General features: G+C 45.2%; 1 long non-coding RNA gene across 1 annotated transcript; it reads left to right on the top strand.

Moving 5' to 3' along the window:
- Positions 1–45,808: 45,808 nt before the first annotated feature.
- Positions 45,809–271,852, top strand: LOC138548634 (uncharacterized). Its single transcript, XR_011292433.1, has 4 exons — positions 45,809–46,116; positions 47,891–47,952; positions 268,055–268,137; positions 268,248–271,852. It is a non-coding gene; the product is annotated as an uncharacterized lncRNA (long non-coding RNA).
- Positions 271,853–288,358: the final 16,506 nt, after the last annotated feature.

Below are 288,358 nucleotides of genomic sequence, written 5' to 3'. Positions count from 1 at the left end.
CTAGCCTCGTCGCGCCTTGAAACACTTGTGTGTAGGCGCCTTATATATGTCATAGCATATCATATATGGATATTACATGTCACTGTGACGTTCTGTGATGAAGTAGAGGAACCAACATTTTTCATTTTGTGGTGGCATGCCAAGGTGACTTGCAATATCCTTCTTACATACCATGAGGGTATTTCTTTACATGCTCGCACCATTATCTCCTTCGTGTATTGGTCTGATATTCAAGCTAATGCACAGTACCTTTCAATGCTCACATGTAGAAGACATGTATGTGTTCCTTCTTAAGGAGATTTGGTGGGTGCTGCTGAGCTGCAATGAAGATGGCTGCCTAGAATGCAAACTCCGGCCCAGGTGACATCCTGATATTAAATAAATCCTTACCTGTGTCGCCGAATTCTGTGATCCCTTGGTGGGAGCGAGAGGTGGAGAGAGATGAGAGTTGGAATCACATATCTTGTGGTACTGGTGGCTGGTGGAGAGTGGTTGAGACCGATGTTTATAGTGGGCAGCAGAAGAGCATGGCGGCGCTCAGTCTACGTCTCGCAAGCCTGCTGGGAGCTGGCATCATGCAAGGCCGCATCTTGGTGCTGTTCGGAACAACCGTGCTGGGCGTACAGTCTAAGTTTGTCGGCAGGTCTGTTACATTGAGGCGAGACCATCCCTGAGGCAGGCCCCCATCACGGTGGAGAGTGCACAAACCTGCCAACTGTAGAAGAAGTAAGCAGGACCTGCTTGGTGGGGGGGCCCGTAGCAGATCCATATGGAGCAGACGCGCCGAAAGGGACAGAGGTCCGAGAATTGCTCTGAGCATCAGTAAGGAGCTGATTGTGGCTGCTAACTGGCATGGGAAACTCCACAGTCAACCATAGAGGAATGTGGAAGGCTGGATTCTACCATGACAATTCCTCACGGAGAGACTTGCTGGCAGTGGTAGCCAGGTGCTGGAGGAAATCTGTCCTTTGCACCAGCGTGTCAACCACGCAGATCGCTTATGGAACACATGATAAGAAGGAACTAACAAGTACAGAGGGTTTGAGGATCGGTCATGTCCCGGAGTTAGAGTGTATGAATGCTGTGGACCCTATGAAGGTGTTCAGTGCATACAGACACTAATCAGGACATTGTGACATACATGATGGCTCGGACCATTGCAGAGAGGTTGTGGTGTAAAGCGTCCCTTACATGAGGGACCCTGATAATCTGACTGCTCATACCAGGGAGGAGAGGAGACAGACATAGGGCTGAGCTAGCTGGAAGTTGAGATAGCCCCCCTCCCCACTTCCTGCAACATGACTAAAGGAGCTTGGAGAAACGTGGCCCCATGGACATGTTCACTAACACTCCACCAAGAGGGATAACAACTGAATCCCAAATGCATGACGCACTAGTGAGCATTCCGAAGGACCCAGAACACTCAGACCCATTGATGACCTGTATGCAAAGCGGTTTCACCTCAGTTAATACCAAGCTTGATTACATAGTGGCTAGCATCAGTTCACTACGGGCAAAGCTTGATAAGTAAATTGGGAGGCTAACGGAGGCTGAAATAGAATTGGTGTGCTGAATGACAATGTCGAATGTCATGATCATGAGTTAGGAGTTCTAAAAGCGGATTTGGTGTCTTTGCAGACTAATTGAGATAACCTGGAATCGTGGTCCTGCCGCAACAATGTATGCATAGCGGGGATACCCGAAAAATGTGGTGGAGGGCATGAGGGAACTATTTGTGAAAGATCTACTGAAGTCATTCCCTAGTGGCACACAATTCTCAGCGTAGTTTCTCGAGGAAGGGAAATATCATAACCCAGGGGTTATATTTAATTGTTTGACAGCCGTTACGTGTACAGGATGGTTAAATGCAAGATTGACAAGATGAGCATGTCGGGCAGGGATGTTCACTGATGGTGGGTTCAATCAGCAATAACATGGGGGAAGGTGTCATCCTCCTAACATGGTATATTAGAGAATTGAACAACCTGACCAAAGTCAGGAAATTGTTAGCTTACATGGAACGACATGGTCCCAAGATCCTCATGCTACAGGAAACACATGCAGTAGGTAGAGTGAATAAGGCTTTTGCATCTAAATGGGCCTGACAACGGTATTACACTAACTACTCGACACAAATGAGAGGATTACTTACCATTATTCATCCCTCCTTCTCCTTTCAAGTCACTAGAAGCTGTGTCGTCCCACTAGAAAGATATGTAATTGTATGGGGGAAGCGCTATGGCAGAATGGTTGGGTTGGTGAACACTTATGGACCTAACATGGATGATCCTGTTTTTTTATAGGCAACTCTCACACATCCCGATTATCTGAGAGGGTGACTTTAATACTGTCCTGGATGTTGTTAACGAACGTTCTGCCAGTGCCGCCCCCCCACCCCCGTGCCTTAACTGCAGCTGCCCAGATATGTGGGCAGATAATGTCTCATTTCGAATTTAATGTTATTTGAAGAAATATGTATCGGGATGGTAGAGAGTATAACTACTACCCAATGGTACATGACACAATGTCCAGAAATGATTACTGGATACTCTCCTCTGAATGCAGCCCAAGGGTGCAGAAATTATATATCTTCCCATGTACATGATCATACCATTCTCTGGTGGCTCTTACCCTCACTCTAGACCATCCACCGAGGCTCCGCTCTATGTGGAGTATATCTCATCCATGTTATTAGATCCAGGGTTGAGTGCATCTCTCCAAGATAAAATTGATAACATTTTTTTAAACAATGTTGGCTCCATATCACTCTACGCTCTGGTTGATATTTAAGGTGAGGATATGCAGAAAGTTACTGTCTGCATCAGCTGGAACACTCAAACATCTCAGGGTGGTAATGCCAGAGGGTCAGATGAGAACATTTGAAAATCATTATGGAGAGACAAAGGAGATGGTCTTATTGGGAGTGATTAGGAGGAAGATGCTCATGTTCCAGGAATTGGCATAAGGGAGATACTGTACATGTCCAAGCCGGCGTTGGCTCAGAAATACAGGGAAGCAGAGAGACTGGGTAGAACCCTAACCAGGGTTGCTAGTGTCGAGTGTAAAACACAGGTAATAATTGGAGTCATAGGATCGGCCAGGGAGATGCTAACCACTGAGGGTGGCGTACATGCTGCATTTAACAATTATGCAACAATCTCTGCTAATTGGGATAAATGTTCAGACACTAGCCTGGAGGCCTACCTGGATGGTATAGTTCTATCGGCACTATATGAAGAGGTGAGAGTGGTGCTTATCCATCCAGTGACTGCCAAGGAGATAGTGGTCACCATCACACGCTGGCATTTGTCTAGGCACCTGGGTCAGACGGGCTAGGTGTAGAGCTCTACAAAGAGTTCAAACTGACCTTGGCCCCATGACTGTTGCAAGTATGGGAGGAATCGTTAGAACTGGGGACACTGTCATCCTCTATGAGGGAAGCTGTCATTCCTGTACTCTTAAAGCCCAACAAGACTCCCCAGGAAGTGCCTTCATCCTGGAAAATGTCTTCAATAAACCTGTATGCAAAAATATATGCAAAATTACTAGCTAATCGGTTCCTGCCATATATGCAAGTACTGATCCACCCTGATCAGTCTGGATTGATACACCAGTGATCTACGGCATTGAACTTGAGGTGTCTCTTTTGAATTATATTGCAAATAAAACCACAGGCCTGGGATGTTGCAGCCTCCTTGAATGCTGAAAGAGCCTTCGACTTTGTCTCTTGGAGATATCTTTTCCCATGGCCAAAGTCTGCACTAATAACACCATTTCCCAAATTCTGAAGTTGGGAGCAGGACACGTCAGGATTGTCTGCTGTCCCCACCTCTCTTTGCACTAACACTAGAACCTCTTGCAGCATGCATGAGGTTGAGACATGGCAACAAGGGAGTCCACATGACTGGATCTCCGCAAGTGACCTCACTATATGTGGATGATACTTTATTGTATGTTCGAGACCCAGACATGAATCTTGGCCCCATGATGGATAAGGTTCACAAGTTTGCCATATACTCTGGTTATAAGATCAATAGAACCAAATCTGATTTATTTCCCTTAATGGTGGCTACCACCCCACCCGCTGACTTACTGGGTTTTAAATGGATTCTTTCTCGTCTTTGGTTTCTTGGCATTGAGGTCTCCAGAGGAAAATCCTCGCTAAATACGGCCATTAATGCACAATATTTACAAAAACTTGCCGTCAAGCTGCAGATATGGTCTTGTCTCCAACTTTCCCTGTATGGTCGACTCTCTCTGCTTAAGTTGATTTTTCCTCAAAATCTTCTATGCTTCTTTTCTAACATCCCTATCTGGCCTGTGAGTTTTCTTTTCACAAAAATAAAGTCCCCAGCATCGGTGTTCATTTGCGGATCTGGAGTAGCTAGTATCTGTTGGGAAACATTGGTGGAACCTTATGAATGGGGAGGACTTTCTGCACTGGACTTTATATCTCAAGGCCAGTTTGCTGGCTATTGGTATGCTAACATGCTAACTTTTAACATTAGAGAGGTATGGGGCATCACCATAGAACTTTAAAGTGGTCATATTGAGCGATAGGTTGACTACTGCACTTTTGACCTTCTGTGCATCACAGGGAATGTACGGGTGAGGTTGTTTTGCAAATTGGGCTTGTCAGTCCTGTATAACAGGAGAATCCATCTATAGCATTGCCCCGGCATCCCCCCCCTGTTTGATAGTGAGAAACAGAGATCTTGGGATACAGGGGGACACAACTGACGTTTGGTGTTTTATTCCCTGAAGAACGGTCCGTGACTTTGGAGGAATTCACTAGTAAACTTGGGAGCAACCCCATAAGCATATTGCAATGTTATCGTATGAAATCGACTGATCGCTCCTTATGGCCATCATTTCTAAACGAGCCAGAGACACATGAGTGTATTGAAGTGGTGGTGTCTGGGGGTGGGACAAGACGCATGGTCTCCAAATAGTATAACCTGTTTCAGTTGAGTCAACCTTCCAGTAATGGTCATGTACCAAGTGGGAGAGGGATATGGATGTTGAGTTCACAGATACACAGTGGAGAAGATGTTGCATGCTGACCAAGGAGGTGTCCATGTGTGCTAGATATTGTTTGATACAATGTAAGGTGCTAAACCAACTGCTAGGTTTGACCTGGAGATGAGTGATACATGTATGAAACGCGGGATGTCCCCAGCTAATTTAATTCATATGTTCTGGGTCTGTCCTACTATCATTTTATTCTGGCAGGGAGTGACCACAACACACACAAGGGTGTGACCACAACATGTGCACTGAGGCCCTCGGGTGAGATGCGCTACATAAAAAAATGTATTAAAATATGTAATAATTAAGAGATATAGATGATATTCATTCCACCAATGCTGTCTCCGAAATTAAATATGGATCTATGTGATTTTACCGAACCGAAAAGTTCGACCCCCAAAAGTCCTTTTTTTCCCTCAATTTTCCGCAAATATATATGTGGGGGAGACCCAGCCCCCCCACCTTACCCCTATACATTTTTATTCACTTTACCCCCCCCAACAGATATATATATATATATATATATGCAGAAAATTGGGGGTCGGACTTTTGGGGGTCGAACTTTTGGGAGTAGGTAATTTTGTACAATACCATTAAATACATGCTGGGAGACATTGGTAAAGGGACTACTGTCATCAGGAGATGTTTTAATGTGGCCTGCATTGCAGCCAAAAAGTCTAACCTCCAATACTGGAGATCATCATCAGGCCCTACTTGTAACGCGTGCTTGAGAGACCTGGTATACGCCAATGAAAGAGAGGAGAACTGTGTAGCCATGATCACCCGATATGAAGGCCAAAGGACATCTGGTCGCCACTACGGATATATTTGTCACAACGCGGTCCAATCTGATGAGGTGGAGCGCCATGACTCGCTGACGTGCAGGGATTAATAAGCTGCTGTGGGTGTTGCTGGTATCTGACCAGATATCGCTTTAAGTGGTTTTGTGCCAAACCGCGATTTGCCATTGTTCTTGTACTCTAGACTATGATGTCTTTCTGTTTTCTCAAATTTTAGTTTTAAAATAAAGTTTAAAAAATAATAATATTGCAAGTAGATTTAATACAGTGCATTTAAAAATGCCTTTTGTAGTTTAAAATAAGTGGTAACATGCAGATGGTTGACAATTCTCCTGTACCAACCGTTAGAGCACGAAATAAACTGTCACTAATGTTGCCTTATCAACCAATTGCTGTGAATTGTCACATACACTGCAGAAGCGAGGTACTTGAATAACTAGGCAGGCTTTTATTTGGATGGTCTATTAGTACCCGGAAATGTGGGATGGCGGCCTCTCAGCAAATGATGAGGTTAGGAGCGGGGTCCTTACCACACAGGCAAAAACCTGGCTCCGAGCCTCCTGAGAGCGGATAGTCGCCATCTTTCCTCACCGTGAATGCAAGTAAATACGCTCCCCACGTCCCCTGCATCTTCCCCCCACCCCATTCCCCTTTTCCACATATCCGCTCCCCTCCGTACCCCAAACCCAAATACCTGCCTGGGGCCAGGAACAGTACTGTTCCTGGCACGTCTCTGCTGCGCAATTACTACTTCTACTACTACTACTACTATGTGTAGTTCCTTCTCCCGGTTGCCTGCAGCCATTTTCTTTGTTGAAAATTTTAATGGCCACCATGGAAATTGAGATAGGACTGCTTGTAGTCACTTCTTCCCGTTCCATGGTGGCCTTTTTTTAAAATAGTTTTTATCGAAGCGGCTTTCAGGCCATTTTGCAACTCATGAAAAATTACTATTATTAACCCCGATAGAACGTGCTGGGGTGCTTATAGCAATAGAACCCTCCAGGGGGGGCATTACTGGCCTGGTGCTAAAGTTAAAGCCCTCACTTCGCTCAGGCTTCTAACTTACGCCCTGTGGCATTACCAGACCAATATTACACCCCCTTCTACGGTTCTATTGCTTTGTTAACACTTAGCTTGAGCGTACAATCAAATTGCAGCACATGGAACGTGGGCATTATCTGCTGGAGTCCAGCCACGTTCCGTGCATTCTATCAACACTATTAACACCTGCGCCCTTGCTCCTTTCCCCCTACCCTTACTGATGCATTCCTCCTGGCATCTTGCGCACCGCTGATTCCCTCAGTCCTTTGCCCAGCTATCTCCACATATTGCCCACTCCTTTGGTTCAGGCACTGCAGTACCAACGTCCCGTTGATTTGCTCCTTCCCTCTGTCTTTGCAAGCAGCCATTGCTCAATCGGCTGCATTTTCTTTGCTTTTCTTCCAATTTACCTCTCGTTTGGGCTATTAGCACCCGGGGTAATAATGGCAATAATGGCCGCACTGTGGTGACCCGTACCATCCTGTTAATGGACTGCCATCTTCATTGGTTGACTTTGCTCCACTAAAGCCATTACCTTTTGCACCAGGCAACTGCTACCTGGTACTCCCTTCAAGACAACCATTATAACTTGTATTTTTTATTTTAAAATGTATTCTGTAGTTTAAAGTTTAGACCTAGAACGAGAACAACATAGCTCTGTATAGGGTTTGGGTAGCCGGCATATGGGCTGGCATCTTTCATCTGTACTGCAGTACTGTGAGCTGAGTGCTGTGCATTCGTATGCGTCTCAGTTGTGATTAGTCCTTGGCCAGGTGTTGTTGAAAAACTCAAGGTTTGAGAGATTTGCGAAATTGCAGAATTGTGGGGGCTTGCTGCACCAATATCAGGATCGAGTTCCACAGGGTGTGTGCATGAAAAGACAAGGATTATTTACAGGTCTTCTCTTTTACGAACGAGTTATGATTTGAGCCAGTTGGTAGATTTGCTGCACGAGAAGCGTGTGCCACAAGATATGTAGAGATATTTATTCCCCGGTAAATTATTGCATGTTTTATTAGGCTGTTCTGGTCTAGTGCTGAGATGCTGAATCCATTGGGCGATTGTGCACTACATAAGAATCTGTCCCATGCCACCAAACCATCTCCATAGAGAGCAGCTAGAGTTCATTTCTCTGCGAACTCAGGCAGCTGCATTGTGACTTTACAATTTAACAGAATGATGTCAGCACAATTGAATAGTGACGTCACTTTCTTATTACAGGTTAGTTATGCTTTTGCAAGTACACGCTAATAAAAAGTCGGATTCACAGGTTGTATACATGTATCAGAAGGATACTATGCTATATTAATCATACGTAGGTCAATCTTTGTATGACATACAGGGGGTTGAGAGTGATCTGGTTAGAACCTCCTTGGACACCATATTTTTAAAATCAACGCACACAAAATAACCAGGAGTAGCTGCCATCTGAAAGCGGCAGGCCACATTCCAGGCAGTCATATCAGGCTCACTCTAAGAGAACCTGCGGCTGGTGGAAATGCCTTTTTTAAAGCATCAACGATTCAATTAATGGATCAATAATCTTATCTAAATCTTTTTTTTTCCTTTTTTATTTATTTATTTGTGTTTGTGCTTTGTACAATATTAAAAGAAATAATTTGCAGATATACCTTATAAATCCATTACAAGCATTATATGAAAAACAATAAATTACATTTCTTATGATTTTTAGTGTTTCAGAAACTAGTATATCGTTGAAGTAGGTTAAATAAATAATAATTCATGATTCCTATTGTGATGACGTCAAAATAACTGAGAAGATAAATAAAAATATCACAGTAAAAAAGCATCTAAAATGTTACGAAAATCAGAAACGGGGGTAAAACAATACATACATCAGATACATAGATTATCTAAATCTATTATCTAAAACGAATTAACAACAAAATAAATACCCTTAAAGTATGCAAAGGTCAAAAAAACTCCCTCCTCGAAACTTATTACACAGCCGCGCTAGTTGCTGTGTAGTTATGGTTAAGTTGCTGTTTCCATAGGAAGAGCCCTTTTTGTGTGGCTTATAAATTTGTTTTCCCTGGACGAATCCTCACCAAACTTTGCAAAAAAAAGTATATGTGTCACTCTGAATTTCTTTGCAAAGTTTGGTGAGGTTTGGTCTAGGGGGGGCAAAGTTATCAGGGGGGTCCCAAAACTTCTTTTTTCCCCATTGACTGAATGGGGAAAAAACTTTGCTCACGTCTACAGCCCAAACCGCTGGACAGGTTTTCACCAAATTTGGACCAGGAGCAGCAGCTTGGTCCCGAAAGCGTGCTTTTGCAAATTTGGTGAAAATCCGTACATTAGTTTTTTATAAAATGAGCAAAAAATAGGTAAAAAAAAATTGTGATATCTATGTTCGGTCCACGGACACACTTCCCTGTTCGCTCCGCGGACAGTGTCCTGATTGGCCAACCGGCTTGCGTCATGTCCGCGGACATGCAACGTGTTCATTGATTGGACGGTGAAGAGCGTGAAGCGCGTCAGATTTTCAGGAACGCCTGCCATCTTGAATTCGCGGACGTCCGTGGACAGCGCGGTGAAACTTTGTTGAAACATACTATTTAGTAGAGTGTGTTGTTGTGTGAAAGTGTTTGGGGATTGTGGGGGAGTCAGAGATGGGTTAAATGTTTTATTTATTTAGGTGGTAGACCCCCCTATTTTGTTCGCTTTGTCCGCGGACAACGCGGATGTTCTAAAATGTTCTAAATAAACTAAATGGGGGTGTTCTGAGGACACTACGCCTGCCCGTATTGTTCGCAAGCAAGCTGAAAGTGTTCTAAGAACATTGGCGGTGTCCTGAAATGTTTGAAAATAAATGAAATGGGTGTGTTCTGGATATGGTAAGCCTGTTTGTTTTGTTCGCAGGCAAGTTGAATCTGTTCTAAGAACACATCATGTGTCCTGCAATGTTCATAAATAAACAAAATGAGGGTGTCCTGAGGACGCTATGTCTGTCCGTACTGTTCGTAGGCAAGTTGAAACAGTTCTAAGGACACTCATGATGTCCGCTGACATTAAAAGTGTCCATATGGCATAGTTAAAATGTTTGACTCTATGGGCGTGATATGCTGCGATGGTTGTGGCTAGGGCATAGAGTCTTGGGAGCATGGCCATATGGCCATGCACCCAAGACTCTATGCCGTAGCCACAACTACCGCAGCATATCACACCCATAGTGGTTTATAACTTTGGGATCCAAGAACAAAGTTATAAGCAACGAAGTTATAAGCCACTATGGGTATGATATGCTGTGGTGGTTGTGGGCAGGGCCTATAGTCTTAGGTGCATGGACAAGATCAAATGTATAGACAGCAAAGTTGAAACTGTTCTAAGAACACTCATGTCCGCGGACATTAAAAGTGTCCATATGGCATAGTTAAAATGTTTTACTCTATGGGTGTGATATGCTGTGGTGGTTGTGGCCAGGGCGTAGAGTCCATATGGCCATGCTCCCAAGACTCTACGCCCTGGCCAAAGCCACTGCAGCATATCACACCCATAGTGGCTTATAACTTTTGGATCCTAGAACAAATTTATAAGCAACAAAGTTATAAGCCACTATGGGTGTGATATGCTGAGGTGGTTGTGGGCAGGGTCTATAGTCTTGGGTGCATGGACAAGATCAAATGTATAGGCAGCAAAGTTATAAGTCACTATGGGTGTGATTTGCTGTGATAGTTGTACTTAATATAATATACTTACTGTTTGGTTTAGTAACTGGAGTACATGTATTTCTTGTTTATTTCTGTGATAAAAGAAAAGATCATGTTAATATTGGTATTTTGTAATAACATTGAATAATCAACATTTTTTTTTTAACACTCATATTTAGTAGATTACAAACCACTGTACTGTGCAATTTGCTCAGTTTCTGTGTTTGTTGCTAAAATCATTGGGTCTGTGGGAGAAAAAAAATCCATGTTGGATTAAAAAAAAACTTTTTTTGTTAAGGTACAGTCTATTTGTTTTTTTTTTTTTCAGTGTTCACTTGTTGTTTCTGTCTAATGCTCTATATATTGAAGTGGTATTGATTTATCTATTTGGATATTGTAAAATGTTGGGTTAGTTAGATACCATTTGGCATATTCTAACTGTCTATTTTTTGATATAAAGTAGTGGTATTGATTCATCTGTTTGATTATTGAAAATCTTGGGGTAGTTATATACCAGTTGGCGTATTCTAACTGTTTATTTTTTTATATAATTTATTGGTATTCATTTATCTGTTTAGTTGTTGTAGAATCTTGGGACAGTTATATAGCTGTTGGCATATTGTAACAGTTTATAGTTTTCTAATAGAAGTTTAGTTAATGTTTAAGTACAGTTTAGTTAATACATTTTGGTTTTAAGAAATGATAATGAAGTGGTATTGATTTATCTGTTCGGATCATGTAAAATTTTGGGGTAGTTTGATACCAGTTGGCGTATTCTAACTGTCTGTTTTTTGTTATAATGTAGTGGTATTGATTTATCTGTTTGATTATTGAAAATCTTGGGGTAGTTAGATACCAGTTGGCGTATTCTAACTGTTTATTTTTTTATATAATTTAGTGGTATTCATTTATCTGTTTAGTTGTTGTAGAATCTTGGGGCAGTAACATAGCTGTTGGCATATTGTAACAGTTTATAGTTTTCTAATAAAAGTTTAGTTAATGTTTAAGTACAGTTTAGTTAATAAATTTTGGTTTTAAGAAGATTAAATAAGTGTTTGTAAGATTTGCAGGTAATCTCTTCTTTAGAGTAATGGTACTATCATTACATTCGAGCCATCCACAATTCTTTTTTATATATGCAGTATAGTGACCTGCATTGGTTGTGGCTCCTGTGTGGTAGATTATACCTATTGTTGTGAAGGTTTTCTTACCAAGTGATACTTGACCATGTGTGATTCCAGTCAGCTTGCAGTTGTTTTTGGTACCATCTGCATTGTAACGTAGAAGCATTAGTATTACGTATTTACTATGTGTTTGTATTAGTAAGGTGGAGCGATTATCCGAATTGCAGGTAGTACAAAATCTACCATGGTTTGCATTTTGTACAAGTTGCTGAAATGGAACGGATTCACAATTAGGTATTGATACGTACACAAGCGCTCATTGGGATGTGTTCTTGTGTCACATTGTTGCACAGAGTGCATGTATGTTCCACATGTATGAAATCTGGAAGATTTCATTTATAGGTATGTTTTTGTTTCCAGTACTTGTAGTAAGTGCATTAGAAATTCTTGTGGATCTTCCTGTGAGTTTATAGTGAATTTCACCATTCCAGCACAGTAGTCCAATTCTTATTAGTAGTAGTCTTATTCCAAAAACACTAGTGTTTCTATGAAGTACTAACATTTGCAAACACAAAGTTTTCAACTATTGGTGGTAATTGAAATAGAATATTCATTGCTACATTTGTGTAGCAACTTACACCATTTACATTTGAAAGTTTTAATGGACCAGGTAGTTCTGTATCTGAGTGCTTTTTTTGGAGCTTATCTTCCTTCTTTGAAGAAGTACCTGGTTTACTTTCCCTAATAGGTTCTTTTTTGATTGTGGTATTTGATGAAGTATTCGTTTCTTTTAATCTCTTTGGAGGATATGCAGTGACATCCTGTTGCATTTCTGTTTGATTTAGTTTTCTTTTAGAACATTTTACTTTTTGTGGCATAGGATATGTTTTTAGATGGGGGTGTATAGTGAACGAAGTCTATTGTATTCTGAAATGCAAGGAATATCAGCGTTTAATTTACTTGCATCAAAGTTGATTAGAAATAGACCATCAAGTGTACGTAAGCATGATAGTGCTATGTTGCTCATGCCTTCTTTAAAGACTGTGTTACCAATGTCTATCAATGCTTTGTCTAGGGTAAGACCTTGTGATTTATGAATGGTGACTGCGTATGCAAGAGTTAGAGAAAATTGTTCTCTTCGTACATAGACGTCTTTGAAGAGAAGGAATCGAATCGAGCTGTTGAGCGTCCTATCCTTTTCACTTCTGAAAGTTTGTCAAAGTGAACATTGACAAACTGAATGTTGTTGTCACGTGGGTATGTTTGAAAACCAACAACTGTATCCAGTGCTCCATTAACTAGTCCTTGATCCGCGTCAAGGTTACGTTTAAGCATTACTCTGCAATTTAAGGATAATTTTAATATTTTTTCCAATCCAGCTGTGTTGGAGATTGAATTTTCTAAACTACTTAGTCTTGTTGTGGCTTGTTCACACATGGGTAGTGTCATACCTTGTATGTCTAGTTTGTCTGTGGCGCTAATTTCAATTATTGGTTGCATTTCTTTTTTTAACATTGTTGTTGACATTTTTTTGGGCTAATTGTTCCATAACATCCGTAGCACATGCATTATGGCCATAAAGTGCATGAATGTGCCGGGTTTTCAATATTGCTTGTGCTTCTTGAGATAATATACCAACTCTAAAACTTCTTAAGATGTTGGCATAAGTGAGATCTGCAGATTGCCGCATGTTTTCTGTTAATTCTCTGTATTGGAAATGTTGCCAAAGGTTGACATTTCCAATGCTGCCAACAGTTTTACGGCAGAGTTTGTGCCCTAAGGTTTTAATAATAGGTTCACCTTTCACTGGTGTCAATTGAAGAAGATCTCCGAAAACAATAATGTGTTTTCCTCCAAAGAGCTCTTCGTAGTTTGTTTTGAGTACTTCTTGTAATCTGAGGTGAATCAAGGCCAACATTAGGTTGGAGACCATGCTCACTTCATCTATTAGTAGCATTTTCATTTCTTTTAATACTCTGTGCAGTTCCATTGCTGCTTCTGTAGAAAGTTTGTAATAGTCTAATTTGTTTTGGTGTTCTACAGGCACGAGTAGTAATCGGTGTAAAGTGACACCGCCTATGTTGTAGGCAGCTAAACCTGTGGGGGCAGTGACAATAGCTGACAGTTTGTTGTTTGTAAATTGTTGAAGGAATTTACTGATGATTTTGATTAAGAATGTTTTGCCAGAACCAGCTTCACCACTGACGTACAGTAGTATAGGTTTGTAATTTTGGAAGGTGCATTCTTTGTTTTCATGTTGTACACCATGTGCAATTTCTTTTGTTACTTCTTCAAAAATGCTACGTTGTTCATTGTTTAGTTTTGATTGTAGTATAGTTAAGTCTTCTTTATCTTCATACTGACACATGGTGTTTTCTACTTCTGTCATAGCTAATTCTGCCTCATTTGTTATTGGTGGCTCTCCCAGTAGTTCTTGGCTTCCTGTTACAGAAGCTTGACTACTGTCACAAGTGTCCTTATTTAGTTGGGCCTGCAGTTCCTCTTCGTGTTGCTGTTCATTGTGCAACATTGTTTTGTACTCTGTAAAGTTTACATCAGTTTTAGTTCTTATCTAATATTTCTTCTTCTTTTCTCCATGGTTTAAAGAGTTGTAGCAGGGACATGTAATATAGTTCTTTATGTTGAGGAGTCTTTAATGACAATTTGATATGATTAATTAAATTTGGTTTGGTGAGTTGCCTTCACAATTTGTCACTCTGTATCTACCTTTTTTTCCATCGGGTTTTATATTATTTTTGTATGTGAAGTTTTGGGCTATGTGGTATAGACACATGGTTTCCAAATTGGTACTTCTGTTTGGGTAGTATGTGTCCACCAAATTGTTTTTTAAAATGTCTTGGCTGTTGGGATCATGTTTGGCTATTGTTTCTATATCTTTGTATGATTTTAGAACTTTTTTTCTAGATTTGTCAGGACCAAGACTTAGCCATACTATATATCCAAGACTTAGCCATTCTATATTTTCAGATTTTCCATACAAAGCAGTACCAGTTAAACAATCTGCTGCTTCATAGGAGCCACATTCTCTATGGGAGAGCATTTTTATGCCCAAGCTGTATAATTTTTGAGACAGTGTTTTGTCTGATGACAGGTCATTCCAGGGTCTTGTAGCACTGTTTTTTCTGCTTTGGTTAAGTATGCTGTAACATATCGTGCAACTGCAGTGTAATTGTCTGAAATATATTGCACATCTATGTTTGCATTCCATAAGTGGGCAATGATTGCATTGTAATCATTGATATATTTTTGTTCTTCTGTTCTTTTTATGTAATATGTATTTTTAGGTGATTTACCTTTAACACTATGGGGGTAATTCATAGAATTCAGCGCACAAGTGGCGCACGCGGCTGGTGCACAGTGTGCGCGTGCGAATCCCTGCGCCAGCCGCATGCGCCAAAACCCATATCCGCGCACAGCGTATTCATGGATTCCAGCCACCGAAACCAGCCGTGGCGCATAGTGGCGCAGCGACCTTGCAGCAGCGCCAGTTACGCCCCCAAGAACGCCTTCCGCGCAGGGAAAAGCCATCAAAATCCCCAATCCAGCGCAAAGGGCTGCGCTAACCCTGTACCAGCATGGCAAGCGGGCTACGTGTATTTCAGGGGTTCGCGTGAAGTTCCACACGCGAATAGCCTGGGCGCGTGTATTTCAGGGGTGCGCGGGAAGTTCCACACGCGAATAGCCTGGGCGCGTGTATTTCAGGGGTGCGTGTGAAGTTCCACACGCGAATAGCCTGGGCGCGTGTATTTCAGGGGTGCGCGTGAAGTTCCACACGCGAATAGCCTGGGCGCGTGTATTTCAGGGGTGCGCGGGAAGTTCCACACGCGAATAGCCTGGGCGCGTGTATTTCAGGGGTGCGCGTGAAGTTCCACACGCGAATAGCCTGGGCGCGTGTATTTCAGGGGTGCGCGTGAAGTTCCACACGCGAATAGCCTGGGCGCGTGTATTTCAGGGGTGCGCGAGAAATTCTACACGCGATTGGCCTGGGCGCGTGGATTTCAGGGGTGCGTGGGAAGTTCCACACGCGAATAGCCTGGGCGCGTGTATTTCAGGGGTGCGCGTGAAGTTCCACACGCGAATAGCCTGGGCGCGTGTATTTCAGGGGTGCGCGAGAAAATCTACACGCGATTTCAGCAGGGTACGTGTATTTCAGGGGTGCGCGAGAAATTCTACACGCGATTGGGCTGGGCGCGTGTATTTCAGGGGTGCGCGAGAAATTCTACACGCGATTGGCCTGGGCGCCTGTATTTCAGGGGTGCGCGAGAAATTCTACACGTGATTTCAGCAGGGTACGTGTATTTCAGGGGTGCGCGAGAAATTCTACACGCGATTGGGCCTGTGCGAGTGGGGCAGTGTATTACGTGGGTGTGCGGGAAGTTGAAGAGGTGAATTGCCAGTGTGGGTCCTCCCAGGTCTCCCCTCTACCCCCTCCACGACCTCTGCAGGCAGCCCACACCACAGGGGACTACCCTGCACCCCTGGTCATGTCCCGCAGGCAGCCCATCCACCATGGGCATGCCCCCCAGCCAGGCCACATGTCCCCATGCACCCTCACCCCCCAGCACTGTGGGGCACCTGCCAGCAGGCCCCCAACCATGTCCCACTCATGTCCCCTTGCACCCCAACCCCCCAGCAGGCCCCCACTCATGTCCCCTTGCACCCCCACCCCCCAGCACTGTGGGGCACCTGCCAGCAGGCCCCCAACCATGTCCCCTTGCACCCCCACCCCCCAGCACTGTGGGGCACCTGCCAGCAGGCCCCCAACCATGTCCCACTCATGTCCCCTTGCACCCCCACCCCCCAGCAGGCCCCCACTCATGTCCCCTTGCACCCCCACCCCCCAGCACTGTGGGGCACCTGCCAGCAGGCCCCCAACCATGTCCCCTTGCACCCCCACCCCCCAGCACTGTGGGGCACCTGCCAGCAGGCCCCCAACCATGTCCCACTCATGTCCCCTTGCACCCCCACCCCCCAGCAGGCCCCCACTCATGTCCCCTTGCACCCCCACCCCCCAGCACTGTGGGGCACCTGCCAGCAGGCCCCCAACCATGTCCCCTTGCACCCCCACCCCCCAGCACTGTGGGGCACCTGCCAGCAGGCCCCCAACCATGTCCCCTTGCACCCCCACCCCCCAGCACTGTGGGGCACCTGCCAGCAGGCCCCCAACCATGTCCCCTTGCACCCCCACCCCCCAGCACTGTGGGGCACCTGCCAGCAGGCCCCCACTCATGTCCCCTTGCACCCCCACCCCCCTGCAGGCCCCCACTCATGTCCCCCTGCCCCCAGGTCCTGACGAAACGCAATCATGGCAGTAATGGGCAGCATACCCAGCACAAACACCCAGCCAAGGATTGCATCCACCCACATAGTAGATGCAATTACATGATACAACCCCAATGGCAAGTATGTAAATGAACACATGTCCGTCACACACACATACACAATGGGTGCAAGTGAATGTCAAAACCCATATCATGACATGCATGAAACCAATGAGAAAATACCACAAATGTAAGTAATAAATATATGTATTAAAGATGAAAATGAAGTAAAGAAATAAAACACATAACAATGGGGATGACAAAACAAATGGTCCATGTCCGAGAACTAATAGAAAAAATCAAAAAACAAAGGAATCCAAAAACTAATGTAGTCCAAAGAAAAATAATGGGGGGAAAAAATAAGGAAAAACCATTGCCTCATGGTGAACACAAATATAAATCCAACAAATGTTTTCCAAACATCAAACTATGTACAAGAATATCCCAGGGTCCATGAGCCCAACACCATAAATGAAACCTACTACTACTAACTAATAAAAAAAATATATACAGAAAAGTGGCCATTGTCTGAGCGGTCCAAAAAAAACTTAAAAAATAAAGGAAACCTAACACTAACTAACTAAAGAACTATATACAATGGCAGCGGGCAAGTCCTGCGGCTCACTCTGTGATGTTGCCGGCCAGGGCATCATCGAACTCCATGTCGATGTCCCGGAGGCGGGACTCTGTCCTGGCCCCGAGGTCTCGCAGGGACAACCCCGTGTCCACCTCAAACTCCCTGCGAGCTTCCTCGAGGCACTCAGCCCGCCTCAACGCCCGACGCATGGAGAACTCCGCCCTGACCATGGTGAGCCGCTCCTCTTCCGCCCGCTGCCGCTCCGCACCTATCCGCTGGACCAACTGCTCCCACACGGAAGACACTGCCATCCCAGGGTTCTCCTGCCCTCCGGCCGATGCCTGCCCCTCTGATCTTGATCGCCCCGAGCCATGATGCCTCCCACGTCGAGCCTGCTGCTGCCTCCGACGCCACTGCCTCTGCCAGCACGACGGCATCCAGGCTGATGGAATCCACCGATGCCATCGTGCACGTGCCCTGCCAGATGATGCCGGCACATCCTCCATCTGCAGGGGGACAGTTGCTGGTGTGTCCACCCCTGCTGGACCTTCGACTCCCGACTGTGGCAGGGATGGGGTCCCCACCGAGCTGGCTGCGTTGGTCGGGGCAGGTCCACAGGGGGCCCTGGTGGCATCTGGGCCGGAAGACGGCATGGAGCACGACTGGCGCATAGCCCCCACAGAGGAGGAGAGGGTCGCCAGAAGGCCACACACATGTAGGAAACCCCCGACCATGGTGGCTCCCAAATGGTTCACGTACGCACGGTGCTCTTCGTGATGATGTGCATGCTCCTCCCGGGAAGCATGCACCTCATCACGAATGCCAGCCGTGCGCAATGCGACACCAATCAGGACCCTCTCCACACGGCCAGGGGTCCCCTCGTCCGCAGGTAGAGGAGTGTCAGATGACATGGACATCTCCCCTACCTGCGGACGGGCCTGGGATGGGGCATCCCTGCTGGTGCATGGTGGTGCAGTCACAGTGTCAGGGACAGTGACATGCACAGGCACCTCCACGGCGACCTGTGCTGCCTCCTGCCCCTGGCCCTGGACTGCACCACTTGCACCAGCGGGGATGCCCCCACCAGGCCCCATGTGTGGCTCAGTAGCGGCCTCCTCCCCCTCTGTGGAAACCACCAACCTGGATGTCTCCACGCCGTCTTCCGCCGGTGCAAGCCCCTGTGGGGGCTCACCCACCCCTTCCGCTGCAGCCGTGGCGGCATCCCCGCCGCTCTGCTCCACAGCGCCTTCTCCGCCCTCTTCTTCACTTGCCACTGTGTAGAGGGAGACATAGAACACAAGCATCAGGGTACTGTACAATGGTCCCCTAGACAGGAAGCAACAGCAGATGAGTGGCACTGTCATACATCACTTCCATCATGTCCCTCCACAACACATGGGTCAGTGCAGGCAAAACACATACAGTAACAGGCATGGCGCAGGCCATGGACATTGGCATACATGACCAAGGGACTCATGATTCATACAATGTTGGTTTCAAACTCACATGCATCATGGGTCTTTCCATCACATGCACACACCTCACCGTAGTTCCATCCATCTGGCCTCGTGCACCACAGACGCAGTGGATACAAGGATGACTAGGCTGCATCAGTGAATCTGAACATTGTCACAGACATGTGTCATGCATCCATGGCGGTTACAAGTCACAGACACGCAGGTCAGACACACACACATGGACACCATACGTGTACATGGGACCAGCACCCATCCCTCACCCCCACCCATGTCCAGGAACAGAGACTGCCATGCTTCCATGTGTCCATTCCGCACAGAGCCCCCCATGTTGCAATAGAACACATCACTGTACTCACATGCCTGACCATGATGTCCCTGCACACACACATACGTACATGGCTATGTCACACATACAGGCAGGTATCAGACAACCAGCACACTGCAACATGCCCTGTCTCACACAGTAATGCTTGGCCACTTACCGGCCAACTCCAGATGGGTCTGCCTCCGAAGGATCTGGGCGTGGATCGCTGGGTCTACGCGTTCCAGGACCCTCATCTGGATGTCACTCAGGCGTGCCCGGCCCCCCTCCGCGAGGCGCCGGGCCTTATTGAGGGTCCTGGCCCTTAAGTCCTCCCAGCGCTTCTTGATGTGCTTGATGTCGCGGGTTGCCACCCCCTCCGCGTTGATGGCAACCACTACATCGTCCCAGATCCTCTCCCGTCCTTCCTTGTTGGCGCGTGGTCTTCCGAAGAGGGCATCATAATGCCCCAGGACATGCTCCACCAGGACACCAACTTCCTTCTCACTGAAGCTGGTGGCCCTCTGCCTCTCTGGCTGGGGGTCGCCACTGGTCTCAGATGGTGCTTGCCCCGACATGGCGACCCCCGAGGCAGGCGTGGGTGGGCAACTGGGTCCTGGGGCTGGGCTGTGGAGCGATGGTATCCCAGTCGGGAGTCTACTGTTCCAGCAGGGGTGGACACAGCAACTGGACCCCTGCAGATGGCTGATGTGCAGGCACCAAATGGCAGGGCACGGTGGCAGCAGGCAGGCAGGCAGGCAGCAGCAGATGGCACGTGGGAGGCTGCTCGGGGCACTGGGGGGCAGTGATTTGGCCTTCTGGGCAGGAGCGTGGTCTTCCGTGTGTTTTCGCGTGGCCAGCTTGATACGGAGTGATTTGGCACGTGAAAAATCTGCACGTCAGCGTGTAATTCGAGGAAAGGCCCTTAGCGCGTAAGCCCGTCAGCACGCGTACGCGATTTCATTGGACCAAAGGCCCTTACAGCGTAAGCGCGTCTGTGACGTTTTGCGCACGGGCGTTGCCCTGGCAGGGCTTGGCGATCCCGCGTGCCTTTATGTTCTGTACGTGCTTTTCGTGCGGTGCGTGTGTTTTCCATCCGTTGGGGTTCACACGCTATTACTTCACAGCGGGTGTTGGCTACGCGTTCTACTACACGCAAGGCAGACGGTGAGTGGTACCCCGCTCCCCCAGGCCCGATCGCGTGAAAAGTTTCACGCGAACCCCTTCACGCGAACCCCTGTAATACACGTAGCCCGCTCCCCCAGGCCCGATCGCGTGAAAAAGTTCACGCGAACCCCTGTAATACACGTAGCCCGCTCCCCCAGGCCCGATCGCGTGTAAAAGTTCACGCGAACCCCTGTAATACACGTAGCCCGCTCCCCCAGGCCCGATCGCGTGAAAAAGTTCACGCGAACCCCTGTAATACACGTAGCCCGCTCCCCCAGGCCCGATCGCGTGAAAAAGTTCACGCGAACCCCTGTAATACACGTAGCACGCTCCCCCAGGCCCGATCGCGTGAAAAAGTTCACGCGAACCCCTGTAATACACGTAGCCCGCTCCCCCAGGCCCGATCGCGTGTAAAATTTCTCGCGCACCCCTGAAATCCACATACCCAGACCAATCGCGTGTAGATTTTCTCGCGCACCCCTGGAATCCACGTACCCCGCTCAATCCCGTATTTGACTTCCCGCGCGCCACTTTTTTGATGCGCTGGGACTCTACCGCCTGCCTTCGTGTGGCGGCCGTGTTTCAGCTTGTGCGTGTCTTTGGCTGTGCGTGGCTTTGCCCTATTCGATTCCATGAATACGTGTGGTTCGAGTGCGTGTGGGCGTTCCGTCTGCTTCCCTGCAGTACATCCCCAGTTACGCCCTTATTTTCACGTGTTGTTCCCCATTCCGCGCGTTACGCCCCATGTCCCGCCCACTTTCTGGTGTGTGCGCTGAGGTTGTGCGCTTTCACTGTGCGCGTCGCGCACGCCTTTCGCGATGTTGCAGTGACTTGTGCGCCATGCATGAGTTTGGCGCACATCCCGCGGTTAACACGCGCAGGGACTTCCATGAATCGCACGCGCACTGTTTTTTTCCGCTTGCGCATGCTTGCGCATGCTTGCGCGAAGATTTTCGGCGCACGTTTGTTCCATGAATCGGCCCCTTAGTCTAACTGAAGACATGAAGTTGTTCACTTGACATGTTTTTTAAACCGGTCTAGGGAAACCAAAGCGGCATTTGGTGTAGTGTTTCCTTTGTTTTTGTATTTGCAACGACAATATTTGCCACATTGTGTCTTTGAAATTGTAAAATTTGTGCTTGAAGATCACTATTTGTTGCTTCTGATGGAATTTGACAAGTGACATATTTTTCAATAAACTGTGAAACAGTGGCGTCACTGTCTTGACCAGATTTAGGAGCATCTTTAATCCATAAAAGCATGTGGATATGTGGTGCTCCTCTGGCTTGGTATTCTTTTCTCCAAAAGAAGCGTTGCACTTCTCCAATGGGAGGAGCAGTTTTATTACAAATAAAGTGTAGCATATCAATGAAGCGATGGTGAAAATATCTTGAAACATTAACAGGATCTAGAGAACGAAGTTCTCTAGGTGTTAGTATACCTATGTTTGTTTTTGTATGATATGCGTGGGAAATCATGTAAATCTTCCCATGCATATTCTGCACAACTTAATGTAACAAACCAAGTGGGTGGGCCAGGGTTTCTTATTATACAACGTACATCTCCGTGACATTGAAACCAGTATTCTTAGGTACCACACATATTTGCTAATAGATTTGTAATATTTGATTGTAAAACCTCATCTTTTTGTTGCACTTTTTGTAATAATTGTGTAGCTGACATATTTTGAAAGTGGGACCCTTATTTTAATGTGTGTGCAACTCTGTAACATAAAGTTGATGGTTCACTTTCAAAGAGTAGGTGAAATATGTATTCCACATTTTGTCTAAATCTGGGATCTTCAGAATATAACCGTAATGAGCGATATTCTGATGCTGTTATTCGAATAGGTCTATCATTGTACCTTCCTCCTTTGCCAGTAGGAAAATGTAGAGAAAAAGCACGTGCTTCTATACTTTTTTCCCATATGCTGATTGGTGATCCTTTTGTTTGACGCATTTGGTACCTTTCTAGTGCATCTTCTATGGTGTCATTAGAATGCAACGGGTGAATTGTATAATGGTCTAAAGTATTGGATATTGTAGCAGGATCTAGGAGCTCAAATTGACCAGCTTCTTGTGTCTCTTGAATTATTTCAGTTGTATCCTTCAAGTTTTCTTCAATATGAATTTCTTTGTAGTATTCATTATTGTCTTTTAGATATTGCAAAGCTTGTCTAACTTTATATAAATCTACCAGTTGTTGCCAAATTTGTTTGTCTTTTGTAGGTACACCATTTACTAAGATAATTAAAGATTGCTCCATTGGACGTTGCACTCCTAGATTGTGCACATTTTCTTTTAGATCTAATGGTAAATACACTACTTTTCCACAAATACCTTTCAATAATTCCGAGGGAGGTAATTTTGCTGTTTTTGGTTGAAGGCGTATTATTGCTTGAAAGGGGTGCACTGTTTGAATTATGATGCCCTCATATAAATTGAGTTGTTGTAGGGGTTTTGGTAGTGGAAATAATTCCAAATTATTTGTGATAGCATGTGAAGGAGTTTGGTTGTTTTCAAGTTTTGTAGTGCAGTAACTGCAAAGTATTAAGGAGTCAGTTATTTCGTATTTGTTTTCTGCTATAAGGTAGAGAGCTAATTAAAACCATTTAGATTCTTCATTGTCTTCTATTTTATATGTTAGGTCTACAGTTTTTGTGTTACTTTTATAGAAAGTTCTACGGCAACATACACACACATGGTTTGGTACTTCAGCATATGTACTTTTAAATGTCAGTATTTCTTTTTTGTATGTGTGTAGTAGAAGGTTGCCATGCATAGAATTGTTGCTAATTTGCTTTAAAGCTATTTCATTCTGTAAGTGGCTTTCACTTGCAAAATATTTTTTCTGGATATAGTCGATTTCATCAAGTAGGTCTTTTGCTGTACCATGTAGAAGAATGTTATTTAAATTGGCTAATGCTAAAGCAGGACTTTTAGCATAGCACAGTTTATAGACTAGATTTCTTATAGTTGAATGAAGTGTTGATATCATTTTGATATAATGGAAGGTGGTTTTGCAAGTAGGTCCTGCAATGCAGGCCAATGAATGTCTTTGTAGTCCTGTGTACTTGTGCACTGGACAGGTATCCATATTTTGCAATAGTTTAATTTTCATTTTGTCTTTGCCTTTCACATATTGATTGAGGAATTGGCATAAAGACTTGAAAGATTCTTTGGGAATGTTACACATTGACGTGCATGGCCATTTGTATACTAGACGTTCTGATTCAGTTGAATGGAGAGGTAATTCTAAGTTTTCTGGGGATATTTTGTAAGCAGTATTTCTTGTTCCATTATGGTATTATTAACTTTTTCATAACCTCGTCCACCGCTATGTATGGCAATTGTATTTGTTTGCTTTTGTTTGTATGCTTCTTCATTAAAGTATGGTTCTGTGCTCGTAGTGTGACTCCATTCACCTCCACAGATACTTAAGAAGTTATTTCTGTTGACATTTCGTTTATTGAGAAGTCTTTTTTGTAATTTAGTCATTAGTTTTGTTAGTGGTTTCATTTTGTTTAACACTAAAATAAATAACTTACTTTTGAGAAGGATTGCACTGTCTATCAACACGTCCAAGATTAATTTCCTACGATAGGCTTTAAGGCTTGAGTTTGATTTCTCTCCTGTTTTTATAAGATTTTGCAGGATTCTGTGACGGAACATTTTTGCTAAAATACTTTTTTTGGTATGCTTAGTTTGCACTATATCAAGATTTATAGGAGCAGTTTTATCTGTAGTGGTAGCTGATTTTTTGTTAATTGTTTTGTGGTTTGTTTTACATTTCGATAGAGGAGGCAAAGTTTCTGTACTTGAAGCGTGTTTTATTTCGCTAAATGACTGTATTAGCTGTTTTGTTTTAACTTTTTTTTACAAATTCTGCTAGAGATGGAGGCTTGTTTTGTACACTTCTATTTTCATTTGCTCTGTTTCTGCGTTGCTTTCTACGGACTTGATTTTTGGTAGGCATTCTTTAGGGTCTGTTGAAAAAAATAAAGATGGTATGGGTTGGGGTGTTCTTAATGTATGTGTGCTGTTTGCATGAGTGTGTGAGTAAGATAATAAAGATGCATGTAATGGTGTGTGATTGTGCATTGGGCAACTACAACTAGTTGGGATGGCTATTTTTGAATGTATGTGCTACTAAACTGGGGTTCACATGATAGTTGAAAGTAAGCTTGTGGTGTGGAGAAGTAGAAATAGTAAATCTAATGGTATACAATTAAAACAGTTGTTTGTTCTATAATATCAAAATTTTAGGGGTTGGGTTATTTGTGTGTCGAAAACTAAGAAATTGTGTGTCATTCTGCCTGTAAATCTCTGTTTAGGAAATGGGGATTTGTAGACAGAATGGTGCACAATCTCTATTTGTAGACACAGAAATAGCATGAATTAACCTTACAGTCTACAAATAATATGGTGGTATTCAACTTACTTTTTTTCTGAAATGAGCAGGTTTCTTCTTAGTTGTTCTTCGTACTTCAAATTCGGCTGCTTCTTTTCAGGGGAATGGTCTTCACTGCAATTGTAAAGGAAACAAATAAGGAATTTTGTTTGTATATAGCATTGTTTTTAATTTAAACATTGATTTTTTTAATTGACATTGATCCTCAGCGCCTTCCTCAAAATCATGAAAACTCACATAAGATGCGTTGCACCAGTTGAATACATATCATATGTTCTTAATGCATAAACTGTATTGTAATGACTAACTGTACCAATAACTCGTATGCCTTGTGGAAATCACAATGAACCACTGAATACCATTATTTCTGTAACTAAGCTCTTGTAAGTAACAGCGCCTTAATGCCATGGGCTGCTTGCACAGTATATAAATATAAGTAAATACATGTTTATATTTTTGTACAAGTATTGTTGTTTGATTTTTTAACATACTGTGTACATGCAATTTTGTTTGAGTATGTTAACTCTTCATATTGTACTTTAAATATGTTAGTTCAACATGCTTTGAAAATGTGTGTGTAAAAAAAAATTAAATAGCAGATAGTTTGGAAGTGACAGTTGATTTTAGGAGATGGAAAAAATGACAGTAAATTCATTTTATAGATTATACAAGCTAAGTCGGTTAATCTGTTTATATGAATCTATAAAAATTGTACATGTACTATATAGAAAATATGCATACTTGTAGTTTGTGTTCATGCATATGGATATGCATGCAGCTGCAAGTAGAAATCTTGTAGACTTGTACAGTATTTCTGGTAGATGGTGCTTTCCAATGATATGACACTTGTACTCAGAGAGATTAACAGTACATTTAAAGTGCAGATCTATGATGATGCAGTTAGATGTAGAGGTCTTGGATGTGATTGGTGGATGTCCATGTGACTTTTTAGCTATATCCAATGAGGGAATGGCACAGAAAGTGAAAAGGAAATGGTAGAAGGACTGTTCATGTTACGCTATGTCCGCAATCATGGCGGTAGTCCGCGGACATCGGGTGTTACATCCGGGGATTTTTGGGTTGGGGAACCATGCAAATAAGAATGAGCAGAGAAAGGGATTGGTCAGGAAAGTTTAGTGGGTGTGTTGTGCCAGGAGAGAGTTTCTCAGATACTCTTTTTGCTGAGAGAAGAACAGATAGCTATGGCTGTGTTTCAAAAAACAGATTGTTTGGATTTTGGGAGACTCGTGGATACATTGGTTGAAGGTGCATGCAGAAAGCTGTGGAGTAGCTGTAGATCTTGGATTCCCACATGTGGAAGTGCACTGGCATGGAGTACGTGGAATGAAGTGGTTGGACTTGCTACCTCTCTGTGCTACTTTGGAGACAGAGCAACATCCAGACATAATTGCAATTCATTGAGCAGGGAACAGTTTAGGACATGTGTCTGTAATTCCTTTGCAATTTGCAATGAAAGAAGGACTTGAGAAGGTCATGGACATGTTTCCAAATTCTTAAGTAATTTTTTCACGGATTGCGCAGAGACAAATGTGGCTTCATTCTTCTTCATTTGGTCCACAAATGGAGAAAGCAAGGCGCAATGTCAATAAGGCTGTTTGTGCTTTTCTAAGAGATTTTGGCATGTCCTCTTTTCACAATGAAAATATTATGTTTCGTAGTACATACATTTTTCGCAGAGATGGAGTCCATCTTACTTATGCTGGCAATCAGATTTTTTTGAGAAATGTACAAAATGCATTGCAACCTTTTTTGGAATTACAGCATCCATTTTATAGTAGGTGTTGAGCATTTCAAATTTTTCAAACACAAATAAACACCACCAAAAGGCTCTTTTCAGAGCCAGCACTTCCTCCCAGATAAAATTGCAATGGTTATGATAAGGTAGCACCCCAAAATTTTAGATGTCCGCAGACTGTCCGTGGACTTCTAAACAATACACAGGGTCCTGCTTCATTTATTTTCACTTCTATTTTTTAACTGTAAAAGGCGGCTCTGAAAAGAGCCATTTTTTTATTTTTGTTGTTTTAAATTTTTTGGTTTTTTTTATACAACACATACTAGGAGAGGAGGGGAAAGGAGGGTAAGGGGGGACACCAACCACAGGGATAAGAAAGGGTGAGCTGAGAGAGGAAGATGTAGACTGGGTTTCACTTGGGTAGTGAGCAGACCTTCTCGTGCTCTGAAACAATAGCCTCAAAAGCACTACGAAGTCTCTCCCCCCTGCACAGTACTGCGACGCAGTACATACACACAACTGTGACCCTCAAAAGGTAAGGGTCATCAGCATTGCATATGGCCTGTGAGGCAGCTTGAGGAGTACGCTGTCCCGCAGGAGTGTTACTTGTGGTGACAGGATCGGAAACAGAGGATGAAGTAGAGGAAGTCAACCTGCTACGTTCCTCGCAAGGTACAACTTTGTGAACAGCCTCCGAGTGGAATGACTGTAGGTGTCGTTTCATGGTAGTTGTCCCAAAGCTGTATGAACCATGCCTCCCGTGACTGAGTACCATTTTGCACTCATTGCAGGTGACTTGGTTCGCACGCGCCTTAGGACCATTACCACGAATGGTAAATAACCGCCACACCCAAGACTCACGCCGAGTGCTGGTAGTAGGGACTTCCACTACCTCATTCTCATCATCCTCTTCTTCCTCCTGTGCATCCTCCCTCCTGTTCCCCTCTTCAGGCCCTTGGTGAGCTGGTGGTGGTGGAGGGGGTAGGGTGGTGCTGAGGCAGATGCAGCACCAGGTGGCAGTAGTGGAGCCACGGATGCCATCAAGTTTGCGATGGAAATCTGCAAATTGGCAGCAAAATTTGCTTTGCTCTCTAGGATAGCCAGAAACATAATGAGAATGAGCTCTAAGGCGTGGTCTTTTATAGGGGTGCTTGTGCGCGGTTCGCGGACATGCGCGCTGTCGGCGGACAGATCAAACAGAAAAAAGGGTTCAAAAAGTCACAAAAAGTATGTAGAAACTCAGGATTACTATGTGGGACTTGTTCTATGGTGAGTTCTTTTTGGAAAATATTGTAGATTACTTGAAAAAGTAGTTTTAAATTGTTCGGGGACACAAACAGTGTTTTCAATCAGAACATACGCTGATTGTGGGCGCGGTCACATGATAGCTTCGCGAACATGTCAGCGAAGGGAGCGGGTGTCCGCAGGACACCAAATTCACTGAAACTATTCTGCGCATGCGTGTTGGTGTTCTACGGACACTGTTCGGGTCCTGGAGTGATTAAAAGTGTGTCACAAGTGAAAGGAACAGTTACGGACAGGCGTTTGTTCTTAGAACAGTTTCAACTTGTCTGCGAACAATACGGACAGGCATAGCATCCTCAAGACACCCCCATTTTGTTTATTTACGAACATTCCAGGACACTTGATGTGTTCTTAGAACAGTTTCAACCTGTCTACGAACAGTACAGACAGGCATAGTGTCCTCACGACACCCCCATTTTGTTTATTTACGAACATCCCAGGACACCTAATATGTTCTAATTGCATCTAATTTTCATCTTGCCAGCGAACAATACGGACAGCGTCCTCAGGACACCCACATTTCGTCCATTGACGAACATTTCAGGTCACCGCGTGTGTTCTTAGAACAGTTTCAACTTGCCTGTGAACAATACGGACAGGCACAGGGTCCTCAGGACACCCCCATTTTGTTTCTTTACGAACATTTTAGGACACAGCCTGTGTTCTTAGAACAGTTTCAACTTGCCTGCGAACAATACGGACAGGCATAGCGTCCTCAGGACACTCCCATTTGTTTCTTTACGAACATTTTAGGACACGAACTGTGTTCTTAGAACAGTTTCAACTTGCCTGCGAACAATACGGACAGGCATTGCATCCTCAGGACACTCCCATTTTGATTCTTTACAAACATTTTAGGACACAGCCTGTGTTCTTAGAACAGTTTCAACTTGCCTGCGAACAATATGGACAGACAGAGCGTCCTCAGGACACTCCCATTTTGTTTCTTTACGAACATTTTAGGACACAGCCTGTGTTCTTAGAACAATTGCAACTTGCTTACGAACAATACAGACAGGCATAGCGTCCTCAGGACACCCCCATTTTGTTTATTTACGAACATCCCAGGACACATAATATGTTCTAAGAACACTATCATCTTGCCAGCGAACAATACGGACAGCGTTGTCAGGACACCCACATTTCGCACATTGATGAACATTTCAGGATACCGCGTGTGTTCTTAGAACAGTTTCAACTTGCCTGCAAACAATACGGACAGGCAAAGCATCCTAAGAACACGTCCTTTTTGTTTCTTTACAAACATTTTAGGACACAGCCCGTGTTCTTAGAACAATTTCAACTTGCTTGCGAACTATATGGACAGGCATAGCGTCCTCAGGACACCCCCATCTTGATTATTTACGAACATCCCAGGACACATAATATGTTCTAAGAACACTTTCATATTGCCAGCGAACAATACGGACAGCATCGTTAGGACACCCACATTTCGTCCATTAACGAACATTTCAGGACACCGCGTGTGTTCTTAGAACAGTTTCAACTTGCCTGCGAACAATACGGACAGGCATAGCGTCCTCAGGATACACCCATTTTGTTTATTTACGAACATATTAGGACACAGCCTGTGTTCTTAGAACAATTTCAACTTGCTTGCGAACAATACGGACAGGCATAGCGTCCTCAGGACACCCCCATTTTGTTTATTTACGAACATCCCAGGACACATAATATGTTCTAAAAACACTTTCATCTTGCCAGCGAACAATACGGACAGCGTCGTTAGGACACCCACATTTCGTCCATTGACGAACATTTCAGGACACCGCGAGTGTTCTTAGAACAGTTTCAACTTGCCTGCGAACAATATGGACAGGCAGAGTGTCCTAAGGACACTCCCATTATGTTTCTTTATGAACATTTTAGGACATAGCCTTTTTTCTTAGAATAATTTCAACTTGCCAGCGAACAATACGGACAGCGTCGCCAGGACACCCACATTTTGTCCATTGACGAACATTTCAGGTCACTGCATGTGTTCTTAGATCAGTTTCAACTTGCTAGTGAACAGTATGGACAAGTATAGTGTTCTGAGGACACCTCAATTTTCATTTCTTTACGGACATTCCGGACACCCGCAATGTCAGCGGACACCTGAATTGCTTATTTTTTTAAAAACAAGAAATAAATTAGTACACAATATAATAATTTTACTTTATTTTACATGTATGTTAAATTTATGACAGAGAAGGTGAGGCAGAAACTGAAACAAAAACAGGAGAATTAGGGGTTTCAATAAGATTTATATGAGGTGAAGAAGGGATGCAAGTCTCAACAAAACGTTTTGGTTCTTGGAGAGGGTTTGGGGATAATTGACTGGGATATGGTGAGGGGGACAGGTACATGTGGAACAATGGTATGTAGTGGTTTGTTTGAAGTGATCCTCCGCAAAGTGTTTTAAATTATTAAAATTTGCCAAGAGTAGGTCCATTTTTTCTTCTATGTGCTGAAGAGTCTTATCCAACACAGCTTTTTCATTAGTATTTTCAGTTTTTGTATGGTCTGTACCAAAACATATGTATATATGTTAAATGTATATAAAATAATATTAATTAATTGGTTTATATAGTAAAGTGTCTAGCATTAGATTCACTATCTTCTGACATTTCTTCAGGTGGGAAATGATCCTCTAGCCACTCCAGAGTACTAGACATTTCTGTTAGAAAAAAACACATAATATCATTCTTTTTTGTATCTAATACAGAAAGGGTACAAATATATGAGTAAAATGCAGTACACTTACTATTTCAGGTAAGGTGTGTTCTGAGTGGTCTGTAGATCTGCTGTTACACTTAGTTGTGGAGTTTCTGTGAGGTAATCATGTTGGAAGCCGATCTTTCTTCTTTTGGTATATTCCATTTTAGAAAATATTGTATTTAATGAATGGTTAGTGTGTTACATATATATGGGTTACACTTCTATTTTATTACTACATATAATGTGTATGTGTCCTGGTTTGTGAATTTGTAAAATGTTCATATGTTATGATATAACAATTAAACATACCCCCCCAGACTTTTTGGGTAGTGGTGCTGTTGTCCAAAGATGTCCGCGGACATTAAAAGAGTTTGCGGACATCAAATTCAGTAGAGGGGGATCAGTATGTTCCATATTACATGTTCATAAAGTCAGAGTTATTATTGTTAAGTTGCGCTACTAAAAACCTATGAAATCCAGTGAAAAAAATGTGTTAAAGGGACGTTATGGTTAAGTTGCGCTACTAAAAACCTATGAAATTCAGTGAAAAAACGTTGTTAAAGGGACGTTATGGTTAAGTTGCGCTACTAAAAACCTATGAAATTCAGTGAAAATACTTTGTTAAATGGGACGTTATAGCTCCAAGTAAACCCGAAAAACCCCTGAAATTTGCCAGTTATGGTAAGCTAAGCAACTTGCGCCACCACTGTGCACTGCTAAGACTAACACCCACGACATAAAAGATGACATCACACATGTCATTGATGACATCACTGATGACATCACATGTCTGTCCCCCTCTTTTTTCCTTTACTGGCATATGTAGGCCACATGGTTTTCTTCAGTAACAGTCATGAACTAAAAATTGTAAATGTACTATATTTGTAGATTTATCCTTCAATTATGTTCTTACAGTAATTCCCTTAGGGTCCAGTCATATCATATGAAACATATACATATGGGAAGGCACAAGCTTGAAAAACAGCAATTCTTTCTGTGCATGAAGATAATCTGTAGAGTTATCAGCACTTTCTGATAGTTCTGTTGTTTTTCTATCACTGTATTCTCCCTGTAAATGCTAATATTTGTATACATTGTACTCACACTACTTTCCTTAGGGTCCAGTCACATCATGTAATACATGTACATAGGCTAAATAGCAGCTTTGAAATAGAGCAATCATTTATTTGCATAAAGATAATCAGTTAGGTTATGAATTATTTCTGCTACTACTGCTTTTTTGCTTACTTCACTTTCCCTGTATATACCCATATTTGTATGTGTTATTGTGTCTTTGTGTTTTGTCTGTAATAATGCAATTATATTGGACGTGGGTTTTATTAGCTACTTGTTACGTATTTCACAGTACACAAAACTCTAATAAGAAAACAGTTATCATTTCATTATTCAACATATCAACATTATGAATATTATACCTTCATCATGTATGCTGCACATAATGCCTATGTTTCCGCATGAGTAGCTTAGTATACTGGATAGAACTTCATAATATAATGCTATTTATATCAATGCATCGCTTAATGCACTAATTAGCTCTTGCTATTTATTCCAATAGTCTTTGACACTTTTTTCTCAACATTATAATAAGAATCACTTGTATAGACATTTCATGAAAAGTAAATGCACATGTGATGTCATCAGTGATGTCATCAATGACATTTGTGATGTCATCTCTGATGTCGCTGGTGTTAGTCTTAGCAGTGCACAGTGGTGGCGCGAGTTATGGTTGCTTAGCTTACCATAACTGGCTCATTTCAGGGGTTTTTCGGTTCTACTTGGAACCATAACGTCCCTTTAACAAAGTTTTTTCACTGAATTTCATAGGTTTTTAGTAGCACAACTTAACCATAACGTCCCTTTAACAAAGTTTTTTCACTGAATAAAATATATCTCTATCTTAAATGTGTATTTACATCACAAAACACTAAATAAGACAAACATTCCACTAGACATGTTATGTAATATTCATTCAGTGGGTCTAATAACTTCACCTGAATTAAACATGACAGAACAGGACAGGGAGGTTTTCAGTTCCTACCTGGAAGATAGAGGGGATGGACAATGGCGGAGAGCTACTGTCAGTGAGTTGCATAGATTACGAGCATAGTAGGAGAACGCTTGGTAACACGCTATTCCCATTTAGCTTATGAAATTGCAGTCTTAAAATATTAAAATTTGCAGTCTTAAAATATTAAAATTTGCAGTCTCACACATGTCAATAGCGATCCGAAGCAAAATACAGGGTTTTTCCCAACCAGACATCTATATAAGAAAACATGTGATTCCAATGGGAGCAAATGCAGTGAAGCTAATACAGGGGATACATGACTCAACCTTTGCTCCCTTACCACTAGCTTTGCTGCAGCATGAAACACAGTCTGCAGAAGTAATATTTAGGTTATTCATTATGTATTTATTCATACAAATCTTAGGAAAAGTAATACATTTTTGGCCTAAAAACGCAAACAGAATTTACCATTGTAAACAGAGCGGAGGACATTGTTCCTTTACAATGGGGTGACGGAATGTGACTTGAAGGCCCGATGTTGCAGGGGAAGGTGGAAACATAAACCAGGGACGAGGACAGGACAGAATGACACAGAAACGGGATGGTGGAGAAAGTGCTGAATTAAGGATGGGTGATGGAAAAGTGCTGCAGTGTTGTCCATGAAGTGTAGGGGGCATGTAAAACAGGGTGATGCAGTAGCATAGAGTGCTAGGAAAAAGGTTCTTCAGAAAGAAGGAGAGCTGCTTTGAGGTTGGTTTTAAATAGTGGTAGAGTTGGAGTAGTAAGTACAGGGAGAGGAAGACCATTCCAGAGTCAGGGAGCGGGGGGAGAGAGAGAGAAAGAGAGAGAGAGAGAGCGAGAGAGAGAGAGAGAGAGAGAGAGAGAGAGAGAGAGAGAGAGAACAAGAGAGAGGACATGGGACTCAGGTGGTGGCAAGGAGGTGAGCCGAGGATGATCTCAACGAGCGAGGAGGAGAGCAGGGAGCGAGATGAGCAAAAGGGTAGGCTAGGGCAGGTCCATGGACAGATTCTGAAGATGATGAGAAGAAGTTTATACTTAGCCATTTGTTTCAAAGATAGCCAGACAATATGCTGACGCGCAGAGGAGGTGGAAGGAAAGCGAGAAAGGTTGAAAAGTGTGCAGACATCGAAGATGATGACTTTGTCTACAGGTAAAAAAGCATAGCTGTGAATGCCATAGAGGAGACTGGCACAGTAGTAATGCATAGAAAGGACCAAGGAGTAGATTAGCTGATTAGCATTATTGAAAGGAAGAAGATGATGGATGTTTCTGATATTGAGGAGTTTGAGTCTGGCTGCAGTAGCAGATTTGGAGATGAAGAGCAATAGATTGTGCGATGGGTCAAAGATGACACCAAAGTTACGAGCAGAAGCAGAATAAAGAAGGTAGTCCAAGTGAGATGAGAAGAAGAGGAGAAGTAGAAGAGATAGCATGTCTGGCTTGGAAGTAGAGAACTTCAGTCTTATTGTAATTGAGCATGAGTGAGTGAGAGGCCATCCACTGTTTGGTGGGCTAGACACAATTTGACATTCTTGACAACAGCTCGTCAGATACAGAGTGAAAGGAGAAGAAAATCAGAGTGTCAACACCTAATAATTGATAGGAGAAGCCGTAAGAGGAGATCTGGGCACCAAGAGCTGAAGTATAGAGAGTGTAGAGAAGTGGATCAAGTGCAGGCCCTCTGGGAACTCATGGGGCCTCATTACACGGATGGCGGTAACCATGGTGCTATTAGCGCCATGGTTGCCGCCGGTATTTCACCGATTCCGCCTTGGTGAATGGGGGAATTACCGCCCCATTCCAAGGTTGGCGGGGCGGTAATTCCCCATTCACCAGGGCCCTTCCCCATTCCCATTTGAGCCCCCATAGGGCTCAATGGGAATGGGGAAGGAGCAAATTACGGTACCGCTATTAGCGGTACCGTTATTTGCCCTGAAGTCCCTCAGCGGGTCCCTTCCTTAACGTGTGATCTGGCCACACGTTTAGGATGGGACCCGCTGAGAGACCTCGTAGTATGGCGCTAAGGGATTACCGGCACCGGTGCCCTTACTGGTGCCGGTAATCCCTTAGCGCCATCCGTGTAATGAGGCCCATGGTCACCTGTATTGAAGGCAGCGGAGAGGTTGAGAAGAATAGGAATAGATGAAAGGTTAGCATTCTGAGCAGAAGAGATAAAGTTGCTGACATTGAGGCAAGCTGTCTCGGTAGAATGCAGATATCGGAAGCCAGATTGAAGAGGGCGCCAGACATTTTGAGTGTCAAGGAAGTCAGGGAGTCAAATTAATACTACTCGCTCTAGGCTTTTGGAATAGTGTGGTAGAAGAGGGACAGTGCTTACTTGATTTGTATCACCCCTATCCCCAGAGCCTTCCATCATCCCAAGGGGAGTTTCCATGACCCCCCCAAGTAGGGGCAGTGGTAGTAGTAGCAGTAAGGAAAAGCCTGTACCCATCACTGTGCAACAGTAAACAGAGCAGTCAACAACCCCTGCAGTAGGCAGCTGCTCTCAATTCCCAAAACAGGAGAGGTTCACCAATGTCACATATATTGTTATTGATAGTCCACTGCTCACACCTTACAGTAACCCATTATATGTGTATTAAAAGGTGTATTAAAAGGCATGTACCATCTTTGACACATTAATACACAGTGTATTTAGATAGATGCCCCACTCCTTAAGTTCATGTTGAAATACTTACCACTTAGTAATAAACACTCAATGAATGCTTCTAAACTCTGATGTATTGTTTTTTTAATTTTTATTATGAAATATTTGTAATGAAGTAACATTGCCATTATTATCATCACTATGCACAACACACTTAAAAATGCAATAAATAATTCATGGAAAAGCTGAACCGTTGTCACTGCCTCTACTTCATATCAAGACTAAGACTGATCATCCTTCTCCAAGAAATCAGAGTCACCTTAAAATCCAACTACCTCTCACCAGGTTGTGATAGGCAACCTCACAAATCATGCTAGGCAATCCAGCAGCTGCCTCATCAAATCATGATAGGCAATCTCATAGAGGTATCTGCCTCAATCAATACCTCAATACCTTTCAAAGTGTGATATCAAATAAAGGATAAAGACTTCTTCATACTCCCTAACTGTAGAAGGTAGGGAGTTGAAGAAGGGCTGGAGCAGACTCAGTGCCTGGGATTTTGCCAAATTCAAGAACAATAGAAAAATTGAAAAATATCAAAAGCCACCTATTTCTGCCCCATGTTCTTTGCATTACAAAGTTTCAAAAATAGGATAAGATGTTTCTCAAAGGGTTTAATGTCCATTGGACTTACTTATACCAGCTTTTAGGCTGTGAGCTGAAGTGTGTTTTGGGGAAAAAGCAAAATTCAATCCCCAAGCAGCTAAAAAAGAATTGCTGGCTCCTTCCATCTGGAAAACCTAACTGCTCTTCCTCTCCTTCCAGGAATCTGCTTCCTGGTCGTCCTGCTCCGCTGCCCCGAACAGCTGTGTGCAGGGGCTGAGCTTACTCTATTTATACCTTTTTTAGGCCAGCCCTATTCCACCAAAATTCATCCAGCACTGAAAATTGTTTTAAACAAAACTATCAAGGACACAAGCATCATTCACCACTAAGCATTTTTCCAATCAAAGTATTCATCAGACAGCACCTTTCATTTGTAAATATTAGACAAGGACGGCTTTTGTCAATCAGCACTAGGCATTTTTCCAATAAAAGTTTCTGCGGACAAAAAATTACAATTTGGACAGGGATTTGTTGTAGTTTTCCTGCAGAGCTGTTATCTGTTTGTTTTATGTTTAATAGAACATTAATGCTCACCCCTGAAAGAATCCTACATAGCAGTGAGCAGCATAGTTTACACAATAAAAGTGTGAGGCACCCGCATCAACGCTGTTGGCGTGCAGCACGGGCTATTAGAAAATAACTTATTGTACTGTACGTCAATATTGCAACATGCAAACGCAAATCTCACAGCCTGCATTTCACTGAATATGAAAGTGTTTTAATCAGACTGTGCATTTAGCAAAAAGGTCTGGTCTGTGACTCATGCCACATGCCGTTTTAAGCATGGCTAATATAGGCAGACATGGGGAATATGTGTCAGGTTGAATGCTGGCAGTGCAGTTAAGATCTCAACTAGGTTTCTTAAGGAAAGGGTTAACAGTAGATGTTGTATGGGATGAGGGAAAAGTGTCATTGTCAAGAGAGGAGTTGAAGAGGGAAGTAAGATGTGGAGCAACACTGGGAGCAATGTGGTTCACAATGTGTGTGAACAGTGGGAGCACAGTATGAATAAGCTTTGAGGACTAGGTCTATACTCTGATCAGGGTTGGTGGGGGCAATAGAAGACATAGTTGTGGGAGTGAAGGGCAGGATTGGTAGAAAAAAAGAGTGCGGACGGAGGGATAGAAGGTTAGCAAGTGTATTGTGAATGATAGAAATTTTAGAGGCAAAGTAGAGAGCAAGATCATTTGCAAAAAGAGTATGAGATGGAGGTGAGAGAAGCGAGTTGGGAGATTTTTTTGGAGGCTCCTCGATTGTGGGGATTGAGACAAAATGAGAAAGAGAGTGAGAGACAGAGAGAGAGAGAGAGAGAGAGAGAGAGAGAGACAGAGAGAAGTCGCATTTGGCAGAATAAAGAGTAGAGGAATAGTTTTGAAGAGCAGTGAGATAGAGTTGGAGATCAGAGGTTTTGACCTTTGCCAAATGCGCAGCTTTTTTCACAATGTTGTTTTCAGAGTGCGGATGAGAGGTGTAATACAGGGCCGTGGAGGGGAGGATTTAGGAGTGAGTGTAGTAAGAGGGTAGTCAGGGGAAAGGGAGCGTAAAGAGCAGTGTTAAAGTTAGTGAAGGCTTCTTCTGTGAATGGACAGGTCAGTTCAGCACAGGAGGAGAGAGAGTGTTGTAGGTCAGTAGTTAATAACCCCATGAGAAGAGCATACCCTCATCAATGTGGCCAATGACAAATCTCTGTACAAGTGCTCGGGATTTATTTGTTGACAAAAAAAAAAAAGGTTTTATTTTATTTAGAAGATAGAGTTGAAAGTAGGCAGCCTGAACCTTTTCCTCTACATGACTTTTAAAGATCAGTTATCCATCTAGGTACCCTGAGGATATCTCAGGGGCAATGTGCTTGTCTTGGAAACAAGACACCTCAGAGAAACGAGGTTTAAATCCAAGTCCTGCGCTTAGAGACTGGTGTATGGTAATTAGCATGTTACAAAAGTGAAATTAAGTAAAAACTCAATGATCTCGCCCTACCTGATAGTTTTGGATCAAAGGTGTGGCAGCCCACAAGAAAAACAGCTATGTATCAATTCCTCTTTTTTCCCAGATGAAATCAAAAGGAACTCCTGGGGATTTCATTTTAGAAAAACCCAGGCCATTCAGGCCTCGAGGCAGTCGAGACCATCCCTTAGGGGGTGGACATCAACAGGGGATGACACTTTCAGATAGAGATGTGTGTAATTAGTATATTGGTGTATGTAAACCATCCCACTCCTCCCCACTGTGTCAGTAGACCTTCCAAAGACAGCTTATGCATAGTAAATATGGTAGGAGATACTATTGACCTCTGAGGCACTGCTTATGTCTCAGACAGGAGGAACGACCTTGAGGATTATGCCTGGATGAATTGACTGTGGCCAGATAGGTAAGATATAAACCTTACCTAACATATGTACTTGTTGGATGTCTTAATGTGATGTTCAATTCAACTATTGTTACTAAATACTGTCACAAAATATAGCCCGTGTAATGTTTGTGTTACATTTCTTTACATGGATAGTATATGTTGCAATTGTCCAGACGGATTTCATTATAAATGAAACAGAGGTATATTTTCTTGAGGAAGGGGTATGTTTTTGTCATTTTCCTTCTTTAAGGGTAATTTATTTATTGCCAATTTGGCTAGTAAATTGAAGAGTATCAGATTCTGTGATTGACCAATTAATTGAATAGATGATTCAATATAAGGCTTTCTACGGTAGTAATAACTGAAGCATGGAAATTTCAAATGAAATTATTTTGCCCAGATAAAAGAATCCTCTCAAGTGGAGATATGGCTATGTTTAAATGCTTGGCTCCAGTTTCTATAGCAAACAATGTAGCTACTAAACCACAACTCCAACCTGCTCAAAAAAGTGAATACAAAAGCTGTCAACAATGTAATGGGCCGTGAGGAGTCAGGAATGAAACTAAGACACAAATTAGCCATGTTTATGGTTAAAGACTTTTATTGAAAATAAAAAGGGGATGGGAAAATGCCAGTCTGACTCTGCTCTTAGAGGAACTTCCCTACCCAAACCAAAAACTAAGGCTTTGTCGGTGTCAGAATGTCCAAAGTAAAACTGTCCTTTGTCCAAAGTTCTGTTCTGACCCTCACACTAAAACTAAACTCTAAGGTGAAACAGGAAATTACTTTAACCTTGGAAGGTTTGGGAAAGTGTACAAAAAAATAAGAAAACTGGTTTTCAAAATAAACGTTCTGCAAGGATATGGGTCCTTGCTTCAGAGGATGATTCCCTTCTGCTGGATTCTTCTTGGTACTCTGAAGGTTCACATTCAACAGTTCCTTGTACCTTTTCTTGGCTCACAACAATATATCTGAAGTTCACATTCAACAGTTTCTTATGCCTTTCTTGACCCACAACAATGGTGACATAAAAATATTGTCTTGGCTTTGCAATTTTATCTCTCTTGAAGCTCTGGTTCATACAATCCTAGTGCCGATGTTCCTTAATAGTACCTCTTTGTCAACACAGTACTTTACTCTTATTAAACAACACAGTTCTGATTGCCTGGTATACTCTCACGCCAGGTCATCTCATATTCACACTCTTGTGGTGGATACCTGGTATACTCTACTGCCAGGTTTTCTTATGATCACACTCTTATGATGGTTTCCTGGTGTATTACCCTGCCTGGACTTCTTAGGTTTACATTCGGGTGATAGTTGCCGCATGTACTCTGTTGTCAGAATTTCTTAGGTTCACACTCTGTTATGGTTGCTTGGTGCACTCTCCTGCCAGAACTTCTTAAGTTCACATGGGCGTACTGTCTTTTCCCATATTCGTAAACAAGCTTTGTTTGCAAATATATCTTCAGGATATATATTCCGGTCTTGGGTTTTCCTTAATTCGCACAAATTTCTTTTATCTTCTTCCAAGGGCTTTATTTAGGACTTGTTTACCCTTTTCATATCAAATATTTATTGTGTTTCATTTTTTGCTTTCGGCATACCTGATGACATGCCCCAGTGTCCCCAGAGCTTCTGGGAAGACTCACTGGTTTTCAATGGCGTTATTGTGTGCTCCCACAGTCTACCTAGAGTAGCGCTTTCAACTGCTTCTGTCTCGTGACTGCCTCTGTTTGGTTTCTTCGGTTCTCACGTCTTCCTCTTCCAGCGTCTGCTTCGCTCCGGGAACCGGTAAGTAAAGCACTGCTCTTGATCACCTGGGAACACCCAGGAAACCCTCGCTAGCGCCTGGCGTTCTCGCAGCGTGTCTTCCTTTCTCTGCAGACTTCTCCTTGTTCGCTGGTGAGCCTCCTGGCTCCACTAGCCCGGTACTCCTTCGGCAATCTGCTCAGCCTCGCAGAGAGACGCTCTTCTCTCCCGCCAGCAGCAGACATGCTAATGTACTGCGTCACTTGCCTTTTAAACTTATTGGGCACAGGTAAGTATGAGTGAACAGAAGAATGCTCACTGTGTTTGGGACTTTCCTCATTCTGCATTACTCGAATCTTCTTCTCCGTCACCACAGTACGCTGGTCATACTCAGACATGAACTCTGGCTTTTGGAATTGGTGGTTTGGAAGTCTTGAATAGACATTTTCAGTAGTTTTAAATGGAAAATGATTCTTGGATGAATGGTAGGAGGAATAGGAAAGAGTGATCTCTCTATTATTCATGGTAGAAGGAGTGGGCGTTTAACCATAGGCCATGAGGGTATTAGTAATGGGAGGTTCATTTTCATATGAAAATTGGGTATACCATGTCTCACCAGATGAAGCCATGACAACTCCTCGCAGGATGTCTCCCTCCATGTGATCCTCCCTCATGTAGCCAACACCAGGGTCAGGATCAGGTAGTGGCTGTCGTCCCCTGGCTACATGGGAGGAGGTCATCGGCAGGAAATGAGGGATGACTCCATCGGGTTCATCACAGTACCCAGTAACCTACTACCTGGTCCATAATGTAAAAAATCTATGTGCATAACTGTGGGTAATTGTGGTAGTGGCTAGAGATAAAGAAGGTCAATATCCACTGTGCGGGAGACTAGCTACGCTTACTTCCTATCTATTGTACACCCCACAATTAACCCGGGCACAATTATGGAAGTCACTGCAAGGTCTTGTCACAGCTCAGTCGTTGGGCAAGAGTCTGGGAATGGTTTGCAATGGAAAAGATTACAGCAGTGGGTTAAAATGAATTCCCTCAATACCACCAACACATGGACTTGGCTTCAGAGGTTCTGAGCACGATAAGGTTGGATTAACTGGGATACTTAGTTCCGTTCTTTCATCTCCTTCTACTGTGTCGGGATGATCTAGTTCTGCCCTTGTTCTCACTTTGCAGGATCTAATCTACCTTGGTTGTAATAATTGTGGTGTCTTGCTTTGTGCTGATTAGACACTTTGCTTTGATTTGCACCTCATTATTGATCTTATGGTTAACCTTCTCGGTAATGTTTCGCAATATTTTAGGAAAACTAATGAAGATAAAGTTTACAAAAAATTGTATGTGACTTGACGATTTACGAGACACAGCGTTTGAGGCGTGAATGTGATAAATTGTAGTCATTAAAAAAACGTGATGATTTTTCTTTCGGCTGAAGTAAAAAGGTTTGACAGACCTCGACGCAGAGAAACAGCTGCATACTGCACATCAACACGTTGACTGGAATGTTCTAAAGTTAGGCAGCCAAGGACATCACGCAGGAAGCGACTGCCAGCTCTGTCGCTACCGAGATTTGAAGCAGACTGTGCTGTACCTGCCCGTTCTGCAGCCCACCAGACACTTTCCCTCAGTCACTCTCTGTGTACCCTCGCAGCCTAACTAATGAAGTACAATCACAGTTTCACGTAATACATGCAGACGCCCCCCCACCCCCCCGCAACAAGAAGGTTATTTTAAGAACTAGGGTATGCCTGCCTTAAAGACGAGGAGAGATTACATTTCGGAATAAAGTAACCCAGAAATACTTGTTGGTCGCTTCTGAACAGGGCATGTATTCTTTTTTTACCGCGTCTGGGTTGTCTCCACACAGCATCAGAGCAAGATAAACCAGCTCACTTCCTGTTTCGGAATCCCTTGCCCTGTACTCTTTTATACTGAGCACCCCCTTGAGTAAAAATGTTATTGCTGAGCCCCCCTTGAGAAAAATGATTGTTGCTGGCCCCATCAGTTGCAATGTCTGCTTACATAATAGCAGCCCATTTACCTCCTATTGGAAGAGCCCCGTGGCCCCCGTGGACATCCTTCAGGCCCCCAAGGTGGCAAGCCTTAGAGTTTGAAGACCAAAACCCTATCGCATCTCTCTGTTCTAGATTGACTCTGGTGCCATCTGCATATGTAGGACTACGGGTGGGTGAAACATTCATCTCTTGTCTTAGGCAAGGATAGGCAAAGGTTGCTGGGATAATTTGCCAGTTGGAGCAGCTAAAGACCTCTGACTATACAATTTTCAAGAAAGTATGGCATTTTGAGCCAATAAGACCTAATGAGACATAACATTTTATTGATTTGCAGATCTTTTTTGAGAGACCAACTCACAGCTGCCATTGTGGATACTGGGCAACATTCCATGCAGGACTAAACTGCTTGCTCCATCCCCTAGTGCCTCACTTCTATTCCATGCGGCAGCAGTCAGGTGGTCTTCCCATTCCTAATAAGGGGGCATGATCATGTTGTCACACTCCAAGGGCCTACAGACTGAGGACCACCGTCAGGTCAAAAATACCTTCCAGATAGAGCTCTATAAGAAGTATGAGGCCTCTGTAGTTTATAGGCCACCTTCCTCCTGCTGCATGAAGTCTCCAACTGGTCAGGTTTGAGTGAGGGACATTCCATGTCTTTCTGTGTGGAGCGGGTGTTAGCAGCTCGTCGGCGGTCCAGCTTCCGGAGACCCCTGCGTGGTCCTTGGGGGCCCTCATGTGAGTTTTTGCCTGATTTCTATATTGATTCCTGCATTGCGCTCCGAGCGCGTAATGTTTTCTCCCCCTCCCCCTGCAGCCACTTCCTGGTCACCCCTTCCCTCCCGCCTCCCTGACCGCCCACCCCCCCTCTGATTGGCTGAGTGTCGGTGTCCCTTGGACTACCTGACGGCTGCTCTCCCCGCTCGCCTCTTTCTGTGCGGAGCAGGTGTTAGCAGCTCGTCGGCGGTCCAGCTGCTGGAGACCCCTGCATGGTCCTTGGGGGCCTCATGTGAGTGTTTGCCTGATTTTTATATTGATTTCTGCATTGTGCTCCAAGCGGGTTGTGTTTTCTCCCCCTTTCCCCTCCCCCTGCAGCCACTTCCTGGTCACCCATTCCCTCTGTCCTCCCTGCCCGCCCATCCCCCCCTTTCCCCTTCCCTACTGGCTGCTGTCTGGTCTTAACTGACCCTCCTGAGCAGCCCCTGCCCTGCTGCCCCAAACGGCTAAGGGTCCCTTAGGCAAAGGGCAGTTGCAGCTCATATTGTGTCTGCAGGTGTCCACAGGGGACGCCAGTTGGCAGTTGGTCCCCCTGGTCGATCCCACTCACCTCCCTGCCTCCCCTCCCTCAGGCTCTTATACATGGCTGCGTTTTCCACATTTGTCTAACTGCGCACTGTACCTGTATTTTAAAACTTTGCACTGTGTGAACTAGGCCTTTTCTCCCCCCTTCAGGATTCTCAAACTTAGGTGGTCTCACCACAGGTTGTTTAATACGCACTTACCTGTATTTAAAACTTTGCGATGTGTGAATTAGGCCTTTTCTCCCACCTTCAGGATTGTCAAACTTAGGTGGCTCCTCCCCTGCTTCTACACTTGAGCATTGTGTACTCTTAGCCTGAGTGAGTCTGTTCTACTGAGCAACTGGTTTGCCTTTCACTCTCTTGTCCAATCGCTTCCGCCGGTGCCTTCACCTCTCTCCTGCCCCCCCCTCCTATCCCACCTACTCTATGGTGCTCTCTATCTCTCCTATCTTCTCTAACTGCTTCTCTATTGACTATCCTTCTCTCCTCACTAAATCTGGTAGGAGAAAGTTTAAAAAGGACATCCTGGTCTCCAATCCAGGCCTCCCTATCGCTGATACCTACACCAGTGCCTCCGCCATGGAAACTCTCACCGACATCCTCATCGTCGTGCCTTCACCTGACCTATGGACCCTTCATATGGTCTTGGTGCTCGCTCCTTTCTCCTCTACTCCCATTAATGGTAGCACACGCTGGGATGTCCTCTTGGCCTCCTTCCACTCCTCTAAGGTCATCATTAATATTTACTCTAAAGGGACCGTCTTGGTCCAAGGCCCTCAGGCCAACCTTCACCTCTTTAATAGACTCTTCCCACGCCTCATCAACTTCCTTTCTTCCCCTGCTGTACCCTCTCCCCTTTCCTCGGCTACCTTGCCTTCCCCCTCTCCGCTCCCTTGTGGGCTCCTTCTATACCTCCGCAGGGCGTACCTCTGATCTGTACCCCTCCCCGGAAGTCCTTCAAGGATGGCAACGTTCTCCACATTGCCACTCTTAACTCTCGCTCTGCTGTCAAACATTCCTCTGACATCTGCCGCCTCCTTGAAGAACTTGACCTTGATGTCCTCTGTCTCACTGAGACATGGTTCATGGCCAGCTCTGTCACCAGCTTTGACACGCTCCTACCGGATGGCTACAATATCCTCTCTGTGCCTAGGCCCAACCGCTCTGGTGGGGGTGTTGCCCTTAACTTCCCTGAGTGGATTCCTGCCTCTGTCACTCCTACGCAGACCTACTCCTCTTTTGAATGCCTTGTCTGCCGGCTCTCTCTGTCTCCTAACCATTCCCTTACTGTGGCCACAATCTATCGGCCACCTGGTCAGGTTTCCTCCTTCCTCTCCGAGTGGGCGGACCTCTCCTCCTCTCTCTTGGCCTCAACCACTCAACTCATCTTTCTTGACGACTTCAACATCCACCTGGACGCCTCCTGTCCTCCCTCTGGACACTTTCGTGACCTCTGCGACTCTCTCTCACTCACCATTCTCCCCTCCGGCCCAACTCACTCTGCAGGGCACACTGTTGATGCACTGATCTCCTCTGATCTTCCCCTCTCTGTCCCTGTCTCCACTCCCCTCTCCTGGAGTGATCACTGTCTCCTATCCTCCCACTCACCCTCTCTACCTCTCAGCTGATCACCACTTTATTTCTTTTGCTCGCTTGTACGCTACCACATACCTTTCTATAAAACACACTCTATTAAGGTTCCATATTGACTCATCAGTTTTTCTGGCAACCTTACTTCACTTGCAACCTCCTAGCATTTATTGTATATATGTGACTGTGATGAGCCAGAGGGAGCTAAGGCACATCAGGGTCAATTGAATATGTGAAAGGCCATCAAATCCCTATGTTTCCAGGAAGAGTGAACTGCAGGGCTGATGTCATAAAAGGTCTTGGAGGGAGGGCCTTCCTGGTTGACAGACAAGCAAGTGCTCCAATGAGAGAAAGAGTGAGGTGCTTTGCTTTAATACTGGACTTGTGATGTTTTGTTTTTTTTGTTTGATTTGGCAGGACACGGAGAAGTGCGAAGGAGAAAGGGGCCCTTCAGAAGAAGAGACAGTTTATGAGTGGGCCTACTGAATAAATCTGCTGCCCAGAGTTAAGGCGAGGTTTGCTCCTATTGAGCACCTCGTGAAGTTATAGTATAGTGAATAAGCATTGAGAAGTGAGATGGAGAGAGAGCAGGAAGCGGTTAACTACAAAGCTTCAAACTCCAGATGACCCGAACATCTGACAACTTGGTCGAGAGAAAGGGACAGACTGAATGGTGCGAAGACTGGGAGTAGCACAGGTCCCAGGCAAGACTGTCGGCGAGACATAACTGGAGGCAAATGAACAGCTGGGGAGAACGCCGAAGTTGGTGCGTAGCTTAATCCGACGCTTCTGAGTGAGGACCTGTCATCCGAGACGCGGCTGGAGCTCTCGGATCAGCTGAGAGGAGAAGCTGCGAGCAGCTCTAGCCCCCACCGTTGCGGGTGCGGGGCTTGATTACGAGCAAACAGCTGAGCCTTGAAGAGCCTCAGCCGAGCTCCAGAGTGCGTCGCCTGAAGGGTCCGCAGGACCTGGACTAACAGAATAATACGTGAGGAGACGCCGCTCCCTATCAGCGAACGAAGGAGTACAGATGTCATACGAAGAGGTGAGAAGTAGAATTCGAATTAAACAGAGGGGGTACGGACTCAAAAATTTTAACCTAACATCAGATACGCAGATTCAGGGGAAAAGGGTTCCACCCGCAGAGCATAGAGACTTTATTACTGATGCTATGCCTGAAGGAAGTGATACGTAGAAAAGAACGTATAAGCTATCTTACCGTATAAAAACCCAAATGATACAATGCTAGACAAGCTACGGTTGAGAAAGTAAGAAAGACTCTCAAAAGACAAATCTGCTCTTTGAAAGCCTTAGGTTCGACCAAGTAAGGAGAAGGGTCTCTACACTTGGAACTGTTGGTCTAATGGACAGTATTTCAGTACAAAGGAAAGGTGCCAGAGAAATTACAGTTCCAGAAAAGACCCCTTGAGCTGTTGAATATTACTGTTATAAAGCTAAATGGAAAAGAAAGGAGTTAATTAATAAAAACAGTTTAATTGAAAACGTACTGTGTCTGACTCTTCTCTACCCGCTCTATCACAGTGACCATCACTGCTTTTGTTATATATATGTGTCTCACAGATATTCTTTGTATTATTGTATATACCTATCCGCCTTGCCTGTTGTTCATGCACACAGCAGTGTTACCATAGCTGCACTTAATCCTGTTTACTATGTAACATAAACTTAACAACCCTCTTTATGCCTTCGCGCCCTAATACTCTTGGGTCTGGCGCGCAATATAAATAATTAAAAAAACAAACAAACAATGTTCTTGAATACTTCTTACACTTGAGAAGGAACTGAGAATTTCGACATTCCTTTAGCCATCTGTGCTCTAGTACCTTGAAGCATTTGTGTGCTAGATGGAATTACCAATAATATATCTCAGACCAAATAACCAGACAGACTCAAAGGAGATGGTCAAATACTGCTTTAATCTCAAAGGAGAGCAGGGTGAATAAAAACTCATCAAGTTGAGTCATGCAGGATGACAATGTCTTTTTGATGATACTCAGTTTATATAATGCTAGATGTGTCATCTGTGGCATCATCCTATGTTGACATACCACAAAACCTATCGAGGGGTGGGATTGAATTAGGGAAACATGTCTATGTATAGGAAATGTGTGTGTTAGTCCCTCATTGGCTGTCTCTTGTCTGTGAGACATACCCTGAGCTACTTCTAAACACGTGGTGTAATGTACTCATCATAGCAGAGAATATGGCAGCGGAATAATACTTGGCGACATTATGTGGAAAAGTGCATGGCAGGCTATTTTAATTGGGTAGCAACCTAAATCTAACCTTGGAAATGTGGCTTGCTAGCAGCACGTACATAGAAACGAAACCCAGAAGCTTGGAGATGCATCAGCATCCCCCTTGTTTTCCCAATTAGTCTACCCTCTCTCACCGGTAGGCCTGAAACCAGTGTCTTCTGTTTGAAGGCTGACATTGCCAACCTGCACTGTCTCGGGACATTCGATGAAGTGTAGGTACACCATTATCTTAGCTTCAGTCTTAATTAATATCCCTTGTTTGTGAGTCTTCGTCACGTGTTACTAGACCATGAAATTTCCCAAATCGACGTTGCATTTAACACCATTTGTGTCAATTAAACTTGGCCTTTAGAGACTTGCTCACTCTATCCCACATAAACGCCCTGCCCTTTAATTGTCCAATATTTGGCAATGTAACAGTACAGTTGAATATTGAGTAAATAAGACTCTGAGCCAATAAGTAGTTTGTATGGATTACGAAGAGAACCCAATTCTTTTATTAATATATACTTTCTCTTTTTTTTCGGTTTATTGGTAAAGGATATGCCTTCTCTCCGTCTCTCCAGTTTCTGTAACAGGATGTCATTCGAGGATACGTTCAGGTAAGGGTTAATGTAGTTCTTTAATGTCTTTTCCTTTTCCCTGTTTTCTTCTCCTTTTCTCTTCCTTTACTTTTAACAGTCTCTAAATGTATTTCTATTTTCCCCTGATCCTTTCTCTCAATTCCTTTCTTTATTTCTGATCTTGCTCTTTCAGTCTGTTCTCCTATTCTCCTATTCATTCTCCTATTTTCAGATTATGCATATGGGCACTCTTAACATCTAAGCTCCTTTCTTTATTGCAGACAAGAACTTTTTAATAACTCCTCTTCAAATAGCATCCCACTTATTGAGGTTGTTCTTCTGTCTCTATGTCAGACTCCTGTTCCCCTGTATAGGGTTAGTCCACTTCCTCCAACAACACTCAACTCTGTAATTTATTAGGGCTTGCAGGCTTGTTCGTAGCGCAACAGCACTTTCACTTAAACTTCACACGGCAACAACGATCGCCTTTTCCCTATTAAACTTCCCTATCTGAAAGCGCAACGGCGCCAGTTTTCTCAAAGTTCATACGGCGTCAACGATCGCCTGGTTCTCATAACACGTCCCCTCCTCCAAGCGCAACGGCGCCAGTTTTTCCCCTCACAGTTCAAGCGGCAACACGTTTGCCTTTCATTTAATAGCCCAACTCCGTCTCTTCAGATGTCAGCATTTTCATTCAGCCACTGGCGATAATGATCGCCTCATTGTTTAAATGACACTTCGCTTCCCTTCAGGGCTTTGTTGTAGGTACTCACGGTTCCCATGCGGCAACAACGGTCGCCTCGTATTTACGCCCCTCTTTTTAGATGAGTGCAACGGCACAATTAATCACTGCCTTGTCTCAGCAATAATGATCGCCACGTTTTTAAAATCTGAAACTTCTTCTCCGGAGCGCCTCGGCGCAATCACCCTGACAGCTGAGATCTGTCAAGCTCTTTAAAAAAAAACACCTCTAATACGCCCAGCTGAAACGGTCCAACTCCCCCTCTTCTGCTCCGTCTCTTGTCTCCTAGCAACGACAAGACAAGCTCATTAGAAGAAAGTACCTACATTAGGCTTTCTGTATGTAAACATTACAAAAGGACTGCACTTCCTATTTCTGTATGCAAACATTATAAAACAGGGCTTTCTGTATGTTTAATTGAGAAAGGATAATTGGCCACTTCGTCACAGCATCCGTAAATGTTCTTGTTCCACCTAATATTTGGGAAATATGTCCTTGCACATGGTCTGATCGTTAGAATCCCTTTGTGCTTATCCTTCATCTCTCAGAATAGCATTCTTGGTTCCAAGCCAATGTACGCCTATATTTTTCAAGTGGATACAACTTCTTCATCATCTTTCCATTTTAAGATCCTCTTGGGCATGTATTTTGAGGTCGCTGGATTGATTGACATGAGCCATTGTCCATCTTCTTCTGATGGTCGTGCTAAACATTGAATATATACCTCTCATAAGCAAGCTTCTATGTATTATTTCTACCTTGTATTTCAGAGTATTTACAGATATTGACCAGTGAGTCAATTCATTCTTCTTTCTGTGCTTGGTACTGCATCATGGAGTACATGTTTCTTAGTGCTTCAGTTACATCGTCATTCTTAAGTATTTTCATATCGTTTCAGCATAGGTAATAATCAGACCGAATCAGGAAGTTGGCAAAAGCACAACAGTTTTAATTGCAATTATCTAAAACAGGGATTAAAACAGGCATCAACGGACGCCACACAGTCATAAGTCTCTCAATGATTCACATGAAAAAACACACATTTATAGTAAAAACTTGATCATGAGTGATGTGATACTACGTGACAAAATAAGAAGACCTACATGGGATGTGATAGGTTTAAAGAGAACATCTAAGTATACTTTCTGTGGGGGGCTAGACTGTGATTGGGTCTCTAAGTTCAGGTGGACAGCTATGCCCAACCCTATTGCAAGTCATCTTCCGTGTCATACTAATACAAAACGCTTCATTGGCCGCTCAAACTATAGGGCTCTTTGCTACGTGGCCCTCTATAACTGGTTGGCATGCTGGTACCCTTCTGGAATATTCCACTCACTAGCAGCACGCAAGCTAGGACCCCAGGTGCTGGAGGGTTGGCTTGGTCATGCCTCCCCACCCAATTAGTCTGCCATTCAATTAGTTCTTTGAACTAGGCCCAGCAAAGGATCACTGTGTCTATTTTCATCCGACCATGTTACAAGAGAGCATGTTTTGGGCTTCTTTGTTGTATTTAATACTATTAAATGATCAATAATAATTTGGCATTTATATAGCGCTACAAACTCTCAGGTATCTGAGTGCTGCTTATTATTACCTACAGTGTGTGGTGCTCATTTATCGACTTCAGAAGGATGAAAGGCTGAGTTTGGTCTTGCCGGGATTCGAACTTGTGTCAACAGGTTCTGCACGACATCAAAGTGAGCGTTCTACTCGCTGTCCTATCTGACCGGCTGGCACCAGGCACTTCTAGTGTTTTTCCATTAGACCGCAAACAGGAGCATGGCTCGCTACTCACGTTCATTGTATCTTCTCGATTTGATAACCAAGTTCTTGGCGGCGCCAACTTTTGACACAGGGCCAGACAAGCCTTCTCGAATATTTCTTCACCGTCAGCTATTTTATTCTACTGCGCCACACTTTCAGCCCTTTTATTCACAGGGTCCAAGTTTGCTAAAATGCATCGTAGAACATCCAGATTCTATACACACATATATATATATACATTGGTGGCACCGCCTGCAGTCTTTTCACTATGTCTAGCCAGCCTTATGATTACTTAGTTCTACTTGCGTTACTGCATCTGTATAATTACAAAACGGCTTTGCATTTTCTTCAGTGCTTCTCCCGTATGTGCAATTTTCATTTTGCTCATGAAATGTTGCTCAATTCTTTACTTCGCCATCAGATTCTATAAGTTCTATTCACCTTCTTCATTGGCATCTCTTCTGGGTGCGTCATTTCTGCTTCATGTGACGTCACCAGTCTTCTCTTTCACTCATCTTCACACTTCTTCCGGAACTTCCTTCAGGAGACTGTCATTTCTTCGCGGATACATCATGTAGGGTTTTCTCAATGGATGCCTTGTTTCAAGGACTCTTTGCGGTATAGGTACCATCACTGGGGTTGCGCATATCGCAATTTCCGGTTACCAACATGTAGGTAGAATGGGGGCGGGACTTCTGGTAGAGGCACTTGGCTCCTCCTCTACAAAAGGCTGCTGAGTTTCGTCTCAGCCTGTCTCCGCCACAAAGGCAGAATACACAGCTTTGGTAATGCTCACATTGTCCTGCCTTCGTTTACCAGTCATCTACACCCTAAGGTAAGCCCAATCACGTATACCTTATTTTGCGCATCAGCCATGCTATCTAGCGCTTGGTCGCTGTCTAGGCACCATTTTCTCCTGCGTTGTTGGAATACCTCCTGTCACAGCAGCAAAGAGGGCTATGCTTCTTACAATCAGGCAGTTTAAATAGTAGTTTCTTCCTGTGGTACTACGTGTACTACCGGTCCAAACATATCCATGGAGCTGTGAGGGTGAAAGAAGGGGCGCAAGATTCTACATTTCTTTTTTGTTCAGTGTATTTTACTACGTTTTTTACGGGGAGTAAAAGCGGCCGATACTCCCCTTATCTTTTGGGCTTTTTCTAACTCTGTCTGACTTTTACCGTTCCACTTATGTATTTTGCTAAGACCCTGGAATGCATTAAGTCTTGAAAGTAGTACAACTAAATGGTTTGGCATGCATATTTGAGACGAGACTGTTAAACTACAAATATTACGCCTTGAAAGCTGCTGCCCGTACTGAAAAATGACTACAAATATGTGACTATCACAAGTTTTCATGGGGCAGGTATGAAGTCTTGAAACTTTTAGGTTGCTCACTGGGGCAGTGAGGGAAATCCTTAACTCCCATGTCACACCGTCCATTTGATAATGTCGACATAGACTCTGCTAAAGATTTGTAGTTTTTTTTTCAGAAAAACATGTTCAAATACAGAGAATGTAATTAAGAGATTCCCTTCTGAAGGGGCAACATAGCTTTTTAAAAAATCTTTTCAAATTCTTTCCTAAGATTCAGTATCGGGTCCATTTTTGTTTGGAATGCTGGGCCAATAATCAGCTTGATAAATTCTAATTTTGTTTTAATTTCCAAAGCAAATTACTTAACCTAACCCCAATGCATCACTGTTGTTCTCAATTTTTCTTAGGTCACTTGAGAGCAGGCACAATTCAGATACATACCATTGGATAACCAAAACCAGAACATACACAGAGTCAGACGAAAGTCCGGGGAAAACAGAGACCCACAGAAAAGGCAACACTACGAGCCAGGGCAAATCAGCCAACGACGGTGACCATTAATGATGGCTGCTGGCAAATCAGGAGACAGTGGAAATTGCAGAAGCAAGTGTAGGCAAGCCAGACTTGCCACATTTTGTGGTACTGTCTCTACTGCATCAGCTGTAGACAATGTGCCCACAGTAATTTGTCACCTATGAATTTTATTTTGCGAAGGTACAACCATTGGTGGACTTGCACTCACTACTGATAATTACGTGTGCCCCTCCCCACATTTAAAAAAAACTTTGATTCAACCCCCCCACAATGTTGATGCTGGCTCCGCCCATGACCGGGATTCGAACCTGTGTTTCTCTGCGGCGTTGTCTCGCTTCACACACATACGCATTGTTGTCCTGCATTTGCCAATTAGCCACCAACTACCAGTAGCCAGCACTTACCTTACTGAAGTGCCATAGCTGAGGCTCCCGCTCCTGGCAGCAGCCATAGCGCCCACTTAAGCTTCACACAGTGTGAACGTGGCCACTGAAGTCCTTACTCCTTGTCTCTGCCCCAGGCATTTAGTAACTAAATGAAGGCTGCTTAGGAGTTCTGGGAAGGGGACAACAATTGCTTTAAAAAGAAAACGGGGGTTTGAAGATACTTTTTTTCTGTTTAAATCTGCTTTCAGGAGTTGCAGAGCCGCTACTAGGTGTCATAATGGAGTCACCCGGGGTAGCAACTACCCCTGGAAAAACACAAATGATGTCCCCGAATCCTGTGTTTCTGTTATGACCTTTATTGACGAAAGGGGTTGTATGATTTTCTTCTCCAAAGTTATACAAGGTGAGAAGCTCTTTCTTTCAGCCAAGGATGGCTTCGTTCCAACATGTCACATGGAACGCACACAATGTTGCTTCATGGGTCAAATGCAGGCCTGACTAATCATTGCCGGAGTTTGGATGAGAGCCGATTTTCTCTATGTGAGGTTGAGCTCTGCTTTTCTGAGGAGGTAAGATGCTGTGTGGGCTGTCTATTCTGCACAGGCTAAGTGCAGGCCTCTTTCTTCTTATGTGGCCACGTGGGGGGGTATTTGCTTCCATCAGAGATGTGTGCCCAGTTCCTCTCTCCTGAAGCCTCCCATGGAGATTTGGGGAGTTTTTCATTTCCGGGGTGCCACGTGTTGCCTGAAAAACTGCTTCTGCGGCCAGTGGAGTAACTTTGCTGAAAATGTCGGGTGAGGGAGGGGGGAGCGGAACATGACATCTGAAGAAAAGGTGCCCCAGCCAAATGAATGGGGACAAAATGGTGTGCCATAAAAGTTGAGGGCTGGGGGGACAAACACCCCTTCGCCCCCTAACATTACACCCATGTCTGGGGCCCTAATTGTGTGGCCTGAAACTGCTTCTGAAGCCCTCATTGTGTGATCTTTTTGTAAGCTTGACAATGAACGGGTCGGGACTCCCTGAAGGCCGCATGATAGAGCGTAGTTTCATGGAACTGCGACAGAGCCAGCCTCTAGATGATGTGTATTGATATCTGAGCTGCATTGAATCCTTTTTTTCAGTTTTGGTTATTAGCTGGCGCTTTAGTTGAAACTCTTGCATTAGAATATAGGCAGGGGAGCATGGCATATGAGGAGGGTCACAAAGATTGTAGGTGTTATTTGGTTATTTGCCCACCCAGTGGCTGCCCATAGCCATACTAATCCCTATAGCCATTCTCACCCAGTTCCTGCCCCTACCGCCCTCGAAACACCTCCTCATGGGAACTCTTTAATCTCGCTTTTATCAAGATTTACTATCAAACTGTGCAATCAAAGCCCCTCCCAGTGTTTTTTCAAAGCAATTTTCAGAGAGGTAATGACTTAATTAGATATGTAAATGCACTATTGGTGTAATAAAAATATCTTAGCCAGGTCTGCCTTCAGCCACTCTATTCATAAGCACTATGTTTGTCCTTCACTGAAGTCCTGTTAAAAACAAGTCCAGTCAGTTTTGGCTTGTGTATAAGTATAAGGCATTTGCCAGGATCTGCTTTTAGATGCACAGGTGCTCGCACCATTTTGCACCGGCCGCCATCTATAGTCAGTTAATACCACTACAGCAGGGCCTGGCAAGTGCCTTTCCCATGCCTACACAAAAGCCCAAACTGTTGGCATTGCCAATGCTTGTTCCGTGTATACTGTATGTTCCTTTCTTTTGTTTGTGAGGCCAAGCGTGTGATTTCTGGTCACAGTATGCACCGGCCTGTCTGATATCCTGGAGCCCATGCAGCCTCAAGCGGTACCTAGGGTTTTGAGTAGACAACATGGCATACAGGGCTGTGGCCATTAGTGGCCACAGAGTGTGGCCTTCGCATCACCTGCATCATAACGTATGGTCATTTGGGGGAATATCCCCCGGGAATTGCTTCATTATAGATGAGGGAGTGTCTTTAGGGGATAGCTCACAGTAGGATCAGCAGGTGCCTCTTTTTCCTGCTTCGCCGTGCCCCCTCAGAGCCGGATTTTGCTTTGTTACTGTTAGAAATATTGCAAAATGATGTTTGTTTGAAATTTGTAATGCAAAATTCTTTTGTTTTTCCTATGTATTATTCTGAATTGTATGTTTTCATCTGCTGAAAAAGTGGAAGTGTACTGTGTGTTACCTTGTAATTGTTAAGCTGCATATTCTGTTCATTGACTTGATATGATTTCTGCAGTTATGGATTGTTGAGGGTTGGTAGGAATGGGGCCCATGATAGTTTGGGTTACACAGAAGTGCCATAATGTGGGTGATTTGTAATCCAGGTGATGTGTTTCCCCTGTCTTTGGGTAAAGGTGTGGTATGGTCTCCTGTAGGCCAAGAGGCGGGGACAGTACCCGGGCTGCCCACCTGGTATGGGGAGGAGTGGGTCCTGGAGCTCTGGCGACTGCCTTCATATGCTTCTTCATTTGCTGGATCTGATAATTCCGGAATACCCGCCCTGATTAGTCCAACACGTTTCGTGGGCATAGAAAGTGTTTCGGGGCCTTGGACACTACTCATCAATGACATGAAGCGGTCCCAATCCTTCTAAAATTGTTTCGTTGAACCAAATAGTAAATAAATGTGACCATTGATTCATTGACAACCATTTTGCATTGTTTTATGTGTTTGAGCAAAGGCCTACACCAAGGGTCTGCAACCTGCGGCTCTTCAGCTGTTTTGGACTACAACTCCCATGAACCCTCCGAATTGCCTATTACTAAGTCTGATGGAATTTATAGTCCAAAACATCTGGAGAGCCAAATGTTGCAGACCCCCATCTTATGTCCATGTCTCGCCTTTAGGTGCTGCCTGGCTTGTGAAAAGGCTTTAAGTGTGTTATTCTGGTGGTAAATCCACTGGAATGCCACCAAATGGAATTATCGTTGCCGCCACTTGGTCCCGTGGGATTACCACAGGATTGCAAGTGGTGGCATGCAGTGTACTCCATATTTTATAAAATCCATAGGACTTCATTGGGGATTTCTGGCAGAATTACCACCTGCAGAATTACAGAGTGGGAATTCTGCCAATCTTTGGATGAAAAGTAGAGGATTCACCTCCTGTACCCTTTTTTTTTCCTCCAAAAATCTGCCGAATTACCACTCAATAATTCCACCAAAAAGTGTAATTTGGCCGTGCAGGGAAAATGAAGATAACGAAAAAACCTCTACTTTTTTCCCCAACTGCCAAGCTCGTAATGAGTGTGTGTTGCCAGGCGCAGGCATCTCTTTCTTGATTGGCCACACTGCAGCCTCAAATTGCCTTTTTCGGTAGCCTGTGTTTTTCGAAATGCCTCACTATTTCTGGAAGGCTGCCTGTGTTGCTCTTTGGGTTCTGTTTGCAGTCTAGGTGATTGCTTTCTTTCCTTAGTTTTAGTTTGGTTTGTTGTTCAGCCATTTGGGACCATAAGCTACATCCATACAGATCAACCTTTTCAAACGGGTGACAACCGAAGACTGGGCTTTTGAGGGTGAGCCCTCCATTGAGGCCTATGAACGGGCAAGGGGATTGGCGATCTGGGTTCTGTCTCTATTCCGAGTGCATACCTGCCTAGTCTCCGGTTTTCTCCCGGAGACTCAGGGTTTCCAAGCTCTTCTCCGGGTCTCCAGGGAAGAGCATGGAGTCTCCGGGTTCTAGATGTTCAGTAAAAGGCAACTTGAATCTGTAAAATCGGAGTGATCTTGCAGCTTCTTTGCACGTGACAGACAATGTTAAAGGTAAAGGGGAGCTGCAGCGAAGACGCTGTGTGTTTTCTCAATTGATGTAAATGTGCAGGGCTGAGGCATAGAACACTCCCTAAAAGTGGGCGGTGCTGGTTGGCAAAATAGGGCGTGGCTGTGGGCGGGGCGTCCTGTGACGGATATCTCCGGTTTTCTTTTTTGAAATATAGGCAGGTATGTCCAGGTATCACCTGCCAAAAACGGGCGAGTTGACCGTCATGTACATCAGTGTGTGCATGCAGTGACCCCTCAGGGGCCCTATGAAACGTTGTTATGTCCTTTGGAATAGGTGGGGCCATCTTCCTTTTAGGCAGCCGAAAGGGCCTGCGTTGTGGGCCTAGGAGTCTGCGCTGCAAGGGAGTGTTAGTGTCATATGCCATCATTAAAGACAGAGTGCCTGAGCGAGAGAGCGCGCCAGAGCACTCATGCAGCGCTGATGGCCGGTGCCGTGTGAAGGGAGGGTACTCCAGGTATGAGAACCACGCCAGACTTGGAACCCACAGATGGTGATTCAGTTAGGGTTGCCTCTTTTGTTTGAAGCAAGAACCAGACTTGAAGCCACACCCACATTTTAGAAGCCCCACTCCTTGACCCTCCATTTTCCTAGATTCAAAAGGTGTAGTATAATAGCAAGGGGAAATTAAAAAAAAAAACACATTAGCAGTCATGTTTTGAACTGACCTATATCCGTTTTAAAAAAAATGCAATCTGGGTTATTAAACTAAAAAATAATTACGTAAGGACGAAAGGACATTTCACACAATTACATACTATGCATTCATATACCCTTGAATGATGAAAAGCTGAGCTGGTTCTGACAAAGATTAATCCAACTATGCAGTGCTGGTCATTGGGCCGGCTCTCGGCGGATCCGAGATCCGGCACCAGATGTGTAGCCGGATCTCGGGATCCAGCCAGAGTCAGCCGCCCAAGCCCATGAACCGCGCAGGAAAAAAGAAAGCAAAAAAAAAAAGCGTCCGCGACGGCAGCATTGCCGTTTACCGCGGCTTTGGCACTGATGTGTAATGCACAATGCTCACTACATGTACAACTGAAAGGAATCAGTTGTACATGTAGCGAGCATTGTGCTTTACACACCAGTGCCAGAGCCGCATAAAAGGCAATGCTTCCCTCGCGGTCGTTTTTTTTCTTTTCTTTTTTTGGCACAACAAAATGAGCCAGGGCTCATCAAGGGGGCCTGGCCTAACTGCAGGCGTCGTGCTGGCCCGTTAGGCCACACCCCCCTGAAGAGCCCCGGCTCAATGGGCAACTGGCACCCCTGCCAGGCATCCTTTTGTATTGATCAACACCCTCTCCCATGGGGGAGAGGGTGCTGATCTCTGCATTTACTTTCTATAGGCTTGCCTGGCAAGGGACAGCGCCTCGCCTATTCAGCCTTAATGTTGACGCTTCCCCTCGGCAGCTGGGGAGGGGCAGCGTCACCATTAAGGCTCAAAGGGTGAGGCCGCTGGAAGCTGAGGCTGTTTTCCTGAAGAGTGAAACTCACGGAGTTTCAGTCTTCAGGAAAACGGCCTCAGCTTCCAGTGGCCTCACGTTTCTCTCCACAATGGTGGCACCGGCCCACGGGCATCTCCTGCTTAAAGGAATGCCTCGCAGGTGCGGCGCCACCATTATGGCTGAAAGGCATTTTTTTCTGGAGCCTGAAGCTTTCGCACACGAGCGAGAGCTTGAGGCTTCAGAAAAAAATCCTTTTCGTGTAGTGGCCGGGGCTGGCAGGGGAGATCAGTGGGCCCACAGGGCCCCGCCTCAAATTGAAATTTCGGAGCCCCGTCCCACTTAAAGCCCTGTGGTAAAAGGCAATGTTGTCTTTGTGGGTGCTTTTTTTTCTTTTTTTTTTAAAGTATTTATCTGATCGGCTGGCCACTACCAACCCCGCCCCCTCTAGACCACGCCCCCTCTTCCCCAACTCCTCGCCCACCCGGGTCTTGTGTTATCCCCCACCACATTTTTTCCATTTCCACCACTGCAACTATGTCAATGCCGACCGGTCTACAGTTGAAATGAAAAACTCTGAAATGCCTGCTATTTGCGGCACGCACCTAACACCACTCCTAGATATTAAACATTCTGGCATTGACTTAAAAATGGTGGGCATAACAACACATGCACACACACACACTCACTCACACCAACATTTTGATGAATAAAAACAAGTGACAATATGAATTTGTAGCCCTCACTTTTTATTAATTTCATCAGGGAAAATATAAATGTAAACATATTAAATCCTCTGATGACAAACAGGGCCTATGTAGTTTTAATTTGATGTGCCACAGATAAGGCACAGCAGGATAAATTAATTTGCCAAGGGTCAACCACTTTAGTTAAAACAGAAGCTGGGATTTGAGACCAGTCCACCACTTGGGGACTTGGCCTCCTATTGTATGGGTGATATAGGAGCATTCCTCTCACTGGTCTGTTGACACTGTTCATGGCACAGTTTTGATTCCCAGTAGGAGATCCAAGCTGAATTGATTTTTTTTTCTCCTGCTCCCACAGAGACGGCTGTGCCCACCAGAAATCTGTAGGTGTTTCTCTCTCATGGGAGAAAGTTTCAAAAATTCCAGAGTCTCCGGCCCAATCGTGGAGATTAGGCAGGTCTTTATCAAGCTTCATTTAACCCACTTATCTATCCTGCCAGATCAAAAGACCACACTGCTCATTTCATTAAAAAAAACATGTTATTAGTATTAAAAGCAGCTGTAACATTAGTCCTGCAAGCTTTATTTTAAACTTTCAAAGTTAGTAAATCCTTAGAATATCTCAGAGGGTTCAGAACCTGCAGAAGAGATCTAGCAGGTTCCACACAAATCACAGCAGACAGCACCTTAACCCACCAAGCCAACATTCCAAAAGAAATGCATCAGGAGAAAAGTTGAGCGTGATTCTTCAACCACTGTATAAAGCACACACCAATAACAGAACGGTCGGTTGACATTTTTAAGAAATATTGCCCAAATTACCCAACCACATTAATTGAACAAGAGCAAGACAGTTTAAAAGATGATTTAGGTACATCTAACATGAAGCTGACTATTCCCAATCCCTACCAACCTTCTGGAGGCATAGACCAGTCATAACATCATGTCAGATAATAGTTTCAACCAGAACCATATTCATTTTGTGAGATAAGCGGCTGAGCAGGGTACACTGACTTGCGACTGACTTTTTTCCGTTCCTCCTAGCCTTCCCCAGCCTTTTCCAGAAACTGCCTTGTTATTAAATCTCCCCATTTCATCCTTGTTGTAACACTTGTTAAGCATATCATGCAACAATGCTATAGATAATGTCCTCCCTTGCACAATACCGAAGTTCACTTTTCCCAAAGGAAATGCAGATCTACATATAGCCGGCTTGAAGGTATATGCGGGCCTGGAGACTACGAATGAGGTAGCTCTCACTAGAAATTGGTTACATTGATAGACCTACAGAGAGGGGACTACATTGAAACAAAAGCTCTAAGCATTGAGAAGTGGTTTCATAACATGCCTGACACTACCATCCAGCCCTTGCTCTTCATTCAACTGCGGGTTGTATTCTGGGACTTTAGCTTTTCCCAAATGTGTGTACCGCAAATCTAACACAAATTGACACCCGCTAAAAATCAAACACTGACCACAAGTCAGCTTCTTTCCGATCACAGCTTCGCAATTAGCAGCTAGAGTAAGGAGGTGGAGGAGTCTACTCCCCAATGCCATGTCGGTCATCTGTGAGTGGTACATCCGGTGTGTGTTTCTGTGCATTCTGGTATTCGTAGTTTTTCTTCTCATGCATCGTGGCAGAGCTGTAAGTGGCAGAATGTAGAAAAGGAAGCGGCCCTGGATGCCCCATTTACACGTGACCCTGCATCTACTATAGGTGTCTGAAGTCTGCTACGGGCTGGGTGCATTATTAACAAAGGTTGCTGGCTTATTTCATTTTTGAAAACAGGCATCTAACATATAGTTTTACAAAAGTGGAAATAAAATGTGCAGTTTTGAAAAAAAAAGTAGGTTTGATGGCACTTCCAAACAAGCAGGCAGTATTGTAAATGTCTGTAAATATACAGTTGACCTATTCTTTCACAAATAAACCAAAAAGCTTGGGAGACCTTTTGTCTGGACTTGAAAATGCAAACGGTTATCAAAATGGCTCTTTGCATAAAGAGTTGGGATTTAGCACATGAAAGGGCCTTTGAAGGTAATTTGCCACCATGCTCCAGTTTCCATAAATTGCTGCCTACTGGACAGCCTGTCTCTAACAGAGCTTTACAACACATCTCCAAGTGACACTGCAGGAAGCCCATTCAGCTCTGACTGACACAGTCTCGGGAGGATAGCTCAGCGGCAATGTGCTTGCCTTGGAAACAAGACAACACTGAGCAATACAGGTTTGATCCCTGGGTCCACGCTTAGAAACCTTTGGGTATGAAGCACGTTATAAAATAACCAATCATATAATATCATACCTTTAAACCCCACTGGACACTCCTTCTGCAATGTTCCTGGCTTCTGAGTCTTGACACTGAAAGCCTCATCACGAGTTGAGCGGTAACGCCGGCGCTATTACCGCTGGCGCTATTAGCCCCACTGCCAAACCCCCGGTGCTATTAGTGCCGGATCACAGGTTTGGTGGAATGGTTAGTGCCAATTCCCCACTGGGCCCATTTGGGAATTCCTCATTCCACATTGGGCCCAATGGGGACAATTCGTGCTATTACCGCCGGCGGATTTCCCGCCGGTGGTAATAGCACCATAAATCGTCTAATTTGCCGCGGATTTAATCCACCAAGGCCATGATCTGGCAGACCCTTAAATGCAGCGGTAATAGCACTACCACCGCATTTAAGGGTTACCGCCAGACTCGTGATGAGGCCCTAAGACTGCTGCTGTCTCATGAGACAGATAAATTCTAGAGTTATTGCTTACAAATCAGACAACCTGACAGAACTTGAAAAATACGGTCAGTCCGGACGAAATCCAGGCATGTCGCAACTTTAGATTTGCTCGGGCTGCCTAGCATTGATGGGTTTGGGAACAACTTATTGTCAAAGCTGGTCTCTGGGTCTGCTGAGTGGTAAAGGCAGGGAAGGTATTGCAGAAACTGAGGTCGTGAAAGCTCTGCCAGCGTGCACTCAGAACTTGTTGAGAGAATTTGCTTTGCACATGTTCGATGGACCTGAACATTAGCCAACCCCCCCCACAATCGTGAGTGTGGGTTTAGATTCTATTAAAAGACACAGAGCCGAGTATTATGCATCATAACCTCATTACTCAAAAGCAGAAGCAAAGATTAAACAAGCTTTATCATTTATAACAAAACCAATGTAAAACAAAAAAACATTTGCCAACATATGCAAGAGCACCCAATCCAAAATGGCAATCAGGCTCTGCATCACCTTATAAACTCCTCTCAGTTTGTCCCTCATCCTCTCCAGAAGCTGCGAGAAAAACTCTGAAATCGAAAATACACCCCAAACTAGAAACACTGTCGAACCAGAAAGCGAACACCAAGATGAAACTTGACCACTTTTCTTCTTCTCTGGATAAATCTGCACAGTCTTCGCCTCAGACGAAGACTACAATGAAGAGAGAAAAAACAATGAGGCAGGGTGGGCAGGAGAGATAATACTTGCCTCTGTGTCACTTAATAGAATCTAAAATCCCAGCCCCGCTAGTGTGGGGGGTGGTCATTCCATGTCAAGACCAAAGGCTTTCTATAATGCAAGTGTAAAGCTCTTGCAACACAACGTCTGCCACATGCTGAATCTTTTTATGATAAAACGTTTTGAAAGAAGACTCCTTAGACCAGTCATATGCACAGAGAATATACTCCAACCTGCCCACCAGCTAAACAGACGTGGGAGCCATGGCCCCTTTAGCAGAATGGTCACCAAAGATGGAAGCATCTACCCCCGCTCCCCTCATGACCCATCGCACCCTTTGAGTCAAAATGGCTGAAGAAACAGCCTTAAAAGGAATCCTGTAGGAGATTGGCAGCTGAGTGGTGGACAGAGATCTCAACACACCAGTTACATGCACATAGCACTATAAATAATGAACCACACATAGTATCTGATCCTCTGGGGTGGAAGGATATCAAAAACGAGATAGGCATAGATTCATTCTGCGATTGATCAAAAAGAAAATCATCCACTCAGGAGAGTACGTTTTGTAATCCTAATCTAATGCTTTACTATCCGACACCCTTTTAATGAAAACAGACATAACAGAATTGTTAACGTTGTAGACAACTGTTGAAGTGACAAATTCTCATTTGATGCCCATGATTGAAATAAATGGAAAACCACGTTAACATTCCAGAAAACCGAATACTTAGCCTTAAACGGGGTGGCAGGAATTCAATCGGGTTAGACCGCAATTCTTTCTTGACTAAAAATTGCTTACCAACAGGTTCCCTTTAAACGAAAGATGTCCTGCAGATATGGCTGGATGAACATTGTTAATAGTTCTATAAGCCTTTCCTTCTTTAAAGAAAGCAAGAAAGCAACCAGAAAGTTAACTCCTTCCACAGGAGGGTCACAAATGGGATCAATATGATATGATATGATAAGTCATTTATAATGCGCTTGTACACAATTGTTTCTAGGCACAACAAGGCATGGTGGGGAAGACAGAGAGAGGACAAAACAAACGATCACACTAGGCCTTGCGTCATTCAGATTGTGCAAGTGCAAAGAACACAAAGCGTGGGGGGAAGGGTGAAGGGGAAAGTGCTAGGGAGAGGGGAGGGGGAAGTGCCATTAGGGCAGCCTGAGGAAGAGCAGCCATTGAAGCGCAGATCTGGGTAAGTGCAAGGAGGCAGGGGACCGTAGGGCTGCAGTTACAGCCCCTAAGTGCACGGTAGGCCCGGAGGCAATGCAGAGGAGACTAGTACCCAGTGAGACTCTGGGGGTATCCAAGCAACCAGACAGTGCAGCGGATAGGAGAGTCAGCAGGGGGGAGAGAGAGAGCGAGAGAGAAAGAGAGAGAGAGAGGGAGGCAGAGAGAGAGAGAGAGAGAGAGAGAGAGAGAGAGAGAGAAAGCAGAGGCGAAAAGGAAGGTCTTGAGTTGCTTCCAGAATTTCAGGTGATCCGGCTGAGTTTGAGAGGGGCAGGGATGTCATTCCAGAAGGAGCAGGCATCTAACTCTCAGAGAGTTGGAGGTGGCTGAGCTAAGGGCTCGAGAAGAAAGGTATTTTGGAAGGAAGAGTTAGTTATAGTGCCGACCCCAGCCCCAGGAAGCCTTGTCGACGATGCAGAGGGTCTTGAACTTGAGCATTGCCGTCACCGGGAGCCAGTGGAAGGATTTCAGTGCTGGAGAAATACGGTCCCCGGGCTTCAGCCTAAGGACAAGTCACGCAGTCCTGTTCTGAATTAGTTGCAGAGGACAGAGTGTAGAGTAAAAAAATATTGAAAAAGGGTCTATTGCAGTAGTCAAGCCTAGAGAGAACCAGGGCTCTGGAGACAGTGCGCTTCTGGGGGAAAGTGAGAAAAGAAAGAATACCTCTGAAGAGGTTTGCTGGTAGTGGGCCTTCATGGCAAGGTCCGTGATGTGAAGAGAGAAGGAGAGAGTGGAGTCGAAGATGACACCAAGGTTTTTTGCCTCACAGGAAGGCGAAGGAAGCGGGCCCAAGGAGGGTGCCCAGAGTGAAAGAGGGAAAGCGGGAGCAGGGGCCTCAATGAGAAGGATCTCAATCTTACTGGTATAAGGCATAGATTGTTGGAGGGCACACCAATCCTTATTAGCGGATAGACAGTCAGGAATGAGCAAGAGAGGAGAGGAGGCTTAGGGGAGCCTGAAAGAGAGCCGAGTGTCATCCGCATAATACTGAAAGTTAGAGGAACAGATAGATAAAAGATGGCCCAAAGGGGCCAAGTAGACATTGAAGAGGCATGGTGAGAGGTTAGAGCCTCGAGGAACACCAACTGAGGAGGGAGAGGTGGTGGAAATAAGCGACCCAAGTTGTACCTGAGAGGGTCAGTCCAGGAGGAACGGGGTCAACCACTCCAGGGCCTGATATGTGATGCCCAGGTTCTCATGGAGCCGATTGATCAGGATGGCATGATTGACTGTGATAAAAGCAGAGAAAGGTCACGAATGATAATGACAGAAGGAAGGCATGAATCAAGATTAGTGAGGAGATCTTCACAGATGTTCAGGAGAGCGGTTTCTGTGCCTCTGGCTTTTCTGAAGCCAGACTGATGGTCATGGAGACCACCAACAGAGTGTGGAGAGTAAGCTCAGAAATGCCCAGCTTTTCCAGGAGTTTGCCCAGAAAGGAGTGATAGAGGTCGGGTGATATTTTGCTGAACAGGTAGGATCGGCAGAAGGCTTTTAAGTATGGGGTGCACAGGGAGGGCTTGAGGAGAGAGGGGAAAGTTCCAGTGGCAAAAGAGTGATAGCAGAAATCGGCCAAGCTGGAGCGAGGGTGTCAATGTGGTCCTTGATGGTTCTGAAGGAGCAGGGGAGCACCTATTTGGACGACACTTTCACAGATCGGGCTTATCTAGAAACATTGTCAGGTGTAGTCAGAGAGAAAGAGGAGAAAGGAAGAGGAGAGGGAAGGGTGGCCAGAGTGGGGCTCAGAACAGTAGAGGGAGAGGAGAGAGAGGAGAGGATGGCCTTAGTTTTAGTGGTGAAGTGAGAGGCGAGTGCTGCACAGAGGGCCTGGGTGGGAACATGAGAGGTGGAGACTGCAGAATATCTCCATCCATGCTCCAGCGCACCCAGAGTGTCCATGCTGATGGGTAGGAAGCCTCAGCGGATCGAGATCCCCTCCTGGATCTGTGAGGAGAAGCGGGAATTAAGGAAGCAGCCTAGCTCCAGAAGGGTTGGAAACCAAACCTGAGAAGGCCAAAAGGAGTCGAAATCACTAGCAAAGTCTTCTCTCTGTGCCCTTGGAGCAGCACCCTTGCAATCAAGGAGAACAGAGGAAACACATAACCATGGAGATGTGTCCAGTCTTGGAGAAACACATCCTCCACCATAGCCTCCAGATCCGGGCATCAACTGAAAAACCGAGGAACCTGGCAATTGAGGCAAGAGGCAAAGAGATCTGTGTGGAAATCACCCAGAGATTGGAAAGAAGAAGGAACACATCGTTGTTCAGCTTGTAATCACTTCCGTAGATATCTGGAGTTCCAATCCACTATCATGTTGACCAACCATGGAAGGTATTCTGCCTGTAACAGTGGCCCACGACTGAGGCAAAAAAATTCCCAATATCTCTTGTGAGATTTGTTAGGCCTTTGGACCATGTTCCCACAGCTAGTTGGTGTATCATACCGCTGAGCTATTGCCAAGTTTTTGCAACAGTTAATTCTGTTTAAAGCTCTTTACTGTGAAGGAAACCTCTAAGAACTCCAGACAGTTGATATGAAGATACTGCTCTGGAGCAGACCACTTCTCCCGGTAGAGAGTTCCTGTTTTTTTGATTCCCAACATGTCGAACTGGCATCTGGCTCTAACTCCATATCGGTAGTGAACCTGAAGATTGCTCTCCTGTTCCGGGCTTCCATTTGTTGAAGCAACCATTTTGACTCCTCGGTCGCATCCTGGGACAACCTCTCTACTTGCAAATAAGGAGCCCTTCTCTGGAAATGACAAGCCGTTTGTCTTTGAAGGCCTGTGTAATGTAATGGGAAATCGCCTGATTCAATGCTGGAAACATACAAATAACTTTGGCCAGGACCCAGAGAGAGAGAACCCCCTTCAGAATGGACTTTATCTGGAGACAAATTCCCTCCATTCGTTTCTCAGGCAGAAGCAGCTGACACTGCTGAGAATCTGTAATGAAGCAAAGAAATGTGATACATTGTGTAGGCAAGAGAATAGACTTCTTGAGGTTGATGACAAACCCCAGATCTTGAAGGAGGGAAATCGTCATCCTGAGATGTAACAACAGTAACCCCTCCTCCTTAGCCAATATGAGCATATCGTCCAAGTACATTACTATTCGAATGCCCCTCGCCCTGAAGAATGTCATTACTTGGCACAGAATCTTTGTGAAACATCATGGGGCTAAAGACAAGTCGAACGGAAGAGAGGAAAACTGCCAGCGTTGACCCTGCCACTGAAATGGAAGGTACTTCTGACGAGGCGGGTGAACAGGGACCACTAAGGCGTCTTTCAAGTCTATCTTGCACATCCAATCCCCTTGAAGAAATGAATATCCTCCATCTTTAAATGTTGATAGACTATAAAAGAATTGAGAGCCTTGAGATTGATAACCGGATGGAACCCTCTGTCCAGTTTTAGCACCAGAAAAATGGAACTCAGAAAGGGGTTGCCTCGTGAGATGCCTATATCACTGCCCCCTTCTGAATGAGGTCCTGCTCCTCAGAGCCCACTAAAACATGTTTGTCTTGAATAAGCAACAATGGGGAAGATAGAATCACTTGACAAGGGCAACAATAAAGCTCGATGTGGAAACCCACCACTGTTGGGAGGACCCATACATCCGAAGCAAGGGTAGACGAGTTGTAGAAATTACAAGCTAAACTATCGCCACGCTCTCACTGGGAAGAAACATTTAAATGCAAAATGCTCACCTGCCACGGAGCGAGAATGTCCAGTTCCTCTGCCGCAGCAACCTCTCCACTGACTCCCCTGCTGAGGAAAGAAGGTTTTCTGTGTAACTCTGCAAGCAAAGGACTCTGCATGCATTCCTCTGGATGCAAATTGTACTGGACGGGAATAGCCCTGAAATCAATGACATAGGAGCAGGATCTCTATCTTCCATTCCTGGAAAAAACAATTGAGGTTAAGGACTTCTAGATGTTTGTTTGGTCCTTATCCAGAACGGTGAAGGTATGCACAAAGGAAGATAACTCCTTAACCACAATATCTCCAAACGGAAACCCCTGAGCCTAAGGCCCTGTTTCTGATGGAGCCATAATTGCCAATTTGGGGTCTAGGTGCATTAACACCACTTTCCTCCTTTCTGTGGACAGGGTTGTATTGACAAAAAGACATTTGGCAAACAGACCTTTGGATCCAAACCCGAAAGACAGTGATGTCCAGAGGGGTGTCATGTACCACACTCTCTTCCAGTTACTCCTCCTCCAGTTACTCAAACACTTGGGTGAGGGCTCCTAGTGCATGGATTGTCAATTTCAGGCGTTATGGTCACTTTTTCCAGAAGGCTAGGCTGAGCAGCCTTCCAAAGGCTTTGAACCTAATGCTTCATGACGGCATGCACTGCCTCTGACAGACGCTATCCTGCCGGGTGTGGAAGTAGGATATCCATAGGATCAAAGAAAGGCTCCCCAAGCATATCTCTATCTAGGGGGCCCCTTCTTCACCTTCCTTTGTTTCAATGGGGAATCTGAATCATCCAGCGAGGAAGAGGAGGACCCTGAGGAAGTATCCTTACCCCGTCTACGCTTCTTCTGGAAATAGGGGTTATGGACCATGTCTGGAGAAACCCATTTTTCCTTTATTACCTCAAGGTATTTCGTCTTGGCCACACACTTGCCCTGTTTAGTCTCTTTTGGAAAAAGGAACCACCTCTGGTCCCGCATCCCCTGCCTGAAAATCAGATGTGCCCATTACAAGGTGGTCAAAGGCAGAGGCCGAAGTATTGTTGAGGTCCAACAGGGCATTATCCATGCACTCTTGTACAACTCTATGTGTCGTACTAGGACTAACCGTAGAGCTAACAATGGAGGGTTGCTGTTTAACTGGCACACCACTCTCCTCAGAAGAACTAGACTGGTGGAAAACTATACCCCATCCGTACCAACAACTTTCTGCATAAGTACCTCACTTCCCCTAGGGGCTGGCATGATGCACCCACCTTTTATTCAAAGCACCCTGAATAGGCAACAATCCCCAAATAAGCACAGTAGGGGGTGGGAGGAGGTGAATCTGAAATTAAACTGCCTTGAGCAATTAAACTGCCTTCCCACACCACAGCAGGCCAACGCTATTCCACACGGGTGAGGGGAACAGGCCGAGCAGGCCATGATTGGAAGGAAAAGGAGGAGGGACATCCACAAGCCAGAAGCCGAATAGGCGTCATCGGCAGTCATGCCAAACAACCTGTGCCCTTTTGTCACAGTCACAGAGAAAGTGACGGGGAAATTTGAAGACACGCTGCAAGTGTGCTTCACCAAAAAAGTGTTGTGAAAAAATGGTGCAGCGATGCGCGCCAGTTACACCTTTGGTGAGAGCATCCCGGGATGCCTTTGATCGTTTGCGCCGAGTTAGCGCTGACACCCCTGCTGGTCTAGCAGCAAAGAAGGGGGTGAGGGATTAACTGGAGAGGAATTTATAGGGTGATGCTGAGCCTGATTAGCTAAGGGATACGTCCATGGCTGCCGTCTTGGATTGGGTGCTCTTGAATATGTTGGCAGATTTCTTTTTTAACATGTTTTTGTTACGTAAGATAAAAACATCTTTTATCTTTGCTGCTGGTTTTGAGTAAAGAAGTTATGATGCATAATAGGAAGCCTGTGGTCTTGACCTAAAATTGGGCACACGCTCACAGGTCAGAAGGCATTCTGCAGTGCCTGCAGGAAGGCAACTGGTGGACATGTTTTCAAAACCGTTTTGCACAGCACAGAAAAAATAGCAACACCTGAAAGGAATTAATTAATAAAGACCTATTGTTGGAAAGGAAAATAAAGTAGAAACAGAAAAAAGACGCGAAAAAAGCGAGAGTAACAGGAAGCCGCCGTTAGTGGAAAATAGAATGCAGGTTAATGGTTCCCGGCAAACCATATCACTGGCTAGACAGCCAGACATGCAAAGAAGCCCAGGGAAGGTGCCAAGTCGCTCTGGCTCTTGCCAGGAAGCTGAAACACAACACCTCCGGTAAGAGGAGCCTTCAAGCTTTAAGACTGATGGCTGACAGTGCTGCTATTCCACAAATCCGCCATAAATCCGGGTTTCCTGCACACGGGCTTAGGGCATGCGCGCACTCCCTCCTTGCTGGTGGCTTCTGGAGTCTCGTGCGACCTGTGGCATGCCTCGTAATGCGGAGGGGGCGGGCCTGAGCAGGAAGCGGAGTTTAACATTTCCCATCAAGTGTCACAAGCCGCCGCGCGAGAGGGGGGTGAGTAAGACACATCCGTGGCGGGCCTCCAATAAATATTTGTTCCAGAGTCACGGTGGAAGAATGACAGACAACGAATCTGGCCAATGGACCCTTGAGCTGACCAGATGACTGCATGTCACAGACAGTGCCTGCCATCAATTCTTCAGTGCTGCACTTTTACTTTATTTATTTAAACGAATGCATTGTTGGAGTTCTAGTCTTGGTTCATTCAATGAAACACATTGGACTCCAGTACCTGGTAATATTTGTAATTATTGAGGGATCTTAGAAGCGGAGGCAACACATCTGAACAGCTGCAGTGCTCAGGCCCCTGCCTTAGCAGATGTAGTCCAAGTTACAAAATTCCCCAACACCATTTTTTTCACCACATAGTGCTTAATTTTTTGTTAAGAAAATGCATTGGCACCCTCCCCCCTAACCACGCCGTAGCATGTGTAGGCCAACAATTACCGCTGTGGTTTTACATGTTTACAGACAGGAACAAGTTATTGGCAATCTGGCATGGGGTTTTGCAGCCTGGTGTTTATAGGGTATTTTCCAAATAACTCAGTGGTGCCCCCTTCAGTTAGAGGCAAATCTAAAGGGGATAGACGGCTCACTGGCTCCACTCCTGGCAGATATTGGTAACCGAATAACACCAAAGCTCCCTGGAATATGCGACTCTTCTATGCCGGCTTGTTTTAGTTTCCCAGACACCCCTGCCCACCCAGCCCATACCCCGCCCCCAAACCCTCCAAAATACACCCGCACACAGACACACGCGCACACACACGCACACACACACACACACTCTCTCTCTCTCACTCACACGTATACACATATAAAAATGAAAACATTCAACATAGAAGAGTCGAAGTAGAAGACCACAAATTAATTGTGGTTGATATGATCACTGCATGCCTAGTTATTTATCGTGAATCCAATTTTTTTTTTACCATCTTAGAATCCAAGCAATATCTATTGATGCGTTGCCACTATTAGCCAGGCACCATGCAGGATCTAGGATCTGCCTGGTTCTGCCGGATCTATCCATGATGGTGGTCTGTGAACTGGACATAAGGCCTCATTACAAGTGTGGCGGTCTGAAAATAAGGGTGTTGGTTGCACCGTAAGGACACCCTTTCTGGACCGCCACACTACAAATCTGTGGGTGGGGGGGCTATTGCACCTGCCAAGTCTAACCTGCCGGGCGTAACGGCACACACCCGCAGAGATTTCACGGATGCACCGGCACCGTTAGCAACGGTACTGGTGCTTCCTTGTCCCCATTCCAATGGAGTCCTATGGGACTCTATGGGAATGTGGACTTATGGTTTCCGCTGCCTGATATCCTGGCCTGCCAGGACTTGGAATGTCCCGGTGGCACCGGGATCTCAGGCAGCGGAAAAAGTGTTACAAGTCCGGCGGAAACCCGATGGTAGCACCGGCGGGTTACAGCCAGACTTGTAACGAGGCCCAAAGTGTCTTAAATTTATACCTCTGTTTGCTCAGTAGCCAATGCAGTGATTTCAGCCTGGTCATATGTAATCAGTCCTTCTTAGCCCCAGGATGGAGCTACATGATTATGTGCTCCGTCGAGCTTGGCTATGATCTTGGCTGGGAGGCCTCTTTCAATGGCATTGCAACAGTTAATAGGACAAACATTTGTAAAGGTAACAGTTTGTGCTTTTGTGTAGGTATAGAATATGCATTTGCTAGGCACTAATCTAAAGGTACCTTAAGTTCGCAACACCAGGACAATGAAGTGATTGGGCCTCATTACACGGACGGCGGTAAGAGTTAACAGTCACCGTTAATGGCAACGGTGACCGTTAACCCTTTCTGCCGTACTACGAGGTCCCTTTGCGGGTTGGAGGATTTAACGCCTGCTTCTTGCAGGCGTTAAAATCCAACCCGCTAAGGGACCTCGGAGCTAATTACGGCACCGCAAAATTGCGGTGCCGTAATTAGCGCCTTCCCCATTTCCATAGAGCCCTATGGGGCAGAAATGGGAATGGGGAAGGGCAATGGCGGAAAGGGGATTTACCGCCCCTCCAACCTTTACCGGCATGAGCCATGGCGCTAATAGCGCCATGGCTCACCGCCTACCGTGTAATGAGGCCCATTATCTGGGCATACAATGTCAGTACCTGGCAAATGCCTATCTAATACCTCAAGCCAGAACTGTTGGCTTTGTTGTTGCTTGTTTTTAACAGGATTTCAGGGCATAGTTAAGATATGTCAAGTGGCTGAAGGCACACTTGTTTAAGACATTTTTATTACAACAGAAGCCATTTACAGATGCAATTCAGTCATTAGCTTTCAGCACACTGCTTAGAATCATCTCTGGCAGACTAAAGTGTGAGGTTATCTCTTGATAGAGGGAGCCCAAAGAGATCCCGGGAGGATGTGTTTTGGGCGGGAAGGGGCAGGTAGTGGATGGGAATGGCCATAGGGATTAGCATGGAGTCAATGGGAGGTTAAATAAACAAACAATACCCACCAGCTGTGTGTCCCTCCTCACATCTCTTCTCCTTCGTATGCCAATGAAATAGTTTTGGCTTATAGATGGTGCTTAATGACCATCTAATAGCCCAAGCTAAAAAAGGGCCACACATGGGCAATGGCAATCGGTTACAGTATCATCAGAAGTGCATTATTCAGCATTAGCACCCTCGGTGGGGGAGACAATCAGGTGGCTAGGAACGCAGGCTTGAACTGCTGGCAGAAACCTGTGTTCCAAGCTGCCTGATGGCCAGCTCACCCCACCTCCATCTTCCCCCCACCCTCCGCCTTGTTTTTTCTTCTTTACAAACCCAGACACCCGCCACTTACTTAGTTTCGGCTGCGGCTACCCTTGCCACCGCAGCCGCACCTTCCTCTCCGCTTACCCCACCTTGGTGGCCATCTTGGAAAAGGATTTTCCTTCCTATACCGGGACTCAGCGCTTGTCTCGTTGTAGCAAGGACAATCCTTTTTTTTAGCACGCCGGGTTATTGCTCTGGTAAGCCGGGGTGCTAATGGCCGTTATCCCCCATTCCAGCCCCTGGAATAGCAGACAAACACCACAGAGAACCCAGAGACTGGAGAAGACATTTTGCCAACTTTGTTTACATTTTGCAGAGAAATTGAACAAGGGCCACGCGCCGAGAAGGAAACTGCGCAAGCCTGCACGCAGAAAGAAAAATGCACGCAATGCATTTTCATGGAATTGTTCACGCAAAGTAACAGCATTTGCAAGTCATAGCTGGAACGCTCCCAACACGCCCACACGCAAAGCAGGAAACTGCCAGATCAGCTACCTTTGTGCGGTCCCCCAGGCGCAAATACATGCACCCTTCAAACAGTGCATGGGGTTCCCCGTAAGCAGGCCTGCTACTCGGGAAGCATGCACAACATCCCCCATCACTGTATCAGGCACCCTGACAAGATAAGTATGAAAAATCATAACTCCGCATTAACTTGGGAAATGTGCGTGCAAACCCACGTAAAACATTCCTGTACCACACTACACAGCATACGCGTACCCCTACGTTACATCAAAACCATGATTGAGTACATGCACCCCGAAATACGACATGTGATCCCACCTGCATGCTGGAAATCCTATGCGCAAGTGTACTTATGCCAGCCTTCGGGTGGCGGATCCTAGGAAGGACTTGCATGGGCATTTCCCAGCCGAGACGTTATGCGATTGATTCTATGAATACATCTCTTGCCGCGCAATAGTGGGCGTGCAAGGGACTGACTGCAGGCCATCCCTTGGTGCGCTCACTTCTTCACAAGTCAGTCCCCATTTCTGGTGTTCTGCCCCCTTCCCAGCCCTCTGCATAGGCCACGGCCACCCGCTGCTTAGAGCATTGCGCAAGTCCCTCCACGGCTTGGCCAGGCCTGCCAGGCTAGCGTGACATTCATGCAAGTCCTGTAAAAGCACTGCACATTCGATTTCATGAATCAACAAACAGGGTTGCGCACACAGAATGGGCTCAGATTGGGCACAAGTACCCTATTTTCTGGGCAATAAATTCCATGAATCGGCCCCACAGACTACTTCTTAAGAGCCACACTTGTGCTCCAGGCTGCAATTAGCATGTGTGCTGAAAGTGCAATACTAGCTCTGTCTCGTGGGCCTCAACGGTACTCCTGGCTGCAAGTAGCATTTGGCTCAAAGTCCCATACTAGGGCTACTTGCCGAGTGCCCATCAGAGGCCAAACAAATGAAATGGGTGTATATGAAAGGTGGTGTCTTTGAAACATAATCCTGAGAAGGTCCACCTCTTTGCAAGTGCAGAAAACCAGAGGAGATGGCAAGTTCTTTTGCTGTCCTTCAATAAAGTGCCCGGGAACCATAAGGCAGTCCTATTGAAAGAGTCAAGGGGAGACGGCAGTCATCAGCAAAGGTTTATTGATGGAACTTTATACTACACAGGTTATTGATTAATATTGAGCATCTAAATAAAACAAACTAAACATCTGAAGTTCTTCTCTTTGTTGTCTTTCGCTTTATTACTTGAAGAGGCGTTATGGGATGGGAGACACCTACCAGCCCGATATATTCCTTTGTAGAATGATCAGTGCTTCGTTTGTAAGAAAGTAAGTGTCATGGGCCAAATAAATGTTAGCACGCATGTGGCACTGCCAGCTGCCAGTTCTCTACAGCATCGACACATGTGGCGTTAAACTACAGCTCACACCATTGGGGTTGATGGATGCTCTGGCTGTCACTACTCCATAATCAATCTGAGTCTGAGACAATAAGGACCAGGGCTCGAAAATATCAGCCCTGGCAAACACTCCCACAAATAAAGCACTGAAATGGTGAAGTCGGTGGAGAACACCCTGTAAATCAATCTTCAACTCTGTTATTTTACAGAAATCAGACTTAAGGGAAGTCGGATTTAAAACTCAGTTTCCTTGTTAATGTTAAAGGTACTTGTACCGCGCACTGTCACCACCAGAATAGTACCCAGGCACCCTGGCGGATCTGAAAAAGAGAGTGTGAAAACAGGGTGTGCGTGGTGGTGTTAGTAGGGTGTAGTGGCAATAGGAAAGTAAGGGTTATGATGTCCTGTTGGCAGCTTCAGTTTGGTTTGCACCGTTCGCTGAGCTTAAGTGCGGTTTTTGGGTTGGTGCGAACTCCCATGTGCTGTTGTGCCAGATTATGTGTCGTTAGTATGTTTTGCATTGTGGTGAAGTACGTGTGGATTGCTGTGCAGGGAACTGGTTGTATGAGTTTGTGCATATGGGATGTATGCGAAAAATTGAGGTTTTAGTGTTGGGTTAGCAGGTTATTTCTTACCTCGTAGCTTTGCGTTTCTGCGCTCAACATCTATGATTATACTGTGTGATTGGCATTGCTGTTTGGCTGCCTAGTTGGCAGGCACGCTGCAGGGTGGCAGTTTTCCTCTGTAGTACTCTAGTGGTATGTTTACATGGTTGATGGAGGCCTGTTTCTCCCTCCCTGAGGTTGCTGATGGTTAGATTAGAGGATTCTGGTCCCTCCTTGTTCATCCCATGTGGGGTCCCTATATACCTAGGTTTCCTCTGTGGATTAACGGTATGTGGACATGGGTGGTCAGGGCATCCTCCCCCACCCTCCGATTAGGGAAGATTATTTTAGGGGTCATGGGTTACTCCTTGGATTCTTGTTTCCCGCTGGGTGCATTCTTCCTAGTCGTTTCATTCTGGTTCTGTAGCAAAGAGCTACATTTTAGTAGTTTTCTGAATTCCCGATGATTGTTTGCGCTGCGTATGTTTTTGGTAGGTCTTCCAGGTTATTGCTGCCAGGTGAGAGAAAGATGATTCTCCTAATTTTCTTTTGTTGTATGGTTTTGGTTCTAGGCGAATGTCGTTGCTTGATCTGAGTGGTCTTGTCAAATGGTAGGCGGTTATTTTGTCTTTTAGGAACTCTGCTCCTCGGCCGTGGATTGTTCTGTGCATTTTATTCACTGTTTTATTGGAAGCCAGTGCAGCATTTTCAGCGCTGGGGTAGTGTGTTCTTTTCATGGTAGTTTGAGCAGGAGTCTGGCCGCTGCGTTTTGGATGCGCTGAAGGTTTTTCAATAGTCGTTCTGGCATTCCTAGTTAAAGGCTATTGGCGTAGTCTACTCTGGACATGATGAGTGCGATGATGGTGAGTGTTTTGTGGGTGAAAATGGAATGGTAGCGCCCTTTTTACTGCATGTTTGAGGAAGAACCATTTCTTTATTATCATTTTCTTGTGGCTCAAGTGCTCACGTTTTAGTTCTTTGTCCATCAAGACTCTGAGGTTCTTTACTATTGTTGATGGAGTCGGTTCAGTTTCAAGTACCGTCGGCCATGGGATATAGTGATGGTTTTCCCCACTTTTGGATATGATCATTATTTCTGTTTTGCTCGGGTTGCCCAATTTTCATCTCTGTCACCCATCCACTCACTGGAAAAGGGGGCTTACATAAAGCTGAGTGTCATCAGCATACATGTAAAAGTACATGTTGTAGCTAACAAGGACTTTCCTGAGTGGAGTCATTGAGACGTGTCAAGCCCCAAGTAACTCAGCCGGAAACTTCGGTGGTTGACGAGTGGAACTGGCCCAGCGTCTCTTGATGGGTGCAGTTTGGTAGGATGGATTGGGACCTGCACAGGGTGTGCCTCCTGGATCCCCAAGGGCGTTGAGCCCGTTGCGGAGGGAACTCTCTACTACTGTATCGAAGGCTACCGGGAGATCCAACAGCATCAATATTAAAATGATGTAATTCCGCTTCCGTATGCGTGAGGGATATTGTGGTCCTCATCTGCGACTAAACCTAAACTGCAATTCACTGAAAAAGGTATTGCGCTTCAGGCGTGTAGAGAGATGTGCAGTCGCTGCTGCTACCAAGATGCAGTCCACGCAAGAGGGGACGGGGATCGGACTAGAGATTCCCAGCTTTCTGGATTTGCTTTCGTTAAGAGGTAGTGAGAACATGTGTAGCTTCTGTAGAACTTGCCCATTGTTTGAAGTATGGAAGGTCTTGTGTGGCACACATCTGTTGGTGGATCCTGTTGTGGGGTTGCTGAAGGATGAAACGCTTATAGGCTCGTATTCTCTACGATGATGCTGTGCATGGGGTGTTGCTAGGTTTGGAAAAGACCAGGGGCTACGCTAATGTCGGAACTGTTGGGACTGGGGGCAAGCTAGCATTTTGGTTGTAGCTCCTGAGATTCAATCCGGGGCTACAAACAAAAGACCAGGGGCTATAGCCCGCTTACCCCCCTCATCTCCCCCAGCAACGCCTCTGGTGCTGTGGTCATCTATCCACGAGACATCAGTTGTGTGAAATGACCACGTGTTAAGGGAAATTGGCACAATTTGCCTTACATTTTTCCTTACATTTTGCTTCCCCAGTTTCACGAACGCAAAGGGATTCCATGCACCAATACCACGGTTTGTGACACCCCAGAATATGTGCGTTGCTACTGCAAACTATTTAAAGTTTTGCTGTAAATTTTGGCTGCGCAACTAGGACATTGACAATGTTTCATGCTGGAAGAGGCCTTTTGTGTGGGGTACAATTTGCAGAGCTCGGCAAATTTACTATAGATTCCGGTGAAAGTTGTGCAGAGGCTGCAGGCAGTTTTTTAAAGCCTCTGTCATAAATTCCACCGTCTACATGGATGAGAACAATAGTATGTGGGACTTTAATGTTTAACATTGCAGGAAAAATATGGAAAAAGACCCACACAATTAGCAGAAACTATGGTTATATACAGATTGAAAAATAGCTGGCAAGTGGCCCGATGTCATGAGTCACACCTAGATCCAGTGCTGGCTTTTTAGTTTGCATGCTGGGACTTTCAGTCCCACACAACACTTTAATGAGAAAAACGGGACTACAAGGCTGCAGTGTAAGAACATATATAGAATTGTATATGAGAGACAGTCAACTTCGGGAAGATGTTCCACCAAGTCATATCAAGCTCACGTTGTCTATGATGTCACTCTAAACCTCGAGGTGAAGTATTTCCCTATGGTTGATAATCACCCATATACACATAGAGGCAAGGACCCTACCTTTCCTATTAGAGGCAATGACCCTACCTTTCCTCTAAGGATGTTAACACGGGAGCAAATCATCCGTATACACATAGAGGCAAGAACCCTACCTTTCCTCTTAGAGGCAAGGACCCTACCTAGGGTGTTAAAACCGGAGCAAATACCCATATACACATATATGTTGTGTATGGGTAATTTGCCCCCGTTTTAACACCCTTAGGGGAAAGGTAGGGTCCCTGCCTCTAAGACCTCCATGCCTTCCTGTTGTTCGGCATGCACATGGGTGATGGGAGTGATCAGCAAGGAGTGGCGTAATGATGGACCCGGCTGGAAACCACTTATAAAAGGGTTCTTACTATCATATATATGATATTTCACAGAGGTGACGTCACAGTGAAGCTTTATGCGTTTTTTTTTAGTTTGCATGTGTTGAATAAAGAGCTTGAAATGGAAGCCTCATTCAATAAATAAATAATAAAAAAAGGCAAACCACATGCTCCATTTTTAACTCAAAAGCAACTGCAAAAAAAAAACAACAACATTTTCTTGTTCCCATATTTTTCCACACATTACACGCTTTCATAAAGACAGTGTGCGCCACCCTCTGTTGCAATTTCTAATTTTATATAAAAGAACTTGGGTCGTAAGAATTAATGCCTTGGCTGGACTGGGGGCATCTCCGAGGCGCGCCTGACAGCGCCAGGCAGAGAAAAGCATTCAGCATAACCTTTCTTCAAAATCCAATATATCCGGAAATATTTCCCTCCCTGTCACATTGACTTCTCGTGTGAGATTTCAAAGCAGATGTCGCCTGGGATGGCAGGCATTCCTGCAGGCGGTGTCTGAAGAGAGCGCGGCATCCAAAGAGACAGCACCAACCTGTTGGCACGCCATAGGGGAAAAACTGCCAGAGCCCTGTCAGGTAGTGTAAGCGCTCATGGGTACTCCGGTGTCTGGGCAATGGCCAAGGTTGTGTCGGCCTTGCCCCTAGCCTGGAGGGTCCAGCTATCAGTGTCTCCCCTGAACTGCCTGCTCGCATCAGTTTTCCGCAGAGTGGGCGCCACGGGAAAACGCACTGCACGCATAGGGCCAGATGCATGATGGAGCTGCTGGGCGACAGTTCATCAACATGCTAGTGGTAGCGGAAGTGACATCACACGACCCTTGACCTCCGATGACATCACATGACACCACCCAAAAGTGACATCACAGGAAGCGATGGAACATGACATTTCACCCCTTCACAAAACAGGAAGTGGAATCACATGGCATGGTTCCTAAGTACACTACAACAAATATGGTTGTGATATCTCTATAATACAACAGACATTTCATACAAGAATAGATCATCATACGTATCGTTAATATCAGCGTGCACAGGTTCATATTACCAAATTACTGTGAATGCAAGCAGACGTCTACGGCCATATGATAATGATGTGTTATTGTATAGTACTTACGCTTACGCACTTTATATAGAACAACTATAAAAATAAAATATCACACGACCGGTGTTGGTACTCATTTATCGACCTCAGAAGGATGAAAGGCAGAGTTGAGGTTTTTAAGAACAGACTAAATCAGTGACTCACTCCCTGAAGTGTGCCTGAAATAAACCTTTAATGAGTCTAGCAATTATCGTATAGAATTCCAGAAAGACACATTATTTGCTATTCCTATCCTTTCTTATTTAGGGTCACTGCTCAATGTGTTGCACTTGTGGAACCATCTCTTTTTAGTTAAGAGGCCTGAACAAGAAAGCCAGCCACTCCAGAAACAAAGAGCCACATGGCGCTGGCCACAACCTAGGAGCTTACATCCCAAAAAAGAAAAAAAATACTTTTTTGTTGGGGGGTATCAACGGAGGCCACAGGGGTAGAAAAGAAGACATCAGGGGTTGCACCTGCGACCCCTGGCAACCCCCAAATGACGTCCCTGGTCATGGCATGTCAAAGCTCCATTGCACATTGCCAGTAGCACACTGTGACTCCTCACGTTCACGGTGTAAAGCACTGACCCACCGATTCTTGCAACAGGCACTGGGACGTATAACTGCTTCTGGGCCTTCATCTCACTTGCCCTGAACAGGCATTCATTGTTTATAAAGTGAAGGAAGTGCAAGTCAGACTGCTTTCAATACGCTTCCGGGGAGCGCTGCGGAATGGTGAAGGTAGGTACCACTGCACACTATGTTGACGCAGAGGAGGGTCGCCATGCAGGCGCTTGGAAACGTGTACACCGAGGGCTGCCTTTAGTGTGCGGCACCGCAATGGAACTTGACGTCGGTTGCAGTGGTTGGCCATGAGTTCTTTCTTGGTTATCATGTCATGGCGTTAAGGTGTGGTACTTTAGCAGGCAATAATTGATCACCTTGAGCTGCTCTTCCCAGTTGTGTGATAACCATGCTAAAGCGTCTTGGTTCTGTGGCCGCCTTGTGATACAGTTCTGGGACAAACTTCACCAAGGTGTTTTCCACCAGACAAGCACTACACACACTATGTGTAGGGCACCAATTTAGCAGTCTCTCGCTCCCTGCCAACTAGCCACAGTCATCAAACCCAGGTGTCTCACACCTACTCGTGTTTCATATACAAGAGTGGAATCATAAGTGGTAACTGCTCCGCGGACCCTCAATCCCCAACTTCCATGGCACGAGGTCCCCCAGGAGTACAAGACGATTCAAGAAGAAGGGGAGCAAAAGCCAGAGTAAATCCTCAGCCTAACAGGCCAGACACAGGAACTATTTGCAAGTTGGGCCAAAAATAAAGTGCAAGTGCATTACAGTGCTGCTAATCAACTATTCATGCACATATATATGTGTATACAGTATTCCTAAATTTGTTATAGCAGCATTTCTGACATTGGCATTTTAATCACAAGATAAAGTGCAAGTGTATTACAGATCCTGTAACCAGGCAAACAAAGTGCTAATGCATTAAGATGACTGATTGATATGCAATGGCAATTTCTCATATACAGATGTTTCATTCAAATTTAATATTAAAATATGCAGATGTCACGATATTGTTGACCAACAATGCCTACACATGTGTGTATTTTCCTGGCAGTTACCTAAATCAATCACAACTACATTTCTGATACAGACACATTGATAGTAGGAAAAAATCCTGAGGCATTGCGATCCTAATATATGGAAAAATGAAGTGCTAGTGCTTTAAAGTGCTATAAAGAGCCAATAGATACAAGAACCAAATATGAATTACCTAATTCTTCAAGGGCCATCTTCATTTTTGACAAAGTGCCAAAAATAAAAACAATAAAATACAGCTATGTCGCTCAGGTAGTAGTTACAGAAAGGCAACACCATTGCATATGTTTTTGTTTACCTCGTCATTGAGAGTGACAGTTTCCAATAAACACGTTTTGTTCTAAAATAAAGTGCTAGCATATTAGCATGCATAAAACTTCGGCAATAACACATGTTGAGTGCATCATGCACATATTTTATCAGATGCTTTAATCTGTCATTTAGATGCTATAATGCGTGTCAGTACAAATACTACATGGGCGGACCTCTCAATATAGGGTCAACTCCTACTCTGTGGCTTCGTAGCTCAGTGAGCTATTGCATCCACCACAATGGCATGTGTTTGACTTCACAGTCACAGGTTTGAATCCCTGCAGGTCCACTCAGCCCTCCATCCTTCTGAGGTCGATAAAATGAGTACCATTAAGTTGGGTAACAATAAACATTGGTCATTAGTGCCAAGATGCCCCTTTGGTGGTGAAAATGCGCTTTAGAAATATACCTGTTATGTTACTCTATCGTATAATTTTATACAGCTTGGAGAATTATACAACACCTCAAAGCATCTTACACATTATGAGCAAATATGAGCAGTTCATGGGGATACCCTTCCTTTCCATTAAAAAATGTTGATAGGTGCCCCGCCCACTATTTCTGGTCTAAGCCCCTCCCTTTCCCAATCCCGCCCCATTGATATCGATTTGATTTCAAGTTATTCAACATTTTATACCAAAATATCAACACATTTTGATATCCTTTTGATATGAAATGGATATATAAATTTATATAAAAATGTAAATATTTGGTAACATACATGTTTATGAAAATGGATATAAAATTCATGTAATGACCCCACAAAAAATGTAGCGAATCCCAATATTTTTTTTATATCATTTTGATATAAAATATATATCAAAGTTATATGAACTGCATATAAACTCTATATATAGTGTAGATGCCAGCGTGGCAACCTCAGATCTTGGACGGCAACCAATGATAATCATAGATGAATGCACTTTATACACAAAGTGTGTTTCACAATACAAAATAGCCAAAGCTATTGGCAATGTGTGAGGCTTTGTAAATTAAGGCAATGCAGATGTAAAAAAAAACAGGTGCACACATCAACATTCAGAACATACCTTAGAGGGACACATTTAGCAGAGAAATGACTGCTTTGGGGGACACACAGCTATAAAGACAAAATTGCAGTGAGGAGGGGGTTCAGGCTTTTCTGAAGCTCACTCACAGTTGACACAATACACTGACATAGGGGATTACAAGGCCAGGAATGCCAGTGACTCTGATGACTCATACACAATGGAATGCTAAGAATGGAATCTATATTTAGTTCAGCTCAGGCTTTTGTAGGACAGGAAATCTGATTTCTCACAATGGTATTTTAGCTCACCCATCTCTCTCCCTCCCTTGCTGACCTTCCTGACCTTTCCGTCTGCTGCACCAACTGGTTGCTTCGCTACTCTGAGACTCTCACTGGGTACCAGACTCTTTCTTCATCAGTCTCCCCTGTACTGCCTTCTGGCCTACCATGCACTTAGAGGCTGTAACTGTACCCTCTACAGTCCCTTGCCTCCTGCCACTTACCCAGAGTCTCACTCAGAGCAATGGTGCCCTGTTTCCCCTTCCCTTTCCTTTGCACTTTCGTCCGCCCTTCCCCTTGCACTTCTCGTTCTCGCACTTGCAGGATCTGAATGACACAAGGCCTAGTACGATCATGTGTCTTGTCCTCCCTCCCTTGTCCTGTTGCGCCTAGAAACCCCTGTGTACAGCCGCGTTATAAATGACCTATCATATCATATCATGTACCATGTTATGCCAAGAATGGCTTCTATATTTAGAGCCGCTGAACTCAACAGATTACAAGGCTCCCAAAATACACGCGGATGTTCATTATCAAGTATAGTCAGCTGTAGTCAGCAAGGCTATTTTGAATTTATAACAGAATGAAGACTGGCTGGTCATCCCCAGAGAAAGCAGCTAGTTTTAGATTTAGCTACAAACCCCATTACTACAAAGTATGCAAGAAATATATGGGGTGCAGGAAATCTGGGGTTTGCTGACAAGGAAACAGGAATGGGGGTAGGGCATGGGCATTTACCCCTTAAAAGCAATGGAGATGGTTTGTGGGTTTTATGGATTTACCATGGAGTGTCTCCCTGCTGTGCCTCTAACTGATTGGAGCGGATTGCAGCCCTGCAAGGAAACTTTGCTATGTGGAGCTAATTGGATTTATCATGGCTCTGGGGTACTGGGACAGCAGACTGCACACCCTGCAAGGCCTTTGAAGGAAACCATCCCTGTGTTTACAAATCTCGTTTTAAGGATTGGCAACCAGAAAAAATGACGAGCTGCTATTTATTTTCAAACTAAACACCTGTGTGCTTTTGGGTCATATCAAGATTTGTGTTCTAATGACATGTTTAAAAAGGTACAATTTGTGTGGTCTTTAACTACTGAAGCATTGACAAGGCATTTGTTCATAAAGGTGTTTTGACATGTGAAATATTTAAAATGCATTAAAATGTAAGAGAGCACAGACACTTATGATACTGTAATTACTGATAGTCCCAACCCTTTCTGAGGCAGGCTGGTTAAATATGTTTGTAGTTTTAGAAGACCGTCACAGGCGCAAGCCTGTGCTCTGTGGCTTTGCATTTCAGCTAAGATAAGGCATAGGTGGTGATCAGACACAGACAATATGGATCTGCAAGACTATGGTAGAGTTGTATTGTATCTCTGTATTGTCGTGTGGGAGATCACATAAGTGCTGCTACTGGGTAGAGAGCCTATGTTCTATAACTATTTTGAGATTTTAACTACAGCACTGGGGAACAAGTTGGAATAGTGTAGATTCTTTGTAAGTGTTTATCGGGCGGTCACCCAATCAGTCTAGCACTTAAATGTTATAGCTTGGAAAGCATAACGCCAAAATTATGGAGGGGTAAAAACATGTCTTCATACTGGGTGAAGATGTGAGAGGAGAGAGAGTGGAGATAAGATGAGGAGTCCAAATATCTGGAGAGGTGCCAGAGAAGAGGATATCAGTGACAGTGTGTCTGGAAGTTGCACTGAAGTAGCTGTCTGCAATGTAAAGGCCAGGGTTAGTGTCAGGATGTCTTTTTTAAACTTTTTTCTTCCAGACTTTGTGAGAGAGGGAGGATAGGTGATAATATAGCAGTTAGAATGGATAGGGGAGATAGTGAGTGCCATAGTGGTGGTGGAGAGATAAGGATGGAGGATAGATGAAACATTGCACAGCACAAACACAAACTCACCAGGCGGACTAGTAGCCAAGCAAAGATCCAATACTAACAGTTGAGTGCCAGAATGGGGTGCAGAGTTGTTACAAACACACCAGAATTCGAATGACCAAAAAAAGCAAAGCAATGCAATGCAAAATGGGGTACAGAGTTGTTATAGACACAACATGATTCAAAATGCCAAAACGATACAGCAATGCAATGCAAAATGAGGTGCAGAGTTGTTACAAACACATCGGGATTCGAATTACCAACAAAGCATAGCAATGCAGTAAGGTAAGGGATAAAGTAAGGAATGGGATGATAGAATGGGATAGGCACACCTGGTTCAACAGCTGTGTGAGTTAGTAAAAAGGGATAGAAATGTTCAGGTCATGACTCACAGTTATTCTTGGTGGGAGAAGAAAAGTTCCAGAGGCACAAGTTTGTGGGGTAACAGGCTGCATGCTTGGAGGCTGTCCCTTGCAGTGGGTGGTGGGCATGAGGTGCTGTGGTAAGGAATAGAAAAAGAGGGGTCGCTTCCAGCCCTCCGAGATCCAGAGAGGCTCAGGCAGGGGCCTTAGGAGTGGGCCTTTGGTGGGGCCCAGCACACACCTGCCAGCGCACTGATTGACTCTTATGTGTAGGTCCCAGCCAATCACATGGTCATCATGCAGCAAACACAAAGCACTCTGGTGCTTGTGTGTAGGTCAGCCATTTTGGAATGGTCGAGGAGCCCAGTATTAAATATGGCTCAAATAGGCACATAAGATTTTGAAGGCACTCAAATCTTAAAAGTGCACGGAAAGTGGATTATACACAAAGAAAACCTTTAGTTGTTCAAAATCCGAGGAGTGCGCTCACCCGCACTGTGCCCAGCCCAAGCGAGCTTAGATAGTGATGGCAGATGATGCAAATGCTTTTCATGAAGCCTCGTGATGGAAAGTAGAGGCTCTTTGGCGAGCCGCTTCGTGATGCAGCCAGCCTCTGTTGTCCTCGATGTCGGAAGGGATGTGAGGAGAAAGGATACTGGCACAGGGGCCAAGGAGGGGGCCCTTGGTGGAGCCGGTATTCACCTGCCGACGCCCTGATTGGCTGTGATGTATGGGGCTCAGCCAATCACATGGCCATCATGCATCAAACACAAAGTACTTTGGTGCCCTTGTGTAGGTCAGCCATTTTGGAATGGTCGAGGAGCCCAGATTTAAATATGGTTCAAATAGACAGATATGATGTTGAAGGCACTCCGATCTTAAAAGCATACTGAAGGTGGATTATACACAAATAAAGCCTTTAGTGCTACGAAATCCGAGGACTGCGCTCACCTGAACTGTGCCAAGCGCAAGCTGGCTTACCAAGTGATGGAAGATGATGATGCAGCCATCCTCCGTTGTCCTCGATGTCAGAAAGGATGTGTCTCAGATAATATGCCAAAGTGACCGATCAGAACTAGTGAGCCTGCACCACTCAAGGGATGTTGGGAGGGGGGTTCTGTCCCCAAGAAATGTGTTTAAATAATGGGTGAAATTTTCGAGCACACTTTTTAGAAATTTGGGTAAAAAGGCAAACAGTTTGCAAATGGGTTTTGTAAGGTAAATCCAATAGATGCAAGTCACCAATAGTGTACAGGAGCATTTCTCCAAAACATTTTCATGATGCCTTTTCCCACAATATGAGCCAGTATAAATAATTTTCACGCTGGCTGCGCCCATACATTTCCATGCTGACTGCACCATTATACACTAGTATTCCCATATAAGTACATTTTCATGTTTTCCTTGTGCATAATGCCAGTAATGATACTATAAGAAAACCTGTCCATGTTTGTTCTGCCAATATTTGGCAGTATCCCCATGTAAGAACATACTCCAGTTGGATTTACCATTAGAAATGCATGCTAAAGTATGAAAATATGTCTAAACTGGCTGTACTAAAATGCCAGTCGAGCTACATAATAGCACTTATCATGTTTGCTTTATCAAAGATGCCCAATACAAAATGTGATACCACAATAAGAAATGACTCGACTAGCTGCATTGAAATGTCAGTCTATCTGCATAATAACACTAATGCTTGTTTTACCAAATATGCCTAACGCAAAATGTCATGCCACAGTTAGAATAATACCATTGACCCTGCTTGCTTTATCAAACATGTCCAGAACAAAATGTTGTGCCTCAGTAATACATTGATAGACTGGTTGCATTAACATTTCCAGGCTTGCTTCTTAATTACACTTATCATGCTTGCTTTACCAAAGATGCCCAATACAAAATGTCATATGACAATAAGAAATGACTAGACTGGCTGCATTGGAATGCCAGTCTATCTACATAATACCACTGATCATGCTTGCATTACCAAAGCTGCCCAATATAAAATGTCATACCACAATAAGAAATGGCTAGACTGGCTGCATTACAATGCAAGTCTAGCTACATACTAAAACTTATCATGTTTGCTTTATCAACCATGCACAGAAAAAAAGGTCACGCCTGCTCCATGGTGTGCGAGCGCCTTGCAGTCAGATATAATCACATTAATGATCAATGTGTGATTGCAAGGTGCTGGGGTCCTAGGGGCAGATGTGTGTCAGGAACTGGGGTCCCAGGGTACAGTCATGGCTTTTTTTATTGGGCATTGATGCCAAGAAAATCCTACCATGACGCCCCCTGAGGCCCCAAGTGCCTCGCAGGCGCACATTAATTGTGTGCATGCAAGTCAGTTGCAAGGAGCAAAACGGTGAACACCACAGGGCAGTGGCAATGCATGTGTAATGATAGGGTCATCCAAAAGCACTCCCACCTCTTGTCATCTATATATCCCTGTTAACCAACACGCTGTGTGTAAAAGCCATGTTAATTGAGGGGCACTCATTCGGGCCATGGTAATACTTGCAATTAGAAGAAAAACAAAGATGATGGGTCTACTAGTACCCGGCGTGAACATGGCTTAGGCCTCACAGCTAATGAGGTAGCTTGGAGCAGTGGGCAATCCCGCTGATCCGAGCCTCCTCAGTGCGGGGGACCGCCATCTTCCCCGCTGGGTTACCAGGTAAGTGCTCCCCTTTTCCCCATGCACCCCTCCTCCTTACCCCCTCACCCTTTTCCACAGCTTGCGCTCCCTCCCACCCCATCCCATTTACCTTCTTTTTCATTCTCCTGCGCTGGTATCTCATCAGCCACTCCAAGGAGTGAGGTTGAGTCGGCGGCATCTGCTGGGGGTAGGGGAGTACACAGGCACAGATTGAATTCGATCAATGACCGTTGAGAATATTTCTCCACTGAAATGGCACAGAGAGCTCAAATGTGATTTTAGACCCCGCTAATTGGGCACCATCCTATAGCGTAAGATATGTTACCTTGTCGGTTCTCATTGGAGATGGTCTCACACTTTTGGTAAATTTGAAAAGTTACTAAATGATAATAGGTCATTGTCCATTTAAATAGCACTGAAAACAAACCATTATTTTTTGTTGTTCTCAGCAAACACAATGATATTCATTACATGCTGTTGGTAGGTTGAAAGGAGGAGTCATCACATATCGCAATTAAGCCTGTCTGGCATTATACATGGAACCAAGGCGCATGTTTCATGTGGTATGTCAAGTCTGCGGCAACTCGTTGTGGTATACTGACAGCAAGAGAGCACAATCAGGTGGTCGTTTGCTGAATGATGGAATGTGTGGTGTTACCAGGCTGGGCCCAGTCACGTGAGTGAGGGGAGACCTGAACCACGTGATAGGGACGGTAATAAAGGTCGGGCGGAAGACACGTCGTTCCAGACCGAGGAACCAAGCAAACGAGTACCGTGCATTTTTCCGTGCACTGTATGAGTGAGGCGTGCGCAGGCCTGCTAAGTACCCCGACCTCCACAGTAGCGTAGGAGGTCGGATGCGTGTAACACAACACAGGTGATGGAGCGGACGAGCCCCCGCAGTGCCGACACTTCCATCCTTGCAGCAATGCGCGTCGAAAGCAGAGCAGTAAGGCGCAGCAAACGCCGGAAGAGCCCGAATGGAGCTGACTTGGATTGTGGAGGTGACTGATTAACTGACAAAGAGAAAATCCACATTTGGAACAATTTTCATTTCATTCTTGTTTTTTAGATAAATATATTTAAGGAGAAGGGCTTAAAAAGTCACTAAGGGAACAATACAGTGAGAGTAAATTATGAAAAAATAAAAGTGAAATGTATTGTTAATACACTTGATAGAGGAGAAAAGCCCAAAAGAACAAAATCATACAACATAGTTTTTTAAGGGTGCATATATAAATGAAACATATTTATTTTTATTTTATTTATTTATTACACGGCCAGACCCTGGGGTATCACGGCATGGTAACATATATGTGTATTTAAACTGATTCAGAAAGTAAAGACGAAGAATAGAACCAATAAATTAATAAATACATTAAAAAAAATGTATAGAACAGAAGGTTCTCAGGTAAATAAAACAGAGAAATTGAAGTAATCATAGCAATCATCTAACAGAGTTGTCTGATTTGCAAAATGGAACAATTTCTGCTATTACAAACAAGAGACAGGGTATTGTTTTGTGTTAATCCTGATGAGATATAGTCATTTACTCAATCCAATGGACCTGTTCAATTTATGGATAAGTCTCTTAATTTGCCAACTGCCAACGTGTATAGATTTTGAATCTTGGAGAAATTAGCCAGTGCTATACTGAAGGTACTGTTGAAACGTAGTCCTGTATTGGACTGGTAAGCACTGGAAACATGTTTCGGCTTTGCCAAAAAGGGTGGCATCTATGTACAGCCTTCCTCAGGGCGAAGGAGCTTCTATTCCTATTTGGGAGGGAGGCAAAAAGGAGATACATATATGTATCAGTATTGTGAGTAGAATACCAACACTCTATTGTTCAAAATCCCTAAACCAATTAGACTGCTTGAGCTTAAAAACTCAAAAGAAAGTCTACTGAATACTTACGCTGTTGATTAAGCAGGAATAAGTAGGGCGTATGACTTCTTATGCGTATGTACATAGTCACATGTAGTACTCAGACCTGGGTCCATCCCTGAAGGACACTTCCGCATTGCAGGAGAGACAGGTAGCTAAAGTGGGAAAAATGTATAATGGACACTATAGGCAGTACTGTTGGTAATCGATATTAGTTTCAACAATGGTGACATACTAGTGACTGGTCCTAACGTGCACTAATCAGCACCACAACTAATATAAACATGGTGCATACTGGGTGCCAGTCAAAGGGGGATACATGGGTGAGGAATGCATGGATTGTAGAGCACAGGGTCCCCTACCTAGGGGATTGGTAGCGTCCCTGTTATTTCAAATAGTGGTGGGTTGTCTCGTCCTCATAGGGGTAGGTAGGAAAGGAGGGCTTGTGTGGCCTCAGATGGCTGGGAACAAATATTCGTCCATCTAGGCGAAAACCAAACAGAGAAAAAAAGAAAAGAAACAAGCCATCCGATGGCAGCATATAATGTTGAACAAGTATAGGCTGGATTGCCTAGGTCGGGCCTCTGAAGTACCTCCTGTGTCCAAGTTGACTTGGGCGGTCGCTATGCTTACATCCCGGGCTCCCGAACGGTCTATACCAAATGCTGGTTGGCCGGAGGGTTTTTTTTTTTTGGAAGGGGAGGTAATAAAAACAAAAGGAGCGCAAAACAGGGCGCTCGTATCTGTGGAGCCCAAAAGTTATGGGCTGATGTTGGCGGCCCCATTGGGTGGAAAGCAAGGTCTGCCCTGAATGTTGGTGGAAAGTTTAGCAGAGAATTGTTGGACCCGAAAAAAGACATCCAGTAAGGGGACATAATGGTAGGTCTCTGTGCTGCCATGTTTGACGTGGTCACCATGGCAACTACTGAGGAGTCTAGAACTTACCTGACGGTCTGTGGGTGTACCCAGACATGGTAGGGTCCGACTCACAAAAAGCAGAACGAAACCAACCCAATGGTTAAAAGGGTTTTGTTGGAAACAGAAGGAAAAAATGCAGGGGTGTAAGGGGTGAAGGGAAGGGAAAGGAGTCCCTGCAGTTGGTCAGTGGACAGGTATTACATGGGCTGGTGGATAAGTATTACATAGGCCATATACATTCCTTGTTGAGGCCGTTGTAATAACTGTCTAGACGATGCACCCATCTTGCTTCTTTTTGTAAGAGGCTCCTTGTGATGTTTGTGGAACTTGCAATGGTATCAACAATCAATCCACCACAGGGTGTCAAGTCATTTGGTCGACTGAAAACTGGTCGAATGACATTTGGTCGACGCAATTTGGTCGAAAACCAAATGGTCACATTTTTTTTTTAATTATATATTTATTTTTCGGGTTTTCGTTTAAAAAAAAAAGGGTTTTTTAGAAAAAAAAGGGGGTTGGGGGGGCCCCCCCCAAAAAAAAAAAAACGTGTGAAAATAAAAAAAATTAAAAATTCCACCATTTGGTTTTCGACCAAATTGGTTCGACCATTTGTCCAGTCGACCAATTTTTTTCGACCAAATGACTGGTAACCCCACCACAGTATGTCATCTGCTGTGTGGTGTGCTTCAATACAGTGGGATACCAGAGGTGCTGACAGGTTCCTGCATCTAATTCGAGACCTGTGTTCTCATACTCTCACATGGACCGGTCTTTGTGTCTGGCCCACCTGGCCCCTCCAGGTGATCGGATGATCAGATCCAGTCCGGCAAAGAAATTCACATAAATGGGAATATTCCTCAGGCGCACGTGCGACATGCAGACTATACACGCGGTCTGCCCTGAATGAGGTGACTGGCCAAGTCAGTCGCATGTGGAAGCAGCATCCAGGTGCGTGGCGCACCCCTCACCTGACCGTGTAGCACACACGGTGACCACAAAGGACAGCATAAGGGCGCAAAAGTGGACATTTTCCTGCCATTTTTTCAACAAATGCTGTGTTTTGGAAATCCAGAGGCTACAGCAGAGGTGACCAGCCCTAACCAAGGTCAGTGCCATAAGTCTGTCCACATAACTCATCGAACAGAGTCAATGGAGGCAGCCCAAGCATAGGCATACTCCAACAGCCACCAAGGCTGGAGAGTCACCAGAGACGTGTGTGCACACATGCGCAGGCGGTTGAGCTAACAGGCAGCGAGAAACCTGTATCGCAAAATCACAGGCACAAGAGAACCCAAAGTGTGAGCTGTCATGACAAGCCCACACGCCAGCCCATCAAGAACCAGTAGCAACAGTGGCGCAAGAAGGGACAGCATTCTCAGAGTTGAGAGCCAAGAATCATCTAGTACCACACTCATGAAACTGTTGGACCCATAGGGGGGGGCATCTGGATCCAACAGTTTGAACTTCATCTGGTGGCCTGGGACATAACAGAAGAGAAAAAGAAAGGCACACTTCTATTGCTAAATATTGGAACCACAGCGCTACGCCTGTTCAACATTCTTCCAAACAACGGGGCAGCGGATGAATACAACCTAGCCAAAGCGGCACTAACCAACAAGTTTAAACCAGAACTCAACCCTGACTATGAGAGTTTCCATTTCTGCATGACCCGAGAGGGAGAAGGAGACAGTTGATGATTTTCACGCCAGGCTAAGTGAAAAGGCAGTTGGATGTGATTTGCCCAACAAAGATTTCATGATCCGGCTACAAATCATCAACGGGCTTTCTTCAGAGAAACTGTGGCGATCAATACTGTCAGAGAAGAACGTCCCGTTAGATTGCATACTATCGATAGGAAGACTCAGAGAACAGACGGATGACAATGTAGCAGTTATGCAAGCTGCAATCCAACGCCTGCCCCTCGACAACCGCCAGAAGGAAGAAGAAGTGGAAGCAGTCCCAGGTCATCCAGACACACCACGACAAGATGAAAAAGGATACAACAGTAGCGTGAGGCCTGGTCGCCTGTAAGGACAAAGTGACACTTGTAAGTGGTGTGGTGGCCCCTGGCACCGGGTTGAACCATGCACTGCATTGGGTGTGACATGCCGGAAATGCAAACAACTGAACCATTTGGCAGGGGTATGCCTAAACCCCACAACCCATTGAGACCGAAACCAACAACACAAGTCGGCTTGGCAACAAAAGGGGAAAGGTAAAGCTAGGGCAGTTGACAGCGCACAGTGGTCGCCCAGCAGCAGTGAGACAGGAGAATCCTCTGATGACAGCACATCCCCAGATAGACAGAGGCAAAGAAAGGAAGAAGAAATTAAGGGGGAAAGAACACTGCATACACATGATCTCTGCCATAAAACCATACAAAACGAATCCAGGGGGGAAGAAGAAACAACACAAAAGACTGTTGTGCACCATCCTATCAGATGGAAGCCCCACCAAGGTGGTCATCGATACAGGAGCCAAGGTAAATGTCATGCCCATACACACGTACAACAATGTAGACCCAAAACCGATTCTCCAAGACAGGCGAGTGAAACTGTTGGCATATGGAAACAAAAGGCCACTGCCAGTGAGCGGGTCATTCAGGTCTAACTTAACGTACAACGGAACCACGTGCAGAACAAGAATATATGTCATGGATGCAGCCCTAGAAACGCTCCTGAGCTGCTGCACAGCTGAGAAACTACAGTTAATGCAATTTTCATTCAGTATCAACACGACAGAGATAGGTGACCTCCTCATGGAGCACCACAGAGTATTTCATGGGATCGAAAGCCTCGCGCAGAAGAACAATTAAGTTACACATTGACCCGATGGTTGAACCAAAAGTGGTACGACATCGCAGAGTCTCCTTCCATATGAGAGAAGCAGTCGTTAAGGAGCTAGAGAAGCTGGAGAAACAGCAGATAATTGAAAAGAAATCCCGCCCCACCCCATGTGTCTCACTGATGGTTGTCGCACAAAAACCTCCACAGCCCAATGCTGTGAGAATATGTATTGAAATTAGGCTACCCAATGTGGCCATTGGACGAGAATGCCATGTCACCCCAACCATCGATTAACTGATCGTAGATCTAACAGGAGCCAAAGTGGATAAAACCATGCGCACACCGAGAAAGAGGCATTAGCAATCCTATGGGACTGCCACCACTTCAGAATATACCTACTAGGGCAGCCGGCAAAAGTATTCACAGATCACAAACCACTGATCCCGATTTTCAAGGCATCTGCCCCACACCCCCCGTTACAGATAGAGAAGTGGATGCTACAACTGCAGCCGTTTAACATCGATGTCAAATACAGAGCGGGAGCAGTCAATCCAGGGAACTATCTACCCCGCCACCCGCGTCCCGCCACCGAACACGAGGAGCAGTATGCAGCTGAGACAGAAGAGCATGTGTGTCATGAGATAGCCTGCGCTCGCCCACGAGCAATCACTCTGAGCGAAATAGCTGATGAAATAAGATTAGACACCTGCATACATCGAACCATTCAAGCCATCCGGTTCGGAGACTGGAAGAATGACCTAGCCGCAGTTGCACAGCGCACACCTTCAGCACAGGAGAAGCTACAAGCGATCTTTGGCATCCACCATAAACTCACATTGTCTGAAGAAGGCATCATGCTGAAGGGACACAGAATCATCCTGCCTGCTTCACTGGAAGAGAGAACTTTGACACTAGCTCACGGAGGCCACCAGGGCATTGTAAGGACACAGGTATACCTCAAATCAAGGATGTGGATGCCGCAAATTCAACAACGCGCGACAGAACTAGTGGAATCCTGTGCGGCGTGCCAATCATCTAGGAGACTGATGACCCCCGAACCAATAATCAGCGCACCCCAGAGCCACACAAAGTGGTAAATCAGTGAGCATGGACTTTTGTACCATTGTCAGGGAGGGGCATCTCCTAGTCCTAGTCGACAAGTTCAGCCGGTACCCAGAAGTAGAGCATGTAAAATCCACGAACGCAGAGTCAGTCATTATGGCTCTCGAGAAGGTATTTGCAGTACACGGAATACCTAGGAAGCGATAGTGGGCCACCATTTACCAGTCAGGAACTCAAACAATTCCTCACGAGCCTAACCGTCAAGCATAGGAGGATCACCCCGTGCTGGCCACAAGTGAACAGTGATGGAGAGCTTTTTATGGGGTCCCTGAACAAGACCATATGCATCACAAAGGTCCACAACCAACCATGCCTGTTGCATTGTAGGAGTTCCTGCAAACCCATAGACAAACCCTGCACACATCAACGGGAGTGAGCCCGGCAGCCCTGATGTTCGGGATGCCAATACAAGCTGAACTACCACTGCACCTAAGCTGAGTAAATCCTGACCCGGACATACCCCTCATGGAGGAAAGACGAGTGAGGCAGAACGAGAAAGAAAGCCAAACACGACGAGCACAACACCGGGAGCTACTGCCAGGAGACACAGTATTATTGACGAACAGAGCGCCCCAGAGGAAAACACTAATGTATGAGTCACACACTTGGACTTTTCAGGGTGCCAACCACAGCATGATAAGAGCTGCCCGGGGAACAGAAGTTGTAACGTGAAACATGTCTCATTTCTGAAAAGTTCCATCCACGTTGTCGAGGGCGCAATCAGCGATCAAAGCCAGGGGTGAGACCCACCCACAGCAATGCTTGAACCGTTAGAACGAGCGGACGACAACAACACCCCATAACTTGGCAAGGAGATGCTCCCTGAGCCTACACAGGACACCCCAACCTCATGCTCCCCGGCAACTGTGGAACCGGAGAGAGGCCATATGAGATATCATCTGAGAGAGAGACCAAGGCCATCATCCTGGCTAAGAGCGTACGTGCTTCAAGAGATCTACCGCGAAGGTCCGAGGCCAAAGGGAAACGGTTCGTAAGAGACAATGACCCCGAATGTTGTGTTAGCTCAGTATTCTAGGTTTGGGAGGAATGTGGTGTTACCAGGCTGGGCCCACCGGCCCACTCACATGAGGGGAGACCCAAACAAAGTGACAGGGGTGGTAATAAGGGTCGGGCGGAACACAAGTCATTCCGGACCGAGTAACCAAGCAAACAAGTGCCTGCCTTTTTCCGTGTGCTGTATGAGGGAGGCCTGCGCAGGCCTGCATAAGTACCCGGACCTCCACACTAGCGTAGGAGGTCAGAAGCGTGTAACACAACAGAATGGACTGCATTGTGGCACAGCGAAAGGGGCAGAAATCTGTGTTCGGGTCTTGACACTCAGAGCCTTACATAACGAGGGATCCATGTTTCTTCATTATACTCCCACATAGTCCCTTTTACTCCGAAGGAGTTTCATTTTCAGTATTAAAGAAAAGGAGGACAGGCTTTTTCAGTTTTGTTTCCAGGGATGCTTATCTCTGGAACTCTCGCCCAACCGATTTAGCTCCATGTGAAATAATCTCACTTTAATCAACGAGCTGAATGGAATGCCTGCTCTCTGGAAATCACCATGCCTGACTCTCCTGTACTTCAGGAAGGAACTGAAAGCCCTGCGCTTCAAGGAACATTTGCCACCCTTTGACCCCTGAGAGGTTCTTCTGCCCAGCCCCTGCTCTCACTGCCCTGCTCTCTCTGTCTTTAGCCACTTTGTATGTACAATGATCCAACACATTCCAACCAGGTTTTCTGCCATCTAAATCTCTGTTAGACATACACAAATGCTCCGACGCAAAGTGCCAAAAAGTCAATGGGCTCACCCATGTTTGTTTGTTTGTTTGTTTATTTATTTGGTATTGCGCGCCAAACCCATTAGGTAGCCGGGCGCAGTAGAGGTCAAGACAGCTTAAGCTTGGTTACATAATGTGTACAGAGAAGCATATAATACGCAAGACCGTTTGAAGATAGGCTGCCAGGATGGTTACAGTGTCATACAGAAGGAAGCGCGTTAAGAGACATGCAGCAGAGACAGGAGTGCAAGGCACAGAGAAGGTAAGCTAACAGTCATTCGTTCGTAGCCATTTAAATTCATTTAGTCTAAATTTAGGATCTGGTTGTTCCTTTCTGAGGTCATACGGTAGTGCATTCCAAGTTTGTGCTGCAATAACTGGGAAGCTAGATCCTCCAGCTGTGACACGTTTAAATCTAGGCATTTCCAGGGTATGGGCATTGGCTGTTCTTGTTGGACATGTGGATGCTCTTCTATTTATCCTTTCAGCAAGGTAGGGTGGGGCCAAGTTGTTTGAGAATTTTGAGGTAAGGGAGGCTGTTTTTAGAAGTATCCTGTCAGATATGTTTAGGCAACGAACCTCTCTTCTAGCATCAGAGATGTGTTCTCTCCTAGGGATATTCAGGGCTGCTCTTAGGGCATTATTTTGCATTCTTTGTATTTTGTCGATGATATTTGTATCCCATGGTTTGTAATAGCAGATAATGTAACACAGCATGAATACATCCTTTCATTGTTGACGCTATCGCCTCCTGTTTTCTGTGGCTGCTGTGATAATAGCAGTTTTTCCTGAGTTGAATGGTACTTAAAGGCCCTCATTACGAGGTCGGCAGTAAAACCCACCACTGATCTAGTAACACTGTTGTCACTGCCTGACATTCCTTAGGACTCCACGGGAATGAGGGACACTGAAGAACCAGCACCGTTGTTAATAGTGCCGGTGCTTCAGTGAAAACACTGCCGGTAGGGGCCTGAATTCCCGGCAGGTCAGGCCGGCTGGGAGTTTCATGCCCCTACCGGCAAACACGCAGTTTGGCGGTCCAGAAAGGGTGCCGGTACGTTGCTACTTGAACCTGTATTTCCAGACCACCAAACTTATAATGAGGCCCATTATCGTCCTCAGACGGTGCACTGCCAAGTCGGTCCTGCTAGGATCTGGACTTGGAAAATGCAGATGTGCCCCATGCCACATGTAAGCATGTGACCTGTGAGCTACTCTCCCGGACATTCCAATATCAACTATTTGTATACCAGACATCACAAAATAATGCTCAGACTTTACACAATTCTGTGATCCTCTGCATATCAGCTTATCTCACTCCCTAGTTGTTTGATGTCTTTGGGGAAGCATTTTGCCTACTGACCTTTTGGTGATACTCTCTAGCCAACTTCTTACTCTTGCTTTTTATGAATGACAATTAGGTAGCATTGGCCTTAAACAGGAGAGAACTCGCCAAATGTCACCAACTTCTGCCATGCTTGTTTTCAAGTCTGCATTCCTCTTTTTTGGATTTTCAAATGCTCTTTACTCTATGGATGGCAACCTTCTAGTCTGGGGCAAACAATGAAACAAGCAGATGAACGTGTCACACAGTTTTGGTTGGCATATTTAAGGGTTTAAAATACAGTAGCAAACTTTGTGTATATATGTATATATATATATATATGTTTTTTTTTACTGTCTTACCAAGTAGGATGCTGGTATGGAGAAGATTAAGCTACAGTTAAGCCATTTTTAACAAATATGTTGCTAAAAGGATTTTTTTTAATTATTGTGATTTCATTTTATCATGTGTTCATTTTTACATCAGTTAAACCAAAGAGGGTATTGTTTTATTTGTTGAAATGAAATTCAAACATTTATAAATCGGTGCAGCCTGCTCTAGAACATCAACAGGGAAAGAATGTGTGTTAAAATGATTAATGGGCTCAAATCTCAGAATTCATTATTTTGTTTTTTATTTTTGAGTTTTATAATGCGGCGATATGCCCCGAGGTCGTGGTTTGATCCTGTAGGTGATGGCCTGCCACCCAAGTTAAGGGCCCGAGCGCAGCAAGTTCCCCTTAGTGAGGGTTGCAGTGCCGTTACCGAAAGGGTCAGCATGCAACCGACGGGAATATCGTCATTAGCACCCATTTAGTTCCCTACACGGGCGCTAATTGTGTCTTTAACAAAAAAATTAAAAAAGGAAAACAAATAAACATATTTTCTGGTATGGCATGTCGCTGCGCAGTGCAGTTGTGAGGGAAGTCTGTTTTCCATTTTGATGACTGTCATCAACATGAAAACAGACTTCCCTGACAGCAGCATTTTGCGGCGCTTTGCCGTGACAGAAAGGCACGTTTCTTTTTTTTCCCTTTACCTAAAAAAAGTCACCATTAGCACCCGTGTAGGAAACAACCCGGGTGCTAAGTGGTTAAGGGGGAGCAGGAATGGAAATGGAATCACCCCAAACCAATGGACATGCTCGGAGAGCAGGTTTTCCTTGGTTAATATAGCCCACGTTCTGAGCATTTTCATTGGTTTACGGTGCTACCCATGGTGCTAAGGTGCTAACACACAGAGGGGCTGCATCAAAGCACCTTTGACAAAGAAAACAGGAGATTAAGTACAATCCAAAGATGTGCCCCCTATATAAGGACTCAGTAGCATTAGAAGAGGTCACACGCCCCAGTAGAGTGCTTACTTATAGCGGTATCGGAGATCTGAGCTGACAGATGAGGTCATCATGTGGGTGATGCTTTTGCTAATGCACCATTTGTTACATACATGCTGGTGATTGCAATGCAGTCACTTTATAACAAACATGAAACAAGCAGGTGCAGGAAAAAGTCAGAAAACCTTTTGCAGGGGTAAGGCAGGACCATTAGAGATGGAGGATTAATGTGGTCTTGTGGGAGAAGTGCTCATCTTACGGTGTAAGTGTGTTAGAGCCAAGTATAGGAGTCCTGGGGAAGAGGGAGGTTATTTGTTTGATCTACGAGGGGATAAAGAGTTAGAACATCTTTTCATAAATCCAGATTTTTCACATTGATTTTGAAACGCAGGAGGATATATTCTGTTTTCTGGGTTCTGGGGCGGACCTCCCACTGTGTTTCTGTCTTCTGAACCTGGGTGTAGTTAGGCTGCTGACCTATGATGATTTTAGCTGTCATGGAGGTACATATTTGTGTTTGTGAGAGCTCAGTTATGGAGAGGGAATGTTATGGAGGATTTAGAAAGTAAGTTAATTGGTTTTTGTTTTTATTTTCTTGCAACAGGGATCCAGGTGAGGTTTTACAGGTCAGCGAGATGTGGTTATGATATGATATGATATGATATGGTATTTGTAACGCGCCTATACACAAGTGTTTCAAGGCGCGACGAGGCAGGGAGGGAGGGAAACAAGGGGAAGACAGACAAACGATCCTACTAGGCCAGGTGTCATTCAGATCGCACAAGTGCAGAGGTAGGGGGAAAAGGAGAAAGTGCAGGGGGAGGAGGTGGGGGGGAAAGTGCAGTACACGGTAAGTAGCGTAATAAAATAATAAATAATAAATAATAAATAAAAGGGCCAGCTGGTGGCAAGTGCGAGGTAAGTGCAGAGCAAGTGCTAGGAAGGGGGCTGTAGGGATACAGTGACAGTCCCACAGTGCAGGGGGAGGCAGGGAGGCAGTGCAAATGGAGAGTGGCTGGGCCCTGGACCGAGGTCGCTGAGAGTGGCCAAGATGCAGGTTTAGTGCAGAATTTCAGTGGGGAGTTAAGCAGGTTTAGCAGGGGAGAGGGAGAGAGAAGGCAGAAGCGAAGAGGAAGGTTTTGAGGTGCTTCCGGAACCGGAGATGGTTCTCCTCAAGTTTCAGGGAGGCAGGAAGGCTGTTCCAGAGGGAGGCCCCTGCTGCGGAGAGAGATCTACCCCCAGCTCGTTGCTTCGAGAAGCGGCTGACCATGAGGGAGTTGGAGACGGATGAGCGAAGGGCTCGTGAAGGAAGATATTTAGGAAGAGAGAGTTGAAGGTATTTAGGCCCCAGGCCCCAGAAGGCCTTGTGGACAATGCAGAGGGTTTTGAACTTAATCCTCGCAGCCACTGGGAGCCAGTGAAGAGATTTCAGTCCTGGAGAGATACGGTCCCTGGGCTTGAGGCCAAGGACAAGTCTCGCAGTTCTGTTCTGGATAAGTTGCAGAGGGCGGAGAGTGGAGGCAGGCAGATTAAGATAGAGGCTGTTACAGTACTCCAGCCTTGAGAGAACCAGGGCTCGGGAGACAGTGAGCTTCTGGGGGAAGGAGAGGAAGGGAAGAATACCTCTGAGGAGGTGCAGCTGGTAGTGTGACTTCTTAGAGACGTCAGATATATGAGGAGAGAAGGAGAGTGTGGAGTCGAAGATGACCCCGAGGTTTTTAGCCTTGCAGGTAGGGGCAGGAAGGGGGCCAAGGGAGGCCGGCCAGAGAGCTGCAGGGAAGGCGGGAGTGGGTGTGCCGATGAGTAGAATCTCAGTCTTACTGGCGTTAAGGCAGAGGTCATTGGCGGCACACCATTCCTGGTTCTAGGGTTTAAGTTGGAAAATAAGTCTAGCTGCTTTTTGTATTAATTGTAATTGGTGTTTTAGTTGTGTTTTGTTTATTCCCACCTAGACACTATTACAATATCCTAGGTGAGAAAGGACAAGGGCTCTGGTCACCTCAAATGTCGGTGTCATTTCTAAGTCAGGGGCAATTCTCCTAAGGAGATGGAGCGCAATTGCAATTTTTAGGCCAACAGTCACAAAACCACAGCGCTTGTATGAATAAATATTAAGAGTGCACATAGGCTGCAGGTGCCTGAGAGGTGTGGGAGTTACTGCCAAGTACAACCCACTGTTGTGAAAACAATTAGAGCACGGGCAATTCTCAGTCGCAATGCGCCCAAGAGTACAGTATAGGCATGTGTTGCAAGTGTTGGGTGTCCTGACCCACAATTGAGCTATCATGCTGCAACATTTGGTGCTGTGGGCTTAGAAAATCCAAGATGGCCAAAAAGCCCACATGTACGCCAGAATAGGAAAACTGTGCAGTACTGGCATGGAAAACATCATGATGGCCAGAACGTCCCAGAAAATGCACAGGGAAATGCATGAAGAATAGGCTGCCACCCGTTTTTGCCTATGTTGTGAGCACAGGAGGGCACTTCCTAAAACCACCATTGGGCTACCCACACAGTAGCCTGAAACCATTGCAAAAGGGGCAATGCTGATTGCCAAAAGCAACCCACAACTATTGGGAATTCATTCCTTCAACGGGCACAAAATTATTTTACTGCAGAACCACACCAGTGCCATGTACTGCACCTGGATAATATACTTCCATGTAAAATCTCTTGTTTGTAATCCATTCATTCAAGACTGATCCAAAAAATGGACGCAGTACCGATAAATACCTCAAGGCGGCGCTAGCGGTCTAAACTCTGACAGGGAAACTGCATGTCAGGAGTTGCAGGAGAGGCCTTTACATCAAAGGCTGGGAGTTAATTAAAATCTTAACCACATGCTGTTCCAAGAAGACAATCTGATTTGATTAACAGGCCAAAAGGCTGGGAAACCTCTCACCTCCAGAGATTCACACCAGGAGTTAGAATCTCACATGACCTCTTGATTGATAGAAGGCAGACTGGCTGGCAGCCTCCTGGAGACCACACAATAGGCTCTTGCACTTGAATAGAATATGTTAATGTTGACTGTTGACTGTACACAAAGAGCTCCCTCTAAGAACAGGCTGAGCTTAAAGAAAGTGGAAAGACTGGTTTCTGCACCATGTGACCTAGAAAGACACACCCCTGTTGGCCAGAATATGATTTTAAGAAAGATGTATAACTCATGGTGCGGACTTGTCAAAATTAGCTAAATGATACCATAATTCTTGTGATTTTTCTGCCCACATTTTAAGAGGTTTTAGGACCCGGTGGTATGATCAGAGGGGTTGCTAGCGGAAAATAGGGTTTCACTCCAAATGTCTGCATGTTAAAAATCTGACACTTCATCAATTAATGTCCACACTCCTTGCGCACATGTGTGGAAATTTGGGTAAATGTCCGATATTGCAAAACCAGTTAAAAAGTGCAAAATGTTGCCATTTCTGAATGAAAGCCCCCGGAAGAGCAGAGTTTGAACAGAGTATACCTCGTGTGATATGTGATGGGTGCATGTAATTTTAAACAACTGTGTATCTGTGCAATATGTATTTGAATCAAATATAGATTTGTGGGCAAACTGACCAGGGGCGGATCCTCTGACCCATAAAACCTACAGCATCAATCTGACTCACATTTCCTTCCCCCAATCATGGGAGAGGGGAGAATTGGGCCAATGACAAGTGAGAGGGGCAGGTTTAGTTATTACCAACGCACACACCCACTTTCCAAAACACATAAAAAGAGACTGCTGGGACAGGTAGAGACATTCAATTCCATTTGCTGCGGAGCATGCTGACCGACGACTTCACATCCAGAGATCCAGACTTCAAATCCATCAATCTCCAAAGACCAGAACTTTACTTCAGAACTTAAAGTCAGAGCCTAAACCCACAAACTGAGAACTCTTCTCAGCAGGCCTCAGCAGGCCCAAAATCATTTGCAGACTATTCACAGCCGGGCTGAGCTGTTGATTCTGGCCTGAAACCCTGCACCAGAAAGATCCAGAAGCAGTGCTGCACCCAGAGAAAGCAGAGCAGTATCCAGAACCAGAGGCCAGAGATCCAGAGTGACCCAGACCGCTGTGAGCAGAACCAGAGAGCTGACCCAGATCTCTGTGAAGTGCTGAGACCAGAACCGGAGTCCAGTCCAAAACCTGACCAGATCCGTGGCGAGGCCTATTTCAAAAATATATTGTGAGTACCTAGCAGAACTGTGCAGAACCAATCTCTTGATTAAAATAATCCAATCCAAACTATTTTAATCTAACCAGAACTGCCTCCTAGAAGTTGTCACTTGTTATTTTGTAAAGCTGCACCACTGTCACTTGTAAATTCTGAAGCTGCAAGCTGTCACCTGTCATTTTGAGTTGACTTAAAATCCGAAAAACTACCTTTATTTAATCGTCCGTATCTCTGGAACCGTTTGGGCTACGAACTTGGTTTAACTTTCCTCTGAAAGCTTAGAATCTAAGCTCTCCAACAAACTGACTTCCTACTATACATTCTCCGCAATCACGATTCACGCATTCGCAAAGTTTGCCGCGATTTGCGATTTGGCCCAATTTCTTTACTTGTAAAACGATAGCTGCTTTTGCCTGAACTGCTAAATTTCGTTTGCCTCTTAACAACCATCCCTGAATCATTGATAGAGTGAGCCTGAACTAATATTAACAAGATACCACTCACCCTGTATCTTCTGAAGGGAAATAAAAGCATTTTCAGCATATTTCTCACTGCATTGTCACCATATTCAAAGCATTTTGCCTGTGTTTCAAAACTCCTATCTGTTGTATAAGCTGCTGGGGGGGAATTGAACTGAATTCTATTTGATTGCATTCCTAAGAACTATGTGCTCTCATCTTCATCTCCTTACATTGCATAAAGGGGGGGTGAATCGTCCAAGAAAGTGATTACATTGGCCCTCATTACGACCCTGGCGGAAATCAACTGACATGACCGCCATAGCGTAAATAGCGTTTCCGCCACTGCACGATGGAGGAAAGTGCGGCTAATTCTGACCCATCGGGCACGAGCATTACGCCATGGCGGAAGTGCAAAGTCTGCGATGGCGGAAATGACCCCAAAACGCCCCTTACCGCCGTCGTACGTCGCCCTAGGTGCAATTCCGCCACCCATCTTAGCGGTCACCGTAATGAGCGGTCAGCGCAAAATACGGTCACCGTAAATATACGGAAACGGAAGTAAAAACATGGGGCCGGAACGGGAAACAGCACGCCGCACACCCATAAAATCAGAATCCCAACACAACCATTAAAAATCCGACCCTGAGACACATCCCAACCCGTAAGCCACCCCAGTCCGAAAAATCAATATGGGAAAAGTTGCTAAAAAAGCGTGCGACCGCAAGCGGCAGGTCCACTTCTCCCACGAGGAACTCACCGTGCTCACAGAGACCCTCCAGGAGAACGCTGCCGTCGTCTTCTCGACGCAAATGACCAGGACGGCACTTGCGAACAAGAAGGCCATATGGGCGCTGGTGGCACAGCGGGTAAGTGCGGTGGGGACCGCACCCCGCAACCCACAGCAATGCAGAAAGCGATGGGACGACCTACGGATACGCGTCCGGAGCATACTCTCTGCCAACCGGAACATTGCCACAGCTACCGGGGGAGGATCGGAATCACCCATCAAGTTGACCCCCTGGGAAGAAATCTGTGCCTCCACCATTTGGAATGGAGAGCATAGAGGGAGTCGGAGGGATGGAGAAAGGAGTGCAGACATCAGAAGAATCAGGTAGGTGGCACAAATGAAACTATGCCAAATCCACAATTACCAACCATGTGAAGTACCATGTGTACCCATAGTGCACTAGAAACACATGTCCAGGAGAACGACCACATACATTGCCATGACAGCGCCCCTTAAAAGTCAGATTAAATAAATAAATATTTAAAAATCCAAAAAACACACTCTACATGTGCAGCATGCACACCCTAACTGCAGACTGCAAAATAACTGCATCCCCAATGCACACAAAAATGAGACCACCTCCAAGGCCCTGACCCAAATCACCCCCAGGTACCACCCCAATGCATGTGATACAATTGCCATCACAATTACCACAGACCCATGAATAACGATCGCCCTCCTTTACTCCACCACAGGGTCCGATTCCAACGACGAGCTTCAGGACACCCCTACCAGCACACCTGCAAAGAGGGCCAAGACCAACGGCCAAAGACCCTCCACCTCAGCTGCACGGATCAAGACACGGCAGCAGCACAAATCGAGTGGCAGCACACTGGAGGGGACATCAACAGGCACCCCAGCAGCCAGCATGTCCACAACAGCAGCACCACAGGTCCCCCCAATGGATGCCACAGAAGGCACTGCTTCTGGTGGCAGCAGCACCACAGGTGACACTGCATACATGCCAGCATGCTCCGACACAGAAAACGGTGCTGCCGAAGTAGGACACATCCATGACCTGTCTCAATCCCCCTGTTTGTATCATCCCGTACACCATGAGGAAACCACGCAGGGGCACCCACAAGACGACGACTGGCCAACCCCCACAAGGCCTGTTGCAAGGCAACATGAGGCGTCCAGCCCCTCTGTGACACCACCGCAAATGGGCATGGCCCAGCAGAGGCAACAGTCCCTCAAGCAGATGATAGTGCAACAGCAGCAAATCTCCACGCTCCTCAAGGAGCATGCTGCTGAATGTGGGGGTTCTAAGGCAGCCATTGAAACATCTACTGAGACACTTAGGGCAGAAATGGAGCGTAGTACAGAGACACTAAGGGCACAAATGGAGAGAAGTACCGAGAGCCTGAGGGGACAAATGGAGAGAAGTACCGAGAGCCTGAGGGGACAAATGGAGAGAAGCACCGAGAGCCTGAGGGGGGAACTGCATGCGACGTCCAAAGACGTATGTGGTGAACTTGCCGCTGTGCGCCGTGTGCTCACTGAGCTCTCACAAACCCTTAGGGACATGCATGGACGTGAGCAGGCAGAGACATCATCCGTTGCAAGTTCCGTCCAGGGCAGCCCCCAACGTAGATCTGGGAGGAACCGGCGCTCCACAGGCAGGGGTGCCCCTAATACCCGGAGAGGGGGCTTGCAATAGCGTCTGCCCACTGACAATGAGCGTCATTGGACACTGGTGTTGGGGGGGGTAGGAGGGTGGAGGGGGTGTGTTGTGCTTCTTTGGGTGGCGGTTCGATTGGGTGTGTAATGTCATTTCACATCTGCAATACAATTCTTCATATTCATCCAATGAGATGTGTGGACATTGATCTCTGTGTACGAGGCCTATCTTGGCGTACAGACCACATTGTGCATGTTCCAGACACACACAGTGCCACAAGTCCCGTGTCCATGTAACAGCCACCAGGCGTGAGTGCTAGAAGCATGCATCTATGAGATTCTGACGTAATTCACGGGCCTCCTGTGCCTCGCGGACCCCTTGAGGTGCTTCCACATCCCCACCCTCATCATGACCATCTTCAGGTGCTAGCAGTTCTGCGTCGGGGGGCATGGCCACATTCCTACGTACGCACATGTTGTGTAGCATGACACATGCCATGACCATCTTTGCCACCTTCTCATGGCGGTACAGGAGTGCCCCGCCAGACCTGCTGAGGCAGCGGAAACGAGCCTTCAGTAGGCCGAATGCCTGTTCTATGACCACACGGGTACGTGAGTGGGCATGGTTGTAGTCCTCCTCATGCTGGTCCTGTGGGTTCCGGATTGGTGTAAGGAGCCATCTCTTCAGTGGATACCCGCAATCACCTGTATGTGGACAAGAAAGGATGTTTGTGGAATGTCATTGCTACGTACGCACCCCCCCCTTCCTGCCAGGTCATTCACGCATCACCTACCCCACATACTCATGCATTAAATGAGACTCACCGAGTAGCCAGGATCGGCGCCCTGCGTGTCGCTCCATGTAGCGTGGTATTCTAGAGTTCCGCAAGACCATGGAATCATGTGTTGATCCTGGAAATCGGGCAGAACAATGTATAAAGATCCTGTTGGAGTCACACACCATTTGTACATTGATAGAATGATATTGTTTCCGGTTGCGGTACTGGGCCTCCATGGCATGTGGGACAACCAATTCCACATGGGTGCAGTCGATGGCACCAATGCAACCCGGTATGCCACCAAGTGCATGGAATCCCACTTTTGTGTTTGTAAGCTCCTGCTCCGAGCGTGGTAAAGTGATGTAGTCGTCTGAGTGCTTCAGGAGGGCATCAAGCACTTGGAATAGTGTCCGTGAGAATAGGGGCTGTGAAATGCCATGCAACTGTCCGACTGTGTGCTGGTAGGTGCCTGTGGCCAGGAAGTGGAGTACAGACACCACCTTCAGTAGGGGTGGGATGGCGGTTGGGCTATCTATCATGCTGACAAGGTCAGCGTGTGTCATGTCGACAATGGCGGTTATGGTGTCCCGGTCCAAACGGTAGAGGGTGTGGATCTGCTCAGCTGTGAGGTTGAACGGATTAGCTCGGAGGCGTGGGACTGCGGGCTGCCTGCGTGGTGGTAGTGGCTGTGCTGGTGGGGCTTGCTGGCCATGCCTTGCCCTCCTCCTCCTCCTCCTGCGTCTCCTCTGTGCGGCCGGTTGTTGTAGTAGTTGGCGTTCGTCTTCTTCTTGAAGTTGGAGTACTTGCAGTGCTATCAGGTCCCCCAGGGCCAACATCGCTAGTCCTGCCGGTAGCATTCTGGAGTGGGTGTGGTTGTGGGAGGGGTTTGGGTATGCAATTTATGTGTTTTCAGGCTGTATAGCCTTCACCTGTGGTGATTCATTCCACCTGTGTCAGCTGCAATTCCTTTCGTGCGAGCACGTCCCGCACACGACGCTGCAATTCGACGCATGGCATCTTGCATTTGCATTCATGTTCTTAATCCCGAAGGCGGTGGAATATTGGTTTATATGTTAATTCTGCTATGGTCCCATTGTTGCACATACGATATTTGCATTCGCGAGCAGACTTGTGAAGGGTCAGTGGAATGTAGTGCTCGATCAACGGTGGACACTCATGCAGCACTGTACCGACGTTAACCGACGGGCGGGGAGTCCCATCAGTGACTGAGGCCAGTTACCATTTTCACACACAGCCGCACTGCATAGATGTATTTGTGAATACAAGCGTTCACAGATGCCTTTTCAACGTGATGTTGCAAATTAGGAATTCGAAGGACAGCGCTTTCGTTTTTCAACTAGCGGCGTGGAGACGCCCACAAGTCTGACTGGAAATGTAACGTTCTATTGTTGAATGTCCTTGGGACAGGGCCCATGACGGGAATGCAATGATTGATGTGATTTGAATGGGATGCGCTATAGCGTAGTGGACGATAAGGCAGAACGTTCCCAAATACATGTGACTTCACTACACAAGGAATACGGGCAGGAGCACAGTGGATTTTGAAGGCTGCATTACGCACAGACTCAATGGAAATGTCGAATGTTATGTGAGTGAATATTCAGGCGTTTTCATTACGGGTTGAGGGAATGATGAATGGATGCATGGAAAGATGATTTAATTGGGAGTCTGCCATGTACATGGCTATTTGGAATCTATCCCCTTCCCCTGCGCTATGTGATGCAAGGCTGCCATAGTGGGACCATCGTCTGTCTGCCCTTGTTGAACCCTCCCTGTCTCGACGCGCCTTCAATCACTTGTGTCTATGCACGTTGATGATCCCATCTGATGGATCCTGTTCTGACAGGCGCATGCACACAGACACTCGTTTGAAATAGTGTATTCACCTCGATTTGTGTCGTTATGATTCGCAAGTGATTTTTGGGTGCAATTGATCCTTATGAGTGGGCTAGCATGCATATGGTTGTAGGTTTGGTGTGTTGAATGTAGTGAGTAATATATATGAAGTTCGGATGCCCATACTATCTTTTTTTTCATTTGGGTGACAGGTATCTCCTCCCCTTCTGCCGCTGCCATCTGTACGCCACTCCTGCAGATGGCTTCTACAGTCGACACCTGCAGCTTCGAGTTAATCAGTGGAGCACCATTACGATCTTATGGGACGATCGCCAATGGCCCACATGCCCTTACGCAGTACTAGTGGCTAGGTGCAGCATACATAGCTTCCAGCTGGACTAGTGCCTACTTCATGGGACGGGCCTGCGGTCCTAGGCGCTTCCATGTTGCCTTTTTGGACGTGGATGTAGCCCCTGTGTGCCATGAAGGTACAGGGCGTCACACATGGGGAAGCTGGTCATTTATTGCGGATGCAGCCCACAGTAATGCTGATCATTTGTGAGTTTATGCTCAAATGGCTGTATGGGCTTGGTGATTTTGATGTGCATTAAATTTATATTCCGATATTAACCGTGTAGCGTTATTCTTTGCTAGTAATGTGGCATATTCCGATTTGTGGCGCGATGTGTTGTGAGGTGTTCTGCATTGGTTTCCGGCTTCTGGGTACAGTTGTGTGGTACGTGCTTATGCTGATGGTTGGTTTGACTACTGGCATGTGTACAGGGCTGGTGCAGTCTCCCTCAGGTTACTGCTTTGACTGTTGGTTTACACTGGTGGCAAGCGATGGGGGACTGTTGTTGTTTTGTGTCATGGCATTTTCAGTTCATTTTGGTGTACTTGCACCTTCAGATGCCTGTGCTGCATCAGTACGGCAATGGTGTGTTGCCAATTGTGGATGGCCACTCACAGGGCACTTGGGGCCCCTGCATGCATTGGTTCGTTGGCATGCATGGGTGACTTGTACATTTCACTGGTTGCATGGTGTGACTGCATTGCGCCTACGAGGAGTTGTGCAATGTGGCCAGGGAGTGGAGTACAGGCACTCAGTAGGGCCATTACGGTTGGTTCGCGATGCCGTAGTTCTCGCCATGGCGGAATGGTACTTTCCGCCATGCTTGATGGCGTTAGGTGAATGTCCGCTGGGGTCAGCATTCGCGTACCGTTGCGCCATGGCGGATATTGCGGTTTTGCACAGCGCGCGTGCGCGTACTTGGTGCAGTTAGCGTTGGCGTTCACTACGGTGTCGCTAAGCGCATCGTACTTTACGGTGACGGGTCATGATCGCAACGGGCGGTATTCGATGGCGGTATCACATTTCCGCCATCGTTTTTCGTATTCCGCCAGGGTCGTAATGAGGGCCATTGTCTTTTGCTGAAATCCTATCAAGTTATTTTCTGTACTGCATTTTCATTCCACATTGCATCTATTTGAAACCATAAAAGTATTGTTGCTATCTTATCCATCCTATACCCACTCATCATTGATTATAAAGAAGTGTGCTAGTGCCAGACTATCCATTATTGATTACTGCTCAGATTAAGTGTGATATTCAATTATTAATTCATTATAAAAGTGTGATATATATATATATATATATTGTTTAAATTCTCAAATAAACCTTTTAAACTTGCAAAACAGAACTACTTCCTGGCTCAGTGGGGTCAGGGGGATTCCAAGAGAGGGGTGTTATATAGGCGTAGTCATCCAGAACTCATGAACTGGACATAAAGATATATCAATAAGGGTTTCCATTCAGTATCCCAGACTAGGCATTGACTTAGCTGTAGTGTTGAATTGAATCTTCTTACACAAGTAATTGATGAGATGTGGTTATGAGTCCGATGGATTTATTTGCAAAGTAGCCTGACACGTGTTTTGAGTCTAAACCGACTCTTCATCCGAGGCTAAACATAATACATAATACACAACAAAATCATAGACAATTATGCACCAATAAACAAATAATGTTGGTATAAAAAACATGCATTATGTAATTTCAAAAACAAGAGGCATAAAACACAGAGGCAAAAAAAATGTATAGGTAGATAATTTTGTCATATGGCATAAACAAACAAAATAAAAGGGTCACAACATAAAAGAAAAGAAGGATTGAAGGGTCACATTATATCAAAGGTCATGATAAAAATAATGGAAACCACAGCATCAGTGGTAGGTAACAAAAAAGACACAGTACCACATATTGGATGATGGTGAAATGAACGGAGAATCCATGGTGCCGGGATGCAAGAAATACACAGGAAGAAAGGCAAACAAAAAAGTACAAAAAATTACATGCATCCACGGGAGTCACTGTAACAGCGCATTCAAAGAGGCAAGGTCGACCAAAAAGCCCAATAATGGGTACTTCTTATGTAAGTTAAATTACAAGCAGAGATATATACCAGAATTATTTCCAAAAAGGTGCCAATTACAACAGTACTTGTAAATGGGGAATGGGACCTAAGATAAATTGAATGAAGGACAGTGCCAGAAAACTCTCTGAAATCGTAAAGAAAAAGAGAGATTATGAAAGGATGTAACAAAATTGAGTGAAAAGATGTGATGTAGACTAAAAAGCAATTTAAAAAGGAAAATTGTACCTCACGGCTTCGCAATTGCGGTAATTTCTGTAGGAAACACAAAATTTCGAAGCGTCAGGAATTGCAAAAGCAATTGTAACGTGCCAACTAAGTTATGTAATGACAATGTGATTAGGAAGCAAACACACCAAGCATTATGCGATCTAATTCCAGAGAGTTATTGACTGGTACTAGAGAGAATCAAGTATTGCTGAATTGAGACATGAAGTGCACTAAAAGCAAAGTCTGTGGGGCCATGAAAAACCGTCTTACCAGCACAGCAGGAAAAGCCAAAGTGATGTGAAAGGAACCAGCCCGGGCTGCGAAGATAGAAACAGGACTAAAATAGAAAGCTGCAGCTAAGCAGGGAAAGGCTGAGGGATTCAAACATGGCCATGTTGCATTGAAAATAAATCCGCCATATTGGACTTGCTGAATTCAATGGAAACAATACTAGGGAAACTAACCCCGACTTCATAAACAGATTGATTGCGTGTGAAGGAGGCAATTAAAACATATTGGATTTCCAATTACAATGTTGTTGTCATGAATCGTGTTGATTATATAACTATGGGCATGCAATATTTGAATTCATTTGGTTGTTATTCTATTCTTCCTAACAACCCCCTTAAGAACGTTCATGCGACAGCTAATGATCTTATTTCCAAATGGCACAAAACAGGCCTTCTCACAGATGTAGAAAGGCAATTTCTCACCATAGACGGCCCTATTATGCCCACCATCTATTTCCTCCCAAAGATTCACAAACAATTCACAAACATACCAGGGAGATCAATAGTCAGTGGTGGTGGTGGTATATTGGAACCAAGCTCTATCTATATAAATGAATTCTGGTTACCAGTGGTGCTCAACACTCCTACATACATTAGAGATACCATGCACACACTTGAAATTCCTGACAATCTGGATTTCCAAAACAATTGCTGGCTAGTTACACTAGATGTCAAAGCATTATACACTTCCATAGATCATCAGAAAGCATTAGAAAGTGTTGATTTTCTTTTCCGTGAATTTTCTGCATCCTTTTTCGATCATATCGCAATGGTGAAGGAGTTTTTGTTATTTACTTTACAGAACAATGTTTTTGTTTTCAACAATGTATATTTTAAGCAATTAATTGGGGTGGCTATGGGTGCCAGCTTTGCACCAGCACTGGCAAATGCATTCATGCATTCGTTTGAACAAATATTTGTATTTGTTGTTGGGAGTCCTGACCCACATTTGGACTATTATGCTGCAACATTTGGTGCTGTGGGCTTAGAAAATCCAAGATGGCCGAAAAAGCCCACATTGCGCTAGAATCCAGGAAAACCGCACAGTTTTGGCGCACACCAAAATATTCCCTGACCTGCCACCCACCAGTGCGAGCGTGATGGGCCAAGAGTGCCATGAGTGAAATGTGTACCAAAGGAAAAACAGCAGTGCCGGTTGGCTGAAAAAGCGCTTTGAAATCACCTTTGTTTCTCTGAAATGCAAGCTAAAAATGCCTATTTTAAACATTGCAAGATATTCAAAAATCTCAATGAACACCAGCAGACATTTGGCAGAAGGTAGACTTGTGTGCATACAAAATCTGGAAAGAGAAAGAGCCTAAAATAATGTTCATAATGAAACTGGCTGAGCTGTGGATGTCAGCAGCCTAAGTTAAATTGGACTGAAAGACACTAAAATCTAAATGTTTAAAATAATTGAGTGACCTACTGTTGAGTGTCACATAGTTTGCAACTGTTAAATGTCATTGGGGGTTATTCCGAGGTTGGAGGTAAGGGATTGCCGGCGTCTGTAAGGGCACCGATGGCAGTAATCCCTTACCTCCGTATTCCGAGTTCCCTTTGCGGGTCCCTCTTTACCTCCTGCTTTAAGCAGGAGTAAATTACGGGACCCGCAAAGTGACCTTGGAGTAAATTACGGCACCGTAATTTACGGTGCCGTAATTACCTCCTTCCCCATTCCCATTGAGCCCTATGGGGGCAGATATGGGGATGGGGAAGGGGTATGGTGAATGGGGAATTACTGGTCCATCCAACCTTGGAATGGACCGGTAATTACTCCATTCACCATGCCGGTATTCCATGGAGTAAATAGCTCCATGGTTGCCAACCATGGAGCTATTTACTCCATGGTGTTGTCCTAACTCGGAATGAGGGCCATAGTTTTGATTTGAACTTAGAATCAGCGTTCTAGCTGCATGTGTAAAAATTGTAAGTTTGATTTGGATGAAGAAAAACTGGGAACAAACGTGACATTTAGCTGAAGCCTGGCTTAAAGAGATTGAATTCTGCCTTACAACTACCCCCGACGGGAGTTGAAACTTGCTCAACAAATGTTCCCAGGCATGGCCTGCATTCTCCTGCCCTCACCAAAGGGAGATGATACCTCTCTGATTGGATTAGGGGAGGAGCAGCAAGGGACTGCAGGAAACTGAACAATGAGCCTTCCTTGGCTCAGGCAAATGTTAAATTAGGGGGGGTCGTAAATGGCTTCCTCTTGAGAAAAACTGGGAGGGGCAGTGTCTCTGTGAGCAACTTGAGTTGGAGGAAGTGGACAAACCAGAAATTCCACCATGTGCTTTGGGAAACCACACCCCTCAGGGCCAGAGCATAATTTTAAAAAGATGGATAATTCATAGTACAGACTTATCAAAATTATCTAAATAATATCATCATTCTTGTGATTTTTCTGTGCACATTTTAAGAGGTGTTAGGACTCTGTGGTATGTTCTTGGGGGTAGTAGTGGAAAATAAGGTATTACTCCGAATGTCTGTATGTTAAAAATCTGACACTTTACCATCTGATGCCCATATTCCTTGTGCATCTTTGTGTAAATTCTGGAAAGGTTTAGAGGTTGTGTTCTTGATGAAAAGGGCAGAATTCTGTCATAAGTGGACACGACATCTTACAAAGACAGGGATCGGATGGTTTGGTGCTATAGAAAATATGTTAACTGGACATATAATATTAGAATAATTGTACGTAGATAAATATGTATTTGGATCAAGAATAGATTTGTGTGCAAATTGACCAGGGGTGGATCCTCTGGCCCATAAACTACCTCATCACGATGACACTCCATTTCCTTCCCCAATCAAGGGAGAGAGGAGGACTTGGCCAATGATAAGTTGTGAGGAGCAGGCTTAGTTATGCCACGCACACACCCATTTTCTAAAGACATAAAAGGAACACCAAAACCCAGGTAGAGACATTCACTTTCCACTTTCTTGTGACGCATTTTGCCGGACCAGACAATATCCAGAAGGACCATCTCCAGAACCAGAGACCAGACCCCTCTGCAGTGCCAAGAACTTTTGCCAGAACCAGAGACCAGACCGCTGTGAAGTGCAGAGCAGAGCTGACCCAGAGAGCTGTGACTTCAGAACCACCCACCAGGAGTCAAGTCCAAACCTGATCAGACCTTGACGGCCTATTTCAAATTTATAGTGTGAGTACTCAGCTAGAACTGTGCCAGAACTAATCTCTTAGTTTAAGATAATCACATTCAAAACATTTGAACCTGTCCAGAACTGCATCATAGGAATTGTGTGTTCATTCTGTCATTTCAAAGCTGTAAAAGTGTCATTTTGTCATTCTTAAACTGTAATTTAATTTCTGAAAATCTACCTTCACAAAATCGTCCGTTTCTCTTTCATTTTAAAGCTAAAATTCTAGGCTTTCCAACAAACCCAGAACCGCTTTCTATTCATTATACTTTTTCCGTAATCGCGCTCAACGCACTCGGAAAAAGTGCCGCGATTTGCGATTTGGCTCAAATTTCTTCACTTGTCAAAATAGCAGCTTCTTGCTTTCCTTTGCTGAAATTCATTTGCAACCTGATAATCATTCATAGAGCATTGCTAAAGTGATCCTGAACTAATTTAAAGTAGCTATCACCCCCCCTGAATCTCTTATAGGGAATTTTTAGCATATTTTTCCCTTCTTTGCATACCACATTTAAAGTATGTTTGCCTGTGTTTAAAATCATCCCTGTCTCTCTAAGCTTGCTGGGGAGAACGGGAACTGAATTGCATGTTGATTGTATCCCTGAAAACTGTGTGCTTTACTTCCATCTCCTTATATTGCATAAAGGGGGGGAGTGAATTGCCACAAGGGGAAAAGTGAACATATTAGCTTTTGTTGAACCCATATCAGTTTATTCCTGTGCTGCATTCTTTTCCATCACTGCATTCCTTGAAACCATAAAAGTATTCTCTGCTACCTTTTCCTTTCCATACCAACTCCTAAGTAATACAATAAGTGTGCTAGTGTAAGATTATCCATTGTTGATCAACATCATATTCTTAAGTGTGATATCAAATATTAATTCATTATAAAAGTGTGATATATATTGTTTAATTTTCAATAAATCTTTTAAATTGCAAAACAAACCTACTTCTTGGCTTAGTGAGGTCAGAGGGATTCAAAGAGAGGGGTGTTATATAAGGGTTTATCATCCAGATTATAACTTGTCATAAAAATATATAAATAAGGGCTTCCTTTGGGCATCCCAGACAAAGGCATTGACTTAGTGGGAGTGTTGAATTGAAGTCACTTAACATTGTCAATGCTGCCTACCTTCCCTATTTGAAATTGTGGAAACGATATATAGATGATGTTCTACTAATTTGGTCTGGTAAACAAGAATTACTGCTAGAATTTGTGGCTTATATTAATCACAATGATTGGGGTATACAATTTACGTCCACTAAAAGTCAAACTCATATTGATTTCTTGAATCTTTCAATTGATCTCACCCCTGAAGGGTTGGTGACAAAAACTTTCCGTAAGTCTACTTCTGTTAATTCAATATTGCATGCAGACAGCTGTCACAAAAATCATGTCAACTTCAATATCCCTAAAGGAGAGTATATTCACGCCAAGAGGAACTGCTCTGATCCTAAGGATTTTGACCATGAAAGCATTGCGATTAAATCACGGTTTCTTGAGAGAGGCTATCACCATAGCTGTCTCGACAAAGCGCTTACCTCAGTACGACAGCTGAAGAGAGCAGATTTGTTAGTCCCTAAAACCCAAGAGAAGTCATCTAAGACTCAAAAAATCAGGTATATCACTAGATTCAACTCAGACAGTCACAAGATCCACAGAATTTTGGAGAAACATTGGCACCTGCTACACCTTGATTCCGACATTGCCAACTGGCTTGATCCCTTTACAAGCATCACATTTAGCAAAGGCAAATCACTTAAAAACAAACTCTGCCCTTCATTTATGGGCTCACCCACTCCCAAAACTACGTGGTTAGACTCTGCCCATGATGCGGGTTTCCACAAATGTGGATTCTGCAGCATGTGCAAGTATACCCTGGAAACTTCACAGGTCTCCTTTGGGGCTAGAGGAGACCACATCATTCATTCATTTCTGAACTGCAATTCCAAATTTGTTGTCTATTGTATAATCTGTATTTGTGGATTGAAATATATTGGTAGCACCATCCGACCCTTAAAGATTCGTATCAGAGAACATCTCGCCACAATTGGCAGTCAGGAATCCAAATATCCACTTGCCAATCATTGGCAAAAATTGTACCAATTAGATATTAAGGATGACGTCCGATTTGTGGGTCTATGTACAGTGTCATTGTCGCACAGAGGGGGCAATTTAACGCTGAAGTTACGTCAATTTGAAGCAAGCCTTATCTGCAAATATCACACTGTGTTTAATGGGTTAAACTCTGATCATGAATTTGCAACCTTCTTGTGAATATTAATTTGTCTATTGTTCATGCGTTTATTCAGGTTTCATAATTTCCATTTTTCTGTGGACATGTGTGTACCTAATTCATTTCCTGTTGTTCTTACAGGCTTTGTGACATAGTGACACAAGTTTTCTTATATCTGTTTATTTTGTTGTTTATATGTAATCATGAGTGTGTTAATTTGTTTCTCCACAACTGATTGTATCAGGTTCTCCTATTGTTTATGACTCACCAACAGCGCACTCACAGACAGCAATTGTAAATATATTACTCAAATTCAGGGTTCTTACTACCGCTTGCAATCGACTAGCGACCGCACTGAATTGCATTCAGTTCACTCCTGGGAATGATTCCCACAATAGCACCAGGCGCACGCGGCTTATTCCTTTCAATTTCTTTTTGTAACATTTTTTTTTTCACCCGATATACTTATTTTTTCTAATTGAAAATCCAATATGTTTCCCTAGTATTGTTTCCATTGAATTCAGCTAGTCCAATATGGCGGATTTATTTTCAATGCAACATGGCCATGTTTGAATCCCTCAGCCTTTCCCTGATTAGCTGCAGCTTTCTATTTTAGTCCTGTTTCTATCTTCGCAGCCAGGGTTGTTTCCTTTCACATCACTTTGGCTTTTCCTGCTGTGCTGGTAAGACAGTTTTTCATGGCCCCACTGACACTTGCAATTAGTGCACTTGCATGTTTCAATTCAGCAATACTTGATTCTCTCTAGTACCAGTCAATTACTCTCTGGAATTAGATCGCGTAATGCTTGGTGTGTTTGCTTCCTAATCACGGTGTCATTACATAACTTAGTTGGCACGTTACAATTGCTTTTGCAATTCCTGACGCATTCGAAATTTTTTGTTTCCTAGAGAAATTACCGCAATTGCGAAGCCGTGAGGTACAATTTTCCTTTTTAAATTGCTTTTTAGTCTACATCACATCTTTTCACTTAATTTGGTTACATCTTTCATAATCTCTCTTTTTCTTTACGATTTCAGAGAGTTTTCTGGCACTGTCCTTCATTCAATTTATCTTAGGCCCCATCTCTCATTTACAGGTACTGTTCTAATTGGCACCTTTTTGGAAATAATTTTGGTATATATCTCTGCTTGTAATTTAACTTACATAAGAAGTACCCATTATTGGGCTTTTTGGTCAACCTTGCCTCTTTGAATGCGCTGTTACAGTGACTCCCGTGGATGCATGTTAAATTTTTGTACCTTTTTGTTTGCCTTGCTTCCTGTGTATTTCTTGTATCCCGGCACCATGGATTCTACATTCATTTCAACATCATCCAATATGTGATACTGTGTAATTTTTATCACCTACCACTGATGCTGTGGTTTCCCTTATTTTTATCATGACCTTTGATATAATGTGACCCTCAATCCTTCTTTTCTTTTATGTTGTGACCCTTTTTTTATTTTTTTATTATGCCATATGACAAAATTATCTACCTATACCTTTTTTTGCCTCTGTGTTTTATGCCTCTTGTCTTGTTTTTGAATTTACACAATGCATGATTTTTATACCAACATTATTTGTTTATTGGTGCATAATTGTCTATGATTTTGTTGTGTATTATGTTTAGCCTCGGATGAAGAGTCGGTTTAGACTCGAAACACGTGTCAGGCTACTTTGCAAATAAATCCATCGGACTTCTAACCACTTCTCTCTTCAATTACTTGCAACACATACCTATATTGTACTCTTGGGCGCAGTGCGACTGAGAATTGCCCGTGCATTATATATTATCTGTGTTTTATGCCTCTTGTCTTGTTTTTGAATTTACAAAATGCATGGTTTTTATACCAACATTATTTGTTTATTTGTGCATAATTGTCTATGATTTTGTTGTGTATTATGTTTAGCCTCGGATGAAGAGTCGGTTTAGACTCGAAACACGTGTCAGGCTACATTGCAAATAAATCCATCGGACTAATAACCACATCTCTCTTAAATTACTTGCAACACATGCCTATGTTGTACTCTTAGGCGCAGTGCGACTGAGAATTGCCTGTGCTCTAGCAATTTTTAGGCCAGTGAGTCTATTTGAGGTTGTAGTGAGACTTTAGTGTTGTAAATGATACCTAGATCCTTCACCTGGTCCGATTGAGTGGAGGACGTTCCCATGAGAGATGACCATTTAAAAGGTTCTGTTCCTGATGCTGGGATACCACAGAGTATAATCTGTTACATGTACCCATAGGGTGTGATCTTGGACAACTAATTTAATCCCATAGTACCTAACCTGTCAACAGAGCCACTTCCTAATTGGTTCAGTGTTGTCAATTCCTAACTGTGAGTTAGCTCTCAGGGTTTGCTATTCAAAGAAACCTTGCTCATGGTTTAAGTGGCTATAGTGTTGATTCCTATATTAACAGGTGGCCGACCCCTATTGCACAATAAAATGACTTTTGTTCCCTGGCTAACACAAGGCAACACCACTTGAATACCATGGTTCTTTCTAACGTCAATTTATGTTCGGATACGTGTACCATCCGTGTAACTTCTGACCCATATCATCTATCTATGCTTTGGTATGTGTACTTCCCTCGTTTCTTCCAGTCTGTCTTCTGTGTCCATGTTTAAGCGCTCGTACATTCTGTGAGGCTGCTTATCCGAGTTCTGTATCTATGCTGGGCTATGCTTACTTTTTCATATGGCTTCAGATCTGTGGCCTGCATCAATACTACAGTCTGTGTACAGTCATTATAGCTACTGTTATTAAAATGTCATGCTTCTATACTGCATCACAAGTGCCCTCATCATGGACTGCTCATGTTGCCTGTGAAAAGCTGCTGGTTTATTATTCTGAATCCAGCAGAGGTGATGCGGTTCAGGACACTTCAAGGACAGTTCTAGGACTTATTTGGATTGCTTTTAATAGCAGCATGTCAAACTATGGTTTGTTATTGGGGCTAAGTGGTGGGGTGAAGCAGAGATTTAAAGACTCCCTTTGTTTCTTTGGCTTAAAGGTGCACATCTGACTGTACCCAAGGCTGCAAAAAGCATTAAGACAGCCTAGTCTGGCCCAGTCTGGCAGCGTGAAATGCAGCGCTGAGCAGGGATGAACTGGGAACCAAAATAGGCCCGGGAAATAATGTTCGAGTGGCCCATATTGCACATTTTGAGCAAGCCAAACCCTTTTCCTATGAGAACATTTGGAAATAAAATAGGTGACCACACAAAAGAGGCCCAGGATGCAGAGACCTACCTTGAAACCTCCAGAGTTCCCTGTAGGCCAGTCCACCCCTGGTGCCGAGTTGCAGGAAGAGGGATCGGATTGGTGCCGGCATTATAGCCTTTCAGTTCTTTCATTCGAAACTGTCCAAGGATGTTTGTCTGCCTTGCCATTCACTTGCGGGCGCAGCCTTTAATGCGATTCATTTCTAGGTGTCAGACACTGACTCAAGCGATCACACTGTCCTGTTGCAGCAGCTGCACAAATGCAATGTACAAAGTTAACAAAGAACTGCAGAAAGTTTACTTTGCAATTGGAACCCAACAACTGTATCATAAGAAGAAAAATTAAGCAAAGCAAGGCTGTAGCCTGCATTAGCTGCTTATGGCTCGCTGATCCCATGTAATTGGTGTGCCTGTCTATCATCAATTAAAAGAAGGCAACTATTGCACACATGGCACAGCACTTACGTCACAGACAAGTGCTGCAATAGCAGCTGTCAGATCATCATTCAAGCGAATGGCTCGCGGTACACCCATGCAGGGTAGGTGTACTACTGGCTAGATACTCCCTCCCACTAAATCAGAGACCCTCAGTATGGGTGGACATCCCTCAGCCTGTGTACCACGCAGAGATAGCACAGTCTTCGGAGGAAGTGGGGGGCGGGACTCCCTTTTTGCAGTATGTCCTCCGGGAGGGGTGCAAATAGTCTAATATTTCAGGGGGCTAACCCTTCAAATGTTGGAAGACTGGGTAACTTCAGAGACGGTGGGGGAGGGGAAAACGTATTTGTGTGGGTGCATCTAACTTCTTTACAGATTCTAATGCGACTGTTCTGGTGCAGCTTCAATGTTACAAGCAAGGATGTTGCTAGGTCTGAAAAAGTTCCAGGGTTAATGTTGGGATTGTCGGACTCAAGGCTAGCTAGCCTTTTGGTTGTAGCCCCTGAGCTTCTATCCAGGGCTAAAACCAAAAGACCCTGCAGTATAGCCTTCCCCACCTCACCCAGTTCCCCTCCAGCGACACCGCTGGTTACAAGTGGTTACTGAAACCACAAACTTAAGAACTGCTGTGAGAATGAGCTGACTCCTGCCCCCCGCCCCCACACTTCCCTGGCATGCAAGTACTCTGGGTCATCCTTAGGGCAGGGTGAGCTGGGCGACCGCCCGGGGTCCCATGCCCCCCAGGACGCCATGAGCCCCCTGCCATGCCAGCTCACAAAGTCTTTCAAGGGCTCCCCCGAGCTGGCCTAGTGGGAGAAGGCGCAACAGGCGCCCTTTTGTTATTAAATGCGCCTGCGGCGGTAGGGCGCATTTAATAACAATAGGGTGCTGGTACTTTGCATCAGCACCCTGTTGAGATGATTACCTCCTGCTCCGATGCGGGCGTGAGGTGGTGTGCATTGGAATAGGGGGCTTAGCATAAGCCCCCTATTCCAGTGATTAACTCCCTGCTCAGATGCCGGAGCAGGGAGTTAGAAAACAAATGTGGCGGTCCTGCCCCCACCCCTCACTCCGCCGCACCTCACCCTGTTGAGCAGGGGCACACAGGGAGGGGCACCAATTTGCCCTGTGCGTTCTGCTGCTAAGGCCGGCCCTGCAAGTACTAACACCCCATCAAGATTTCAGTTGCCTAAAAATGTATGCATACGAATACAGGTGCTAAAAATGCCATTAGTAATGGCCTGGCCTTTGTTAACCTGCGTCCGCGGGCACAGTTTATTGTCTGTGCCCTGTCCTGTCCAGAAGACAGCCACATAACCCTCCACACAGCATGGCACTGTGCCTCAATCCTGCCCCAGCACGGTGGAGGGGAGTGCAGTCTCAATGACCATCCCAACCTTGCCGGGCCTCTCTACTGACCCTCGCTGAATGAATTGGGATAGGACGAAAGGACACAAGCTTCCCATGCTTCCATCGCTGTTGCCAGCCAGCACGCTAAAATGGCCGCTGCACGCCCCGTCCAAGGAAAACATTTACATAAATAAGCCTTTCCAAACCAAGCAGGGTTCCTAGATTGGGAACAGAGATTTACCATTCCCCAAAACACAGAACTAGTTTCTTCTGTCAAGAAAATCTGTGAAAACACACCTGTGTGTGCAACGTCCCACCCACAGGCTGTGCTCTCCCTTACCCCCTCCCCCCCCCCACCCACCCCCCACGGAATGTCAGGGTCTCCTACGCCTTTGATCACTCCCCTACACTTGTTCTCCTGATTTTAAGGCACGACCTCCCCCACAAATCCTGATATAAATACAAGCATTTGTTTTGGGTCGCAGGTAGTACCTTTTGTATACATCGCATGCCACACAGTGCTTTGCACCTAATAATGTTTACTTTTCGGTTTGCCCTCTGATAATGGCCCAAAAATTATTTTTTTTAAGCCGGCCACCTCATAACGTCGGCGGCGGCCGGGACTGACCCCAAGCTGTCCCGAGGTGGGGTCACGTGACTTCCAGCTCACGCCAAAGAGTCGTCCTTAAGATCCCAGGCTGAAACCTGGCCCTGCGGGGCGCGCGGCTGAGTCACGGGTGGCGTCTGGCCCCATTGTGTCTGAGGGAGAGGCGGGCAGACTCGCTCATGTGTTTGCTCTTCTTTCATCAGAGGCAAATAAAGAAGCTTGGCTCAGGCTGCAGCCCCGGGCACTGGCAGCCTCCGTGTTTATTTACATTGCACACACGCAGCACTCGGGGGTTGAAAAGTGAAGTCACCTCTGTTTGAGTTTTACTACCAAACCCACTGAGCAAACATCACAAGCATGAAAACCCTTCCCACGGACCCTAGGACGTTTTCTGGACTGCACTAGGTGCACGCCACAAGTGTCCGCATCAGCCCCACAAAGTGGACTTGAAGACACACTTCAGCACCTCAGGCCTCATTACGAGGCTGGCGATAGCAAGGCTGCCGCTGGTATAATTAATTTTTTTCCGGCGGCCAGAAAAGGGCAATTACCGGGTTATTACGACCTTGTCAGAACCAGCAATTGCCCTTTTCTGGGTGCCGGAAAAAATGATTCCCCATTCCATGGGAATGGGGAGGGTGGTAGCACCGGTACCGTTAATAACGGAACCGGTGCTACCGTCATGTTCTCCTTGCCGGTGCCGGTACGGACACCAGGTCAGACCTGGTGGCTGCAAGGGCACCCGCGACCAGAACTCCTAGTATGGCGGTACGGTAGCATCGGTGCCGGTAGCACTACCGGCACTGTTGTTGCCTTACCGCCATACTTATAATGAGGCCCAATGGGGACCCATTATAAGTGAGCCGGTCACATATAAAGGTGCTTGTAACAAGTTACTGCATCGTTTCCGGACCGGCTCACTTCGAGTCTGCCGGTAGGGGCACTGAACAACTGACAGGCCTGACCTGCTGATAGTTCAGGTCCATACGGGCAGGTTTTTCACTGAAGCACCGGCACCGTTAACGACAGTGGAGTTTTTGGGTTCCCATTCCCATGGAGTCGTATGGGACGCCATAGGAATGGGAAATTACCATCCTGCTGCCCCCTGTGATATCCCGGTAGCACTGGGATGTCAGGCGGTGATAACGGTAATACGAGATTGCCGGCAACCCAGCAGTAGCGCCAGTGGGTTACCGGCAACCTCGTAATGAGGCCCATTATTCACTTTGGAAGGGGCTAGAGTAATCACTACCGGGCTGTCCATATGATTTTCCAGTCTCTGGGTGCCAAAAGATGTGTGCCCCCCCTTATTAGCATAAATAGTGACATCAGTGATATTAAAAACAAATATGCTTTAGAATGAGCCTTCAAATACACAAAAGTATCAAGGGAAGGCTCCGCGTCCCGGGAGGATAGCTCAGCGGCAACGTGCTTGCCTTGGAAACAAGACTGACATGAAGCAACACAGGTGCGATCCCCGGGTCTGTACTTAGAAACCTCCGGGTAGTAAGCGTGCTATAAATACGCAACTAAGAGACATATTCCTGTAACAGCGCATCGATGCTCCCGGGCTGCGTGAGCGCCTTAAAAATGCTAATAAATAAAAGAAATAAAAACATGTTGCCATGAGTAAGGCAGGAGACACATAAACGTGATGTCCAGTATATGAATTGACACTGTTAACGTTTATCTTTGTGGCAATATCTGGAGTGCGTTTTTTTGTTGTTGAAGTAGCAGACAGTGTGAGCTGGATGCCTTATGAAGACTTTGGTCTCATCCATACTAAGACTCAAATCAAAGCGGGATTAAATGCACAGTGTGTGGTAACTGACCCAATTCGAACCGCAAGAGGGCTGCCTATTTAATTTCTATGTATCAGATTTTGGGGAATTTTTAGGATCAGCATCCTTTGCCCCTCCAATGTTACTTGTTGAGAAGTGATTCTGGTTGAGCTATGCAGATGATGGGCCTCATTAACGATCCGGCAGTAACCCTGCCTGTGCTACCGGCGGGTTTGCCACCAGACCTGTAATATTTTACTGGCGCCTGACTTCCTGGTGCCACCGGGAGATTACAACTCCAGCGGCCCGGGAAGTCAGACACTGGTAAAATGTAAGTCCCCATTCAGATAGAGTCCAATAGGACTCTATGGGAGTGGGGACACGGAAGCACCGGCACCGTTGCTTTTGTTTCTGGTGCTTCCGTGAACGGTCTGCCTACCATGGCAGCTGTGCACCGCAGGGTCTGACCTGTCCGGCACAGCGGTTCGGGCAGGCAGACTCGCAGTTTGCCGATCCGGGAAAACAATGGTGCGGGTGAGCATGCCTGTAAACTCCTAATGAGGCCCGATGTCTTGCTTATAGAGACCGTTGAGAGCATACCAATGGTGAAAGGCACTATAACAATGTTCATTAACAGTAGACCCCACTAGGGCTTCAGAGGCTTCTTACACGTTTTTCTGAATATACGACACTGAATAGGCTGAAGGCAAATCCTACAAAAACTAATATTCTTGTTTTAATGGAAATAGAACTAAGCTTCCTAGGTTTGTTTGGAAGCCAGGCGGGGAGTCCTTGGAAGGCGTGCAATCTGTGAAATATCTGGGATTCACTCTCGCCAGGGCCACAAGAAGAGTGTTTCTGGAAACTAATCTAAGGGAGAAGGGATTACAGCTGGGAGCACAGATGTTATACATAGGCAAAAAAAACTGCTGATTCATCCTGATCCCACGTATAACTTAATACATTTGAAGGTACTCCCAGCCATTATATATGGGATTGAAATAAGTTTGTTTCTTGAGCATTTCGAATTTGGAAGACTAGAGGGCAGAAATCGCTGAACCTAGCAAGTCGCGTGCCTGTGGCCTTAATAAGATATGAGATGGGCCTGACCTCTAGGTCTTGCATTGTTACATGCAAAGCCTTGCCACTATATAGAAAACTTATTACAGCAAAATCGGATTCCTTATATCACGTAATTTTTAAACAGCTGGAGAGTGGCAGCCCAGGCTGTCTATCAACATGTTAAAGTACATTTAACGTTGATATGGGGGAAAGAACATACCCACTGAGATCCTTTGGAATACCCCTGACGCAGTAAAAGTAAAGATCCATGAACTAGACTTGATTGAAACCTGTGATTTAAAATGTTTAGTAATTTAAGTAGCGAGAATTAAAAAAAAGGCAACGACTCCGGGCTATGTTACTCGATATCCAGATGGCATAGTTCTTAGAACGTTTTTAAGGGTTAGGTTTAACTTGATACATACACGTGAAATTGTATTTATTAGTGGATTTAGTAGGTTTTGTCAACAAACAGTAGACTCTCTTAGACATATATTTGTATATTGTCCCTGTCTTCAAGAGAAAATATATGTTCTGTACATAATGTTACGTGTTTTAATACTAATTCTTTTTGGCATAAAATTGGATCTGGTCAGCTGATATCTCTATTAAGGAAGTGACCTTTCAAAATATTTTAAAATTAATTGATGAGTTTTAAATTCTAGAGATTTTTATGATGAAATGTACATTGGATTTTTATTGGATTTTTATGAATTGTGTTAGAACTTGAAGATTGTATTACTTGTGTATTAATTGCTGTGTATAAGGTTTTTACTAGATTGAGCACAGATAAAAAAAAGACTTTTAATTTTGGGTGATAAGGCATAGTGATGTAAAAAATATTTGACCGGGGGGCACACACTTTGGTTAAATTGAGGAGCCGGGATTTCAGAACAGTCTGCAATACGTGAACCTGAACACATTTCTTCCCAGATGTAATTGCTGGACATATTATTAGTAAAAGGTTGTTTTGAATTTTTGTTGGAAAAGACCATCGGACTGTGGAAGGCATTCAAAAACTATGCTGATTGTGTTTCGCTAACTGAAGTTACCTGCTGTTTTTGCAGGTGTTTCCCACTACCTTCAATTTGTATTGCCTATATATTTGGTCATATGGTCCAAACCAACAACATGCTTTTATTTCAGAAGCTACAGATAAGGATTATTTTGGCTGTTAAAGGAAATAAACTCCAAGCAAGTTCCAAGGATTTTATGTCAGGGCGTGGATTGGCGCAGTGTTAGACAGTGCAGGTTCTGTCTACTGCAGGATTGCCTTATAGTGTGATAGAACCTATTTAACTGCGAGGTCTTCAGGCAGGGAAGTAAGCAATTCCGCCGATCTTCAAATGTTAACAAAATTAACAGAGAACAAAAAAAGTAAGGGGGCTCAATTATATATACGTAGGCGCTGAGTGCATGGAGGCAGAGAGCGTAGTTGCACCCGTTCTCGTTGTCATGCTCATCTAAATCAATGGGTGTGGCAGGGTTTCTGTCTCCTCTCCTGCTGGGATCAGGTTTGGCGACGAGTTAGCTAGCATGCATCTTGCAACATTAGCAAGTCCTGCTCACTTCATAAAGAGGAGTCTCATCAATGGACCACCTGAACCTTGATTGGAGGTGGTGCGCATGCTAATTCTGTGTTGTGGGCGCGGGAGGTAAGCCGGGGATCCAATGCAGAGTGCTGCAAAGACAACTCAGCATGTTAGGTGACTATTGCTGAGAGGTTTTATGTTTAGACCTTCCTGTTAATCATGTTTCTTTTTCCGATTCCTATTGCAAACTGTGCTGAAGAATGTGTTGTTTTGCCCTGGGGCTGGGCACAGCTCTCTTGCATCACTCAGTGTGGAAGTCCCTGCCCCGTAGCAAAAATTAAAAGCTGGCACCCATGAATAGACAATAAGTGAACATATTTTAAAATGAAATGTATAGGACTGCATCCTCTCCAGACACATCCTGGGCAAATATTCAGGCTCACTCATCATTTCCCCTCTGAAACCCATGGTTGGCTTTCAATCATACTCTGTTTTATAAAGATAACTTGAAAAGTACACAAATCATACAAATGTATACATCTTTATAGAAATATGATAGGCAAAACATGTACAATTGTGGCATTATTCCCCTCATTTTGAATGGAACACTACAATTACCAGAATAGAATTCAGCAGAAGACAGAAAATGGCCTGTGGATGTTGAAATGCACTTTCAAGACACAGGGGGTCATTACGAGATTGGAGGTAGTCATGACGCTATTTGCGCCATGACTGCCTCCAATAACGGGACTGAGTCTGGTGTGGTGCAATGGGGACTTACCGGTCTAGTCCGACCCTGGCGGGACCGGTAAGTCCCCATTGCACCAACCATTCCCCATTCCCATTTGAGACCCCATAGGGCTCAATGGGAATGGGGAGGGCGCTAATAACGGGCTTGCGAATGGCAAGCCCGTTATTAGCGCCCTGGTCCCTTAACGGGTCCCGTCCAGAACGGCTGGTCAGACCAGCCGTTCCTGGTGGGACCCACTAAGGGACCTCGGAGTAGGGCGGTAAGGGATTACCGGCACCGGTCTCCTTACCGGTGCCCGGTATCCCTTACCGCCCTACTCGTAATGACCCCCATAGACCCATAACAAAAGGTAATGTGTGAATAGGTTAACCGTTAGTTTCACATATAATGTGAGGAAAATGTTGCATTCTACCTAAAATAAACACTTGTTGGTGTGTTAAATATGAACATTTGGACATAAGGCAGATAGTTTAAAACAGTTCTGTGTGATAGATGTATTGCCCTGGAATAGGGCATACATTTAGCTGGCTAGTTGGTGCTTTATGTGTGCTTTCAAAATAAAAATACCCAAACAAACTTTAGGAACACCTTGTCCAAAACAATGGCCTCTTGAATGAGCCATCACTTGTAAATCGCTACCATTTTAAATGCCCTGCTTGAAGAAAGTGATACATACGGCACCTGTCTGACGGGCCACTGGGAGAGGGGTATGTGTCCTTAGAGTGTTGCTGTAGGTTAGGGGGTGACACGTTGGCTCACTCGGACAAAGAAACAAGAGCGCCTCATGCATGGATGTAGCACAGCCCCACTTGAAAACAACATTTATTCTGGAGGCAGGCAGCTGGTGCATGAAATGGCCCCCCTCTGACCATTGGAACTGGGCAGCTTTACAGATTGCCCATGCCCTGGGCCTGCCTTGATAGTAAGAGTAACATTCACCATGGGTATAGCTGCCTTGTGGCCCCCTATCTTGATTGATGCCTTTGTACAGTGCGTGCTGGTACCTGTAGTTGCATGTTTTATTAAATTGAAGTTCTTGGCAGTGCTTCAATGTTTAGGTATGATAGCATACAGCTGTGGGAATTTTTGGCTGGTGATCTTTTTTAGGAGATTTGAACAGACTTGGACTGGCCCATAGGGCAATATGGCAATACACAAAGTGCAAGCCCTACCTGCTAGTGATGGCCAGTTTCTTTGGTCAAAAAGGGCCAGTGTTTTGCCCAAAGTGGGATAATTTGAGGAGTAGTTCACTCTGCAGCTAGCAGTTTTGGACAGTATTACTGAACAAATATTAAAAAAAAATGCACTAACTGCAAACATTTTACCAAAAAATGGCGTAAACAGTCTGACACAAAACGAACAAATGGCCATTTGTGACTTTTTGACACTTTCATTAGTGCCTGTGCCAAATTTCCACTTCAGTCTGACCCTGGGTTTGTATAACACTTTTTTCCTTGAAAACGGCAGCTTCAAAGCACTTTGAGAGGGGGGTGCAGATAGACGGGAATGTTGTTGGGCCATTAAACCTTTTCAAGTGTAATGGGCCCTCACAGCTTGTGTGGCCCCCAGTGACTAAGAAAACGTAATAGTTTGATTAAGGGGTTCAGCTCTCCTGCTGGCTGCTTTTCTTTGTTCTGCTGTGCAGATGCTCTTTGGCGGAGTGCTCAATGAGCTTAAGTGAGGTAAGGTAGGTGTTCTCCTATTTAGACTGAGGTACTACCCCGATCAGGGACAGGCTAAGGCAAGGGACCCTCGAGGCATGCTGCTCTGCCATTCTAAAAGTGGTGGGAACTCAGGGGTGGACTGGCAAAAATTATTCTTGAGGGGCACATGTCATTTTGTGACCCATAGTGCTGAGGGGCAAGCCCCCAATGCAGCTGAACCAAATTCGGGGAACAAGTAAACTCAATACAACCTCTCCCCCTGCCACAAATTCTCAATTATATATAGTAGATCTTATTTACGTTGCTTTCTTTTAATGCCGCATATCTTACATGTATGTGTGCTGTTTCTAAAAACCCGGACCCCAGGAAACTCGCCCACATACCACACATAGTAAAATGATTTCACCAAGATAACACACCTGATGAATTGGGAAGGCTGGGCTTTGAGCCCTGGTTTTCCGGTGTCCCAGTTTTCAATTTGACAGCAGGCAACATCTCCTCCTAATCCACCCTTCCCATATTTAGTTTTAGACCAATGAAAAGACGTGATGAAATTAGAGAATTCATTGGTAGAGCCGCGCCATTGCAAAATCGGGGAATCTGGCTTCACTCTCAGAGCCAAACATGAAATGTCACAGAAAAAGACCCATACCTGGCTTCCTGCCTTCCTAGCCGACAACACAAAACCCATACTTGCCCCCTTCTCACGTGCTCACAACATAAAACGCTCACTTGGCATCCTGCCTCCCTACCTTTACACATTATATAAATGGTTAAAATGGTTTACTGTGCAAAAATCACTGCAAAGGCCCCAACAAATCGAGAAAACCCACGCAACCCTCCAACCCTCATTCCTAATTAATACCCCTGCCCCACAACCCATCTATATTTATGACAAAAGTGCACAAATTTTAATAAAAAATGTCATTTTCAGCCTCGCAGTGATGGGGATTTGACATTTTTGTGTAATACCGTTAAAATTATAATTATCTGTAGATTAACACCAGTTTAGACTGTTAACCCATACAAGTGAGGCTTTCTCTAAAGATATTGAAGGAAAATAAGGCACAGTGATAAAAAGTGATTTTTTCAGGATCACATAATATATAAAGAGAGGAATGTGGGGATTTGAACCCCTGTATTCCAGTTTTCCACTTTAGAGAGGAGGCAGATTTCACCTTCTTCTAATCCATCTTCAGTATTAGAAACAACAAAGCACTTTCTGAAAAGTCGTTATTCAAGGGATAAGCTAGTAGACTGATCAATAAATCGGGCTTGAAAGCACCAATGTATCTACAAGAGGGAAGACTTTTAAGCATCTGTACCATGAGGCAAATACATATTAGAGTACACCCAATTGTACAGACTAGGTTATATATAATGATTACTCACAATAATTAAAAGCTTAGTCTGTGCATTTTTGTGTACCTTCAAAGCACCCAGACACATGATAAACCAACCTGAAAAAATATATCAGAAGTATTAATTTAAACATATATTCATGAAGCTAGTATATGTCACTTTGTCAGAAAAAATGAAAAAGGTTGAAACGGTCCCACAATCTGGTGCAGTGGCATGCAGGTCAGGCACAGATCTGAGCAACAGTCAATCAAGCTGCTGACTTTCCTTAACACTATATTCCCAATGCCCCCTGTTCTTTACAATTAACTTTCAAATCATATTTATTTATCATATTTATTTATTTATTTAAAAGGGCAAACTAAGACCAAAAGGCATTTAGGTGCTGAAACATCTCTGTTCCCCTTTTGATCCATCCTTTAACCCTTAACTCAACCCACTTCCCTTATCTTGCACACCTCGCTTTGGCTTGCCCTCATTGCTCAGTCAACAATTCCTTGACAATTACCCCCTTAAATGCCCACCACATCAAGCCCATTACTTACCACCCCTCATTAAATTCTGTTGCACTGGCTCACACGTGGACCACCATGATTTGCTGTCCTCCTCTGCCAGACATAACAAGAAGTCGTGGTTAAGGTCTTGCTGGTAATTGGAGCTATAGGGTCTGCACTTGGACAGCATAGAACGTAAGATGCAGGGGGACTTGGCTTTTATTGTGCTCCAAAGGTGCAATTTCTTGGAAAGTCAGCTGAATATGAGCTAATCCAACACTTCCTGCCACTCCGGCCAATGCCAAACGTATGGGCACATGCAGAGCCCTGGGAACCAGACAAAGGGGTCTCTCAGGAGTCGAGGATGAACCGCACAAGAGGTCAGGATGGATTGAGGGGACACTTACACCCCCAGCCCCTCAACTCTCTGAGTGATGGAGAAGAGAGAAGATATCCTGGCCCGGAATCTCTGTATTGAGGACTATGAAGCCCAGAGACACTTGTCTGAACCATGATTATAGTGCTCAACCCAAAGAGAAGCCATCAGACCAAAAAAAAACACCATTGACACTTTTCAGATTGTGTCGAGGTTTATTACGCTGTGACACTCAACTCAGGGTGTTCCTTTCCCCCAATCAAGGTGACGCACAACAAAGCACTATTAGTTTGTTACGGTTCACTTTGGTAAGGCCTCCAACCCATCTCGGACCCAACCCCAACAAATACCCGGCCCCACAATGGACTAGGAACCAGGCCGGTGTGTAGTAAAAATATAGATTTAAAAATTTATTTAAACCAAATTTGAGAAACCGACTAACATCAGCCACCAATGCTGTGGCAACACAGGAATAAAAATTACTTTCGTGATGGCACCAACACAGAGATAATACTGAGATATGCAGTAACAATTTTGCACTGCTTTCTTTCCAAATCACCCAACAATACAGATAAAGAAACATTCAAGACACACAGTGATTGCTGATTTTTTTTATAATACTTTTGTTCTCCCAGCAACCCCCAGCCTCCAAACATCAATTAGACTTCACCCCTATGAATTGAAGGCCAGTGGCAGAGAGTGGGAACACAATTGGAAAATCGTTTGAGCTTCTGATCAACATGAAATCTTTTGGAAAAGGGATTCACGGGAAACATTTTTTTTTTCACTTATTAGCACAGATGCAATATGAGGGAAAGAAAAGCAAATGGGAAAATGTGTTTTGCCATACCTAAAAAGAACAGGCAGGGGCGTTATGATTTGGGTCAGAGGACAATGGGAACCAAGGGGCAATTTCATTTTTTTCCACCGCACATGCAAAGGAAATTCAAGGCTTCATACTTCTGATTTTAAATGAAGGGGATCAATGGGGAATATCATTTTGCACCCTGCACCCTCACTTGAAAAAAGGGTTTTGGGGTTAATTATTTTGATAAATCTTTAGGTCTATACCGGCTCAAACCACACTGGGAAGAGCTTGTTGCTTTCAAATGCTAACAAAACACATCCCATGATTTCTATAGGGGAATTAATTGATTTACTTTAATTCATTATGCTAAGGATTGACACAGACAAACAGGGTATTTTGCTATGGAGAAATAACTACAACAATACTTGAAAAATGCAGGGCCTACACAATCTATGGATTTGGGGTAGTTTTACTTTCAGGAGAGGCCTTGTAATGGGCATCAGGGCACAGCAGGGGACCTCTGGGACAGGAAGGGTGTCAGTCAAGGATAGTCACCTCTGGCTCCTCTGAGGGGTCCCAGTCAGCTTCTATTTTTCCTGGTCCTTGTCTCCAATGCATGATTTGGGGCCTCTCTGCTTGGGTGTTTCTCAAAAGAGTTCAGCAGCTGGTTACCTCCAGGAATAAGTGGTAAAAGCCCTGTTCTGATGCAAACTGGTTTACATATAGGGCAAATGACATCACAAACTTGTCATGATTCCCACAAAAGGGATTGGTTGGTTTTCTCTATCCACCACTTCCCTGTGTGCTAACAGGACCAGGAGATGAGGGGTGTGAGTTCGGAAAGCTGTGGGAGGAGAATGCTATGTCATCCTAAACTGACATGTGGGCTTGGCCGGTTTAAACTCTGAAAATCTATCAACATGGCAAGTACCTTCATTTTTCAAATCTTTACATGTATGGATATGTTTTTAAGAACTACATTTTAAGGCCAATCATATGATGCTACTCAAAATCGGTATGTCCTTCCTATGCAGAGATACCGTTTTCTTTGTTTACTCAGGAGCCGTATCAGTGAAAAATATGCCACTTCATAGTTCCAATGTTAATTTTGGCCTTCATCCTTACACCAACTTTCAAATCTCTCAGAGTCAAGGGAAGGCCCAAATCAAATTTTCATTAATAACTTATGTCATGTTTACCACACAAATATTGTTTTGGCATGGTTCAATAGGGGTTCCTGTCACCTTTAATAAAAGTCTGGAACGACCGTTGTGGCCTATGCGCTGCCCATTTTATGCAATTATATGTATCTTTCAATTAACTAAACTCCAGCCTTTCCTTTGTTCCCTTAAGTTTAATTTCCCCTTAAGCATGAATCAGCCAGAGGCTGGTCCAAATTTATCTTCTCCTCTCCCTTCTTGGCTGTAATGGCCCTGGCTGCAACTCAAATGTACATTTTATGGGAGTTGTGACCTCAAGGTCCATTCTGCAGAAAGAACAGGCATGGCTTTATCTATTTCCATCGTGGTTTAAATCTAGGTAGTGGGCCTCATTATAAGTTTGCCGGTCCGGTAACAACGGTACTGGTAAGTTTGCCGGTATTGTTGTTACCGGACTGGCAAACTATAAATTTTGCACAGGGGTGACTTCCCAGGCCAGTCCTGGTGGGCGTACCGGCACCCGCGAGCAGAGCATGTCAGATGCACCGGCACCATTCTGAATGGTGCCAGTGCATCCAACCTCTGCATTCCCATTAAGCCCTATGTGGCTCAATGGGAATGGGGAGCATTTCATTCCAGTGCCTGCGAATGGGCAATTACTGGGTCTGGCAGGGTCATGATGACCCTGTAATTGCACATTCGTGGGCACCAGACAATCTGTAAGTTTGGTGGCAGCCTGCCGGTTTTACCAAATTTGCCAAACGTTGATAAACTTTACCGCCAAACTTGTAATGAGGCCCAGTGTATTTCTTTATATTTTTGTAAGCAATGGACCTGATTGATGGTTGACAACCAGACCTCCCTCTCCAGCACCAGCAGAGGAACGGTCTTCGAGATTAAGTTTCATTTTCCAGAGAAAATGCTCAGCTGCATTAACAATTCTGCAAGAAATGGTCTTTAAACTCACATGCAATACATTTCACATGACATTTTATAAGGCACTTGGGTCTTACATCCATGTGTAATGTACTTCTTTAATCATACAGTTGCATTGTCCATAGGTACAGGGCAGTTATATGAGAAAACCATGTTCAGATTCTAAATGTCTAGTAGGCACTTCTCTCTGCACACTTGTCATTTGGATGAGGAAAAGGAAGTTATTTTATTTCTAAGAATTGCAAAAATCTTGGTTTCACTTGAGATTACTGGAGCACAATCTGGTATTACAGTGAAGATAATGCACACACTGCTATCTGTCTCTTTTAGTAAAAAGTGTAGCTTTCCATGGATATAGTAAAACAGCATTATCAGCCACATGTCTTTCTTTTCCTTGCTGAAATGCACTGCACATATCTTCGCACTTTTGAACTTGCCAGCATATGTCTCCTTCATTTGAGAATTAGGCATGTCTTTAGTTAAACAGGCCTCATGTCTGAAATCACTATTTCTGTGCTGGCTTTAGACTTCAATGGGACTTTACAAATCACTCTGGCATTCAGAGTCTATATTTCCTCCCACAATTGTCATGTGTAGTGTGTAGTGTGTGCACAGCTGGTCAACATCAATTTGAAGCATCCAGGCTGTGCATGGCAAATTGTTCCTTCCGTGCTCATTGGATGGAACGATCATGCAGAGGATGCTAAGGCAGAGGGCACAGATGAAACAGTGGCACGGCAAGGCGTGGTACGAGGTCAGCAAGCTTTTCCTCAAGCATATGTAGGTGAGCTAGTACATAAGGAGGTTTGTGCAGAGGAATGTCAATAGGGTTGTAAAGGTGTGGCGTGGCTTACAAGACACGTCTGGTTGCAGAGGAAGATAACACAAACAGACATTTCTTTATGTGGCTGCTTGCAAAGCCATGCAAGGCTTTGCGAAGCTCACATGGAATTCTAAATTTAACTTGTTGTTTGATTTACTGCCAGAACAGTTATATAAAGACTGGTGTAAGGTGGTCCACACTTTTTAGTCACTAGATGAGTCCCACCACTGTGTGCATATGTGCTTCTGTGTACTTTCTTTATGGTTTCCATGATCTTGGCTGGGGGAGCAACATAGATGCCATTTCAGTAGTCTGGGAGACTAACCCTCCCAGTAATAACAACATCAAGAGCGGTAGTGTTTTGAATGCATAGGCATAGAGGAAGGCATTACTGACAACATAGTTTGCTATAATTATAATTGTGCATTTATAACACGCTTAATACCAATGAATGGTTTCTAAGCACGGGATCTGGATTCAAACGTGTGTTACGCCTCTGCGTTGTCTTGTTCCCAAGACAAACACGTTTCCCCTGAGCTATCCTTCTTTCTCCTTGGCAGTTGTCCCATTGAAAGGGACCACTTCAATGGCACTGTGTGGTGATTATCAGCCAAGGAGCAAGATCGCAGCAGATTTCAATCCATCTATTGCTGGATGAATGTGAGGCTCTTCAATTCAGATGACCTAGTCACAGAGTTTATGATATTCTGATGTAAAGGTGAGTGTTTTCAGTGTACATGTAATAGTGGGTTCTATGAGATTTCATCCAGGAGATTGGTTGAATCCAAATCCATCAAATTTAATGTTCTTCTTTTAAGCCATTTGGCCGCAAATATATGTGGTGGGAGACCCCTAACAATCTGCTCTCCCCCAACTTAATTATTACCCTTATCTCCCCACCCCCAATATATTTGCAGCCAAATAAATTTGATGGATTTGGCTTCGACCAAATCTCCTGCAATGAAATCTCCCTATCCTGTAACAGTCAATGTCGATTCTTTGAAGAATATATGTGGTTACTGCAATTATACATTTGATAGTGTTTGGTGCAAAGGCCAGGAGAATGCTGTGGTCGCTGATTAGAAGTCCAGCATGAGTTCTAGAAAAATCTAACATTTGAAATCTTCATGAATATTGGCATTATGATCACTCTCCATCCCCACTCTTTCTTCAGCCCATCCCCCTGCCAGCCTTTGCTCCTCCTCTCATAACTCACCTGTGGACTTTGCATCTCTTATCCATGCAACCAACCTATACACTGTGCTTATTGACCTGTATGTATTTATTTTATTTATTTATTTTATTTGTTTATAGCGCCCAGGACCCAGAGGAATCACGGAGCTAGCTATATCCGCACTTCAAAAGAAGCAACATACAGTAACTTTAAACTGCCCACCCCACTCCTCCCTCTTCATCCACTCACTCTCTTCAGCTGTATTTTCCAAAACAGCTTCAAAAATGATACTGTTCTTACCATATTTAAAAAGCACTTGTCAGCCCTGACAATCCTGCTAACTACTGACATGTTTCATTCCTTTCCAACTACTCTCTGCTCCCTGAGTGTGTGGAATTCAATAAGATCACTATGAAGCTGGAAATGCATCGGAGGGACAGGGCCTCCAAATCCTTGTCCTTTGTTGCTTTTTATCATGTGTTCTGTCTTGTTTTCCACACAGGAGTTCACGTGGGACTCCTGGCTTTGCGGCTCTTCCTGTATTTGGTCAAAAGACCCTTGGGATCCCCTTATGGCACCCATGGGTGGGAGTATGACCCTGTACACCTAGTTTATGTTTTTGGGCACCTGTGTGTGGCCCACAGAGTAGGGTACGGGCTGCTGGCAGCTCTGTGCTGAATTGACAGGTGCCCTGAGCGTCCTCCATTTTGGGACACTACACTGTACTTAAGAACCAGCCCGCATCACCTCCTAAGAGCTAAGCCTTGATTGCTCGCCACAATGCCAATAATAGAGAATCTTGGCGGGGGTCCTCTGTGCCTCTCCTCTGCCATATAGAGAGCACGAGTAACGTGTTTGTTAACAAACGGTCTGACCCCCACCAATCTGGATTCCACAAGACCCTCAAGGAGGAAAGGATGCATATATGAAGCACCATGATGAAAGCAAGTTAGAAAAGGAAGGAGGAACAGCCATGTAATAACGTGCTAGAAAGGTAGCCATATTTTTTGGCAGCGGGTAACGTGAATGAGCAAGACTTGGTGCCCAGAATCAGGAAAGCATGTAAGGCTTTGCTGGATAGCAAGCAGCAGGGCCTATCAGGCACTTATGGGATGTAAGAAAAGGGAATATGTCATGTAATACATGGGAGCGAGGATGTAAGCAAGGGATAACCACGTGGTTTCATGGGAAGCTGGGATATGCAGGCGATAGAGAAAACACTGTTTAGAAATTGCTACTAATACAAGGACATGGGAGTCACTTATCTTGTTACTGTGATAAGCAACTTGATGTTCGTTAGTCTAGGAGAATACTAGAAAACAGTATCTGTTTGTTTCCTTGCAGGCTTCATTCTTTCTAACAGGGATACTCTGTCAGATAATTCTCTTTCATTGCCAAGAAGAAAAAAAATGGACTCTGCGGTTTGCAAACCGACATTGTAGTTCGGTGTTTGTTTGCTTGCACAGGCCCTTTACCACATCTCAATTGTCCTCTCTACTGCTCACAATATTAAAAAAAAAGAAAACTCTCCTGGTTCTTATTCTCCGGGACCTATCTTCAGCGTTTAACACTGTAGCCACCCCCTCTCTCCTCTCTACTCGCTCCAACATTGTAAGCTAGGAACTAGCTCTCTCCTGGACTGATTACTACCTCTGCGTCCCCATTCCTTCCACATCCCCTGGAACACACCTAGAAGGCATCACTCTGCTACTGGAGGGAGTCGTCCACCAGGGCTCCAGCTGGGCACCTGGCTTCTTAACCTCTAGATCTCTTCCCTAGGCAAGGCCGTTTAGACATTTGGATTCTCCTCCCATTTCCCCTTCCGGCTGTCTCTCAGCAACCCACCAATAGAGGGCCCTGGGGTTTACCCTGCTGTGCTCCTCTAAAATCAGAATGATCTACCTTACTGTGACAAGGCTCCGCGTAATCTCCCCTGACGCATGTACTTCTCTCTTGACTTTCTTTCACCATCCCCGTGACCGGCAACCTTAGGATCCTCTTTGACAGCAACTTCCAGCAATAAATTGCATCGACTAACCCAGCCCCCATTATGAACACCTTAAAGATGAGAAAGATATGACCCCTTTCTACCGACCACTTTACTTAAGCTTTTATGTTCACATCTGTACTCAGTCATATCGAATATTGCTCCTGTCTAAAAATGGGCCTCCGTCCCTTTGCTTTCGCACCCCTTAACAAAATCCTACCTTTTTCTACCAACACCCTTTTCTACCTACAGAGCTCCTCGCCCAGCTTTCCTAAATGACTCAATAGCAGTTGCCTCTCCTGTGCAACTTATCCCTATTGAAACTTCCATGTTTTGTCTTTAAAATGAATCATGGACTAAACCCCCTTTACCTATCTCTCGGTCCTCTCCCACTTGGTCCTCTCAACCTTTCCTTTCCTCGACCACCCTGTTCTGCCTCGCACTTATGATCTTTCTCACTCTTTGCCCCTGACCATTGGAGCCCCTACCCGTAATATTAAGCATATCACCAACATCCATGCCTGCAAGGAAGAATTAAACACCACTTCATCCTCATGAAAAATGCACCCACCCTCACCAATCTAATTTCTCCCCCGTCCAAACATCTCTCTCTCATTCCTACCTTGGCACTACACCCTAATCCAGATATATTTGCACTGGTCTAGCCAGTCTTACTTCTCTATTGTGCCATATTAATGTCCAACGTTACCCTTCTCCCTCAACTACTATTCGGTCATAACTTAACTTGCTATTATAGAGACCAATTCCACAGGGTTATCCATGTATGCATACCACAAAGGTGTTACTGTTCAAATTTCAATGTCTTCCAAACCAACACATCTGATACAAGGACCAGTGCACAGACATAGCCCTGATCCTTGGAAACTAGCACTCTTTCTTTGAAATTCACAAAGCCACTTTTGATCCTCCATCTGGGGCAGGAGTTCCAGTGGAAGTCACAGAAAATGGTATTGTTTTCTGGTTGGGTGGATACGTGTGAGGTGACCGTTGTTTCTTGGATTTTGGCCACACAAAGGACACTATTGATTGGCCTATAATGTAGTAGGCTACCCAAGTTAGACTTGATTTTTTGAGCTTTGGGGTAATGATTGCCTGATTTAGCTTCTGTGGAACGTTTCCAGAGTTGAGTGATGAGTTTTGTGATAGCTTGTTGTCAGAGCGTGATGGCTTTTGCATTTCATGTATCAGAGTCATCGGTGAGTTGACATCGGCTCTTCGGCTGGAGCGATGTGCTACAGTCGTATCAATGGCTGTGGAGAGATTGAGCAGAATGACAATGGTGCAGAGGTGGGAGTGGTGGGTTGCGGTTAGGTAGTGCTGTTTCAGTGACGTGATTACTCCTGAATCCTGATCGAACAGAATCGCGGAGTGGTCGTTGAGGTATCTGATGAAGTGATTGAAGTCAACTCACTCAAGGAGTTTGGCATAGTGGGGCAGAAGAGTCAGTAGAAGGGGAGGATATTGGCATCAGTAGTGGCTTTCTTAAGAATGGGAATGATGGTGGTTGTCTTGTGGCAGGTGGGTAAAATGCCAGCGGAGAGAGGGTGATTGAAGAGAGAGGAGTAATGCGAGGATGTAACAGGTCCAACTACTTTGATATTTGGAGGTGCAAAGGGGTCAATAGGCATGCAAGGGGAGTTGGCTCGGGGGATTGGTAGGACTTCAGTGGGAGAACAAGGTGAAGTGAGATGTTTTTATGTTTATTTATTTTTATTTTATTTATATAGCGCTTTACGCCAAAGCATACAGATACAGGAGAGGGAGTGACATGAGGTGGGAGATGAAACAGGGTTGATAGTGTGTCATGTATTTTTGTGATTTTGGATGAGAAGTAGGAGGCAAAGTCATCTGCAGTGAGAGAGGAGGAATGTGAGTGTTTTATTTTTTAGGAATAAATAGCATAGCCTCGGACCAACGTGGGACCCGGCTGGGTCCAGAGAGACAAAAGGAGTTTGGTGTAGAAGGATCATTTGCATGTGCAGTAAGGAGTGTGTTGGGGGGGGGGTTGCCCCATTGGTGAAGGTGGAGCTGCATGGATGTCCTCAGTTGTTGGATGGCGGATGTTATCCATTGTCGTGGGTGAGTTGAATGAGGGGTAAAGGTGAGAGGAGAATAGTGATTGGTCAAAGGAGGTGACAAGTGTGTCATTGAACTCAGTGAAGGACAGTTTACTGGAGTCAGCAAGGGAAGGATAGAGGGTTAGCAAAGAGGATTTGACCTGGTCCAAGAAAGAAGCCATGTAGTCAAGTTTGAACATTCTAGTGGCGATAGACAGACGACGGAAGGCTGAGTGCGAGCGGGTTGTACCGTGATTGAGAAGTGAATGAATGAGGTATAGGTGTGAGACATATCAATAAGAAGAGGAGTGGAGGGTGAAGGATGGGAAGAAAAGAATGAGGGAGTTCCCGCAGTGTGAGATGGGTAGTTGCAGCACCTTGTATGAGAGTGGTCAGAGAGAGCGGAGTCAACATTTGATTGATGAGCCTTGGACATGATGGAGAGGTTGAAGTCACAGATCATGACCATGGGGGCATTCGGTGGGAAGTTAAAGGGATTTGGGAGAATGTAGAGACGAATGTTTGTAGAGCTCCAAGGGCTACTGTGTCATGAGGGAAGATCCAGGTTTCAATGGCCCTTGCAGATAGCTGGAGGCGGGGAATGAAGATATCAGGTAATATTATCCTCATATATATGGTCGCCGTACATAATATCGCCGGGAAAAGGTCGTGGCAATATTATATGGCTGACCATATATATGGGGATAGGGGCAGCCAAAAAAAAAAGAAAAGAAAAAAAAGAAAATAAAAAGGGTTTGGGGTTTGCGGGGGTGTCCCCCGCATGTTCCATGCAATAATGTCCCCACAAAAAAACGGCCATTTTTAGGCAATATTTTTGCATGGCGATATTTTTGTGGGGACATTATTACAGGGAACCTGAATGAAGAGGTCACTGATGACCGAATGTTTAATGCAGATAGATTAGGCATTTTAGAGACCTAGTGTGACGTTGATGCGAGTTGAGGGGACGAGGAATGACAGACAGGATACATCAGCTTGTGTCTATTGCATGTGAGAGATAAGCGTCCAGGATGCTGTTTAGATGGAGCAGAGGAGGCTTAGCCCTGTCTTTGCCTGACCTAATGATGGAGGTCAAAAGGGCTAGTCCAGGAAGCGAAGTTGGTGAATTGGTGTTCTTGGCTCAAGTTCTGCGGCAGGTGCAAGTGTTTTAGCCGTATGAACTGGGTTGGGAGGATAGCTCATGGGTCAATGCGTTTGTCTTAGAAGCAAGACAACGTAGAGCAAAACAGGTTCAAATCTCAGTCATGCTTAGAGACTGGTCTCCGGTATTAAGCGCATAATAAAAGATTAATTACTTAATGGAATAACGGTCATGTGGCTGAGGAGGCCCAATCGTGTAGCTGTGTGGCCAGGCAGTGAAATGGTGGAACAGGATGAATGGATCAAGCTTCATGGCAGGAGCAGGCAGCTGGTTAGGAAGCCAGCATGGGCCTCCCTTTCTCTTCAAGCTGATGGTGGGGCAGAGTAATGTACAGAAGGAAACACGTGGACCCTTAGTACTACCCAATCCCTTGCCATCCACAAACAAGGGTGGAAACGGATTTAAACAAAAGTAAAAATGTGGATTTTCTGATATACAGAAACTCTGCAACTATAGTGTTTGTGCAGTGGTATTCTTATAATGGTGCAGATTCCAAATGTGGTAACTCTAAGTGTTGCATGGAGACAGTCTGGAAAACAAAACATAGCCAATCACTTAATGAGGCCCCAAGACAAGTCATGAGACCTTTGCCTGTTTTGATAACACTGAGTGTGTGCCATGTGAGTCCAGATACTGTTTGCCAGCGAATCTGGCCTGGGATTCTGTACTTTCCTTGTATGCATCAACTGTTCCCAATTCTTCTCATCCTTCTCGGTTGCGGAGCCAAGCACTTCTCGCAAACCACATGCACGAAGGGCAGAGCCAGTTGCCTCTGATCTGCGTCAGAAATTAAGCACTGTGTCCTATTCGTGGGCAGAAGGACCCGGATTTCAGTAGGCATCGCTAATTAGTGGCATGTTTGGTATAGATTGTAATTCTTTCTTTCTGACTAACACAATTTGGGTTCGTAGAGTACGTGCTATGAATCACTTGAATACGTGCAGAGCTTTTTTTAAGCTCTGGAACTTTCCACCAGATAGTCACCTGGCTGCCAGCATTTGTCCTGTTGAACATTTAAAGGGACAAGACTATTCTGGCATCAATGAATGCAGCAATCATATTTACTTTGTGCTTTTAAGTGTCACTTTCGACACCTACAATAGCCCAAAGGATTGCACTACAATACTGATTCATGTGTACATAGTGATATTGGCTTCTGACAAGGGGCACACACCAATGACATTTGAGGAGGGATACACTGTTTGGTTATGAGCCCACCCCTTCCTTACCCATATTTGTATAGTTATTGTCAGTAGGGTATTTATTGAGTGCGGACCCAGCTCTGGGAAGCAACAGAGCGCTTACAAGTCATGCGGGGAAGTACACGGCGAGGCAAGCAGGTAAACAAGGGAGCGGGGTGCTAAACACTAGCGAGGGCAGGCAAGGAGCCGGAAAGGGATCTCCCAGCAATCTGGGGGGGGAAATGTTGATAATAATAGCTGAATATTTGTAGAGGTCGAAAATATGGAAAAAAACTGATGGTAGATGTGGCTTAAAAGGAAACCCACCGTGCACTGTAATCACTCTTCCAACTATGGCCCAGACTCATTCCTCCACAAGTACTTGAAGACAAGGAGCAAGCGGTCTTCAAATGCATCTGTTCCTTAACTATCGAGCAACGTTTCGGCTTGGCAACCTACTCCTCCTGGGCATCTGCAGCGCGCCCGCCACCAAGACCTTACGCACCTTTCCAAGTTCCTACTTGAGTCACGCCACAAAGTTTTAACTCTTACCCATCCATATCCTACTCAACGTTGCCTTAGAAACAGATGGCCGTCCTACTCTCCTGAGTGCATCGCCTACCTTTGCCATACCTAGCTCCACACCTTCTTCCTTGGCATTGGACAGGTGAGAGGGCCACTCTCTGGAAATCCACACAGCAGCCACTGCCAGGAAATTGGCTCTTTCACCAGGTGCTCATGGCATGGTGAGGGGGGAGCGGTCCTCCAGCAAAGCGCCTCAAATTCAATTTGAATCCAAGGAAAGAAAGAGTGCCACAATGTCAGCTCAGATGCCAGAGAAAGCCAAGCATTGGCTCTAGCTGCTGCTTGTTGCCGTTTAACTGTTCATGCATGCGCAACGCTCCTCAGGTCCAGCCTGCACTGCGGGTGGGTTTTCTGTGACATTTGCGGCCTAGCAGGGTTTGAATAAAATTGTGCCGCGAATGGCAGGTCAGTCGGCAGCTCTGCTGATTCCTCTCAACCCAGATGCCCAAGCGCCTGTCTGTGTATAGTTCAGTGGTGAAGAGTAGAATATTCTGACGCACCCCGTCACCTCTGGCTCCTCCCACTGAGTTATGTTTTGCAGTCTGGCAGTCAAGGCTCCATGGTAGCCAGACCAGGCATTCTCAAAAGAATAATTTGCCGCATAACATAACAAGTGTATTTATAGGGCACATGTTCACACCCAGAGGGGCATCCTGGGTTTATTGACAGATTATAGATGGTTATTGTTACCTAACTTAATGGTACTCATTTCTATCTCAGAAGGATGAAAGGCTGAGTGTACCTGCAGGGTTTCAAACCTGTGACCATGAGGTCAAACACAGGACTCTCTAGTAGATGCATTAGTCCACTAAGCCACAGGCCCAGCAGGTTCAAGCTTGGCTGAAGGTGCTACGACCTCCACATCCCTGCACTGTCCTCTGCACCCGGCTCATGGGAACATCCATCATCCTTCTCAGTATTGCCACAAATCTGGGCACTTCCTCCTTTTCCCCAGGGGGTTGCCTCCACTTTTGAGGCTCGGGAGGTGACCCTGTGAAGCAAGACCGTGCCTAGGAGGTCTGGGAAAGTGGTACCTCAGTGGGAGTGACTCCCCACTAGGGGACAAGAACTCCTATTCCTACTCGGAACTCCCTATGAGGAACACTATTCCTGCCTATATGGGAATAGAAAAAATGAATATTATTGCTGTGGATTGGCATACCCAACATACTCCCATTACTCCCAAAAATGTGGCTGAAGACAATGCTGGAATCCTCGACTGAGATCAACAGGGCCCATGCGACTACAGTGGTGAGAATAAAGAGACAAGGAAGCTGGAATAGAGGAAGAAGAAACTTGCGCACAGGGCGAGCCTCTGAAGTGAGAACGTCCTGGAAGATAAACCACAGAGCCAGTGGTAGCGTGGAGAGAGAGCACAACGAGAGACAGACGCCGGAAGGTTGGCATTGCGAATGGCAACAATGCTGAACTGGACACAGAGACGGGGATGAGAGAGAGAGCATCTCTTCTGGTGGTGCGGCCACGCAGCAGCCGTGGTGGTGCTTGTGCCTTTTAAGGAACAGCAAGACCAGGCCGACACGTGGAAACCAAATCCCTGGTCTCAGTGTGAGAAGCGTAGTGACTGCCGAGCCGGGCAAGCGAAGGGAAGCAAACTCTACTGAGAAGGTAAAGGCGGAGAGAGAGATGGACAGTTACATCCCTGAGTTTAGAAAATCTGAAGTCAAAAGGAGCTTAATTTAAGAGAGTAAGACAAGAAGGTGGAGGAGCCTGGAGAAACCTGTTTGCTGGACACGGGAAAATGCCCAAGAGAGACACGGCTGGGTTATGTAAATCAGAGGGCCAGAAGGCTTTGGGGAGCCCTAGAACAAATCAGTACACTTGAAAAAAATCAGAAAACCCGGAGGAGTCAATCACTAAATCTTAACTTAAGCTGGAAGAGCCAGAAGGGTTACAGGAGACAGAGAAACCAGTTTGCTGGACTGGATGCCAAAGAGAGACCCTGCTGAGTTGAGCCAATCAGAGGGCCAGAAGGCTTTGGAGAGCCCTAGAAAAAGAAGTAGCATTTTTCAACACTTGGAAGACAGGGTAACTGGAAGGTTCTATAACTTAATCCAAAATCAATTCTGATGAGCATTGTCTCATCCCAAAATGTGTACATTGTCCCAATTTCCCTGAAAGTGACTGGCTTTGTGCCTGGAATCTGCAGGATTCCTGTGCATTCCCAGTCCTTCTCCACTATGCTCTCACTGACGCCCGCCAGGTACGTGTGAAGGTGGTCTGTGTCATGCTATGATCCATTACAAAGACTACCAGATCCAATATAATAAGAATCATGTCATCTCCTTTATAGCGCTCATGCCAGACCGCCCCCACTTCCAAGTGCTGCAGTAGCAGGTGTTATGACCTCATTTTATTTAACTCGATTTATTGACCTCGGAGGAATGAAAGGCTAAGACGGCCATGCCTCAGGAATCCAGATTGCGAAAGGCAGACTGTGCTCATGTCAGAAAACAAGCTATCCACCCAATAGAATGCTGAATCAAAGGTTATGAACTGTAGACGCGATCCAATGGGGCATCGGATACAATCCTGGACAACTAGCAATGCTGAAAGTCAAGTAAATGGAGACGTGGGGGATGCAGACCTTCCGGGAAGGCGTGGCGTGTGGCACCGGTGGTGGTGGTGGTGGCGTGTCCCTGATTGTTGCCGTTGCTGGAATGGAGGCTATGTCTGCCTCCATAGCTTTAGGTAGTGTGGGAAACAGCCCAGCAGCTGCTAGGCGCATCTAAATCCAGCATGGCAGGAAGCGTGTAGGTTGGAGTGCCACACCAGTAACTCGGAATATGCACCGCTGCCCGCTACAGGAGGGGCATGCATGCGTGCGACATTGTCGTCTCAGTGAATGACATGTACACATGCCCTTAAAATCAATCAGGCACAGGGCACTTTTTGTAGGGACCAGAATGAAGCACACACAACAAAATATTTCTTTTGTTTCGAAAATCTCTTTGTGGTGCGCTAGATGGGTTACACCACAAGTGATGTGTGCTTCACCGTTTGGTCATGGATTTAAATGCCAGCAGGTGATTCATCCATTCATCTACTGGCGATGAAATGGGTATCAATAAACATAGCGTATCTGTCTATAGCGCCGAGATGTCACTGGAGGTTATGTGTGCGCTCTGCAAGATACTCATTTTCGAGTTCCACGTCAGTTACGTGGAGTGGATGCGTTCCGTACGCACATTGACTTAGGCACATCCTCACCACCTAATCTTCAACATTTTCACGAAGGAGTGCAAAAGTAAGGCGCAAAATGTAATCCTTGTATGCAGGCCCGGCCTTAGGGGCGGGGCGAGCCAGGCAACCGGCCGGAGCACCACGCCCCCCAGGGCGCCATTAGCCCCTGCCACGCCAGCTCGGGAAAGTCTTTCAAGGGCTCCCCCGAGCTAGCGTAGAGGGAGAAGGCGCAGCAGGGGGGCGTATTCAATGACAATCGGGTGCTCAGCACCCGATTTTCACCAAATGCGCCCCTCCGCCGCGGCACCTTCAACAACAAAAGGCGCCATTACCCCTCCACCACGCCAGCTCGGGGCAGTCCTTCAAGGGCTCCCTCGAGCTGGCATGGTGTCAGAAGGCGTGTCAAGCATCTCATGATTATTAAATGAGCCTGTGGTGGCAGCGCTCATCTACTAACAACAGGGTGCTGATGCGCCCTATTCAAATAATGACTTCCTCCCCGGAGCGAGGAGGTGTGAAAAAAAATAAATAAAAAAAGTGGCACTTCCTGGCCCCGCCCCCTTTTGACCAGGGGGGCGCAGAGGATGGGGTGACGCCAATTCATCCAGGGTGATGGGACCCCAAAGGCCGGCCCTGCTTGTATGCCACCCTTTTGCACTCCGCCTTGCAAATTGAGTAAACGCGGAATGCCACGTACGCATGGCAGGCAGTATTTGCACCTGCATGAAACATACACCCGCTGGTGTATTTGTATGGCGGAGAGGAAGGGCGAGGGGAGATCATAATTGATGATCCGCGCGTCTTCTCCGCACACAAATTGTGGAAAACGAGCCATGAAGCACATCTCATGCGTAAAAATCTAACACAAGCCTTTAAAGCATTTAAATTGAAAAAGAGCTGCTTTGCGCTTGAGGAAGACGCCTACCAGAATCCTGACGTAAGATTCTTTTGGTTCCATTTTTTAAATTTTTTTTTTAAATGTGTTTATATAGAAAAGGCCGTCGATGTCGAAGTGGCCTATCAGGGATCTTCAGTGTGTGTTTAGCAAAGTAATGAAACATACACCTTATCCCCTCTCAGCCAACGTACTGTTAACCCGGCCACATCAAACAATATTTATTTAAAGGTCAAACAACTGCGAACACGGATCGCATTCAAGGACATTCGCTTATTTGCAGTCGCATTTTTAGGATACCTAATGAATGCCAAAGTTATTATGCAGCCAACCCTTGTATGACTGGAGGAGAGGCAGGTCTCAGTAGCTTGCACTGGCTCAAGCTCACTTTCCAATTGCCTGATTGCTTGGCGAATCAGAGAAATGGACTATACCAATACTGATCCCCATTGGTGGATGGGATCATACTATTGAAGGTGTGGTGGCCTCTCGTGGCCAGAGGAAGGACTTCTGCAACCCTTCTCCTGGCCCCAGGGCCACACGTTCTGCTTGTAAGGGGGAGCTGCTGTGCCCACCTGTTCATGGAACTTTAAGAATCTCACAGGTTAGTGCAGACAATGAAAGTCCATGCACCCAATCGCCACATTCCAATGTCTTGTGGCATGAGATTTCTATACACCCATAACTGGGTGCGAGGTTGCCACACCTGTAAGAAAACACGTGTGGCAAGTCCACGCAATTACCGCTAAACTCCTAATGAGGTCCATAGTGTACCGAAAAATCACTAACGTTGTTTATGTGCGTTGTTGATGTATTTGGTGAGTGACAGCATCATGGCCCCATTCAGTGCACACTGTGTATATGTTGGCGAGGTGTACTTTGTTATAATCAGTTACAGAGGCAAATATACGGTTTCAAGGCCTTATTAGGAGGTAGGTGGAAGTAGGAGAAGAGATGATGGGCCTCATTACAAGTCAGGCGGTAAGGGGTTAATGGCGCCGGTAAAGGTACGGGCGCCGTCAACCCCGTACCGCCTGATTACGAGGTCCCCTCGCGGGACCCGGTCTGCACGTCTGGTTTTACCAGACGTGCAGAGCGGGTCCCGCGAGAGGACGAGGGAGCAAACAACGGGCCACTCATAATCGGCCTGTTGTTTGCTCCCTCTCCCATTCCCATTCAGCCCTATGGGGGCTGAAATGGGAATGGAGAAGGCCCGGGTTCCCAGAGGGAGGAATTACCGGGCCCTCCGAACTCGGAATGGCCCGGTAATTCCTCATTCTGGGAACCCGGACCCGATTTTGGCGGCAGCCATGCCGCCAATAGCGGCATGGCTGCCGCCAACATCGTAATGAGTGTTGGAGCTTTTGGTCCTACGAAGGATGTACACATTTTTCACAGTGAAAAGGAGCAAAATCTCCTGTTTCCTAATGACGAGGGTCCCCAATTAATGCAAGGGGGTTGAGTTTATAAGGAATGAATAGGAAGTGCATTGGGGCGATATGAGAGCACTCCCCCATAAGCATGGGTCAAGACCTAAAAATTAAAGTGGGGGGACTCATCAACAAACGCAATGGAATGTGACGTCGCCAAAAATTAGCATATCAAGGTGAAATATGCACATTTAATTAAATTGGCTTTGCATAACCACCAAAATTGAACTGGACAATGGCATTTGGCTTTCATAATATCAACACACACACAAAGCCAAGAGACGATATTTTCTTCTAATAGTTTTTTTGAAAACGTTAAAAGGTGTGCATGTTTTAAACTCCAAGAACCAATACAAATGTTTTCCCTGGGACTTGCAGTACCAAAATGGGGTATCTCACCTTTAGTTGTTCGTTATTTTTCATCAGGTTATATAGTGCAGTGACGAAGTGTCCGGCCTACAAACCGAAGTGTCCGGCCTACAAACCGGAGGACTGCGGTTTGATCCCTAAGGTCGGTTTGAATTCATAAATTCAAGGAGGACATCCAATGTATTTCTTTTGTCTGGCGGGACTGAGTCCACCCTCTGAATAAAGTGGCTGGACTCCGTCCCCCCGCGTGTACCCTCGACTTGAGCCCTGCCCATAAGGTGCAAAAAATGCGATTTGTGCTACAAAAATTTCTCCATCGATCCGAACAGTTTTCCATAAAAATTTAGGGTTTTTGTTTGGTGTGACGAATCCTTGGTCTAAACCGAGGCTAGGCTGTATACTTGGATGATTGATTATGAGACCAGTCTTGCACACAACACTTGCCATATCCAGATATTAATTGCCTATATGACCGGTTAGTTGCCAAAGATCAGCTGCTCCAGTTATTAGTGTAACGTGAGCTCCTGCAGCCCTTGTGGCATGGGCATCTGCAATCCCAGGTCCGGGGTGGGGCGTGGCTATTCCGGCCCTCAGCCCGACTAAGCCAGAGTGAGTGCTGCGCCAGGGCCAATGGCAGTTGGCGCCAGAATGAGGTGCTCTTTCAGCTCCGGCTCAATTGCTGCACACAACAGACAGGAAGATAGGTTCCTTCCTATCTGCGTGCCTCATATGAGCTGAAAACCTGGAGGAAACGTGCGCTGAACAGGTAAGGAAATCTATTTTTAATGTGTATGTGTGAGTGTGTCAGTGCGCGTCTGTTGTGATTGTGTAGATAATTACCCTGTGCATGTATGTTTATCCATATGTGCATGTGAATGTTGCATGTGTGTATGGGTGGTAAGTATGCCTGTCAGGTGATGGAGACTGCAGTGTGTGTGTATGAGTGTGTGTGGATGAAGGTTCTGGTTCTCGCATGGAAAATACAGTGTGAATGAATGTGAGAGATGTATGGGTGAGAGACAGATGTATGAATGGGTATGAATGTTGTGGCTGGGTGCATGCGTGGAGAATGCAGTGTAAGTTGATGTGAGTGATGGTGTATGGGTGAGTGAATGGGTATGACTGTGATCATGTGTGTGTGTGTGTGTGTGTCTGTCCGTGTCTGTGTCTGTGTGTGTGTGTGTGTGTGTGTGCATGTGTGCATGTTCTGAGTGGGGTAGGTGTTTGTGCGTAGAACACAACGTGAGTAAATGTAAAAGGTGTATGGATGAGTGATAGGTGAATGAATTGGTATGCATGTAATTGTGAATGTTCTGAATGGGGTGGGTGCCTGTGTGTAGAATGTAGTGTGAGTGAATTCGAAAGGTGAATGGATAAGTGATAGGTGAGCGAATTGGTATAAATCTGAGTGTGAATGTTCTGGGCCAGAGAGAGGAAAGGAGGGAGCGGATGTCCCAATAAGGAGGATCTCAGTCTGACTGGCCTTAAGGCAGAGAGCATTGGCGGCACAATATTCCTGAATTGAGGCTAGACAGTCTGGGATGAGAGAAGAAGCAAAGGTGGATGCGGGGACCCTGAAAGAGAGCTGAGTGTCATCCGCATAAAATTGAAAATTGGAGAAGAAAATAGCAATGTAGTGGGCAAGAAGTGCCAGTCAGTGGTTGAAGAGCCAGGGAGAGAGGTTAGACCCCTGGGGCACACCACAAGTAGAGAGAGAGAGATAGAAGAGAGTCGGCCAGTGAGAAAGGAGGTCAACCTGGCCAGGGCCTGATCAGTAATACCAAGATTGTCGCAGAGACGATTGATCAGGGTGGCATGGTTGACCATGTCCAAAGCAGAGGACAGATCGAGGAGAATGAGGACAGAAAGGAGATTTAATTCAAGATTGTGAGCAAGTCTTCACGGGTGTTCACGAGAGCAGTTTCCGTGCTTCTGCCAGCTCTGAAGCCAGACTGGTGATCATGGAGGCAACCAACAGATTCATTATGTAGATTAAGCTGGGAGTTGGCCAGCTGTTCCCAAAGTTTGCCCAGAAAAGGAGTGATGGAGATCAGTGATAGTTAGGTGGAGACCAAGGATCTTTAGAAGGGGGTGCACAAGAGAGTGCTTAAGGGGGGGGGGTGAGGTTCCAGTGGCAAAGGAATGATTGCAAAAATCGGCCTAACCTGGAGCAGGAGGTCAATGTGGTCCTTGATTGTTCTGGATGAACAGGGGAGAGCCTACTTTGATGAGACTTTCATGGATCAGACTTGTCTAGAAACACTGTCAGGGGTGAACAGGGGAGAGGAGGAGAAAGGAGGAGGAAAGACAGACGGGCCAGGAGTGGTGGAGGATGAGGAGGTGGTAGAGGAAGAGAGGGTGGACATGATGTCCTGGGTTTTAGTAGCGAAATGAGAGGCCAAATCCATGCAGAGGGCCTTGGAGGGAACAGGAGAGGTAGAAACTGCAGCAAGATTGGCCAGCTCCTTGCATAATTTGAAAGGTTTACCGAGTTGTTAGTTGCCACTGAGATGCGGGCTGGGATGTATGCTCTCTTCTTAGAAAGGACAAAGAGTCTGTACTGCCTTTGGAGCAGGCGGCAGGCCAGTTTGTCAGGGGGTGCGGCCGATGCCCCCCATTTCTCCTCGGCCACTCTACACTTTTGTTGTGTGTTCCTCATTCTACACATTGGCAAGTATTTGAGCACAGCATAATACAACACACGCAAATTCGACTTTTCCAAAATGGGGACAAAAGGCTACGTTTTTGAGCACAGCACAATACTACACACCCAGATTCGACTTTCCCAAAAGGGGGGAAAAAGGCTACATTTTTTAGCACAGCACAATAGAGCACACCCAGATCAGTCGCAACACGTCGACGGATGCAGGATAGGTGCTACCACGGCAGACACCGGCAGACACCACTGGAGCTATCCTTAGCCTTTGGTCCTTGGCCGAGGGGGCTACCACAGCAGGGGGTGCCTTGGGTGGCTGATTTACAGGGCACGCCAACCAATGGGAGTGCAGTGGGAGGGAGGGAGGTAGGGGGACCAACAAACCAGGAAGCAACCCAGTCAATGAGAGGGAAGAGCGGGCACACGCACGCTGAGGCGCAAGAATAGCACTTTTACAAATGCACAACTTGCCATGGAGCACCTGTCCTCACCCCAGCACCAGAAAAGTTGATGTTGGTATTGCCTGGTGATGCTGTGGATGGCCTGTGGGGACAGAGGGAGATAACACATGTCAGTGCATGCTTACCTGCTGCCTGAGCAGGGGTTCGGGCCCTGGGACCTCCTGGTCCGAGCAGGTTCAATCAGGAATTGCACTTTTCTTCATCTGCCCTTCGCTTCGGATGCCCGGGCGAGATGCCCTTGATCTAAGAATTAAGAGCAGAAAGGAAGAGGCAGGGCTAAGAAGGTGTGTGGTGCTTAGGCCAGGTGATCTAGATCCACTTGCACGTGCTCCCCATCTGCAAAGGAAAAGAGGCTAGAGGGCTGCTTAAGTAGGGAAAAAGAGCAGCAACCAGGAAGGCACCAACAGTTTAAAGTGATTGACAGGTAGGTGGGGCTTAGGCCAGGTGACCTAGATCCACTTGCACCTGCTCCCCATCTGTCCCTATCTATTCTACCTTGCGTTACTGCGTATTTACACTTATTGGTCAGCAAGTTACTTTATTCTTCTTTTGCATTCATGATTACTTTATCGTTTTGCACGTATTTCTCTTGTCGCTTCCGTTACATCGTCACTCTTCAGTATTTTCCTATCGTTTCAATATGACTTTGGATATCTTCTTTATGACATCACTCTTTCCACATCAGGTTTCAGTTCGCCCTCCATGATGTCCAATGGTGCATGCTGACATCCTTCCATACGGCATCCTTCCACACTTTCAGTGTGAGGGTACATTCGGTATGGCTGTCTGAGTGCATATTGTCTCTCGTACACTATATCTGGTACAGGAGCAGCACATGGGGCCCCATACAGAGGCCTTCTCCTACTGTTCCAGTATGATGGCGGTGAGAGGGTGAGAGTTAGGGATAATGCATCCAACTGCTCCTCTACATGTTCTTCAAGGTGGATAGCAAGGCAAATCTACCCAGATATCGTGCGCTTACTGAACCTTCTCAATTGTTACCTTTACCATGCGTGGCCCATCCTATGGTTCATCCAAGCGCGATAACCGTCCATTCCTCAAGTCCTACCAGTGCAATTCCATGGCTAGTTTGTGATTGCCTTTCCAGAGTAAAGCAGGCAAAATCCCCACATGGCCTTCTGGCATGAGTCATGGCCATAGCACAATTCCGCCCATTACAATTTCCCACGTGCATACCAATCTGTCTGAGTGCGATGATGGTGATTCTATCACAGCCACTTTCTTTGTGTTTTTCTTGTTTTCCCTGTACATGTCAGGTGCAGTAACTAATCAATGATGTGACAATTCATAGTGTCAAAACTGATATGAAGGGATGTGTTCCCACTGGTGGTGCTTGTGGAAAACCAGGCCCATGATTGATGTTTGATGGTGTGTGTGGTCCGGGATGAAGCGATAAAGGTCGTCACCTCCAAGTGCTGTGAGGTGGCGGTCACCGCGAAAATTGCTGGCGTCGCCTGGTGCTGAATGTTCCTGTGCTCGGATTGGAAATTGAAAGGTTGAAGAGGGGTTTCAGGATAATGCAGCAAATAGCCAGATGAAACAAGCATGATATGTGGTATAACATTGCTACACTGGCCTTTTGATGTAGCCAGCCTGGATATTTTCTACTGTGACATTACATTTGTTTACTGAGCATATATGATAAAGACAACATAAGTGTATTTACATGTCTAGACTAGCCTACATTAAATCCAGTTTAGACATGTTTTCTTATTGTGGTATGATATTTTTAATGGCAATGCCAACAGGAGTATGTTTGTACGTGGGGGTACAGGCATTTTTTCTTATAGCATTATTACTGTCATTACATGTAAAGCAAACATGAGCATGTTCTCAAATGGGAATATTGGCACATATTGATGTAGTCAGCATGGCAATGTATGGGTGCAGCGAGGGTGAACATATTTTTTATACTGGCATATATTGGGAAATTCATGAAAATGCATTGGGAAATAGTCTTGTGCACTGTTGGTGACTTGCATCTATAGGATTTTGTCATGAGTTATCCAAAACAACTAACTGCACACTGTCTGGCTTTTTACCTAATTTTTCACCAAAAAAATGTGGTGTAAGGCACCATTTTAACCATTTTTTTTTTAAATGTCTCGGTATGAGATCCTCCTCGAATCACGTTTCATTGGTTCAGGCTTCCTTGTTACACTTGGTCACACTTGCAGCAAATATTTTCACCCCTCCAACAAAAGAAATTCACCAACCGCCTCTGATGGCTAGTACTTTTGGGTGCAGGAGGCCAGTCACTGCCCCTATGTTTCACCTAGAGCAGTGCAGCATGGTCATCATGAACATTACACACGCACGGTGGTTCAGGCTGGCACGTTCCATGCTTTATTCAGGAGCTTTGCGGTGGGGTAGGGAGGGCTCAGCATGGCTCGCAGGGTGGCCACCAAATGTTATATTATGCCACTGGCTCCAGTACCTTAATATACGTATGGGTCTGGTAGGGCTTCCCCCCACAATTTCCCATTCCCAGACCAGCTGATTCCGTGTGATGCATCATATGTGTGTGGTGTATAGATTCCCATGACATGAATCCATCCTTCCAGGTAACCCTCCGGATTAAGGTGGCTCGAATGGAAAAAAAAGGGCAGAGAAGCAGGGGGTGGCCTAGCTCAAGGGACTTACTCCCCACATTCCTGCGCTCAATTTGTGTTTGCTGTTTTTTACTTGGGGATAAAGGAGTTCCATAGCCTCGCCCAGAACACTCTCTAAGGCTTTTCAGTGGTTAGTGTAGTGGAGGGGTGACAGAAAGTGTTAGGCTCCAGTGTGCAAGTGGATTTCTGTATCTAGTGTAAGGTGGTAAGAGATTGAAAAGTTGACTTAGTTACAGACCTGGGAAGTGAGGTCCTGTACTGTTGGTATCAATCCGGATTGTGGGGTTCTCGCTGTTCTTGGGTTTGTTTTTATGAGTGTTGAGTAGTGGTATTTCAGGAGTGTCCTATGCCCATGGTTGATGGGCTAGAACGATCTGATGGGGTTCATGTCAGTGAGGAGGCAAAACAATGATGTTGCGAGGGGGAAAAAAGGGGTTCTACTCCTGTGTCTGGTGTGTGTCTGAGACAGAGGAGAAAATACTTAAAGGAATACATCTCATGAATATAAAATACATGTGCTCTTAAAGCAGCTTCCTATATGTGCATAGATGCAATGTTGTGAGCAAGACACACATTTCTTCCAAGATGGAGGCTAAACCACTATGTCCGGCTGTTCTGACGCATGGCGTCTGGGAGAAGCTGACGTGGTTGACGGGACGTCGTTCAATGGGATTCCTACGCAGCACGTCAGTGGAGTCAGATGTCGCCCGCTGTGTACAGATCAGTGGGTGCCAAGAGCCCAGCCCGCTGGTCAAATTCCTCTTCGAAGCATTTTTCTCAGCTGTTTCCAATTCTTGTCATCCTCAGTTGGGAAACCTGGCAGTTCTTGCTAAGCGAATGAATGCAGGTCGGGGAATGCGCCTCGGAACTGCGTCAGACGTTAAGAGCCGTGTCCAAGTGGTGGGCGTAAAGTTCATGAAATTCATACTCCATGGTAGCTGTTGACGCTTCTCGGCCAGTTCATTTCGGTTATCCGGCAGTTTATTGAACTTCTAAATCTGACTTTCCATTGCATGATAAACCTCCTCAACCGCCCATCCATGGACCAGTATGGTGTGGAGAGGAAGGGTAAGGATGGTGGAGACGCAGCTTGCCCAACCTTACAATAAAGAGAAAACTCCGTGTTGTGTTTCAGAAAAAAAAAAAAAAAAAAAAAAGTTTCTCATGCTCATAGCAACAGCCTCAAATATGCAGAGTTTTGGACCGCGCAGAAGGTCCAATGCTCAGGTCACTGGACACCACTTCCTTCTGAACAAGAGAACAATAAGTGGGGGTGGGGACTGGGTAGAGTTAGAAAGGGACAGAATGAAGGAAAGCAAATGTAACAGAGAGGGGCTCCTTAATCAATCACGATTAATTTAGCAAATGATCAGACCGTGGTTCATCATTCATGAAGTCATTGCTTTACCCAATTTGTTTAGAACAGGGGTGCACAACTGATTTTGACAGAGGGCCGCAAATACCTTACATGATGGCTATAGTGGGCCAAAAAGTAAATACGGGTGGGTGGTAGGCGCGGTGTGGCGTGGCGTGGCAGGAGGCTTTTTCAACCCCCAATTATTATTAAACACATGGAAAAAGAATATGTACACTATGCCTCATGGACCCCACCCCCAACCAAGCACTATGCGCCATGACACCCACCGCTCAACCAAACACTATGCCCCATGGCTCCTACCCCTCAACTAAACCCTATGCCCCATGGCTCCCACCCCTCAACCAAACACTATGCCTCATGGACCCCATTCCCCAACCAAACACTATGACCCATGACCCCTACCCACAACCAAACAATATGCCCCATGGTCCCCATCCCCCAACCAAACACTATGCCACATGGTCCCCACCCCTCAACCAAACACTATCCCCCATGGCCCTCACTCCCCAACCAAACACAATGCCCCATGGCCAACACCCCCAACTAAACACTATGCCCCATGGCTCCCACCCCACAACCAAACAGTATGCCACATGGCCCCCCAACCAAACACTATGCCTAATTCCACCAAGCATGCACCATGCATACATACCCATACAGACTCCAAACCCCCACTCCCACCCCTGCATAAAGACTAACAAGCATACACCAGGCACCCATACAGACCTGAATCCCCACCACCAACTCAGCATAGAAACTCACAAGCATACACCTTGAACCCATACAAACCCGAGCCCCCCAACTCAGCATACAAACTCACAAGCATACACCAATACACCATGCACCCATACAAACCAGAGCCCCCAACTCAGCATACAAACGCACACGAGTGCCACTCTCTCCAGGGTCTGAGGACACAGGCCCTGTCCCAGGCACAAGGAGAAGTGCATAGGACATTTCGGATTTATTGGGAGGGTGACCACCTTGTTAGTGAGCCCACTAAGCCTGAACCTGGTGCCCTCAAGAGGTTGGTGGTACCCCAGGTTTACAGGCCCTTCCTGCTGCAGTTGGCGCGTGAGGTGCCCTTAGCTGGCCATCTTGGGACCAAGAAGACGAAGCAGAGGCTCTCGGCCCATTTCTACTGGCCACGGATGGGAGTAGAAGTGGAGTCCCACTGCAGGACCTGCCCAACTCTTCAGTTGTCTGGCAAGACTGGAGGCAGAGTCATCGCCCCACTGCAACCATTGTCAGTGGTTGGCACACCGTTTGAGAGGGTGGGCATCGACATTATCAGTCCCCTTCACCCTCCACCGTCGGGTGGACATCGGTTCATCCTAGTCTTGGTAGATCATACCACCAGGTACCCTGAGGCTATACCCCTTCGGACGGTTACGGCCAAGGTGGTTGCCAGGGCTCTCCTGGGCATTTTCACCCGTGTTGGATTCCCTAAGGAGGTTGTCTCTGATAGAGGATCCAACTTCATGTCAAGTTACATGAAAACCATGTGGAAAGAATGCAGAGTAACTTACAAATTCTCCACCTCTTACCACCCCAGACCAACAGTTTGGTTGAGAGATTTAACAAAACTCTCAAGGGCATGTTAGGCGCTTTGGAAGAGCCCCTCAGGAAGAAGTAGGGTCTTCTCCTGCCATGCCTGCTGTTTGCTTGCAGAGAGGTACCTCAAGAGGGTGTTGGTTTCAGCCCCTTTGAGTTACTCTTTGGAAATCCCATGAGAGGGCCCCTCGCCTTGATCCGTTAAGGTTGGGAGGCCTCCCTTCCAGGCCCCGCCAAGCAAGTGGCGGACTATGTGTTAGGCCTCAGACGGAGGATGACACAGATGACTAGCCAAGCAACAGCGAATCTTAAGGTCAGCCAGGAATTGAATAAATACTGGCAAGACCTTAAAGCAGGGGTGCACAACTGATTTTGACAGAGGGCCGAAAGTACCTTACATGAGGGCTATAGTGGGCCGAAAAGTAAAAGTGGGCGGGGCAGTAGGCGGGACATGTCAGGAGGCTTTTTCAACCCCCAATTTGTATTAAACACATGGAAAAAGATGTTTTTGAGGGGTAACGATTTTTATTGCATTTCAAACTTACATTTTGTACTACACATTTTCCATTGCTATCATTTATTTCGATTTAGTTATTGTATATCGTCTATTTAATTAAATTATATATATTTTATTGACCCTTGATTGGACATTCCGTTATTTTGGACTGCTATAGTTTGCTGTTTGGGTTACCCAAGAGGAGTATGGCCTTCGTTGAGTCAGGTTTCCTCAAAAAAGCAAAGGATGTACATCTCCTAACTGTGCCTGTTTTAGCTTTATTATTGAGTTCACTCTTGGAGTGCAACACTATGCCCCATGGCTCCCATCCCCAACCAAACACTATGCCCCATGGTCCCCTCACCCCCAACCAAACACTATGCCCCATGGCTCCCATCCCCAACCAAACACTATGCCCCCTGTCCCTCACCCCCAACCAAACACTATGCCCCATGGCCCCCTCACCCCCCTAACCCCCAACCAAACACTATGCCTCATGGGCCCCTCACCTCCAACCAAACACTATGCCCCATGGCCCCCACCCCAACCAAACACTATGCCCCATGGCCCCCACCCCCAACCAAACACTATGCCCCCTGTCCCTCACCCCCAACCAAACACTATGCCCCATGGCCCCCTCACCCCCATAACCCCCAACCAAACACTATGCCCCATGGGCCCCTCACCCCCAACCAAACACTATGCCCCATGACCCCCACCCCAACCAAACACTATGCCCCATGGCCCCCACCCCCAACCAAACACTATGCCCCCTGTCCCTCACCCCCCAAGCAAACACTATGCCCCCTGTCCCTCACCCCCAACCAAACACTATGCCCCATGGCCCCCTCACCCCCCTAATCCCCAACCAAACACTATGCCCCATGGCTCCCAACCAAACACTATGCCCCCTGTCCCTCATCCCCAAGCAAACACTATGCCCCCTGCCCCTCACACTCAACCAAACACTATGCCCCATGGCCCCCTCACCCCCCTAACCCCCAACCAAACACTATGCCCCATGGGCCCCTCACCCCCAACCAAACACTATGCCCCATGGCCCCCACCCCAACCAAACACTATGCCCCATGGCCCCCATCCCCAACCAAACACTATGCCCCCTGTCCCTCACCCCCAACCAAACACTATGCCCCATGGCCCCCTCACCCCCAACCAAACACTATGCCCCCTGTCCCTCACCCACCAAGCAAACACTATGCCCCCTGTCCCTCACCCACCAAGCAAACACTATGCCCCCTGTCCCTCACCCCCAACCAAACACTATGCCCCCTGTCCCTCACCCCCAACCAAACACTATGCCCCATGGCCCCCTCACCCAAACCAAACACTATGCCCCATGGCCCCCTCACCCCCAACCAAACACTATACCCCAAACACACTCTCAAGCATGCACCCATACAGACCCGAACCCCCGCCCCCAACGCAGCACACACATTCTCAAGCATGAACCCATACAGACCCGAACCCCCCGCCCCCAACGCAGCACACACATTCTCAAGCATGCACCCATACAGACCCGAACCCCCCACCCACCAACTCAGCACACACACATGCACCCTTACAGACCCGAACCCCCCACCCCCCAACTCAGCACACACACATGCACCCTTACAGACCCGAACCCCCACCCCCCAACTCAGCACACACACATGCACCCATACAGACCCGAACCCCCCACCCCCCAACTCAGCACACACACATGCACCCATACAGACTCGAACCCCCCAACTCAGCACACACACATGCACCCGTACAGACCCGAACCCCCCACCCCCCAACTCAGCACACACATGCACCCATACAGACCCGAACCCCCACCCCCCCAACTCAGCACACAAAAAACATTCAAATCAAAACATTCATACACATCCGACACCCCCTCACCCCCGCATCTCAACATACACATAAAATACATTCAAATCAAAACATTCATACACATCCGACACCCCCCCCACCCCCGCATCTCAACATACACACAAAATACATTCAAATACAAACATTCACACACATCAGACACACCCCCCACCTCCGCATCTCAACATACACACAAAATACATTCAAATCAAAACATTCATACACATCCGACACCCCCCCACCCCCGCATCTCAACATACACACAAAATACATTCAAATACAAACATTCACACACATCAGACACACCCCCCACCTCCGCATCTCAACATACACACAAAATACATTCAAATCAAAACATTCATACACATCCGACACCCCCCCCACCCCCGCATCTCAACATACACATAAAATGCATTCAAATTCCAACATTCATACACATCCGACACCCCCCCACCCCCGCATCTCAACATACACATAAAATACATTCAAATACAAACATTCACACACATCAGACACACCCCCCACCTCCGCATCTCAACATACACACAAAATACATTCAAATCAAAACATTCATACACATCCGACACCCCCCCCACCCCCGCATCTCAACATACACATAAAATACATTCAAATCAAAACATTCATACACATCCGACACCCCCCCACCCCCGCATCTCAACATACACATAAAATGCATTCAAATTCCAACATTCATACACATCCGACACCCACCCCCGCATCTCAACACACACACAAAATACATTCAAATCAAAACATTCATACACATCCGACACCCCCCCACCCCCCATCGCAACATACACACACAAACATAAAGTAAAACAGACCCGACACACAAACGCACACAGACCACTTACCGGAGACTTGCTGGAAGGCAGGTAAGCAGGAAAGCTGGAATCGTACTACGGCTGGCGTGGTCCAAGGCTGAAATGCCTTCCGGCATCAAGCCTTATGGACCACGCCAGCCGTAGTGCTGGCCCTCCATTGGGTCAGCACACACACACGACGTGGCTCGTAGGAGCAACGTGGTGCATGTGTGCTGAGCCAATGACGGCCAGTGTTTTGTCCGGCCCGGAAGACAACAAAGACTTTCCTAATGGAGGGCGGCCGCGGGCCGCCCTCCATTAGGAAAGTCTTTGTGCCTCGCGGGCCGGACAAAAGAGCATGGCGGGCCGCAACTGGCCCGCGGGCCGTATGTTGTGCACCCATGCCTTAAAGCATCGCAAGTGGATTGGACTCCGGGACAGCAGGTCCTCGTGATGGAGCCTACCAAGCCTCGGGCTTTGGCAGATAAATGGACTGGACCCTTCAGGATCATCTCCAAGATGGGTGAAGTCAATTATCTGGTTGACATGGAGCCTCTGGGGTAGCCCCTCAGATATTCCATGTTAACAGGCTCCAGCCTTTCCACAGGCGGGCCGAAGTCTCATGTCTCTTGCTAGCTTCAAGGCAAAAAGAGGATGAGAGTGAGGCCCTTCCTGATTTGCTACATAGCAACCCTCAGGATGGCTCTGTGGAGGGAGTACATCTCTCCCGATCTGACAACAGAGCAGAAGAGGGCCTGCAGGGCTCTACTCCGGCAGTACGCCTCTCTGTTTTCACTGACACCAGGCCTTACACCGTGGTGTAGGCACAAGATTGACACTGGTGACAGTATGCCTGTCAAAAGCAGGTGCTACCGTATGTCGGATACCAACAAGAACCACATCCAGGCTGAGGTCGCCAAGATGTTGGATCTGGGTGTTATTGAACCCTCAACTAGACCCTGGTCTAGTCCCATGGTCCTTGTCCCCAAGGCAAGTTCCCAGGCAGGTACCAAGGATTGGAGGTTCTGTGTGGACTACCGAGGAGTCAATGCCATCACCAAAACTGACGCTCACCCACTGCCCCGGGCTGATGAGCTCGTGGACACAAGAGGTGCTGCCAAATTTGTGAGCACCTTCGACCTTACCTCAGGCTATTGGCAAATAGCTCTGACGGACCATGCCAAGGAAAAGACGGCGTTCTCAACACCAGAGGGACTCTACCAGTTTAGAGTCATGCCTTTCGGGTTGAAGAACACCCCTGCCACTTTCCAGAGATTAGTCAACCATGCGCTCAGTGGGCTGGAGGCCTTTTGTGTGGCCTACTTAGACGACATTGCCGTCTACAGTTCCACCTGGGAAGAGCATTTAACTCATCTGGATAGCTCAGGGGAAAGTCACATATCTTGGTCATGAGGTAGGAGGGGGTCAGATCCAACCTCTCCCCAGTAAAGTACAAGATGTCCATGACTGGGAGACTCCCACTACTCAAACCCAGGTGAGAGCCTTTTTGGGCCTCACGGGGTATTATCGCAATTTCATGGCAGACTATGGAACCATAGCTGCACCCCTGACAGCTCTGACTTCACCCAAGCAACCTAGGAAATTTAATTGGACGGAAGACTATCAGAGGGCCTTTGATTGCTTGAAAAGAAGTCTGTGTCGGGCACCCATGTTGTGTGCGCCTGATTACACCAAGCCCTTTATCGTTCAAACTGACCCCTGCAATACCGGAATTGGAATGGTCTTGTCCCAGTTAGATGACAACGAAAGAGAACATCTGATCATATTCATCAGTAGACAACTCAAGGGTAGGGAACTTAGGTGGGCTACTGTTGAAAAGGAATGTTTTAGTATAGTTTGGAGCCTTAGGCGTTTTAGACCCTACCTTACCGGGTCTACCTTCAAGGTCCAAACAGATCATAAGCCCCTTAAGTGGGTTATGCAGATGAAGGGTGAAAACACGAAACTGCTCAGGTGGTCCATTAGTCTGCAAGGACTCGACTTTACCATTGAGCACAGACCAGGGAAGAGTCACGATAACGCAGATGGCCTTTCCAGAAGCTATGTTGACCGTCTGGATGAGGGTGCCTATCCCGTGGGAGATTAGGCACCCTAACCTCAGTCTGGGGGGGGGGTGACTGTGATGCTGGAAATGCATCGGAGGCACAGGGCCTCCGTATCTGTGTCCTTTACTGCTTTTTATTGTGTGTTCTGTTGTGTTTTCCGCGCAGGAGTTCATGTGGGACTCCTGGCGGTGCAGCTCTCTCTCTCTTTTGGTTTGGTGAACAGACTGTCATGATTCCTGCCCCTCACGTCCCCAGCCTTCGAAGATGTTAGGCTGGAGCCAGGCCACGATCACCTACATGGCCCTCAAGGGCCTCTCCATCCCTCCAAAGACCCACTTGGAGTCAGACGTGGCGCTTGTGGCACCAGACTCACTCACTCCCATAGGCTAACATTGGGGATTGGACTTGTAGTGCATTGATGTGGACAAAATGGACGCAACCACATATTTCGGTTCCCAGAACTGCATGTGCGGTCTAGTCTTTTGGGTGTGGTTCAGCCCAGAGACACCTGGGATACCCAGAGACTATTTAAGCCACACCCAGGCTGAAAAACATGTTTTGCGTTTTCTGCACCTGCAGCGTGACACTCACCGTGTTCGGATCGGTCTCCAGTAGGCCTGCATCTTTCTTCTGCGCTCAGCTCCTGCAAGAACAAGAACACCATTAGGAACAGCCTTACCTTGCGTCGCTTCTGCCCATCATTCATCGCTCCTTCTGTTCTGCGGGTATCTTCGGCGGTGTCATTCCCATCTCGGCACGCCGCTTCCTAAGGAAAAGGGAAAATAACAGAAAAAAGGCATTAGTAAGCATTCTGCAAATCTTTGCTTATTTTTAAATACTGTACGAGCTTCAAACGCTTACCGGAATCCCAGCTGCTCTGGGGGAACTCTGTCTCCGGAACTTCTCATCCATCTGCAAGAGGGAAAAGACACTCCAGGTTAGCGTGGAAACATCTAGAGGCGCCGCATACCGCGCTTACCCACCGCATTTGTTCTTCATAACCGGCATCCACGCTGAAAACGTCACGGCACCTAAAAGACACAGAAAAAAAACTCAGTTCAATGCAAATACGAAAGGGGTGCATCGCGCATCGCGCTCTCACTCACCTTCAGCGCTACTCATCTCAGCAGCACGTCGTCATCCCCGGATGCCGGCCATCATCTAAGGAAGGAAAGGAACAAAGTTTGAGAACTGTTCAAAAGACTCAATATACTTACCTGTCAGACTCTTGCCAGTGAAGTAACTAGGTAGCAACGCGCCCGCATCAATCAACGCGCCCCTGTGCTGAAAGCAGGACGGAGAGCACACTATCCAAGAAAACAAGGTGAGCTGTGGATCAAAGGGAAGGGTTGGACCCTGGGGAAGAAGGGGTTCAAGCACACAGAGACAATAGGGAGTTAAACTCTACCAATCCTGTGTTTCAGGCCCAGTCTCCAGTCGAATAGCCTCCAAGGAAGGGTTTGAAGTCGTAAGAGGTCAGAACAGGCTGAGTGACGTCCCCATGGATACCAGGTGAGCGTTACAGAACGCAAAGCCTCATATCAAAATCCACCTGGGCGTCATGGAAACATCAGAAACCGACCAGTTAGCCCACATTTTGGGGCAGCTACGTTCCGAAGTACATGCAGCCAGGCAGGAGACCAACATCCTGAGAAGAGAGCTGATAGTAGCCAAAGAACGCACTGATGATTTAATCCAGCAACTTCTCCAGTCACAAGCAGGGCATGCACCATTGCCGGGAAGCGTGCCCTCGATGACAGCGCCATCAGCCAATCCCGTTCAGATAACCCTTCCTGGGGCAGTTCCCTTGGCCCCGCCCGAATGATTTACGGGGGATCCCAAGAGGTCTGCAACGATCATGAACCAGTGCCGCCTGCACTTCCTTTGTAGGCCGGGGCCTTTCCGAATGACCAAGCACGGGTCGCTTTTGTGCTATCCTACCTGAGTGGTATCGCCACGGACTGGTCTGTACTCTTTGTGGCCCAAGACGATCCTTTTCTGCATGACTTCAGGGGCTTTCAGCAGGAGATGGAAAAGCTGTTCGCCCGTCGTACTCATGGGCAGGCATTAGACAACGAACTTCTGTCCTTACGCCAAGGGAATCAAGACCTATTAACATACATAGCCACACTCAATAGACTTGTAGTTGAAGCAGAATGCCCAGTGGAGAAGAGAACCACTTTATTTCATCAGGGGTTGCGGGGGGAGCTCAAGGATGTTCTCGCACAAGTAGTGAACCCCCCTAAAGACTGCTCAGAATTAATTGACCTTGTTGTTCAACTGGATCATAGGTTGCAGGACCGAAGAGCAGATCGAACCAGACCGGACCCTCGCCCTATGTATGTGCGTTCAAAGGACAATACTGCCCGAACAACGGAAGGTTCAGGAGAACTAATGCAAATCGGGGGGGTCAGATCCCCCTTGACCAAAGCGGAAAGGGATAAAAGGAGACAGCAGCAGTTATGTCTGTACTGTGGAAGGTCAGGTAATTTCCTTAAAGAGTGCCCTGTGAAGCCACCGAGGAGGACGGTAGGGGCCACGGACAAGGAAGATACCATCAAGGAATCGGAAAACTCCCCAGCCCGGCAAGTGTAGGGGTCCACTTGTCGAGCGAAGAAAGTGAACTACAGACCTCCCATTTTGCACTATCTGTGGTCTTCATCAATCACCAACAACCATCTCGGATGCACGCAGTAAGAGCGTACATAGACAGTGGAGCCGTTGGGAATTACATCGACCGGGATCTTGCGGCAAAGATGGGGCTTCCGTTACGCCCTAAATCAACCACCGACACTGTTACCACTGTCGACGGCACAGAAATAGCTTCTGGTCCAGTATCCCAATGCACTGCAGCTTTAACCCTTCTGTGCCAGGATGGACACCAAGAATCTATCGTTTCGACCTCATTAAGGCACCACACTTCCGGTTGATTTTGGGAATGCCATGGTTGGTAGCTCACAATCCTCGAATCGATTGGCTTGCAAAAGAATTGGCCTTTCCCAAGATTTGCGCCCGCACATGTTATCGCCAAGAGAAACAACCAATAGACACCAGAACCTCCACACTTGCGACTGTGGCAATCAGCACCCTACCAAGTGAATACCAGGGCTTTAAAGATGTCTTTCAGAATGAACAGGCTAATACCCTGCCACTGCATAGACCATACGATTGCCAAATCGACCTGATACCCGGTGCACAAATCCCTTGTGCGCGAATTTACGCACTCACCAAACCAGAAAACCAGCACCTGAAGGCCTATCTTGACCAATATCCTGCCAACGGGTTCATCCGTCCTTCGAAGTCTCCAGCAGCCAGTCCTCTATTCTTCGTACCGAAATAGGAGGGGGACTTGAGAACGTGCATCGACTATCGCTCACTGAACCAGATTACCATAAAAAAATCACTATCCCATGCCATTTATCCCTGAATTGCTTGATCAAGTCAGAGATGCCCAAATCTACACAAAACTAGACCTGAGGGGGGCATATCACCTTGTTCGCGTAAAACAGGGGGACGAATGGAAAACCGCTTTTCGCACCAAATACGGCTTGTACGAATATCAAGTAATGCCCTTTGGCCTTTGCAACACGCCTGCTGCATTACAATACTTCATGAACGATGTCCTACGGGAATTGATTGATGTCTGTGCTCTAGTGTACATCGACGATATCCTAGTATATTCCGCATCAAAGCAGGAACACATTAAACACGTCCGATCCGTATTGGAGAAACTCTGTCAACACCAGCTCTACGTCAAGCTCGAAAAGTGCTCATTCCACGTCTCCGAGGTGGAATTCCTGGGCTTTATTCTCAGCCCGAATGGAATCCGAATGGGTGTACACAAGGTGGATGCTATCCTGAACTGGCTATCCCCAAATTCATTCAAGGGGGTTCAAAGTATTCTGGGTTTTGCAAACTTCTACCGCCGGTTCATCCCAGGATTTTCACAAATTGTGCATCCCATCATGTCATTACTAAGGAAAAGCAACAAAAAGTTCCACTGGACAACAGAAGCCGAGGAGGCTTCCCGGGAACTCAAAGCAAGATTCACATCTGCCCCAATCTTACGCCACCCTCACCCTGATCTCCCATACCTGGTGGAAACGGACGCCTCAAGCATGGCTATGGGAGGCGTCCTCTCACAAAAGGACCCCGAAACGGGCCAGTTACACACTGTTGCCTTCTGGTCGTGTAAATTCACACCCCCTGAACTCAGTTACGCTATCACAGACAAAGAACTCCTGGCCATTAAGTCAGCCTTTAAGGCATGGCGGCACTACCTCATGGGCGCCAGACACACAATCACCGTAATGACTGACCACCGGAACCTCCAGTACCTAAAAACATCAAAGGCCCAATCCTCACGACAACTACATTGGGCTCTTTTTTTTGCTGAATATGACTACGTGATTACATTTCGACCAGGAGTGAGAAACGGGAAGGCCAATGCCCTTTCCCGTATGGGGGTGGAAGAGCAAGGGTATCAGACCCCTGACCCAATAGCAATCATCCCAAGTGACAAGCTCCTAGGAATCACAGCAACCATAACTCAGAAAGAATTACATGAAGAAATCCAAAACCTGACGAGTCCAGAGCAATTACAAGCGAGGAGTGCACAAGGAGAACATTACATGATAAAAGATCAGTTGCCCTATGTGGGATGTATTTACCCATGCATCCGAGCCCTACCCCAAAACTGTGCAGTATTGACATGGAAAACATCATGATGGCCAGAGCTTCCCAGAAAATGCACAGGGAAATGCATGAAGAATAGGCTGCCACTCATTTTTGCCGATGTTATGGGCACAGAAGGACACTGCCTAAAACCACCATTGGACTACCCACACAGTAGTCTGAAACCATTGGGAGTGGCAATGCTGATTGCCAAAAGCAAACCCATAACTGTTGGGAATTCATTTTCTTAAATCCCAAAAAGGGGTGCAGTACCAGTACTCACCACTATCCAAAAGCCGGCGTTTTAAAACCACCAGATTTTGTAGAAAACTGAAGAAATGAACCCAAAACATGCCAAAGAAAGACATTTTAAGAGGTGGATCCAATGTAAAGTTATATTCTGAAGTGACTTGAAGGTTTATAACAAGACTGGCTGAGCTGTGGATTTCAGCAGTTTAAGTAAATTTGGACTGAAAGACACTACAAATCTAAATGTTTAAAAGAAATGAGTGACCTACTTTGAGTGTCACATAGGTTGCAATTGTTTAAATGTCATAGTTTTAAACTTAGAATCAGCATTCTAGCTGCATATGTGAAAATGTTTAGTTTTATTTGAATGCAGAAACTGGGGAACAGAAATGACATGTAGCTAAAAACTGGCTTAAAGAGATTCCAATTTGCCTGGCAACTACCCCCATCAGGAGTGAAACTTGAGTCACAGCTGTGTTCCCAGGCCTAGCTGCCCTTTTGCTGCTCACACCAAAAGGGATATGACACTTCCCTGATTGAATTACCTGGGCTCTGCAGGAAATTGAACAAAGCCCTGTCTTGACTCAGGCAAATGTTTTATGGCGGGAGTCGTAAATGGAGATTTCTCCTGGAAGCACAGGGGAGGGGCACTGCCTGTGAGAGCAAGCTGGCTTGGCAGAACTGGAAAAACCAGAAATTCAACCTTGTGCTGGAGGAAAACCACACCCCTTTGGGGCCAGAACATAACTCTAAAAAGATGAATAACTCATAGAGCGGACATGTGAAAATTGTATAAATGACACCATAATTCTTGTGATTTTTCTGCCCACATTTTAAGAGGTTTTTAGAACCGGTGGCATGTTCAGGGGGGTTTTAGCGGAAAAGAGGATATTACTCAAAATGTGTGCATGTGAAAAATCTGACACTTCATCAACTAATGTCCATACTCCTTGCGCACATGTGTGTAAATTTGGGGTAATGTCCGGTATTGCAAACCAGTTAAAAAGTGCAAAATATCGCTATTTCTGAATGCAAGCCCCCAGGAAGAGCAGAGTTTGAACAGGGTATACCTCCTGTGATATGTGAAGGGTGCATGTAATTTTAAACAATATGTACCTCTGCAAATATGTATCTGGTTCAAATCTAGATTTGTGTGCAAGTTGACAGGAGGAGTGGACTTTCTGCAGGCTGTAAAATGACATCACTCTGACACAACTTAGCTCCCCCAATCAGGGGAGAAATGAAAGCTTGGCCAATGATAAGTGGAGAGGGGCTGGCTAGTGATGCTGCGCACACACACCCATTTTCAAAACACATAAAAGCAGAGAGACAGGACAGATAGGGACCTTCAAATCCATTTGCAGCTGGAAGCTCTGCCGGGAAAATCCATACTTTACCTCCATCAACCTTCAGAGAGCAGACATAGAGACTTCAAATCTGTCAAATTTCCAGAACCAGAGAGAGAGCAGAGCTGTCCCAGATCACTGTTAGCAGAACCAGAGAGAGCTGACCCAGATCACTGTGAAGTGCAGAGACCAGAGTCCAGTTTAAAACCTGACCAGATCCCTGGCGAGGTCCATTTCACTCAAGAATATAGTGTGAGTACCTAGAAAACTGTGCAGAACCAATCTCTTAGTTAAGATAATATAATCCAAGCTATTTTAATCTAAGTAGAACTGCCTCCTAACTGTTACCTGTCATTTGTAAAGCTGTCACCTGTCATTTTCTAGTTGCAAGCTGCACTTGTCTTTTTGAACTTTAAAATTTCAAATCTGAAAAACGACCTTTATTTAATCGCTCATATCTCCGTGACCGTTTGTGCTAGAGACTTGCAGTAACTTTCTTCTAGCCCTTGTAGTTCCTCTGTAATCGCACCAGACGCATTCGCAAATTTTACCGCGATTTGCAAATTTCTCCACTTGCAAAAAGATAGCTGCTTTTGCTTTCCTCTGAAAGAAATTCGTTTGCCTCATAAAAACCATCCCTGCATCATTGCTAGTGTGAGCCTGGACTAATATTAACTAGATACCACTCACCCTGAACCTCCTAGAGGGAATTAAAAGCATTTTAGCATATTTTTTCCTTCATTGCCAGCACATTTAAAAGCATTTGGGCCTGTGTTTTAAACTTCTGTAGTCTAAGCTGCTGGGGTGAACTGAATCACATTTGATTGCATTTCTGAGAACTGTGTGCTTTCCTTCCATTTCCTTGCATTGCATAAAAGGGGGGGGGGTGAATTGTCCAAGAAAGTGATTACATTGTCTTTTGCCGAAATCCTATCAAGTGATTTTCTGTACTGCATTTCATTCCACATTGCATCCATTTGAAACCATAAAAGTATTGTTGCTATCTTATCCATTTCATGTCAACTCCTTAGTGATTATCAAGAAGTGTGCTAGTGCCAGATTCTCCGTTGTTAATCTTTATCATACCAGATTAAGTGTGATATCCAATTATTAATTTATTATAAAGCGTGATATAATATATATTGTTTAAATTATCAAATAAACCTTTTAACTTGCAAAACAGAAATACTTCTTGGCTCAGTGGGGTCAGGAGGATTCCAAGAGAGGGGTGTTATATAGGGGTAGTCATCCAGAACGCATGAACTGGACATAAAGATATATCAATAAGGGTTTTCATTCAGTATTATAGACTAGGCGTTGACTTAGCTGTAGTGTTGAATTGAATCCTCTTACAAATTGGGGGCTCGTGCGGACGTTTGGGTTAGATCTAACAATTTGTGCAGATTAATACAGCGTGCCAGCTGACCAGATACACATATCCGGTCGGATCACCACGCTGTGTTACGCTGTAAAGCACTCCTCATAGGAACGCTCTTAGGAAAAGGTCTGTTTTGCAAAAATAAAATACTAATTTCTGTAAGTCAGGACAGAGACCAATCTCTAGAATGACGACCTTAGTAGACATGAAAATAGCCAGAGAGCACCTCTTGCATAAACTATTTGTGAGAGGTGAATGGACTGAACAGGGCCAGGATGCCTGGTTGCAGGCCATCACGCGACAGGTCACTGAAACAGGGTCAGACCTATGGAGAGATCAGGGTCCATTACATGTGGCCCAGAGTGAACTATATATGGCTCCTAAAGCCAAAGATGAACACAATAAGATTGCCAGGGTAGCGGCATATTTATATTTACATATGGGAGCCATGCAGGACAAATGTGCTGAAGGCCAAGATCTGGCGAGTAGGCAACTGCTGGCATTACAGAAGGCCCAATCTGAGCTGGACTCTTCTGAGCAGAGGCTGCTCAGGAGCCAGGAGTCAGAAAATGATAGTAGGCAATATATCATTAAAATAAAAGAGGATATGGGCATCCTACAACAGGAAAAGACAGACCAGGATACCAGATTTCTGGCCCTGCAGAAGGAGCACCAAGACAGTTTGGACTCCCTACTGCAGAACCAGAAAAAGTTGGAGCAACAGATCAATTTCAACAGGGCATGCGCGGAGCAGGTAGTCACCCTGCAAAGCCAGCTAGATAGAGAGAAAGAAGAGAGCAACAAGCTGATTTTGAAAGACCTGGATGCCCAGGCAGAGTTTGATGAAGAACGCCAGAAAGCTGGTGCCTTTCAAAGGCAGAGGGACGACCTGGCGGCACAAACGCAGGCTCTTAGTCAGGAAAGAGACGCCTTAGGCCAGGAAGTCTGCCATTTAAAAAGAAAAATGGAAGAAAATCACCTGGCCCACCAGGGACTGGGTGACCTCCAAAAAGAAAACCAGAACTTGGTAGAGCACACCAGAAGGGTGGAAGAGGCTCTGGCAAGAAAGGAGCAGGCCAGTAGGGATGGGACTCAGGAGGTAAACCTCCTGCAGCAAAGACTGGCCCAGTTCTCCAGGACCAACCAGGAAGCACAGAGGGAAAATGAGGCCCTCTGTCAACACAATGATAGGCTCCAACAACAGGTAGCGATGCAGGAGAGACTGATAGAGTCTAGTAAGGCCTTAACTGAGGAACTGAAGGCACAAATGCAGGCTCTTGCATTGCAACAGGGAGCAGGGGCGGATAGAGATGAGGTTCGCTGGGAAAGGGAAGCTCCGGAGCATAACCTCAAGAGCCCTAGTACCAGAGGCCCTCATACCTCCCAGTCCCTGGACTCTACCACCCCTATGTCCCCTGGCGCACATGAGCACAGGGCCACAGGGATGGCAGATTACTATCCAGCTAAAAGTATGGGGCTCATAGGCCAGTACCACTCAGGAATGGAGGGGTGGGCATCTGGGTATGGGCACCCAAGTACAGTACAGTTCAGTGGGGAACCCCAGGAGAGTAGGCCCCTTAAGGGCATCCTGAAAACCTCTGCCCAGTTAGGTCAGTGGGGGGGGGTACCCAGCAAATCCTGGCAGCAAGGAGGGATCTGAAGACTCCTCTGAGCGGTACAGGACACAGGAGACCAGGTCCCCACATTCTGCCAGCCATTTCCAGGCTCGCAGAATCCGGGAAAACCTGGAAGAACAGACGGGAACCTCTGGGAGCAGTGCCTCTGAGTCAGAGGATGAATGGACAAGGGTTACCCGAACCAAAAAGGCCAATAAGGCAAAAAGGGCCTTGCTTAAGGACGCCTTAAAGCAGATTAAGGCGATCAGGAGCGTCATCACGCCTTACCATAAGAACGCTAAGTATTCTGTTTGGGAACACTTGGAGCTCTATGAGCAAATGATGGAGACTTTTCATTTGAAGGACAGCCAAAGCTGTATCCAATATGTAAAGTGGACATTCTCCCCAGAGTACTCCAGTTTCTTTGCAGGGCTGGAGGACCAAAATCATTCCAGGTGGTCCACCTATAGGGCGGCCATATTAAAACATTTTTCTGTTCACAGAAATCCCCAAGAGGCTCGCAAGGCAGCCTACAATTTACAATGTGGGGAGGATCAGGCCCCACAAGAATTTGTGCAGGAGTTAAAGCGTGCTTTTGCACAGACCACAAGAAGGGTGCGCACGGATAGCAGAGAATTTATTAATACGTTTTTCCATGCCTTGCCCAAATACATAATGACCCAGCTCGTGAGGGATTTTCACGAGAAAAGATCTTTAGACTGGGTCATTGAACAGGCTACCCGGATCTATGAGGTGCAGAAACCGGTAGATAGCAAAAGTAATGCCCAGAAAAACCCCAAAGCCAACAGCACCCCTGCTGCTGCCAAGGTGGCAGAGGTAAAGGTCACCCCCGTTTTGGATTTGGAGATGGGGGGGCCTAAAAACCTACCTGCACCTAATAATGCTAGGCCCAGAAGGTCCTCGGGCCAGTCACAGACAGTGAGCCAGGGAGGCAGCCCCACAAATGGGGTCCCTCGCTCTCCTGATTATGTAAGCCTACGTTACAAGGGAAACAGACCCATCCTGGGTTATGTGTGGACTCCTCCAGCCCAAGGGGGGAGATCCAGCCAAGAACCTAACCCAGGGAACTTTCCTCCTAACTTCCCACCGGAGGGCAGAAATTCTCCGAATCCTGGGCAGAACTTTTTCCCCAGGTATCCACCCAATTTCCAGCCCCAAAATCCTCCACCCTTCTTTCCCCAATTCCCTGAGCCCAGACAACCTAATCCGGGAGAGGGGAGGCCAAGGGTGGAGGGGTATCCAAATCTTCCCAACCAGGGCTACTACCAAAGAAGGGATAGCTACCCTTCCCGGGATCAGCCCAGGGGAGAAAACAGGGCCCCGTATCAGCCTGAGCGGGTTTCCCAGTTAGAGCGCCAGGTTCAAAACATGGCGCGGGATCTGGGTCACATACTGAAGGCTCAGCAGAACCCTCAGATCGGCATGCCGGCGCAGAACGCACCCAACTCTGGACCTGGTGCTCCAGAACAATGACGGGGGCAGCACCCGATAACTCACCGGTTCCCAGGGAGGAGGCACAAGGGGAAGGGGGGTGTAAAGCCTTGGAGGAAGCTTCCTTCCTCACTTGTAAACAGCCCCTGGAAACCCAGGAACCGGAAACAAAATCTCCTGCCCCTGAAAGTCTGCCTCCTAAGGAGCAGAGGGGGGTAGGAGAAACAAAAGACCCAAACAGACTCAGTTTGAGGAGGAGGTACAGATATTCCAATTTGAGGGAGAGGGATCCTCAGAGGATCCTGGGAAAAGGATCTTCTCCTTCAGAGAGGGGGGAACTCCTCCCAAAGAAAAATGGGTCCCTAGGGATGCAAATCCAGACTGGGGAGATGTGGAGACTGAGCTACCGCCGCCCACCATCTCATCCCAGAACCAACAGCAAGAAAATCCCCTGGTTCAAACCCATCCTGGTGACTGCCTCCAAAAAGGGGGGGGCGGCCCGGAACCGGAGCCAGGGGAACCCACAATGGCTCTGATCTCCAGTTGCCAAATTTTTCTTTCAGATTCCCAAGGCTCTCCGCAGAATTCCGCCCAAATCTCTTCGCTAGCGATGTCCAAAACCAGAAAGTTAGCCCACCAGTTGTCTAAAAATGTGCATTATCTGTGCCCCCTTGAGGAGAAGGAGGGAAGATACTATGCCCCGGTACAAGTACAGGGGCAGGGTACAATTTTGGTACTGGTGGACACTGGATCTCAAGCTACCCTTCTGTCCAGAAGGGCCTTTGACAAACTGAATGCAGGAAGGGGAGGGAATTACCAAATTCCTCTCACCTCACTTCCTGGACAACTCCAGAACTTTGACGGGAAGGAAATTCCCATTGAGGGGACTGCAGACTTGGACATTAAAATTGGGCGACACAAGTTGAAACACCCGGTCATAGTTGTGACTCCAGAGGGCACCCCTTGTTTACTAGGGAATGACCTCCTGAGAAGGTTGTCACCCCTAATAGATTGCGTAAACAAGGTCCTCTGGACCCAGACTAGCCGACCAATAAAATTAAAACAGAGTGTCAACCATGTTAGTTTAAACGGCACCTGCCACATGGTTGAACAAAAATCTGACCAAGTAGAATTTCACTTCCAGAATAGCCAAATTCCAGATGTGACAGTAATAGCAGTAGGACAACAGACTGGTGATGGAGGGTCCTCTCTATTTCTGAAAATCAACCTTCCTTCCAGTCTAAAGTGGTACTCCACGCTGGAAGGAAACACTCTGAGATTCTTTACTAATCCACAATCTGAAACTCCCACTCCTATAGTCCAGAAAGATGTGAAATCAGCTCAGAGCCTGGCTGATATTCAGCAAATTGGAGAGCAGTTGTTCATCCCTGTTCAGTTAAATGATGGGAAGGACTCTGTTCTCGCTCGAGTGTGTGTGAACAACAGTAAGAGCTTCATCAGCGAAGCCATGTTCCGCCAACTCCCAAAAGATCCAGCCATTCCCACATTCAAACTGATAGACAAATGGGAAATGGACCTGGAAGCGCCTAATTCCAAACATCTCCTGCCAAGCAGGTGTATGCTCAAAATCTCCATTGGCAACAAGAGCATAGTCCATAATTGTTGGGTCGTGCGAGACGTCACTGCCGCCTTTTACTTAGGCGGTGACATTCTCAATCGCTTTGCCATTAGTTTGGACCTAATAAACTTCAAAGCTTGGTCCCGGTTAGCGGATAATCCCATGGGCTTTGATGATCCAGAAAAAGCATTTAGGTCAGCTCAATTGCTACCTTATGCAGTTGAAATTCAGATCAAAGAGGAAGTCACCATCCCAGAAAGGACCCGACAATTCTCCCTGGAAGTGAAAGTTAAAAGGGGACAAGAGTTGAAAAACCCTGATGCTTACATACATCTAAACGCTTCTCTCCAACAGCAAGGGTTAGGGGTAAACCCAACTCCATTAGTCAACATAGAACATGACACCATTCCAATAGAGGTGGATAACAGCGACTTAAAGAGTATTACTCTAGCCGCAGGCACCATTATTGGAATGGCGGTTGATGACCGACATTTTTCCATCGACTTAGTAAATGAACTGTTAGGACCAATCCCCAAGGACTGTTTTGACAGTGACAGTGAGGACAATACAACACCAGACAGGATTTTTACCCGGCATGGGGTGAACTTCCTGGTGTACACTTCCTGCCCCTATGGTAAGGAAGATGTGACTTGTGACTTCAGGAGGGATGAGGTGATTTTCCAGGTCCATGAGGGCTGCCTTTCCCCACCTGAAGCCTCCAGTCCAAATCAGCACTCTGACCAGGGACTTCTCCACCCAGCTGGAGGAGGCCGCTGAAATAGCCAAACCAGAAGTCTTTCCAGGCTTCAGGCAGATGGTGGAAGAGAGAGTCAACCTAGCTGATGCCTGTGTGACTCTGGAACAAAAGCAAAAGTTGAAACAAGTTTTCTTGGATTTCCAAGATCTCTTTGCGGTAGACTCATATGACTGTGGTCGCACCGACATCCACACAACAAAAATCCCCACGGACCCTGGCATGACTCCTGTGTTTGTGAAGCAATATCGCTTGCCTCTCGCATCAATGGAGTCCCTTACTGAAATAATTAAGAACCTTGAGTCCAGGGGAATAATCCGTCCAGTCCACAGCACCTTCAATAATCCGGTGCTGGGAATATTGAAGCCAAACGGCCAGTGGAGACTCTGCGCTGACCTTAGGGAGCTCAACAAACGGGTCCATACTTCCCGATGGCCTCTGCCCTACATTGACCAAGGGCTGGCCCAGATCCAGGGGTCACAGGTATTCACTGCAATAGACCTGACCAATGGATACTGGACTGTGCCTGTCAGCAGGGAGGACCAATACAAACTGGCTTTTACCTTTGGGGGGCAGCAGTACACATGGACCCGGACTCCCTTCGGATACCTCAACTCCGGCAATGAATTCAACATTTTTCTACATAAGGCCATGCCCGACCTGGGTGCGAGGGGTAACGTGGCTTATGTAGATGATGTCCTCATCAAAAGTTCATCTGTGGAGGAACACATAGCGGAGATCCGTTATGTTCTGACACAGTTGAGGGCCGCCGGAGCAAAACTTTCCTTTCAAAAAGCACAGTGGTGCAGAACCCGTGTTAATTTCTTGGGGCATGAGATTACTCCTCAGGGTCTCTGTCCCCAGGAAAAGAAAGTGGAAGCACTTCAAAAATTGAAAGACCCCACAACACTGCGGGAACTAAGGAGCCTCCTTGGACTGACTAATTACAGCAGAAAGTTCATTGAGGGCTACGCAGAGATCACCAGACCCCTGATTCATCTCCTGAAGGGGGGGGTCAAGTGGGAATGGGGTCCAGAACAAGCCGAGGCAGTAAGACAACTCAAGAGAAGCCTCTCACAAGCGCCTTGCCTAGCTTACCCTGTCAGAAACAAGGAGTTCTTCCTGGAGACGGGGTTCTCTAATACGTGCTTGACGGCAGTATTATACCAAAAGCATGACAAGGTCAATAAAGTAATCTCTTATGCGAGCAAAACTTTATCCTCTGTGGAAGAAAAATTCAACGATTGTGAGAAGGCACTCCTGGCAACGGTGTGAGCATTGAAGAATTACCACCCGTTTATCCAGGGGGAACACATCATAGTGGAGACTCCACACCAGCCTCTGCAATATCTCCAAAGTGACAGAATCCGGGCCGGAAATGTGAGTAATTCCCGAATTACTTCCTGGATTCTGTCAATGCAAGGCTTTCCTGTGGAGGTCAGATATGGCCAAAACAAGAAGAGTCCTCTCGCGCAAGGTCTGGCTGACTTGCATGATTGTGCCAGAGAAAACTGTCTCGAGGACGAAAGTCTAAAAATCAAGGACAACATGGAGGCATACCTTAATTCCCCACACAAAGTCTTTGAAGAGGACAAGTGTGAGGGAATGCCCACTGTCTATGTGGATGGATGCTCTTACCATGTTGACAACAACGGGGAGAAAGAACTGGTGGCCGGCGTAGGGAATGCATGGGTGAATGAGTCCCCAGAACCCTCCGCTGGATACAAAATTGGTCCCCGAAGTAGTCAGGTGGCAGAATTGATGGCTGTGCATCAGGCCATCCTCACTGCTGTCCAGCATCAACTCCACGAACTGGTCATAATCACAGATTCGGATTATGTACGGAACGGGTTCGTGGAGCACCTGGTTAATTGGAAAACCAGAGGCATGTTATGTGCTAACAACAAACCCTTGAAACATGGGAAGTTGATCCAAAACATTGATGATCTGGTCACCTCGAATGAGATGACCATCTATTGGAAAAAGATCAAGGGTCATTCCAAAGTAGAGGGACCAGACAAAACTGGAAATGACTTAGCTGATCAGCTGGCCAAAACCGGGGCCATCCAAGGGGATCTAATTGAGATTGAGTCCCTGTTGGGGGAAATCCAGGTCACTGCTATCACTAGGTCCCAGACAAATGCTCACAACGACCTTTCAATTGCACAATGGAGTAAGGAGACCCCTGATGCTGATTTGATTACAGCTCAGAAGGGGGATCCAGTTATTGGTAAGTTTTACCAACATCTTGAGGACCCTGAGAACTTTCCCCTGACGGATACCGATTACACTGGGAAAGAGGACCTAAGAGTGTTGATGAAATGTCCAAAAATGTTCCGAATCCAAGACGGGTTGCTGGTAAGGAAATCCAAAGCTGGCCACGATCAGTGGGTGGTTCCTACCTCATTCCGAAGCCTGATGTTAAGTCACGCCCATGATGCGGCCACCGCCGGTCATAGGGGGTTTCACACAACATTGGAAATCTTAAGAGAGGTTGCATACTGGCCACACATGGGGCAGGACCTCGACCAATATTTGAAGGGGTGTCTTGTGTGTGCACAATTTCAGCCATCATTCCTCACGCACCGCGCGCCTCTCCAAAAGCGGGGGATGACACTGCCATGGTCAGATTTACAAATCGACTTTGTAGGTCCCGTGATTCGCTCTGCTAGGGGGAATAAGTACATGTTGACTGTGACATGCTTGTTTACCAAGTGGGTGGAATGTCTCCCAGCCCCAAATTGCAAGGCAGAAACGGCAGCTGCCTTGATGATTAACCACATCTTTTCCCGTTTTGGTCTACCTCAAAGGATTGAGTCAGACAGAGGTAGCCACTTCACCAGTGAAGTAATGACAAAGATGTGGGAGATACTGGGGGTCAAAAGGAAGTTGCATATTGCTTACAGGCCAGCTTCTTCTGGGGCAGTAGAGAGATATAACCGGACAATTGTGAGCATATTAAAAAGGTTTGTGGCAGATTCTGGGCCAAGTTGGGATATCCGATTACCTCTGGTCCTAATGGCCATCAGATCTACCCCTTCATCTGCAACCAAAATGTCACCATTTGAGTTGATGACTGGATGCAAGATGGTGCTTCCCCAGCATTTGCTCTACAGGACCCAAGAGCAGACACTAATAAATGCCTCCATAACTCATGAGTATGTGGAGAATTTAAGGAAACACCTCCAACATGCTTTTGCTTACGCTCAGCGGAATCTAGAAAGATCGGCTGATAGCATGAAGACCCACTATGACCTGAAGACTTCCAGGAAGGAATATCAGGTGGGGGACCGGGTCTATCTATACAACTTCCAAAGAAACCAGGCAAAACAGCGGAAATTCTTGCCTACGTGGAAGGGACCCTTTGAGATCATCGACAAGATCTCCCCTGTGGCCTACAAAATACACATCCCCAAAGGTCATTTGGCAGAGGGGGAAGACAAGTGGGTCCACATAAACCAGTTGAAATGTTGCCATCCCAGGCACGCTCTGCAACAACTGGAGGAATCCTCTGGAATCCTAGCGGGTATTGTCTCAGACTAATTCAGTTCCAACCATAAAACATACCACATCTAGTCTCTAAAATATTGTGATTTGCATGAAACTGTCTCTTAGTTATACTGTTTTTTATCAAAATAAGAATGTAATGTTTCGTTATGATGAAATGCATATGCTGCCCCACTATCTCAACAGTGGTGGAAAAACGTCTATGAGTAGGTATTGCCGCTCTTCCTTTGTCGTCCTAGGAGAAAGAAAACCTGGAGACGGGCCAAGGAGGACGATCCGGAGACCGGGAACGAAGATCCAATGGGCCCAGTGTACCGCCCAATATTCCCATCAGGACCGGCGAGGAGAACCGATCGATCCGACCGGATGGAGAAAAAGATGCTGAACTGTGCCATCTATTGGAAGAAGATGAGGAAACATCCCAGGTCTTGCGAGTCCCATTCATGAAATAGAATGGCCATCGCAAGAGGGGGGCTTGTGGGATGTATTTACCCATGCATCCGAGCCCTACCTCAAAACTGTGCAGTATTGACATGGAAAACATCATGATGGCCAGAGCTTCCCAGAAAATGCACAGGGAAATGCATGAAGAATAGGCTGCCACTCATTTTTGCCGATGTTATGGGCACAGAAGGACACTGCCTAAAACCACCATTGGACTACCCACACAGTAGTCTGAAACCATTGGGAGTGGCAATGCTGATTGCCAAAAGCAAACCCATAACTGTTGGGAATTCATTTTCTTAAATCCCAAAAAGGGGTGCAGTACCAGTACTCACCACTATCCAAAAGCCGGCGTTTTAAAACCACCAGATTTTGTAGAAAACTGAAGAAATGAACCCAAAACATGCCAAAGAAAGACATTTTAAGAGGTGGATCCAATGTAAAGTTATATTCTGAAGTGACTTGAAGGTTTATAACAAGACTGGCTGAGCTGTGGATTTCAGCAGTTTAAGTAAATTTGGACTGAAAGACACTACAAATCTAAATGTTTAAAAGAAATGAGTGACCTACTTTGAGTGTCACATAGGCTGCAATTGTTTAAATGTCATAGTTTTAAACTTAGAATCAGCATTCTAGCTGCATATGTGAAAATGTTTAGTTTTATTTGAATGCAGAAACTGGGGAACAGAAATGACATGTAGCTAAAAACTGGCTTAAAGAGATTCCAATTTGCCTGGCAACTACCCCCATCAGGAGTGAAACTTGAGTCACAGCTGTGTTCCCAGGCCTAGCTGCCCTTTTGCTGCTCACACCAAAAGGGATATGACACTTCCCTGATTGAATTACCTGGGCTCTGCAGGAAATTGAACAAAGCCCTGTCTTGACTCAGGCAAATGTTTTATGGCGGGAGTCGTAAATGGAGATTTCTCCTGGAAGCACAGGGGAGGGGCACTGCCTGTGAGAGCAAGCTGGCTTGGCAGAACTGGAAAAACCAGAAATTCAACCTTGTGCTGGAGGAAAACCACACCCCTCTGGGGCCAGAACATAACTCTAAAAAGATGAATAACTCATAGAGCGGACATGTGAAAATTGTATAAATGACACCATAATTCTTGTGATTTTTCTGCCCACATTTTAAGAGGTTTTTAGAACCGGTGGCATGTTCAGGGGGGTTTTAGCGGAAAAGAGGATATTACTCAAAATGTGTGAATGTGAAAAATCTGACACTTCATCAACTAATGTCCATACTCCTTGCGCACATGTGTGTAAATTTGGGGTAATGTCCGGTATTGCAAACCAGTGAAAAAGTGCAAAATATCGCTATTTCTGAATGCAAGCCCCCAGGAAGAGCAGAGTTTGAACAGGGTATACCTCCTGTGATATGTGAAGGGTGCATGTAATTTTAAACAATATGTACCTCTGCAAATATGTATTTGGTTCAAATCTAGATTTGTGTGCAAGTTGACAGGAGGAGTGGACTTTCTGCAGGCTGTAAAATGACATCACTCTGACACAACTTAGCTCCCCCAATCAGGGGAGAAATGAAAGCTTGGCCAATGATAAGTGGAGAGGGGCTGGCTAGTGATGCTGCGCACACACACCCATTTTCAAAACACATAAAAGCAGAGAGGCAGGACAGATAGGGACCTTCAAATCCATTTGCAGCTGGAAGCTCTGCCGGGAAAATCCATACTTTACCTCCATCAACCTTCAGAGAGCAGACATAGAGACTTCAAATCTATCAAATTTCCAGAACCAGAGAGAGAGCAGAGCGGACCCAGGTCACTGTTAGCAGAACCAGAGAGAGCTGACCCAGATCACTGTTAAGTGCAGAGACCAGAGTCCAGTTTAAAACCTGACCAGATCCCTGGCGAGGTCCATTTCACTCAAGAATATAGTGTGAGTACCTAGAAAACTGTGCAGAACCAATCTCTTAGTTAAGATAATATAATCCAAGCTATTTTAATCTAAGTAGAACTGCCTCCTAACTGTTACCTGTCATTTGTAAAGCTGTCACCTGTCATTTTCTAGTTGCAAGCTGCACTTGTCTTTTTGAACTTTAAAATTTCAAATCTGAAAAATGACCTTTATTTAATCGCTCATATCTCCATGACCGTTTGTGCTAGAGACTTTCAGTAACTTTCATCTGGAAGCTGAGATCCTAGGCTTTCCTAGGACCCCAAAACGATATTGCTAGCCCTTGTAGTTCCTCTGTAATCGCACCAGACGCATTCGTGAATTTTACCGCGATTTGCAAATTTCTCCACTTGCAAAAAGATAGCTGCTTTTGCTTTCCTCTGAAAGAAATTCGTTTGCCTCATAAAAACCATCCCTGCATCATTGCTAGTGTGAGCCTGGACTAATATTAACTAGATACCACTCACCCTGAACCTCCTAGAGGGAATTAAAAGCATTTTAGCATATTTTTTCCTTCATTGCCAGCACATTTAAAAGCATTTGGGCCTGTGTTTTAAACTTCTGTAGTCTAAGCTGCTGGGGTGAACTGAATCACATTTGATTGCATTTCTGAGAACTGTGTGCTTTCCTTCCATTTCCTTGCATTGCATAAAAGGGGGGTGGTGAATTGTCCAAGAAAGTGATTACATTGTCTTTTGCTGAAATCCTATCAAGTGATTTTCTGTACTGCATTTCATTCCACATTGCATCCATTTGAAACCATAAAAGTATTGTTGCTATCTTATCCATTTCATGTCAACTCCTTAGTGATTATCAAGAAGTGTGCTAGTGCCAGATTCTCCGTTGTTAATCTTTATCATACCAGATTAAGTGTGATATCCAATTATTAATTTATTATAAAGCGTGATATAATATATATTGTTTAAATTATCAAATAAACCTTTTAACTTGCAAAACAGAACTACTTCTTGGCTCAGTGGGGTCAGGAGGATTCCAAGGGAGGGGTGTTATATAGGGGTAGTCATCCAAAACGCATGAACTGGACATAAAGATATATCAATAAGGGTTTTCATTCAGTATTATAGACTAGGCGTTGACTTAGCTGTAGTGTTGAATTGAATCCTCTTACACCTACTTCAGGAATCGTTTATTCTTACCAAACCAAGAACTACGAGAACAAGTCAAGTCCGGTTGTCATGATTCCTTGATCGAGGGCCACGCCGGAATCGCTAAAACCCTAGCCAAGGTAAAATGAAATTATTGGTGGCCCACGTGGCGTAAAGACATTATCCAATTCATCCTATCTTGTGGAGTGTGTGCTCAAAACAAGTCATCCAAGCAGAAGCCGGCTGGGCTATTACAACCATTGGAAATCCCACCAGCACCCTGGCACACGTTGTCCCTCGATTTTATTACTGACTTGCCACCCAGTCAAGGGTTTAACACTATTCTTGTGGTCGTGGACCTATTTTCAAAAATGGCACATTTCATTCCTCTTAAGGGGCTCCCAAATGCGTCCACTCTGGCAAAGGTATTTCTTGAAGGCATCGTAAGGCTCTATGGGTTTCCTTCAGTTTTGGTCTCAGACCGAGGTACGCAATTCGTATCTAACTTCTGGAGAAAATGCTGCTCTATGGCCCAGATCGACATCCGGCTATCCACCAGTCACCATCCCCAAACGGATGGTCAAACTGAGAGGACAAATCAGAAGTTCGAGCAGTATCTGCGTTGCATGTTACACCAAGGTGAAGGAAGCTGGTTCAACCTATTATGGATAGCTGAATATGCTTATAATAATTCCCTACACATATGACACCCATGGGTAGTGGTACAACCATGCGCCCCTAGTGTATGTTTTTGGGCACCTGTGGGTGACCCACAGAGCAGGGTACGGGCTGGTGGCAGCTCTGTGCTGAAATGACTGGAGCCCTGAGCGTCTTCCATTGTGGGATGCCCTGGCCCTGTCATTGGAATCGGTAGATTCCGGCTGGAGACAAAATCGCCCCCATGGCCTCTTGCCTTCCATCACCTGTTACCTTGATCTTCCCGAAGTCCCGGGAAGCCCTGTCTCTGTCCCTTCCCCCTGACTGGCTGTTGGGTGGAAGTTTGGTAGTGTGGGGAAGTGCCGACCAGACTGGCTGGAGCCTTCTCAACGCCCGTATGTTGTGTGTACGCCTGTGGGTGGTACCTGGGTGAATGGAGTGTGTGACGAATATACATTCTATGTTGTGGCTGTCTAGTATCTGGTGGTTGACACAATGGTTGAGACAGCCCTGCCCGAAACCGGTATGAATGCAGCTTGGAGTGTTGAATGGCTCGGTACTTGTTCCAATACACATAACTTGTTGTGAATGTCTGGAGAGAAGTGAATAGCCTGAATGCCCCGTGTGCCTTATTGGCTGCCTGCCTGCATGAATGACCGTAGTCGTGATTGGATGCTTCAGTGCGACCCAGCGGAATGAATGGGAGATCAACAGTATATCTGGGGACCTCTCACTGCTAGGAATCGTGTTCAGAAGCTGAAGTCCACTACGACGAGTAACTGGAGTAACTGAAGCTTGATCTTGAAACCCTGCTGGATGTGAAGAATTGCTCTCCTTCGCAATCTGAAAGCTGCTGTGCTTCAAGAACTGGCCCAGAGAGGACCTGGTAAGGCACCCTCTTCCTGAGCTACTGGGGAATATCGTGCACAGCGGATCTTTGCCTAAGCTCCCTGGTAGACAGACCTTCGACAGGCTGCTGACCCGATGCAGGGATTGCTGCGGAACTCCAAGGAGCAGCGCCCAGACTGTTGTCCACCACTGTTGACGACCGCCGTCGCCGACTGGAGCCGCCGTGCTCCCATTGCCTAAGAACTTCATTGATCCAAGCATGCTCTCGTCCGCATCGTCGCTGCTGTATCCTGCTGGAGAAGGCCTGACCGTCGACGCGCTGAGAAGCATCCACCGGTGGGTTTCCCACCACCCAAAGACGACAGAGACACCGAAAACTCGACGCCCTTGCTGGGCCCCAGTTCTTCAACTCTTTGCGGTCCAGAACTATCGACACGAGCTGCCCTGCACGCCTCTTCCTGGCAGGACGTTTACGCTTCCACGTCAACGAGCACCGCTAGGAACGACACGGCCACTTCACTGTCGTAGCTCGACCTGTTCTCCGTCGGACTTTCAATGACCCGTGACTCCTGCCTGAAAGGGAGGACACTCAAGGAGGGCCATTGATTCCCCGACGAGGAACGCTACAACACCAGGTACTTTGGGGTTGCAGAACTATTGGAAAGTCTAGTGTGAACAATATATGGACTGGGCTTGTATCTTTCTTCTACAGGTTGGCCAGGTGGGGGGGATTTCCACACAGAACGGTGTCTCGGTATCGGGGCCAGTATTCTGACAATTGTTCAACCATCTTGCTTTCCTTCCTATCTCTACTGCTGGTTTCCTCTTTATTTTGATCTGTGTGTCATTCTGACCGTATGCACTTTAATGAGATCTGATAACGTTAGTGGTACCACTTTAGAACTGTATATATTTACCATTGTTGATTTCTGAGTACAAAGTGAGTTATCGTGATAGTGTACGTGACCTTGAATATTAATTATATAAAGACTGTGTTTTAACTGATACAGTGTGTGGACATTCTTTTGTGGGTGCTTGGGGACTACACTGTACTTACGAACCCGCTCGCATCACCTCCTGAGAAGCTAGGCCTTGATTGCTCGACCACAACTACCAATAATAGAGAATCTTGGCAGGGGTCCTCTGAGCCTCTGCTCTACCACATAGAGAGCAGAAGTGCAGCTCCTCGCTCTGGTCTTTACAGAGATGTATTTATAGATTGCATATTTTGGTGACAATGGCTATGTGGTGTGGGAAAGAAAGGTTGGGGTTGATGGTGAAGCCAAACAATATGATAGGTGTGGAGAGGGATATGTTTGGTTTGCCCAGGGTGAGTTCTTGGATACAGGGGGTGAGATTGGGTTTTGCCTTGTGGGGGGTGGGGTGTCAGATGAAGAGGTATTCTCTTATGGAAGTGGGTGGCCATCTATGTGTTGGTGGTGGACAGACAGGTTTTGAGGGTGTGGAGTTGTGAAGGGGATGACATTTGGAAGTGTATTTGTGTGTCATCTGCGTATTGGTGGAAATGTATGTTGTGTTTGATAAACGTCTGTCCAAGATATTCAACATATAGCTTGAAGTGCAGTGGAAATACGGAGGAGCCTTGCAGGACCCCATACTTGACAGGTGTGGTGGGGTCTGATTGATAGGGGGGCATGGGTGGTGTAAGTGTCCATTGCCAGTGTGGAGAGGTTGGGCTTGGACTTATTTCAGTCCTAGCATAGGGGCTATGGACTAGTGTCTCCTCCAAGATATAAAAAATGTTTGATATTGATTTTATATAAAATGTATATTTTCATAGAGAGTGTTTTCTTATTTATAGTAGTTTTGAAATCTGAATATAAATGTTATATAAAATCTATATAACGATGAAAGCAGCGCTCGCCGATGTTGCTCGGTCGAGCAACGAGAGCAAAGTGAACTATGAAGACGGGGACTGTGAATCTAGGGTTTTGCAGTTACACATTGGTGATGTCACAGAGGGGATAAGCCCAGGGCAATAGGAAGCAGATATACATTTTATATGAAATTGATAAATCAACCAAAGTTTTTGATAGCAATTCTATTGAATCCCAATAATGTTTATATGAACTATGACAGATCATATTTTGGGATATATAAATGCGCAGTCACTGTTATATTATTGGGAGGGTTGGTCCCTTCCATTTTTGGCTGATGAGATTCATTGCTGCCAGTGTCATGACTACCCTCGCCTTCTCCCTGCCCCTGGCTTCCCTGTTGTTTCCTACTCCTTTATTCCCATCAAGACCCTTTGTGGGCTCCTAGCTTGTTTTTCCCCCAAGAGTGTGGGCTTGTGCCTGTAGCACCTCCCTCCAAAAAGGCTTGAACTTGGGGCAGTCCCACCATATATGTGTCGCCATCCCCTCCACTCCACACTCCCTCCTGCAATCCCCAGAGACTTCTGGATATATGATGTGTAAGCGGGGTGGTGTAGTGCCACCCCAGCAGTATCTTATACAATGCCTATTGGATCTGCAAGGCCCTCGCTTTCTTGGGAATTTGACTCCAGAGTCTTTCCCACTTTTCCCTCTTAATTTCCTGGACCAGATACAGCTCCCATCGCTTCAACTATGGCTACTTTTCTCAGGGAGTATCTTCCTCCAATATTTTATGAAGGTTAGTAATAAGACCCCTGGAGCCATCTTGTGTCAGTACGCATCTTTCAAATGGGGTGGTTTGCCTCAGTGCTGCCCTTTTGACGTCCCCACCCATTACCCAATGTCATATTTGGAAGTACCTATGCCCCTCCCCTTCCCCAAACCCAAATTCCTGCTTGCACTCGAAGAAGGAACTGACCCTCTGTTCCTGGAACATGTCCCTCATGCACATGCACCCTCCTCCTTCCATGTCTGAAAAGCCCCCGGTTCCAATCCCGGAGTGAAGTCCCTGTTGCCAAAGATCGGTGTGAATGGGGACGGGAAGGTGATGATCCTGTGTGTCGTCACTGCCTTGTCCAATGTGTCTTCCAGTACCTTAGTGATGGTCCTCTTATATAGATGTGCCAGCCGCAAGAGGTTGGGCAGCCATAAGACCTCCCTCAAATCATGCTGAGCTACCGCCCTATCCATCCTGGTCCATTGTTTCTCCTCTTCCCCGAGAATCATTCTCTTATCACCTGCGTTTGTGCCGCTTAGTAGTAAAGATGAAAATTGGGAAGAGCTAAGCCCCCTGCGTGTCTCGGGGCTCTTGACAATTGGTGACTTATTCTTGGCCTCTTCCCTTCCCACACAAAGTCCCTAGTCATTTTCCCTAATTCTTTGAAAAGGATGGCGGCATGGCATGCAGGACTGCCTGAAAAAGGTCAAGTAGTCGAGGCAGCGTAACCATTTTCACCGCTGCCATCCTTCCCTGCCACAAAACCCTAAGGTTCCTCCACTTTTGGAAGTCCTTTTTTATTCGCCACATACCCTCTCCCTAACATAGGAGTCAGTTCAACCCCCAGGTATTTAATCCCTCCCGGGATCCACAGAAAAGGGAGGCCTCCCTAAATTCGTCAGTCCCGTCCTTATCCACTGTCAGATTCAATAGCTCTTACTTTTTAACATTAACCTTTAGCCCTGATGTTGCCCCAAATCTACCCAACTGTTCCCTGCCGGCTGCTGGTAATTCTTTTGGTCTGGTGAGGGCCAGGAGCATATTATCGGCAAAATCCGCTACTTTATGTTGTCTACCACCAAAGGTGATACCCTGAACCCCCTCCTCCTCCCACAAAGACTGCAGCAGCAGTTCAAGGTATATTGCATACAGCAATGGTGAGAGGGGACATCCCTCTTTTGTTCCCCTTCCCAGTGGGATCAAACGTGACATAGAGCCTTTGATTGACAGACACATTTTTGGGGTTCTATATTTAACCTGCACCATCCTTAGAAAGTCCCCACCCAATCCCATCTTTTCCATTACTCTAAATAAGAATGGCCACTCATCCTGGTCGATTTTTTTTTCCGCAGCCAATGCTAATAACACTGCAGGTGTAGTCGTTTTTTGAGCCTTCTCCACCAGGTGAGCCACCCTTCTTATGTTGTCTGCCGTTTGCCTCTCCAAGACAAAACCAGCCTGATCCAGGTGGATCAGTGATGGCAGGAGGCCCTCTAGTCTTTTTGCCAATATTTTGATGTATATCTTGGTGTCTATATTGATAAGGGACATGGGCCTGTCGGAGGAGCATGCCACAGGATCCTTGTTAGGTTTCGGGAGAAGGAACACTTTTTCCTCCTCCATCAATGTGGCGATGGCCCCTTCCTCCCTGAATGTGGTATACAAGAGGGCCAGTTGGGTTGCCAGGAATGGTGCATATGTTTTATAAATGGATGCTGTATAGCCGCCCGGGCCCGAAGCCTTGTTTAAGAGTAGTTTAGCTATTGTTTGGGTAATCGCCTCCACTGTTTCCCTTCCCAGGGTTTCCCATGTCGCTAGGTCTATTTTGGTAAGTTGGATTCCCTCCAGATACTCAGCTTGTGCTCTAGACAATGGGTTTTGGGGTGTGTAGAGAGTCTCATAGTATCTGGCCATGCAGTCTTGTATTTCTTCGGTACGGGTTTGGCATTCTCCCTTGTCGTCTATTATTACCATCACAGTATTCTGGGCTCCTGCCCCCCTCAGTATGTGCGCTAGTAGAGCGTTTCTGCCTTGTTGGCTTTAGCATAAAATTTCTGTCTAACAAAGAGCAGGGCCCCCTCAGCTTTTTTATTTCTAAGGATATCCAGCTGTCCCACTGCTCACCTATATGCCTTAAGTGCCTCCCTCGAGGGGGTTATTGCTGCCTAAATTCTCACCCCTTCCACCTTCCTTTCCAATTGTGACTCTAGGGTTTTCATCTGTTTCTCCCTGTGGGCCTTCACCGCTATCAACTCTCCCCTCATTGATGGTTTAAATGCATCCATCTCTAATACCGTCGCCCGTGTCCGACCTTCTATTGATCTCAAAGAATGTCTTGATCTTCTCCCCTGTTTACTCTCGTATAATTGGATCTCTGATTAGTTCCCCCAGGAACTTCCATTTCCATAACCCAGTCGTAAGTCCCTCAATATTCATCCTCGTTGACACTATTTTATGATCAGCAAACCCCAGAGGGCCCACCTCCACTTCCTCCACTCTCCCGATCAAGTTTGCTGACACCCAAATATAATCGATTCGTGACTGCTTCATGTGGACGCGTGATAGGAATGTGTATTCCAACTCCTCTTGTTTCATGGCTGGCCACAGGTCTTTTAACCCTGCCTTTTCAAATTTGACACGTAGTCAGGAGGATGAAACTGCCCTTCCCTTCCCTCCCACTTGGGAGGCTCTGTCCCGTCCATTCTGCCAGGGTAGAATGAGGTCTCCCATCATGGCTATCTGGCCCCTTGCAAAGCTCTCTAGTGCCTCCAGCAGATCCCTTAGGAAGTGTTCTTGGCCTGTGTTTGGTGCGTATACCAATGCAAAGGTGTAGCCATCCCCCTGCATTCCCCTGTGAGCATTACGTATCTGCCCCCCTTATCAGCAAGAGTCCCTGAGACTCTAAAGTCCAAGCTGGTTTTGATGGCTAAAGCTACTCCCACCACTTTGGTTGGAGCTGATGTATGGAATATTTGAAGCCTCTCAGTTTTAATTGCCCCTGATCTTTTTTCATAAAATGGGTTTCTTGCAGTGAGAGGACATCTATTCCCATTGCCCTCATTATCCAATCAAGCTTCCTCCTTTTTAGTGGGGTGTTCAAGCCCCTCACATTATGTGTGGGCCACTTGAATGTGTTGTGCTTCCGTACTTCTTCTTTGTTCCCTCCCCTGGAAACCTTTGCTGGCTCCCTCCTGGGACTTCCCCCTTGCTAGTGGCCTCACCGTCCTTGCTCCAGTGCATATCTCACCCATGTTTTGTAACTGCGCCCCCTCCTCGGGCCTCCCCTGTGCTACCGTTATCCCCTGTGATCTTTTCCCCTTTTCCCCGACCATTCCTGGACCCCGCAGCGCCGCCCTTCTTCAATGCCCTTCTGCGCCCTTCTTCTACGCCTTTTTCCCACTGTCGACCACTCCCATGGTCTGGGTCGCAGTCTATCCTCTTGCGTTGAGGGACCCGCTCCCATTTGGTCACCTTGAATGTCCAGGCGCAGTACGTCTGCCGCTTCCTGAAGGGTGGTTACTCTCTTCTGGATTCCCTCCCAATCAAACACCATCCAAAATGGAAAGATCTATTTGTACTTTATGCTCCTTTTAGTGAGTTCCTTTACAATAGGGCTCATGAGTCATCGCTTGGCCAGGGTGCTATTTGCCAGGTCTTGATATAGCTCAATCTTCGCTCCCTTGAACTGAACCGGTTCCTGGGCTTTTGCAGCTCTGAGGTCCGCTTTCTTTTACCAATATCTAGTGAAGGCCACCAGTATATCCCGCGGTCTCATATTTGTGCCTTTGCTCTGGCGACCCACTCTGTGTATGCAATCCAGCTCAATTACTCCTGGGTCCGTCTCGCCAAGAGGTTTGAGAAAATCCCTTGTGTCACTTCTTAGCCTGGACCGATACCGCTAGGAGCTTAAGTCTAATGTTAATTATCAAGGACCTATTCTCCATATCTTCGTGCTGCAGTTCCATATTTTGCCTTGCAATGTTTAGACGCTCTAGAGCTTCGTTTTTCAGAGTGGTCTCCTTATTTACCTCCTGTAGACCCTTCTCCAGGATGTCTGTGCGCTCCCCCAGTTGGCCTATCTCATGACTCATTTCCCGCAGGGCCGAGCTCAGGTCGTAACGCATTAATTGAAATTGGTCCTGAAATGTTTTTGCCAGAGACTCCTGGAGTGCCTGCATTTCCCCCTGGAAGTCTTGTCTCATCATCAGTGCCCCTTTCTCCTCGACCTCCGGGTTCTTCTACTCTGCTGCTCGGTCCTGATTGCCCTTCCTCATTTCATTTGCTCAGTCCATTGTGGACCAAAATGTTGAGAGGGTACCCTACTTTCCCTGGCAGAGGGGGGATCTTCAGTGGTGTGCCCTTTGGCTTAGTGGACATCTGGGGTTCTTCGTCTTGGAGTCAACCCTCCTGCCACCTCTTCCTTGGTCAGGACTTTTGGGCAGTCCGTTAGTCAAAGGTAGACCCTTGTACCCCTCCTGTTGTTACTCCATGTGGGACCTCTGCCTCTGAGGCCCCGTCTTGGGGGATTCCTCTGCCCAGGTTCCTGCTCTGTGACTTGTCCCACTAATGCCTATGTCCTCCTTCCCACATGGGTGCCTGGGTGGATACTGTTGCATTCTTCTAGTTACTAGTAGAACTATGCAGCGTGTGCCACTCTCTTAGGGATGTCCCTCTTGTTTCGGGCTGTGCTTGTCCTTATCCCTTCCCCCTATCCTGAAAATAGCAGAGTCATGCCCCCTTACTGTCTGTGCCCTTGATGGAGGGATCTGTGTAGGGGTCCAAGTGTTGTCTTTTGGACCAACCCTATTGGAGGGCCGCCTGCTGGGAAGGCCCCCTTTCCCCACCTCTCCTGGCTCACCTGGCAGTGCTGGATGCCCCCTCAGGTTCTCCTTTCTACGCCAGAGCCTACCGCCATCCCCCCGGAGGGGGGCCCTGGCCTCCACTCTCTGATCGAGTGGGTCTTTGCTCTCCCCTGGGTGGCTCTTAGCTTCTCTGTCCCTCGCAGCTGGTATGTCGTCACCTCTGGTGTTCACTTTACCGGTTGCTGGCTTCTTGTGGAGTTACTCTGTGGCACCTGGGTCTGCCTTATTAACCCTTGCTTCTGGTTGTCACTCCCAGGGGGGCACAGGCTTTAGGGACGGCTGCTGTTCCTTGTTTCTGCCTTCCTGGCCAGGGACCTCTATACATCCCTCTTCTTGCCCCAGGCTACTGCAACCACCTGGCCGGTACTTTCCCGGTACTTTCCTGGGCCGAGTTTGTGGCCTGCTGCTCCGCTCCTCTTGTCAGTCGGGTAGGCTTGTCTCCTCCTCTCTCTCCGGGGGACGCTGCACTCCACTGCTTCCCTCTGATCACCGCCACCCGTCATGCTGCTTGCTGCTGGGGCCTTTCGCTCCTTTTCTCAGCTTCACCACTATGTCTGTGGGGGCTTCTCACTTTCATCCCACTGCCTCCGAACCATGGGGGTGGTGGATCAGCCTTTGAATGGGGCGTGAGACCTGGATCAGTCTCTGGCATGTCTATCTGGTGATGTCGGCCATCTTGGAATCCTGATATCAATTTAGATATAAAAATGTATGCCAATCTTATATGAACTGGCTTTGATGCAGAGTGTAAAAAATGAAAAGTAGTTTACTTTATAAATAAAGTGTGCTTCCTGGAGCCCGCACAAAAGTTGAACTATTGTTTCTAAGGGGTCACAGCATCTTGTACGCAGCATAGAGATGTCCCTCTGCAACCCACAAAAGAGCTGTCAATCAACACTATAAAGGAATTTTATATCAACAACAAAGCCTGGCGAATCCTAGGAATGTGCTGATACAGAGCAAGATTCTATCCACATCAGCAGAAAGCACAGATGGGCTTTATATGTTGCTCTCCGGAATACAGGCTGTTTGTGCAAGCTGTATAAACAAAACCTCCCATGTAAATACTTGAAAACCAACTTAATTTTACATGTTGTTATAAGAATACAGAAATTGAAGTATTCACAATCGAGGGTGCTAAGTATGCAGAAAATAGAATGCTGTTCTTCTGTTTAGAACAAGAATGGCCTTCACCCGAGGAAGCATATGCAGGGGATAGGATTTTTTTTTTTTTAAATGTTGCTATAACACATAGGAAGCAGTATGCATGAAATAGAATGCTGTGCATTGTTGATAATGAAACAACATTGAGCTTTCACACTTTAAAAGCGGTCTCTGTCTCCAGCAGGGCTACTGCTGACCACAGTGTCCGAGCCCTGGATTGTAGCACCGCTACGGATACTGGCTAATTGACCTGTTACAGTTGATTGGAACTCTGCAGGGTACCAACTTTCCAGCTGGATTTTTCATGGGACTGTGGACACTGGGAGAACCCCTGCAAAACCATTTAATTTGAAGCTGGGCATGCTGTTTATTCAGAGTTTTATTTTAACAACAGCAAAATGGTGAGTTTGGGGGGTATCTCTACACTTTAATGCATCGTTTTTGTATTGTTCTAACCTTTCTGATTCATGCCATGAGACAGGCCCTTTCTGAGACAGGTTGCACATTTTTAACTAAACAGCTGTATGCTTGTAATGACGTGTTTAAAAATGTATAGTTTACTCAGAATGCTCTGTTGTTTTGCATGTTGGCTATGATAGCGCATAGATTTCGGTAGCATGGATTCTATTTCTGTGTGTGTGTGTGTGTGTTTGTTTGTTGTTTTCTTTTGATTTTGACTACAACCCTTTGGAAGAAGTTGAAAATGTGTAGAGGGTTTTGTAAATGTTTAAAGTTTATAGTACCGCTACACAATAAATCAGATACTCACACAATCAATTAGGCTCTCAATATCAATCAGACACTCACACATTTCGTTTTGTATGCTACCATTGTAAAGTGATTACGTGAGTAGGCAAATGCTGTGGATGTGCGGCAGCATCATCAGGCTTAACATGTGATCATTCCATGGAGCTGCTGCCAAAGGGAGTTAAGAGAAGTAGCTGTTTTGGTAAATGCACACCCCTGAACATGTATATTCGCAGACAGTGCCCGTCATGAATTCAGAGTGATTTTTATAATCATAATATTGAAAACAAAGCGTAAATACACTCTATAAAAACAACTAAAATAGCTCTTCAGCGGTGAGCCATTCCTTTCAGCAACACAATTGCACCCACAAGCACCCACACACTGTAGCTCTTTTGGCAATGGATGCTGTACAAATCATCACTATGTTTAATAAATAAAACATATGCTTTACCATGGCACATGGCATCACTCGGCCTGTCGCTGTATAGTCAGTCCTAAAAGAGTTGAATACTTTAACACTATAGGTTCATTTCGTTTTTGTACAACACTCTCCCTAGCATTATAAACGTATGTCACAATGACCACCTGTAATCCTTCGAACAGCTCAAGGTTTTGCATCTGAGATTAAAAGGTTATGATATATTTTATCGTGTTTGCTTTCTATGGCTGAAGAGTTTTAGAATAAAAACTCCTGGCTGTCGTTGTGGACATGCCCAACACTCATAGCTCAGAAATCCTAAGAGTTATACATATATGCTGTAAATGTATAATTACATGTATAGGAGGATGTGTACGCATGGATAATTATCTCTCAGCAGCAGTCTGCACAAAATGCACCCATTTTTACGTGTACATATTTATAAACGTTTAGAGTTCCCAACTTAGTCTTCAGACTAGCGTGATGAATTTGGCCTTAAAATTCCCAGAAAGGTTGACTTTTTTAAAGCGCAGAAGGAAAATGCAATGTGGTCGCTGCTGCTACCACGCATTTTGTTGGCGACAAGATTATCGTACAACATCTGATAACCCAAACTATTGTGAATAAAATTTGAATTAAATGTATTGTTTTAAATGTTAAAAAAACATGTTGTTTATAACACCTAGTTTGCATCTTTATGTTCAGCTGTTATGTGGCAAACATGCCCGGGCATGAAGTTGTTGAAAATATATCAAGACAAATGGCTGATAGGAGCTTGTGGCATCATCTGTGAACATATAAAATGCCAGCATCTGGAACAGCAACAGAGTTATACTCTGTGTCTTAACTTCCAACATGTGATTAAAAAGATAGAAAGTGTTTTTTTATATTATACATATTAAAAAGGAACATGTAATAGCGAGCCATCCCATTTTATGATTTTATTTATATACAAGGACATATTTAATATAGAAAGAAAAAAAGATTGTGCTCAATCAGGTCAATGCAGAGTGCAAACGTTCTCAGACACTCAGCTAGGATGGGTACATCGTCTGTGTGACGTAGATGATTTAAAGGTAGAGACGGCAGGGGCACTGTGAAATAGTGAGGGGGTTGAAACCTACAGGACAATTCTTCACACTTAGAAACTGTGACATCCGACACTCCCCTACAATGCAGGTTGGGGTTCAATGCACCTATCTACAGCTTTCCATTATTGAGCCCTAGTTGTGATACTCTACCAAATGTAAAACCCCTTGTGAAAACAGAGCAGCGAAATTTGTGGCAGTTCCTTGGGCATGCATCCATAAGCCAAGAGATACCCGCAACATTGATTGCCTAGCTCCATTGATAAATAAAAAAACAATCTTCATCTTTGAACTGCCCCATCCGTTCACCCGTGTTAACGTGCCATCATAGGTAATTCTGAAACACTGGCTGGACCCCTCATCCTTGGGTCTTGCAGGCCCCTAAACCAGATGGGGTGTGTTGCCATAACCCACATACAGAGACTCTGCCAGCTGTGCCATCCATCTGATGGTGTACGCGATGTCACTAAAAATGTACTTCCTGTATTCTTATAACAATATATAATATTAAGTTCAGCTTTCAGCTGCTACCTGTGCCGGCACAGTTGGTATACATGTGTGTGCATGGAGGTTTTGTTTATACAGGTTGCACATACAGCATGTATTCCGGAGAGCTACATATAAAGCCCATCTGTGCTTTCTGCTGATGTGAATAGAATGTTGCTCTATGAGTCACTACATTCCTAGGATTCCTCAGGCATTGTCATAGATGTAAATTCCCCTTGCAGTGCTGATTCACCACTCTTTGGTGGGTCGCAGAGGGACACATCTATGCTATGTACAAGATGCAGTAGACACCATAGAAACAATAGTTGGACTTGTGTAGGGCTCTGGAAAGCAAACTTTACCCAAAAAGTAAACTCCTTTTCATTATTTACACTCTGTATCAAAGCCAGTTCATATAAGATTGGTATACATTTTAATAATAAAATTGATATAAAAAAATGTTGATATCAACATTTTTGGGGCAGTTTATATATAAAATTTAAAGGACTATTTTAAGACAAGAAAATATAAATTTTTATAAAGATTTCTATATATCCAAACATGATTGTATATATTGATTTTTATATAAATGTATATATCAATAATATATACATTTCTATATCAAAGAAATATCAAAATAATTTGATATCATGTTATGCTTCCTATAAAGTTTATATAAAAATGATTGGGTCAATAAAATTGCTTTAAAAAAAGTTTGGGGGGCTTTTCAATTTGATATAAAATGTATATCGGCTTCCTGTCACCCCAGGGCGGAACACCTCTATAACATCACCAACACGTCACTCTGCAAAACCTTAGATTCACAGTCCCTGTCACTTCGCTCCAACCGAGAAACATCGTTGGGCGCTGCTCCCATCTTTATATAGATTTTATATAAAATGTATATTCACTTATATAAAAATGAATATACATTAGAAAACTCTCCCTATAAAAATATACATTTAATAGAAAATAGATATCAAACATTTTTATATAACATTTATATCAAAGCACATTTAAAGGGGTTGGTACTAAGACAGGAAACAGGGGGCATGATCAACTGTCAGAATTCAAGATGAGACAAAAGCGGGCCCCCTCTCCTACAGTGAAAGGAAAAAAGCCCCTCAGGACACAACACAATGTTATGCTCTACCATCCATAGGAAACCATAGTAAATAAAGCATTCTTGCACCATGTCTCAGTGACTGTATAAATGTGCTCTTTAAATTGTTCAACCTGTGACAGTGTAGGTGACACACTCTCATGAATAAGTGGAGGACACTGAAGCAAGATGGGAATTACGGAAATTTGTTCTGCTGTCACATTGGCCAACAGATTTAGCTTTGCTTAAATTATACTCAAAACAACACACCTGCTTTTTTTTGTTTATGGGTACTTAATATAGGACAAAACTAGCACTAAGGAGCAGCTGACCGCCTTCCAGAAAACATGTATTATTGCGGCAGGACAATGGATGTGAAAGGGACTAGGGAGGGACTAAAAATGTGATTGAAGTAATGCTGGAGAGCACATCGTGCAGCTGTTTTTCACGTTGCTACTTTACACATATATACATTTTAGGCCCAGGAATTCAATTTGATAATTTGCAGCCACGCCTCTAAGGGCCTCACCACTGAACCGGAACTTTAGTGTGGAGGAAGATGACGTCACTTAGCCTGCGTTATTAGGCACTATGCATGTGAATGAAACAAGCCGAGCCAGGGGCTGAGATTCTATCCACAGTTGGAAGGCCACCTGCTTGGCAGCTGTATGTAAAGATTTTCAAAACTTATCGTTTTTTGAGCAACTAAAGAATTTCAGGTCATGTTTCATTTTGAATTCATTAATCTTTTATAACATGCTTGATACCAGAAACTGAATCTCTAAGCACCGGACCAGGTTTTGAACCTGTAGTGCTCTGCTTCCAAAACAATGGCCTTGCCCCTGCGCTATCCTGCATGCAAATAAGAGACTGAAGAAAGACTGGTTGCTTTTATGACACCATACAAGAAGCAGCAGAGAAAGGGTGCGACCCCGAAACAAACTTTCGATTCTGTTTTCATCTGGAACGGGTTGTCTCATTGACGTGGGACCCTGGTGCATCTTCCTGTCAATTCAATGGAGCTGGAAGGGGGGTAATATTAATAAACTGTGATGTTAATTGAGGCGGTCACAGTATGAAGAAAGGATGGCCTCATTCTTAATTTGCCTGGGGTTTCCCCAGGGCTGAACCTGGCTTGCCGATGGATTGCTGCAGGCTTGTATCTGGGCTACTAAAAACGAATCTCATACCCAGTAGAATTTAGACTTTGCTCTCAACTGTTGTTTGCTGGCGTTTTTGCTATTTGTATCGTGCAAATAAGGACGGTCCTCTCTGGCTGCCAGGATTCCCTAAGGTGATATAGGGTGAACTGGCCTCCATAGAGGCCAGTCCCCTGAGGTGAAAAAACACCTGCACAGGTGTAAATAACCTTGTTGTGCCTGATGGTAGTTGTATCTATTGGTTACTCTAGCGATATGCACACTGGAGTAGCAGCAGGATTCCAAGGCAAGAGAAATGAGGACCGGAAGCAGGGTCCAAAAGGTGAGCAAATGAGATGGAAGGTAAGGAGCCCAAGGCAGAGCAGCCACAGGTAACACAGAGGCAAGAGGCATTGTGGGATTTAGCAGCCACAGAAAAATAGAGGACCGAATAGCTCTGAGGAACAGAGCCGGCAGGTAAACAGTAGTACACGCGGCAAACTAGCGTATACACAGCAACAAAGTTGCAACGCATAGAGCCGGAATTCTATCCCAGTATTTGTTTGCAATGAATAGGCCACTCCTTCCAGAGCATAGATTATGTGGTGGCCATTTTGGGATTGGCCGATTTATCACTGGAGGCTTTGTAAACTGCCGTGGAAAGTTTGGCAAGGTGTCTCACGGAGCGGTACAAACTCCGAATCCTTTTGCTATGGAGAAGAAAGGACCATATGGGATATCCAGATGTTACAGTAGAGCAGGCAGATTTTGGTGCTAGGCGGGCCGATAATAGGGCACAAGTGGGCAGCTGGGTGGTGTACTGGGCACCAGGTGGGAGCAAGGGTGGGTTGCCTCCCGCCTAACCTCTGTTCACTCCGCCACTGCTCATACCATATTAAAAGATGTCTTGTCCTTGTCATTTGATAAGCGTAGAAGAAGATCAAACGTCCCCGAACCCCACATGAACGAATGTGGGGGGGGGATAAAGCCCAAGCACTGAAAACCCCAAGTTCATTTAACAGGCAGATCAGGGGGCTAACATACTGAGAATCCCACCAATAGGTAGAGATGGCCACAGCTCTGAGACCTCCACGTGCATCTCGTAGTAAGAGAAGGCCAAAGCACTGAGAATCCCATGTGCACTTGCTAAGTGGTGAAGGCCAAAGCACTGAGAATCCCATGTGCACTTGCTAAGTGGTGAAGGCCAAAGCACTGAGAATCCCATGTGCACTTGCTAAGTGGTGAAGGTCAAAGCACTGCAAACTGCACATGTTAATGTCAATGTTAAAGGTATTTGTAACGCGCACCATCATCGTCGGAGTGGTCCTCAGGTGCTCTGGCGGATATGAAAGAGGTGGGGGGGTGGTTAGTAGGGTGTAGTGGGAATACTAGAGTGAGAGTTGTGATGTCCTGTTTGAAGCTTCAGTTCGGATTTCACTGTTTACTGAGCTTGACTGTCGCTATCAGGGCGGTGAGAGTTCCCATGTGCTGTTGATGCGTGTTATGTGTTGAATGTCTGTTGTTGCAGTGTGGTGAATATTGGCAAGTGAGGTCCTGAACGTCTCTCTGCCAGAGATTAGTCCTGGTTATGAGAACCTTACCTCACTTTCTTTCACAGAGGAGAAATATCCTAAACATATCAGCTCCACCCTACTGATGAGGTTCAACCAGACCGAAACACATGTCTGGGTTTGCTGTTGGTACTTTTGTTCAGAAGAGAATTGCCTAGCATTTCGACAAAGACTGATATGTTTGGGATATTTCACCTCTGTGAAAGGTAGTGAGCTAAAGAATCTGGGTAAGGCTCTTGTAATCAGGACTAATGTCCAGCAGAGAGACTCCAAGGACCCCCCTTGTTTTTTGCACATTTAAATAACTTTGAGTCTCACCCCAAGTAACTAGGGGAATCGAGATATTGACCCCTTGCTCACTATTCTTAGAGCGGCACAGTTCCACCCTACCCATGAGGTCCAACCAGACCGAAACACATGTCTGAGGTTGCTGTTGGTAATCTTGTTCAGAGGAGAATTGCCTAGCATTTTGGTGCTGGACTGTTCCAGGGCAGGGCAAAGACTGATATGTTTGGGATATTTCTCCTCTGTGAAAGATAGTGAGTGAAATAATCTGGGTAAGACTCTCAAAACTGGGACTAATGTCCGGCAGGGAGACTCCCAGGACCTCCTTTGTTTTTTGCATAGTGAAGTAACTTTGGGTCTCACCCTATGTTACTAGGGGAATCCAGACGTGGACCTCTTGGTCACTATTCTTAGAGCGGCACAGTTCCACCCTACCGATGAGGTCCAACCAGACTGAAACACGTGTCTGAGGTTGCTGTTGGTAATCTTGTTCAGAGGAGATTTGCCTAGCATTTCAGTGCTGGACTGCCCCTGGGCAGGACAAAGACTGATATGTTTAGGATATGTCTCCTCTGTGAAAGATAGTGAGCTAAAGAATCTGGGTAAGGCTCTCGTAACTGAGACTAATGTTCCGGCAGAGAGACTCCCAGAACCCCCCCCTTGTTTTTTGCATATTTAAGTAACTTTGGGTCTCACCCCCTAAGTAACTAGGGGAATCCAGACGTGGAAGCCTTGCTCACTATTCTTAGAGAGCCACAGCTCCACCCTACTGATGAAGTCCAACCAGACCCAATCACGTGTCTGGGGTTGCTGTTGGTAGTCTTGTTCAATGGAGAATTGCCTAGCATGTTAGTTCTGGACTGCCCCTAGGCACGTCAAAGACTGATATGTTTGGGATATTTCTCCTCTGTGAAAGATAGTGAGCTAAAGAATCTGGGTAAGGCTCTCGTAACCGGGACTAATGTCTGGCAGAGAGACTCCCAGGGCCCGCCTTGTTTTTTGCAATGTGGTGAAGTACATGCAAATTGCTGTGCGGAGGCCTATGTGAGAACTGTATGGGGAAAGTTGAGGTTTTCTAAGTGGGGTTAGTGTTTTTTTTCTTAACTGTTCGTCCTTGTGTTTTTTTTTGCTCCACATCTATGGTTATCCTGTGAGTTAGGTATTGTAGTTTGATGGGGGTGGCAGTTTTTCTCTGTGCTACTTTAGTGGTTTGTGTACCTGGCTGAAGTAGGCGTGTTCTCCCACCCTGCGGTTGGCAGTGTTTGGTTTAGAGGATTCTGGTCCCATCCTGTCTATTCCCGTGTTGATGCTACTTACCTGCCTATGTTTCCTCTGTGGACTAGGGGTATGTAGACTTGGTGTCCTCCCCCTTATGGTCCCTCCTAGCTGATTCACAAGTGGAAAACTAACCTACCTACATTTCCTCTTTGGTTTGGTATAGTGGTATGCAGTAATGGCATCCTCCCCCCCGCCCTCCGGTTAGGGAAGATAAGTTGGGAAGTTAGGGAGGATCGGTTCCTTCTCTGGGATTCTTGTTTCCCACTGCCAATATGCTTCCTATTCGTTTCCTGCTGGTTGTGGGGCAAAGAGCCAAGTTTTGAGTTGTTTTCTGAATTGAAGATGATCCCTTGTGTTACTTATGTTTTTTGGTAGCTCATTCCACATTTTTATGCCAGGAGAGAGAAAGATGATGCTCCAAATGTTCTTTGGTTGTATGGTTTTGGTTCTAGGTGGATGTCGTTGCTTGATCTGAGTGGTCTTGTTGGGTGGTAGATGTTTATTTTCTCTTTTAGGAAATCTGCTCCTTGGCCGTGGATTTGAACTTTATTCACTGTTTTATTGGTAGCCAGTGTATTGTATTGTATTATTTATTTATATAGCGCTACAAACCCACAGACATCAGAGCGCTCACAGAAGTGTCAGCTGCATGTGTTCTCTGGTGGCAAATAAGCTGTCCCTTCTGAGCAAACCCCTTCCCAAATGCATTGCACAAATGCATTTTCTCACTTGTATGTGTTCTCTGGTGCATAGTAAGATCTCTCCTCCGAGAAAGCCCTTTCCCACATTTAGTGCGCTCATAAGGTCTCTCACCTGTATGTGTTCTGTGGGGGCGAATAAGATGTCCCTTCGTAGCAAAACCTTTCCCAGATTCTGTGCACTCATGAAGTTTCCCACCTATATGTGTTGTATGCTGAATAGTAATATCTCCCTTCTGAGCAAGCCCTTTGCCACATTCAGTGCACACATGAAGTTTTTCACACCTGTATGTGATCTCTGGTGGCGAGGAAGGTCTGGTTTCCCAGAAAATCCTTTCCACATTCATTACACACATGAGGCTTCCCACCTGTTTGTGTTCTCTGATGGCTTAGAAGATGTCCCTTCTGAGCAAACCCTTTCCAACATTCAGTGCACACACAAGGTTTTTCACCTGTTTGTGTTCTCTGGTGCATAGTAAGATCTCCCTTATGAGCAAACCCTTTCCCACATTCAGTGCACACATGAGGCTTCTCACCCGTTTGTGTTCTCTGGTGCATAGTAAGATCTCCCTTATAAGCACACCCTTTCCCACATTAGTAGCATTTTCAGTGCTGGTGTAATGTGTTCTCCTTGTGGTAGTTTGAGCAGGAGTCTGACCGCAGCATTTTTGATGTGCTGGAGGTTTTTTAACAGTCGTTCTGGCATTCCTAGGTATAGGCTGTTGGCGTAGTCAACTCTGGACATGATGAGAGCGATGATGGTGAGCGTTTTGTGAGTGTCAGAGAGGAATGGTAGGATCCTTTTTACTGCATGTTAGAGGAAGAAGCATTTCTTGATTATAGTGTTTACTTGTGGCTTTAGCATTAGTTTGTTGTTCATCAAAACTCCCAGGTTCTTTACTATCGTTGAAGGAGCTGGCACTGTACCAAGTTCCATTGGCCATGGCATGTAGTGATTGCTTTCCCCGCTTTTGGATATGATCATTATTTCTGTTTTGCTGGGTTGAGTATGAGGTTGGTTGAGTTCATCCAGCTGTAGATTTCTTGTAGGCAGCATTCCAGCGTACAGTTTTCTGCTTGTGTGTCTTGTTTTATGGAGACTATTTGTGTGTCATCATAGTAGTTTTAGCATGTGAGGTTGTGTCTTTTATTGAGTTTGATTAGTGGAGCCAGGTATATGTTGGAAAGTAATGAGTAAAAAGATGATCCTTGTGGTACTCACAGGTGGATTCTCTTGAGGTGGATTTAAAAGGTTTGATCCGTAAGTTTTCTGTTCTGTTTGTTAGGAAGACTAGGTCCGTGATTCATATTTCTTCCAATCTCCTGATGAGGAAGTCGTGGTTGGCCGTGTCAAATGCTGAGGAGTGATCGGGAAGTATTAGAGCTGTGCTTGTGTCTGAATCTGCTTTAGCCTTTAGATCGTCACAGATTGAAAGCAGTGCTGTTTCCGTACTTTCGTTGCTCTGACATCTATTTGTGCCTGACCCAGCAGTAGGAGTTCTTCTATAAATTATTGTGTTATTCTATAGATGTACGTTTTGAGTAGTTTCTCGATGGTTACGGGATGTTGGAGCTGGGTCAGTAGTTGGAGAGGTCCTCCATGTTGCCTGATGTGTCCTTGAGGAGCGGCTTGATGTATGCTGATTTGAAAGATTGTGGTACTTTCCCTATTGAAATTGATTGGTTGAAAAGGTTTCTGTAGCATTCCATGGGTGTTCCTTGTTTGAGGATTGATTTTGGTATGTCTGGGGGGTTAGGGATCCATCGGGGAGCCTGCTTTGCTGCTATTGTTTACCAGCTTGACAAATGTATCCGCTGAGATTTGGGGGAATCTTCAGAGTTTGTTCTGGCAATCCTCATGTGGGTGGGTTGCATGTTGAGGTTTCCTTGCTCTGCTCTTTATGATCTGTTGGATGGTGCTGATTTTGATTTTGAAGTGGTCTGCAAGGTTGTTGCATAGTTTCAGCGAAGGTATCGGTGTGTTGTTTCAGCCGGGGGGGGTTAACATTTCATTTATGATTTTAAACAGTGCTTTTTGGGTGTTGGGGTCTTTGGGGATTCTGTTGTTGAAGTATTTATTTTGGTCCTTTTGGATTTCTTTTTTGTATGAGTGGATTTGTTGTTGGAATTAAAATGACTTGGTCCAGTTGTTTTTGTTCCTCCATTCTAGTTCAAGTTTCCTGTTTTTTTATTTTCATGGCACTGAGTAGCGGGGTAAACCATTTTGCTGTTGCTCTTTTACGTGATGGGATAAAAGTTTTTTCCTTTGAGATCTTGTCTATTGTTGTGGTGATCCATTTGTGAAGCAGTTCTGTTTTTCTATCATGGTCAGCTTCATCCATTGTTGCTGCTGGTGGTTTGTTTATTTCTAGTAGTTCAGTTAGGTTGCTATTTTTGATGGTCCTCCAGTTTCTTTTCATAATTGTTAGCAGATACTCGGCTTCTTTGGTTGTTGGTGTAGCTAGGCATCCACGGAGGCCGTAGATCTCAGTGGCATGTTTGGCCATTGACCTAGCGTTGATTAGGTTGCAGTGGATCTTTTTGGTGTGCTTAGATTTATTTATTGATCTCTGTTTTGACTTGCGGGTGTTCAGTTAGAGTGCTTCAGATCAGTTGGGGTTCCGTGTAGGCTGCTTCATCATTGAGGTGGTCTGTTAGGTTGACAATTGGGTTCATGAATTCTACAGCTTCATCCTCTTTCGTGTTTTGATGTGGTTGTTGATGGTGTCCTTGTGTTTTTGTGATATATGGAGTAAGGGCATTGATATCGTACCTTTCTCTTCTTGGGTCGTCTTGTCTTTTTTTGTGGGGTTCCAGAAGGTTCTTAGCTTGTCTGGACATGTCGGTGGAGTTGAAGTGTCTAGGTTCTGAGGTTGTTGCCAGGTACGGTGTGAAGTATAGGTATTTTCCTCTTAGGATGTTTGTTCTGTTGGTTGTATTGTTTGCTGGGGTGTGTTCTGCATTTGTGACGGCTTCTACTAGAGGCGAGTGAGGGTGTATATCCGTTGGGATTGGTCCTTCTTCCAATTCTCTTTGGCGGCGTCCATTCTGCGCCAGGGAATTCTGGGTCCTTGGTAGTAGGATGGTTTGGGTATTGAGTTTACAGGGACAACCAAGGCCATTACCAACATGCATTACCAAGGCTGAGCTGAAGATCAATGCACGAAGAACCCCAAATGCATTTATATGGCAGACGAGATGGCAAAAGCACTTTAAACTCCATAAGCATTTAGTAGGTGGAGAAGGCCGCCCCACTTACAACTGCATGTGCATTTAATAAGTGCAGAAAGACAAAGCACTGAGGAATCAAGGTGCATTTTGTAGGTGTAAGAGAAGGCTAAAGCACTGCAAGCACCACGTGCATTTAGTAGGCGGAGGAGCAGGGCAAAGCATTGAAAAGCCCATGTGAATTTGCTAAGTGTAGAAGTCCAAAGCACTGAGAACTCTGTGTGCATTTGCTAGGCAGAGAAGGCCAACGCCCTGAGAACCCCATGAACACTTACAAAGGTGGACCAATCCACTGAGAACCCTATGTGCATTTACTAGGCAGAGGAGAAGGCCAAAGCATTGAGAACCCTGTGTGCATTTACTAGGCAGAGGAGAAGGCCAAAGCATTGAGAACCCTGTGTGCATTTAGAAGGTAAACAAGGAACGGTAAAGAATTGAGATCCCTGTGTGCATTTAGTAGGCAGAAGAGAAGGCCAAAGCACTGAAAGCCACACATGCAATTCTTAAGCAGATGAGAAGGCCCAAATACTGAGAACCAGAGGTGCATTTAGAAGGTGGAGTAGAAGGCCAAGTCACTGAGAACTCCACATGCATCAATATATTTGGATCTAATGCAGTACCAAACATGGAAAGGGGTGAGGTGAGGGGAGGAATGTATCTGCTTTGTGGGCATCACGTGCATCAACAGGGGCTTTTGGCATCGGGGCGTACGTGTACCTACGTCTCTAGGCGGGCCACAGCGCTCAACTGGAAGGAAAGATCCATCCCTCTGTAAAGAACACAGACATCTGTTACACCTGAATCTGGTGCATCAGCAAGAAATGCAATTGTTCATGCAGCGCCTGAGCATATGCATCAGGTGTCGGAGGATGGAGTTCAGGAGAAGGAGGGAGTTGAGACACTGCCGACTGCCGACTGAGGAAGAAGAGGGAGAAGATATTATATCCGTGCTGCAACCAAGACAGAAATCCACAGTGGAGAACGCAGAGGTCATTCCTGAAAATTCCACACCTTGGAAACAGATGACAATGAAGAACATGACAACAATTCAGCCCCATCCTCCTGATCTAAGATCCAGGCTCAGAAACCTCGACTTTCACAATGCCACAAGCAGTGAGGGAAACTAAAGGACACTGCAAGAGGGGCACGCATCAACGAATGCATGCAATTGTCAAGTGCAAGTGCTGGCACTCCCAGTGCAGCAGTATGAAGCCTTTTCCAAAAACATTATCTTTTTAAAAACACATGCTAATTGTAGCGCAACTGTGCAATGCCGCATCAGCCACACTGGCTCCTCAGTCAAGAGCACCCACTGCATAGAGACCAAAAGGCAGCAGCGTGAATGTATTTTATAGTGGAAATTCAACAACTGCAACTTGCCACGTGTCATAAATGCAAACAAGGCGTTTCGTGAGGGAAGCAGGGAGCCATTTGGGGACCTCTTCCATCTGGCACCACAAGAGATGGCTTCATCTGCCTGCCTGCAATATCAGAAGGAAAAGGGTAGAGCACGGCCTCCCATCCCTCACCTGCGGGCAATAGCCAGATTTGCGCTACCATCACTCACCACTACACCAGAGAATCTACCTGGTTCACGGATTGTCACTAACCCGGTCAGAACACTATCATCGACTGGGAGAAACAGCAGGCCCAACTATTGGAAGTCGACAAAACAGAGCGCTCAGGTGATGAAGATGTGTTTGCAAGTCAGCTAGAGTCATGCAGATGAAGCGGCATGGTGAAAGGTGGTGGAGACTTTGACTATGAGATTAGTGGTTGAGTGTGAGCGTAAGAACCCTCGTAGGGTGGGCATTACTATTTATTTAATTATTTAATTTAATTTTGATAAAGCTCCACATGCCGTGGGCCTGAGAGCGCACATAAAAAGACAAGACAAGGCAAATGACAGATCAGGGGCAAAGGCAGAAAGCTCAGTGGGATGTCAAGGGGACACCAGATACACTAAGGCTCAGATTAGCCTGGACTACGTTAAAGCCCTCGCTTTGCTTGGGCTTGTAACTATGATCCCGGGGGGATTACCCGACCGGCAATGTCCCCCTCCTCAGGTTCTATTACTTTAGTATGTCCAATGTATATGGCTCTCCCAACCAGCAGAGTGACTCTCTGAGTCCTGGTATCTTGATCCCAAACTGGAGGTTCTGCTTGTCTCAATTTATTTGGCTCTACTAACTAGCTGAGCCACACAACATCCTCTACATAGTGTTACATTGACAGTATCAGTCTGGTTAAAAACAACATTAGATTAAGGAGTTGATCTGCCTCATAATGGTTTGGCTTTATCAACCTGGAGAGTCACTCTCTGAGTCCTACAACAGTACAAACAGTCTGGAGGTTATGCTTCAATTATTTATATCTGCCAACCAGCAGGGCAATGCGCATAGCGTATGCCTGCATTCCCATTCACCCTTTCTTGCTTGCCCTCCCAAAGTGGTGCCACACCCTGAATTCTACCCCCACCTGCTAGTGGTGGTAAAGTTGCCCTGCTAGTCGATGGTGCCACTGGATCAGGCTGTACTGGATCAGGCTTTGGGAGTCCTGGAGACAGGCTATCTCAGAGCCGGGGAGATGGGTATCACTTGCTGGAGCGTGACTGACAATGAGCAGGGGAATGATCTGACACTCCCTTGCAGCCTCTGCCACCGCGGCAGGAGGGCGCCGCACTAGCTGTGTCTGTGGCATGTGATGCAGGCTTCTTGAATACATGGCATACAGAGATTGCGCTTCAAGGAGGCGCACTTGTATGTGTATTACCCAGATTAAATGTCTTCTGGCAGAGGCTGTGCAAGTATATTGAATGCCTCTCCCCTGCAGTCACATCCTCCTGAAACTGAAGTTGTCCAACCATTGACCTGTTGGGTGGTGTTATGATGGGTGGGGATGACCTCTGACCTGACTTCACTCTCTTTAAAAAAAAACTGAGCCAGTCTTTGCCCATCTGCCTGGGGAGGCAAAGCTTCTGTGACCCCTATCTTTGCTTCCTACTGAGCTATCTGCTGGGGGACCATCTCTAGGTCCTCTGCCTGGGGTCATTCAGCCGTCATAAAAACCTCTGTCTCCTCTTCTCCCCTCAACCCTCTGTGCCCTGGCTCCTCTGTGGCTACCTCTCCCTGCTGCTTCCGGAGTACCAACTCCTCCCCGCCAACTCCAAGGTCAAAGTATGTGGCCGCCTTCTGCGGGAGCTCCTCAAGTGAATCTGCGTATAGCACGACCTCATCAAGATTGGGAGCATGTGCACCTCCTCTTCATCCGCCTTCCTTTCTCCATTCAGTGTCTCTCTTCCTAAACCACTGTTCACGATTCCCTGACCACAGTTGATCCCCCTGAACCACTGTGTCCATCACCTCATGCTCCATCTCAACCTCGTCTGCCTCTCCATTAAAAAACGATGATCCCTACTCAGGGTGAAACATACAGGCCATTGTCAGAATGCATAACATCTCTCTGTTTTAGGTTAACACCCATAAAGGACAAATACATTTTCTTGCAGCAAAGGCTTGCCTTCTGATCTTATTTGTATCCCCAAAATGCAGTTACCATATGTCTCTGAGATGACGGTGAACTTCCAGTCTGCAGTGTGACTACTTGGTGGTGCTGTGCTATAAGCATTAAGCATTTGGAAACAGGGATGTGCACTGGCCATACGCACATCCTTATGCTAAGACCCGACTCCTGCTCCCAATCCCTCAGCCCCCTACCTTCTCAAATTCAGTGAGGCTCCCTGTTGTGGGGATAGGAAATAGTATCTCTATACGCTGGGACTGCAATAGATTAACAGATATTGCAGGCATGTTATCCTCACATTCTATATCTGAGGGTATCACAATAAGTATACATGGTCTATGATTAAAAACGCTTACATGATAGGGTGTGTGTTGTAAAAAATGAAACAAGCATGAATCCCAGCGTGCATTACATACTTAACGATCCAAACATAAAAATAACTCTATTATAGCAGACATTTCTGTGGTTGTTATTTTGTTCAAAACATGTTATTTGATCTGTTGCAAAGTAGCCAGGAACCCCCATTGGTCCTATTTGTTCCCTGCACCTGTCTCAGATGGGTAGTTTGGAATGTTATAATAGGGGTGTACAAGAAAATAATTGATATGTTAGGTTTTAATAGGTGCTTTCCACAGTAAGGCTTTTTTTAATAATATTATTATAACTACAATGTATACTAGAAGTGATCATTATAAATTAAAATGTTAACATTTTAAACAGTGTCCCTCCACACTGTTTGTGCGATTAAACAATTTCCTTGTTTTCAGTAGCTTCTTTTTTGTTGAGACTCAACACATATTATCTCTGAATATGGCCGCCTTTCTTGGAAAGACTCTTTTCAGCATAAAACTAGCAGTGCAGTTCTTCTTTGAACACCAAGGCAATGGTAACATGTTCCTTGCTGGCTTCTGGTTGGTTGTTAGTGCTGGTGAACCCATACATTCATTGTAGTTTGCATAAACACGAATAATGAACAATAAATACAAATATTTGAAAATATTTGACCCTGCATCCTGGTCCTCTGCTCCCTTGCACAACTTTTCAGAACCTCAACTCACCCCCCACACAGAGCCTATCCACACCCCACATCCCCTCCCTTCTATGGCTAATGTACAGTCACTGAAGATTAGCCTGCGTCACATCTAGATAGGACTGTGAATGTTAACACGTGCCACACTTAGGTAACATGGTGAATGTTAGCAGGCGCCACACTTAGATGGAAGTGTGAAGGCTAGCAGGCGCCACACCTAAATGGAATTGTGAATGTTAGCATGTCCCACAATCAGATGGAACTGTGAATGTTAGCATATGCCACACTTATATGGAATTATGAAGATTACCAAGTGCAACACTTAAATGGAATTGGGAATGTTAGCCTGCGCCTCATCTAGATAGGATTGTGAAGGTTAGCGAGTGCCACACTTATGGAATTATGAAGGTCAGCAAGTGCTACACTTAGACAGAATTGTGAATGTTTGCATGTTAAATGTAATATAACCCAGTAACCAATATAAGCTAAAAATGTCTGCATACTTATCTCAAAAACTCACACAACCATCTCTCGCACAAGCCGCACACACTTCACCACACCGCAACAACACATAAGCCGCACCAACAGCAGACGCGTACTGACATCGATCCAATACTCGCACCAAAGCTCAGCAGCCGGTGTATACCGAGTTGAAGCTGCCAACAGAACACCACTCCTCTCACTATCCTACTCCCTCTTCACCTTACTAACCCATCCCACCTTCTCGTTTACAGATCCGCCACCAGAGCGCCTGGGGACCAACTCCGTTGGTGACGGTGCGCGGTACAAATACCTTTAACATTTAACTGTGAAGGATTCATTCCTGCAGGACGCAGGGGATGTCAATAGCCTTATAAATATCCACCCAGTCCCCACCTTGGGGGATGCCTCGGTCACTGCCATTTACATTCTACTTTTAACAATAAACAACTGAGTACACGCTTCAAGAGATCTGTTTTTTCTGGTTGCAACAGCTGGGGAGGCTTCAGCGGATTAACCCGAGACACAACGAGATATTCATCGACACCGGGGGACAGAGTGAGGCACGAGTGAGTGAGAGGGAAAGCAAGCGAATGTAAACATATACATAAACATAAACATAACATAATGCGTTGCTGGGTACAGCTGGTTGTCATATTTAATGCTTTCACAGAATCCACCTACTGCCATCAGGGTCTGGCGAGCCAGGGGTTGCCCCCACCATAACACGAGGAGTGCGCTTGTGTGACCAGTGATCATGTGCACACTGGACTATTGCAATCGCAGCCATGCTAGACTGATTGCCAAAAGCCACGACATTTGCAAAAGGTTCAAAACAAACGACCGGACTGAATTGTGGCTAGAAAAAAAACAGATGAAACCACAGCTGCCTTTATGTCACCCCATTCCAAAAAAAAAACATTGATTTTAAGAATGCTTGCCTGCCCCACATGTCAACTATGGGACACTACTCACTACTTGTATAACGTATTCTCGCTTTGCCAGCTAACCCGATTCGTAAGGTTAGCCTGGCACCACGCTGCCATGGGCACCTCCCAGTGGAATGCCTAAGGTTAGCCTGCTGCACATGCGCCGTCTGAAGTCCAGATGAGACCCCCGTTCCAGTCACCATTGTGTCTTTTCCTGGTGTACAGATTCATAGGTTGCGTCACAACCACTGACGCCCTTCCATGCCACACAGCGCTTTGAAACTAACATGCATGGGAGTTAGCACTACATAAAAACGACCCCAAAACATAATAATTAAAGAGCAGAGGAACAATAAACACCACGCAAGCCCTTCCCTTGGGAAACGAACACACCACCGTGAAACGCAAAATTAACCTGTGCCTTCAAAAGTAATGTGTGAAATATTGCATTCAAACACTCTGAAAAGGAGATCCAGGCACTGGCTGCTGTAAATGAGCGGGTTGTGGCCATGTGTTCGACCGATCCACATTAAGGTGCGTCTCTTTTTAAACAATCCCTTCTTCCTGTACATAATATAGTGATTTCATTTTAAAACGCAGCGCCAGAGCACTAATCGGCGCAGCGTGACGTACAGCCACCCCTTGCCGCTCCTGCAGACTGCGTCAACCCCTGAAAAGTCAACACGACTCGGCTCGGGTCCCCTGGAAAGCCAAACACAGTTGCGTGCAAGAGACTCCCTCTACGCAGCCTTGCGTGCTTCACTTTAGTTAATTGACTAGAGAACAGACACGCACGCACAACAAATTGCGCTACGCTCGAGAATGCATCTCCCCTCGGGTGTTTGTTTAAAAGCTGTGAAGAGGACCGCTCGGAGGGGAGCTTAGCACCGCACCTGATGAGCAGCGACCTCCAAACAAGCAGAAGTGCCGCCTTATGGGCTAGAAAAGAGCGTTCCTGCGAAATGCGGTCGAGCAGCGTAAGACGTGTGTACATATACATATTCAATGATGGCAGCTCGTGTGTCAACCAGCTATGCGTTAAAAGGCAAAATATTGAGAACTCACATCACAAGAGGTCATTAAAAAGTAGCATTCACTTGGGTGAGTAAAGACCTCCACACTAGTCTTCAGAAAGGGATTAAAAACCCTTCTGTTTAATTACACACCTGGTTGTTAACTCTGCTCATATTTGTCTTTGTACGGCTCGTGAGTGTCTGTCCTCGATGTCTAGCGCCCTTAAGCCTCCGGGTCAGTGGCCACGCTATATACATTTATTAAAGAAAATTACAGTAAAGTGATGACACCTGTTAGTACAGCGCTCAGAAGAGGGAGTAACCGGCTGTTAGCCATAGATCAAAACATTATTTTCTCAATATGATTTATCATGAAACATATTTGCACTTGTGAAGTGTTCTGTACTGCTAATTTACAATGCATGTCAATTCACGTTGCAACAACATACCCATCTTAGATCCCAGAACACAGATAGGCAGGTGTATACAAAAACAAGCTTAAGCCAATGGGCACACAGAGCCTGGAATAGCCCCAGCCACAACCGCGCTACGGTTTCCATCATCACCTTCTGCAAAATCCTCAAAACCTACCTCTTCCCTATCACCTGACCCAGCCTGACCTACTCCTCCCTTTGAAATGAGGTGCTCTTAGATCCTTGGGGTAAGGCCAAAGTACGTAATTTTAACTAAATAAAAAAAATTATTATATATATATATATATATATATATATATATATATATATATATATATATATATATATATATATCAGGGTGGTGCCCTATAGTTAAGGTGAGTCCGAGAGACATACGAATCACACAAAACTCTATTATGAATAACTTTTGATTCCAGTAACGGATATGGCCGAAATGTGGGAAGTGATTAAAAGTCCGCGACCCACCCACCCCCAGACTGCAAAGTTTCGTAAAGATTTGTAAAAAAGTTATTAAGCAGCAAAAAGATATTTTTATCCGAAAAGTGCAGCCTACTTCCCATTCATTTCCCCATAGACAAAAAAGGTACATGTTTGCCAAAGCGCACAGCCCAAACCGCTGGACGAATTTGGACCAGGTCTGAAACAACTTTGGCATGAAGCGTTGACTCACGATCCATGCATGGTTTCGGGTTATTTCGTGTCGTAGTTATGTTAAAATTTGACGGAGAATGGGGCTCCCCTTCCCAAAAATTGTAGTTATATCTCCCATGGTGCATTGCAGGATCATGGTTTTTAGAAATGAAATGACCACCATCTTGTTTTTCTCTCGATGCGAGAGATATTTGGGATATAGCCGAGTTTATGGGAAAATGGAACACAGTAAAAAGCTATTTGCAGGTCAAAAAACATACAAATGCAATCCGGGTAGAGGTGAGGGGATGGCTAGAAAGCACTGAGTGAAATTTTGGAGATGGAGTGGGCCCAGGGACGAGTTTCCAACACAAAGCTTTCTGTAGCCTCGGCTATAACCGCGAATAGCCGACATCTGAAAGCAAACTGTGTCACCGAAACTGTTACGATGTGACTTCCATGCTTGCTTGAGTTACTAATAAGGTTTATTACAGGAACTTGAAACACCGTTACATAAAGATAAATACATGAGAGTATGGAGTATAATCAGCACTGGCCCCATCACCCAGGCAGGGAAGCTCTAACTGCCTGCCTCAGTATGGAACCCTCAGATAAACATTCCATCATCCACACAGTAACATTCCATGTGACATCACAGACTCACATCATAACAGCATGACGCAGACAGCCACTACATAACAGAAACATTGTGTGCTCTGGGGTGAATGGAAGAGGGAAGGCCATCTCGGGAATTGGGGAGGGTGGCACAGATGAGGGGGGCACTTGGTGATGGCCTGGGGGGGGGGGGGAGAGAAGCATTTTTCCCCCCTGGATGTTTTGCTGATATTTGCAGCTATATCTGAGGTTACAAAAGATTACAGATAGTTGTGGGTATGTGTAGGTTGTTACCCGCGGTTACATTTTTTAAAAGATATTTTTATAACTATAGTGACGTCTGAGGTGATAAATCACTGGCTATGGCCAAAGGCCATGGCCAGTGACTAAATTGCCATCCAGTTCTTCCATTCATGCAGTAACCAAGACAGACTCTACTTAGCTTCAAAGTGAGGAAGGGGCCAGCCTCCTCAGGCCATGTTGCCTGATATATGAACAAAACTTACAAGACTGCTTAGAGCAATGGCCGTCCCTTTTCTTGCTTTGAAGCTAAACAGGGTCAGTCCCAGTGACTGCATGGATAGGCACCCAAAAGGTCATCTGAATGATTTACTTTTTTTAAACCGTGCTACTGTCAGTCCTTGAAGGTTTTGCACTCAGAGACAATTGTGTGTGTTTTGCTGAATTGCAGTCTGGTATTTGTAGTTTCACAGTCAATAACAAAAAATAAAAACAGTGGGTTTCCTATCCTTGCAGTAACTGGGACAAACACTGCTTATCTTTAAAGAGAGGACGGGATCACCACACTAAGGCCATATTGCCTAATATATATGGGCTCCCCCTTAGAAGAACACTTAGAGAAACATGGCCTAAAAGGGCTGGATACTTCCTCGCTTTGAAACTAAACTGGGTTGGTCCTGGTTACCGCATGGATGGCAGACAGTCCAGGGTTGCTGAATGCTGTGTGTTTTCTTAGTTTTAAATATCTCATAACACACAGCATCTGCATTTTTATAAAAACAGAAAAAATGAAATAACAAAAATCATTATGCTGAACACTGCCATCAGAGAACCCTGCCCTTAAGGAGTCTGAGACGCAGCACTTAAACATTATGCTACAATGATGTTATTGTTTAGATTTTCACAAGTTTGATACCTAACTTTTTATCATCGAATATATTAAATTATAGGCTAAGTATAAAATGTATGCCTCATGAAGCACCAAGCCATTGTGGCCTAGTGGTTAAATGCTAGGCCTCGAACTCAGGCAACATTTTAAACGTTTAGTTAAATTGATGAAACTATTGCAACAAAACACCCGAAATTTAGCACATTCAGGAAGTCATGACCGACTTAACTCGGCTTGTTCCCTTTGCAAAGCCCAAGAGCAAATACCTTTTATAAGAGAAGGGATTCACAATGACATACAAAATGGCGGGACATAGCATTATGGGGACATTAACGGGAGCTCCCCGATATAAACTGGTCATAACTTCCCGAATGCACTGAATTTCAGGGGTTAGGTTGTGATACATTTCGTCAACTTAACTAAACTTCAACTTAAGTTATTTCAGTGAGAATACTTGGGTGTATATATTTATACATATATATGTGTTAAAGGGCGACGGTTGCCACCCTATAGTTAAGGTATTATGGCGTTACATAGGAAATCAAACAATGAATTGCAAATACATTTGTCTTGTGCAACCGATTTGGCTGAAATTTTGCCAAACAAACGTTTGTCATGATCCTTTTGTGGTTAGGGGTTATTCCATCCAGTCTTTTTTTTCAATATTTGATGGAGAAGGGGGTGCCCCCTTCTTCCAAATAAATAGCTATATCTTGAGTAAATTGAGGAGAAACTGTGTGTTTATCATGAAAGAGCCGCCATCTTTTTTTTCTCAATGCAAGAGATAGCCGTGTTTATACCCCAGGATATAGCCGAGGATATTGAAAAATAAACCACAGAAAAAAGAGTTCTGCAGGTCAGAACACATACAAATGTCATCAGGCTAGAGTTGGAGGGGAGGAAAGTGGACACACCAAGTGAAATTTGGGAGTTGTAGTGGGGCTAGGAACCAAATTTACAAAACAAGGCTCAAACATGTTTCCCATACCCTTGGCTATAACCTGGGTATAGCCACGAATAGCCAACATCTCAAAGAAAACAGCGTCAAAGAAATACTGAGTTTCGTGTGGGGAATGGAGGAGAGCAGCGAGGTGAGGGACCCTTCAGAGGAGTGGGGGTAGCTGGCACAGATGAACGGGACTCTTGGTGAGGTAGTGGGGGACAAAAAAAACAGGAGGAAGTTAAATAATAACCAGGAGTAGTAGCCCTTACACATGGAATGCATAGGTGGTATATCTTATTAACCAATGAGACAAGTGAATTAAAAGGTTTTCTTATCACTAACCATGACGTCATTTGTGATGTGTATTTGATTTAAAAAGCTGTGTTTTGTATGATATTGTTGAACGAATGTTGTGTTGCATGACATTTCGGCCATTTATAGTCTATAACGCTGGGTTTTTTTCTTGCACTTGGTGGTACTCGATTCATTTTGTTATTGATCACTTATTATCGAATATCAGTAATTGAGACCACCTTAACAGAGGTGTACATTTTTTATTCAGAAACATGGCGTTTGTCTTGCGTACACACAGATGGTCCCAGTAAGTCCTCCCTACTTTGATCAAAGTGATGGATAATGGGGCTTATGCATTCTTGTTTTACAGAAAAATTTACTTCTGCTCAAACATATGGTGTCAGATGAGTTGAAGTTCACAGTGTATGTTCACAGGATGACACACATGTTAATTTTAAATCATTGCTAACAATATTAACACTATAATATTCTAAATCAATGATCAATGATTAATCTAGTAACAGACATTGTATTTAGTCCATGATGTATAATGAATATTCTAAGATGGCAACTAATCTTTGCATTGTCACTGTCTTCATGGAACATTAACATTCCAAATGTATAATTCAATATGTTCCAATGCAAAATGGAAGCAAACATGCAGAAGCACATTTCAAATCATTGTTTTGCATGTTTTTCAGTGACATTATATTATCGGTTTAACATCAATTATTTCATATTACACTGCAAGATGGAATTCTGAGTAGGCTTTATTGAATGTGGAGAATTACATTCAATAAAACAACACTCTGGAGCATCCTGTGACCTAAGTTTGGATGGACAATGTACTGTCCTTGTGATGGCAACGTTCTGGCAGTAAGAATGAATTGCTAGAAAGCGAGTGCCTACCTCTTTTGCTTCTACTCACGATAGATTTTCAACTATAAAAAACACAGTACTCTCTCTGCCAAAATACCTATGTTTTTGATCTGGTTACATTACTGTCAGCAACAGCTGCGTTGGCCCTGAAAAAGGTGCACCTGACAACATGACTCAGAGAGACAGAAGGAAGCATAGCGAGACAGAGATACGATATGATGTGGCATTTATAACACACCTGTACACACGTCTTTCTCGATAAAGGGAGTACGAGAGGGAGAGAGAGAGAGAGACAGAGAGGAAGACAGATATATTATATTTAGAGAGAGAGGGCACGAGATTGGTGTAGGATACTCTGGGTTGTAGAGTCGTTATTGATTTATGATTGTCCAAACCGCCAAATAAGTGGACTGAGGCATTAAGTGATGAGGTGATTTGCCTCTAGTCACAGACGTTTTATGATATGAGGAAGTCAGGTTTGGAATCCAAAATTCCTGATTTCAAATTCTGTAAACCTATTTCAACAACAATTTGACAAAAAAAGTAAATTGTAAGAGCAAGCTTATTCAATGCTAACCCCCTCTTCTAAATATAATTCACTTGCATTGCATAAAATGAGTTGCATCACTGATCGTGTTTGACCATGTGGAAAGAGGATGCAACATATTCAGGTTCTTTGTTGTTTATTGGAGAGCAAGGCCCCAGGCGAACTCCCCCACCAACCATACAATGTAGACTAGCATTTGTTTGACTGCTCTGTGACAGAATCATGGGTCGACTTGGATGTTGCCATTAGTTAAGTTATATGATGTTATCGGGTACTTTTATAGCACATTTTACCATTGGTATGATTCCAAAGCGATGTGGGTTGAACGCCCATGGGAATCATGGTCCAGGTCAGTGGAGAGAGTAGTGTAGTAAATAGTGCTTAGGTGCACTCGGTATGTGTACCGCCAGGGCGGATTAAGTGGTGGGTAGCTGCATCCTAGTGCTAGGTGTGGGGCGGCGGTTGTGAGAAATTAGTAGAATGTGTTCAACAAGGCCAATTGTACGTGGGTAGCTGCATTCTGGCAGCAATGGAGTTAGTGACTGGTATTATGTGTGCAGCTAGGCCGATTTTCGTGCGGTATAGCTGCATTCTAAAGACTGTTGTGTTTGTGAAGGTGTTTAAATATGTGTGCAGCTAGGCCAAATTAATCGAGGGATATAGCTGCATTCTAAGGTTTGTTGGTGTAGAAGAGAGGGTTATCATATTGGTGTGTAGAGAAGGAGTCAAGTACCCCCACCTCAACCACTTCGCCCATATTGCCTATATGTTGGGAACCAGAGTGTGAGACATGTGCGGTACCAGTGAAAATACTGATATCGAAGAGAATCTTGGAGGCAAGGTTCCCATTGAGATAGCCATACTTGCACATGAGACAGTATGATGGCCATTTGAATGAAAACCCGGAAGACGCAGGACCAATAAATGGAAGAGAAGAATGGTGACATCACACAGGTCCGAGCTGACGTACATGGAAGAGATGCAGAGACAAGTGAATGCAGGTATTCTATAAGGCATCAAGAAAGTATCAAAGATAAGTGACATCTTGGGATCAAGATGAAGACACTTATGCTGCCGAAATGATGACGATATCAAGTTATTTTACACGTGTACATACGCAAAGAAACACAAGCAAAGTATTCTTGAGGCTAACTTTACAGTGAATAGATTGCGGCATGCGCCAACATATACATAGATATATAGAAGTGAGTAAAGAATGTATGTTTCCACTTTGTATTATAGCAGAGCTGGACCAGAGACGGAAGGCCTAATTTCCAGTGTGTCGCAGTTAAAAAAGCAATTGAATTACAGAAGCAGATCTCAGAAAGGCAAGGCTGTATGAGCCAAGAAGCCAAGGTTTTATCAGGCTGGGGTGAGCAGACATTGTATACAAATCGTGTGAAAGAATTACACTTCTGCTCAGACGACATTGGACAAAAACAAGGAAGACGTCAGAGGTCTATTAGAAAATAGCATTTTAAATACACCAGGGCTCGATTTTGTGGTCTTCAGTCACGTAGAAGGATGAAGTTGGACGAACACGATGGTCACCCCTTTGCATGAGGGCAGAGCGTGCCTTCAGTCCCCTGAATTCTCCAGAGCAAAAGAACACTCCCAAGGACAAGTTCAAAGCCTTAATTGACAGCAGACCACTGAGGTGATGATAGATGAATATGCTAATTGGTGGGAAGCTATGGTTGAACACTAGCTCACCAGCACCTGGAAGTCCAGTCTGCATGATCCCGCTGCTAATGTAGGTGGAAAAGTACTGACGGAGGTTAGAGTGCCAACCAATTGTAGAGGCAGCGTGATTAAAGGTCCTATAGTTTGTGTAGCCAATGGGACGTTGTGTATTTAGTGACGCTAGGGGCTTAGTTGCCCCACCAGATGTTAAGAAACCTATCACTTTTCTTCAATCTCTTAGACAAGTATGGATCGTATACTTAGAGGTTCCTTAAGAACCTATCACAATTGCCACTAGGTTTTTGTAGTTTGCCACATAGGATGACGTTAGTAATACGTAGGCTAACGACATCAATGACGATTTCTTGCTATAAAAGAATGTTTTTTTTTAAGATGCATGGAGAGATCTTACGTTGAGACGTCCGTTGATGTCCTTTGTAGTCCCTTTTTTAGATATTTGATATTAAAACAGTTATCCTTTTGCCAACTACCTGAGTCGGTTTGATTATTGATGTTTGAAAAACTTATGCCTCCCCATCCATCTCAAGGGTATTGCTAACTCGTCTTAAAGGGCTGGAAGCCTCCAGTTCAGGTTTGTTTGAGTGTCTGTGTGGATTGAAGGGAGACCCTGTTCCTGATAACCTTCCAGTGCCCGTCGAGGTGACAGTATCTCTCTTTGGGATTCGGGGCTATTAGGCTATGGCCATCTCTCTATCATGTTGGGTCTGCAATTGCTTATTGGTGCACTGCTGCTTCCAGCTCAGTTCTATCGGTCGTACCACTACATCCTAGAAATGATGGCTGCTGCTCTTGAGCCGGGTCCAGCATCAGCGTCTATGGTCATCCCTGTGTCTTCCTGAGTCTGCAATTGCTTGCACCTTCTCAATGGGCAGTTGCATCAACTTCTGTACTAACAAGTTCATCACAGATGTGCTGTCTGGCACTCAGTGAACCCCAAGGTCCAGCATCTGGCAAGACATTGTTGTGTGTGCTGTGTCTGAGAAACACATTTACGTACAACCCATTGACATCCCTTGTAGGTACTTGCCTCCCAGTTTTGCCTGATTTCTAGAGCATATTCCCTTGAAGGTGGAACTAAGGTTAGAGCATAAGTGCTATTGGATCCAAATGTTTTGTTCCCGGGTAATTGTTTACAGTGGATGGATGGGTATTCTCATTTTAGTATATAATTCCAATGTATTTTTTTAAATAACACTGCATCCCTTAAATTACACAAAGTCCCTTGCGAGGGGTGGTTGTGCTAGAGCGCTTGATCCCATATCTGAAGGAGATCGTAGTGGATAACAGCAAGAGACAATGTGCAACCCCAATAAGGTATCAGAATACAGGTGATACTGCGCCCCACTTGAAAGGAGTTCCGGGCTCAATTCCCAGACAGATCAGATTGAGCATCACATGATTCGAGAACATTCATGTCTGTTGGACGATGACAACCAGAGCTGGCCCAAATCATATTGTTTTAATACAGGTGGTAGAAGGCCCACAGTATGTAGTTCTGCTCAATACAATCACAGATAGGTAGGATTAGCAAGGAAAGACATCTCTTGCACTGATAACGTAGTGCATACCCGGAGGAGGCAATGATCAAGTATGATGACTAGGGTATCGCAATCCACTGCAGTGGCGCCTGAGAGTGACTAGGCTTTTGGTCGAACATTTAAGGGGGCCAGCCGGTGCATAGCATTCAATTGAATTGCCATTGGAGCTAGTTCCATGTCCCAGTTGTTCTTAACTGCCCATATTGAAGGGGTTATCCAGCCATTTCTTGGGAATGGTGGTAGGTCGAGTGGTCAGAGTGGTCCCTTACATGTTTTTAGGGAAGAGCCAGGTTTTGTATGCCTTTTCGGAAAGCCATGCAGTCTTCGCTGTGCCTAATGCATGGAGGCAGTGAGTTCCTCAAAGTTGGCACCAGGGTTGAGTAAGCGGGCTCCCCGATCCTGGCCGGATTTGAGGCGGGGACCACTATGAGGAGGGCTATGCTTGACCTTAGGGTGCGGGTTGGGAGCTAAGGCATAATCCTTTCTTGTAGGTATTTGAGGCCCACATTGTGCCCTGCTTGTGAGTAATACACAGGATTTTGAAGTTGGCCCTACGCCAAATTGGGAGCCAGTGTAGGTTGCAAGGGAGATGTGATCCCTTCGTCTCAGTGTGAGAAGCAGTCGGGCAGCTGAGTTTTGGACTCTTTGGTGTTTGTTTAGATAGTAGGCGATGCACCCAGGTAGAGGGAGTTTACATAGTCAAGTCTCGATATGACAATGGACATAATTGCAGCCAGTCTGTTGGGTTAGGTGAAGTAAGGGAAGATGCACTTCAGAAGCCTAAGGTGGAAATGAGAGGATTTGGATGCATTGTTAATGTGGTGAGACAGAGTTAGGTCTGAGTCGATTGTGCGGCTGAGATGTTTGACAGTAGTGCTGGTCGTGGTGGTGGGGGGTGAGTGAGTGTGGCCAGGGACCCAATTGGGGTAATATAGTTGTGTTTCCACACACCATGGTCTCCATTTTCCCTGGGTTTTCCCTGGGTTTAGAAGTCAATGGTTAGTCGTCACCCAGCAGTCAATGTCAGTGAGACATGCTGCTAGTTCAGGTCGAGGGTTGGAGGTCAATTTAGGAATTCTCAAGATGATTTGTGTGTCATCGGCATAGTTATAGCAGATGAGGTTGTGTGAGCGAATGATCCCGGGAAGAGGGGCCATGTAAGGGATGTAGAGAAGGGGTGTGAGGCAAGCGCCTAGTGGTACCCCGATATTCACTGGCCGTGAGGTTGAGAGGAAAGGGGGAGATGGGTGATTTGCCATCTGTTAGTAAGGAATGAAGCAATCCAGTTGAGCGCTAAATCTCGTATATCTAGGGAGTGCAGTCTATCAAGGAGGATCATGTGGTTAATGGTCGAATGGAATCAAACGCTGTTGAGAGCTCAAGAAGAGCACATGCATTGCATCCTTCTGACTCTGCAAGATATTGAGGTCATCCCAGATAGAAATTAGTGCAATTTCATTTCCATGACATGGATTGCGCTGGGTCTACGAGATTGTTGGATTCCACAAAACCATTGAGCTGTGAGTACGCAGTGCAGTCAATGAGCTTTTCCAAAAATCGGGTGTTAGAAATGGGCCTGTATTTGATTGGTTGGAGAGGGTTGAGGGACGCTTTTTTAAGGAGAGGTTTGACATGAACGCTTTTCAAGGGTTCCGGAAAGTTGTCGGAGGTGAGGGAGTCATTAAGGATGGACCTCGCTAGTTCTCCTGCAAAGATGGAGGTCAAGATTTCTTTGAGGAGAGAGGCGGGACAAAGGTCGGCTGTCACTCGAGATAGGGTTCAAAGAGGAAAACAAAGGGTTCTCTGAGGGCAGGAGGGTTGATTCTTGAAGAGTCGGTGTTGGGCGGCGGACAGGATGGCGAGTTTGGCATTGAGGGTGGCCGTTCTGTCTAGGGCTGTTTTATGGAAATATTCAGAGAGGGAGTTGCAGAGCGTTTGTGCGGAGGCAGTCGGGGAGTTAGTGAACACATTGAAAATTCAAACTTTAGAGTGTGCTCTAAAAATGGTCATCATTATTATTAGGATTATACCGGCAGTAATATAAATTGGGGAAACCTTTTCTGACATATACATTTTCTTTTTTTAACATTTTTTTTATTTCATACAGTTTGGTTAAACTTTTGAAATAGCTCCATCACCAACTACAAAATTACTACTTGCATAAAACCTCGTATTAACATTACTAAAATAACATTAATAAAATGACATTATTAAAATAAGAAAAGGAAAACAGAGAATAGAGGACCAGACTATATGTGTAAAACATATAGTCTGGTCCTCAGGGAGTTCTCAAGAGGCACTCTTCTCCGTTTCCAGCTTCATTTGTAACTTTTCTAGAAACCTTGTGAGCGCAAGAGTTAGGTTTTGCAGTCACTGTTATGCATTTGGGACCACCAGTATTCACTACTGTAGGTTGTACATTCCTCCATTACTTTTCCCAAGAAGAGAGTTCTCATATTTCTTAGGTACGGACAAAATAGGATTAGATATTTTAGGTTCTCCTCATTTTGATTACAGAATCTACAGCTTATGTTTTCAGATTGAATTCATCTTCTTTGGATCAAGATCTCCTTGGTTTCAAATAAATTCAGTCTGAATTTTAAGTAAAACCTTCTCGAGTGCTTGCAGGGCCAGATAACCATATATTTGGCAATTGTGTTTACTCCTTTCACTTCAGCCGGTGAGTTGGTCATACACTTGTCTCTCGATCTTTTTTCCACTGTCTCGATCCAGTCAAGCTGAAGCAGTTTTTTCTTTACTGCATTCGGATTGCCCCATAAGGTTTTTTCATCTGTGAACAGTTGTGTCAAGATCTCTTTACATTGCTGTTTCCATGTAATTAAAGCTGTCTTGCCTTCTTGTGGTCTTTTTGGCTACCTTAGGGCTTCAAAAGATTTTTTTGTTTGTTTGTTGTTTGTTTTATCATTTATAATGCGCAATTATACCCACGGGTATCAGAGCGCAGCAGTTACAAGAATATGCGAAGCTTAGTTACAGGTATAGCGGTACACATTGACAGTAAGGAGTATATACAAAGTGGAAGGGAGGGCAAACAATGTAAGCAGTAACAACATAGTTACAAGGGTGGGCACACATGTTACACGGTGTGCGTAAGGCATGAAAGAAGCCATAGCATTAGATATCTGAGTGGTCATTCAGTTTCAACCATGATGTTACCTTAGCGCGGAAGTGCCGATAAGGCATGTCTATTCTCAGGTTAGGAGGCAGGGAGTTCCATAGTTTCGCTGCTTTTACCATGAAGCTGTTGCCTCCTATAGTAGCAAGTTTGAAATGTGGGATGGAAAGGCAGTCTTTGTATGCAGTTCTGAGGGGTCTCGAGGAGGCTTGTCTGTGGAATTTGTTGATCAGGTAGATCGGGGCAGCATTGTTGAGAGATTTATAGGTAAGTGAAGCCGTTTTAAGGTGTATTTTGTTTCTAGCTGATAGCCAGTTGTTCTGTTGGCTGAGTCCTGAAATGCGTTCTCTTCTAGGGATGCCTAGGGCCGCTCTCAGGGCATTGTTTTGAAGGGTTTGTAACTTGTTGGTAGTAGCCTTGGAGGTTCCCAGGTAAAGGGCATTACAGTAGTCAAGGCGGGAGAGTATAAGGGCTCTGGCGAGTGTGATGCAGCTAGTGTCTGAAAGGAATGGTTTAGCTGAACGGATCAATTTGCATGTGTATGCCGATGATGATGCCAGGGAACTCAGTTGTCTTTTGAAGGAAAGGTTGGAATCTAAGTAGATTCCCAGAGTTTTGATCTCCTGTCCAACTTTGATATTGTTCCCATCTGTCATGAAGGAGATGTAGGCCAGGCTAAGTTTCTTTAGGCTAGACGTGGTACCCAAGATGATAAGCTCCGTTTTCTCATCATTCAGGCATAGTCCATGAGTGGCCATCCATGCCTGGATGATGGTGTACACCCTATTTAGCAAGGCCAAATCCTTTTCATAATCTCCTGAAAGCGGAAGGAGGATCTGGGTATCATCTGCGTAGTTTGTGTAGGTGATACCGAGATGATCCAAATCATCGAAAAGGGGCTTGGTAAATATGTTGTAAAGTGTCGGGGAGACACAAGAGCCCCGTGGCACACCACAGGTAATGGGTATCGGGTCTGCTGCTGCAGTGGGAGAGAAGACCCTCATAGTTCTTCCGTTAAGAAAAGAGGTAATCCATGTGATGGCCTCGGAGGAGAAGTGTGCTGCTGTATGGAGGTGTGAGCATAGGACAGAGTGGTCAACCAGGTTAAAAGCTGCAGATAGGTCGAGGAGGAGGAGTAGGGCAACTTGCCCTTTGTCCCTGAGTGTGTCTATTTGAGCTTTCAAATCAATAAGTGCAGTTTCAGTCCCGTGTTGCGGGCGGAACCCTGATTGTCTGGATCCTAAAAGGTGGTGTTCTTCCATGTGCTTCTGTATTTGTACATATGCAACCTTGTCTAGGATTTTTAGTAAGAAAAGAACGGTCGTTATAGGTCGGTAATTTGTAGGTGTGGCTGGATCACGGGTAGTTTTTTTTAAATAAAGGCAGTACCCAGGATTGTTTTAGATTTGTGGGGATGGGGCCGGTGGTAAAGGAAGCATTGATTAGTTTAGTGATGAAAGGTGACAGATCACGGGCGGCATCTTTGATAAGTTGAGCTGGGCACAGATCTCCCTGGCAGTTGGAAGGTTTCAGAAATAGGATGATTTTTTCCACTTCAAGATTGTTGACTTTAGAGAACTTGAAGCGGGAGGGATCTATGGTTGTGTTCTTATTTGGACTTTTCGATGGGAGCATGTCTTTTAGGGCTGCTTTTTTACTGGAAATTTTATTTTGAAGGGTCTTGATCTTATTGGCCAGGGCGTTTTGAATTTCTGAACACCAAATGTTATCTTTAGTGCAGGTATCAGGGGGTAGTATAGGTGTTTCGACTTCTTTAAGATTAGAGAAGAGTTCTTTCACGTTGGATTTAGCTAAGGATATGCCGGAGTCAAAGGAGGTTCGTTTGGCCATGTAGATTTCTTTTTTATAGAGTGCGACTATTTTGGATAGTTTGAGTTTATTTTCAGCTGAGGGAGCTTTTTTCCAGGTAGCTTCGCAGTTTCTCTTTTGTTGCCTTAAGTTTTTGAGGAATGGTGTGTACCATTTGTTGAGGTGCGTTTCCAGTTTACTCGGTCTGAGTTTGAGTGGGGCGATGAGGTCCAATGCTGTGACCATAGCCTTGTTATATTCTTCAACTAGGATCTCTGGATCCAAATTGTCTGAGAGTGTGTCTAGTTTGGGGAGTACATTCGGGATGAGTCTTTCTAGTGTAATGTTCTTCTTGTTTCTGGTAAGAGTATGGGGGCCATTGAGATGGGCTGAGGTGTCGGTCTGTCGATGGATAACCAGAACGAAACTAGGTGATGGTCAGTCCAGATTAGAGGTGAGATATTGGTGATGTTCGCTAGGCAATTGTGGTCGGCCACCCAATCAAGTATTCTGCCCTTTGAGTGGGTGGGTACCATGCTTCTTTGGGCAAAGCCTAGTTCGGCAAGAGTGGTGACAATGGTAATAGCTGTTGGGTCTGCAGGGTCGTTATATCCTTTGTTAAAGTCCCCCAAGGTGAGGATTTGAGACAAGCTTTTGAGATTGCTGGCTAGAATGGCGTTAAGGTCTTCATCGAAGGTGCCGATGGGGCCTGGCGGGCGGTCGATCAGATGGATAGTAAGGGTTTGGGTATTGGTGAGTGGGACTTTGGCTGACAGAATTTCGCAGGATCGGACGTTGGCGGGAGTTACTAATCTCATGGATAGACTACATTTGTGTATAATGGCGACACCCCCTCCTCTGGAGTTGGGGCGATCTTGCCTCAGGATAGAGTAGTTGTCTGGGACTACTAGCATGAGCATTGGGCCTGCTGCAGGGTGTAGCCAAGTCTCGGTAATGGCGAGGAAGTCAAGATCGTCTTTGAGGATCAAGTCTGCAATTTCTATGGCATGCGCTACTAAGGATCTGGCGTTGATCAGGGCTCCCTTGATTTTAGGGCTAGCTGTGTTTTTGATGGTAGTTGTGTTTTTAGTGGAGGTTGTGTGACGTTTATCTTGAGTTAGATCAAGAATGCTCTGACTGGGGCAGTTGTGCAAGGGTCTAGAGGTGATGTTGTAGGGTAGATTAGAGGTTTTAGTGTTAGGGCTTAGTTGAGATGACAACTCTATGGACTTCTGTGGAGTGGGCAATGAGCGGGCGAGAGGTTCGTAGATTTTAGCTAGTCTAGCTCTGAGTCCTAGGTTCCTATCTGAGGTGGTACGAGGAAGACTGGGTAATAACTGTAGGTTGACTGTGTCTGGGTAGGAAGGTGCCTGGTTGTTAAGCATGGTAGGAGGAGGCATGTTGGGTAAATGAGGTGCCATCTTAAACTGAATAGCAGTGTTCAGGAAGATGAGGACAAAGGCAAATACACTGGTAGTAGGTAGACACATTCTAAGTGGAGGTGAGAGTATAGGTAGGTATAAATCTCAGCTAAGCTGGCGCCAGTTGGGTCGGTGTGTACTTATACTCTGGGCCTGGGAAGGAGGTTCCACAATGTGAATAGAAGCACTGGGTTGCTATCTAAATTTAAACAAGGCAGCAGGCCAAATGCATATAAATTTGAAACAAGGCAGCAAGGCTAAATGCATATAAATTTGAAACAAGGCAGCAAGGCTAAATGCCACTAAATTCGAAACAAGACAGAAAGGCTAAATGCATCTACATTTGATGCAAGGCAGCAGGCCAAATGCATCTAAATTTGAAACAAGGCAGCAAGGATAAATGCATCTAAATTTGAAACAAGGCAGCAAGGCTAAATGCAACTAAATTTGAAACAAGACAGCAAGGCTAAATGCATCTAAATTTGATACAAGGCAGCAAGGATAAATGCAACTAAATTTGAAACAAGACAGCAAGGCTAAATGCATCTAAAGTTGATACAAAGCAGCAGGTCAAATGCATCTAAATTTGAAACAAGGCAGCAAGGCTAAATGCATCTAAATTTGAAACAAGGCAGCAAGGCTAAATGCATCTAAATTTGATACAAGGCAGCAGGCCAAATGCATCTAAATTTGAAACAAGGCAGCAAGGCGAAATGCAACTAAATTTGAAACAAGACAGCAAGGCGAAATGCATCTAAATTTGAAACAAGACAGCAGGCCAAATGCATCTAAATTTGAAACAAGATAGCAAGGCTAAATGCATCTAAATTTGATACAAGGCAGCAGGGTTAAACAGGGCTAAATGCACCTAGAATTTGAAAAAGCCAGAAAGGCTAAATGCATAGTGCGACAATTAGTTTAAATGTGGCAAGACAAGACAGCTAGGGAGCATAGTGCACCTCTAATGCAGAGTAGTAGTCAGGATTAGATACAACCCAGCAGGCAAGCCTTAGTCTAGAGAGCATGTGAAACACGTGAGTTAGACTGAGTAAATAATATACAGAGGTTCAAAGTGTGCTTAGGCAGGGTCTTAGTGTTCATAGACAATAATGGTCGCCAGGGGTGTGGGAATAGCATAAGTGATCAAAGTTACCTTATTGGTAGTGGAGCGTGGCACTAACAGGCTCGTAGGCAGGAAGGCAGAGGCGCCCGTAACAGACGAGGGGAGCTCCTAATCTGCTGCATGGTGCAAACAGGGGGCAAACAGGGGCTTTGTATGGGCCTTTGTGAGCGGCCGCCGGCGTTCCCACCTGCCGGCAGATATGGCTACTGCTAAATGCCGCTAGTAACTTAGCAACGAGGCATCAGCCTTGTTATGGTGCCACGCCGCACCCGACATCACGGGGTCAGGCAAAGAAGGTCAGGCGGGACGATTTCGACGATGCCTGCTCTGTGGGGAGTGCAGGATCAGGTGCCTTTGTGTGGGCTGAGGTGGATGAGGGCAAAAGGTGCCTTACCAAGGCAGAGTGCTAGTCTGCTTCCACTTGGATCTTTGTTCCACATTATTCTTGCGTTTAATGATGTTAGCCCCACCTCGTAGAGCACAAAGGCTGTTGGAAAGCTCAGAGGTATTTGTAGAATTTGTTTTCCAAAATTTGCTATCGCACCTAGACCAGATCTCGGACGCGCATCCAAACATACTTTCGGCTCCGAATGTCAAAATTGGGGATACCTTGCTTTTGTAAAATTTTATTATCGGGACATACGAGAATTTCACATATTTTTTGTGAAGGATCAAGCCTTGCGTTGTTAACTGTTTACAGGTGCTAGCCATTTTCTTCATCATAGGCTTGTCATTGATGGATGAATTGACCAGCGTTCTTAGGTATCTTGTGTATGATACTTTGCTCAGTATTTCAATCCCCAATGTCCATTGCAGCTTCTTTGTTTTAGGCTGACCACCTTTCTTGTTTTCAAGTATGAGTATCCCTGATTTGGATACGTTGATCGCGAGACCTAAATCTTCAATAAACAGCTTTAGGGCATTTAGTTTCCTTTGGAGAACGATAGGTGTTAGGTCCAGGATGACCATGTCATCGGCATAGAGGATCCAGCTGGTATGTTTCCCATTCAGTTTTGGAGGGCATGCCACAACTTCACCAAGTCTAGTTCCTACTTCTAAGATGTATAAATTGAAGAGGGTCCCTCCCAATGGGCTTCCTTGGTTTACGCCTCGTTCTGTTTTTTGATGGGTTTAGATAGGTGGCCATCATTGTCAAGTCAGATCTGTATTTGGGTCTCTGAATAAAGTTCTTTGATTGCCTGAATGAGGTCTTGAGGGCAACCTCTCAATGTTAGTTTCATCCACATAATTTCACGGTCGACTCCATCGAATGCATTTGCTAGATCAATGAATGCTAGGTAGATTTTGTTACCTGATTTGATGGCATCTATTTTCAGCAGATTCAGGATTAATAGATTTAGGCTGCATCCCACGCCTTTGATAAAACCTGTCTGTCATTCGTCAAAGATCTTATTTGTCTTTATCCAGTGTGATAGCTGTTTTACGAGTAGACTAGCGAATACTTTCCCGATCACATCCAATAGGGCTATGGGCCGGTAATTCGCAGGATTTGTACGGTCACCCTTTTTGAAGATTGGTACTATAATACCCAATTTCCATGTAGTTGGAACACGACCCTCTTTCGCTATGTTTTTTAAGAGTGTGTTGCAGAATTCTGTCCATTCATTGATGTTGTTTTTGAGGTCGGCATTTTTTGTATAGTATTCCGAATGTCCTCTTGTTCAAAGGCTAGGTCCCATGGAAGGCTTGTATTCAAACTTGGTGAGGCGTTGTTTTTCCTTTTTTTGAATAAATTGGTGTAATGGTTCATCCATTGGTCTTCGGTTACCATGTTTACTAGCCTTGATTTTTGTGGTTTCTCCCACTCGTTTACTATTGACCAGAAGCTTCTTGGGTTGTTTTTATTCAATTCTGTTAGCATAGCTTCGGCATCTCTTTGTTCCAGAAGCCTGCGATGAGCCTTAATCCAATTATTGTACATGTTCTTGGCTTTCCTTATTTCAGGTTTTTGGTCAGGCATCTTTTTCATCGCAATTTTTCTTATGTCCGAACGTAAGGCTCTTTATATCTGAACAACCTGAGGGTCAAAATTATGTCTTTGGAATGTCGGTTTATTGTGGACACTTTTTTTTGTTTTGTACACCTCCAACAGGGCTTGATATTCGATTGGGTCATACTCATTGCTCCCCACTTTCGGTTTTATCATTTCGGCCAATATTGGTATGTCGCTGGATCTTAGGCGTAGCCGATTAACTCCTGGTTCCTGCCCTATCTGCATCTTCCGATGCTCTAGAGGCTGCTGGAAACTCAGCCCCCATTGCATTGTTACCACATTATGATCCCTTTGAGGTGATTTTGTAACATGTAGGGCGTTGATTTCATGCGAAATCCTTTCAGAAACAAAAAAGTAGTCTAGCATCGATTTGATTTTTGCTCTCCTCTTTCCCAGGTAGCTTTCGGCAGAATATCTCCCGTTACTGTGCCATTCATCATATAGAGGTAGCGGGAAGACATTTCCTCTAACCATATTGTTCTTTTTCTGGTCCCCTTCTCTTTCAGTTCTTTCTTAGTGATAGATGTACCCAACAATTTCATGTTAAAATCGCTACATAAGATAATTTGAGCGTTGGGGTTTCGATCAAGATGTTATCGATGGTATCTAGAAGCTCCTTTTCGAACTTTAAATGCTCTGATGGGGTGGTGTTCCAGTAAACATTTAGCACATGCACATTGTGTGTTCTTCTGTTTAGAATTTCTTTGGCTTCTAGATTCACATATTGAATGTGTGGCGAGATATTATCTGAAGTCTTTAGGCTAAACCCACTTTTTCTCTTGACCAGAATTAGCTGTCCAGACATTGGATGGCCCTTTCATTGTATAATTCCCAGATTTAGAGCCACTTCAAATCCTTCTACACAAGGCATTCGGTCTAGCCATGTCTCCTGTAGACAAATTATGTCTGCTGATGTTAGAACTTTTGGAAACGATTTTACTAAATGGGAGAAGCCCCTTGTATTCCAGGTCGCCCATACTGTACTATTCAGTTTGGTTTGGCATTAGCTTTCAGAGGTATCATTTATGGCCTTAGCCACCCAGCTCCAGCAGTTTTGTTCATCATCTGTAGCATCCCACTTTGTTGTTTCGGAGCTTGCTGGCTTGTCCAACCTTACATTTACGACTGTGATTTTTATTTTTTTTCATTTTAGTGCTTTCTGATATGTCTCACGTAGGCTGTGAGGGGCCTTTTATATTTTCCACTCTTTGCTTTCGTTTATCCTTCATTGCCGGATTCTCCAAAGCGTTAATTGTTGTAGATTATTTGGGATTTGGAGTTGAAGCTCTTGATTTAGAATTTACGATTGTTTCCAGGTTCCATAAAGCTTTGTCCACCTCATGGAAGCTTGCCTCTAACAACTGTCTCTCGCACATCATCACTGCTTCAGCGAGTTTGCGATCATTGATGTGTAGCAGGGCACTTTTGCGGTTTGAGTCTTCCAGATTTTCAACACGTTCAATTTTGGCACTTTTAATTGCTCTCAATACAGGAATAAATTTGAGCAGCTGTAATATTAGGTTTCTGTTTATGGATAAGTCACCTCTTTTGTGCTCCATTCGTTCGATCAGAATCCTGTAGACAGACAAAGGGATTTGGTGCTTTGAATCCAAATTTGGGTTTGGATTTCTTGGTTCGACTCTCTATGAGTTAATTTGGTCTCTTACTGGCAGTGCCGGTATGTTGCTATGCTGTATTTGCTCACCATCTGTTCCACCTTGACTTGCGGACTGGTTTTGAAGGCTTTGATTTCGTTTTTCTTCGATGGGTCGGAAGACTTTCATCTTGACTTTGTTTCTCGTATTACCTGAATTTTTGTTTGTAGTTTTTTTTTCCAGCGACGGCGACCAAGTTATCACCCACTTTGCCTGTGGGCCTCGGCCTTTAGGGCTTTGATGGCTTGTCGAGGGTGGTGGAGAGCTTTCCCCTTCGACAACATTCGGCTCGGGCTGACCGACACTAGCATTTGATTCGGGCTGATCGTCACTGGCATTAGAACTCACTTCAGCCTTATCTGTAGTCTCTTTTTCATCTTCATTTATCTCATTACTGTAGGTCGGGATATCAATGAATGATTCACATTCAAACTTTGAGCTGCTTCCTTACTGGCTCTCCCATCTTGTTCCTTCTGTAATAAGCATAAGGCCTGTCTAGAGACCTCAGCCAGAAGTCGGTTGTCTTCTGAGTTATTCTTCAATGCATCTTTCAGGACTGCTAGAGAGAAATTGCTACCTCGTCTTGTGACTGTGATTTGCGTCATCATGTCCACCATATCAGTTTCCAGTTTCACCATTTTGGAGTTTAAGAGTGCTATTAGAGTAGACTGGTCACGGTAGTTCTCATAGAGGTTTTTGTATAGCTTTGTTAATGGCGCCACTACAATTGTGGTGGAAGACATTAGTATTGGGCGCAAAACACCAATGACTTTTTCCACTATTTCCACTGTAGACTGTTGGCCACCTTGCTCTTTGGTCCTATGGGGTTGCAGATCATGATATTTCTGGTTTCTTTTATCCGGTGAGTTGTATTCCTCCTCTGAGGACGAGGAGGAGGAGGTCAAATCCGCTATGCCTTGATGTTGGAATGGCCCTGGAGCCACTCTAGGGGCAATAAGAGGATTTATTGAGAAGGGTCTATTGTGGCTCTTAAATCGCTTCTGGGAGCCGCATGCTTCGCTTTCAGAGCTTAGAACCTGCCTAATCCTTTTTTGAGAACTCGTTGTTTCGTCATTTCTTGTTTCAAAACTTGGCGCATTCTCCTCCAAGCTGGCAAGATATTTCAACGCTTTTTCTTGGTGGTTCTGAATCACTGACGCTTTCAGAATGAAAGCGTTTGGCTTCATGTTGCTGGTTTTATTTGCATTAACTAACTTGTTGTTCATAGTTGTCAAGCCTTTAATGACTTGAGCAACAATTATTAATGACTTACGGCGTCCGTTAGGCTCATTCAGCTTAGTGGAGTCTTTAATTTTCAGCAAGTTCAACGGTTCCCATACCTCTTCATAGCTCATCCCCTCGTCCTCATCCTCGGTTGGGTTAATTATGGAGGGAGCTGGATTAGCGTGGATCTGGACTTGAGCCACCTTTAGGCTGTTGTTTGTCAAGCATTTATTTGCCATCCCAGGTGCATCAGGACTTTTTGTTAGACTTTGTTTATTGATGTTTGTCACTGATTTCCAGGCTATTATTTTAAGGGGGGCAATAGCAGTTTGTACCGGGGCGTCCATCATGGCACTGGGTTGACGCCCAATGGCTCGCTGTCCGTCCTGCAGCGGCTGAACTCCATTGATCGCCGTGCACCACCCCTCCCCTCCTCCTCATCAGAGTCTCTTTCCATTGTACTTGCTGGGGGAGCTGTCATTAACTCGGCTCCAGTCGTTATTGAACACATTGAAAATTCAAACTTTAGAGTGTGCTCTGCAAATGGTCATCATTGTTATTAGGATTATACCGGCAGGAATATAAATTGGGGAAACTTTTTCTGACATATACAATTCAAAATGTTACTAGGAGTGTCTTGTAGTTTTGGCAGCAACATGTAATAAAGTGTAGAGTAGCAGCTGTATATCTCTGCAGGGGACCCTGCACCCCTTCCTCCCATATGTTGGAAACATGAGACAGTGCCGTGTTTGGCACCAGCCATTGTGCCATAACGCAGCATGTGTTCGAAAGAAGAAGATACCCGTTAAGACACCCCTATCAAATGTATTTCCAAAGTGATGACAATTTAAGGGAGGAACTCCCTGAAGGAATATGAGAAAGAGTAAATAAAAGAAGCTAGTGAGGTCACAAAGAGAGTGCACGACATCCCAAGATACTGGCTGAAGAGGATGTATTGATCCTAAAGAAACTAATACCAAGCAAATAATCAAGTAAACCTTTAAATGCAAAAGAAGAAGATTGCACACACACAAAGTGCTGTAGAAAATCAATCAGTGAAGGAATGTACAGACCCTGAAACACACGGTAGATGAAGTCATCATAGAAGCTGGCGATACGTAGTTTAAAGAATGCAGACGAAGCCGCTATTATATAGAAACTGGACATTCTGTATCATGAATTTAGTAAGCCAGGACCCATGAAGCGGGAAGGGAAAACTGTCTCACATCAAGAAAAAGTAGAATCATCGAGCTTCATGGCGTTGCTGTCTGGCCTGGGATCAAGACTGAAGCAGTCAAGGTTGGCTATCCATTCTGGAAAGGAGCAAACATGCAGAGGATGAACCTTCCCTTGTTAAGGTGCAAATAAAGTACACCAAGAGTGCCAAGTTCAGTTCATTTAGAGCATTTAAAAACCTGAACAATTGACCAAATCATGGTCTCCTGTCAAGTAAGCCAAGGATGAAAATAGAGCTCGAACTTGGAGTCCTAGACACAATGTGAGCGCTCTCACTCCCGTGCATTCTCAAAGGCAAGGATACTTTACAAGGCCAAGAACAAAGACAATCTTCATGGAAGAAGGCATGGGCGATGAGAGATGCTGGGCTGTTTGGGTGGTGGGATAGTGTCATGCCCCATCTCCTTCCACCTGGGCCTGAGTTTACGCGCTGCTAAGTGAACCGAATGCTCCACACATGGCACCAGCTTGCCAACCAATTGTATTAGTCCATATAACGAAGGACCTTATAGTTTTGAAGACCAAATTTAACTCTGCTTTGATGCCTTATTGTAAGCAAAGTTCAATGAAGTTGAACACAGTTAAAAAGGTCTAATGCCAACATTTCACCGTTCCCGTTCATAAAAGTGGTATAGTGCATTTTCCTTCATGTTGACAAATCTGCTGATAGAACCAGCAATGGAATGCTGCATAGGGAATGCCACTCCGGCACACTGGGACATTATACAGTTATGCCAGCATACTTAGTGGTGGGGATCCTGGGAGTTGTAGACCCCTCCTCTACTGTTTCTCAACCTAAAGAAGTCAAAAAAGGGTGTCAATATAGGTCCCAGACCTGGCCAGTGGATGGCAAGGAGCAGGGCTTATAATCAGTGGGGTTTGGATACCAAAGTAAGATCAAGGCAAGGGCACTCCACAGATCTACGGGGCAATTTTGCGAGCTAATAATATAATACAAGAATGAGACAGCTAGTCACACACCGAGAAGTAACATTTTTATATTTCATAGAAAATGTTAAAGTAAAGGCTCAACGATGGAGAGATGAAAACATGACAGAAGTAATAAAAACAGGAAAGAGAAAAGAAAGAAAGAAAGAAAGAAAGAAAGAAAGAAAGAAAGAAAGAAAGAAAGAAAGAAAGAAAGAAAGAAAGAAAGAAAGAAAGAAAGAAAGAAAAGCATCAATAATAATAATACATTGTAATGAAAGTGTTGAGGGAAATGCTAGAAGAGAGATGAGATAATGACAGAAGAAATAGGAAGAAAGAAAGAAACGAAAGAAGGAAAGAATGAAAGAAAGAAGAAAAGATGCAAAGAAGCAAAGAAGGAAAGCAAGAAGAAAAGAAGGAAAGGAAGAAGGAAAGGAAGAAAGAAAGAAAGAAAGAAAGAAAGAAAGAAAGAAAGAAAGAAAGAAAGAAAGAAAGAAAGAAAGAAAGAAAGAAAGAAAGAAAGAAAGAAAGGAATTGCATTGCAATTGTAGAGGGAAAGGCCGGAGAGAGTGATGATACAAGAAAGAAAGAAAGAAAGAAAGAAAGAAAGAAAGAAAGAAAGAAAGAAAGAAAGAAAGAAAGAAAGAAAGAAAGAAAGAGAAGCATCAATAATAATAATACATTGTATTGAAAGTGTTGAGGGAAATGCTAGAAGAGAGATGAGATAATGACAGAAGAAATAGGAAGAAAGAAAGAAAGAAAGAGAAAGAAAGAAAGAAAGAAAGAAAGAAAGAAAGAAAGAAAGAAAGAAAGAAAGAAAGAAAGAAAGAAAGAAAGAAAGAAAGAAAAAAAACTAAATAAATTGCATTGAAATTGTAGAGGGAAAGGCCGGAGAGAGTGATGATACATGAAAGAAAGAAAGAAAGAAAGAAAGAAAGAAAGAAAGAAAGAAAGAAAGAAAGAAAGAAAGAAGAAAAAAGAAAGAAAGAAAGAAAGAAAGAAAGAAAGAAAGAAAGAAAGAAAGAAAGAAAGAAAGAAAGGTCTCATGTTTTGTTCGTAAACCTGCGCGAACCCCCGCCTCTCATAAGGCGTTTGCAGATATGATCAGACTATTTGTGGTACTGGCACCCTTCAATGTTCAGAAAGCGAGAGTGAGTGAGAGGAAGAGATATTATTGGTCTCTCGGGCCTTGTCTCTTCAGTAAAATGCGGCACTTAATGGGCAGCGCGGGCAGCATTTGTAGCAGGAGCCATCAGCATGGAGTCCAGCTATAAAAAGCAACGCCTTTTCTCATTATCCTTCCTGCAGTCCTTAAGTTAAAAAAGCCTCGGATTCTAGGAAAAAGAAGCAAAAAAAGGAACAATTCAATATGCGAGAGGTCTCGGGGATTGTGAGCATTCATCCACAGCTCTTCAGCCCTGAAGTCCAACGGTGTCCATCTCTGGGCACATCTAACGCCCTCGGCCCACTGAGGGCGAAGGCAGGAAGAAACACTGACAATGCCTTTCCGCACCTTTTCTCCACAGATTTGCACAATACCTGCAAACTGGTGCATTTGCCCAGGCAATCTGCTGGCAGAATAAAACCTGCCAGGGCCGGCTTTAGACATAGGCGGCTCGGGCAGTCGCCTGGGGCGCCACATTAGCCTGCCGCCTAGCGGAGTCTTTTAAGGGCTCCCCCGAGCTGGCCTGGTGAAGGCACCCTATTGAAATGAAATGTGCCCTGCCCGCATACTGGCGCTGGGTGCTCCGGCACGGGAGCGGGGTGGTTTTCATTTCGATAGGGCGCAGCTGGTAAACCAGCATGGGCTGGTTTGGCACCAGCGCTCTATTGATTAACTCCCCTTTCCAGCACTGGACTGGGGTGCTTTTCATTTCAATAGGGTGCTGCTGTGACAGCTGCACGGGGCAGCCTTCTGTTTAGCAGAGCAACACCAAATTTTGTTTTGCACCTCCCCTTGACCGGGGAAGGGATGGGCTAACAAATGTTGTTTCATCACCCCGGGCACTGCCAGACTTAAGGCCGGCCATGTACCCTGGGCAAAAATAGCTGCACCTAATCCGCCTGCAAGAGGATAGTCCACATGCATGGCCCTGTTGAATTTGTTTAATTGGACGGTAGTACATGTTTCTCATCAATATGTGCATGTGACCGAGCAAAGCACGAGAAAGGCCGGACTAACCAAGGGGAGTTTGCACCACGATAACAATAATGGGTTAAAGTGGTGCATTTTACAACATGCTGTGAAAAATTGGTAAAAGAAAGCATTTCAACGGAAACAACCATACATCACAGACGGACCAACCTAACCATACAACAAAATGACACATTCGACTCTCCAATAACCCTCCTAAAAACTCTACAATATCCTGCATACTCATCCATACACACTGAACAAACAAAAAAAACACTCAGACTTCTACCGCAGCAGACACCTAAACCTCCACAAACTGCAGTCACTCTGCAACACCCAACACACCACAGAAAACTAACCCAGTTGCACTCAAATCATTCCATACACCAAACACCACATAACGCTTACCAACTAAAAACAATCCTAGCACACAGTGAACGTTTTTCCCGAAATGAAGCTACCAACAGCACACCAAAGCTCTCTTGTGCTTTTCCCTCTTGATCTTACAAGCTAAACCCTCCCAGCCCCCCTTCCTTTTTAGCCCCACCAGAGATCGTGGAGAGCATGAAAATGGCAGCAGTGTGCGGTAGAAATCACAATAACATAACATAAAAAGCGACAGTCTGGAAACGGTTTTCTAGGCTAACACATGAAAACAATCATAGATTACAAGTCACCAACAGTGGACAGGAGCATTTTCCAACATGTCATGATACCTTTACCACAATACATGTTCCCACATTATTCCATAGTAAGAAAATATGTCCAGACTGGTTGAACCAATGAAGGCCAGTACAGCCACGAAAGAACACTCATCAAGTTGGTTTTACCCTTGATGACAGTAAAAAAATGCCATGTAATTGAAAATATTTCCAGATTGGTTGTACTAATGTATGCCAGTATGGCCATGTAAGAACACTCTGGGTCATCCCCCAGCTTATCCACCAAACTGAATCTGTTGGCTGTCTCCAGGACCACCAGTCAGGCTTCAGGGCTGCCAGAGGCACGAAACTGCTCTCCTGAACACCTGTGAAGACTTGCTCTCTAATCCTGATTCTGGCTCTCCTTCCATTCTCATCCTTCTTGACCTTTCCTCTTCATTCGATACGGTCAATCGTGCCATCTGATAAATGGACTCCATGGCATAACAGATATGACTCTGGACTGGTTGACCTCCTTTCTCTCGGACCAACCCTCCCAGGTTAAACTGGGCCCTCATCTCTCCACCATCTCACTCTCCACCTGTGGCGTTCCATAAGGCTCTATCATCTGACCTTGGCTTTTCAACATCTACCTGGCCCCTCTAACCCATTTGATCTCCACCTTCTCTCCTAAGATTCAGTGATATGCGGATGACATGTAGCTCTCTTTCAAGCTTCCCTTCTCTGCCTCCTCCTCTTCCTCTCTCATTCCTGACTGCCTGCTTCACTTCTATGCCTCCTCCTCTTCCTCTCTCATTCCTGACTGCCTGTCTGCTATTCAGGCATGGTGCACAGCTAACGATATCTGCCTTAATGCCAGTGAGATAGCGATACTTCTTAATGGGATCCCTGCTCCCTCTTTCCCTCCCACACCATGTTCGACCTCCATGGGCCCCCTTCCCTGCCCCTCCTCTGAGGCAAAAAAACTGTGTGTCATCTTAGACTCCTCTCTCTCCTTCTCTCCTCACATCATGGACCTATCCAAAAAGGCCCTCTTTTAGCCACACCTCCTCAGAGGCATTGTCCCTTTCCTCACCTTCCTCCAGAAACTCAATGTCTCCAGAGCTCTCATCTTCTCCAGGCTGGACTACTGCAACAGCTTCTTCCTCAGTCTGCCTAACTCCTCACTTCCTCCCCTTCAACTAATCCAGAACAGGACTGCAAGACGTATTCTTGGCCTCAAGCGCAGGGAATGCATCTCTCCAGCCCTACAATCTCTCCACTGGCTCCCGTTTGCTGCAAGGATTAAGTTCTAGACTCTCTCGATCATCCACAAGGCTTTCTGGGGCCTGGGACCCCGCTACATCCAACTGTCTCTCCTCAAATACCTTCCTGCTAGAGCCCTCCAGGCTTCTAGCTTTAACTCTCTGCATATTAGATGCTTTTCCAAGCAGAGATTGGGGGTAGATGTCTCTCCTCCGCATGAACCACCCTCTGGAAAGGCATCCCTGCCCCTTTCAAACTTGAACCAGATTTCCTTAAGTTGACTTGACTGGCACCTGGTTCCTTCAGGTCATACATGGCATAAGCCCCCCTAGTCCAGTATACCCCTGCACTCGGTGACCCCTGACCCCCCCCCGTCCTGCACTTGCCTTCTGGGCCCCTCCACCTGCACTAGCCTGGCTGGGCCTGCACTCCTGTGGCTCTCCAGCCCTTTACCTCGCACTTAGTTCATGGACCTTCATTCCCCTGCTGTTTCAGCTTTCCTCTGGCTCTGTCCACCTGGCCTCCCCTGGCACCCACTCTTTCTCACAGAGCCTTGAACCCAGGACCAGCACTTCCCCCTCTTGCTCCCCCCTGCACTTCTCATTGCTGCACTTGCACAATCCGAATGTCACATGGCCCAGTAGGACTGGTTGTTTCTGTCCTCCCTGCCCCCCTGTCTTGCTGCGCCTCTAAACAATTGTGTATAGGCACATTATATATACCTAATACATAAATAGTTTTGTCTTTACCCTTGATGCCAGTAAAAGATGAGATGCCAAAGGTAGGCTTGGCATAGCATTATGAGGATTCAAATGTTCTCGTCACTTCTCCCCATGAGGAAGGCCTTCCCTATGAAGCTAGAGAGGTGGGCCCGCTACCCAATAATCCTCCTGGGCATGGTAAAACGTTGGAGTACTTCATGGGAAGAGAATCCCCTCAAAGGGGCAAAGACTCCCATCTGCTGAACAACCTCCTTAAGCTCTTATCCCCAGAAACATTACCTGTGTTGATTCATTCCCTTTCCTCCCTAGAGGAAAATACAATATGTTATTGTAAAGTTTCGAATGTCTCTATTATAACTTCTAAAAGGATTGAGAAGAAGAAAAAGGACCCATTAGACATGACTATCACTACATGAAAATTAAAGAAGGACTTTGACCGTACGCTGGCGAGGAACCTGCATCAGAACTTAAATAGCATGCATGGACTACAGGCAGAGGAAGATAGTCATCAGGACGCCAGCACAGCCTGACAGATTCAAAGCAGGAAATCTGGAAGTGTAGAGAGGCATTTGCTGAGTAGCAAGGACGCGTAGCAGGCGATGTAATCAAAGTGTCTTGTGAGTCGGCGGGGAGCTGACCCGCTTCTACCATGGAGCAGTAGTGGTAGTGGTAGCGTGACCTCAGGAAGGTGGAACATATGGTCCAGGAAATCGCTGATACCACCAGCCCCAGCCTGCTGACGAGTCGTGCAAGCGAAGCAAACAGAAGCAAGATCAGCAACGCTGAATTACTGTGACCCCGGGAAGAACCACTCACACGTTCCCTAGAAGAAGCAGGCAACAGGAATTGCGTGAAGACCAGACAAGGTGCTGGCAAGATTCAAGATGTACTCAAGAGTCAAGAAGTACTTCGGAGTCATCTTCCTCGTCACAGTAGTAATCCCCAGAGAAGCAAGAGTAAAGAAGTACTCAAGAATCAAGAAGAACTCGGGAGTCATCTCCCTCATCACAGTAGTGACATCCAGAGAAACAATAGATGAGAAGTACTCAGGAGTCATATTCCTCGTCACAGAAGTGATACTTGTAAGATGAATTTCTAAACTCTGACCTGTGAGCAGGTGTTTAGGAGGCCACCCTAGTTTAGTGGAACCTCCTGGACAAGCCAGAGCTCTCTACGGTAGCTTGGCAGGCAGTCAAGACCAAGTCTCAGGAGCGGTGAGAGTGATTGGAAGCACAGAATGAGCACACATAGGAAAACTCCACAGAATAAGCTTAGACAAGTGTATGTCAAAAATACATATATATTTATTATAGGCCTTAATAATTAAACACAACTAAACCACAGTAGTATAAAACAGTTACCACACACACCGTTCACTATTTAACATATATACATGTATGTTTCGACTAATGCAGCAAAGGGGAAAACACAGCCACACCCTGTAAAAAAAAGGGTAGGTTAACACAAATATTGCTTTAGGCAGTTATTCAGATTGGATCCCTAACTTTCAGGATACTTGGCTCCTTCTGTAGTTCAGAGAGAACTTCAGTTGATCAACCTAGAATGGATGCAGAGCACCTTCTCTTATCCAAGGTACATTTTGCGTTCAAATCTGGGATAGCCATGGAAGATCTGCTCTCTTGCTATCACGCCAGGCGTGGGCCAATCACGGCCCATGGTGGTTCCAGTCATTCAAGCATACCAGACATACTGGTACTACTAGTGTGGATTAGGACCAGACAGTCCCAATCCTCTTCCTCGGCACTAGCACACATGACATGCAGGAGCCCACAAAGGTTACGGTTTGCGTAGGAGGCTGCATGCACAAATAAGAAATTCTCGGGTCTACACGACCTGGGGGACAGAATGACCAAAGGATTTAACAAAAGACTTTGTGGCATGACCATTCTTGGCACTGGCCACAGTCTTGAGCCAAACACGATAAACACGATATGGTTCATTGAAAAGAAGGAAAAACATTATAAAGGTAAACTGCTGCCAACAATTCATCCTAGGCACACTTGCACAATCACCAAAAATCCTTAGAGTGTGTCTAGTGCACTAAACCAAAGCACCCCTATGCGTGGTACTCTATACTCTAAGGTACTTGGCACATAGATATACAGTTATCAAGAAATGGCACCATAGTCAAAGACTAAGGGAAACATACTTTCCCAGTACTGACAGCCTGAATGATGTGTCAGTTTCCCCATTACAGATGAGCAAAAGCCCAGAGGAGCACAGCTGCAGGCTGTGCTTGACTTGGAAAAATCAGGTTAGAATCAAACATAAAAGCAAAAGGTTTGGGGGTCCATCGAAGGAAAGGTGCAGTAAAGAGAAATCTTTCCTAACAATACTCAGAGAACAAGGAGTCAAGAAGTACTCAGAAATCCTCTCCCTCTTCACACTAGTGATACCCAGAGAACCAGGTGTCAAGTAGTACTCAAGAGTCAAGAAGTACTTTGGAGTAATCTCCATCATCACAGTATTGATACCCAGAGAACCAATAGTCAAGAAAGACTCAAGAGTCAGGAAGTATTTGAGAGTCATCTCCCTCATCACAGTAGTGATGCCAAGAGAACCAAGAGTTAAGAAGTACTCAGGAGTCATCTCCCTCATCAGAGGAAAGCAGGTTGGCACAGGAAGCCTTATCCTCAAGGAAGAGAGTGAGTTGAGACTGGATATTGTTTGCCAGTTTATCGAAATAACTAAAGAGACTTTGTAGGGGGCATAAGAAGAACTGCCAACAAGTCATTTAAGGAACCTTTATCAGTCTACCAGGATAAGGGAGGAATTATCCTGGTCTTGGGACGCTCGTTAAATCAAACTCCAATGTGAAGGCCGACAGTTGGGTTTACCTGAGAATTCAAAGACTTCACCAGGAGAAGGGAGAATTCTGGTGCCAACGGAAGAACTTTCATGAACATTATTTATAGGTTTTCTTTGTGGTGGAAGGGATATAATAGTTTTGAGATAGAGGACGGTTTATCATTTTATGTTGAACTTACATCCTGACGACTAATCAAGTCATCGTAGGTTCAGGTAGGGAATACCCATCTAGAAGTAGGGAGAGATCGGATTCTCTCTTCATTACAATAAACATTTATAACCAGAAATGATGCCGTCTAGTCAGTCTCATCACTCCATCCTGCCACAGTTATCATACCATAGTGAGAAACCATTCCCAGATAGACTGGCTGAACCAAGGTAGGCTAGTATGATGTAAGAACAATCCTCATCTAGGCTTTACTCTTCATGCAAGTAAAGACTAACATGCCAAAGCCAGTCTGGACATATTTTTGTACTATTTTATATTCTACAGTGTGATTTTGTTATAATAAATACATCCGATCTTTACCAACAATTTACTTCAAATCAATTTCATAATACACTTCCACGACTCTGCAATTGAGTTATTCCTATGAAGATTGTTTTTCTATGTAAACAACTATGGGACCCTCTTGAAATATCACATGCAATATAAAAATGTTTACTTGTTTAAATTACATCTAGTATTAAAAATTAAAACAAATTGACAAGTATGTTACAGTCCGAGCTACCATATGTCTTTTGTATACCAAAACATTAATTCGTTAATATCAAGTTAAAATTAAATTTGTGATGGATGTGAGCTGAGTTGGTATCGCAAGTGTCTACTTGCGTGTAGTGTGGCTTGATGCTGCAAGGTCCCTTTCTCTGGGCTTGTTCTCAGTTTGACATCATTGTGCTCATTGCGCTCGGCTGGTAAAAGGCAGGGTGCATACAGTGCAGAACGATTGACCCACTCTGTGCCTAACACAGCAGAAAGTGGGACCACAGAGGCAGTGGAACAGGGCGGCATAGCAACTTTTTTGCTATATTTAGCGAGTATTCAGAACCCTCTAGTGCAGTCTTCAAACTGTGGGGCCGCATCCCAGGGGGGGCGCCAGAGCCCAGAATGAAATGTAAAAAATAATATATATATATTTATATATATATATTTTTTTTAGATTGGAGGAAATGGGAAGGGACAGCTCACATGGTCAGACTGGGCCATAAAGCGGTCTTAGGCACCAATGAAAAAATGGCCAGCAGTTGCAGATGGATATTCTGTGTTTAGTCACAGACTGTTTGAATAGTACCTAAGGGGTTGTTTTTTGTTCAAATGTAAACAAATGGTGATATTTAAAGAATATTTATTCAGCAACAATGGCCAAAACTATTAGCTGCATAGTGAAGTAACTCCTCAAACTGGCCCACATTGGCCAGAAAAGTGGCCCATTTCTACTGGCCTACACTAGCATTTTGCATTTTTGGTACAGTCATCTCCCTATTGCCCTATAGGCCAGCCCAAGCCTGCCGGCTCATCCATGATGGGTGAGGGGGAGTCCACCCACTGGACACCTCACCCATTATGGAGAAGCCGAGGAGCCAGCCCAGTGAAACACTGAGCACTCCCTCAGCTGCTTTTTCCAGCTGAGGGAGTGCTAATGGGCTGGCTGAACTGTCAAAGGGAAACTCTGTTTGCCTTTGACAGTTTATTTCCCCAGCCGCACATAATCACTGAGCCATGCAACGCTAGGGGTGTTTTGATTCGCCAGCCTTGCATAGCTCATTGGAAATGCAGGCTGGGGCACTGCATGTATGTATGTGCGAGGGGGTGCTCCTGCACCTCCTCGCACATACGGGCAGAGCAACCTGGAGCGGGGCATTTTAGCAACCACGCGAGGTATGTTTATGGCGATTTTTGTTTAATTTAAATGTGTTATGGGACTGTGGTGGGAGCAGGATGGGCAGCAGCACTGGGATAGTAATGTGGGAGTAGGGTGGGGAGAGCCCAGGGTCTGTACTGGTGACTGGTGACGGCACGCAAAAGTTCATAGAGATTTCTACATACTGTCCAAACTGGCACATTTGGGGGGGTGGGGGTGGCCTGCCCAAACTTTGCTCAGGGGGTGGCCCAGGCCAAAAAAGTTTGAAGACCACTGCTCTAGTCTTTTTCAAAAAAGCAACTAGCGCCAAATCTAGCTGCTTTTTTGGGTGTTATTGGAGACATTTGGAGACTCTGGTCGTGTGACCTGTCCCCAGAAATGACAGCTTCTCATGTAGATGGGCAGGGCCCGAGGCTGTTTTAAAGATAATCTGCCTGAATCGGCAGCCAGTGAAGCTTTTTGAGAATGCGAGACTCGAGAGATGTGGTCGACTTTCCTGATGCCGGCACTTATGCTGCAGCGCATTGAGTGGTGAGGGCTCCCGCTGTCATGATCCCCTATCATGTGACTCTGGGTGTTCCCTCTTCGGCTATGAGTGGAGTTGTGTTGCCGGTTAAAGAGTTAGCCTACATGTCGCTCAACAGCCTGACAGCTTAAAATGAACAAACTGGAGGCGGGGAGTCTGCTTAGATGGGCCAGGAAACGATCAGTGCCAGTCCACCAGAAGGACTTTTCAGTCCCGACGTTAATAAGTAAGATGTTGGTGTGTGCACGATACAAGGTGGGAAAAGGTGTGATGGGGTTGAGCGGGGCAAGGTAATATCCTGAACAGACATCTGGGAAGCCTGCGCTGCAAATGAAGGGCTTGTGTTGCTGTCATACCAGGAACACATTGTGCATTGAATCAAGCAACGCACATTTGCCACCCCCACAACTAGACACCCAGAATAGTTCTGTCTGCATCCACATATGAAACTGCTTGGACATGGCAAATTACGCAAATTAGGTGATGGCGTCATTTAGCGACCTCTAGCAACTTTTAGGAAAGCCAATAGCTACATTCCTTACTGAGGAGTTGGCAACACTGTAGGGCGGAGCCTCAGCCGAAGCCAAACATTGTTGAGGGTTGCAGACGTGAGAGAAGGTTTGAAGGCGCATCTAGAGGGCACGTTGGATGGTGCTTGGAGGCACTTAGTTGCAGACTACATAGTCATTGTAGCTACTGTATTATGCCATGGGAACATCTAAATGCTACATCGTGCTTGACTACTCCTTGGCCGGACAAAAGTGTTGCTGCTGTGTGCACACATCAACATTTTATTGGTGCAAAAGTGAAGTGGGGCAAAGTGACTGCAGTCGGCAGTCAGCGGACGCCAGGGAAGGGCCCCCACTAAATTCACTTCCCAATAACTCACAGGATGTGAACAGTTAACCCCGCTGCAAAAATATGATGAAGTGTTGCCTCACAAACTGCTATGATCAGATGCACAAACAGTAAAACAGTCCAACTGGATGAGCACATTCATAACAATAAAGCAAAGGATGTGATGGGCACAAGAGCTTACAACTTAGACCAATATCCTTTGCTGACTAAATCGTGCGGCTTTATGGGGTATATTGCACAACATAGTTCGCCTACGGGGATCACCACAGGGGATATTAATATAGTAGACCAAGAGGACCACACCACTGTGTTGGCTTCTAACATTTGGTTTAGAGTAGATGTGACACTTGACTACATGCTTCAATACGAGAATGCCTTGTTTAGGCTTGGCTAGGGCTCTCCAATTGAGAACATGCTGCCCACAAAGCATAGAAATATACCTCCAGTGCCTCCAAGAACAACCAATGGGCACCTTACTCTGGTATGGAAAGGACAAATAGCAAAAACGAATAGTGTAAATGAGAGGGCTGTGTCCCTACAATATAAGAAGGGACGGGGCATGAGTAGCACCAGAGCAGCAGTAAGGGATAGTGACGAGGGCTACTGGCAGTGGCTACCCACAGCCTTCAAAGCACAATTTGTGAATAATTCCCATTGACAGACCACCTTATGCTCCCGGAACACCGGGGGATTTGCACATCTAAGTGCAAATATTGATCTATTTTGGGTTGTGGCCCTGGGAGAAGCATGGATGATAGATGTCTGTGAGCTTGATGGTAGGTCTAACTTGCAGATACTAGCTATAAAAGGGCCCATAGGACGTCCTAAAGGGGGGCTACTAATCTCTATACGTCATCCGTGGAAAATTGAAGAAATTAACTCATCCACCTGCATGGTCCAAGCAGTCAGATTCATTGATGAGACAGTACCTAATCAACTGATGATAGTTATTAATATCTACAATCCCCCTAATGCAGTTTTTAACAAACAAAATGTTAAGACTGTTAAAACGATCCTTGATGATTTCGATTCTTATCTTCCCATATGGTTTGTTGGCGATGTTATGCCAATATACACACACAAATGATAGATATACCAGCAATAACGGAAACTGCCCTGGTCAATCCTGTTTTACAAAACAGGCAGGTTAAAGCCCGGGGCAAAGATGCGATATCAATATCACTTAATTAGGCTCAATGCACTCTGTGCTGGCGATGATGAAAAAGCACACACAAGAGTTGGTGGGAAAAGTGCATCGACAGTTGACTATGTGTTTGTGAATACAGCAGCCTATGCAAGGGGTGGGAATATGTCAGCCCTAACTAGGGAGGAGAGTGATCATATTCCCCTATGTGTGCTCCAGACATCGTATAGAAACCTCCAAGAATGTGACATGAATGGTAGTATTTTTTGTCAGTAACGGAGATAATCGTATACAGTGGACCCCGGCTAATCTGGCAAAGGCAAAGTCTGTCGCGGATGGTGAGGTCACCTTGTATAATGCCTGTTGGACACATTTCTCTGAAGACGATGGTACCGTACCCATTGATGAATTCTCAGCCTTACATAATGGTATAAAAGTAGTGTTAAAAACAAAACAGAAATACAAAAATGTTAGTGAACGCTGGAATTTTAAAACAACTAATAGTCATCGATATAACACAAAATTCAGCTTGCAAAAAAAGCATTATGCAAAAATATCACTGACGTTCTAGTTAGCATTAATAGTGGTCTAATGGCAATGGAAGCCACTCAAAACATTAAAACACTAAAGGTGAGACATCGGCAATGGATGCAAGGGCACCAAATTAAATGTGGTGTTGAAGTATGGTTCGAGGGGATAGCTGAGGGGCAACGTGCTTGCCTTGGAAGCAAGATGACATGGAGCAAAACAGGTTCGATCCCTGGGTCCGTGCTTAGAAACTTCTGGGTATTAAGCGAGTTATAAATAACCTATCACATCATATCATATCATGGCAAGAGTTGGCATCATATACTATAGTAGGTTACACTACTGGTATATGTAGGGTTCTAAAGGCTGCACAAAAGAGTGCTCTATCCATTAAGAGTGTGTGTGAAGATATTTCGGGTGCACATATTGCAAAAACACTAGGTGCAGTAGAACTAGCTGACCCTAATGGTAACTTTAAATGTGAAAAAGTGGACATGTAATGTCTCAGTTTATGACATTACCAAAATAATTGAACGGCTGAAAAGCTCAAGGGCTGCAGGCTCTGATGGCCCTGTAATGGGTTGTTCAAGTTATCACCTGCAATTTGGGAACAAGCATTGCAAATACTATTCACAAACATAGGACAAATCGGTATCCAGCTACATGGAGAGATTGTCACATACTCCCGGTCCACAAAGAAAGGGTGTTGTAAGGATCCTGGCAATTATTGACTGTTAGAAATGCTTTATATACCAGCCAAGATCTTTGCCGAGTTCTACTAGATGAACTGAATACATGATATGATATGATATTTTCATTTATAGAGCGCCAATACACAAGTGTTTCAAGGTGCAATGAGGCATGGGAACAAGGGAGGATAAGACAATGATCTTAATAGGCCCAGCGACATTGAGATCACGCAAGTGTAGGGAAGAAGGAAGGGGAGAAGTGCGGTGGGAAGGGGAGGAGGAGCAAGCGCAAGACATAGGATTGAGACATAAAAAAAATAAAGAAGTACAGGGGTTAAGTGCAGACAGCAGGTGTGAGTAGGGTTGCAGATACAGCCCCAAGTGCAGGGTTGCCAGGCGGCAGTGCAGGTGTGCAAGTGGGAGGGCAGGTTCCTGGGCCTGAGGTTCAGAGGGTAGCCAGGTATCCAGTGCAGTATCAGCCAGAAGATCAGCAGGAGAGAGGAAGAGAGAAGGCAGAAGCAAGGAGGAAAGTCGTGAGCTGTTTCCAGAATCGCAGATGATTCTGCTCAAGTTTAAGAAAGGCAGGGAGGCTGTTCCGGAGGGAGGCGCCAGCCGAAGAGAGAGATCTGCCACCACTTGGTTGCTTGGAAAACGATTGACCCTCAAGGAGTTGGAGGTGGAGGAGCAAAGAGCTCAAATGGGAAGATTCTTCAGAAGAGAAAGCTGGAGATATTTTGGTTCCAGGCTGCAGAAGGTCAATGAAGTACAACAAGGATAACAACAGGGATAACAACATGGATAATAAACAAGCTAGATATTTACTTTGAACCAAACTGGTTTTAGGAAGAAAGCAAGTACAACACATAACCTTTTAACCGTAGTTACAGTGCTAGAGTATGCCTGGCATAGACGACAATTGCCTGTGTTTGCTGCTTACATAGATTTTAGCAATGACTTCGATACTGTGATGTGAAACCGTCTTTAGCAAAAAACGATCTACTTGGAATTTACCACATGGTGTGTTGAGGATGATTATTCAACTCCAACAAAATATGTGTGTCAGTGTTCGTTTAGATGGACAGGGCAGTCTATCAAACTAATTCCCCACAATGAGGGGAGTGAAAAAGGGTTGTATATTAGCCTCTATCCTCTTTAACTTATATCTTCCCAATCTTGCAGGTGCACTCACAATCGCTGAAGCCTGTCCAATAAAAATGGGCGCACCGAGGCTAGGTTGGCTGGGCTAAGCAGATGATCTGCTCTGAAGTGACTATACCGCGAAGAGCCTACAACATATGCTTGATGCACTAGGAACATATGCAGATGAAAATGGGTTACGTATTAATATTGGGAAAAGTAAAATAATTTTATTCGCAAATAGGAAATATGTACCACCAAATTGTATATGGAAAACCAATTCTGAACCTGTTGAAATTGTAAGGTAATATAAGTATCTGAGTGTATTCATTGATGATAAACTGAAATGGAGTGCGCATTGGGAATCAACCAAACTTAATTGTCTGAGGATAGCATACAGTATAAGCTCTTTTATCAGTAGACAGGGAGGGTGGTCAATCCAAACAATGCTCCTGCTTTACTCTGCCAAAATGTTCCCCTTTATGCTGTATGGTCTGGGATGAGACATTTCGTCCTTAATTAGAAGAATTGGATGTAAACATTTTACGGATGCTATTCAGGATGCCTAAGACCCTTCCAATAGAATACATACGACTTGAATTCAAACAGAAATGTGTTATGGTGGAATATACTTGCAGAATGGTAATGTGCTTTGCAAAGCTTGTACTGCCAATAATGGCCCCATAATGGTTGAAGCCTTTAAAGCGTTCATCATTTTGGATAATTATGAATATGTTGGCACACTTGGGAAGCTTTTGTCAAAATATAAGGCCTGACATGTGCTCTCTTTAGGTAAACAGCAACATATGACTGCTAAAAAGAAATGGCTTAAATAGCGTCTCTGTGTGTACAGTAGAGAAACTGATGTGATAAGGTTGGCCACAACTGTAAATAGTGGGTTGTTTATCGATATTGGCAAGAACGTCTCCAGGTACGTAGCTATATAGCTGCATTTCCTAACAGCTCAGTGGCAAGCAAATATATACTGTTAAAATTCAATGTCACTAAACTACTTGAGATTTTAAATCCAGCAATTGGTATACGAAGAGAAGATCGCCTGTGTCGATTGTGTGGCGAAATAGAGATCGAATCTACAAAACACAACCTTGCTCAGTCTGTGAGTTTGACTAATTTCCGATATAAATATCTGAAATCTTATAACCACATGATAAATTGTGAGGATGTCCTAGAAGTGTGGGACATGTGTATGGCAGGAAATAATATCAATTGTAGGTTTCATATGTTAACCTTTTATTTGTATTGTATCAATATCCTTGAGGAATTATCAGGAAACCTTTTTTAATCAGTTATATCCATGCTGCGGCATATTTTTATGAAATGTTATCAAATGTGATAGATTGTCCTCAAGAGTTTTATGCAATGAAAAGTGTTAGATTGTTTTTAGAGGTTTTATGACGTATTGTTCTTGTCTTAAGTGTGTATATACAAAGGCAATTTGGCTGAATGTATATTAATACAAATGAAATGAAATGAAAAATATGATTGAGCAGTTGTTGATGCATATATTGCTGTGACTTTAACTGATTTCCTTATATTGGCTCTGTACGGTTAAGGCTGTAGCAGATTCATCCATGGAGCTTTCCTCTCCATTTGCATCTGACATTAAGGCAGAGTATTTCAGTCAAATACATTTTGGAGTATGTACTTTCTGCGTAGTAAGAGCTTGCAGGACGATCCACGTGCCTTTGAAACAGATTATATAGAAGGCTGTCTGGGCAGAACAGCCGCTCTGAATAAAACGGGTATGGAAACTTCCCTGAACGTAATGGTAGGAGGGTTGGATGTCTGAGGCAACATTGTCGCCTCATTGATTGCTCACCTCCATGAGTGTACCCTCTCTTTAGCCAATATTAAAAAGAAGATAAAAGACTTCTTTCCAAGAGGAAAAAGAGTGAGTTTGGGGGACCCGCACATAGATTCCTCCCCAGTCCTTTTACGCTCTAGTGGCCCGGTAATGGAACAACGAGCCAAGGGACCGGTAAGGGCAAGATATTTGGGGAATTTGGTTTTGCGACTGAAGTGAGAACATTACTCACTGAAAAGGAATTGTCTTCGCCTAGGAGTGCATTGCCAGACACACCAGCTCAATTTGTTAGTCAGGCCCTGGAAAAACTAGACGATTCTTAAGACTCTTAGGTGTCTTCATGCTCTACGGAGAACTCGTCCCATCCAACTACAATGGCTAAAAGTAACAAACTATGCCAGCTGCGCTTCATTTTGTCCTTAATTCCCTTGTTTAAGTCTGTGATGGTATTAAAGTGAAGGTACATTCCCACACTGTTATGCTGTGTGACACCCAAATCAAACTTGATATCTATGTTCAGCAAGTTTCAAATTCAGTTGAAGTGTGTAATGGGGAAATGGAAACACTGCATGATGGGGAATGTGAGCCATTTGTTGAAATGGGCGTGACCCCGTCTTTGGAAGTACTGGAGGAAATTGCCAGTCTGCTGGTGCTGCCTCACTCTCCAGTGGGTGAAAGGAGAAGATTCTGTAAGACGGCTGGAAATAAGGAGGGCACACAGGCATAAAATCAAACAATGCAAAAAACAGACAAAAAAATTAAAGTTAATCTACAAGGTTTATTGGCTCTGGGGACTTGCCAGAAGGTGACATAGCAGTGATTACTGTTGGCAATAATATCCCTCGTTCCAAGGGAAAATACAAAAAAGGAAAATTGATTCAATTTTTCTGAAATTTGATAAAGGGGTAAGGTTGCGGACTCAGGAGGTAGGCCTGCGGGACAAAGACAATCGATCATTGGAATTACAGGAGAATGTGGGCCAAGTGGTATTGGAGACAGATTCAGTTATTTTGGCACCCTCTTTGACTCGAACGGACGAGGCGATGACCATCATAATAGTAGAGCAGATGATAAATCCCAGGCGTGGGCTTGCATCAGCTGAGGTCGACATTGTTTTTCAATAGAGGTGGGCAGCCGGGGAAAGTGGCCTGTCATATAGCAGACTCAGGACATATCTTATTACAAGGTGGAGCCCAATTGCCCCTTACTTATATTAGCTCAAATCGCAAAGCCTGAATCTGCAGGGACCTGGAGTGGCCCTCTCTAAGACAGATTCCATTGAAACTAGAAATCAGCTGATAAGATATGACATGTCAGATTTTCCTTGATTGAATCTTGAATCAGTATTCCCAGCTGATGATAATGCTATTCTGAATTGATGAGCTATATTAACTGTAATACATGATATTCTGGCCCTGAGAATCATTATATCTAGAGATATAACTCGGGTCGAATTATTTGATGATGAAATATTTGACATTCCAGCCATTGACAGTCCCTCACCACTAGTACGGAAATGCGCATGATCGGCAATAGATGATTTAAGGCAAAGGGGATATGATCTACGTCCCCTTGAGAAGAATGAAGCTAGAAACCTGGCCAATTTGACTCATAAACCCACTGGATCACTATTAACGTCAAGCACACTGAGAAATCAGTAAGACAAGAAGGTTACATTTGCCAATCAGGTTAGGTGATCAAGTTCATTAACTGAGGACTGGCCTTGGTTAGCAGGTACACTTTCGGCAGTCAATCCTATGGCAGGAGTTAAGAGGCCGGGCTTTTAACATATCCTGGAATTCTCAAGGTTTTTGACATCTTAGCCAGCAGTTTAATTCTCTTGCTAAAGCCTGCAGGGGCTGAACTGATGATTCTACAGGGAACTTCTATGATGGGCTCTGTGACACTCATTGGCTATTCTATTAGTCAGCAAATGGCTTTGAGGGGTGTGATTGGGAGAGCGATGGGGGTGGGGGCGTCTTTTAGTGGCTCAAATACTGAACGGACTTTGAACAAGACGACTGTGCTAAGTCTTCCCCCATGCCTGTTAGCAACTCAGATTCAAACAAGAAAGGAGGGTGTGGACATTCTAGTTGTGAACCTCTATTGTTACTATCTAGAAACTGAACAAAATTGCAAGCATTTTATTATAATTGTGTAATAAACAGAAGGATAACTTAGTTATCATAGCTGGGGATTTTAATGCAGATTATCTGAGGAAACATGTAAAGCAGTAAAAAAGAGTAAAGTAGGATCCGCATGGAACACATGTTTCTATCAATTGTACCTAGTGCTTTAAATGACAATGTTGAAGGAGATGAAGAGTGTCAATACACTCCAGGATTGATTGTATTTATTTTTCTGGGAAACTGTTTCAACTCTCTGATCAGTTTAAAGTTTGTGGTGGCACCCCGAGTGATCACCAGGTGCTACTGGGTCATTCCACCAGCCCTTATTCTCCTAAGGTTTTAGGCCTTATGCAACCAGTGAATGTAAATAATGGTAAATATAGATTGATATGGACAGAGCCCAAAGCAGTGAAATTTGCAGATAAGACCAGTAAGGAATTTCAATGTAGGCCAGTTAGAGATAAGATTGGAATATGTTGCCCGGGTCAGTTTCCACATTTTATACAGAAGTCACTCATTTATCAAACCTGCCCTCTGTTCTCTATATCTAAGAGACCTGCTTTTTTAACTTGTCAATTCAGAAGCTGGAGCTCAAACTAAGGTCTAATATTAGGCGGCACAAGAACTGTCATCAGGGCGCATAAGTTAAGGTTGAGTTAATATCACCTGAAAGACAAAGGTATAAGAATAAACTCAAGTCGATGTGTTACCGTGTCCTTAAGTTGATATGGGTCTGCCATTTTGAAAGTTTATATGCCCCCTATAGTATGGGAGGCTTGAGGTTGGGAGGGATTTTAAACATGTAGATATTGAGCCCATCATTAATAAATTCAGACGATCATCTGCCCCGGATCCCAATGGGATTTGTAATTTGCTTTTCAAGGCTGATCCATCTTTTTGTCATGTGACCTTGGTCTACAGCTAGCATAGTTCCTATTTACAAAAATTGGGACGAACGGGAACCATCTAATTACAGACCGATCACGATGTTAGAAGCTGACGCTAAGATTCTTTCTTCTTTGGTACTGAATAAACTGAAAGTTTGGGAAGAAACCAATGCTATTATAAAACCAAACCAGATTGGCTTTAGAGGAAAGGTGGAACCTCTACTACTAGTTTAGTGATGGATTATATCCAGAAACTAGCTTGGCAAAAAGAGGTGTCAGTGATTTATGCCATGAGTAACAATCTTTCATTTACCTTTGATAAGGTGAATCGAAATCCTCTTATGGCATAAATTGCAGAGATGGGTTGTACCGTCTCCCTTTCTGAATATACTAACACATCTTCATATCAATACTACCCATTCTGGTAAGCTTGAGCCTATCTGGAAATACTAAGCAGGAAATTAATACATGTAGTGGATTGCGTCAGGGATGTACCCTTGCACCCTTTTTATTTAATTTATACGTAGCTGACCTTGGTGAGAGTTTGATGGAAGCTGCATGTATCCCACCTACTGTATTTGGTGATAAGATATTCTGGACCATATGCTCAGATGACATTATTCTTTTAGACTGTTCTAGAGTGGGGATAAATCAACTGTTAAATGCTTTTTATTATCATGCAAAGGAAAATGATCTCACTATTAATAAGGCTAAAAGAAAGGCTTTGCAGTTTACAGCAGGAAGGATGCATGGGAAACAAGCATGGACATTATTATGACAACATATTGAGGAGTTGTCTGAGATAAGATATTTAGGCGTTCAATTGTTTACTCTTCAGAATAAAAAAGAGCTGACCAAGTTTATGTTGGACAAAGCCAAACAGCTGCTTTCTCAGATCAAACATTTCCAAAGACGGTTTGGTAAATTCTCCCTGAAACCACTCGTAGAATGTTATGAAGGTAAGGTAATCCCAACCATTAGCTATGGGATTGAGGTTTATCACCAGCTGTTGACTTTGATCTGGATATGATTGAGGGCCCCCTTTTGGCATTGCCACAATCTGTTCCAATGACTGTGATTAGGTATTGTTGTTCAAATTGGGTATTTTTTCCATGTATGTAAGAGTACTGTGGAAGAGGGTCTTGTGTGAAAAATGTGTAAATTGTTCCCCACAGTCTTTATATGGAACCTTTAATCTTGCTAAGGATAACAGTTTTATTTAAATATACTTCCTATGAATGCAAATTGTTTTTTGTGGGAGGATGCATGGGTTGGGAATGCTAACTGTCGGTATTGCTCAACAATATTGAATCACTTTATCACTTGTGATGCTTGGTATGTGATTTAAACATTGCACCTTGGGAATCCTTATGGGATTGGTTATTTTCTGTCTTCTGTGTACGGTTACAATATTGATTATATTATACCAATATCTTTTGAAAGTGAATTTAATCCTGCCTTAAATATGTTATGATGATGTTATGAAGGTGTATTCTAAGACGTACTTTAAGATGTATTCCCAATGGATTTAATGTTTGTAATTGTTAACTATGGATCCTGGCCTAGATTGTTTTATGTATATTTGAACATTGTGTTTGTAATGTTAAACCATATGATACATTAAAATAAAAACATACAAAAATGTAACTTCATGAAAACCTTGCTACCAATCCACAGGGACATTCTTAATATAAACTCAGATCCCCACTACTGGGGAAACCCCACTTAGTATTCTGATGATCTTAGTATGTTTGAGAAATAGTCATAATTAACACTCCAATCCCATTTCCGTAGATTCTTCATAAATGCACTTAGGAATATATTGTGACATGTAGGCATTGTATTATCAAATGTACTATGGCACATACAATTGTCACAGTTGGACATGCAATTAGGCACTTTTCCTGCTGCACCATTACGATTAGACTTTAATGACTTTTTCAAGAAAGAATGTATGAAGGCCCCCCTTTTTATTTTAAGGTACATTCTTATCATGCCCAACATGAAACATCAATAGAGTAAAATACGGTTCTGTTCTATGCAACTTTTCTCAATAAGTGTACAATTCTGCAGTAAGTTTAGAAGTTTCTTTCATGAAATAACCCTTTTAATACCTAACAATATATGAGGCGGTTGACTAATGGCTTTCAAGCTATAAAGACTTGTACACTGCAGTTGTTGGATATACGCTCCTCACAGTGGTAGCATTGAGAAAACCCCATAAGTATTTTCAAACTTCTTAATATTTTCTCCCAGGAGGCAGATTTTTGTTTCAATGCTTTGACGGGTCAAGCGGTCTCACTTCTTTTCAGAAATCTGGTATCTCAGATAACAAACTTCTCTCACTTTCTCCAATGGCATATTATGCAGACATCAGTTATTAGTAAACAATACATTCTGCTTTCATGTTAAGCATATCAAAGAGGTCTTATTTTCATTAATCTACAAATCATGAGCTCTCATATATATATATCACAGACCATTAAAGACCATTACAAGTCCACTGCTGTGTGGCCCAAAATAATGTGGTCATCTGCAAAAGGTTTAAGATTGCCATGCCAGTTTCTTCTGCAATTGTGGGAGGAAAATTACTTACATTGTCCAATTTGATCCCCATGTTTTTAAGACACAAAATTAAACAACATTGGAGCAAGGGATGCAGACTTGCTTTAAACCCGCCTCTGCCATTAATTATAACTAATTAAATCCGACCCCATCCCTTATTTTATTTATTTAATTCTGAACCCATGCACTTAATTATAATTATTTAAATCCAACCCATCCCTTAATTTAATTAATTAATACTGAGCCTCCCCTTAATTTTGGGCACTTTGAAACACAAACACCCTGATTCATGGATTATTTGCGCCGAAAAAATGGGATTTGTGCGCCATTCTGCCCGCAAATCCCTATTTGTTAAACAGGGATTTGCGGGCAGAATGGCACACAAATCACGTTTTTTTTTCGGCTCAAATAATCCATGAATCAGGGCCAATATCTTGATGTATAAGCGCCTTACAAATGCTAAATAAAATATACCAACTAACCCTTATCCCATAAATGTATTGACTTTTACCCTTTTATAAAAAAAAAAGAAAAAATAGGAAAGAGACCCACAACCCACGTCCTGTCCCATTCAGAGACCCTACCCCAAACCTCTCCACCACTGATTGGTGCTGTTGGGGTCACGTGACCCAATTATCCCTCTTAATGGACCCTCCCAGGGCAACCTAGACCGTGTACTCAGCGAAGGAAATTGGGTAAGGGGATTCCTGTTGGCCTGTACACCTGCTCCCAGCCCCCATCCAGAGGACTACAGAAAAGAAGGTAAGGGACACCATAATATAATTCGAACCAATTTGGTTCCCGCTGCTTTGAACTTAGCCACACTAGAATTGTAAAGATTGAGGTGAACACTGCTTTTGAATTTAGCGACACTAATTTTGTAAACCACTGCTTATGAATTTAGCCACACTCGACTTGTCAAGATTTAGTTTACACTGCTGTTGAATTTAGCGACAATATAATTGCAACAGACTGCTTTTTAATTTAGCCACACTAGTACTGTAATGATTTAGTTAATGCTGCTTTGAATTTAGCCACATTAGAACTGTACTAAATTGGCGCCCGCTGTTTTTTTAATTTAGATACACCAGAAATGTACTTCTTAAGTTAACGCTGCTTTTGAATTTAGCCACACTAAAATTGTAACCCCCTACATTTGAAGTTAGCTATACTAGATTTGTAAAGATTTAGTGAACACTACTTTGGAATTGAGTCACACTAGAATTGTAATGATTTAGTGAATGCTGTTCTGAATTTAACAACACTGGAATTAAACTTTTTTTTTTTTAAATATATTTTATTTTATATTTATAAACCACACGACATTACAACTTGAACATAAATAAACACATTTAACAACAAACAACACTGCAATCCCCATCCCTCCCCCCTATGAGCCTGTATGGTGTTCGCCATTGGTATCCGCTGTGGACGAGGGGGCGTCATCACTTTCAGATTCAATTGGAGCCGACCCCCTTCCAAAAAGTTCAGCTATCAACAGTTTCCATGCCGCAAGAGAGCACATTTCCTCCTCCTCCCCTGCAATACTGGCATCCCGCCACACAGCCGTCTCGGCCTCCGCATATTTTTGGAGATCCCTCCACCAGACCTCCGTTCGTGGCTTATGACACTCCTTCCAACCCATGGCAATCCTACGTTTAGCAAGCACATAAGCCAGATCTTTCAATTTATCGACATGTCTAAGTTTACGCGCTATGGGATATCCCCCCAGTAAGCAGGCCCAGGCTGAATCCACTATGAGCGTAACTCCCTTTTCTGCCAGCTTCTGCGCCACTTCACCCCAATAGCTTGCAATTACTGGGCACGCCCAAAACATGTGTATCATGTCTGCATTCTCCTCGTCACACTTGGGGCACGCCTGGCGTCCAACATCCCGAAATTTGGATATTCTCAAAGGGGTCAGGTATGCCCTGTGCGTTATATAAAGCTGTATTTGCTTAAACCTGGCGTTTCTCGATACTTTTTTATGATACCCGAGGGCTCGCTCCCACAACCCATCTGCCATCTAGATTTGTAAAGATTTAGTGAACACTACTTTGGAATTGAGTCACACTAGAATTGTAATGATTTAGTGAATGCTGTTCTGAATTTAACAACACTGGAATTAAACTTTTTTTTTTAAAAATATATTTTATTTTATATTTATAAACCACACGACATTACAACTTGAACATAAATAAACACATTTAACAACAAACAACACTGCAATCCCCATCCCTCCCCCCTATGAGCCTGTATGGTGTTCGCCATTGGTATCCGCTGTGGACGAGGGGGCGTCATCACTTTCAGATTCAATTGGAGCCGACCCCCTTCCAAAAAGTTCAGCTATCAACAGTTTCCATGCCGCAAGAGAGCACATTTCCTCCTCCTCCCCTGCAATACTGGCATCCCGCCACACAGCCGTCTCGGCCTCCGCCCATTTTTGGAGATCCCTCCACCAGACCTCCGTTCGTGGCTTATGACACTCCTTCCAACCCATGGCAATCCTACGTTTAGCAAGCACATAAGCCAGATCTTTCAATTTATCGACATGTCTAAGTTTACGCGCTATGGGATATCCCCCCAGTAAGCAGGCCCAGGCTGAATCCACTATGAGCGTAACTCCCTTTTCTGCCAGCTTCTGCGCCACTTCACCCCAATAGCTTGCAATTACTGGGCACGCCCAAAACATGTGTATCATGTCTGCATTCTCCTCGTCACACTTGGGGCATGCCTGGCGTCCAACATCCCGAAATTTGGATATTCTCAAAGGGGTCAGGTATCCCCTGTGCGTTATATAAAGCTGTATTTGCTTAAACCTGGCGTTTCTCGATACTTTTTTATGATACCCGAGGGCTCGCTCCCACAACCCATCTGCCATCGGGGCCCCCATCTCCGTTTCCCATTCCAGTCTCAAGTGCTCTAAATCGCTCCTAACCTTCGTCATCAACATCTCGTACAACCTAGAGACCTCATGCCCGCCCTCGATGTGTCATATAGTATCTCCACCGTGGCATCCGGTTCATCGGCCAGGGTAGTTTCGGGCCACCTATTCCGGATCTCCTGCACTATCCTGTGATATGTCATATATTGACCCCTGTGCAGTCCGAACCCTGCCTCTAATTCTTCGAATTCCAAGATGGTCCCATCCTGCCAAATATCTCCCATGGTGACCAACCCCACTGACTCCCAGTATGTCCGAATAGTTGCTCTGAGCTGCCCATCTCCCTTCGCCAGTGCGACCAATGGGAACTGCAACACACACGGGAAAGGGTTGCCCATCATCCGGCAGGCCCGTTTCCACATGTTCCGTCCCAAAGCTAGCATACTAGGCCGCTCCCTCATGCATGCATTAGCCACCCAGATCACCTCTCGCAAGTAAAAAGGGGAGCAATCCCTCCCAAACAGCATGTGTTCAGGGGTCTCGTCATCAGAGAGCCACCTGGACACATATTGTAGCTGCGCTGCCACATAATATGCCTCAAAGTTCGGCAGCTTGATTCCGCCCTTATCATAGAAGTTCTGCAGCTTCCACAGTGCGACTCTGTTGCGCATGCCGTGCCACAGGAATTCTCTGCAAACACTATGTAGCCTCACAAAAAACTTCTTAGGAATCATGTAGGGGATGTTATTAAAATAATGCAGAAGCCTGGGCAGCACTACCATTTTAAGCATAGCTCCTCGGCCCATCATCGCTAGTGGCAATCTTTCCCAGAACCTCATACATTTCTCGATCTTCCCCACAGCAAGTTCAGTGTTATGCTTGTGCTCTTCCACGGTCGTGTGATACACATCAATTCCCAAGTATCTAAAGGATCTCGTCGCCCACGGGATCTGCCACACTGGCAACCTCTCCACTGGAGTCCCCACATAGCCCCCCAGCGGAAATAGGGTGGATTTCTGAGGATTTACCGCTATACCGGACAACCAGGCATACCTCCCCATCACCTCTAAGACATACTGCAAATTTTCTTCTGGGTATCTTAGGTATAACAGCATATCATCTGCATACAGGGATATAAGGTGACACTCTCCTCTCACATCGATGCCGACCGGGTCATATTGCTGCCGGAGGTAAATCGCTAAGGGTTCTAGTGCCAGGATGTACAACATTGGGGACCAGGGACACCCCTGCCTAGTGCCTCTGCCCAACTGCCATCTCTCTGACACCACCGCACCCGTACGGACCCTGGCTAGTGGTGCACTGTATAACATCTCGGCCCACCAAACATAACCTGGTCCCATCCCGTACCCTCTCAGAGCCGCTAGCAGCCAAGGCCACCGAACAGAGTCGAACGCCTTAACCGCGTCCAATGCCACTATCGCCATTTTGCCGTCCTCACCACCACCCCACTCGACCACCCAATGGAGGCGCCTGTGGTTGTGAGTGATGTTCCTATTAGGGACATAGCCCGTCTGGTCAGGGTGGATCAACTTGCCGATCACTCTACACATTCTAGTAGCCAGGACAGCTGTCAGGATTTTACTATCTTGGTTCAGCATCGACAGCGGCCTGTAGGAGCCACAATCATGTCCTGGTTTATTTGGCTTGGGGAGCGGTATTATAATCGCCTCCCTAAGTGACTCCGGCAACCGTCCCATCTCGTACGCTTCGTTGAGCATTTCCAGCATGGGCAGGAGCACTTCCTCTGCATAAACTTTATAAAATTCACTGGGGAACCCATCTGCCCCTGGGGCCTCACTAGTGGGCAACTGTCTCACAATCTCCTTCAGCTCTTCCAGGGTGATCGGAGCATCTAGCTCCTCTCGCTCCTCATCGCTGACCTTGGGCAAGCCTACATCTTCCAGCACTTCGTCTATCTCCTCCTGGCGCCCCCTCGCAATCTTCGTATAAGACCTTATAGTATTCCACGAATGCCCTGTTCACGCCTTCTTGGGTGTCTACCTCCTCCCCCTTTACATTGGTTACCAATCTGATCGGGGATCGTGGGGTCTCACTCTTGTACAGCCAAGCTAAGAGTCAGCCCGTTTTATCTCCCCCCGCATGCAGTCTCTCAATATACTTTCTATAGTTCAAATTACAGAGCCTGTCCCAATGTTCCGCACACTCCTGTTGCAATTTGGAGACCGCCTCCGCATCTGTCCCACCACCTTTCAACTCATCCTCCAGCACAGTCTCAGCTCTATGCAAATCCGCCAGGACTCCCCCCATCAATCCCTTAGACTTCGCAATGGCGATCCCCCGCATTACGACCTTAAAGGCCTCCCATAAGGTGCCAGCCGACTTAACGCTCCCTTTATTTACCTCAAAATAAGCAGTTATCTCTTCCCTAATATCCTCTCTGAAGGCGGGGTCTTTGAGCGCCTCCGCCCTTAGGCGCCATGTTGGTATACGCGCTCGTGGGGAATACAGTTGCCATCTCATGAACAGGGGCAAGTGGTCAGAGAGGACCCTCGCCCTGTAGTCTATATGGTCGCGCTCCGCGACTATGTCTGGCGTAGTGAAGAGGTAATCAAGCCTCGTGTGCAGTAGATGCGGAGCCGAATAGTGCGAGTATTGTCTCGCGCTCGGGTGTTTCGCTCTCCACACATCCACTAGGCCAAAATCCGCCAGCAGCGTCTGCAATACCTTAGCCGCCGGACTGGGCTTAGCCATCTTGTCATCCGACCTATCCTCCCTGGGGTTCAACACGCAATTAAAGTCACCACCCCATATCACCGTTCCCCCCATCCCAACACTGAGCTTGGTGCACAGCGTCCTGAAATATGTCGCCGTTTCCTGGTTAGGCGCGTATGTATTTACAATGCACACTACTTTGTTCTCTACCAGCCCCCTCACCATAACCAACCTCCCATCCTCCTCCACAACCTCCTCAATTAGCTTGAATGGGACGTGTGGCGCCACCCACACCAGCACTCCTCTGGCATAGGCGGAGTATGTTGATCCTACCACTGTTCCCTTCCACTTCCTCCCTACCAGCTCCAGTTTCTCTCGCTTTAGATGTGTCTCCTGTAGTAGGGCTATGTCTATCTTCTGCCTCTTAAGATACAACATGACTTTATTTCGCTTGAGATAACTGTTAAGCCCCCTAACGTTCCACGTTAATATCCTGAGGTCTCCCATGGCCTATCAGTAGTTTCCTCCCCCCATCCGAGGCAATCCCTCCCCACTTTGCGAACACCCACTCCCGGTTTCACCCCCAGGCTCATGCAAAAACTAAAACTCCCCCCCAAACCCCTACCCCCAACAACTGCCCAGCTCCAGCCCTGGATCTCAGGCATCCCTGTGTTCGGTCCTCCTTGGAATACCCAAATAGAGAACCCGACAGGGTGTCACCCCACTAACAGTGACTAAACTAAACACAAAAATGGGGTGTAAAGGGTGGCTTCAGGCGGCTCCTCAACTTCGCAACCATGTCCGCGCAAGGACCACGTTTCATAACCCCTGACGCTCGCATGTTCTCAAGCGAGTTCAATGACTATAATCTAGTCCCAATGTTCATGACCCGACCGGGCCTACAGCGTTACTTATCTCGTCCTTTATTTTCCACCGGCCATCTGAACATCTGACTCCTGAGGGCAGTTTTGTGCATCCAACCACTCCATAGCATCCTCCGGGGTGACAAAGAACAGAAGCTTGCTCTGAAAGAAAACCTTCAGTTTGGCCGGATAGAGCAACATGTATTTAAGCCCCGCTTCCCGCAATCTCCTCTTCACTGTTCCAAAGTTCATGCGACTGCGCTGTACCTGCAGGGTGTAATCGGGATAGGCCGTTATATTCGCCGCTCCTCGTTGTATTGTGCCTCCCTTGCGGAAGTGTTCAAGGATCCTTTCTCGGTCCCGGTAGTTTAGGATCTTAGCTATCACTGGCCTGGGCGGGTTTCCCGGTGGTGGCTTCCTAGTTAAGGCCCTGTGCGCTCTCTCAACCGCAAAACCCTGCGATAGGGTGCCTCCCTTGATCTCCTGCAGTAGCATGTTTTCGATAAATTCCGTTGGATTGTGGCCCTCAGTTCCCTCCGGCAGGCCCACGATACGGATGTTGTTCCTCCGGGCGCGCCCTTCTGCTTCCTCCGCCCTACTCTCCAAGTTGCCCACGCGTTGCACCAGGGCATGGAGTTCACGCTTGTGCACAGCGCAGTCCGCCGCGGTAGGGCCCAATTCTTTCTCCAAAGTCTCCGTGCGCTCTGCCAGGGTACGCACGTCCTGCCTTAGGAGGTTCACGTCCTCCTGCACTGCCCCAACTTGGAGTTCCATTGCGGTCTTCAGTTCAGCCACAGCGAGCTGGAGCTTGGTCTCCCAGGTCGCTTTCAGGTCTGCGATCGCAGCGAGGACCTCGTGGTTTGCACCCCCGGCGGCCATTTCCTTGGCTTGCGTTTTGTCTTTGCTTTTGGCTCCGTCTGGGCCGGGAGGCGTTTTAGCGTATTCGTCGAGCGTGTGCTGTTTGGTCTTCGCTCTCAGGGGCTTGTTAGACATGTCTTCCGTCCTTCTATCCCTGCTCGGATCTGGGGCAGGGTATCACAGTGCGCTCTGCAGGTGCCCCATTGTTACCACCACTTCCCCGGCACAAAGTTCCTCTGTCCTCCGGCTCCCCCGGCCATCTTGTCTATCACCTATCCAAGCCAGGTCGCGTCTCACCCTCTGAGGCGCACTTTAGGCCACAAAGGGCCCGGGGCACAGTTCCCGGTCACACCGCACGCTCTGGTTACCAAGTATCTTCGGTCAGGCCCTGCACCCTTCCCAGGTCCACGCCGTCGGCCTCGCAGGACTGGGTGTCTTTAATGACCTCGATCCACCCGCGTCATGCACCTACACCACCACCATGCTCCAGTGCGACCGTCAGGCACCCAGATCAAGCACCCCTTTGTTCCTTCGTTCAGCGGCGGCGGCCATTTTCTCGTTCATCGCACTCTCGCCTCCAGATCTTCTTTTAGCTTTTTGTTGCGCTCTCACGGTGCAGGCCCGTATCGAAACGTATCCACACGTTCACCTGAGTTTCATGTACGCAGTCATATCAGTCTCAGCCAAATTACATCGGTCCTTGCACTGTTTTTAGTCGGATAATGTGCAGATCTTTGGGAGCCCCCGTACAGACACGTCCTTTCACATGGCTTCCTAGCCACGCCCCCCAACACTGGAATTAAACTTAGTTAATTAACACTGCTTTTGAATCTAGCCACACTAGAACTGTACTGATGTGTTAACACCACCTCAATATGTAACCACACTAGAATTGTACTAACTAGGTTCCATCTGAAATTTTAGATAATGCCATCACTAGTGTGGAGAGCCATAACAGAGAAGATGTCTTAAGAACAAAACCAAAAAAAGAGAACACCAATATGATTCACATGCTGCGATACTCTGCACAGAGTCACAAAATAGCCAGGACCATCAAAAAGAACTACAACTTCAGCCAATTTCTTAACAAATTATTTCCAGAGCCAATGATGGCGTATATGAGAGGTACAAAAATTTCAGTGACACACTGATTAGAGCAGAACAATTCAGAAAGCCATCACAGAAGGTATTACGGAAACCAAAGCCAGGGACATTCCCCTACCTCAACTGTCAACATTGATGTAACATGACCAAGGAAGACCATATCCGTACCCCTAATACAGGCAGAAAGATTGCACTAGGTGATTCTGAAACCTGTGACACAAACAATGTCATCTGTACACTCAAATGGCAATGTGGGAAATACTATGTGGCTCAGACGATAAGTCGTGCAATAGATCGCTGGACCGGACACATATCCAGCATGAGGAGAGCAAATGCTAAATCACCTGTATGTAGACATTTTAAAGAAGCTAGGCACACAGTGGTCAAAATGAGATGTGATATATTGGAGGTGATCCATCACTTAAAAAAGGGAGGCTATCTACAGAAAAGATTAACACAAAGAGAGCTTTATTGGATCTATCATCTAGATGCAATCAGTCCCCTTGGCATGAATATCTGGGACCATATCTCCAGATCTAGAAAAATAAATCAAATGAAGCTTATACCTAGGTTATGAGGCAGACACCCACCTGGGAAGGAGATTGTGTATATATCCTGGCAAAATTTGATGACTGTATGTACTGTTGAATGGACAAGTATTATTCACAGATTCAGCTGAGTACGTGGAATGGTTTGATGTACTAGTTCTTTCATACACTATCTTAAGACATATTGTTCAAAGTACAGGAATTGCATTGTTCACAATATTGTTCACAAAGTGTAATACCCTAAGCTTGATTAACCTTGTGGCTTTCTATGGACTAACTGAGGAAACACCAATGGAATGCAATTCAAATGTTATTACTTCTCTGTTGTATAAACAATGAGAGAGTCAAAGCGGAATGCAACACGCAGTCTGATCGGATCTCGCTGGGTCATTACCCGGCCGAGAATACCTCAATTCTCGGCTGGGATTCCAGCCACCTTGTCCACAGCGGGTGGCGTGGCAGCCCCTCAGCCAATGAGGAGGCTCGAAGCGGGGTCATCCCCGCTCTGTGCCTCTACACAGCTGGAGGCTACCATTGTCCCCCGCCAGGGATTCTGGTGCGTCTTTTATTTCCCTCCCCCACTCCCCAACCCCACTTACCTTCTTCTCTTTCGTCTTTTGGGAGTGGACACGCTGGGAACACTTCTGTTCCCAGCGTGTCCGCTCCCGATGGCCGCCATGGAAAGGGAAAACTGACTCCGTTTTCCCTTTCCCGGAGGCCATTTCTTTCCAGAAACTGCTTTTAGTGCCACGGTCACCAGATCTTGTGGGCCGGCGTACTAATAGCAATATGCCCCTCACAGCAGGGGCATTGCCCGCTTTGCTCAGGCCTATCACTATGGGCCCCGGGGCATTACCTGGCTCAGTAATGCCCCCGTCGCTCGGGGCATATTGCTTAAGTATTGTCCAGAGGTCCAGCTAAGTAAATGGAGTGATTTGATGTAATAGTTTAAACATTTTGGTCAAGTACACAGATCCCATCCCATCCAGGAAATGCATTGTTCTCAGTATGTAACAATCTAAGCCTGCTTGAACTCCTTATAGCCTCCTATGGACTATCCAAGAAGACACCAATGGAATGCTATTTAAACAATATTTGTTTTCTGCCATTTTTGCCTGCATACCGTGAGGGTGGCATTAGACTTCACTGGATTAATTATTTCCCCAGGTTCTCTAACCTTCATGAAGGTACCTAATAGACATTTATTGCATAAGCACTCATGTCCTAAATGTTTGGTTCCTTACTTACCCAAATACCACGAGAGCCGAGTGCGTGCCCTTACTTAGAGACACAATATGGTGGTACATGTTTGTAAAATGATGGCACAGTTTATTATAAGAATCGTAACTGTATAACCATTAGCGAATTTTTTAACCCTAAGATTGGCACCTATAATTTGTGCAATATATTTGTATAAAGATGGTACAGTTTACTATAAGAATCGTAACTGAATAATCTTTAGGGGATCTTCAAACCCAATGATGGGTATACATCATTTTTTCATACAGTGTATCTTTAATTCATTACACCACTGTTAAGACAGAATGTGACAATTGACAGGAATTCACCCGCAATTCATTTTATTTTCCATGACCATGACACTACTTATAATAACAACGACTCGCGGTAACGTGCGCAATGATGTCATGCTTTGTTTCTAACGGCGGGCATTTTCTTTCAATGTTTTGCACCGCAAGGTTCCCTGCAGTGGCAGATATCGAGTGAGCTGCTGTTTCACCCCCCAATGGGTACGGGGCATGATACTTTCTCTGCAAAGCGCATTGAGGCCACACAAGTGGGGAAAGAGCGCTATATAAATAAACAAATACAATAAAATACAATGATCTAGACAAACTGTACTGTACTAGCCGGTAATGGCTGGATCATTATGCAGCTAAGAATATCCTAGTTTGGGGAGTGGAGAACATACTCAGTCTAGACAACACTATCTTACCTGTGTTATCACTTGTTGATAACCGCACATTATTCAGGTGTGAGCCTGTTATTTTCATTGAGAATTTGTTCTTCTTGAAAGGATGCTCATTGCCAGTTATTCAATATTGCTTTTTCTACACACTTAAGAGCACATTCCCTTATTTTTTTACCCTTGGACATACAAGCTTGGGGTACTAGAGGAGTGTTTTACTTGTATTAATTGAGAAGATTATTCCATAGCCAGTCTCACCTGATGTGGTCTCTACACATCAGCACAAGACTAAAATGGGTATGGTAGCCATTAAATTATGACTTTCATGAAACACATATGATACACCTAGGACATTCCATTTTAGACTAAGTAGATATGTTTTTTCCTTACAGAGCTTGGGAATTGTACTCAAGAGGAATGAAGTGTAATTATGACAGCACCACGCAGCATACTTTTGGACGTTATCAGCACAGTGGTAAGAATAAGATGGGCCACCTATCACATTTTACTGTCTAGAACACATGGTCATATGCATTTGATAAATTGCTATAAAGGTTAAAATAGAGTTTCCCTTTTCTCCTCTAGATTATTGGCTTGGCCAGATTGAATAAACCTGGACAGAGTCTATTAATCACATACACCACCAGAAGATCTCTGGAGTTTTATCCAAAAAGTGATTAATCAAGCTTAAGGTGATCTATACAAAATGTAAACGATTTATATTTCATGAATAGCATTGTTAGATGTTTTCATTTATGTTTTTCTTTTCGTTAAATTGTAGCAATCTTCACAATAGATGAAGAGTCTTGTAACTTGAAACGCGTTGGGTTCCCCATTAAACTGTGAAGAAAAAAAGAATGTTCTGAAATGAATTTCTCTTGATGAATGTTTTTTTTAATACTCAGATTATCATAATAACTTTCAAATTGTACCAGTATATGCATTTGGAAATCTATAACGGTTTGGCTATTATCCAGCCTTTGATAATGGAGAGGGGGCCGTAGTTCCGAGATCATTGGGAACTTTGTTTTGTATTGCTAACTAGGTACCTGCCACTTTTGAATGTATCCACACTAGTACTGTACTAACTTGATTCCCGCTGTTTTTTAACTTAGCCATACTAGAATTGTACTGATTTAGTTAACGACTCTTTTTAACTCAGCCATACTATAACTATACTAACTTGGTACTCCAGCTCTAAATTTAGTCACACGAAAATTGTAATTATTTGGTTCATGTTGCTTTTGAATTTAGCCACACTAGAATTGTACTGAGTTAGTTAACAATGTTTTGAATTTAGTCACACTAGGATTGTGCTGATTGAGTTGTTTAGATTTAGTTTAGCGCATGCCTCCGTAACCCAAGCACAAGGAAATCACGGGACAATACAGAATGAAGAACTGACAATAAAACTACTGAACACCCAGAGACCACCCAAAACTGACAAGTCACCCCCCTCTCCTTTTCCACACCATTACACCTCTCATGTACCATAACTGCCCAAAGGGCTAGATAAACAACCCACCAAAAATGTGCAAACCGGACACCCCTCTCTAAGAATACGACAAACCAATACCTGCAGACAACACACAACTCAGACACTGGACCCTATCCTTATGGTCACAAGTCCAGTGCACATAACAAAGCACACCTAGAAAGCTCATAGGTGCAGAAGCCAGTTTATCCTTGTTCTGCACGCATCAACAGATGAGAACAAACTCTATCCTATCCCTCTCTCCATCACTAACCAACATTACCCACATTTCTTGCAGAGCCACTTAAAAGACTAGAGACCATTGCAAAGGCAACGGTGTGTGATATAAATCAACATAATATAACATATATAGTGGTCCTAAAAAAACAAATTTGGTGTAGCTGAATCCTATCCACCGTACTATTGTGTTTTAGTATTATTAATTTGAGAATTCCCTTTGGAATACCAATATTATAGAGTCTCTGTTGTTGGCTACGGCATCATGCCATAGTAAAAAAATATGTCCAGCCTGGCTGCACCATTGTAGGCCAATATAGCCACACACGATCGCTCATGTTGGCTTAGCCCTAGAGATCAGAAAAAAATGTCATGCCACAGTAGAAAAATAGATCCATACTGGCTGCACCAAGTTAAGCGTCCACCACATCAAAACACTCACCTTGTCATTGCCACTTATTCTAGTAATGTACTCGTCTCCCACACAGGTCCGACCAATAAACAGAATCTGTTCACTCCTCAGGCATCATCACACACACAACACTCCACCCATGCATAGACTCAACCATCTAATTTAAAAAGAGAATTCCTACACTTATGCACTCACAAAGACACCCTTATGTTATGTAAATGAATACTGTGAGCGCAAGTACATTGTACACAAATGCTCACATTATACATTCACAAACCATTGTAGCAATCGCACATACACAATCTCTCTCTCCCACTGTCCCTATTTCTCTCTCTCTCTTTCACACAGACAAACACACTCTCGCATTAGACATTTCTCTTTGGCCAGAGGTGGTGCTATGTTTGCCACAGGACAATCTTTGTGAGCAAGGTACTAATGGCCAGAGCGATGGGGTGACCTGGGGGTGCTAAGGACCCCAAGCACTGCAAGTGCACATTTAATGTACTAGATTGATGAGAATTCGCATTATGCTGACTCTGCGCTGCTAATATAGGGGTGACAACTCGATGGTACCCTAAGGTTCAAGGCCCAATTCTCTGCAATGGTTGACGAGCCCTGGCACGGTCCCTGGAGGAGAGCCATAGGAACACAGACCTTAGGACTGAACAGATGAAAAAGAAGAACTCCATTCAGAAGGTGGCTATGCACAGAGATGTAGAGCATGAGGCACAAGAACCGGCCTCCCTCAGCCTCGAACTAAGCATGGAAGGGATGTTACGTGGTGAAGCTGATGCTTACGCATAGTTGTGCGAGCCACCTGAAGCAGAGGGAGAATGAGATGCAAAATGAGAGTGTCAGGCGATTGGCATAGGGGCATGAGGAGAGGGTGACATGGCAAGTAAATGAGGGGGCATTAGAGACGGGCAAGAGTGCTGATGGGAGGGCCATGGAGGACCAGTGAGGGTCACTAGATTGAGTAAGTAAAGAAAGGGCTGAGGGAAATGAGAGGGCCATAGAGCGGGAGCCAGAGATAAAAGTGTGGGGGCCATATAGCGTCTGGAGGGCACAGAGTCATTAGGTAGAGTGATGGTACTTACCTCTCGAGTTCACGCTACACAGGTGGCTTGTTTAGCTCCTCCTGCTCAGCTCTGGGCTTAGGTTGTCAATCAGGCTTCTCTGCATCTGCCAGTGCATGCAGCACCGATATAGCCCGCCACTGCTCTCATATCAAATTTCATTGGCTGAAGGACAAAGATAATTTAGTGATAGCTACTGAGAGACAAAATGACAAAAAAATATTGTGCTGTTTGCACATGCAGTAATACTGGCAGGACTCCGCCAGCGGTCTAATCAAAATGCTTTACGTTAGCTGCACAGAGCTCTTCGGTCTCCGCACAGCATAACAAGGAAAGGCGCGTGGCATGGCACGCATTGGTGCACCTGTGGGCCATTGCCACCCAATGCTAATTGCTGTAGTCCTGGCTGGTCACAATTATTCATTTAACTAATAAACATAACCAGTGCATTAAGTGGGATTAGAAATCAAGGGGTTGCTCCTGTTAGGGGGTGTGGGTTATGTACGGGCGTACTTCGTCCACACCCCCTATCGAGAGCCCACCCTCGCCAAATGGCAATGGCTTTTCTTTTTTTCTAATCGAAGTGCCGACACGTGTTGGCAGCTCGTGTTACTGTGCAGTCACTCCACAGGCTGCCTCAGGTGTCAGCGTGGCTTGGGCTAGTCAGGGGTGGAACCCTCTCTGGAGACTACCGGGGCATGGCCCTGGCTAGCCCTGGCACACGTAAAGCACTGAACATAACCATTGCCGCCCGCAGTACGTGCTGTGCACTTAGACAGAGACAGATGACTCAGAGCACAATGCACGCGACTGCCTCTGCTCTCTTGGGGGGCCATGCCGCCTGTTATAAACAGGCCACCACTGCTCTCCTGGCCATCTCAGTGCATGCTTGAAGGACCATCCTTTACATAAGGGAAAACCCTTTCGTTGGTTAAACTGGGTTAGGGCTAATATATTGTTACACTGATATGCCCAATAATGTTTCATTTTGTTTTCATGCAATTTCTCTTTATGTGTGTTACAATAAATGAATAATATCAAAAACAAATGTTTTTCTTTTTCTATATTGATATTTCACTGTTTTAATTGTCATTTACTTCTTTTCCAGCCTTTCTGTACATTGTAGGCACATTGTTTTCGACCGATTTCTTTCCCACAAGTATGCATAATTTAAAGTCTATTTTTATGAGCGAATAAACAAAATTGTATTCATACAAAACATTATAGCATCAACAATCTGAACACTATAGCAAAAACGTTCCTCGCTATTACCTTATATTGTGGTTCCTCTAAACACCTCAGTGACACCTTGTATAAAATGTACACAACAATAAAAAATCGCAAAACATCTAAATGTTGGTACATAACGTTTTTATATAACAGGATCTACATCACAGAGAATCGGTTTGTCCAAGTTCTCTTGTATATTCTGGAGAACTGGCAAAAGGATCAAACCGACCGCTTCTGCTAGTCTCACGTTTCGGCAGAGTGATGATTAAACCACCTTCCTTCTTCAGGAGCTCTCGTTACTTTAGTCCTGGATTTCCACATGGCACTGGGCACATTGTCAGAGCTGGCAGAGTAGCCATTAGAGCTGAAGCATTTCTGATAGCAGGCAGGGTGCCAGTGGCAAAGACATACATGCCAGCGTGACCTGTGCAGTCAGAGAGATATTCCTACAAACCTATTTTCTATGCACTGTTAGGCCTGGATTTTAATGGGGGAAAACATAACTACATAACTACAAGTCTCAGAAGGCAAATGGGTAAAAAGCAGACTGGGAAACGTGGCCATGCCTGCCAAAGTGGCCCATTGAGCCAGACCTGCATGCTGGCACCCGTCGTTTTGTGTTCGCCTTTTTTCTGTATGCACTTGCAAGCCCCAGCATGCAGGATAAAAAGCCAGGACAGCCTCAGTGTCACATACATGGATGGCATGAGGCCACTTGACGTCTAAGCGTCGGCTTTGTAGCCATGTTTGGCTACGTATGCTTAGGACACAGCGCTGTTGGAGACATGTCTCTCTCTCTGTTCGATCCTGTGTCTCTCACTGAGCCCACTCAGGTCACTTTCCCCACAGCATAAAATTGCTGTCTGCTAAAAACCATAACCTGAAAAGAGGTGCTCTCTCTGCATCCCTGCCACATAGAACAAGTGTAAACTAAGAGCGGCCATTTTGAATCGGTGGAGCCTTTGCAACATCATTGCTTTGCTCATCTAGTTAAATGGAAATAGGCCTTGAGGATCTCAACTATTTTTGACGTATTCCTATATGACGTTTTACTACAGAGACCAATAAAGATGCAGTGTGTTCAATGTGTAGGTTAGGTTGGTCCCAGCTCCACCATTTCGACACATTTCTTAATCCTGGGCAAATAAAGGAAGCCTCACCCTTCTAATGCTTCCCACCCAGATTCCTAGGGCACTGTCACTCCCCGCCCCCAATAATCGAAAAGCACCGCCAACACTGGATTCTGAGCCGGTCTTAGAGGCAGCAGCGCCCTGGGTGAATTGGCGTATCTCCACCCACCCCGCGTTCCCCTTGTCGACAGGGGGAGAGGCGGAATGGGGGTGGGGGGGGAAGTGGTCTTGCCAGGAATCAAATTTAGGAGAGGCACTGAGGGGGCCAAAGACAAAAGTAGGGGAGGCACAGACGAAAGTAAGGGGGGTGCTCATGAAAGGTAACGTGTGACATCACAGGCACTCCTGCAGAGAGGCTTTTGTGCACACCAACTACCCACACCCAAATGCACTTCCCTCCTATCAGAATGCAGGCACAGAACCATTCAGTGAGTAATGGCCCATCATTAGCAGTTTCGTAGCTACATTCTGATGGCAGGGGCTGAGAGCTGCTCAATCACTGCTCACTTTGTGACAAAAGGAGTATTTGCTTTGTGATCTGCAGACATTTGCCTCAGTAAGTGTCTCAGATAAAACCAAGAGCAGAGAACATGGTCACTGCTTGCCTTGGGTAGCAGGTGCACAGGGGGTGGGTGGGGGCAGGATTTCAGCAAGGGGGCACTGCCCCCCCCCAGTCTACCCTAGCGACGTCACTCGGGGGCAGGGGCGCCATATTTGTTTTGTCTCCCCTGCTCCGGAACCTCGCAGGGGGTTAATCACTGGAATAAGACGCTCATGCATGCTAATCCATGAGCGCCCTATTCCAATGAAAACCTCCTGGCTCCCCCGTCAGAGCAGGGAGGTAATCATCTTGCGAATAGGGTGCTGAGGCTCTGCATCAGCACCCTATTGTTATTAAATGCGCCCACCGCCCCGGGCGCATTTGATAACAAAAGGGCCCCTGCCCCACCTTTTCTCAATATGCCACCACTGGGAGTCCTTAAAAGACTCCCTCGACCTGGGGCGTGGCAGGGGGGCTAATGGCACCCTGGGGGGGGAGAGGGCATGGCACCCAGGATGGTCGCCCTGGCCCGCCCCCCTCGCACCCTCTAATGCCGGCTCTGACTGGATTGCATATCTGTTACACTTGTGAATATTGAAAATCTGCATAATGCCTGTCTTGTGCTACCCCGAGCCATTTTCCCAACAAACGCCAGTTTAATATTGTATTACCTGCCGTATCATGACTTTGTAAAGCTCCCAGCAGTGGGACTTTTCAGACTTCGCGGCGCTCTTAGTACACTGCTTCTTGGCGAAACCCGTTTCATTGTTCATAAATAACAATACTACCAATAATAACAATAATTTGTACAATTGATATGGGGCAGAATACACAATAATGTAGTGTTTTAATCACATTATTATTATTATCATTATTATTTTTTATTTCTAAAGTGTGAAATTAGTTCGGGTGCAACGGAGGACTGTATGGGTCATAACGCAAAACTTTGGTAGCGGCAATTTAACAAGTCATCAATATTACCTCCCACATTCTTCCAATCCAACCACCCAGCTCTGCAGTCCAAAGCAGGAAAAACACCCTGCAAACGGCATGGGCCATGCTGGCATGGATGCCTTTGCCCCTGGCACCCTGTGTGCTATCGGACATGTGACAGCCCCACTCTAATGTGTTTCAGTCCAGATATGCCAACCGGCTGTACTCCGAGGGCAAATCCAGGACTACAAGTCCCAGCACGCAAAGTGGGCGACAGGACTGGGCCGCACTTCTTGAAGGGGGCACGTAGGTTGGCATGCATGCTCTGCCAGTGTCAATGACGTGGCACGCAGAGCAGCCCGCGGTGCTCGGTTCTAATGAGGGGACTTTGCAGGGAGAAGTGACCCGTTGTGTGTGTTGGCGAGCCGCGGGATTACATTTTTAGGAACACGCACGCGTTCATGGCATCTATTTTAAGTCCGCTGACGTCGGCATCAATTAACACAAACTGCTTCCATCTGACTAGCTTGCGACTTCAGAGACATGCAGGCGAGCGCCGGGACCGCAACAGTTGTGGGCCTCATTAGACCTCCTGCACACCAGCCGAGGAGAACGCGGGGCTAATTAGCGCACTGATGCCTCCCATTCAAAAGGAGCTATTTTTAAAACACTCCGCTTATTTTTGCCAGGTGTACGTGCAAAGGGGTTAGGCGAGCATTGTTGTGTAGCCGGGAAGCTGGGAGACGCGATTGGATGGTGGATGATCAGGCGCAGATAATGGAGTCTCCTGGTGGGGAGGGGGCACGGTAGTTACTTTGATGACTGGGAGTGGCACCGTTTTTCATCAAGCCACACATGTTTCTGCACGCACTACGCAAAAGCATACTTGACAACGTGAACCATTTCAATGTATAGGGGATTATCCAGTACTGGTTCGTTTTTTTAATCCTGGGACTTGTAGTCCCTGTGTTATAATGGAAAGAATGGAACTAAAAGTCCCAGAATAGAAAGGGAAAAAAAAACAAGACTGTTTAAGCGCCTAACAGATATTGATCATGTTGGCAAGTATGCAAAAGCTACCAATGATAGCATCCCGCGACTATGTCACAGGGTGCGCCAGCAGCATAAGGCCTTGGTACTGTAAGAGGATTCAATCCAGCACTACAGCTAAGTCAATGCCTAGTCTGGGATACTGAATGGAAACCCTTATTGATATATCTTTATGTTCAGTTCATGAGTTCTGGATGACTACCCCTATATAACACCCCTCTCTTGGAACCCCCCTGAGCCAAGAAGTAGTTCTGTTTTGCAAGTTTAAACGGTTTATTTGAGAATGTAAACAATATATATATATCACACTTTATAATAAATTAATAATTAATATCACACTTCAGAACATGAGCAGTTAACAGCAATGGGTAATGTTCTACTAATAAACTGATTTGATTACCCAGGAGTAGTATAAAGGATGAGGTAGCACGCTTGGGAATAGGAACAGAAGAATAAGGTGGTAGAGAATGCTTTATCTAGTTTCAGATGGATGCAATGTTGAATGAAAATGCAATACAGAAAATACTCAATATGATTTCAACAAAACAATGTAATCACTTTCCTCTGGCAATCCACTCCCCCCCTTTATGCAATGCAAGGAAATGGAAGGAAAGCACACAGTTCTCAGAAATGCAATCAAATGTAATTCAGTTCACCCCAGCGAGCTTAGACTACAGAAGTTTGAAACACAGGCCCAAAATGCTTTTATATGTGCTGGCAATGAAGTGAGGAATATGCTGAAAATGGTTTTAATTCCCTTTAGGAGGTTCAGGGTGAGTGAAATATACTTGGGATGAGTTCAGGCTCACTTTAGCAAGGATCTAGGAGTAACTAAGCTTCTAAGCTTTTCGAAAAGCTGAGATTCTAAGCTTTCAGAGGAAAGTTAAACCAAGTTCCTAGCCCAAACGGTTCCAGAGATACGGACGATTAAATAAAGGTAGTTTTTCGGATTTGAAATTTTAAAAGTTCAAAGCGACAGGTTACAGCTTGCAGCTAGAAAATGACAGGTGACAGCTTTTCAAATGACAGGTGACAGTTAGGAGGCAGTTCTGGTTAGATTAACAGCTTTTCAAATGACAGGTGACAGTTAGGAGGCAGTTCTGGTTAGATTAACAGCTTTTCAAATGACAGGTGACAGTTAGGAGGCAGTTCTGGTTAGATTAAAATAGATTGAATTATATTATTTTAACTAAGAGATTGGTTCTGCACAGTTCTGCTAGGTACTCACAATATATTTTGAAATAGGCCTCCCCACGGATCTGGTCAGGTTTTGGACTGGACTCCGGTTCTGGTCTTGGCACTTCACAGTGATCTGGGTCAGCTCTCTGGTTCTGCTAACAGCGGTCTGGGTCACTCTGGATGTCTGGCCTCTGGTTCTGGACACTGCTCTGCTTTCTCTGGGTACAGCACTGCTTCTGGATCTTTCTGGCACAGGGTTTCAGGCCAGAATCAACACCTGGGTCCGGCTGTGAATAGTCTGCAAATGATTTTTGGGCCTGCTGACAAATACTTTTGCTTGCAGTGGGCCTTCTTGGTTCAAAGTTCTGTAGTCTCTGTTTAGCTTGGAAGTCTAAGTGTAGGATCTCTGGATGTGAAGTCGTCGGTCAGCATGCTCCGCAGCAAATGGAATTGAATCTCCCTACCTGTCCCAGCAGTCTCTTTTTATGTGTTTTGAAAGTGGGTGGAGAGGCTAGCTTTCTAGGCCCAACCCCTTCAGAGTTCTGATAGGTTGGAGAATTCTTTGCGTTCTCACTGGAGAGCAGGATTGTGTGTCAGAATTATGTCATTTAATGGCTTGCAGAAAGGACACTTCCCTGTCAAATTGCCCACAAATCTATATTTGATCAAAATACACATTTCTCAAATACATAGTGGTTTGTCATTGCATGTACATATTACCTATCACATGAGGTATACTCTGTTCAAACTCTGCTCTTCCTGAGGGCTTGCATTCAAAAATGGCAACTTATTTTCGATTTTAGTGGGTTATGCAACCTTGGTTCTTCATTAAAAATTATACACATATACACGGCCTGTCCTTACATACTCCAGTAAATTCCCATGTCTCTAGCTGAAACACATAGTCTGTAGTATCCATAAATAGCGGGGTTTTGCCCCAGAACATCACACAAATTCCCAACGCGTCTTAAAACGTGCACAGAAAATTCCCAAGAATTATGGTATCATTTAAATAATTTTGACAAGTCCGCACTGTGAGTTATACATCTTTCTTAGAATCATATTCTGGCCAACAGGGATGTGTCTTTTCAGGTCACATGGTGTAGAAACCAGTTTATCCAGTTTCTGCCAAGCTCAGAGACCCTGCCCCTCCCAGCTTCTGCCAAGAGGAAGCTATTTTACGGTCCCTCTAATAAACCATCTGCCTGGGCCCTGGAAGGCCCATTGTTCAAGAGGAAGCCATTTATGGCCTCCCCCCAATAAACCCTCTGCCTGGGTCCTTTGTTTAGTCTCTAGCAGTCCTTTGGTAATTCAATCAGAGAGGGGTAACCTCCCCCTCAGAATGCAGCCAGGCCTGAGAACTGCTGTGGATTCAGTTTCACTCCAATTGGGGGGAAGTTGTCGGGCAGAATCCCGTTCCTTAAGCCAGGCCCCAGCTACTGTCACTTTTAGTTACCCAGTTTTCTGCATTCAAATAAAACTAACAATTTTTACATATGCAGCTAGAATGCTGATTCTAAGTTCAAAACTATGACATTTTAACAGTGACAAACTATGTGGCAGTCACAAGTCTGTCCCTCAGTTTATTTACACATTACGATTTTTGGTAATTTTAAATCTGGTTTCAGTTTAAGCCGCTGCAGACCTGCAGAGCTCAGCCAGTCTTGTTATAAACCTTCAAGTCACTTCAGAATATAACTTTACATTGTATCCACCTCTCAGTAAGTCTTTCTTTGGCCTGCTTTGGGTTCATTTATTCAGTTTTACACAAAAGTCTGGTGGTTTTAAAACGCCGGCTTTCTGATAGTGGTGAGAACTGGTAATGCAACCATTTTTGGGATTTAAGAAAATGAATTCCCCACAGTTCTAGGTTGCTTTTGGCAATCAGCATTGCCATTCCCTATGGTTTCAGGCTACTGTGTGGGTAGCCCATGGTGGTTTTAGGCAGTGACCTTCTGTGCCCATAACATCGGCAAAAATGGGTGGCAGCCTATTCTTCATGCATTTCCCTGTGCATTTTCTGGGAAGCTCTGGCCATCATGATGTTTTCAATGCCAGTAATGCACAGTTTTTTTTTTGGTAGGGCTCGGATGCATGGGTAAAAACATCCCACATTACCATGGGGCGCACAACCATGAGTGTAATTTTAAGGAGGGCGCAAGGGTGTATGTGCTCCCCAACTTTTGTGGCACGCCATTTTGTCCCACTCATTTGGCAGGGGTCCCTTTCATTTGGATGTCATGTCTACCCCAACATTGTCAGCAAAGTCACTCTACTACATACAACGGCCCATGGGGAACAGCCCCAAACATGCTGGGGTGCCACAGTGTCTCACCTGAGGAGGAAAGATGGCGCGTCATGAGTGAGGGTTACGGAAGATGGGGCGAAGGCAGGGCAGTGCTTAAATGGGCCGGCTAAATCGAGCCGGACCTCTTAAAGGGGCATGACCTGGTAGGGGGTCGGTTCTGCAATTAAGGTGAAACACTTGCCTCACCTGAATGCCGCCTGTTGCGCCATGTCCTGTAAAAGCCCCGGCTCCAAAGGGGTTGTGGCCGAACCGGTGGCATTCAGAACAGACACGAGTTGCTTATTCATTGCGACCTCCTGCCAGGCACCACTTTGCATTGATCATCGCAAATTGCACCTGGGGCTTGAGGTTGATGATTCCTGCGTTTCTAATGCAAGGGTTGTCTAGCGGGAGGTCGGCAACTCAATGAAAAGGCAGGTGAGAAGCCTATACACGAGAGCTTCAGGCTTTAGAAAAATAACCCTGGACTCTTGTGGGCTCGGGTTAAAAGGCGACTGTAGGGAGCACCGGCAGGGCCATGTCTCACACACAATGTTCAGAACCTATTGGGGCTCTGCCTTCCTAGCCCCAGCCCACGTAAAGCCCTTATACTCGGTGATTCGGCTCTGGCCTTCTCTTACAATTATCTATGCACTTGTGGATTGTAAAGGTGGACCTTAATGCAGGGTGAGGGCAGGAGGTGCTAAATTGGAAGGGGGCCTGGCATGTGCTTAAGTGGGGGGAGCAGGGGATAGGCCTTGGTCCACAGTGGCCAAGTATGCAGGTGGCCGCCACAAACAACATGAGGGCCTAGGCTGGAATGTTCGAGCCTCCATACAAGTACCCTGTGCAGCTTTACGTCTGTCTCGAGGGAGGGGCCAGAGGACGATATTTATGCAATATGAGGGGGTTATGGCCAGAAAGAGGCCTGGGCAAAGTTAGGGGGGAAGGTGTACCAGAATGGAAATGGCAGTGCGGGGGAAGGGGGTTCAAAGAAGTGTCTGAGTTCTTCAAATCATTTTGTGCGGCCACTATGGGTATCTCTGGGTGCCAGTCAAGTGTATGAGGCCTTATGCATGGGTATCAGCCTTAGTAACAGGGATACTCAGACCAGCGGCCACAATGGAAAGGTCATATGGCACAAGATCTGGGCACATTGAACAAGAGAGTGCCATCCAGAAGGACTAAGTAGTCCAGCTTTGGAGACCAGTGAAGACCTCCAGCTCTGCCTAGCACCCTGCGACTGTGATGTGTAACGGATCGCCTGTAAGTTAACTCCTGCAAAATAAAGCATCCGCGGCCACCGTCTATCCACAAAATGTGGTCTCGTTATTGGAGAAGATGATTTGTTGGGAGGGAGTGGGGTAGGTGGGTTGGCTAAGAGGAAGGAACCCGTTTTTTGGAACGCCCCAGCAAAGTGATGAGTGGGTCCAAATGGAAGTGTGCTGTTGCTGATGTGCACCATATAACGGCGGAGTTTACAAGTGCTCCACAGAGAGCGCAATTCACTGTCATGGAGACACATCTGCCTCCTGTTATGTGACGGTGTGCTGGTGCCACCACAACCTAGAGTTGACCCAAGCATTGTGTGGCACTTCAGCACACCCCCACAACTCATGCCTGTCCATGTCCGGATGACAACTAACTTACAATAAAGGACACCTTGGCCATCTCCCCCTTCAGGAAATACCTTTGGATCAGCACACCAAGTGGGCATTCTAGCACCCACGAGACCAGGACATCAAAAGCAAGACTGGTCTCAAGAAGTCAAGCTTTATATACACAATAGGACACATTCCAGGATGGTAAAACAAAAAAGGCTGACTGTCTCTCACACCTAACCACAAGAGCATATGAAGCATAGGTATACATGTACGGAGAGGGCGTCAGAGCCTCCATAACCAATGCACTCACAGACACAGGAAGTGATGCTTAAAGAGCATTCCACAGTGCGTTCACCTCACTTCTTGATAAGAGACGAAATTCTCACTGAGATTCCTGTGACTGTTCATGAAGAGAGTGTGACACGGTTTTATTACCCAGCATGCACCAGCCACAGACTCCTTCCCCGACAATGAATGTGGCATACAATAAAGCACTTTTAATTTGTAATAAACCACAGGTTCATTTTTTGAGTGGGCCTCCTACCGGTCTCACACCAAACCTCCACAAACACCCAGTGTCACAATGGACTAGGAACCAGGCCGGTGTGTATCAATAAGATATTTATTAAATGTATTATTTAATGAAAAAGGAAAATAGCAAACAGCAGCCACCGCAATTGTGGCAACACAAATGCAATATCCTATCTAGAGCGACCAAGTGGAAATGGGCTGTTACACTCACTTTTGTTATAATGACAAACAGGAAAATACCATCAGGTTCAAATGGACCATTACACTCGATTTTGTTTTAATGACAAAACAGGAAAATACCATCAGGTTGAAATAGACTGTTACCCTTTCTTTTTTTTTAATGACACAACAGGAAAATACCATCAGGTTGAAAGTGATAGCGCCACAGTTTTAACACTCCGCCCTGCAACACTCACCCCCCAACATTCAAATAAACTAGATGCCTTTGAATGGAAGGCAGTGGCAAGGAGTAGGACTAGAGAGAGAAAATCTAATTTGGGGTAAAGCCCACCACCCCCAGATGGGAAGCCAGCAAAGAAAGTGAAAATCAGTTTTTGGAGCAAAATGGCAGAATGGGATTTTGATCCTTACTCACTACGGCAAGGGGGCAGAATGGAAGGAAATTCGGATTGCTTACACTTTAGGAGATCGGGGACGTTTATAGAATACTAATCAGCACACCAGGGCAAAAATAGAAATGAAGTGGGAAAATCGGTTTTGCGAGAAGCAAATACAAAAGGAAAATCCAGTGGCTAATGGAATTTTGTTTACACTGGGTTTACAATGACAGGCAGCTCAGAGAAGGGGTTTAGCTCAAAATAGGAACATTGGTTTTCAATGATCAGGACAGAGGCACACACAGGTAGACTTCTAGGCAAAAGGGATTACTCCCAATGGAAAAATGGTTTGAGGTTTAATAGGACAGATGCAAATGGAAATTCGTTGGGTACTGCACGCAGTACACAGACAATTTTGTTTTCAGTTACAAGGAGAATAACTACTTTGAGGCAAAACTGTAATGACTATAACAATTAAATACAACACCAGGGACAAGATGGTTGGTTTCAAATGGCAATGATCTAGCACTGTGAATTTCAAATAGGGAAACTAATTGATTTACGTAAGAAAATGAGTAAGGATTTACACAGACAACTGAGAGTCGTTTTTTTTAAAGGAGGTATACTAACATACACAGGCTAATAATAGATTCTTCTATGGGAAGGTGACTGAATTACACTGGAAATGTGGGTTATCCAATGGGGTTTTCAATGGGGGTTTAAATGGGGGTTTCAATGGGGAAATATTGGATGCAATACTACAAAAATGAAGGGCTTATGCAATTTAGGGCTGGGGTTATGCTACTTACAAAGCAATCCTTGGTTTAGGATTCAGGACAGCCAGCTGGATCTCAGGACACTCTGGACAGCTAGGGACATTGGTCTGGTCACTGCCCTCTCAAAGATGGTTAAGTTTGGCCATATTCTCTCCGTCCTTCTTCTGTCTCCCCAGATTTTTTTCCAGTGCCCCTGACCTAGTACATCCCCCCCTTATATAGCACAAATGACATCACTAACTTTACAATCTAAGGGGAGTAACTTGTGATTATCCCCGCTGCCAGGATTGGACAGTTTCTCTCTGTCTCTCCGCCCCCAGCCATGATTGGTTTAAGGGAAGAGGACACCATCTGTCTTTTTGCCTCTATTACAATTCTTTGTTCTCATGAACACTTTTTGGCAAAAACCAGTTATGTCTCATAACTTCATATTTTTTAACTAGCCCCGGCCATATGAAATAGATATGTGGTTGCAGTTGCTCATAGGTAATTAGGTAAGCCGATCACCAACTCTGTACGAGGTAGCATGGCCCTTTGGCACATTTTTGTGATTTCATATAATGAAATTATCCAGCATGTTCCTAATTTCATCTTCCATCTTTTCATCAACTGTCATATTTGTCACATGTTCATCAGCCAGAAACTAGTCTGAAATGGCCATTTCAGTCCCCTAGGGAAATGCAATTAGACTCTTTAAAACTGCCAGGAACTTACATGAAAAATAGCATTAAACGAAATTGATTCTTACTCCGATTGCTGCAAAAATGGCTAACATGAAATCGGTCTTTTAATGTAACTTGGGAGTGTCTTGTTCCACCTGGCGGAGGAACACTTCCTCCCTCCACAGCATCTGTCTCCCTGGGCTCAGCCTGAAACCAGAGTTTTTTATTAGTCTCTTTAAAGTGGTGTGGGTTCTTTTGAAGGAGCTGCAACAAGGAGCTCACACCTCCCGGTCAAGCTCTTGCCACACTTTGGCTCCTTTGAAATCTTTGGGCTTCTGCCTTCATGTCTGCAGAACAGGGAATTATGACGCCCTCTCCAGCATCACATTTTATTGTGGGATGGTTATAGGATATGTGTGATATTCAGCGGGAAGTGGCAGAACTGTTTTTTCCTTTTGTAAGTGTCTTTTCAAAGGTGACTGGTGTCTTGTGGGTTGGAACATAATGAACCTTTGCTTGGGTCAACCCCTCATCCCCCATTATATTTCCCTGACATTTTCTGTGTGAGCAGTGCTATATTTCCACTGTGGCTTTCTAAAGCCGTTTTTCTTTTCACACATGTACAGGCTTGTTGCTTCTGATGTTTAAAACCCTGTCTTGCAGGTCACAGGATTCTTTGATTTTGCTCCTTTTTTAACAAGTTTGCATTTGCTTTTGGCCATTGATAATGAGGAGTAGGTCCCCTTCCACATGGTTCTTTAATTTGATGTGAACAAAAGAAAAGCCAAGCCATTTTTTAGTTTGCAGTGTTTAAAAGGCTGCTGTTCATGTGCAAGGGAGAGCAAAAGCCGTTTTTTCTTGTAGTGTTGAAATTCTTGCCCCTCATTTACATAAAAGTAAAGCAAGGCCGTTTTTGATTGCAGTGTATAGCTTCTTGTCTAACAGGTGAATTGAAAGAAAAGCAACACCGTTTTTGGTTGCAGTGTAGAACATCTTGTCAGTCAGATGAAATAAAAGCACAGAAAGGCCATTTTTGGTGGCAGTGTAGTGAGAGGGGTTTCTGTCTATGGCCTTTTAATGAACCCCACAGATCCCACCTGCTCTTCCATGACTTTTTGTTGGGGAAGAGGAGGGTAGAGTGGTGTTTCCTTCGGTGGGAATTTCCTTCATCAGGGAGTGGGCACTCCAGTATCCCCTTCCATCTTTGGGTTGGTGGGTATGGCATGCCACCCCCTTTTCTTCCTTCTTTTGGGAGCATTTATACAATCACCAGGTAGATTACTCCCAGTTATATAGATATTCACATGCATCTAACTATTTTTATCTGCTCTTTCCTTCTTCCTTTTTCATTCTTCCGATGGTTCCTATGCTCAACTTTCACCTGGTTCATCAATAAGTCACAAAGCGTGTCTGGTATAACAGCTTTTCAACTGATTGATGTGGACCCATTTTTCTTCTGTCTGTTCTCCTTTGGGAATGCGGATCTTATAGGCGATAGGTGACATCTTTTGTCTACAATTTCAAAGGAGCCGGGCCAGGAGGGGTGGAACTTCCGCTCCTTGGTCTAGTTCCTCTGAAAATTGTACAATTAGACCCTGTCTACTACTTGATATTCTTTTTTAGTAGTCTTTAAATTGTAGCAGGTTTTCATCTCCTCTGCCGGTTTCCAGATTTCGCTGAACGTACGCAAACCATGCCAAAGGTGTTTTCTCAGATTCTCAATATATTCATGTGTTGTGGACACGTAAATTAGTGTCTGCTCTTGTGTCCTGTAGAGCAAATGCTGGGGTAGCACTATTTCTTGGCCAGTCATTAGCTCCACTGGAGACATTTTGGACAGAAACTTTAAAAGGGAGGCAGCACAGAGCTGTAAATGGAGAGTGAGTAACACACAGAGCACCACAGGGGAATTATTTTATTGGTGAACAAATGTTTATGTTCATAAATGTTGTCATCTTTTCTGGTCTCCTTTCTGTGCCCGTACAGGTTTACAAATGGTCACATCCTAACTAATCCTCTCTGACTTTTCTTGCTCATCAATCTCACTTCCAAATATGGCCAAATCCTTCCGAACCCCCAGAAGGAGGTTTAATCCATGTCTGCTTTGTTTCCCTATTGGGAGTGAGGAAGTGGACAGTGCTTCATTTGTAAGGGTGTTTGTCAAGGCTGTTCCCTTGTACTTATTTCTTAACCCCAACACTTATTGTCTCAGACTCACTTTGATCATGAAGCACTGATAGTCAGTGCATCCATCAACCACAATGAGCAGGTGCAAACTGTAGTGTATCCCTAAATATTTCAACACTATGGGGAGCAGCTCTGGGTGGTGGCAGCAGTCGTGGGGAACTGCCCACCCGCAGTTTCACATGGGTGCTAGAAAATATTTGGGCCCTGGCACTTATTTTACAAATCAACCAATGGAAGTGGCGGGGAGGAGGGTGGATAAAAGAAATTTGAAGGGCCCTTCGAGAGCCCCCATGAAGTTGCCTAAGTGGTCAGATATGGAGTGCTTGGTGCGTCTCATCAGTGACAAAGGTTTAGCACCACTCATGCAGCATCTGTGCACCCCTCTGTGGGTGCCTCCAGGAACATCTGGAAGAAGAATATCTCATTTCCAGGGGGACTGGAACCACTTTTTCTCCTTCAGAATGAAAGTATGACGCGTTATGCGGGGCCATGTTTCGGCTGTGGTACTAGTTTACTGCTTCTTCTGTAATTCTGCAACTGTACAGGGAGTGCAAAAACTTGCAGATTTTCCATCGGACCTACCAGATCCAGTCGGTTATAATGCTCCTGGTTTTTGCACCAGCCATTTGCAACCCTATTTAAGGAATTGACGAAGGCTATTGACCTCCTTTTGTTTATAATACGATTCTTGTCCCCGTCAATGTTGGCTGGTGTTATGGGCAGTAGATAGGCATATATATTCTCATTAAGCAGTGTGTGAAAGCAAGCATAGGGAGGGAGTCACAACCAACCATGTGGTGTTAATGGAAATCATATTAGTGCCTCCTTTTGATTCATATTGGCCTAAGCCTGGTTGCTCTATGGGGAAAACCATGTTGCAAAGTTCTGAATTAGAATTGACTTCAAGCGCCATCTTGGAAAAAGCCCTCCATCTTTGCTTCTAAAACTCCTGCTCACTCTTCAGTAAATAATTAGCTATGTTTTCAACTGCAAAAACAGAATCGACCTTTGAGCCTATGTCAACACTAGGGCTGGAAGAGCAGACTATTTGTCCTGTGCAAACAAGACCTTGCAGTCAGAACAAACTCCCATTCAAAGTGTTATCTATGTCCACAAACATCATCTTCCCACAAACAGTGTTATACAATGAATGTAAACTGATGCTGCAAGTTTCTGAAGGAATCCTGTTTACATTGGAAAGCTAAGGATCCACACAGCTGACGGCAACACAGTTTGTCAGTATGTTTAAGGAACCTTTGAGCTAAAGTGAACTCCAATTTAAAGTGTTTTCTGTATCAATAGCCTCGGCTATATTCAAACATAAGAACTGAATGTAGGCAAATTATAAACTGTGTACCTTAACAAAAACCTATTGGATTTGTTTCTTGGAACTAGGATCAGCCTAAGCTGAATAACTAACATAACCAGACAGAACAAAGTTGTAACCATTGTATTTTGAGGAATGGAAAACACTTGAAGTATGTAGAGACAATATTGTTGTATTTGCTCTGTGACCTGGGCACAAACCCAAATTTGTAACTTATTAGTATGGAGATGGGCGGAGCTATGACGTGGATTGTGTATAAATACTGCATGTTTTGTGATGACCAGGACTCACTCCCCTCACAGTGTTTCTGGTACATGCTGCAAGGTGCTGTGAACCAGATAGCTATCTGCTTTGATATTTGAATCTGTGCAGAATAAATCTTTGAAATTTGTGACTGGCGGATCCAATTTTTGATGGTACCAAGCCTTGATATTTCCTTGATTTTACAGTGGCCGAAGGGACGGGTTGTTCAGGAGGGGTTTCCCTCTGATACCTCTGATCATTGCTTTTAAATAACAAAATAAATGCTGCACACCATATTACACTTTATGTGAAGAGTGGGGGAAAAGTGAGGACAGTCCGTAGAGTAATGTATTTTGTTAAAAACCGAACCAATAGATTCCAGGAGTATTTCCTGATGCTTTTTCATGATGCCTTTGCACACAGAATATGCCAGCATTTTCACTGTAAATCCCACTCATGATACCTTTGCCCAAAGGGATTCCTTCTACAGTAAGAAGACATTGTAATGCTAGCCGTGGCAATATATTCATTTATTGACAGTGTAAAAATGCACTTATGTTGGATCCTGCCCACTAAGGCAAGCGCTTACAACTGCACAAACACTTGCACTCCCTGTACTGCATCAGAGTTTGCACCTTTAGGCACATATCTGTTGGCTAGGCCCAGTAATGCCAGTATGTGCCAGTATAAGAACACTCATGTTGGCTGTGCCCAGTAACATACTATTTACTTACCGCCTTCAGAACAATCATGCTGGCTGCATCTACTAAGATCAGTATTTACCACTGACACAACACTCATGTTAGCTTTTCTCAATAATTACCCTTTTATAAGGCATTGTCATTTTGTTTGTGTAATATATAGGCCAGCGCAGCAAAGAACCCGTTGCTCTTCGGCTATCACCTCCAGATCCACCTGGTCCAATCACTGGTGGCCACCCCATCCCATAAATATAGGTACAGACACTACACACACCCACACACACACACAAACACATTCATTATATTACTTTACTTGCTTTGATGGCCTCATCAGGAGGACTCTGCATTACTCTCTAGTCTTGGATGGACCACCATGCACTGTCTGGCAGCAGGGGGAGTTGTCAGTCAACACATATCTCCAGGAGTCATGTTTCCTACATCAGGAGCAGTATGATTTTGAGACCCTGGCATGCTATTATCGTGGGGATGCACAGAATCACCCCTTGCACTAAAATGAACTAGAGTATGCCCAACGGGCTTTAAAAAGCTGGAGAAGCAA

This window comes from Ambystoma mexicanum, chromosome 1q (assembly GCF_040938575.1).
Source record: "Ambystoma mexicanum isolate Mex_15411 chromosome 1q, UKY_AmexF1_1, whole genome shotgun sequence".
Classification (NCBI taxonomy): domain Eukaryota; kingdom Metazoa; phylum Chordata; class Amphibia; order Caudata; family Ambystomatidae; genus Ambystoma; species Ambystoma mexicanum.
The sequence above is the reverse complement of the archived record's forward strand: the minus strand, read 5'-3'. Positions and strand labels throughout refer to the sequence as shown.